The sequence below is a fragment of the Megascapheus bottae genome, chromosome 15 (assembly GCF_031878675.1).
Source record: "Megascapheus bottae isolate mThoBot1 chromosome 15, mThoBot2.hap1, whole genome shotgun sequence".
Taxonomy (NCBI): domain Eukaryota; kingdom Metazoa; phylum Chordata; class Mammalia; order Rodentia; family Geomyidae; genus Megascapheus; species Megascapheus bottae.
In genome coordinates, this window is record NC_143523.1 from 24,118,644 (window position 1) to 24,407,001 (window position 288,358).

Below are 288,358 nucleotides of genomic sequence, written 5' to 3' on the forward strand. Positions count from 1 at the left end.
GCCTATAATCCCATTTACTCTTGAGAGTAGCTGAGATCTGAAAATGATGGTTCAGAGCCAGCCCAGGTAGATAAATCTAAAAGACTCTTATCTCCAATTCACCAGCTAGAAATAAAGGTGTGGCTCAGGTTAAACAGTACCAGCCTTGAGCAAAAAAAGCTAGCAAGAATGTGAGATGAGGCCCTGAGTTCAAATCCTACTACTGGCACAAAAAAAAATAGAGCAAAATTAGACAGTCTAGCTCTAACACCCAAACTTTGCTACACCATGAAATGTTAATAACTGATCACTCAACCTTAATTCCCAAACTCATTCAATAGAAAAAGTACCTAGCCAGGCTAAGAGTGACTTATACTCACAAAGCCATGGTTTTCACACCACAGGGTGCTTAATGCAAACAACTCATTTCCTGTGAGCACAACAAGGAACCAGTTCTTTGTTGTGATGCTAAGGATGTTCAAGGGAAATTTCAGATGATATGTCAATTTTACGTTTGCATGCTGACTTGAAAAAGTAACCTCATGCTAGAGGAGAATCCTCCATGCATGCAATGTGTTGGTCTCTCAGCCTAGGTAGAAAAATCTCCCAGGCAGATGGAAGAGCTTGTAAATCTTAGAATCACAGTTAAAATCTTCTGAGAAATCATATAAAGAAGGAGATACCATAGGATTTCAAATAAGAAACTATTCGGGTTCATTTCGCAAAGATTCTAAAAAACATTTCTAAAAGCAGCAAAATACCCTAGATATATCTCCTGCTGGTAGGTTTTTAGAACTGGTTACCAAAAGCATTAACTCATTCATTCATTCATTTCGCTACTATATTTTTGGGGGCTTGTTACATACTAATGCTACAGAAATAAATGAAGCTAATAGAAATCCATGTTTCTACCAAATCATATACTACTAGAAAATTGGCAATTAGTAAATAAACAAAAAGGTAGTTTTAGGTAATAATGATTGCTAGCAATTAAAGAAGTAGGGAGATAACAGGTAATGAATTGGAGGCTATAGAGGAGGACTTTAGGTCGCTCTGTATAGCTGACAGTGGAGCAGAGACTGAGTGATGTGAAAGAGTAAGTCATGGAGAGACCTAAGGAAATGAAGGTCACCTGGAAAGGAAAAATAGAAAATGGAAGAGGTCATATGAGCAATGACAGGTGGCCAGCTGTCAGGTCGTGCAGGGCCTGCAGGCCATGATCAGTGCTTTGGGTTCAGTCCCAAGGCATAATGCCATCTGATTTGGATTGGAAAGACATAATGCTGGATGCTGCTGAGACAGGAGAATGGGTCATCTCTGGTATCTTCCTCTGTACTTCCTCAGTATTTCACCCATGTCTCCTTTAACAGTATTTATTTTTACTCTCTTTGTGTGTATGGGTGTCTCCACTGGAGTATAAGTTCTTTGGAGACAAAAGTTTGAGCTTAGTTGTCTTTGTTCCTCTTCTTGATTATCCACATAGAGCACAGTTGCGTTCCATACACAGCAATGCCTAGAATAGTACTGTGCAAATGAAATGCTTAATATGGCTGAAAAATCGGTAATATTGCCATGAAACAGGTTTCAGCTGGAAAGGAGGACCTTTTGAACAGAGGAGCCAAAAAATTGAATGGACTGCCTTCAAAGGAACAAAGTTTCCCATTATAGAAGAAACTTAAGACCCCTAATCCTTTGTAAGTGATATTATAGACTAGCCATTTAATCATCAGATAGAAGACTGTGTCTTTTTAAGAATCTTTGTATCTCAGAGCTTTTATATTTCTAAGAATAATTATAAGTCATGAAAGTAGCAGGACTTGGTTCATATAAGAATCCAGCCCAAACAAGTCACAGACACATTTGCAATGACTTCTCCCTGCTGAGAAATACCTTGCTGCACTTTGTTAACTTTGTGGAATCTTCTACTTCCCAGGATGACCTAGGTTAGGCATGGTGGGACATACCTGTAATCCCAGCTATGCAGGAGGCATAGACATATCTTAGTCCAAGTTGGCCCAGGACCAAAACAGAGTCCTTATCTAAAAAATAACTAGAGGAAAAAAAAATGTGGAGGCATGACTCCACAAGTACAAGTCTGAATATTCAAATCCAGGTATTACAAAAAAATAATAATAATGAAAAGATCTGGATGCTGGTGGCTCATGCCTGTAATCCTAACTACTCAGGAGGCTAAAATCTGAAGATCATGGTTCAAACCAACCCAGGCAGGAAAGTCTGTAAGATTCTTATCTCCAGTTAACCACCAAATAGCCAGAAATGGAACAGTAGCTCAAAGTGTTAGAGTATAGAGTGCTAGCCTTGAGCAAAATTGCTCAGAGACAGTGCCCAAGCCCTGAGCTCATATCCCAGAACCGACCACCAAAAATAAGACTCATCTAAATGTCCTGTGTCCCAGTGTGCTGGTTTGTACTGTGATTATAAATAAGTACTGAGTGTACCTGGTTGCTCCAATTTAAGAACAGTGCAGACAATCTGGAACATGACTATGAGAGACTCACTCAAGAGTGAGAAGTCTAAAACAATTGGAATGGCTTACTCTGAAAGAGAAAGAGAGAGAGAGAGAGAGAGAGAGAGAGAGAGAGAGAGAGAGAGAGAGAGAGAGAGAGAGAGAGAGAGACAGAGACAGAGACACAGAGAGAGAGAGAGAGAGACAGAGAGAGAGAGACAGAGAGAGAGAGAGAGACAGAGAGACAGAGAAGAAGAAGAAGAAGAAGAAGAAGAAGAAGAAGAAGAAGAAGAAGAAGAAGAAGAAGAAGAAGAGGAGGAGGAGGAGGAGGAGGAGGAGGAGGAGGAGGAGGAGGAGGAGGAGGAGGAGGAGGAAGAAAGACACAACAAGCTACCTTCAAGCATTGGAGAGAATGGACTCATAGATAGGGACAAATCATTTTCTATGTCATCCTGAGGACAAGAGCCAATAAGAAGAAGAAGGAGGAAGCTTCTGCCTTGTTTAAGGAAGGGACTTCGTAACACTTAGCACAAAGCCTTTCCTGCAGTGTAAAAGAAAAAAAATACATGATGGATTTTTAACTAAACTTGAGGTTTAAAACTGAGCTATTCAATAAGGAAATAATGTTCACAAGGTCTCCAGAGTAGCTCCTCCAGAAAACTATAGAAAGAACACTTTGTGGAGTGGTGTTAGATTGACCCACACTGATACCCAATCAGGATTGTAATGCTAATGGCTCCTGGAACAATTGCTCAGATTGCAAGTATACATGTCAATGAACCATGTCTACTGTGGATAGAAGTGCAGAGGATGGCAGCCAAAATGCCATTTGCAATGTCTAAAGCCTCTTTCCACTGTTCACTTGAATCTTCCTCTGTTGCTACTCTCTGTGCTTGGGTGTTGGGTCTTATGGTGGTCCAGGTCCACTTGTTGTTATAAAATTCTTTGAAGTGGTTTTCCAGTCTCCCAGACAGGTACACAGGGCTGTATTCTACAACATCAGCATGGAGTCTTTCGTCCATGGGCCCCCTAGCATTCAAATCTGCTTTGAGACCTAGGGCAGCTGCCATTGATTCTGTTGGTTTTCTTAGAAGGAACAGTATTGATCTCCTGCACGGTGAAGTCTGCTTCTGGGTTGCCCAGTTCCAACAAACAATTCCCTTGTCTTCAACAGCCATTTCAAAGTCCCCTAGACACTCTGCTTCTATTTGGCTTAGTCTCCAGCTAACAGGCTATTAATGCTGGGAACACCATCCTGCCCACAGTTCAGTCCATGTCACCACCCTCTGCTGCCTTCAAGGCCACTGCATTGAGCATTCATCTCTTCAGTGCTGGGAAGAGCTGGGCACTTGAGTGAGGCTGGCTTCTTACCTCAGTCTTGCCTAGTCAAAAGATAAAAAGATACACAGCAAATCTGACAAAGGGAAGTGAAATCAATCCTGGGAGGTGAGAGAGGAAGGAGGCTCAGCTCTGCTGGGGGTGGGATGGGACCAACAGAGGCTGCTGGGAGTCCTTTGATGGAGGGCTCAGCAGCAGAAGATAGGCCTTGAAGAATGAGATCTCGTCTAGAGTAATCAGTACAATGCTATAGTGTGGAAGTCACCTCTAATGACCTCACAAGAGTTCTGACGATTGGTCAACAAAGTGTGAAATCCTGACCAGCACTGAGCAAATTCTGAGCTCTATCCAGTGTGGCAGTTCCCTTCCTTCAAGATCTTCTCCCTCACGAGTGAGGGAGACCCAGAAAAACAACCTCCTCTAATCTCAGCTTTCCTTGGAATATGCTGCCTGTTCTAACACAGGGCTTTTCCATTCAGGGTCATCCCAGAGGCCTACCTCATGAGCACTCTGCCACTTAAGATCCTGCCATTAAAATGGGCTTTCCTTGTTATGTTCATAGAAGCATTATTTACAATAGCCAAAAGGTGGAAGCAACCCAAGTATCCATGAATGGATGAATGCATGCTCAAAATAGAGTGAACACAATAGATGAAGCTTCAGGACCTTACACTAAGTGAAATCAACCAATCACAAAAAGACAAAAACTATGTGATTCCACTTATAGGATGAACCTAGAGTACTGAAATTCATAAAGAAGACAGAGACAAGCATGGTAGTTGCCAGAAAATGGAAGAAGGGAGAATGGATAATTGATGTTTCCTGGGTACAGGTGTTTGGCTTGCAAGATGAAAGAGGTCTGGAGATTGGTTGCACAGTAGTGTGAATGCAATTAACAGGATTGAACTAAACACTTAAGAATGATTAAGTTGGTAAATTTCATGTGATGTGCATTTTACCCCAATCAACTTTTGTTGTTGTTATGTATGCTAATACTGGGGCTTGAACTTCAAAGCCTCACACTATCAGTTGTCTTTTACATTCAAGGCGGTCACTCTTCCACTTAAACCACAGCTCTACTTTGGCTTTTTGCTGGTAAATTGTAGATAAGAGTCTTACGGACTTTTCTGCCCTGGCTAGCTTCAAACCAGTATGATCTCAATCTCCTGAGTAGTGAGGATTACACACGAGAAAGCCACCAACACCCAACAACAACAACAAAATTAAATTACAAAAGCATAAACAACAATGGAACCCCTGAACATGGCCTTGTGCTTGATGTCAGAACTGTGCCCACCCAGGCTACTTTAGGGAAGCAGTTTTGTCCTTTCATCTGTGCATCCTATCCCTTGATCTCTGCCAGAAGAAGCCAGTGCAGCCAGCAAACTAACTGTGCCAAACAAGTGATACCAGACTAAAGCAAATTTCTTCCCCATTGATCCACTGTAATGAGAACCTTCTGGAATCATTCCTTGAAGCAAAATACCCTGTTTAGTGGACAGACTTTAGGAACTGTGGCAGTCCACATAGTGGTAGGGGTTGGGGTCCTCCTTGGACGGAAGCTCTGTGGGAGGAAGGAGGCCCGGTTTGTCTTCATCATGGCCTTACTCCAACCCCTCACACTGGGACACTCAAAATGCTTGTCTTTCTTCCAATAATAGTAAGTGAATAAATCAATCTGCTGGGCTCTTTAAATAGAAGGCAGTCTTACACATAGGGCATCCTGTAATTCAGATGTTGACTGTCTCCCAAATTCATATTCTCTGAGGCTGTTGTCTCTGGGGTCACTGGAGGCATGACCTTGATAACGATTATGGCACCTCAATCGCTTCCTCTTTGCTATCTTTGCTTCACCATGTACTCCCTAGCATTACCATCTGGCACCCCTCACCAGAGTCCTACAACCATAAGCTAACCAGGTGTTGAGCTAGAATCTCTACAACCCTGAGACAAATATGCCTTTTTTTTCCTTTGTAAGTGAATGACTCCAAAACTGACTAAAAGACTCATCTTACAGGATGCAGAAATGATACATGGTGTACACAAGTTGATTTTGTCTGCTAGCAACCTTCTCATTGTGAAGGGCTGCCCACTGCTGTGCCCTTCCTATGACCACAAGAGCAGGCAGGCAAGGCCAAGATTCCCCACTGGCTAGCTCAGATGTGGGCATAGAGTGCAAGCAGAATCTATGAAAATATTTTCATGAGATTTGCACATAGACACAAAATAGAAAAGAGCTCTCCCTTGACCTCACAAGCCAGCAGCCATCTTTCCCAACACCCAAGACTAAGACATAGAAGAAGGGCCCAGAGCTAAAGAAAGAGGGAACGTCATGATTTCACTATTTTAACCCCTAACACAGCTGTACTTAAATCCTAATATTTCCCAATGATAGATAATTTATGTCTCTTCCTCCTCTCCCCCTGTCCCCTTAAGCTTGCTTGAATTGAGTGAATCTTGATGAACACAGTTTATTCATTTCCATTCAAATATTTTTCATACTTGCTTCACCTTATGACATTGACTGTTTTTGAGCTCACAAAATGTATTCTACACACTTTGTATGCAGCACACCAAGACACAGTGTAAAAATCTGGAGAGAAAGAATTAGCAGGACCAGTGTTTGTCCTCCTCAAGGTACATTCTAATGGAGGTGAAGGTTTAGGAGCAAGGGATATTTCCATTTGAGGAGTATTTTAAAATTATCTTCTATGTGCCAGATATTTTCACAAGTAATTGCAGTTAAATACACCAACTCTGGAATGGAAGTATTGCATATCTACTGTATATATAAATCATGCTTCAGAGAGATGAAACTATTTGCCCAAGACCACCAGCTATTGAGAAGTAGAACAAGCCTTCAAATTCAGTCTTCTTACTTCAAGGTCAGTGTCCATCCCTCTGCTCAATCCTGCCTTCTGGACAGAGAAGAAAACAAACTCAAGAATAAGATATAGCCAGGCATCGTGACTCACACCTGTAATCTCAGTTACTCAGGAGAATGATAAAAGAGGATTAAGGTTCCAGGCCAGCTCAGGCAAAAAATAAATACCTAGGCTCGGTGACACTTGCCTGCTGTCACTGAGCTATGAAAAAAAAAGGATAAATTATAGTCCAATCCAGCCAGGGCAAAAAGACCCTATTTGAAAAATAACAAAAGCAAAACAGGCTGGGGGCATAGTTGAAGTGGTAAAGTATCTGCCTAGCAAGCACAAGGCCGTAAGTTCAAACTCCAGTGTAGCCAAAAACAAATACGATCCAGGAAAGAAAAAAATAAAGGAAAACACTTAGAAAACACTTCTCCCTATCCGTTATTCTTTCATGTTAGACTGATAGATGTCCCAGAAATGTAAGCTATTGTTCTCATATGTGAAGCACCTTCAGAAGGGCATGTATAGTCCTGCAGAAGGAGGCACATAGAAATGAATACAGTCACCATTTTCCTCAGGAGCAGACAATAGAGTCATCCTAGAAATAGTACAGGACAACACATGATTAATGGCATGAGGGAAGTTCAAAGTGCTGTGAGAGTTCTGAGCAGGAAATGTTTACATCTGGTTGAGGGAGCGGGAAAGAGTTCATGGAAGAAAGATATTCGGTAAGTGCAAATGAGTGTACTGGTAATGCTGCGTTAGCCCAGGTGCCAGTGGGATTTGGGAAAATGTGAAAGAAAAGGAGGAGACAGGCGTGGGGCTGCAGGCCTGTTAATCTCAGCACTACAGAGACTGGGGAAGGAGAACCTTAAGTTTGAGGTTAGTCCAATTTATATAGGAAGACTCTCAAAACAACAAAAATACAAAGGAAACAAAGGACAGAAAAGGAGAAAGAGAGAGAGAAGGGAAGAGAGGGAGGAGAAGGAAAAGAAAAGCAGAGAGGGAAGGCAGGAAGGGAGAGACAAACAAGGCACAAAAGGAGAACAGAAGAGAAAAGGAAAGGAGAGGGGTAAAGAGGTTAAGAAAGGACATCAGCTGGTAGATAGGTATGAAGGCGCAGGAGCTTGGCCTTAGACTAGAAGCCTCTAACCTTCCTCTTTACAAACACTCTTTTAGGGAGTGTTTGACTGGGTTACACAGTCATCCCTATCTATGCAACTCAAACAACTACAAAATCTAGCAACATCATATCTTAGAACTGAAGAAGTATGTATTTGTTACAGTCTGGATGTTTTTAACTTGAATGGGAATAAGAAACAGCCCAGCTGACGCCTAAGCCCCAAAGATTCATTTTTAATAACACTGGTTTGTACCTAAATCTGTAGCTTTTAAAGTCACTCAGGAGAATCTGAGGCAAATCTCTGAGGACTGTACCCTGAGAAACATTGTAACTTAGCCCTATTACTTCCAGGTTTCCAAAGAAGTTAGACTTGTTGAAGCTTGGTGGGGTAGCTCAAGCCTGTCATTCTAGTTGCATGGGAGTTGGTGATCACAGGATGGAAGGTCGAGACCAGCCTGGTAAATAAAAGTTCACAAGAACTCCATGGCTAGGAACAGTGGAATGTACCTGCCATCTGTGTCGTGGTACCTGTCTGTCATCCCAACAGCACAAAATCACAAACAGGAAGACTGAAGTCCAGGCCAGCCCAGACATAAAGGAACAGCCTATCTTGAAAATAACCAACACACACACACACAAGTGCTAACAGAATGGCTCAAATGGTAGAATAATTGCAAGTGTAAAATCCTAAATTAAAATCCCAGCACATGGAAAAAAAAGAAAGTAGGGAGGGAGGGACGAAGAAGAAAACCTTGTTTAAGGTCTCAGAGTTAACGAAAGACACAGAGCCATTGGCTTTTGGTCCTTGGATATTTTCCCCACTAGCCTTACTAGTTATAACTCCATTTTTCCTGAATATGGATACCATACAAAAATAGATCTTCCTTCAGTTTCTAAGACCATCCATGCTGGCCGTATACTGAGAACCACAGCTCCATTGCAAGCACAGTCAGGGGCCAGGACCACTGGTTCTGGTTGTGGCAGCTGATGTCTGCAGACTCTCAAGAACAAAAGGCTATGGAAGTTCTGAAATTTCAACTTTGACAATTGAACAATCAGATATAATGAAATAGCAAAGTGAGATTGATTTGGCTTAGGTGGTAGGATTACATTGTTGTTAAATATGCTACGATTAAAGCTTTATAAACCATTCAGTATAGCCACTTGGCACAAACAACAAATAGTGAAGTTCAAGATGAGGAGACAGGTGGTAGCCAGGGTTACAGAGGAATTATCTATGACATATGATCCTGGAAAATGTGACAATGAATGAATGAGTGAAATCAATGAGATATAGACTATAAGGAGAGAACAGCAGAAAGGGTTATACTAGCTACTTGTTTAAAATGCCAATAACAGAAATGTCTACACACTATGGTTTAATACAAGAAATGTACAGGCCCATGCAACAGAAAACTCTAATAGAGTGGGCTTCAGGCATAGTTTAATCAGGGGTTTGGATCAGTTCTCTTAAGTCTGCTCTTTCCTGTGTTTCACTTCATCCTTTATACTGGACTCCCTGTAGATCATAAAATGATATCAGTAATAATTATATTTACATTATTATTACATATATTTAGAGGAGGGGAAAAAAACTAATTCCCTCTACTAGCAAATGAAAGTCTTGACTTTGCACTAATTGGATCTCCAGAGATAACATGTTGATTGTTCTGGTCTGGCTTCCCTGTGTTAGCTGGAATACATTTGTAGTTATGGACTTAGACAAGTCATAGCTCGCCATCAGGGTGAGGGTAGAATCAATTCTGCCCAGTTTTCCTGGTTGCTACACAATGTGAAGCAGACATAATTTAAAATTTAAAAGGTCCATGGCAGATTCCTAAAGCAATACAATACTGATAGGATAAACAGAGGCTCTAAGGAAATAGCACTGCCGTGGAAATTTAGTCAGGAGCCTGTCTCAGTGCAGACACCACAACCAACAAAATGGTAGGGATGACTGATAAGGGCCATTTGTTTGAGTGATAGGAAAATTATTAACTAGTTGCTAGTGGCAAACATCTGTAATCTTAGCTAGTCAGGAGGCTGAGATCTAAGGATAGCAGGGCAAAGCCAGCCGAGCTTAGAAAAGTTTGTGAAACTCTTACCTGAAATTATCCATCAAAAAGCTGGAAATGAAGCTGTGGCTCAAGTGGTAGAGCAGTAGGCTTGACTGAAAAAGCTAAGCAAGAGCAGAGGCCCTGAGTTGAAGAGGAAGGTTAGAGTCTTCTAGTCCAAGGCCAAAATCCTGGGCCATCGTATCTATCTACCAGCTGGCATCCTTTCTTGACCTCTTTACCCCTTCTCTCCTTTCCTTTTCAACTTAACTGAGTGTTTGTCATGGGTGCAAGAGAGCAAGAACTGGAAAAGGAGAAGGGCACTGGTAGGGCACACTGTTCCTTAAGAAGATGGATGGCCAACGGACAATCGAGTAGTCCAGGGGGAAGGGAAAGTTGCTTATTGCTTTTAGACAGAGGAATATTTGAGGCTCCTTGCAGGCTCAGGGGAAAGAGCAGAAGAGGATAGAAGAATGATGCAGAAGGAGGAATAAGCAAGGTAATATGGGCATCAAGGACACAAGGAAGGAATGAGGCTAAGTAAACAGGCCAGAAGGTTGGTGGGAATAGAAATTGGACATGGCTTTCTCAGAGAGCAGCCAAGGAGGGGCACAGGTTGAAATCGGAAATGTTGGCATACAATGAAGTGGAGGGAACTCAGGGATACCTGGAAGGGTCTCAAGAAAAATCACCTGTGGAGGAACAGCGTGGCTGGATGCCCAGGGCAGACCCAGAAAAATTGGCATAATCCCTGGGGGAAATCATTAGGAAGCTACAAAACAGGAATAAAAAGGCAAGAATTGCAAATTAGCCTAGTCTATCTGGAGAGCAGTCTGGTGCCTCCCAAGCAGAAGCATAAAAGTGTTTCTGGCCTTTGACCCCAATAATTCCTCTTCTGGGAATACATACCATAAAAGAAGTGAAAAGGTAATACAAACTATTTGCAAAAGGATGTTTATTGCTATCTCGTTCATAATAGCAAAATCCTGGAAAACACCCAAATGCTCCACCAATGGGGAATGTATAACTACAGAACATTAATACTATAGAATATTATATAACCATTACAAATGATAGATTTGGGCACTCTGTCAATACATGAGAAATGTTATGTGAACACAGTAGAGTATAAAATGGGGTGGATGAGTTGATTTCTACCCTGGAAAAGGATGAGTATACAATGGTGTGGTTCATGAAAGGTCACTGCATTATGTAAATAGTTCATGCAAGGAGATGAAGAGAATGTTTTTCCTTTCAGGACATTGTTTAAATACACATTTCTTTTTTAGCACTGGCAAGCAACTGAAGCTAGTCAGCATACATTTGTAGTGAGGCTGACATGCAGGATTTTTATGCAGTCTCTCTTTCCAGAGAAAGAAGAATTGGGGGCACTGAAGAGCCAATGACTGCTAAGGTAGCTGGAACATGAGGCTCTCTGGGTGACCAAATTCTTCACTGAAAAGGCTTATAATATTGCAGGTTTTGTAGGAAGAAAAACAGGGATAGAAGGCAGCCAGGCATTGGTGCCTGTCATCCTAGCTACTCAGGAGGCTGAGTTCTGAAGATTACAGTTCAAAGCCAGCCCTGGCAGGAAACTACCAAAAACCGGAAAACAGTGTTGTGACTCAAAGTGGTAGAGCAGTAGCCTTGAGCAAAAACCACGCTCAGATACAGCATTCAGGCCCAGAGTTCAAGCCCCAGAACATATACTAGAACCTTGGAAGATGGGAGAAACAGAGGAGAGAGAAAAACAAACCCCCAAGGCAGGTGGAGTTGTGCTAAATGAAGTAAATGGGCAAAAGCAACTGGACTCCTAAGGTATAAGGATTTGGGGGGTCTCAGAGATGAGGAGAATAAATGAGGCTTCAGTGGAAGGGGAGTGTAGAAACAGTCCCTGGAGAAACCGGGGCTGAAGGATAGATACTAGATAAACAGATCTGGAATTAATCGCATACACAACAATCATTGATTCCGTTCTTCACCCAATAAATACTGCTGCTCCTGAGCACCAGGCAGCATTCTGGGTCCCAGGGATCAACAACAAACAAAACACCGATTTGTTCTACCAATGGATTGTGACCCACCAGGTGACCCTGAACCCTATTCCTCTCCATCCCTGGCAAGGCTGGCACTCAGTTACCATTTGTTAAGTGAATATAGAACCCGCCTGAGTTCTGTTCTTCATCTAAAGTAGGGTCCCAGTGTGCAAGGATACTGGGAGCAGCAGGGGAGGACCCACTGGCCAGTGCATGGGGCAATTAGAGAGTTGCTGCTCAAGGAAGAGGGTACAGCAGAGATGAAGAGAGGCCCCTCTTTCCAGAACCAGAGCAACAATAAGGGGATTGGCTCAGGATAGAATGAAGCAAGATTGGAAGTGTTGTACTTGTGGAATCGTGTGGGCTTTCTGGAAGTTATTCATTCCCATGTACAGGGCATCTGTCTAGGTGCAGAGCTCTGGAATAGGGATGGTGGGACCTGGAGAATCCAGAAAAGTTTGGCAGCTATCCTTGGTCTTTAAACCTGGGGAAAGGACTAACTGCTAAAAGTGACTGTGGAGCAACTGTCCAGGACTCTGTGCCCGAGAGACAAAGCACACAGGGGACTGCATTATTGAATTGTAGAAGAGAGAGGAGGGGAAAGAGAGGGAAGGAGGAGGGCACTATCCTGCCTGCCTGCATAGCAGGAGCTGGGAAATTGGACAGGAAGCCCATGGCCAGCTGGAGAAACAGTTATCTGTTTGGGGACTGAGTTCTGGAACAGTGAATTTGAGATCAGTCTAGACTACATAGCAAGTTCCAGACCAGTCTGCGCTTTGAGATTCTCCTCTACACACACACACACACACACACACACACACACACACAAATACAGACTCTGAGAACTAGATAATATATCTGAATGCCCCAGGGCGTTAAGCTCTTCTTTTATTAAGATTGTGCTTAGTCTAAGGCCCTCCTTCCCTTCCTACCAAATGCCCATAAGGAGGGAGGCAGATACAAGAACAGTGGCCATTGTTGAAATGGTATGCGCTTTCTGCTGTGGGAGCTGGAGGAGTAATTAGTTCTGCCTTGAGAGGTCAGGGCAGGCTTCCCAGAGGAGGAAACACTTGAGCTGGGTCATTAAACAGAACACCTGGGGGAGAAAAGGGAGGAAGACATACCTGAAAAGCAGCACCTTGAGCAAGAGCAGAGCAGCGGTGGGGATTTGGGAGCCAGCCTGGGACAGTGATTTGCAGCCAGTCCGGGGCCTGTCTACTTGTTGGCCCTGGGTGCTAGTCTAATGCATGGCTGTTATTCTGGGTGATTGCCAAGCATTTGTCAGCAGTCACTGGCATGTTCAGGAGAGATGACTGGTAGGAGAAAGGACAGAAGGAAGGAGGCCAGATCTAGGGGAAGCAGCAAGGCGGCTGCAGCCCAAACCAGGTCTTGGCCCCAGTAGTCACCCTGCTGCACTGGCCCCAGCCATTTCCTATCCAGGAATCCAGTGCCCCTTTGTAGCCATCATCATGGCTATATCTAGCCTGCAGCTGCTATCCCATAATCCCAAGAGGTCCCCTCCTGTCCACAGTGCCAGGACCCTGAAGGTCCAGAGAACCCCACCTGCCACATAGGGGCGCTCTGTGTGTCCTGCAGTGGCACAAGGCAGCCTTGGTCTCTTTCCCAGGAAGAGGGGAAGGATAACCCCCACCTGCTAAGTTGATTTTCCTTTTCAAAAAGAGTGCTTTGCTGATGAAGAGCGATAAGTGTCTTTCACTGGTGGGGAAAGGATTTTAATAACGTCTGCTGATGACTCTTGCCCTGCTCCATAGAGATACAGAGGAGGCTCATTCTTCTTCCCTTTAATAACCTCCTATGACTATGCTGCCCAGAACGCCTGCTCTGGCTCCTTCTCACACCCCCTTCCCCAGTCCCTCTCTTTCTCTCTCCTATTGCCCCTTCTACCACTTTCCTTCGGGAGGTACATAGGCCTGGGAAGGACCTTATTAATCAGAGACTTGGTCTACCAAGATAGATGGACCGGCTGGCTGAGGGGTGAGCCATGGGCCACCTTGCATTGCTAACAGTGAAGAGATGCGTGTTAGCACTTAACATGTGGTTCCCAAACTTCAGTTTGGCTTTGAGTCAAACTTATTAGAGCTTATTACAAGCAGACTTCCACACCCTGCACTGAGCTTCTGTCCTCCAGGTCTGCAAAGAGTCCAAAGAGTTACACAAGAATACAGACAGGAAAGGAGGCTGCCCATCACTCTGAGAAACTGTGAAATGGGACAAGTTGCTACCTCAGACTTCCCCACTGACTCATGCCCTCCAACAGCTTTCCCGCCAACTTTGCTTTCTGTTCCATACATGTGTTTAAGTCCTGAGCTTTTTTTTTTTTGTCTGATGGTTTGGGAACCTGCCCCATTGTATGTGATAAACTTGCTTTTGTAGTAACAGTAGCTAAACTTTACCTAACGCATGTTTTTAAGGAATTTGAGGAAAGCAGCTACTTCTGAAATCTGAGCTGCCAGACCATCCAACCTTCCACACTGTTTACAGCGTAAGTACCATGTGGCAGGTTAAAGGGGAAAACACACATGAGGATGGCAGAGGGAGGTGGCTACAGGAACTTCTTTTCCTCATTCAAAGGTCAAACAAAATGGTAGCTGGGCATGGATGGCTCACACCTGTCATCTGAGCTGCTCAGAAGGCTGAGATCTGAGGATTGTGGTTGGAAGCTAGCCTGGGCAAGAAAGCTGGTTGAAGATTCTTATTTCCAATAAAATGACTCAGAAAAAAAAATGGAAGTGGTATTGTGGCTCAAGTAGTAGAGTTCTAGCCTTGAGCAAAGAAAGCTCAGAGACCATACCAAGGTTTTGAGTTCAAACCTCAGAAACAGCAAAGAAAGAGGAGAGGGGAGGGGAGGTGGCAGGGGGAGGAAGAGGAGGGAGGGAGGGAAAGGGAAGAAAATGGCTGGTTTCCATTTCCTTATACCTCTGACCTCCCAGATAACTCTCATCCCAACTTCAACACAAATGATCCAGCTGGCCTCCCAGCTGGCCTCCTTCCTTTCCCCTGGAGACTCACCATTTAGCCTCTCTAGCCTTCTTCCCTTGATTATTTGCTTTGTAGCATTTACAACAGTGCCTCCCCCACCCCTACCTCATCCCACCACCACTTCATGCCTGCAAGCCTTCCCTCATTACCTCCCCAGCCAAAATCCCTCAATGCCCACTGTTCTGGACTATCTATCATTGGTTAAATCTTCCTAGGCCCATTTCTGTCTGCATACTTTGCCTTGTTTAACTACCAACATTGGTTGTTCCAATACTGGTTTAAAATCTCTGCCACCCAGGCCAACCCTTGCTTCAACAGTATGAATTTTCCTTTCTACAAGACTAGCATAGTATATACTTTGTTCTTTCCATCCATGTGGTATCCACTGTCATACAGCCCGCCCCCCCCCACACCTACTCCTCATCATTCTTTCTAATCCTGATTCTTCATTCCTGTAACAGATCAGTTCCAAACCTGCACCTCCACAGCCTCTGGTGACTTAGTCTCCCTCCCATCCCATCTAATTCCTAGTTTCTTGGTTCCACGGTTGGCATCACACGTTTTCACACTTATTTGTTGTCTAAGAATTATTCTAAGATTGTTTCAGGTCTATGTGGGTTCTTTTTATTCCAGCCAGATGGTACAGAATTTTAAGAACAATAACTAGATCTTTTGGTTCTTTAGTATCTATATCCTTAGAACTAGACCTTCTGGTTCTTTAGTATCTATATCTATATTCCTCAATGACTATCTCCTTTGTTATAATGAATGACTTCCAAGTCAAGAGCAACAAGGTGTGTGTTCTGTGGATTGAGATGACTGGATGATACAATGGTGACAATGAATACTGAACTAAATAATAGATGCGACTGACCCATTGTGTGGCCCAGGTAAGTTGTTCCATCCATGCCCTGAAGGGTCAGTCCAGATGTGCTATGAGAACTTTCCCAGCTTTAATTTTGTTTTTCTTTTCTTTTTGGTTGGTCATGGGGCTTGAACTCAGGGTCTGGATACTGTCCCTGCGTGATTTTACTCAAGGCTAGTGCTCTACCACTTTGAGCCACAGCTCCACTTCCAGTTTTCTGGTAGTTAATTGGAGATAAGAGTCTCACAGACTTTCCTGCCTGGATTGGCTTTGAACTGGAATTCTCAGATCTTAGCCTCCCAATTAGCTAGGATTAGGGCCGTGAGCTACCAGTGCTTGTTTTTTCCAGCTTTTTCATTGCCAGTGATCGGTGCTAAGCCATCCACTCTTTCTCCTGGCCAATAATCAGGGGGATAATGGTTTCTCTGGTCTGCCTTTTACTTACATATGAAATGAAAATTACAGTGATAATGGCTAATACAGAACTGGTGAAAGGATTAAAGACAACACTTCAGAAAGTTCTCTTCACCTAGAGCATGGCCCAAAGAAAGGGATCAATAAATGGTAGTTATTATTAAGTCATTTAGCCAAGTTAGGAACATGAAGTATACCCAAGGTACAGAAGAAGGCCACTTGTCCATGTTCTGATCAAGTGGGAAGCCTGAGAGTGCGCAAAACCACTTGAGCTCTGAAGAGGTCAGCTTGGGGTCTGGTGCTAGGGCATTTCCTGGCCACCTTGCAGTGACTAGAGCACCAACTGTCCCATTAATGACAGCACTGCTGGCAGGTGGGATGACCCTGTTGAAGAGTTCCATTGATTTTCCGGTTACCCTTTAATGTTGGGCATTAAAGTCTCTGCTGATCTATTATTACCTTATTATCTCCAGGGCCTGACCAACTACTTGGGAGGATTAAGTGGTCTGGATGTAGTAAACTTCCACAAAAGGCAAGACACCCCTTCTTTGGCAGAACATGAAAGCTAGAAGCCTTACTTGGTCCCTAAGTCATCCACACATTGGCAGAGAGCCCCAGACAGTACAGACAATCATCAGTTGGAGTGAGCAGGACTCGTGCACCAGTTGCCTTTGCTGGGTAGCTCTTCTGGTCTTGACTGATTAAGATCTATCTTTGCTTGATCCTTTCCTCCTATGCTTTACTTCTTACTGTCTGCTGGCTCCATCTGTTAGTCATGGTCCAAATCTCAAAATCTACCCTCTGGCCCTGCCCCTTGGTTGCTCTCTTTGCTGAGTAATTCCATCTAATATCATGAATCCTAATACACATTCAGCTTCACAAGAGAGCCTCATTCGATCTAGGCCTGTTGGTACTCACCTACAATTCCAGCACTCAAGATCTCAAATTAAAGGCCCTGGATACACAGCAAGATCTTATCTGAAAATGAAAGCTAATTAATTTGTTGAAAAAGAAACTGACTCAGAACTTACAACACTTTTGCTATTCTTATTTATAAAACTGGAGCATGAATTCTCCCTTTAAGACCTTCATGAGATGACATCTATATGGCTATCTGAGAAAAAAGAAAAAAAGCTAGACGAGAACAAGCACCGATGTTAGTTTTAAGGTATGACCAAAGATAATGAGGTTGATATTTCATAGTACAATTCATCTATGCAAATTAATTTTCTCCCATTCACCTTGAAAAGCAAATCACAAATTGAGAATTGTGCCTGCAACCCATCTGCAGCTGGCATCTTTGTCAGCAAATCTAGGTCTGAGTTTTGGAAATGATTATTCAGAACGAAGCCTCATGCACAAAGCAGGTGATCAAACAGAATAATCTCCCCTCAGATGATATAAGGTAAGGAGACAACTTTATTGTTAAATTGATACTATGGATTAGCTCACTGAGTAGTGCTAAAAAACTGCTTTGGAATAAGTGTGGCTTCCCAAGGAGACAACTTTGAAGGGAGATATACTTCCATGATTAAGCTTTGATCTACTTATATATTAAGCAGAAGCTTATTAGTGGAGAATGAAAGAAAGTAAAAAAATTGGCTTAAGGGGAAAAATAATTTATTTCTGAATGTCTTGAAACACCTACAGTTAGAACAGACCCAACTATGTAGTTAGAGATGATCATGTCTGAACTAAAAGTTTTAGACATGGCTAGATCCAGGGGTTTAAATAGCATGGCCTTTCTTAATCTCTCAGCTTTCCTCCTCCTCCTCTTCCTCTTCCTCCTCCTCTTCCTCCTTTTCTTCTTCTTCTTGCTCCTTCTCTTCCTCTTCCTCCTTCTCTTCTTCCACTTCATCTTCCTTCTCTTTCTTCACCTCTTCTCCCTCCTCCTCTTCTTCTGCCTTTCTCTGTCTCTCTCAAACAGACTTGACATGGAAGCCCCCCAGCAGTTCAGTCTTCAAATCCAATGGAGAGAGAAAGAGTGTTTCACTTTCCAAATAATTTCAACAAAAAGTCAAAGGATACAATCTCATTGGTCAAACTGGTGTGATGACTCTCCCTAAACAATGACCACAGCCAAAATTGACCCCTGCATGAACCAAGAGTGAGCAAGGAGTGTCTCCATATTGGGAAAATAGTAGTCAGGTAGCAGAGTGCGGACAGATGTATGGTTAGGAGAGAAAAATAACAGATTCACTATGATCTTTAAAAAAATGGGTTTCATAATGATCAAATTAAGGTATTAGACTCATGAAAAACTTTATTTTAAAAATTTAAGGAAGGTAAGGCCAGGAGTTTGTCCATGCTTGGCTAGCATGGATGAAGACCTGGGTTTGATTCCCTGGTACCCCATACATAGAAAAATGCCACAAGTGATGCTGTGGCTCAAGTGGTAGAGCTCTAGCCTTAAGAAAAGCCCAAGGACAGTGCTTAGGCCCTGAGTCCAAGGCCCAGGACTGGCCAAAAATAAAAATACTAAGGAAGTTGTGCAGCTCAGTGGTGGAGCAGTAGCATGATAAAGGACCTAAGTTTAAAGCCCAGCACCAGGGTGGGGGCAGGGGAGGTAGAGATTCACTTAGCTGAACACAGTGATTTACACATGTAATACCAGCTATCCCATGGGCCAAGATTTGGAAGATTGTAGTATGAGCTGAGCAAAAAGCTCATGAGACTCCAATCTCAACTGGTAGTTGTGTACAGTGATTCCTACCTGTTATTCCGGCTATGGAGGAAACTAAGATTAGGAGGATTTCAGTTCCAAGCTAATTTAGCATTAAAAAAAAATCTACCTTAATGGAAGAAATTAGGGAACATGTGATTGTCACCTTAGCTACACCAAAAAGCATAAAATAGGAGGATCAAGGTCCAAGCAAAAAGCAGGGCTCGGCTGGGCACAGTGGTTCACGCCTGTAACCCCAGCTACTCAGGAAGCTGAGATCTGAGGATTGCGGTTCAAAACCAGCCCCAGGACTAAAGTTTGTGAGACCCTTATCTCCAATTAACCACCAGAAAACCAGAAGTGGTACTGTGGCTCCAGAGGTAACGTGGTAGCCTTGAACTGAAAAGCTTAGGGACAATGCACAGGTCCAGAGTTCAAGCCCCATGACTGACAAAGAGAAAAAAAAAAACAAAAAGTAGGGCTTTATCTAAAAAATAACCAGAGCAAAAAGTGCCGGGGCCATAGCTCAGTGGTAGAGAGCCTAAAGCCCAGAGGTCAAACCTCGGGACAGCCAAAAATAATTATTTTGTATTATAGTTCATAAAACAAATAGAAAAACATGGAGATTCCTACAGAACAATTTATAACTTGAGGATGAAAGGATTTTTTTTTTACTTTTTTTTTTTTTTTTAGAAAAGATCTCACTATGTAGCCCATGTTAGCTTCAAACTATCTGTCTTCCACCTCCCAATGGTAGGCTTACAAGCATGGGCAGCTTCATTCCTTTCTGGGGGCCACCTTATTATGTCTCTGTCCTGAAGGGCAGCGTGCTTGTCTGAAGAGGCTTTCAGGAAGTTCTAGCCAATTAGCATGGATCTTCTCACCTTTGTTTTCCTTTTATGCAACATCTGTCTGTCACATTGAACAATGTTCTGTGGTTATGAAACAAAATTGTGGTTTTTAACCCAATTTTGAAAGCAGAACTCTTTTTTTTTTCTTTCATAGGCCATCCCCACATCTCTTTAATACATAAATGAAGGTAAAGCTGCTCTAGCTAGCCTGGAATAGGAAACTCAAATCTCACTTGCTAAACTTTCTCTTTCCCTTGTTCTTCTCCTTTTTCCCTTCAGCTTCTGATCCATGACTGTAGAATCCTGAAGCCCTAGGAGATGTAATCTGGAAATCACTGGAATATAGCAAAGTGATTGGCTGTCTAGAATCTGTGCTATTAACTGCCTGGCGCTTCAGTTCCCTTGGTGGGAGGAACACAGACTGGACATTTACTGAGCACTTATTGTCATGCTATCCCTTCATTATCTCACTTACCCTCTATGTTCCCCATGGGGTGGCAATTTGTATCCCTTTAATACAGATGGGAAATCAAGACTCAGAGCATCGTATAACTGACAAGACACAGAGCTGGTGTCAAAGCCAGGTTTTCCTGGTGCAAACTGCCTTGTGTCTCCTTGGATGTTTATGGTGAGTGTTGTACTAAATGTTTTACTATAAAATGTGGATTCCATGTGATATTTACAAAACTCTGTGAAGGAAAGAATCCAGATACCAGAGTACATATTGTATGAATTTACACGAATCTTCAAAATCTATCAACCTGATGACTCAACAATGATAGAAATCAGAAACACAGTGGCTTCTCTTGGTAGATGGGAGTTGTGGGTGGTGATGCAGAGGCTGGCAATATTCTGTATTGATCTGGATGGGGGTTACATGGACACTCAAATGTGTAAAAAGTCATCAAGCTGAACACTCAAGATTTATGTCACTTACTTAATGGAATTATACCTCAATTAGTTTGTTTTAATTTTATACTCTCTTATTAAAAATACCATTATAAAGACACGTTTCCTTGTCTTTATAAAGTAACCATTCTAGGGAAGTAACAACTCTTGGATCACACAGTCAGACTGGAACCTTCCAAAGATGGTGGGATACAACCCTCCTGGCACTTGGGCATGTTGATGGAAATTTCAATGTCCCAGGGCTGGGAGCAGTATGTGCTTGGGATTATCAACCAGAAAGAGCTGCTTGTTGTTCCAGGTAGCCAAGAGTCTCTTCAGAGATCCTGAGTCATGTCTTCATCACTGCCCTTCCTGCCACATCCCCACCTCAGCTCTAGGCTTTGGGTTTGGTTTCCTGGTTCCTTAGCTATCTATGTTTCTCTATTGGTTTGTTGGCTACAAAGGTCTTTTCTAGGGAAAAGCACAGAACACTGGGCAAGGCATGGGGTCCCAGCCAGGAAAGTCACAATGAGAGACAGAGTGGGTAAGAAGAAAAGCCAGGCCTTCCAAATGCAATCAGAGCCATGCTGTCTCTTGCTGAAGCCCTGCCCCTTGTACCCAGAGCCTTCCCGGGCAGTCCCCAGGCTCCCCAGAGAGCCCTCTGGGGATCATGCCTGTCTATTCAAACCTTGCCTGGGTCCTTAGTCTTTTCCCTCACAGCTTCTATTTTTAGGTTCCATTGTAAAGGAGACCCTGGGCTTCAGGCCAGGGATCCAGGGAGGTAGAAAACCACAATCCCAGGGGCCTGATCAGAGACTAAGTGACTAAAAATGACAGCAAGACTGGGCATCAACTGGATATAAATCTAAATCTGATGATGAATCACTGCATGGTCTGAGCAAGCCCCTGGCTTCATGGATATGCAGGTACCCGTGAACAGCCGGAAATTACCTTCCTCCATTTCTCTCAGTGTCTCCCCTTCCGCTCATCAGTAAAGGGGAGGCATAGGTAGGCTTTCAGCAAAGGTGTACCGAGAAACCTGGCATTTGAATCCAGTCTGGAGGGCTGAAGAGGATTATAGCAGTGAGCCCACTAAGATGACTTGAGACAAAGAAACACCAGATGACTAAGTGACACAAACACAAACTTCCTACAGGCCAGGTGCCATGGCCCTGGAAACCTGGTCATGTTGAAAACAAAGAGAAAGGAAAAAAGGGAGAGAGAGAGGGGGAGAGGGAGAGGGAGGGAGAGAGAAAGGGAAATGTATTTCTTATAGGATGAACTGGAGGCTGGAGGTGACAAGATTGGTTAAGCACTTACTAAGTGGTGGGCTTTGCTGACTCCCAAATGGCAAAGATGTGAATCTTGGCCTCCTAAATTGTATCATCCACAGGAAATTAGCAAGGAGCAGAGTAATATGTGACGGGGGTACTTACCACAGAAGTCTTATCCAGTCTCAGGAGGAGGCTTGAGATCCTGAGTCTCAGGAAAGCAAACCTATGCTTTTAAAGACCACTCTGACTTCAGGAAAATGTATGTGGGTAGGGGTAGAAGAGATGCAGGGAAGCCATGGTAAAGGTCGTTGACATGCCAGGGGAAGGATGGTGGCAGCCTATAACAGGCTTTAGTAGGGCTGGAGGGTGGTTGGATCCTGGATCCTCTGGGAGACAGAATCTGCAGGACCTGTAGAGAGAGGAGGACCCCAGGGTCCCTGGCTTGCGAGTGACTCCAAGACAATGACATCCTCCTTTTTCTGATTACCTAGTTGTAAACAACATAGAGCCAGCTAGCAGTTTCTGCGCTTCTCTGAGTAGCACCTGTACCAATACTTTCCAGGTAAGAGATTCTACAAACAGCTGCTGTGTGAATAACTTACTGCCAAAAAAAAAAAAAAAAACAAAACAAACCCATTTGAATTGATCCCAGTTGTGGCCAGACTCAAAACACCTTTCACCTGTGCTCTGCACCCGCTGGTGACACACAGAGCCCAGGGGTAAATGGGACAAAAGTGGGCCTGTGGGCATAGTGCCACCTGGAATTCTTAAAACATGAATTGCGAATCAAGTGGCCCCTCTCACAGTTAATCGATGGCAGCATATCCTGATCGCTTTCATTATTATTATTTTCTTATGCATGTGTGATCGGGAGATTTATTGTTGAGGCTACAGAGGCAAAATCAATTATTCATGTTATAAATTAGAAAATGATTTATGTCTACAGAAGACGGGGCCTCAGCAAGCGGAGCCCATTACAGATAAGCTTTGCTGAAAGGACCAAGATTTATCTGTAAACTTCACAAATTGCAGCTCACCAATCCCAGTCCTGTTCCTAACCCATCCCCCAGGGCACCCATCTCTCTTCCTGAGTCATTCTGTCTTTTTTGGTCGTCCACCATACCCTTGATTCCTGTTTCTCCCATTCCTCCGACTTCTCTTTGTTCTTCTGTCCTGTTTTTCTCCTTTGATGAATGCCCACGGCTCACTGAATGTTCTCTCCCTCTCCCTCCCTCTCTCTCTCTCTCTCTCTCTCTCTCTATCTCTCTCTCTCTCTCTCTCTCTCTCTCTCTCTCGTTCTCTCACTCTCTCGCTCCCTCTCCCTCTCCCTCTCCCTCTCCCTCTCCCTCTCCCTCTCCCTCTCCCTCTCCCTCTCTTCTTTCCTCAGTTTGGGAGAGGAAAATACTCATATAAACTTTCTGATTCTAGAGTCTAAGCTGCCCTATACAAGGTAAAGCTAGGTGACAGACAGAATTTCCCAGTATTCAGTTCATGTGTGAGCCCATTGCAAGGGTAAAAGACTGGCTTAGGTTTCTTGGAACCATTGATTTCTGCCTTGGACAAAGACAACCATTACCCAGCATCTGCTGCTTTACTTCCGGATCTTCCCAGAGAGCAGGGTCAGAAGCATTGTGATGATATGGAATACGCATAGGCTTTGTGGTCAATAGACAAGACTTGAATCCTCATTGTGCTGACAGCAGTGTGACCTTGGGCAAATCACCAGGCCTCGATTTCTGCATCTACAAAATGGGTTTCCAGCATGAACTCTACTCCATAAGATTGTTGAAAGATGTTCAAGAATGGCACCCTTTTCATGTGCTGGTGGCTCACACCTGAAATCCTAGCTACTCAGGAGTCTGAGGCCTTGAGGATTGTAGTTCAAAACCAATTCACACAAGAAAGCCCATGGGACTCTTTCCAATTAATGAATAAAAAACTCCAAGTGGAGCTGTGCTCAAGTAGTGGAGTACCAGCCTTGAGGGGAAAAACGATGGGACAGGGGCCAAGCCCTGAGTTCAAGCTCCAGTACCAGCTCACACACACACACACACACACACACACACACACACACACACACACACACACACACACACACATGGTGGCACCCTGGCACACAGGACTTTCCCCAGGATATCAGCTTCTTTGGGCTGGACACAAGATTGCAGGTGGACTAGCATTACCTGGGATCCAAGGTAGACTTGAGTTAGTCTCCTGAACACAGGGATAAAAATGTGTCCCATTGGCAACATCTAGAGAATGTAGGAGGTTAGGAGGTCACAGACAAAGGGAAAGGGAGCCTTCCCTTAGAGCAGGAATATCAAGGCCACTGTCTTGCTGTCTCTAAGAATTTATAACCTGCACAGGACCGTTGGCTCACACTCATAATCCTAGTGATTTGCAAGGCTGAGAATAGAAGGATTGTGATTTGAAGCCAATGTACACCGAAAAGTTTGGAAATCCCCCTTCTCAACCTATAGATGCGTACAATGGTGCATACCTAACATAACAAGCCACATATGAAGCTGTGCAGAAAAGTGAGTGCATTTTGCTAAGTCTTGCTTTCACCCCTCTCAAAAGGAGAACATAAGCTGGACATAGTAGCTCAAGCCAATAATTCTAGCTAATTGAGAGGTTGAGATCAGAGGATCAGATTTGAAGGCCTGCCAGGCCAAAAAAAAAAAAAGGTCATGATACTCTGATACTCCATCTTAACCAATGGCTGGGTGCGATGGTGTACAGCTAGGATGATAATCCTAGTGACCCAAGGAATCAAACAAAAATGAGGAGGATCATAGTCCGGGTTGGTCTTGGCATAAAGCCAAACTCTACCTTGAAAACAATCAATATAAAAAGGGCCTGGCAGAGTAGTTTAAGTCATGGAGTACTTGATTAGCAAGTAGAAGACCCTAAATTCAACCCCTAATACTGCCACAAGGTAGGAAGAGGATCTTAATCCTCACCCCACTTACCCACATTGTGGGATGGAGTGAAAAAAAACCCCACAATCTTAATGGCTGTCATACCTTACATTTCTTATTGGATGAGGTCATAGAAAAAAGTGGACCAAAAAAAAGAGCTTTTGGTCATTGGAGGGCAACCAAAACAGATGTCCACTTAAGGAAAATTAGTCTCTTAAATGATCCAGTAAATGCCCCTAAATAGCCCCAAAGCCCCCTGGTGTTCTTCCCAGGGTTTGTGGTGGCTTTGCCAGCCCACTGATGCCTGAGCCCTGGCCCCATAGAATCACAGATCTGAGGTTAACACCAAGGCACAAGGCATTCTTGTGTATGGCTTGGGGCCATAGCAAGAAGTGCTAACCACAGAAGCTAGCTTTTCCCAAAGGCCTGCTGTATGCCAGGCTCAGGAAGAAAACCAGTGTACACATGTGACCTAGTAGAGACAGATGCAAAGCACACACTTAAAAAGGCATCTCCAGGACCTTTTCTGCCATATTAATGACTTGGAGAAACTATGAGCTTGGCGAAAGCTCTCTGGTCAGTAAGCACAGAAAGATATCGATCCAGGAGTGAGGACCATGTCTCAGGTACGAGCACCAGCTGAACCTCTTCTTTCAAGGGGTTTAATGTTAAAAGGCAGAGCCCCTCCCCTCTCTTTTGGACAATCATAGGAGATCAGATCCTAGACTCCAGGTTCCATAAGGTCCATTCAGGCTAGTCCCTATTTCCATGAGTACTGGCTCCCATGAGTCCTGAGATCTGAAAATAATCCATAGCTCTTTTCTGAAGTCCTGTCATCTTTCTTTCAACTGATGGGATCTCCGGGGAACATTCTTGTCCTTATTCCTGTGAGATACTATGCCATGACCTAAGCAAAAGCCAGCTTGAAAGACCTCTTGGAAGACATGAGTACTTTTATGTCTGTTTTGCTGTTGACCAACAAACTTCATACTTGCCCTAGCCCCAGTGATTCTCTTACTAAGCAAAACCACTAGATTCAACTTGAATTATTTCATTTGGTTCTCCAAAGGCTGGAATATGAGCTATTTCCTGCACAAATCCTACTTCCTTAAACTCCAAACTAAAGGATGCCACTTCTTCCCTTGAAATTCTTGTGGCTCACCAGGCACTAGTGTCTAGCTACTCAGGAGACTAAGCTTTGCAGATAGTGGTTCAAAGCCAGCTGGGACAGGAGAGTCCATGAGACTCTTATCACTTGCCCACCAAAGAGCCAGAAATGGACTTGTGTCTCAAGGGGAAGAGTGCTAGCCTTGAGAAAAGCTCAAGAACAGTACCCAGGCCCTGAGTTCAAGCCCCACACACATATTCTGGTGATTCTTCCTTGCCCATGCCTCTAATAAGATTCAAAGATTCAAAGTCATTAATATGATAGACCAAAAAGAAAAGAGCCTGGAAGGGCCTCTACCTCCCCACCATGTCATCTTCCCCTGCCTGTCTATTAGATCCACTCATTATACACTATCCACCTTCACGACTTTCTCATACTCCTCACTCATCCTGTCTAAGAAACATGGCCCGGGTCTCTGTGGGGAAAAGAAAGCAGAAAGAGAGTGTATTGAAAGAGCCTTGGGCTTGAATCTCAGCTTCCCTGCTTAATAATTTTGGGATTTAAGATCTAACTTCTTAGAGGCCCAGGCTCTCCATATTTTCGTTTAGACAAGGTCCCACTAAATTGCCTAGGCTGGCCTCAAATTTACAATCCTCCCTGGCCTACCAAGTACTGAGATTACAGGCATGAAACAATACACCTGGTAGTCTTTCCATATTGTAAGTAGGTAGCACAGTTCCCCTTGACAGTAACTGTGGAGTCCACTGATTAAGAGCAGGACTTAGGGTGGATGCCTAGAGAAAGAGAAAATGAAGATCTGAATCCAGGCAAGGAGACAGGAAGCAGTGTTTACAGAATGTAGGCTTTGCAGGACCACCAAGAATGCATTGGGACAAGGTCTCATTGCTTAAACATGCCAGAGGAGAAGATACTTGTGAAAATGTTGGACATATTGCTACACATAACATAGTCATCTCCCAGAAGGGATTGGGGCCAGAGGTAGGGGAGGGGGGACTAGGAAGGGGCTGGGAGAAGACAGCAGACATAACAGGAACCAGCAGCTGCTCTGGGACAACAATCTGCTTGAATGGGGATGGGAGTGTCAGTTCTAGCTAGAGAGGAAAATACAGGTTGATGAACTAGCTTTGGCAACGCTTGGTTACCTTGTCCTGCCAATAAAGCCACCAGGATTGAAAAATGGGACCCACTCTCTCCCTTGCCCTTGTCCTTAGGTGTTCTGTGTCTGAGCTCTGTCAGCTGTGCTGCCAAATTACCTTGGCCTCCCCTGGCTCAGAAAAGCAAGAAATTATGCCCCCATATCTCCCCTCAACAAAGCAAAGGTGGCTTTTCTTTGATGGGTATTGAGAGTGTGGGCGATGGATTTACAGGGGAGGGAAAATGGAGAAAGAGAGGGGCTTATCTTGTCGCTCATCCCAGGGGTCAGATATCCCTGAATCCTACTTGAATACTAGAGGAAGTCAGTTTGCTACAGCATTTATAGGTTAGGTCCTGAGTCAGGTAGGTATGACAAGATAACATCCTCTCTTAGCCTCAGTCTACTCTGAAAATTGAAGAGGGGGAACTAATACACACACACACACACACACACACACACACACACACACACACACACACACCTTACAGAGTTATTATAAGGCCTAACTAGAGTTATTCATTTACCAGAGTGCCTGGCATTTTTATAACTGCTTAATAAGGAGTAGTCACCATTATTATTCTTAGATGAACTCTTTTGCTTTTCTTAAAACCATGTGGGAGGGCTGGGAGTTTGGCCTAGTGGTAGAGTGCTTGCCTAGCATGCATGAAGACCCGGGTTCGATTCCTTGGTACCATATACTTAGAAAAAGGCAGAAGTGGGGCTGAGGCTCAAGTGGTAGAGTTCTAGCCTTGAGAAAGTCCAAGGACAGTCCTCAGGCCTGAGATTAAGCCCAGGACTGGCAAAAAAAAAAAACCATGTGGGAAAGTCAGAAATTAAAATAACACAAACAGAGCATAGAATTGACATTCACATGCATGACAAATATAGTTGAACATAACATTGGCTTGTGTCAGGAATATAATATAGCCAAGAACTTAAGAGCCCTATTGCGTATCTCTTTTGGCATATCATCAACCAGGGAAGGGGACATAAGAACAGACAAGCCTTCAAGATTTGTTATGTTCTTGTACAGACAAGCTCTTCCAGAGACCCTAACTGGGAATCAGACTGAGGGACACAGGAACAAGACTTGAAGTTTTCCACTTTCAAAAGATCTCTAAACCTCAGTGCAGAAGAAAGCCTAATATGAATGCCACAAATGCTGAATACGTTTTCATTGTGGGAAAGAAAGGGTAGTGGTAGGGAGGATTGGCAGGAAGAAAAGAAAGGCAGAGTGTTCAGGAGGAAATGAGTGGGAATTGTGGAGGATCTGGGCTCTGCACCTTATTCCCTGCCAGAGGATGCAGCCTGCATCTGGTCAGCTCAAAAGCTGCTTTAAAAGCTCAGTTACCTGTATTCTGACTTGCAACTTCCCCACCTTGCTCAGAGCCCCCTACCTCCACCCCCCAAGCTGGTCCACCACCCAGCCATATGGATTCTGCCAAGCCCTGTGGCCTACTCAACTCTAGCCCCAGGCCTCACTGTGAGGAGGTGCTAAGAACCCCCAGGTGCTTTCTGTCTCCCTCCTCCTCTGACCCTATGTATCTTTTCAGCTGCCATCTCGGTTCCTTTCCTTGCTTCACTGGCCAAGCAGCTCATCAGTGCCCTGTCCCTCAGGCCCTTCCACGCCTTTGCGGCTTGGCCTGTTTCACCCTTCTGAAACAGCATTGTTGAAACCTTCCACATCTGCTGCCTGATTGTAACTGGCTCTTCTCCTGCCTCCCTCTCTGGCTGACCCCCACACCAATGGCTCTTCCTGTCCCCTGGATGGTAGTACTACTTAGCTTTGAATTAAATCAGAGTATCTGATCTGTCCTGGGTGGGCACTAAAGACATCCAAGGTCATTTCCCACCCAAGCCATCTCCAAATGTAATCATATCCTTGGCCCAGAGCACTCTCCATTCCCCAGGCCACCCTCTGCCCTTTTCTTCCTGCCAAATCCTGCAGGTTATGCTTCTGTAAGTCCCGGTATTTTGCTTATCTTTTTCAATATAGGTTGTGCACAAATGCCACCTCTTCCACGAGGCTCTCCCAGAGCCATCCCTTACTCACCGGCATTATAACTGCATTAAGTCACACGCTGTATGAGTCACGTACTTGTCTGTCTGCCTGTCCCCTCTAATTTTAGAATAAGGACCCTCCCTTACTCATGTCTGCTGCCTTGGCACCTAGCTTGTTGCTCAGAACATGAAAGGTTACTAAAATAACACTTGTCAAATTAACTAAATGGTGGGTGCTTATAGTTTGATTGGGTTGCCAGGCACTCGAGCCCCTTAGAAGATGAAACATTGTGCTAAGAAGGACAGCTGTCTCGGGTTCCCACTTCCCCAGGCTGGAACAATGAAGTGGCAATTTTCTTCTCCTGCCCCGTGGTCTCCAATGCACAAGGAAAACAGCCTCTCAGTACCAGAACCTGGCAAATTGGTACAAAACACCATTCTGAATCCATACAAGGCTATTAATGGACTTAATGGGGTTGTGAGCAGTCTTCCTAACTCCCAGCATAAGCTATTCCACATGCCATCACCAGCTTTAGTTCCTAGCATACAGCCCATCCTCTGACATCTAAACCGTTTCAACATCCAGTGCACATGGACGCCTCCTTCAGAACTTAACAAGGGTGATTATTTCTCCATGTAATGAAACATGCCTTTCCTTCTCATATTAGATTGGCATCCCAAGTTTTCCTTCCAGAGAAATGATCAAAACTTTGTATGAATTGTTGAAAATGATAGAAAGGAGCCAGTCGCTTTAGGCACCCCAAAATTCATGGAAATTTGCACTGGGCCTCCTGGCAACAGACCTCCTGGGCCAGGAAATGCTGAATGGTTTAAACTAGCTAATAGGATAGGAAGGGTGGATGCAGGAAGTGGGAAGAGCCAGGCAGCTGAAGGGGAGCCCAAACTGGCCAACTTTTGCCTGGTCTAGGAAACTGAGGGTAAGTTAGGCTGTGTCCCACGGGAAGTAGGCCCGTGAAGATTGCACATAATGATGTCTCTGTGGAGTGATTCTTGTCTCGGCGTGGAACTGGGGTGCCAAGGAGCTCCATCCCCACCCTTCCTGTTAACTAATGGTCCAGCAGTCAAGACAGGCCCCTCCCTCGGTGTGCCTTCCCTGGGCAGCCTTCTGCCCAAGGCCAAGGAGACTATGTGGTTCCAAAACAATCCATCAGTTTTTCTCCCAATCCTGGAGGCTAGAACTCTGATTTCAAGGTGTTGGCAGGGCTGAGTTCTCCTGAGGCCTCCTCTCAGTTTCTGTTTCTTTCTAGGGTCTTCCCTCTATACTTGCCCATGTCTCCTGAGGACACCAGTATTACTGGATTATTGAGCACCCTAATGACCTTATTTTAACTCAGTTACCTGTAGAAAGACCTTATCTCTTAAGTGTAGTTACGTGATGGGGTACTGGAGCCCAGATTTCAACATATGCATCAGCTCTCGGAGAACAGGTATGAGCAAAAAAACAGTACAATGGTTCTGATCTGCCTAGCTTCTCTCTGACATGTATCTGGGAAGATATGGATGTGGGTAGACCTAGAAATATGAATACTCAGAGGATTAGGTGCTACTATGAGATTATGAAAGCAGCTCTGATGCTTTGGGCATTCAGAATCTTTATCAATGCCCTTGAAAGATAAATCCAGTCAAATGTAGGTATCCAAAAGTCTACCTGGGCAGAAGCAAGATTTGGTACTCAGCTTGTTGGCAAATAGGCTGAAGACGCTGACATAAGAGGGCTCTCTCCAAGCATGAGGGTCAGAGCTAGATAAGTAGCTCAACTGGGAGGACCAAGAAGATATAAAATAGAGCAAGGCAGCATGGCCATGACCCTGGAAACACATATGGTAGTGGACTGACTAAGCAAATAGCTCTAGATAGCAGCTTTGCCAAACTATGCCCTTCAGGCTATAATTGTATAGTCCTGCCCACTTGCATGTAGACTTGGCCATGTAATTTGTTTTGGCCAATGAAATGTGAGCAAACATGTTTGCAAGCAGAACCTTGAGAAAAATGCCTGTGTGTTTCCATTCCTTTCATATCTGGGCTTGTTGGTCATGCAACTGCGCTATGCCATAAGAATCACCTGGACTAACCTGCTGGACCTGGAAAGAGGTCTAAGTCATCTCTGTCATCTCAGTGATCCAAGCCATCCAGCTGAGATCATCCAGATCAGCCAAAAGCAAGCTAGTCTTTCCACAAATGGAAAAGCAAACCGCCCGTATAGAACTTAAGAACACAGAGCAAGGTAACAAAATTTTTACTGTGCTGAGCCCTGCAATGTTGGGATGCAAGTGACAGAGTTGAGACAGGCAGCCTCCACATCTGAAATCAGCTGACATTGGGATCTGAGGGAGCTTGAAACCAAGACCCTGGAGCCAAGCACCAGCAAGACTCAAACCTTGCTATTCAGAATAGCTTCCTCCACAGCTCTGACCCTTCCTAAATCCTGCCCTTCACGTTGGCTCCAGTCAGGGTATATTTGCTAATTCTTGAACTAGATTTCCTATGCCTTGGCTTATCCATCACTGTCTCTCTTCTCCCTATCTTCCATGGATGAGAGAAACTCACTGCACTGAGAGCCAGAAATTCAGAACCTAGTCCTGGCTCTGCCAATTACTGAGTGACCTTGGGCAATTCTCTCCGTTGCTGTTCTGTCTGTCTGGGAAGTAACATGTGCCCCACTCCCCAGACCCTAAAAGTAATCCCAACCTTTCCATTCCTTTCTGGTGCTGTCCTTCACCATTCCTACTTGAGCCACTGTCCTTGTTTTCTAGTCTGTATGCAGTTAGTTCCAGCTGCCCAAGGAACAGAGCATTAAAAACCTATGCATTTCGGGCGTCATCTATTATCAGCTTTCTCTCATCATCTATTAGGAAGACGCATTCCCCCTTATCTTTCGCTTGTTCTTAGTGTATTTTAAAGAATGTTTTTCTATTTCCTTTTATGTGTTTCGCAGGTTGCATCTCATTTCTTTCTTTGATTTTTCTCTTCTCATGCCTATAAATTCTGGCTATTTCTTTGTTCTCTTCTTGTGCAATCGGGCCAAGCTTCCTGTTTTTGCCTTTTCCAACTGGCAGGGCTGTCCCCTCTGCAGCTTTTTGTCTGACCAATGAGATCTGTCCTTTATCACTTAACCAATCTCATTTGTGTTGGAATATTTTCATAGGCCTGTAATTAATTCAGTATATTGGAAAGATGGTTAATACTCACCACACTGCAACTTAACTGGGTGACCTTGGGAAGGTCACTTAGCATCTGAGCATCTCAGTTTCCTCACCTGTAAAACAGGAAAGTATTATCTCCCCTTAACTACCTGCACAGTTGTTATGCAACTCTGGGGAAATGGTCAGACAGCTGAGAACTGGTTAGAGACCTACCTTATAATGGAGAGCTCTGTAGTGACCTCTGCAGACCAGAAAAGCTTTGTTGTCCCTCAAAATCCACTAAGAAGGGTCACATGTCTTGCTTATACCCTGCTTTCCACAGCCTCCTACACTACCCTCTCTTAAGATAAAAAGCTTCTAAGGAGCCCCTGACCTATCTATCTGGGCATATGTGTTTTACTCTACTAGGACAATGTTTTCCGTTTGTATTTTTCCAGTTTGATTTCTAAGTGTCTTTCTTCTAGCTTTTAGGGAGTGTTTACATCACTTTAGGGGACACCATTTGAATGTCATTCTCATGTTTCATGTTCCCTGAGCTGAAGAAAAAACATGTGTAGTAGTACTTTGTTTAAGCCACTACTCATTTCATCTGTCTTTAAGGTGTGGAAATGAAGACAGAAGATACCTTTCTGCTCCTGTTGCAAATCAGAGAGGGTGTGATTCTGGGATCCCTGGCATCCATCTTATCTCTGTCTTCAGAATAAAGCAAAACAGAGAATGAAGATGGAGAAAGGCACAGAGTCATGATGATAGCTTGTGATAACCTCTACAAAACATCTGAATCTAGATCTAGACACTTTCTGGTCTCGAAATCTTATAAGGTAATGGCTCCTCCTCCTCCTTCATCCTCTCCCTCCTCCCTCTCGTTCCCCCCTCTCTCCCAGGCTTATTTAAGATGGGGAAACCACTACCCTACTGAAAGATTTCTGACTAATGCCTCAGCACACACATCTCAAATATTCAAATAGTCCTAGAGCCTCCCCTCACCATCAGCTGGTGCTGACCTAGACCAAGATGGTAAGGAGGGACAGAAGGAGGAGGGGAGAAAGCATCTGATCACTCCCCTTGTAAATCCAAAGCAAGCGTCTGTTCCTTTCTCTCATGGCAACAGGATCGATCTCTTTATGTGGTAATCACAGAATATGGAAAGGATCCTTCCATTACCCTTTCTCGTTTAGCCTTCCCTGCTTTCTTTCTGGCCCTCATCTTTCTTAATTTGGCTCTATAAACAAAGTGCCTTTCTTTTATGTTTTCTTTTCTGGAAACATGTAATAGTCTCTGGTCACTTCCTCTAAGTTGATGTTCAACTTTTAAATACTCAGAATTCTCCTTCCCTACCATTTGTGGATGCTGCCTGCAGCATCCTGTAAAAGGCCCTCAGTAAATGTTTGTGGGATGAATGAGTCGGCGGACACTGAATTGGAAAGCACATTCCGCTCATTCATTATAACTGCAACTTCAGCACCACGGAGCTGTCTACAGTTCTCTGGAATCTGAAGAGTTAGAATTTAGAGCATAGATTTTTTTTTAAACTATTTCAAGGGTATTATTTAGTCTCTCCAACCTAAGAGATAGGCTCTTTTCATAGGTTATTTATTCTTCATTCATAATTTATTCAACAAAACTTTGTGTAGCTTTATGCTAAGAAAACACCTATTATCCTCAGAACCCATAGACTCCCAAAAACAAAGCTTAGGAAAATCCAGTAACAAATGCTTCCCCTCACACATCCTAACATACTTCTATTCCCAAGGAATCACATATGCTAAAAATGGAAAACAATTAGAAATGATTAAATATTACCCCAGTAACTCATCCCCTTTTTCCCATTGTAATTTATTCTTTATAAATGTAAAACCTGACTGCTGATCTCCTGTTTTTGTCAAGACATGAGCCTTTCTATGCCTGGTGTCAAGGTGATGCTACTGCATCTTCCTTTTTTGTGTACTCCTGTTCCCCTGGTCTCTTGGATTAGTCTGTCTGCAGAAGCATCCCAGGATTTCAATCACACACATCACATTATGGTCATCAGCCTGAGGAACCCCTCTCTGGAGAATGCTTTACAGATTGCCTCTGGGAAGTTGGGATCCTCCAAAATACTCTATCCTTCTCCCTACCACTTTTGGATAAAATATTCAGCATTCTTCATTGTTTCTTAGAACAGAAAAAAAAATCCCTCTACTCAACACACACACACACACACACACACACACACACACACACACACACACGCACGCACGCACGCACGCACGCACGCACCCCTCATATCATTTTGTGAGGGATGCTGTTTAGATATTCGGCCTCCAAAAGGGATGATAGATATATCATCCTTTTCTCTAGCTTCTATTCAGGCAGAGACTTCTTGAGGAGAGCTAAGCTTATAGGAGAAGAGATATCTGTGTGCATTGGTTATACTATTTTAGACTGTTACACACACATGCGCGCGCACACACACACATTCAAGACTCTCAGTCACATGAGGGTGGAAACCTATTCTGTTTTGCTCACCTTGTCTACTGCCTACCTGATGCATAATAAGTGTTCAATAAATACATATTGAGTAAAGAAATAAATAAAAATGAAGAGGAGAGAAACCAGAGACAAGCAGAGGAGAGGTGTTTCCTTGCTCTCATGTCTCTGTCTCATAGCTAATGGAATGGGATGGATGAGAGGACAGCTAGTCCTTGGAGGCTTGTCTGAGGGGCCCACGTGCTCCCTCTCCATACTCAAAGGCCAGGGTTGCTTCCTGTGATTTCTGATCCAGGGCTGACATTAGTCCTCAGAGGAAGACACAATGGGCTGCTGACTCTCTCTCCTTATCCTTGTCCAATCATCTGTAACTGTGACAGATGGTAGCCAGGGAGGGCTGCATGTGAAAGGGGCAGAGGAAATGAAAAGACCAAGGCAGAAAGAAACGAGTTGCTTTTGGGCTTGAGAACCAGGCCACTTCTGAGTTTGAATAGGAGAGATGGATAAGCCTTTCTTTGCTCCTCCAACAGATACAAGCCAAGCTCTCTTGTTAGCTCATAATTCAGGGCTCTAGGGACATGGGTGTTCTGGCCAGTCTGTGGCTATCTATGCAGCAAGCATTATAGGCAAGTTCCTTAAGAAAGGGCCTGGATATTAGAAGTTATCTTAACTCCTTTCAGAATGCCCAGAAGTGCTGTGGGTTTTGCATGTCTTAGCTGGAGAATCAAAGCCTCCATTATCTGACCTTGAAATGACTTTACCACCCTCATGGCCCATTACACTCCTTCTATGCCTCACAGCATTCCCTTTGTGCCTTCTATGATTTTTTAGGGAACTTGATTAGTAACTTCTAAAATTTATGTAAAAAAGGCAGTGTGCAAGAATAGCCATAACCATTTTGAAAAGAACAAAGAAAGGATGCTTGTCTTACTAGATGTCAAGGCCCATTACAAAGCTCTATGAATCTAAATAATGTGGCACTGGCTCAGGTACAAAGAGGGCAATGAAACAGAAAAGAATCCAGAAACTGACCCAAGTGTTTAAGAAAATTTGATATATGAAAAATGTGTTATTGTTAAGTAGGGGAGAAAGGATCAATGATTTGCTAAATGATGTTGGAACAAGTAGCCATTCCTATGAAGGAAAATGGTCAGATCCCTACCTCACACCACGTAAGATATATTACCTGGCTAACAATGTTTAAACACCCTCATTTCTACTGCTTACATTTATTTCAATGTAAGTATCTATCTCTCCCTTGTTCATATTGTTGACTCCTCTTCTCCTTTGGTGAACTGTCTCCTGGTGGTACAGTCAAATGTACTTTGACCCTGGAAATGTGTCTCGTTTTCTCAACTGGATTGGAAGTTTCTCAAATATGACTTCAAATCCTCAAAGAAATATTGTGTTTCTTTACATCTATCTCTAAAATCCAGGAAATTAGCTTGCAAGCATAAAAAAAGCCCACTGTGAATACATGCTGACTGATGATGATGGTGATGCTTGTGGTGGTGGTGTGGTGGCAGTGGTGGTGGTAATGGTAATGAAAGAGCTTAGCTGAATGCCCCGGGTAATGAGATGGATGACTCAAAGTTTGTAAACAAAATAATTATCATCAAGCTCCCTAATTAGATTGAGAGTCAAAAGTTCTAGCTCAGTTACTTCTCTGAAATCTATTAATTTCTGATTTGGAATTTAGAACTTAAAACAGCAGTTGGCAACAAAGGCCACCCAACATCTCCAATGGCTTATACTCAAGAAAATTAAAATGTCACAATTTGGAAATAAGTAATGAAATCATAGGAATCAAACCAATACAAATTATTTACCACAAATCAATTACAGCGCATTTGTTGAGCTTACTCTATGTGCCAACCTCTGCAGAAAATTAACAGAGTTAAATGCAAAGAAGTCAGTGACCAGGAATCTGTAGTCGTATATGGCAAATGACAATTCTGTGATTAAAAACAAGGATTTTGACATCAGAGGGAGTATAAATTCTGGTTCTGCCAATTACTGTTCATGTGCCCTTGAAGGAATTATTTCACAACTCTAAGCCTATGTTTCTTCACCTCTAACGTGCAGATAACTTAAGGTCTGTTTTGCTGGTGGTCTTGAGAATAATTTGTGTAAAGCCTTTAGCATAATGATAGGCACGTAGGAAACACTTAATGGGTGCTCTCTTTACATAGAACCAACAACCACCATTCAAGTAGATCTAATCTGTAGAAAATAGATCTAGTGGTACTCCCACAGGCATCACAAAGATCTTACTCTTCATTCTGCGTGACTGTAAGAAAAACCCTACAGGACCAAGAATATGCTTTCATACATTTATTTTTTAAATAAATATAAATGCTACTGTAATGGGGGAGAAACCAACCTAAGATAAGAAATGGCCCTCCAGGATATTGAAACAAAAGCCATATAACGAATGATTGTTGTCCTTAATGTACTATGTTGTCTCTCATCTCCTTTGCTGTCCCTTGGTTATCTCATATTGTTACAGTATCTCACTTTGTTATCTGATATATTGAATTTATTTGTATTTGGTTATTTGAAATTTGATAGGGAAGGGGGGAAAACCAAGATGGTTGGGGGGTGTGAGGGGGAGGGTAATGGGTACCAAGACATGTGAAAGGGTATCAATGTATGTGAATTAATGCACCTTCTATCTGGCAAATATCATGTAACACTTTTACTAATTACAATAAAAAAAAGAAATGGCATTCATCTTAATCAACTTGATATTGTTCCAACTTCTAAGTTACCAAGGAATTTAGTCCAAAGACTAATAAACGTTTTATTCTTTTTCCCTTGGGAAACTAAGAAACATGTGCATGAATGTTGGGCAAAAGATTCCAAAAGCCCATTTCCAGCTAGGCACCAGTGGCGTGGGCCTGTGATCTTAGCAACTTGAAGGCTGAGATCTGAACATCTTGGTTTGAAGCCATCCCAGGCAAAAAAGTCTGTGAGACTATCTCCAATTAACCAGAAAAAAAAAAAAGGTGAAGGTGAAGGTATGGGTCAAGTGGTAAATCGTGGCACTGGGTCCAAGCCCCAGTACCAGCGCATGCGCGCACACACGCACACACACACACACACACACACACACACACACACACACACACACACACACCAAGCATAGAATCTGAGCTGAATACTGAGCCTTCCTGCTTTTCCGTCCCTCTCACTGCTCATGGATGAAAACCAAATGTCTAGGACCTTTCATGGAATCAGTGCTCACACAGAGCTGGGGATGTCATTACAGCTGCGAATCTTTTCTTTCCCATAACTGACATTACAGAAACAGAGAGACGTCCTGAAGCAGAAATAGGGCCCAGCTGGGGAGGATCTTGATGAACAGAAATCTAAGGGAAGGCCACTTCTTCATAGAACATAAGGGATTTGGAATTTTGAAAGCCAACATTAAGATTGATTTCTCTACAAAGTGCTTTTTTCCGTAAAAGCTATCTTTGGGTGTTTAAGTGGATAATCTCTATTTTCAGAAACTTTTCTGAGGGATTGGACTTGAATCTTTCAAATGTGGAAGTTACACTTATTGGAACTCCTATTGGTCTCTGGTGGCCCAACATTTTGGTCTTCTCTATAATTATTGCTAATTTTAGATTTCCCAACTTACAAAAAAAAATCCAGGCACCTACTGGGAAGTCTGGCTAAGAGGGCAAATAAAGAAAGCAGGGGGTCAGTCCAAAGAGATGGCAGACATCCCACACGCAAGTCCCAGACACAGAGGCCAAGTAACCAGCTCTGTCAGCCCTGGAGACTGCATACACATCCACATGGGACTGGGGGAGAGAGGGAGACAGAGACAGACAGACAGACAGAGAGAGAGAGAGAGAGAGAGACAGAGAGAGACAGAGACAGAGACAGAGACAGAGACAGAGACACAGAGAGACAGAGAGACAGAGACAGAGACAGAGAGAGACAGAGACAGAGAGACAGAGACAAAGAGAGAGAGAGACAGACAGAGAGACAGAGACAGAGAGACAGAGAGAGACAGAGACAGACAGACAGACAGACAGACAGACACACACACACACACACACACACACACACACACAGAGAGAAAGAGAGAGTTTTCATCTGTATCCAGAATTAAAAACCAATGAAGCTCAGTGAAAGGAGACTCTGAAGGCCAGTGGATAAAGGTCTTAAAAAACTGGAATTATATTCCCAGAATCTTGATTCCCTCCTAAAATCTGTCATGTAGGAAAAAAGTTATGTTAACAAACCTTCTCCTCCTGTGTAGAATAGGAAAGCCAGAGGATGGGGAGGAAAGACTTGGCAAGTTTTCCAGGTCACAGGTTGCTGGTCCCTGTTCCAATACACCCAACTATTGCAGGATCATTGAATGCTCAACTTACTCTACTCATACTCTACTCTACTCATATCTGTCCTTGCTTCCTTCTGTCCAGGAGTACTATGTTCAGAGACAGAGATGAGAGCGCAGCTGAAGGAACTGGATGGTAGAAAACATGGTTCCCACCTCAGAAGTGTTTGGAAACCATGTGTCCTCGATTGTTTGAAATGTAATGTGATCTCTGGGCTAGAAGATGGGCTCATATAATGGCTCAGTGAGCTAGAATGAGGGGGGATGGCAGGAGTGTCTTGGTCCTGAGGCGATGCATCACTGAGCTAATCTAGGTTATGCTTAGATACGTCTAAAGTCTACTACTCAGTCTGCCACTCTGAAGTGCTAATTCACCTCTGTGAAAGGAAGAGTTTGAGGAAGAGTACTAATAAGTTTTAAAACCACACTGAACGTTCCAGGACAATACTACACATGGGAATGTTGTTTCTATTACCCCTTCTTGGTCCACCCTCCAGGAAAATCACACAAGATTTCTGTTCCCCTCCTGCCTCCCATCTTGCCTCCTGTGGCTGGACCTGACCTATCGACCTATCAAACCCTAAGCCACAGTTATGGACTTCTGTTTCCAAATTCCATCCAGCATCTCCAGTGTCAACCTCTACACATACAAAGACCATTCTTCCTGTTTCTGATTTTCCAACTCTCAATTGCTCCTGCATCTCACCTCTGATAGACCAGCACCACATTCCTTTACTCCATCGTGGTCATCATTGCAGATATCTGACTCGATCTGCTGCCTCCATTCTCTTCTTTACAGTCCATTTTAATAATCTCCTTCCCTAAGTCTGTTGTACAGCTGCCCAGAAAAGAGACACCTCTCCTCTCCATGCCTCTGTACTAAAGGAGCCCAACAGACATCTTCTTATTCAAGGCCATTTTGCTTAAAGTGAATTCTCTTGGCACCTTTCCTCTTGGATGCTACAGTGTGGTATTGGAGCTGTACCATGCTAGATACTGAAGGTAAAAAGATGAATAAGACCAAAAAATTACCTATTTTCAGGAAGCTTTACAGCCTGTGGGACAGAAAGAACAGTACACAAGAAAATACTTCAGTCAAAATTCAGTTTCAAGTAACAAGCTTAGAGGAGAAATAGATAGGTGTGGGGAGGGGGGCATTTATTAGTTCATTGTATCCTATAACTTGAAAATTGAAGGATAAATTGGCTGCAGGCATGACATGACCCAGAGCTTCTAATAATGTCCTGAGGGACATATCCCTCTCCTCTCTGCTTTCTTCTACTGTCTCAGCTTTGTGCTCAGTGGGGTTCTCCCTACTCTGATCCAAATGTTCTAGCTTTCCATCCTACCAACTTAGCAAACCCCAAGAATATAACCCTTTTCTAGTGGCTCCAGCATAAGCCTAGAACAGGCCTGTTACGGGCTTATTCTGGTCATATGTCTATATCCTTGAACCAATTACAGTAGCCAAGAAATGCAATGTTCTGATTGACAAAGTCTAGATCACATGCCTGCTAAAATGCCATGGACAAAGATCAAAGAGAAGATTGTACTCCCAAAGAAAAATGAGGATCCTTGTGTCTGGGGAAAAAAAAGAGCATAATAGTGAGCAGAGATAAGAAATGCCCACTTCACAGTCTAACCATACCTGTCACCTGTGCTCTCTAAGACCTTCCAGGATATCAACTAGCTAGTTTGCACTCAAAATGGTTGCATTGGTATTGTACACTGGTATATTAATATGTACACTGGTATCATCATGTATTTATATTTGCATCTTTACTGAAAGACCCAAAGTCACTAGGCTCCAGTGGCTTACATCTGTAATCCTAGCTGCTCAGGAAGCTGAGATCTGAGATCTGAGATCTGTGACTCTCATCTTGAATTAACCACCAAAAAGCTGGAAATGGAGCTATGGTTCAAGTGGCAGAGCACTAGCCTTGAGCTAAGGGACAGCACTCAGGCCCCAAGTTCAAGTGCATGCACATATGCATTGTGCACATGCACACACACACATACACACACACACACACACACACACATGCACACACGCGCACACACACACGCACACACACCAGCCCCAATGGCATACTCTCTACCATTCATAACCCTCATAGCAAAGAAAATTGGAAGGAATTTTGAGAGGGAAAAATGTTTGAAGTGCCTCTCAAACACAATGTCCATCCAGCAGTGATTCCTGTGATTCTCAAAGAGCTGACCCCAGCTAAGGTTACACTCTACTTATCTGTAACACTATTTTAATTGCATCATTTGCAGGCAAACACAGCTGCCTGTACAATAAACACTGAGGTTTTTCATCACAGAGTGTTTGTGTATTTGTGTGCATGGCCGAGTGTTATTTCAAGCAGGAATAACCTATCTGGAATTGTTAAAAACACTTCATCATTTGCAATTTGTAAATATACCCCACCTACGTTCACCCATCCTTGAGAATGTAAAAACATTCTGCAGGGACCAAACGCTTGCCACTGGTATTTCAATGACTCCCTAGAATGGGTAAATCATCCATATATATTTTCCTTTTAAATGGATAGATTAGCTAACTAAAGCACTTGGCCTATATCAGTTGTTTCAAGTGCCATAACATTGGCAACGTCCTGCCAAGGAATGACTCAACATTGTCAAGAATTCAAAAGCAGCTTAAAAAAAAAAACCCAAGAAAGGTCTACCTGCTAACCCAGGATGATTCACTCAACCTGGAAAAGAATGTGTTGGCAATAAAATCATTTGGCTTCAATACACAATGTTTGTGAGGCTGTGCTGTCCCCACCATTGCACTGAAGTAACCTAAATAACCTTTCCATAACCACAGGGCCAGATGGGTCCCAGCCGCACAGCGAGTCTGTGCTTTCATCCAAGGCTTTCCATTTATGTTGGAGTGATCACAAGAGCTATCATCCTTGGGCATCCTTGAATTAGAAACTCGGGTGTTTAAATCCAGGTGATCTGGTTTTGAGGCTTGGCTCTATCCCATTTCTCTGTGCCTGTGAAGGGTCCTCAGTCTTCATATAAAAGAAGGATGATAATACCAACACTAGCTTGCTGTGGTGCCTTAACCACAGATTGTACTCAGTTCACTGAATACAGTCTCGGCACCAGATTCTGGAGGTATAGCCAGGGTCCAAGGATGAAGTCCCTGTCATCATTGCTTAAGTTGTAAACAATGCACACAATAGTGTGTGTGTGTGTGTGTGTGTGTGTGTGTGTGTGTGTGTGCATTGCTGCTCAGGAAATGGTAGTTATTCATTGTGATGAATACCCAGGATGAAGAAATTCTAAAACCATACAGATATTTGTACAAAGGGAATGACTGAGCATGTGCTCCTGGAAAAGGATTTCACAGGCCAAAGATGTTAGATGAATGGCGGAGAAAGAAAGCAAACAGGCTGGACTTGATCTTCCACAGGCAAGGACTATTTATTGACATAGAGCAGTGAGGGATACAGCCTTCCCACAGGCTTGGGGACTGTGTGTATGAGCTAGGACAGGAGCTGGGTTTTATGAGGTCTGCACAAGGAGGTAGAGGTTAATGAAAGAGCCATTGGGTCAAGGGAGGAGGGGGCCATGATGGGATGTTTATAGCCAAGCTTAGATAGATTGCGCTGCTGGAGTCAGGTAGTCTGCACTTCTTATCTTTGGTGGCTTGCCTGGTATCTGTATGCACCTTAGAAAACAGGGGGGATGTCAAGTCTTCATATTCCATCTTTGATACATAGAAAGAATAGGATGAGAGAGGAGGGTCAAGACCTTCATATAAGGTATTTGGATACATAAAACAATGGGCTGAGCAACGTGGAGTTATGAGACCAAAGTAGATTTTCATCGAAGGAGCTGAGCTGAAGCCCCCTCCCCCACTTCCATATACCCCTAGAAGTGGTTTGTTAAACCACTAATGAGAGTTGACTCATAAATAGGAATTGTTTCTTTTTTTTCAAAGCTTGGTTGAGCTAATCACAACCCTCTCAACCTTAAAGCCATTCTTACAGTAGTATTTGTTTTACTTTGTTTTGTTTTATCCTTAGATCACCAATGAGAAAGCTACAGATCAGAGAGTTTAAATGCCTTGCTCAGCCACATAACCAGAAAATGATAGAGCCAGAACCAGTTCTTGAATCAGTTGAATGCTTACCACACGCTATCAGTATCAGTCCCTCCTCTCCAACACCTACCTCTACCGCTCTCCCAAAGGGACGCAACATGCCCAAGTTATTTCTGAGGTTCACCTGGACTGGAGACCTTGAATCCAAAGATTCCTCTTAGCTATAATCAATATTTCTATTCATTTGAGAAACAGTTTCCAAGCACTGTACACTGATTTGGCTTGTAGAAAAGTCACTGCATGAGATAGACACAATCCTTGCCTTCATGAAACATCCTAGCAGGGAAAAAACAATAAATCATATAAGTAGACTAGATGGTAGGTTACATAAAGATAAGAGCTGGGGAGAAAGAGGAGCAGGGAAGAAATGGTTGGATGGATTTTTTTTGAGAGGGTATAGCGAGGGAAGGCCTTGTGAAAAGGAGACAGTGAATATAAGCTATGTGGATGTTCAGAGGAAGACACCATGAAGGAGTAAGCAGAATAGACTTCAAACATGCCAAACTCTTTAGGGTTATGGTTGCCAGGAGAACATGTCTGGCAGATCTCCAAGGCAGGCATTACAACATAGACTCCCAATGCAAGACTCCAAGTCCTTTACTCGTGTGTGTCAAGGTGAAGGGCTGCTCCTAGCACAACCAGTTGAACAACTCTTTATTACTGTTGGCCACATGATCTTTACTTTTAGTGGAATCTTCCAGCAGCCTTAGGAAGCCTTCCAAAGATGGCAGCAACCCAGATGCTTCTACTTCATTTTCTCTCATCTCCAGCACTCTAGGACTGACTTGTTGCTTCTTCCTCCAGCCTGTCTTAGCTCCCACCCACTTTTCTCACTCAAGCATTTCCCCTAATATAACCCACTGCTTTTTAATCCTATCCTGACATCTGTTTCTTGAGCACCCCAAACTAATGCAGGGTGGAGGGAAAAGGAAGAGGGGAGCAACAGCCGAGCTTCTAGTGGGCTGCAATCACTGAGCTGATCCTGATTTCTGTTACGCTCAAACCTGCCTCTGCAGACTCATCCATTTCTAAGTTTCTCCACTTCTTTCCCTGCTTTGTTTTTGTAATTTACAAGTGCAGCGGCGTTTACGTAAATGACAACAATCACGAATTGAAGGGGTAAAGGTGTTGATGCCCATTTCCACAGACTCAGCAGAGTCTTGATGATGGTAGTGAGGGGGGACCAGAGACCAGATGTGGCAGCCAGCCCTAGGAGGCTGAACAAAGCATTAAGGCTGGAGGCCATCTGAGGGGAAGGAAGGAAGGAAGGAAGGAAGGAAGGAAGGAAGGAAGGAAGGAAGGAAGGAAGGAAGGAAGGAAGGAAGGAAGGAAGGGAAGGAGGGAAGGAGGGAAGGAGGGAAGGAAGGAGAAGGGGAAGGGAAGGAGAAGGGGAAGGGAAGGAGAAGGGGAAGGGAAGGAGAGGGGCCAGAGGGTTTCAATGGTATGATAGGGGGTGGGTTGATGTGTCGTATTTCTGGGAGTTGGGGTGAGGGGGGGTGGGACACAAAAATCCTTTGCAGGGTTCAGCAAGATCTCTCCTAGGCTCATTGACTTCAGTTTCCCTATTGGCTTTGAAGCCAAGTAAGTCATTTCCGGCTGTTCTGCAAACATCAGCTCCAATCAATAGCATCAGAATCGTTTCTTTGCCCCATTTGTTTTCAACAGCCTGCCACTGGCGGTCCCCCATGCTGAATTCCTCCAGCGGCAGCTGTGCTCTCAGGGCTCCCTGTCGCTCTATGGAAGAGATCCCCAGCAGAGCAGCAATCACGAGCTCAGGCCTTTAATCTCTGGCTCAGAGGGATAAGGCCTTGGGTTTGCCTCCCTGAGCAGATTATGGGCACTTACTGTGTAGCAACAACCAGACTTCCTGTCTCTGTTCCATCTGCTCTTGGGAAGAGCATTTCTGGGTTAAACAGGACCTCCTCTTACTCACAGACACTACAAATAGGGAGACCAGCAGTGAGGGTTCTAGAAGAAGACCCAGCAGTAAGTGAAGAGTCATATGTTGACCCTTTGTGTAAATGCTGTGGGACTTCTACATGGCAGCCATCCTAGACCAAAGTATGTCATAGACCACTTGGTCCTGTCCTTATCTGAATGATTCCAAGAAGCACCAGCCTTCCACCTTTACATAGCACATCTTAATGAACTCCTCTCGGATGGCCAACACTCTGTTACCCACAAAGCCCTGCTCCAAGTGGCTCTGCACACAAGTCTCCTGGGGATAGATAGTAGCTACCACCTGTTTATCCAAAACAGAATTGGTCACCCAAGCCTGGAAGACAGCAGGGTGGATGTGGGAGAGGGAAGGGGACAGTTCACTGACTTTATCACTTATTCTGCTTTATGCTGAGTTTGCCAAGCTGGCCAGGCCAGACCAGGGGACTGTTCTATGTGGAGGACACACACACATACACACACACTCACACACCAGACAAAGAACAAGGTACAAGGGAGGAGACAGGTAATGATCACACCGAGGAATTCACATGTGGACTGGGCATTTACACTGCCTTGCTCACAGCTCCATCCCCAACTCCTAGCACAGTGAACGGCACAGAGCTTAATAAATCCTCATTGGATGAATAGATATTGAATAAATTGACAGTGAAGTTTTAAAATTCAGATCAGGAGCAATAGTGTATTATTCATTAAAAACAGAGAGTAATGATGAATGTATTTCTATTTATGGCTGAGTACGAGTGGTCATGGGAGGAGACACAGGAAAGAAAGTCATCAAGTCAGGGAGAAGGAGACACTGAAATGGGGAGAGCAGAGTGCAAGAGCAGAGGCAGGCCCATCACTCTCCCCACACTCAGCCCTTCTGTGTTCCCTGTTCACTGCCTCTGCTCTGCTCCAAAACCCCTGCTAGAATCTACCCTCGAAATGACCCCAGATTGTCACCCTCAGATAAAAAGGCTACTGAGTCTGGGAGGTAGATGTACAGAGAGGGAATGCCCAGGATAGAGTGTGTAATCTCAGCACTTGGGAGGCTGAGGCAGGAGGATGTGGATTCAAAGCCAACCAAAGCTATAGAGCTAGACCATAGTCATGCCCCGCCCCAAAGAATGAAAAAGAGGATGCAACACCCCCATAGAATCTATCCATTTGGTCCTCAGGGGAGCCTGCAAGACTAACAGCATCAACCAACCCTACATCACCAAGGGAAAGTCAAGGCTGGGAGAGGTAAGGACAGTGTCCCCAGTCACAATTGAGTGAGCATCAGAACTGGGAATGAAGCCAGCGCTGACTTGAAAGCCAGCTTTAGTTTGAGCTCTGCTACTGACCATGCAATCCTGGCCTCAGTTTCGTCATCTGTAAAATGAACAGCTTATGGAATACTACCTGGTACAGGCCCACTTCTAGACCCGCTTGTCATCAAGACCGAGCCTGACCAGGCCTCCTTCCTACTGGATGCTTCACAGCTTGAACCCTCATCCAGCCACTAGGAGGCCTAGAAATCCAACCGTGGGTCCCCTCTAAGCCCAGCTCTCCTGACTCCTAGAGCCACTGCCTCCCCATCAACTGCCTCACCTTCATGCTCATCCTCCCCTAACACTGCCTCCCAGCCCATCCTTAACTCCAGCCAACTAGGAGCCTCCTTTCTCTCCGAAGCACCCTGTCTCAGCTTGAGTGAGAGTCCTAGCACAGGGTGGGCCTGTGTGCATTCTGGAGCCTTCCTTCAGGCTGACACCAGAAAGTGCTGGCCAAACAGATGCTTAGCTGCGTCTACAGCTGCAAATAGTGGGACACGGGGACAATCATAGAAACATGACATAGGTGTCTACCATCTTTCTCCACCTCTTTATCCTGTAGCCCAAAGCCTCAGAGTCTGATGTTTGATCTCGTTAATAATGCAGCACCATACCCACTTCTGACCGCCACTAGGGTTAGGTGGCAGGGTGGGAAGGGAGAAAAAAAAAAAGAAAGTGGGGTGAGAAAAATGCAGCAAGTGGCTGGTAGAGGTTGCCCATGATTGAGTACAGAGTTGGGAACTGGCCAGGGCACCTGGGCAAATACGTTGGCAAAGCAGGTCAATGTCTTGGCGCATCTTATCCTCCTGAGATTTGGGTTGAGTTCTGTACAAGAGGATAAAATGCCTCCTGTCAACTGCTCTGAAGGAAAACTGGGGATGACTGGGCCTTGGAGAAGGAAGTGAAGAGTTCTCCAGTTACCAGCTCCAGCGGAATTGTCATCTGTGCATTGCCCTCCACAGCAGGGACATTACTTTTGACTGGGTAATGTTCAGAATTCAGAGTTTTCCCAGCCAGGACTCCTCTGAGCCACACAACAATCCTATAAGAAGGTAGGGCAAGAACAGTCCCCATTTTCCAAATGAGAAGACAATTCAAAACACTGTGCACTGGCCAAGGAGACCTTCCCAGCAAGAGTGCACTGATGAGGCAGGGCAAGGAAAGTAAAGCCAACTCTAGAGGGATCTGGCTCTGGACTCTACTACATACTCATTGAATGACCTCCTCTTGCTTCTATTCCCTTTTCTCTTAGCAAGGGATTATAATCGTATCTACTTGATAGATTGTTGGGAGAATTAAATTCATTTAATGTTGGGAAAAATTGTACTAGATTACTACATAAATGTTAAGCATTACTCCTGTGAGGAGCTGGGGCATTGAACTTGTACCCCTGTGGCTAGATTCTGCATGGCATGCTTTAATTCTAACAAAGGAAACCATCTACCTACTCTCATCAATATCCAAACTTGATATTCCCCTAGGATGCAAGGTCACATGGAGCCAAAGGAAGAATAAGAAGGCATATCCCAATTCCTAAAGTAAAGATGAGCTAAGCCTCCTCCTCAAGGCTCTCCAGGTTTGCTAGTGGCCTTCGGGTGGAATGGTTAGAGGGACATGCAAAGGTAGAGAAGAGGTCATGGCATCTTCTCTCAAGGACAGCTGATGCTGGACCATACCCAGTTCCATCATCCTTGAGAGTGGGTAAGAAGGTGAGGTGGTAGCCCTGACAGCATCTTCTGCACTCTGTCTCCACCAAGCCCTTGTGCTGACCAAAGAGCCCTTGAATTAGGAGGTTCCGTCAGTCACATGGCTAGAAGGGCAGACCCTCAGGCCCTCTCCTGATTCTGAGCACCCACCACACTAATCTGCTGACACAAAAGCTCATTTGACAACTCTTCTGAGTACCTCTGAGTCTTTTCCCACCTGACAACTGGTGAGGGGAGTTGGGGAGAGGAGCAGGATAATGCTCAGTCAGCTTCCAGACATTGAAATTACACTGGGCATGGAATGAAAGGCCTTACAAATGGACATGTTTGGTTAGAAGGAACGGAATGGACAGGTATGGTGTGATCTAGCAAGTGTGACCTTGGGTGGATGCCGGGGTCCTAGAGAAAGAGCAAAGGAAATGGACCCACAGTCCCACCATGATGGTTCTGTTCTCTCCACACGTCCCAAGAAGTCCCACAGACTGAATAATAGCAACATTAGGACACTACTGTTTCATTGCCCCAGGGGTGGTGTTTCCTGGCACCTTGGAGAATGCGGGGGGCCATTAGCATTTTAAAAAAATGTCATTACATCTCCAAGAGGATGTTGTTCATAGATATTGACTATGCTTTCCAAACAGTTTTGGGGGTATCACAAACCATCCTGAAGATTGTCCCCTGAGTCCCTTACCAATCACCCTTTTTGGACCTTGTGGGTTTATAAAACAGGGAGAGTTGTCTAAGCTTTCTGTGTAACCTGTAAGAATTGCTCTGGCCAATGTTTACTGACACTTTACAAAATGTATTCTGTTCCATATCCTCCCAAGTCTTATAGCCCATTATGTTCATGAAAATGAGACTCAGGGGAGTTGAGTGACTTTTGCCCAAAGTCACACAGTTAACAATGACAGATACAGTTTACTACAACTACCTGCTGGGCATCTTAGAAATGTTCAGCCCAACTTCTCAACAGAGCTAGAAGGTAGGCATTATTATGATTACCAGGTTACAGATGGGAGATCAAGACTTGGAAAAGGTAAGGAATATGTCTGTGATCACATAGCCTCAGGAGTCAGAGCTGTGACTGAAACCCAGGATAGCCTTCATGCAAAGCCTGGTCTCGTTTGAAATATAAAGTATTTTTGTAATAACAGCCAATTATTTTATTTATGTATATTAAGAAGAGAGCTGAGAGTTTCTAGCTCATACCTGTAATCCTAACTACTCAGGCGACGGAGATCTGAGGATCACGGTTCAAAGCCAGCCATGGCAGGAAAGCCTATGAGACTCTCATTTCCAATTGGCACCAGCTTTGAGTGAAAAAGTTAAGAGACAACGACCGGGCCATAAGTTTAAACCACAGTACTAGAGCAACAACAAGAGCCTTTAGATAGTATAAATGGAAGTCACTGGTGTTTCTCTAATATGGAGCAGGGAAGACTTGTAATTAGATCACCTCACAACCCAACCACACCCTGGTCTCCAGGATCATCCAGATCACCCTCGGTCCTATGCAACTGTTCTCAACAAGTTCTGGGCTCACCTAGCACATTGGTGGTAAAAGTTCCAAACCTTCTCAGGGCACGCCCACTTGTGTCTCCTTTGTGCTAGCTCTAACTTGGCACTTGTTCTCCTGGCTTGTTTCTTCCTCTGAGTCCTGATGCCTGACCACACTTCACTTCTTCTGGAGTCCAGGCTTGTCCGATATGTACTCTTTGAGTTCATCCTCAGCCCTCACCTTTGCCTACTCTAGAATCCTCTTTCCCTCCTCATATTAATGAAGCCTATTTGTTCTACATCCTCTGGCCAGCCATTTACTGTCTCTCTGGAGGAGGGGTCAGACAGTAGTTCCAAGAACACATTAGTATGCTGCATTCCACCTTAACAATTGGCCTCTCATCAAGTTGGTTTGGTTGACAAGAATCAGACGGGCGCTAATTAGATAGACTCAGCTGAACTATAAACCTGAGTTCCAGGTCTCCTGATAGAATCATTCTGATGCCTTTAGCATATACCAGTATGAATGCCAAAGAGATATGACACAGGCATCTATGCCATCGTCATTTGGACATGCACCAGATCCACTCCCTGAGTTACTGGACACCTACTGAATGTAAGGCTCTAAGCTGTCTGCCAGGAGTACCAAAGGAGACTCATGCTTTGAAAACTTTTGTGTTGGTCCATGCTTCATGTTGTGTACTTTTCATATAGTCTTATTCAATCCTTTAAATACATTACCAGGCAGGAAATCCACAGCTCATGCTTATAACTCAGAAGGTTGCGATCTGGAGAATTGTTGGCTGAAGCCAACAAGGGCAGAAAAGTTTATGAGACTCCATCTCAAGAACAACCAGCAAAAATGCCATACTGGAGGCAAATTCAAGTAGTGTAGCACTAGATTTGAGTGATAAAAGCCAGAGCTCAAGGCCCTGAGTTCAAGCCCCAGTATTGAAAAAGAAAAAGAAAACAGGAAAGGGAAAGGTCCCTAGCGTAGTGTGATTTAATTAGCACATGCAAGACCCTGGGTTTGAGCTCTGTGGTGGGGGGAGGGGAGATGTATTTTTTTTAATTGTTTAGTAGCCAGAGGTAGAAATCTGGGCTAAGAAAAATATGCTAGAATCTCAAAGGAGGGATAAAAAAAATGTGTGCAATCGGTACAACACATAACAGACTGTTTTAAACAAGCAATATGGATATATGAGGAAATAAAATGGCGCTTTTTTTTAATGGTGCTTTCTAGAAGGAAAGATCTGTACCCTAACCCTTTCACTTCAAATGAGTTTCTCTTTATTTTGATAGTGACTCCCCATCTTCTCAGCCACTTATACTTATTTTCTTCTCCACTCCGAGACAGGTAAATATCTTGCCCCTCACACGTCAGCAACAATCCACTGAAGCAGAAGATCAAAGCAATGATACAGACCCAATGCATCTTGATTTCATACAGTGTGTGACAAGTGTTTTACCTGTGCCCTTGAGGACAGGATGGGGAAATGAGAACTGGGTCAGAGGACAGGAAGTGGAGTCATAGCTGGATGAGCAACTACAGTCAAAGAATGTTGATTAGTTTTCTTTCTGTGTCAACCCAAAGGCGGTCTCTAGTGGCATGCCAGAGAGCTCTGTCCTTGGCGTTGACCTCATTGGCATTGTTATCTATGACTCAGAAGACAAGACACAAGGTGCTCTAATCAAGTTGGTAGCAGACACAAAGCTGGGAAGCATAGTTACCACTAGAGATGACAGAATGGAAATAAGAAATGACCTCAACAGGAAGGAACAAGGGGGCTGAAACCAACATGATGGAATGGAACAGAGAGTAATGCAAAGTCCTGCATTTAGGTTAAAAATTAATTGCATGAGTACCGGATAGGGTAGACCTGGTTTGGCAGCAATCCATGTGAAAATGACCTATTTGTTTGTTATTGGGTAAGCTGGCCACTAGCATAGCTTGGTCCAACTGTGTTATGTGGTTGACACATGATACATAAAGTGAATACTGCCTTGGCTGCATTAAGGGAAGTAGGGTCTCTGGTCTAGACCATAACACAGCTCCAGTGTGCTCAGAAATGGCCAGTCCTGTCTAGAGCTCTGTGCTCATCTTGGGCTTGCCTGGGGAAGAAGGGCATGGAGAAACTCGAGCATAATGGCGCTCAGAGGGTACAGGACTGAAAGTGGTGTACATTAAGAAGACTTGAGGGCCAGGCCTTCTAATGGTTCAAAGCCAGTCCAAGAAGGAAAGTCCCTGAGACTCTTATCTCCAATTAACTACCAAAAAAACCAACTAGTGGAGGTGTGGCTCAAATGAGGGAGGGAGGCAGAGAGAGAGAGGAAGGAAGGGAGTGGGGGAGAGAGAGAGAGAGAGAGAGAGAGAGAGAGACAGAGACAGAGACAGAGACAGAGAGACAGAGACAGACAGAGAGAGACAGAGAGAGACAGAGAGAGACAGAGAGAGACAGAGAGAGAGAGAGAGAGAGAGAGAGAGAGAGAGAGAGAGAGAGAGAGAGAGAGAGAGAGAGAGAGAGAGAGAGAGAGAGAGAGAGAGAGAGAGAGAAAGGGGGAAGGCTTGAGAGAACTCGATTTTGGTTCAAGAGAAGGGACAACTCCAGGGACCATGAGCACTGCAGCATGTGACAGGCCATCATATAGAAACTAGAGTGGGCCTTCCCATGATACCATCAACCTGCCATTATGACCTGCGTCCCCCATGAGCCAGCTAATGCTAACACAACCAACACATTCCCACAACAGACCTCAATTTTAGACTCCTCCTCCCATTATGTTTCTAAGAAATTAAAGAACTGGTAATAACCACACTGTTGCAAAAGAATCTCGTTAGATATGGTGGCTTGGCCTCCAGCACAAATCTAGTGGCTGGGGAAGTGTCACAGGCTATCTTTCTGTGCCATCCTCACAGGGGCAGGGGCTGGGATGGAAACAGACATATCCACAGCACACCCCTGGGCTGCTGGGCTCCTGTACTCTTCTCTGCTTCCTGATAGCAGGAGTGGAAATGTTCAAAGCTAAGGACTGACTCAATACATTGGCATGGGAGTCAGCAGAGCAGGCTTTCTGGCTGGCTTTCGTTCTAGGCTGTTCTCACTGAAGTCAAAGAGGTCTCCAAGAGACACCAGAAATGGGATTAACCGCCTGCAGAATAGTAGCATGGCCCTTTGCACTACCTTGTTCCTTGTGTTCTGGGCCTCTGGGGTCCTCCAAGACAGAGGTAGCAGGATTCCCTTGTCTGGACAAAGATCATCTAGTATCCACAGCCAGCTTTAATTACTATAAAATGGACAGGTTTACCAAGAGAGATATCCCTACCGACTGTTCAAGACCTTATTATTCTAGCTTGTTTGTTTGTTTGGCCGCTTGGCAATCACAAAACAAGTTACCAAATATGCTTCTCCATTTGTGAAATGGAACTGGTAATGGTTCTCCCTCTCAGGATTAGTGGGAGGTTAAATGAGAGACTATGTATGGAGTCCTCAATACACGGCTGGCTACAGAGCAAGCCTTGGTGAGAGTGTGATGGCGACTCTCCATCCACCTCCTAAGATAGCTGACAGTGCTGACCTGGGAAGGACAATGTGGGTATACACAGAACTCGGCACATGCTAGCAACACCACAGCCTTCCTTCCAGACCCTTAATGGTGAGGGTAAGCCACGCACCCAGAGGACGCTCCATGAGTCTGCACATGAAACTGGAGATGTAAATGACTTGAGAATTCAGCCACCTTATCTTGAGGAAAAGTTATGGGCAACATATGGCGTAATAGCTCTTATTGTTGGGCATTGGAACAGCAAAACTGAAAGCCCTTGCTTGTGGATCTATTTCTCATCTGTGTGTGTGTGTGTGTGTGTGTGTGTGTGTGTGTGTGTGTGTGTGTGTGTGTGTGAAAGAGAAAGAGAGAGAGAGAGAGAGAGAGAGAGAGAGAGAGAGAGAGAGAGAGAGAGAGAGAGGGAGAGAGATCAGTTCCTGGATATCCCCCAAGAGAGTTTGATTCAGCAGGTCTGATTCATTGAGCTCCTTGCTGTGTTGTCTAGAACTTAGAGAAGCACAGTTACAGAAAATACAACTAGGAATTATTTATGGAAAGAATATACAAAGAAGAGCTTTATAAAAAAAAAAAAACCCATCCAGTCCAAACATTCAGGAAACTCCATCTCTAACATAAGCAGCAAAAAGCAGGCCTGGAGGAGTTGGTAGAGCACCAGCCTGGCAAGCAAGCAGAAGAATCATGAAGGAAGCTCGGAGCTCAAACCTCAGTGCTTTCCCCCTCCCCAGAAAAGAACTGTCCAACAGGGGGAAGACAGGAGCATTGGGCTGTCTGTCACTGGAAGCAGCTACTTAGGATCTGGAGAAGCTGGAGCATATTCAGTCATTGTGACCCTGAGAACACACTCCTGCCATGGTTTGCCTCCCTCTCTTTCTTTGTGTGTTCTATCATCCGGTTTATCACTTGCTAGCCACTTGCAAGAACTCAAGAACTATGTTTGGACCAGGCATAATGGCTCACACCCATAATGTCAGCTACTAGGGAAGTAGATATTGGTAAGGATTATCGTTTGAAGCCAGTCCCAAACAAAAAGCAAGACCCTATCTCACTAAAAAAAAAAAATCTGGGTGTGCGGACAAACACCTGTCATTCAACTCTGTGGGAAATGGAGATTGAGGGATGTCATTTGGGTCTATCAAGGTAAAGAAATAAAATGAAAACAAAAAAAGAAAAGTTGCTAGCCAGGAGCTGGTAGCTCATATCTGAAATCGTAGCTACTCAAGAGGCTGAGGTCTGAGGATCATAATTTGAAGCCAGACCAGAAGGGAAAATTCATGAGACTCGTCTCCAATTAACCACCAGAAAACCTCAAGTGACACTATAATTTAAAGTGGTCAAGCATTCGCCTTGAGCAAAAGAGCTCAGGGATAGTGTCCAAGCCTTGAGTTCAGGCCCCACAACTCACACACACACATTGCTAATGCAAAAGAGGAAAGGGATGTGGTTCAACTGGTAGAACACTTGCCTAGCAAGTGCAAACCCAGTTCAAAAGCCAGGACTGACAAAATAAACAAGTCTGATCAGTAGTTATAGTACTAGATACTGGACCCTCTTTCCAGCTTTCCTTCCAACAAGCACATGAGCTCAAGCCAGTTATTTAACTTCTTTATTCACCTACTTTGTAGAAATAATTTTAACAATTATTACTCGACAATCTCCACTAGTAATAGTAAGAAGGACTCTGTTGTAGAATTGCTTTAGAGTTGTTACTGTATATAAAACATTTAGAAGAGTGTCTGGAACATCGCAATCTCTTGGAAGTTCAACTTTCTCAGCTCTGTCACACAGAAAGGACAAGAGTTTTTTATGGATAAGGCATGAACATTTATTAAACACTCACAGTGCATTAGGCTTAGAGCCCGAACACAGGATCTCCTTAAATCCCAGAGAAGAGATTACTGCCATCAAACATGTCTAAGGCCACATAGCAAGTATGTGGCAGAGCAAGGATTCAAACTCTAAGTCTCTGACTCCTAAGTCATTTTCTTTCCATTGAACTATGTGGCCTAAAATGAAATGAGGTGATTCAAGGTTTCACAGAAAATAGTGACAACTGGGGCCAAGCCTGGTAGTTCACACCTGTAATCCCAGCTCCATGGGAAAGAGGAGGAAGGATGGTTTGAGAAAGCATGAAACCCTCTCTCAAATTAAACTAAGTCATCAAAGGGCTGGGGTTGAGACAGAAGCAGTGTAGCACTTGCCTAGCAAGTGTTTGTTAGGCCTTGAGTTCAATCCTTAGTGAAGAAGAAGAAGAAGAAGAAGAAGAAGAAGAAGAAGAAGAAGAAGAAGAAGAAGGAGAAGGAGAAGGAGAAGGAGAAGGAGAAGGAGAAGGAGAAGGAGAAGGAGAAGGAGAAGGAGAAGGAGAAGGAGAAGGAGAAGGAGAAGGAGAAGGAGAAGGAGAAGGAGAAGGAGAAGGAGAAGAAGAAGAAGAAGAAGAAGAAGAAGAAGAAGAAGAAGAAGAAGAAGAAGAAGAAGAAGAAGAAAGAAGAAGAGGAAGAAGAGGAAGAAGAGGAAGAAGAGGAAGAAGAGGAAGAAGAGGAAGAGGAAGAAGAAGAAGAAGAAGAAGAAGAAGAAGAAGAAGAAGAAGAAGAAGAAGAAGAAGAAGAAGAAGAGAAGAAGAAGAAGAAGAAGCGGAAGAAGAAGAAGGAGAAGCGGAAGAGGAAGAGGAAGAGGAAGGAGGAGGAGGAGGGAAAGAAGGAAGATGACGGAGAAGAGGAGGAGGGAATGGAGGAGGAGGGAGAAAAGGAGGAGGAAGAGGAGAAGGAGGAGGAAGAAAACGTAAAAGTAGAAGAGCAAAGCAAGAGAAAGTCATTAACTTCTCCAGTGCTCTTTTCCCTCCTCACAGCTAGAAGTATGCTATATGACGAGGCTTAGGAGTATATTAGTAGAAAAACTCCGGGAACCTTCACGTTAGGTGTCTTTGCATGGCTCCCCAGATTTGCCAACCCAAACAGCTCTTCACATCTGAGCTGAGAATACAAAGAAGGTGGGGGAATGAATAGGAAGTACTAAGGCTCACCAAAATAATGTTGGAACATTAGAACATTCTGACCCCATTTCTATGTCCCCGAGTCCTCCACATTTTCAAAAGAGGAAGTGGACAGTGTCCGGAAGGGCAGTGTCCAGATGCCTCTCCCTGGCTACCCCTACAGTGCCCAGGACACCCTAGCTGCCCAGTCTGCGGGTGAGAAGTCAGTAGAGAAAGAGGATTACAAGAAAAAGAAGGGACACAGGAACCTGGATCCAGTTACAGAATGAAACAGGGGGAAAGAGAGATGGTGAGCACATTTGAGAACAGCGATGCAGCAGAAAGGGCTTTTAGTGATAATTAATAATTAACATATCTAATGATGTCCCGGCGACAGGAAGAGGCCAGTGCAGGGCTCTGGGGCATGACTCTGGGTGACAGTGACCTCCAGGAGGATTAGCAGCCTGAAGCTCATTAGCTTTCTCTGACCCCCGCCCCCCATGACTGTGTAGCTGGTGGGCTATCTGGTGCTGAGACAAATGTCGCCATGGCAAAGCCAGAAGCAGAGGAGGGTTGGGGGATGGGGGTGGGTTGGGTACAGGGATTTGACAGACACAAGCTATGTGAGCAGGTTCTAGGGAATTCCTTTGCAGGGCTCGGAGATCCAAGTCCTGGCTTTCCCTTGGCCGGGGCAAGTAACCAGGGGAAAGCTTATCCAATGACACAGACCGGTCCTAGGACTGGTAGGGTGCTAAGAGCCAGAAGAAGGAATGAAAGTTATGAAGTGAGTGACCGCAGGAGAGCACCTCTGAAGGAGGGAGCCACCCCAAGAGGGTTGGGTACAGCTGGAGCCAAGGGCCAGAGGAATGGTTAAGATGATGATAGTCCATGTAGATGGTAGTTGTTGATGACTGAATGCTGTGTCCCTCAAATCTTGTACACTAAAGCCCTAACTCCAGTGGGACTATGTTTAGAGGTGACATCTTTTCAGAAGTCATTAGAGTTCATTGAAGTCATGGGGTCCAGTGCCAGTGGTTCAGGGCTAAAATCCTAGCTTCTCAAGCCACTGATAAGTGAAGATCACGGTTCAAAGCCAGCCTGGGCAGGAAAGTTTGTGAGACTCTTATCTCCAGCTAACCACCAAATCACAGAAATTGAGGCTGCAGCTCAAGTGGTAGAGTGCCAGCCTTGAGTAAGAAAGCTAAGGGACAATATTCAGACCCTGAATTAAAGCCCCAGTACTGGTACAAAACAAAAGAATTTCAGACATAGGGTGGAGTCCTACTACCCAGAGAGTTCCCTCTCATCACTTGAGCACAGAAGAAAGAGCAATAAGGGCACCAAGAGAAGGCAGCCAGCTACAAGCCAGGAAGACAACCCTCACCAGCACCCTTTGGGACCAGCACCTTGATCTTGAACATGAGAAAATAAAGTTCTATTGTTAAAGCCACCCATCCCTTGGTATTTTGTTATGGCACAATGACGATTGTAGGGATGGTGGCACTTGTAAGATCTGTCCACAGGGTCTAGATGACCAACCCTCAGAAGGGAGGGTTTTCCCAAGATACAAGCCTATCAGGCCCAACATGGGAGCAGCCTCAGTAAACCAGGACAGTTGATCACCCTAGTTAGTAATAGCAGTGGCAGTAGATGTGGTCTCATGATTCGCTGATGCCGTATACCAGATTTGTAGACCTTCTCACATCCCCGCTGCCCCATTCTCAGAGGGACATGGGGTATCCTGAGCCCGTCTACGAATACAGTGCTTTGTGGACACAAAGCATTTCCACAAACACAGCTGGCCTGGCAACTTGAGCTCTTCCCCCGCCAAACTCAAGCCTTGTCCATTCTGCTCCACAGGCCAGTGTGGACTCAGCCAGCTGGATGGGGCCTTTCCTGCCAAGGCCTCATGGTTCTGGAAAGCACTGGCTACCTTGTTGTGTTCTGTGCTGTTGCCCAAGTCTCAGCCGTATGGAGCTTCCAATTCCTTCCAGCTGGGGTGAGGCCTGGGTGTTGGCAGAGTGAATAGACTTTCCAAGGGATTCTGAGAAAGACTGGTTCTCAAAGAACTGAACAGTATCTCTATCCATTGCTCCTTGCAATCATTTTATTTGGTATAAATTTTCATTTTGATACAATGTCAAACTTACAGAAAATTTCAATAACTGTATTAAAACTCTAATATCCCCTTTACTAACTAGTCATAAGCTACCCATTTGTTTAATGCTTTTCTTGTATTTGATATCAGAAATGAAATAAAATCCAGATGTGGTAGCTCATACCTATAATCTCAGCTACTCAAGAGGAGAAGCAGGAAGATCAAAGGTTCAAGACCAGCCTAGGCAAAGTTATCAAGCCCATCTCAAAAACAAAACAAATGTTTGGATGTAGCCCAAGTGGTAGAGTACCTGCCAAGCATAGGTCAAGTAGCAAAGGGCAAGCATGAGGCCCTGGGTTTAATTCCAAGAACAACAAAAAAAGACACAACAGCAGGACATATGTAAGTAAATACACATGCATTAGAAGATGCACATATATCTTAATACCGGCTAACATCTGATATCTGCTCACTGCAAAAAATGTGCCATCCTAACCTTAGTTGGCAAAGATCAGCCTTACCTGGTGTTGGGAATAAGGGAATTGACTGTGATGAAGGCAGGGGAGCTTGGTAGGGTGACAAAAACATTCCATGTCGCGATTGCAGTGGTGGTTACACAAATAGATATGTTTGTCAAAAGCCGTCCATCTAGATGTATGCTTATAATAGGTGTGAACAGATCATTACATACAGTTTAGCCTATTTTTTATAGTAGTAGGTTTTTATGGTACCAGGGTTTGAACTTGGGGCTTCATACTTGTTTAGCTTGCTTGCATGGGTAGCACGCTACCACTTAACCAAGCCCCCAGCCTTTATTTTTGCTGATTATTTTGGAGATAGAAACTAGAAACGTTTGTTGCCTGGACTATCCTTGAACCGTGATCCTCCAGATCTCAGCCTCTTAAGTAACTAGGACTACAGGCATGAGCCTGTAGTCAGGAGGCAATTAAGTTCAGGGCTATATAGCAAGAGCTTATCTCAAAAACCCCAAACCAAAAAAAGCTCCCAGAGAAAGCAAGTGAGAAGACGGAGTCCTCTTCTGCACAGCAAGGAGCAGTAAAGCTCAGCGCTTTCAGCTCCAGCTCAGATTCCAGCTCTTCCTCTTCATCTTCCTCTTCTTCAGACACCAGTGATTCAGACTCAGGCTAAAAATACTAGGTCAGAAGGGCAGGAAGGCTCCGCAGGATGGGACCCCTATACCTCCCTGCCCCACCTCTCCCCCTTGCTGTGATGCTTCTTCATTTCACCTGCTCTACCCGCTCTGAAGGAGAGCTGGCTCTGCAGCAGGGGAGGAATGCGGGGGCATTTGCTCTGAAGTAAGGACTTGGACAAAATTGAATTCCCAGTCCCATTGGGAATGATCTCTTGGGCACAGAGATGTTCAAAATAATGGGGTGGAGCAAGGGGTACAGGGTGGGACTCTGATATGAGGTTACTGGAGGCCCTAGATGCCCTGTTCACTGAAAGGTCCTGTTTCGAGGTTGTTTGTTCTAATTTATTTAAACTATAGGGGGGATAGGGCCAAGGTCCCCTCAAGCTTCCAAGTGGAGGGAAGAAGGGGGAGCTCTTTTTTTAAGTTGGCTTTTTTTTCTATTGTTTTCCCTTTTTCCTTCCACTCCATTTGGGACCTGGGGGTTTCAGTCATCTCCATGTTTGGTCCCACAGACTGTCTTTGTCTCTTGATTCTAACTTGTAAATAAAGAAAATAATATTATTCAAGTTAAAAAAAAAAAACCCAAACCAGGATTCTCACCATGGTTCAAGTGGTAGAATACCTGCCTAACCAGTGTGAGGCCCTGACTTCTAATCCCAGTACTGAAACACACACACACACACACACACACACACACACACACACACTCCAAATAATACAGATTTTTTCGCCCTTAATTGCTATCAGTTCATATAGCCCTCACCATATGTTGAGTTCTGCTCTTGGTACTCGGCAAAACTAACTTATGTGATCCTCATAATAATCCCGTAGTGTGAAATCCACTGGATCCCCGTTCACGTGTCATGAAGGGCCTAGTGAGTGGCACAGTGCATAAACATGTGTCTCAACCCAATCCAGGTGGCATCAAAGCCCTGCTCCTGGATACTGCACTGAAATGGTTCTAGTGGAATGACGAGGGATCGGGTCCTATCTAAGCATGGACCAGATGCGGGGTGGCAGAGGAGCCCCCTGAGCTCCTGGGACCAGCCAGTAGAAGCAGCAAAGCCAGTTGCTCATTACTGTGCACATAAAATACCCCCCAAACTCTCCTCTGCACTCCCATTCTCACTAGCTGTGCCAGTTCCCTTTCTGATTCTTTCTAATGACCCCATTTTCAGAAGCATCCAGTGGTGCCTGCTAGCCTAGCTCTGGAGACAGAGTTGGTTGTCTGAGCCACTCTGTCTGTCCCTGAGAGATATTAGCAGAAAATAAATGTCAGCGTGTGACTTCCTGAAGCTCTGTGGGTTGGGAGCCAGGCTATTTCTTCAGGATCTGGGTACTTCCTGTAAGCTGGGGCTCTAAGGGGAAGAGAGCAGGACCAGATGGCATTTGCTGCCAACTTGCTGTGAGTCATAGAGAGCAAGTTACTGCCCTCTCTTGGCTCCATTTTCTCAAGATCTGAAGTTTAGGACCTAGAGATCCTCAGGACATTGAGAGGTGGGCCTCAGATTTTCCCAGGAAAGCCCAAGAACTAGCTATCAAGAGTTTTATGTGGACAGGTAAAGAAGCCCAATGGAACTCATATTATCTGCAGAGAGATTAGTGTGGAGAATTTCACATCACTTGCCTGCTAAGGTCCTTTCTAGTTATGAAATTCTAAGACCCTGCATCCTAAGCTTAGCCTTCGTATTGCAGACTGGCCTGGAAGCCTCAGTGAAAGAGCAGAATGGAGGCGACCCATGGCATTAAGAGCAGAACCAAGGCTAACACAAATTTCCTGATATATGTCCCAGTTCAACCTACATCTCTTAGGATAAACACATACTGTTCAAATGAGAATTTTTGACCATGATCCCAAGAATGCCCAGTGCCTCTACAATACCTCAGAACCTGAGGCAGACCCCAGCACACAGTAGGAACTTTATAGACAATCAACAAATGAAATAATAGCTAATACTGAGAAGGAATAAGGGAGAATGCTGGTTCTCAAATCAGGAGATCCAAGTCTTGGCTCAGCTATACCCAAGGCCTTTTCCCTTCTCACCTCACATTTTCCTGCCTGCAAGTTGGGGGCACTGGATTGGCTGAATGCTATGGCCTCTTACATAGAATTAGAACCTAGAAGGTCAAAAGTGCCCCTGGTTACTGAGATAGGATTCTGGGAAAGTGCAGGATTCCTCCCACTAGAGAGGACTCTAGCTAAGTATATTAGTCATCCACAATTGCACCAAGTTAGCCTAAAACATACAGCTTAAAGCAACATTTATCATCTGGTTCAGTGTCTGAGGGTCGGGACCCTGGGAGCTGATGAGCTGGGTGATTCTCTCTGAGCCCCTCATGGGTGTATTCAGAATGCTGGTCTGGGCTGCAAGCATCAGAAGGGTTTCATCTGGGACATGAGAATCTGCTTCCAGGTCACACAACCATTGGCCACAGGTTCTTGCCATGTGGGCCTCTCTATAGAGATGTTTATGATGGCCAAGTGACTTGCCCCCAGATCAGATGATCTAAGAAATAGAGTGACTGGGATGAAAACTGCAACTTTAGTAACTAACCAGGAAGACATGTGTGTGTATTCATGCATGTTGTATTGAGGTGGCTATTCAGATGGATCCTGAAGTGACGTAATAGCCTACATCTGAGGATGCAGGGTAACTTTCACACATGGGGATCACTGGGGCCATCTGGGGTTTGGCTTCTATCCTAGGCTGGAGCCACACCCAGAGAGGCCTCCATAATTCGTGTATAATTGGTCTTGTTGTGGGGTGGGTTTGGTCCCCATGAGGAGAATTTGTTCATGAAGCAGCTAGTGTCATCCCAGGAGTGTTCTCCCTGTTCCTTCCCAAAGCAAGCCAGGATGTCTGCTTGAAGGGGAGAGGGAAGGGAGGTGGGGGGGGGTCTGGAGGGGATGGGCAGAGTTGTGTTGAGGCTCATGGGAACCAACGGCCCTAACTAACTCAGCCAGACCTCAATTGCCCAGAGCAAAGGGAACCAGGACACCCACTTGATCAGATCTTTCCCTTATTTAACTACCTCATGTTGATAAACTAATATAACTACTGTAGGTAATAATAAAGAGATAAACTGCAGGCCAACCCACTGTTATTAAAGATTTAAGGAACTCCTCGAGGGTCTGTATATGTGGGTTGTATGTTTTCCATGAGGCCCCACAGAAGGGTCCAGGGTGATCAATGATAGAGCAGTTGCTTTCACTTTGCTTGCTAGGGCAGAAAATCAGAATCAAACATTTTAGAAAGTTTTTTTTAATCCACATTTCTAACAAAGCAGCCTTTCTCCAGAACTTCCATCTAATTAGGAAATTAAATTAACTAGACCATTGCACTTCCTCGGTAAGTGGGATTGAATTTCTTACAGCCACACATTCCTTTCTCCATTTCCCTGACATATCTGCACTTCCCACACCCCCACCTCCCTGCCCCTCAGCCTGGCATTTCTAGTCCTAGTGAGAAGAGGTGAAATCTCTATCCCAGCACTTGCCTGGAACAGGCTGACCTCTGACACTCCTTTTCCTCATTTTTGAAAGCAGATCAAAGCTCAGGGATGCTAAGCTCCTAATATCCTAGGGCTCCTTCCACCAGTCTGTCTCTCTCTCTCTCTCCACCTTCTAAACTTTAGATTGCCTTTGCAGGATGCAGATCAAATGAAGCCCCTGCCAAAGAGCTCCCCTATCTCTGTGGATAGAAGTGTTCTTTTTATTCTTCGTGCTCTCACAATTAATAGATAAGAACCTATTATATTTTAGAGTTGTATAATCTATGCATATGATTGTTTCTCCTATCAAACTCTAAGCACTTTGAAGGGATATCTTATAGGCCCTAGCACACAGTAGGTGCTCCTACCTCTAGTTTGAATAGATCTCAATGACAGGGCTGTGATTTTGCAGCGCATGGGTGTACTAGCTGCCCTCAGCCAGCAGGGGGAGCACGTTGGCTCCTAAAGATGAAGTCAATTCTCAACTATTACTCTATGGAGAGGTAGTGGACAGATGTACCTCTGAGGATGAGATAGGTCCATGGGGTTGGGATAAGGGTAGGAAAGAAGTAGAGTTAACTTTCTGATCAAGAAGGCTGTGGTTATTTTCACATCTTGGCAAACAGGACAACATCTAAAGAACAGAGAGTGCCCTTTGTGATAAATTCAGAGCACTTCCTATCTCTAAGGCCAGGAAGCTGCATGAAGTCACAACAGGGATACATTCTTAATTAAACACTGTGTAACTTGGGGCATTAAGTCTAAGATAAATTGGGAGATAGGGACCTGCAACCTCATTTCTTTTAAGGATATTTAATTACAAACTTCTGTAACAAAATTACAGCCTTATTAAAATGGTTTCTCACTGAAGAGAGGATTCTGAAAGGTGAGACATACAATGGATAGGTGCTGTGGGTTTCAAAGGCTCTCCTGTACCATCAGGAGAGCCTGCTCAAAGACTGAAAGGGGAGAGAAAGTATCTCCCTTTGGAGATATTAAGCCTGGAGTGCCAGGCAACTGGGATTCTAGGAGGAGGGCTTGTCCATTAGAGAAACCAATAACCAAGTGCTTGTCACTCATTTACCTGATATGCAAATTGCCCAGATCATTCTTAGCATTTCCTCTCAATAAATGATGAAAGCATTGTTTATCTTGAAAATGGTCTGTTCCATTAGAGGTTAAAAGAAGTCATAATTTTTGAGTGCAGAATAATCTGGTAGATGTGTATGTGGAGGGGGAGGGGGGTCAGAACACTGAGACTTTCTTACAGGGAGGAGATCTGGGAAGCTACAGAAGAACAGGATAAATGTGAGATATGGATACCCATGCTAAGAACATGCTGGGACCGTACTGACGTGACTGAATTTCTCCTGAATTTCTTAAAGGTCCTATTCCATTCACATGCCAGTGTGAGCCTGTTATTTTTTTTTCACTAAGCAAGTACAGCTTTTTGTCTTAGCTAAAGGACAGAGCAAGAACATGTTGGTCCTAGCCAGTCAGCCTCAGGGCACTTGTTTTAACCCTCAGAGATGGCGACCCAGTCTTCTCTGTAGGGAGCATCCTCTTCCTCTCTCGAATATAAAGTGCACAGCGAGCCCTCGGGAATGGCACTGTTGATCTTGGTATGATTGTTGCTGTTTGTGGCTGTGGCTATACATTCCAGAACATGCCCACCCTCAGTGGACATTAGGGAGCGTAACTACAGCATCCCTCTGTCCTGTAGGGTCAGCCTGTGGCACGAGATCTACTGCCCATTACTTACAGCAAGGAGCTTTTGCCCTTTGGCTTCCTAAGGAAGAGGTGGAAAATGATGCTGAAATAAACCAAGAGATGAGACAACCAGCTCTGATGTCCCTTTCTGTAGCCCTGCGTGGATCAGTCAGACACTTGCTCTGTAGGTAGGATAGAAAGAACGTTAAGGCACCAGATGACTGCACTTCAGCAAAAGTGTGGCAGCTAGACTCCAGCACTCTGGCTGTGAGATGTTAGGCCTGGCATCTACCTCATCCGATAACCAGAGACCTGCATATACAGTGCTGAGAGCACTGGAGGCTGAGTCCAGTTCCATACCTGAGGTAGACCAAGATCTTGTTCAACAAATACAGCCTCCTTTCCAGTGCTTTCTCCTGCTTACCCCCCAGAGAAAGTCCTAGAATATCAAGAGCTGCAGGCAGTCTGAGTGATCATCCAGCTCTGGTTATTTTCCAGAAGAAGAAAAGAACATGCAGTGAGACTGCGGCTGGCCCCGAGGAGAGGCGGGGATGCTTGGTTCTTCACCGGCTACTCACTCCCAAGACTGCTCTGCCACTGTCTATCACCAGGGTGGGGTTGTCCACTCAGAGCACAAATCTTCCAGCTTTATTGAGCAGGGACTGTGGCCTTTTCATTCTCTGAAACTTCATTGGCTAGGCAGTGGGTAAACCATAAGCCACCATGGTATTTCCTTGCGGAGCCACTGATGACTTTGGCTGTAAACTCTCCTCAGTTAAGCATTTGTAGTCAGCTCCTCTGAGCAGGTTGTGTGTGCGGTGCCTGGGTCAGAGCTTTTCCTTACTGGTGCGAGCCTCGAAATTCAAATTCACAAACCAACATCTGCTTCCTGGAGCCCATCCAAGTGTGAGTGAGAACAGGCAGTTTATAATCCTGAGATGCTAATCTACCTTCCCGGGTTCTGAATGTGGTACAAGAAGTAATAAAGTTAGGGAACAGAATAGGTTCCAGACCTGAATGACCAATTAAATCCCTTTCTAAATGACCAAGAGCAATATCTATAAGATACAAGCTAATTACAAGAATTAACAACAACCACTACCAAAAAATCCCAGACACTCCAACTAGATCAAATACTGAGGACTTGAAATAGGAGCCTTTTCTTTGGTATTGCATGCAATATTTTACTGCAAACATGTCAAATCAAACCACATCCTGGCTCTGTCCTTGGTTCACTGGCTAGTGCTGGTTATGCAGAAAAGGAATTCAAAGGGGAAAAAAAAAGAGGTAGCTAAGAATGATGGCACATGTCTGTGATTCCCAGCTACTGAGGAGACAGAGAAGGGAGAATCATAGTCTGAGGCTTTTCTGGACAAAAGTATGATACCCTATCTGAAAAATGAATAGCAAAAGGGGCACGGTTTGAGTGGTAGAGGGCTCAGTAAGTTCAAACCCTGAGTTCAAACTCCAGTACTGCCAAAGTAAATAAATGAAATTAACAAGTAGGAGGTAAAGTGACAGAAAGCCACAGAGTGATAAGATGGCATCTGAGGATGCTTCTGAGGATAAATGACCAGTACAGAATCTCTCTTCTTCAGCATTCACCCAAGAAATTATGAAACCATAGTATCCAGACTTTCACTGAGAGACCACAGTCCCTGCTCCCGAAGAGCTGAGAGTCCCAGTGGGAATATGGATCACAAGCAAACAAACAAATAATGTCAGGGTGTGAGAAGCTCCATAAAGGCTATACAGTTTGTAGATGCGATGATGAAACTCTAAGTGACACAAATGCATGACTGGAAACTACTCCCTGAAGAAGGGACCTGTCTGATCTGAGACTTGTAGAATGAGTCCTCGTGGTAAAGGGCAAACCACACAGACAGACGACAGGCTGTCAGAAGCACAGTAAGAACCACAGCCCTGTGTGATGGATGAGCCCAAATCAGGGTGAGGTCTGAGGAGGTCTGGATGGGTGAAGCTATGTGGTGAGATAGGAAAGACAGCAGGGCCCAGGTGGTGTCAGAGTGGGGAGGGAGGATAAGAAGAAGCAGGGCCCAGGGTCAGAAGAACCTGTATTCAGACCCTAGCTTCGGGATTGAGAGCAACACGACCCTGGGCAAGTTGCTTAACCTCTCAGCCTCAACTTCCTCATCTCTAAAATGGGGATGATGGTAACTGGAAAAGCTCACAGTTGATATGAGAAAGAAACAAGAGGAGCCACTTAAAGTGCAAAACAGGACACCTGGCACAGAGTGGACGCTCAGTAAGGCCATCTATTAACAACTCCTTAGGTGCTCACAGCCCCCTCCCAGTTTCCACCGCCACCACCAGGTGGCGATCTTTCAAGCTTTTCTAGTGATAAATTGGTCAGCAGTTTGTGCGGCCGAGTGTGTGTGTGTGTGTGTGTGTGTGTGTGTGTGTGTGTGTGTGTGTGTGTTTCTTCACGCAGCAGCCAAGCGCTGGGTTCTGGGTTCCTAGGAATATACAAGGACAAGAGCCTGATTTCAGCAGCAAATTGCAACGGAAAGAACATCAGCCAGGAGCCCGACCTGAGTTCTCACATTTGCTCTACCTATAGCCAGCCCATCTTGAAGGTACATGTGATTCTTTGCGGAGTCTCTTTCCTCCATGGACCTACTCCAGGGTGGTGGGGAGGGGGCGCACAGGAGGTGCTGGTGATCACAGGGGGGCATGGCTTTGGTTAGGAGGACTGCTGGGAGCTTCGGAAGAAGAACACCTGATTGAGGGACAACAAGGAATAAGCAGAGAGGTGTGAGCTCAATATGGAGAGAAGGGGAACATGACTGGCACCACAGTGCCACCACTTTGGGAGGTCACAGGCTGAAGGGAAAGGGGAGGCGTGGCCTGGCAGCACATCTCTTCAGCCCTGCTGCTAGTTCTTATCTCTCTCAGCATGAGCTGGACATCAATTTCCTGCTTACTGTAAGCTCCTTGAAGGCAGAGAAAGTCTTATTTATCTTTGTTCCCTCACTGGCCTAACACAGCCCATACCTAACAAGCCCTGGATAAATGCTTGCTGGTAAGCAATCCATCCTGAGCAGTATACTGACTTGTTCACATCCTGGAAGACCCTGGGCTATGCATTGAGCCGGAACTCCACCAACCCACCTCACAATCGGATGCTCTGCTCAGGACCTGGCCATGCTGGTTACTCTTACCTATAAATGTGGGCAGACTTGACTTAGACACAGGCTGAAGAGAAAAGGCATAGGCACCAGCTGGCATCCCTGGATTTCCCATTTGCCCAAGCCTTGTCCCACCTGCCTGGGAGGCTCTGGGGTGGGTGACACATGGAAGGGAATGCTGGGAATGGCTCAATGGAAGGAATTTGTGCAGGAGGAATCAAAGAAGCAGGAATGGTGGAAAAAGCAGAACACCTCTATTTTAATGTGCCTGACCATCTTCCTGAGCTCATGTCCTCTACTCCAAAGTGTAAATCCCATGTCTTTGCCATAAAGAGCACAGAGCCTTACACCCACAGTGTGCAGATGCTACTGAATAGCCCAGTGAAATAGTGCAGCAGGCAATGTCTTATACTTACAAATGCAGCCCTGCTAAAACTTTCCCACTGCCAGGTGCTCGTGGCTCATGCCTATAATCCTGGCTACTCAGCCAGCTGAGATCTGAGGATTGCAGTTCAAAGCCAGCCCAGGCAGGAAAATCTAAAAGAGTCTTATTTCAAATTAAGCACCAAGGCCAGGAGCATGGCCTAGTGATCGCCTGTTTACCTAGCATGCACAAAGCCCTGGGTTTGATTCCTCAGTACCACATACACAGAAAAGGCTGGAAATGGTGCTGTGGTTCAAGTGGTAGAGCGGTAGCCTTGAGAAAAGCTCAAGGACAGTGACAGGGCCCGAGATTCACCCCAAAAGCTGGAAGTGGTAGAGCCCTAACCCTTGAGCAAAAAAGCTCAGGGACAGTACCCAGACCTGAGTGCAACCCCTAAACTGGGAAAAAGAAAAGAAAAAATTTCATCAAAGAACTCTAAGCATGTGCCCCCACCTTGTGAGATACACAACAGCCTGCAAAATCTTTTTATATTGTAGTCCCACTTATCAAAATGATTTTATAATTCTCAGTTCTTGCCAGTTAACAAACTCACTCTTACTATTTCTTCCTGCTAGTTAATCTTCTGGTTAAAAAAAGGGGGGGAGGGCCGGGAGTTTGGCCTAGTGGTAGAGTGCTTGCCTAGCATGCACGAAGACCCGGGTTCGATTCCTTGGTACCACATACATAGAAAAAAGCTGGAAGTGGTGCTGAGGCTCAAGTGGTAGAGTACTAAGCCTTGAGAAAGTCCAAGGACAGTGCTTAGGCCCTGAGCCCAAGACCAGGACTGGCCAAAAAAAAGGGGGGGGGAGGAATTGTAGGAAGAAACGTGCTTTTATCTGGGGTGTTTCATGTTTCTGGAATATGCCCAAACATCTCTGTGTAAGGGAGCATGTGTGCGTGATCAAGCATATGTTTGTTTTGTGTGTTTACCCTCTTTGTTACTTGGGGAGGGGAGGATGTTGTGTTGGGGATAGGAATTATTTACTTGTTTGTTTGGGTTCTTTGGTTTGAGGTTTTGGTTTGTTTTTAGACAGTACTGGGGCTTGCACTTGGCTTCAGAAATCTTGCTCAAGCTGGGCGAGGTGGCTCATGCCTGTAATCTTGGCTATTCAAGAAGCTGAGATCTGAAGATCAAGGTCCAAAGCCAGCCTGGGGAACAAAAGGACCTGAGACTCTTCCCTCCGATTAACCTCTAGAAAAATGGGAAGTGGGGCATGGCTCAAAGGTAGAGTCATAGCCTTGAGCTGAAGAGCTCAGGGATAGCACCCAGGCCAAGTTCAAGCCCCATGACAAAAAAATATTTTTTTTTTTTTGCCAGTCCTGGGCTTGGGCTCAGGGCCTGAGCACTGTCCTTGGACTTTTCTCAAGGCTAGAGCTCTACCACTTGAACCTCAGCACCACTTCCGGCTTTTTGCTATGTATGTGGTACCAAGGAATCGAACCCGGGTCTTCGTGCATGCTAGGCAAGCACTTTACCACTAGGCCAAACTCCTGGCCCCCCAAAAATATTTTTTTTGCTCCACTTTTTTGCTCACAGCTGATGCTATACCACATAAGCTAAATCTCCAGGCTGGCTTTTTGTTGGAGGTGGTAGTGATGGTGGTGGTAGTAGTGGTGGTCATGGGGTTTGAACTCAGGGCCTGGACACTGCCTCTGAGCTCCTTTCACTCAAAGCTAGCATTCTATCACCGTGCCACTTCCAGCTTTTTCTGAGTAATTTATTAGCAAGAAGAGTGTCGTGGATTTCCTGCCTGGACTGGCATCAAACTGCAGTCCTCAGATCTCAGCCTCCTAAGCAGCTAGGATTATAGGTGCGGCCTCCTGCACCGAGCTAAGGCTAGCTTTTTGATGGTGAACTGGATGGAGATGGAGGCTCAGACTATTCTGCCTAGGCTTGCTTCGAACTATAATCCTCCAGCAGCTCAGTCTGAGTAGTTGGGGTATCAGGCATCTGGCCTTGTTTCTTCATTGTTGTTTTGTTTTCGTGTTTGCTTTGGAGACAGGGTATGTTGCTTTGTAGTCCAGGCTGCTTTGAATTTGTGATCATCCTCGCGCAGCCTCCTTGGTGCTGAGATCACATTTGTACGCCATCATGCCCAACTCACAGTGCAGGTTTTGTGATTTGTATTTAACATTTTGATGGTCCAGCCACTGCACCCTGCTATGCTCAGAGAAACAGCAAGTTTGTCCAGTTCAGGTTCAGTATACTCAAGGACCCAGAATCTACTCCTTTCCTCCAAAATGTCTCACCTGATCCCTCCATGCTGTAGGCTGCAGTGAGAAGATCAGACAACACATCCTGCTGGGCTGTGCACCAGGAATGACCAGGAATGAGGAGGCGGCCAATCTGACTGTTCTTGCAGTCTGACTCTGCCCTGCCTCAGTAAGCCTGCTTTTTCCTACCTACTCCTGCACCCCATGCCCACCTCTGGGTTCTGAACTATCCCAGGAAGTGTCCAGTGAGGCCAGCTGCTGCACACCAAGCTCTCCTCCAGCCGCCATTACCTCAGCCCCACATTCACTACTGCTGTCAAAGCCACATCCTGCTAGAAAGCCAGTGGCTCTCCAGCTCTTAAAGACCTCCAGGGGAGCAGTTTCCACAACCTCTGCAGGAATCTCATTCTGACATCTAACTCTCATGGAGAAGAAAGCCTGCCTTTCATGAAGTCTCAATTCCTTTCTGTTGCTATATACATGGACCTGCTTTTATTTTCTACCTGTATGAGCTGCTGGCAAATAAGCATAATTCCTCATGATTTTCTCCTTGCCGTGCTAGAATGTGGACTAGCGGCTCGTGGGCAGCCCTCGGCTAGTGTACACCATGCTGGCTCAGGTGGGGCTGAGGCCAAGGCCTAAATAGTCAATGTGGAGGTGGAGAGGACCCCTGTGCTATGGAGGCAGGGCTGAGCAAGGGTGGCCCTAGGGTCCCATGGGGAATGAACTGACTGATGTTGATCAAGGGCCTCTTATGGCTCAGACCCTGGTGATGTTTATGGGAAACCTGAAACCAGGCCTTGAACTTCATGAAGAGCATGGTAAAAAGCACCTATTACTTACTCAACTCTGGACAATGGAGAATGCACTAATTTGGGGCCAGACTAAATTTATACCCCAGCGTTGTCTTCCATTAGCTGTGCCATGTTGGGCAAGCCACACTACCTCTCTGAGTAGCATTTACCACACAGAGAAGCAATAGTGAGGATTTTCTTACTGTGTAAAGTGCCAGCTACATTAAAGATTCATTGTAGATAGGGGTAGCAGGGTATGAAGGCAGACGAACCACAGATCTACCATCGTAGCAATTAAAATACTGCATGCTGAATGGCCAGAGAGGAGAAAGGAACAACAAGTGAATGACTTCATGGAAAGGAGAGGGAGGAGGAGGTGACTGGTGGGCACAAAGATCCAATCGAAGAGAAAGAAAGAACAGTGGTTGTTATCATTTATAGAACAGTAACTGTGCACCAAGAGCGCTGCTAAATTTCCCACATACACATTATTTCATGTGCTCCTTCTCCAGGCCCTGAAGGATGTATTATATCCTCATTTTACCCTTGCATCTGGCAGGTATTAACACTTCTGGACCCTAGCGCTAAACTTGGCAAAATCCATCAGATCTCTAGTAGAATCTGGAGACTGAAGGAAGATGGAGTTCCAGAACCAATCTGAGAAGAATCAAGAGGTACAGAGGTAGGTGGTGGGGAAAGAAGATGTTCCACAAACCTTGGTTAATAGAATCAGGATGGAGTGCTCAGAAATGGTAGCCCTTGTGAAGTCCCCAGAGGCAGTCAGCTTTTGTTGGTCTGTTCTTATTCACCTTTTCTGGAGAGTCCAGCTCCTCCTTTCCTCCTCTCTTCCCTCTACTTCTGTCTCTTTCTCATGAATATACACACATACTCCAGACCCCCTTCCCATCTCCTTTTGTGCCAATGCAACACACATTCCCCCACCCCATCCTTCCCTTTCATTGTTGCCCCAATTCCTCCTTTCCCTTTCTTTCTTCCTTTTTGTCTTCCTCTTCTGTTCACTCACTCCTTTCTTCTCCTTTAGGATGGAACTGGCAAAGATACCCCAGTCCATGAACTCTCCCTAGCATTTGCTTCTGGAAAATGTCTGCTACCATACACAGCTGCTAAAGGGATGTTTTTCTTCTTTAAACCAGGATAGTGAGTTCATGTCTGTCAGAAATCTGGCTAGGTTGGCAGCTGGGAATGCCAGACTGGGAGGAGCTGGGATCTGGAGCAAGACCTGCCCACCAAAGCAGGGCCAGGTTTTTTTTTGGGGGGGGGTGGGGAAGCAGTTCTGGCAGATGGTGGTAGGAGGAAGTGGGGCCAGACTGAGGGGATGTCAAAGAAAGCTGGCATGAGGCAGTGGACAGAGTTGAGAAGGCACTTGATGTCAGGAATGTGGGGCAGCAGGTGGCACAGTCTTAGCCACAGGAAGAAAACGAAGGTATCTGGACCACAGCATCCTAGACCTTGAAGAACTGGATCATCGAGGAAATTCCAAGGAAGAAAGAATGAGAAGAAAAAGGTAAGAAGCTGGTACAAAAGCAGAGAAGAACCAAAGTCAGCAACAAGACCAAGCTTAAGATTCAATAGGAGGCTTCCCTATGACCTTGAGCTGCCCAGTCATGGAGGTCACTGCTGGCTGAGCAGCTCAGGCAGAAACAAGAGGCCATCTTCCACACTCCTCTCTCTCTCTCTCTCTCTCTCTCTCTCTCTCTCTCTCTCTCTCTCTCTCTCTCTCTCTCTCTCTCTCTCTCTCCCTCCCTCCCTCCCTCCCTCCCTCCCTCCCTCCCTCCTCTCTCTCTCTCTCTCTCTCTCTCTCTCTCTCTCTCTCTCTCTCTCTCCATCTCTCCCCTTCTCTCTCTCCCCGCCCCTCTCTCTCTTCTCACCAGATTGTAGAACTTTCCATGGCAACATGGGAAATGCAAAGAACATTCTCCAGGTAGACAGACCAGTGCTGGACTCCTGGGCATAGATTAACTTGAGCAGATACCTCATGTCTTCCTCTTCACATTCCTCTCCGCCCAGAGGGGCTCCATCTTGCTACCCAGCTGCTCAGATCATTCCATAATGGTCTCATTTTTCGAGCACCCCTTTTGTGGTCTGCATCCTGCCTGTATCTATGCTCCTACTTGCAGCTCTTCTGATCTAACCTGACCTCCAGGACAACTCCTTTCTGCATTGGCCACAGATCTGTAAAGAAAACTGTCAACCATCTGCAGCTTCCTTCTATCTTTACTCCTTCTTGCCTCCCCACAAAAACCCATTCTGTACATCTGCCACTGTGGACAAAAGTGCATTGGAAACTACCTAGCCATGTGATAGGCAAATTCTCCGGGTAAAAGGGCACCACATCATGATACAGTTCAGTTTGAGAAAGGGATTGCTTCATCACACCCTAGCAAACCATCCATTTCTTTTAGGACAACCAAGTCTAAAATATCATGCCATAATCTCTGTAACTCCAAATCCTCAAATCACTGGAAGTTGAAATGTTCTGTTTTGTTTGATTGTTTGCTGTACATTTGATATCAAAACACATCTGTAACCAAACCTGACTTAAATTGATGTGCAGCCACTTCGTCTTTACAGTGTAAAAATTCCTGCATTTCACCACAGAAATATGAATGCATCTGATTTTGAGATGCTCCTCCAGACCTCATAGGATGGCTCAACACATTTGGTGTCTTTCTGAATTCTAAAATATCCGTGATTTCAAGGGTTTCAGAATGGACACAGACAACATTTGAGGAATTAGAAATTGTAGGACCAGAACTCCCAAGTGGAACTTGCAAGTTCAAGTGCTGGAACCAGATTGCATTCCTTGGAGAATTTCCTAGATGGAACATCTCTGACATTTCCTCCTTCTCTGACCTTCCTCAGCATCCCAGCTCTGTGGTACCCTTACCTGGCTAGTTTCCAGAAAGCATAAGATCATTACAGAATTGTTTTGTGCAGAGAACCTAATCACAATGAGATGGTTAATGCTGATAATTACCACATGAGTTACTAACTCTGTTGGGTTTAGGTGAGCAGAGGCTCCACAGCTGGAGCTGCTGCTAACAGCTTCCTAGGCAGTGAGAGAAGTAAGAACAAAACGAAGAAAGGTATGCTCAGAGGCTTGGGATTGAGTGAAACTGGTTAATTACCAGTCACTTGCTATCTCCCTGAATTGTAGTTTCTGGCTAAGGAACACTCTTGGATTGGACAGAACCTGACAACCTGCAACTTAGTTCCATGCTAAGAGGATTGCAGGGACCAAGATACAGAGGACACATGTAGAGAGATAGTCTCTCAGGTTCCAGGCCCATGGCCACGTGATGATGCTGCATGATCCAGCAGGGTCCAAAGCCAACTGTTCTCTTTACAGAGAGAACTGAGGATTACATGTGCCCTAGGGGCAGAGTCTGCTTACTCCTACATTACATTCTAATAATCCATGAGATCCATTGTCAAACTGCCTGTGCCCAGTATATGAGTATTCAGAGAGACAGATCCATAACATTCATCAGATTCTCAAAAGATTCAAAAGAATCTGAGCTCCTCCAAAGAAAAGAGATTACACAGCACTGGCTTAGATCACTGGACAGACAAGTTGACAATAGGCAGATTCCCAAGCCAGGGTCCCTCATGATCCTGAACTACATGCAAGGGGCATGTGTGTGTGCACATGCCTATGTGTGTAAATATGTTTGCTTATTTTCCTGGGGGGGGGTGAGTAGTAACGGGTGTCGCATTCTCAAAAATGTCTACCACCCTCAAGGAGCTCATTGTCTAGCTCAAAAAGCCACTAGGTTTGTTTATGCTTAGCTACTGCTTTTCAGAGGAAGATCACAGAGACTGCAAAACCGAACTCAGAGCAGTATTGCTCCATGAGAGGATTACAGGTTGGAGCCAGGAGCTGGGTGGCAAGGCCTTCCTTCCTACACTTTGAGAAACTAGTGTGTGTGTGTGTGAGTCCTGGGCTTGAGCTCTACCACTTGAGCCTCAGCACCACTTCCGGCTTTTTTCTATGTTTGTGGTACAAATGAATTGAACCCAGGTCTTTGTGCATGATAGGCAAGCACTCTACCACTAGGCCAAACTCCCAGTCCAGAACTAGTCTTTTTAAACACACACACACACACACACACACACACACACACACACACACACGGGTCATTTTTAAAAGTCAAGTGCCCAGAAGGCATGCCAGGGGGTGAGAGTGATGAGAAGACAAGACTGACTCTCACACCCCCCCCCCCCCATAGTAGATTCTTTTCCAAAGCTCTGAAACCTTCAAACATCCCTCACTCGTTTAATAAACACCCAGGGAACACCTACTGTGCGCCAGGTTCTAGTTTAGGTGCAAAATTAAAAAAAGAGACTTGTAGACCTAGGCCTTTTTCCTGCCCCAGGCTTGTCTGGGGCACTGCTGACTTCCCTTTTGATCTTAGTCTCTTCCCATACCCCTCCCCCACAACCCACCTAGCCCTCCCCAAAACCCCATCCAGACAAGAAGAAGCCATCCCACTCGACCATCACCACCACCGCGCCGGCCCCCGGTGGGCTGGGGACAACCAAGAGAGGGTTAGCAGTCCCTGAGAGTGAGGCGGCGAGGAAGAGTGGCGACGCTGCCGGCCGGGGGCGGGGGTGGAGGCGAGGGCGTGAGACCATCTCCACCCACAGCCTCGCGCCCGGGCCTCGCTGTGCGCCGCCGGCTCCCGCCCGCCCGGGGCCGTGGTGAGGCTCTGCTCCCCATACTGAGCAGTCCCCCGGCGGCGCTCGGACACGTCCCCAGGCTGGATAAGATCGACTCGGTGTTGGCTCCGCAGCCAGCGCGAAATCTCGCCATCGGCGCTGCTTGCGCGGTCGCCCGGGCCGAGCCGGGCTCCGCCAGATCCCTATCTGGGGAGGGGAGGGGAGGGGAGGGGGGAGGAATTCGAGAACGCTGCGCCTCCGCTCCCGCCTCCCGCGCCCTCGGCCCCGCGCAGGGGACTGCGGGGTCCCCGGGCTCACCGCCCTGCCCTCCCCCTTCGACTTCCTCCCGAGGGACGTCGGCTGCCCGCGCCCCGCCAGGCGCCCTCTCCCGCCTCGCCAGGCCCCGCTGCCTCCTGAAGGTTACGCGTCGTGGGGGCCGAGGGCGGGGGGCGCTCTCCCAGGTCCGCGCCCGTCCTCCCCTGTCTGCGCCGCCGCCCACCCCAGTGCCCGCCGGGCCGCGCCGCGCCGCGCCGGGCCAGCCTGGCTGCCGGCTGCTGCCACCGCAATCCCGGCTCCTAAATCAGCGCGGGGAGGCGCCCCTTCCCCCACCCGGCTCCCCGGGCTCCCCGGGCCGCGATTGGCCGCACGGGCGCCCCCCAACCCTGGGCCCCGGCTCCAGCTGCCGCGCTATTGGCTGCGAGCCTCCGCCAGCCTTTACATAAGCCCGGGCGCGCTCGAGTGGAGTTGTATAAAGCGAGCGCGCGGCGTCGGGGCGGGAGGCTCGAGGCCAGCCCGGGACCGGGGCCGGGAGCTGCAAGGCGGCGGCGGCAGCGGCGGCGGCGGCGGCGGCGGCGGCGGCGCAGGAGCCGGCCGAGAGGCGACCGCGACCGCCCGCGCTCCGACGCCCCCAGGCGGCGGGGCTGAGACAGCCGGAGGATGCCTCCGAGCGCCGACCCCGGAGTGAGTACCGGCTCCCCCCGCGGAGCCCCCACCCCCTCGGGCGGAGAAAGTTTCTCCAGACCCCGCTCCCTTCCCCATCCGCCCTCGGGGGTGGCGGGGGATGCCGCCGGGAACCCGGATAGACCGGCATCGCCGAGGCGATGGCTGGGCTCCCAACTTGCCAAGAGGCGCTGGACGCGATTGGCGCGCAGAGCCTCCCCGGCGGGCAGGGGGCGAGGCGGGCGCCTGGCTGCTCGTGGCGGGGAGGTGGGAGCCGAGGTGCGGGGTGGCAGCCCGCAGCGGGCAGAGGAGGGGCTGGGAGCGCCCTGGAGGTCAGCTGTGTTGGGGAGGGGGTACTGGGGCTTGGGAGGGAGCGGAGCAGGTGTGGAAGGCGGTTCTTGGGAAGGTATTGGGGAGTCACACAGCCAGGCAAGCTCAGCGAGGAGCCAGGGAAGCCGGGGGGCCTACTCTTCCCAGCTGGGGAAGCGCCTTGGGGGGCTTGGTTCTCCCTCCCCGGGTATCCAGCCCTCTCCCCTGCACAGTGCTGGGTACGAGAGCGCCGGAGCCAGCTGCGCGCGGTGTAGCTGCCGGCCGCCTTTTGCTGGACCGAGGTGTGGTCTGGCTTCCAGGCTGTCTCAGACAAGCCCGCTTTGGGCATTCCAGGAGAAGGGGGCGGGGGTCTCCCTCGTCTCTGTGAAAGCACGGAAGGGTTCTGGTGGGGCTGCAGGCCGGGTGTGGGGGCATGCTCAGCAATGCAGCGCGCTTCTTTTGCAGTACAGTTGTTGGGAAGCCCTGGTTAGTCCCGCTTCTGCAGAAACCAACTCAAGAACCCAAAGTCATCCCAGCCTGGATGGGAGCCTCCCTAGGGGTGGGGGTGGGGGCTTCCTCCGGGAATGACTAATGAGTGTCATTGCTGCCGCGGGTGGGTTCACCCACTGTGGCATCTGTGCGTCTCGGGAGGTGCTTCAGCTCACCAGGCAGGATACATTCTTGAGTCCAACTTGAAGTACCTTCTGGGATGGGTGCAGGGCTTCCCAAGTGAAGCCAGGTGAGAAAGAAAGCAAGAGGGTTCTGGTTGGGGGCGGCTCTGTGGGGCTGTCTTTCATGGGAGAACTCATATGGGAAGAGTAAGAGGTAGCCTGCGAGATTTGGAATTGATAACTTGAGGCAGGAAACACCCAAGGCTGAATAAAAGCCAATTCAAACCGTGGCACAAGACCTCACTCTTTGCCATGAACAGGAATATGGTGGTTGTTTCAGTATGGTTCTTAAGGAAGCCTTTTCTCTTTTCTGATGTGGTTAAGAACATTCTTTTGGTAGCGGGTTCTAAAGTCAAGCTTGAAGGGAGACTGGAATCTTGAGGTTTGGTCAACAGGACCACAATCAGAACATTCTAGATTCTAGGTGGTGCTAGTGGACTCTGGAGAAGGTTGAAAGGTGTGTGGCGGTCACCTGCTCTGCAGATGCTAGATTGAGGCTGTGTCCTTTGCCGTAGCCCATCCCTGATCATGGGGGTATGTTCCAACTTCTGGAATCACCCGTACCTGCCTCCGTCTAGAGCCCTTTTATGGGGGCCATCAATTCATACTGAGCTCCATGCTCTCTCTGTCTGGCTGCAGTCAACATTTTTCTGCTGCATTCCCCAAGACCTTCTTTCCACTGGGAATTTTGTGCAGTGAAATACCTGCTTGTTGCTCTTTTTTCCCTTTTCTCCATCTGGGCTGCACCTGGTATTCTGAACCCTGATGTTTATTTCTTGGCACCTGGATGTTTGGTAAAGGCATCCTGTGGTGCACAGGGGTGCTCCTGGGAATATGTGGACCAATGGCCTGTGCAATTCTAGGGAGTGAAACATGGACTCTTCAGGAGAGAATGGGCCACCAACCAGGGAAGTCATTCTATTAAACAGCTTGTGACAACCTTTGGTTCTCAAGCTTTCTGGCTTCCTGCGAAGTTGGTGGAAGCTTAGAGGTGGAACAGATTCCTTGGTGTCCAGTAGGGGGCACCAAAAGCACCTAACTCAAGACTACTGACTTTCTTCCTTCTTGCCCTTCACTGGCCATCCTAACCTAATGCTCGAAGGGAGCTCAGGCCATAGACCTCAGCCATCACATGACTGGGGCCCTTCTGCTACATACTTTCTGGACTTTAGCTGGTCCTTTGACTTCAGGTGCAGTGGATCCGGTAAGCTGTACATTCCAAGGAAGTGGAACTGTTATGTTACATTGTCCCACTTGCTCTCCAAGACGCTTCCTTTGGGTTTAGTGCCAGTGTGTTAATTGAACTCACAAAGGGCTCTTAGAACCCAAGAATACCAGGAAAACTGGGGTATATTTAATCTATCCCAGACTGTATTTTACATTTATAACCAAATTTCCAGATGATAAGACTGAAGCCCAGTAAAAGAACTACCTTGCTTAGATCCCATGGCTATTTGGTAGAAGAGATGGAACTAGGTCTGAGGATTCTCAGTCCTCTCTTTGGAGCTCTTTCCACTCCAGTGACCTGCTTCTTCTGTACTGTGAAGATGGACATATGTTCTCTTCACAGTAGGCACTGGTAATTACTGACCGACCAGACTTCAATTAATAACTTTAGTAAATTTGAAAGAATTTTCATTCTGCAGAGTGAGGAGGTGAAGAACAGATAAATTCTTATAATGTACACACACATCATAGAAATTCCTAATTATTCTTTCATCCACTGTCCAGTTTGTGCAAGTGGTCCTTAGGCAAAAGTCATGCACCTTTAGGATTCTAGCTGTGCATTGCAGTCAAAAGTGCCCAGGCCCGCGTGGGGTGGCCTTAAAACTCAGACTTAAAGCTCTTCCTTTCCTCTGATGAGTGTCCCACGGTCACACCCCAGTGGGTGGGACCTCTCAAATTCAGATCCTGGATGAACTGGAGCATTTGCCAGTTTCCCCCATGCTTGCTGCTGTTCTCAGCTCAAGGTCAGAGTGCTAAAATGTTCTATTTTTGCAAAATTCTCCTGTTCAGATTTCTTAGGTGACCTGGAAGATACTCCCATTTCTACTGACTTCCCTCTTGTTCTGCAAGCCTGGCAGCTGACATCTCAGCAAGGCCCCGGGAGGGAAGATTGTGACTGACCTGTGGCTGCCCCTTTGTTCCCCTTTCCTACCTACTTCCTTGCATGGTTGGTGTTTGGCTTTTCCTCAGGTTCCTCTTGGAGGCGCAGCTGACAAGTCAGACTATGTCCTCTGAGGAACCCAGAATTCTGGAGGCAAAAGCCTCTTCTCTCCCGAAGGCTCACCTAAAGGGGTTTTTTTTTGCCAGGCAAGATGCTTACAGTTACTCATCGCTCTTTGGCTCATATACAACATGGGCCTTCATGTTTGGGAAGGAAGGAGAGAAGGATCATGTGCACTGCCAGACAGCACATAGGGTTCCTGGAAATCTGTGCTTGAAATCTCTCCAGCCTCCTGATGTAGCTGGAGAATTGGCCGTGCATCCTTCAAGTCTTGGTCTAATTCTGGATTCAGGCCAGAGGAGAATAACTATAGATGATACAAGCTGAGCACAAGCTTTGGGTGATTGTTTTTAGAAGTTGCCCCTATCCTGAACCCCTTACCTACACTCACTGAGTTGCTACGGACACAACTTAGAATGTGGCACCTTGACTTCTGGCTTAGAGACAGCTAAGACGAATCACTTGATCCCCAAGCGCCTCAGTTTCCATCTCTGCTAAATGGTCATATTGGCAACCTTGTGATGAGTATAGGAGAATAAAGAGGGAGGCCATCTTCAATATGTCTCTGTTCTTGATACGATATAGGGAAGTATTTAGTTGGAATGGGATATTACCGCAGGCTCATAAGAAACCACAGAGGGTCTTGCTTCCTCTGCCAGCAAGGCAGAGTGTTCCAGGTCTGTGCATCCATCTCTGCTCACAGCCACCTCTGGGCTGGTACACAAGGACTTCTTGGCAGAATTCCCTCCTTGCCTGGTTTCCTCCTTTTCCTCACAATTTTCACTTTGGGGTTCTGCCATACTTGGGGGAAAGAAATTTTACAGGTCCCAGGATAATTCTGAATGTGATGGAGGGCTCTGAGCTATTGATTCCTAAGGAAGGATCTTTCTTCTGGGAGAAGCCTTCCTCAGAGCCCAGTGATTTAAGAGTGCTGACAAATCTGTGCTCACTGAGCCTCCTGCAGGCTGCAGATAGGCTTCTAGGCCAGTCTGGACTGTGCTAGGGATTTCTGGAGAGCCTGGCTGGTTGCTTAGGGGACATAAACCTATGAACCCTCCTTAGGAAAAGAGTATGAAGTCTGTTGGTACATTATCACACCAAGCACACCCAGGACCACTGAGGGCATTTAAGGAATGAGAATAACTGAGAGAGTGGGTTTGAAGAACATCCAGAAAAGTATAAAGGAGTTAGGGGAAAGAAGGGAACAAGAAGTTCTTTTTTCCTTGATCGTAATCTTATTGAAATTCTTGGGCAATGACTAAAGAGGGCATATAATCACTTCCCCTGGTCATATAGCAGCATTTAGAAACAAATTTTGTGCCACAATTAGAGCAAGCACCTAATGGGAAAAAAACCCAAAGATGCGGCTAAGCATGCTACACTACACAGAGAAGCCCTTATCACAAAGCATTATCTGGGAGCCAGACATCATGACACATGCCTGGGGATCCCAGCTATTCAGCAGGCACAGATATGAAAATTACAACCCAAAACTGGACTGGACAAAAGTTTGAGACCTTATCTGAAAAACAAACTAAGGACTGGTTTAAGTGGTAGAATATTTGCCTAGCAAGTACAAGGCCCTGAGTATCCAATCACAGGTTTATCTATATATCTGTACATCTATATCTATGTATCAGTCTATCCATATATCAATGTACAATTGACTCAAATATCAACAGTGACAGCTTGAGAACTTCTGGACCAGGGTTTACTGGACATTACATGTGAGACACGGATCCAGAGAGAAGAGAGGGCCAGCCAGAGGCTCAAAGTAAAGTAAGCAGCAGGCCTAACCTAGACCTCAGATTTGCTCTCCTAAGACTAACTTGCCCAAACTTTCCTCCAAAGTTGTTATGAAGAATAAATTTGAGTTGTGAAAACACTTTACAAAATTATAAGGAGATTATTATTAATATTGCTATTATTATGAATTGGGAGTTTGGAAAGTTCTATTTCTGGATGCAACACTCCCTGATTCATTGTATAATGTTGAATGTGTGTGTATGCATGCGTGCTGGGGCAGAAGCGTGGTGGGTGGAGGAGGGGGTCTTAGCAATAGGTAAGTATATGGTAATCCTTATTTCTAGAGAAAAGTCTGAAGATCTGCCCTTCAAAAACCCCAGAAACCTTTAAAAAAAAAAGATAAATTTTTTCCTTGAAAGAAAAATCATGTGGGCTTCATAAGAAGCAAAATGCTTACTTCTTGGAAAAATTCCAGTCCCCTGGCCCTGTGGGTTGGTTCCAGCCCAGGAAATCTGATCAACATCCGGAGAAGAAACTGATAGCTCCACTCCACGAATGACAAGTGACTGGATTTGTCTCTACTCTCTCTGGGAGGGAGAGACTCGGCAACTTGCCTGCCACCCTTTCCTACTCACTGGCCCTCCCAACATAGGGAAGTTCAGCTGGGAACTTCAGTGAGGGATGGGAAGGCGGGGCATTAATTAGTAAAACCTTGTTTACTTAACAGACATATTCTTAAAGATCTCTTCCAAGGGACATTTTGACATATTACTTTAATTAGCCACAGAAGAATCGAGGGTGCAGAGAGTGTAAAATGACCCAAGCTGCTGTTTCCAGTTACTCTTATCTTTGTTTGCACCTGACAAGTACCCTGACAAGGTCACGGAACCACTGCTGAGCTCAGGCAGAGTCCTGGTGACCAGAGGCGGGCCTGCAGGGGCCTCTTCTCTCCCTTATACCAGCCCCCACCTACCCAGAGAACAGCCACCTCCATGGATATTTCTGCCTTAGCCATCCTGTTGACTTCTCTGAAGTATGTCTTAAAGGGATCATCAAGCCCTGCAAATCCCAGTGAGACACTCAGGAGGGAAACAGGTCAGGAAGCCTGAACTTTCTCCTGGGCAGAGGGGCTGGTGCAGGGCTGGGGAGGGAAGAAGAGTTGGGTAGCCTCGGTTTATGTTTTTTGTATAAAGCTTAACCTTGGTCTTGACCCCCTCTTCCTGGAGAGAGAGTCTGAGGCTCCCCACCCTGCCCATATGGGGTCCAAGAGACGGGGTAGTCACTGTTTAGATCCCTGTCTCAAATGCTGTGTAGGCAGGCCCTGAGGCAGGTCCCTTGACCCAGAGTGGTCAGTCTCTATAATCAAACGAGCTGGGCTATAAACATCTTTGAGTCACCACAGGTTCATTCTCTGTGTAAAGTCAGCTTGGCTTTTACCTGGGTCTCTAAAGACAGCCTCTGTTAAATATCAGAACTGTGTGTCTCTCATCTAAGAAGCTATACAACTCCAAAGAGGCCTTTGCACGTAGGAAAAAAAAAAAAAAGAGTCTCTAAGAAGAGGAAAGCTGCCCAATGCTGGTAGCTTATCTCTGTAATCCTAGCTACGGAGCAGGCTAAGATCTGTGGATCACAGTTCAAAGCCAGCCTGGGGAGGAAAGTCAGGGAGTCTCTTAATTCTAGTTAATGAGCAAAAACCAAGAAATGGAGGTATGGTTCAAGTGGTAGAATGTCTGCCTTGAACAAAAAAGCTAAGTCCACGCCCTGATTTCAGATCTCAGTACCATCACACACACATACACATACACACATCAAAAAGCAGAAGACACCACCATATTAATTCTCAGCTACAGATTTAGCACCTAGCCCAGCACTTGGCATGGATTCCTCACAGAATCCATTGGAAATGGATCAGAGAATAGTGAGGAAAAGCAAGTGATCGGGCTGGAGCAGAGATGGCCTTTGGGATTGATGTGGCTCTCCTGGCTCAGTCAGTAAGGCTTGCTTCCCTTCTAGCACCCTTCCAGAACTGGCATGGGGACCCGGGTCCACATACACTCGCAAGGTTCCACTAAGCAGCCATGCCGTGGCAGTTGTCTTCTGAGCTTCCAGCAAAGCTGGGCTTCTCCGCCTTCCCAGGGTCCTCAGCTGCCTCCCACTTACCTGAGGTGGCTGCAGCAATGCTTTGCCTTGCCTAAATCCCATAGACTAGGTGGGAATTGGGATTTCTACTGAAGACGAACTAGGGATTGAATCATTGCTTCACAAAAGCTTTCCCGGGAGGATGCTTTTAAATAGCAAGGCCCGCTAATGCGTTTTAAATGATTTTGGGGAAAAAAAAAAAAACTGACCCATAGACTCTTAGGTCTAGAAAAGAACTTTGGAGGTCATCCAGTGGCCTGCCCTTCCCCCACTCCACACCATTCAACTCTCATCTGGAACATTCTCCATCACCGTTCAGAAACCAAGCCTGCCCAACATCCTGCACACCCAGTCCCCCAAAGCTACAATGCCCTTTTGAAAATGTAAGTCTGATCATGTCTCTGCCTGACTTCAAATCCTCCCTATGGTGTGACTCCAAGCTCCTCGCCTGGCATCGCAGGCTCTCCACACCCCAACTGCAGCTTCCACCCTTCTCCCCGCATTCCTCTACCTCCACCCATCCTTCCCCTCCCCCACCCCCCACATTCACAGCATGCACAAGCTGTTGGCATGCCTACCTTTGATCCATGGGTCCCTGCCACCTGGAATCCCAATTCGCTTGCTCCAGAGAGCCTTTCCTGTGTGCCCTTCCCACCCACCTCACAGGTCAATCCTTCCCCTCCTGTGGACTACCTCTGGGATTTCGACCCGTGGCTGCTCTGAACCTAACCTGCTCTCTGCGCTGTGAGGAATGTCAGCTCCCTGAGATCAAGGGTTAACCTGTCCTGTAGACATCTTCTGCTTGCTTGAAAAAAATGAATATGTGTAGCAAAATGTGCCGAGGGAGGGCTACTGCACATGGAAAGCAGTGTTTAAGGAGTCAACTCCCCTGTGGATCCAAGCAAGACACATTAGTAACAGAAGCTAAGCCTATTCCTCAGTCTTATAGCCCAGAACAGTTGACAGCTACTCCTGGCTCCACCTCCTCAGTTGCATTCATGCATTTGTGCAGACAACAACCATCCATTACTAGTAGTAACCATGCCATTCTCGTTACCATTTCCTGTCACATCCTGGCATTCTCTGTGCCTCGCATTCTCCCTGCCAGGGGCTGTGCTCAGAAGTTAGCACAGATTAATCTCAATTCATTCTTCCATCAGCCCAGCCAGCCTGTCTTCCCATTTCACAGAACAGGAAAGGTGAATGCTGATAATGCTTAAGATGTTAGGGTGCCTTGCGCAGGCGGCTAAGAGGTACCATGCATCCTCTCTCTTTCAGTAATACCATTTCAAGCTGGGTGCCAGAGACTTATGCCTATAATCCTAGCTTTCCAGGAGGCTTGAGGCCTGGAGGATCATGGTTCAAAACCAGCCTGGACAGAAAAATTCATGAGATTCTAGCTCCAATTAGCTGAGTTGAGGCGTGGCTCAAGTGGCCACAAGTAAGCAAGCTGAGGAAGAGCACAAGGCCTCAGTACTGGCAAAAAGAAAAGGGAATGTCATTTCATTAGCCTTGTGCTATTGCTTGCTTTCTTTTCAGGGCTTCCTTCTTATTTTCCTTTGGAAAAAGCGCATCTCCACATTTGTGCAGCCTCAAGCACCCCTCCAGGTGAAAGAAGCCACCATATTTCATATTTCCTCGGTATTGAGGGAGATGGAAGATACATAGGACATGTTGTCTTATCAGGGGTAAGGTGGAGTGAGGTGTATAGATCTGGAGTTCTTCCAGGCTGGCAGTGTGGGGTATCTGGTGGAGAAAGAACTGAGGCTTTGAGAAGTGTTCTCCATAGGGCAAGGATTTTTCTTGCTCTCAGTGTTTCTGTAGTGCCTAGCACAGCACTAGATTTTATACCCAGTACGGTGGGGTGGAGCGGGCAGGCATACAGCAGTCCTAATGAGTGAATGGATAGCAGCTCCAGTCTTCTCTCTCATTGGGGCTACAAGCCACAACATTCACCTCCCCAACTGCCTAGCTGTCCTTTCTGCTTCCAGCCCAGCCCTCTTGTGCCCTCCCACACACCTCCTGCACACAGTACCATTGCTGTGTTCTCCCCTCCCCCACTTTTTGGGAGGCTGCCTCTAGGTCTGTTGTTCAGTGGTTATTTTTTGAGATAAGTGTGTTCCTTCTGGTCCTGGCATGCGCCTGAGCTGTGATCTACCACCTGCAGGTTTCCTGTCATTGCTGGGATTACACGCATGCACTACCATGTCCAGTTTCCCACCATTAAGATGGACTGTTTTGGTTTGTTTGTTTGTTTTTTTACCCAGGTTGCCCTGTTTTCGACCTCAGCCACCCACGGGGAGGGGCAGGTGCATGCAATGGTGCTCAGTTGTGGGTTAAGGAGTTTTTTTTTTTTTTTAATTGCTCTTCCTGGCTGGTCTTGAACTTCAGTCTTTTAAAGTAGCTGGAATTATAGCTGTGAACCACCAGCTCTGAACCACCACCATCTTTATTCTTCCTCTCTTTTTCCCTCCCTCATTCCCATCCTTCCTCCCTCCCTCCTTGCTCCCTTTCCCCCCTGTCAGAGCCAGGGATTGAACCCAGAGTCTTGTGCACACTAGGCAAGTACACTACCATACTCCAACCTTACCAAGTTCTTTTTACCACAGCATGAATCTTTGGTTCATGTCCCTCATGAGGCATCCATTCTGTCCCGGCTGCATCTCCCGCTTACCCCCACCCCAGTAATTCTGCCTTTCCACTATGCACATGTGGTCTCCTCATCCCAGAGCACAGTCTCTACTTTTCCCACTGGTAAGTTCACCATTGCCTCTGTTCTGGGCCTTCCCCAACCTCCCCAGGCAGAAGTGGTTGCTCCTTCTACTGTGTTCCATCTTGACTTAAGACAAGTTTTGTGTAGTGAGAGAAGTTAGTAGAGTGTCTAAGAGTATTCATTCTAGAGCTCATTTACTTAAACAGAAATCCCAAGCTATGGAACCTTGGATGCGTTATTTAACCTCTCTGTGCCTTCCCTTCCTTATCTTTAAAAGGGGGACAATGGTAGTACTCATGTCATAGTGCTCCTGTAAGGATGAAATGAGTCCTACCCATGAAGCTGCCAGGCAGGCAGGAGTGGACTTGACCGCATGGGTGGACTTGACTGTGAACTTGGCCGAAGAGCCACATGGTCAGGTCTGAGGCCTGGAAAGGGAGCGCTAACAGCCACATGGAAGTAGGCGAGATGGGAAGAGAAGGGAGGAGTTAGCAAGTTCAGGTGTACAGATCCCCAGCCCCCAGGGTGGGGAACTGACTCCACCCCCGCTCCCCCAGCGGTTTTAAAGAATACAGAAGCATAATTACAGGTTTCCAGCCTGCAAGACCATGTTGAGTTTGAAGGGACTCCGTGATTGGCATCCACTTTCCTACCTGGATTTGGTAGGTGGTAGACAGGGCTCGGACAATCAGCTGGAGATGAAATATACCTAGGACACGGATGCAAATGTTTGGTAGGCTTGGGCCTGGGGTCCATGAGGATTGCAGGATTCCCTGCCTCTGTGGTTGGGTTGCAGGCCAGGGCCAGCGACCTCTGCATGGATCAGGTTAGAGAGGGTGCGCCACGTCCAGTTCTTTCAAAAATGGCCAGAAGGTTGCTCTGGGCCATGAGTTTTCAGTAAACACTCTTGACATTCAGGGCTGCATGATTCTTTGTTCTGGTGTCTGTCTGGGGCATTGTAGGGCATTCAGCAGCATCCCCATCTCTACTCACGGGGTGTCAGAAACACCTGGCTTGACTATCAAAATATTGACATATGTCTCCGAGGAGGCCTGGTGGAGAACCACAGTGGGGCTGCTCCTTCCTAACTGGGGACCCTGGCAGCAGGCCTGGAGATGGGCAGTCCTTGGGGACAGGTAGGGATGACAGAGGAGCTCCTAGGTCATTCAGGTGTCCACTCTACATTGCTTTTTCTTCCTCTTTCCCCTCTCCTTGTCCTTCAATGCCTAGCCACAGGAAACTTCCTCTGGAAAGTCTTCCTAGTTTCCCCACTATATCATTTAGCTCTCTCTGTGATTCCTCCTCCACAGAAGCTCTTACTCTGTCCTGCAAAGGCTGAGTAACTTTCTCCTCATGACCCGAGCACAAGGACAGATTTGTGTCCAGTCAGCAGAAGGGTGGCAGAGGATGAGTGAGCTGGAGCAGCTTCCACCAGCTTTTCTCCAGTGTTACTAGTCTGCTCGTCGGTGGGTCTTGGTGGGTCTGGTGGTCCTGCCCACACAGGGCACAGTGTTCTGGCCACTGCCCATCTTCCTGTGTCTCAGCTCTCCGACAAATGTCGTAGGGTCTGCGTTCTCTGCTTGTTCCCAACACTTGGCCTCTCCCTTTCAAGAGAGTGTGGGGTGTGTCCTTGCTCTTTTGATAATTGCAGAAGAGCTGCTTGCCCTGGAAATTGTCCTGGAAGTCTCTCCTGCAGCTGTCTGACCCCATGGCAGAAAAACCAGGTTGCTTGGTTACCAGTTTTCAGACCCAATTTCAGGAAAGTCCCGAGGACACAGAAAACTGAGTTTGGTGGCATGTGACCAAGAGCCAATACTTGAAGGAAGAATTGCAGTTCCCTTTCAATGGCGGAGGGGAGGGGGGACAGGGGCACACAGGCTGCCACTCTGGGCCCCTGGTAGACCTTCTATGGGGTTCTCTTGACCCTTGATCACTTGGGGCCCAGTGAAGAGGCCGTTACAGTTGAGGAATCCATGATCAGGAAAGTGGGAAGGCATGCTCAAGGTCACACTAGCAGCTTTGTAGTGGATTTCAGAGCCACATCCAGCTCGCTGACTCCAAGCTTTGGGTTCCTTCTCTCTCACCATCTTGCTGAGGATTGTTCAAAAAGTTCGCTTATGGAGCATTTTAAAGCAATTACTATTACGAAGCAATTCTCACAACCTGCAACACAAGCCCTAAGCCTCTGGCCCTAATGAAGACCCTTCTTTACGTCTTTTCCCACAGCTGCCTTGCAGTAAAAGCCCTGACCCCATCTCCCTCTGCCCAAGCTCGCCTCCCCTGGGCTATGTGGAGAAGAGGGCCGGCCATGCCTGCTCTGCTGCCTTTTGGGAGCAAGGACCAGGTTTTGTTCATCTTGGAGTTCCTGGAGCTCAATGTATCTCTAGCAAGCAGGACACAGAGTACCTCGTGCTGTGTACTACAGTACTAGTAGTATAGCACACGTATATACTATGTACACGGTAGTTCTCTGGGTATTACCCCACTGCACTTGTCCAGAGTATCATCCCATATTCTTCTGTTGTTCCCAGGGTTTTATGTTCTCAGCTATTTCCCCTCATAGCAGATGCTCTGTCACTTGAGCCTTACCTCTTACTTCTCATTTCTTGCTGGTTAACTGGAGATGAGAGCCTTCGGGTTTGTCTTCCTGAGCTGGCTTTGAATTGTGATCCCCAGATCTCAGCCTCCTGAGTAGCTAGGGTTAAAGATGTCAGACACGGGCATCAGACACGGGCATCTGGCACCACTCAGTCTTCTTATACATAGTAAGTGGCTGATATGCAAACATTTAAGAAAACAAAGATAGTTTCCTTTAACCCACTTTTCTATTCTATTTTTAACTTTTCTATCTGTTCTCCCAAAGGATTCCTCTGTTCACAGTGGTGTGACAGGAGACTCCCCAAGCAAGCCTTTTCAAATGGGAGGTCACTGTGGGCTCCCACTGGCTTCTGCTTCAGGCGGTGTCCACCTGTTCTGCTCACATCTTCAAACCTCATATCCCTTGCTTCTGTTGACACTCTCTAGCTAAATAGATTTTCTTCATCTACTTCAACAAGCCCATGATGAATTTTGGTAGCAGAAACATCTTTCACATCGAATCAGATTTCAGTATGTGCTCCCACTGGGGGACCACAAGTCTGGGGCAGCAGTTTTTATCCTAGACTGTCCATTAGCACCATCCAGCCAGTTTCTAAAAAGACACAGCATCCAGAGCCAGGTGCCAGTGGCTCATGTTTGTGATCCTATCTGCTTAGGAGGCTGAAATCTGAGGGACAAAGCCAGCCCAAACAGAAAAGTCCATGACACACCTGAAGTCGAGGTATGGCTCAAGTGGTAGAGCATCAGCCTAAAGGATAGTGCTGAGGCCCTGAGTTCAAGCCCTAGTACAAACAGACAGACAGACAGACTGACTGACTAGACAGACGCACACACATACGCGTGCGCGCACACACACACACCCCATATACCAAATACAGCATCCAGACACTATCCTAGTCCAATGAAATTGCCCATTTGGGCAGGGATCCAGCAGCAGCAAATGCCCCAGGGCTCCCAGGTGAGGCTAATGGTCTGTGGGAAGCAGGAGCCCTTGTTCTGAAAGCTAGAAGTCCTGTCTATAGATTAACAGCCTGGGCCTGACCTGACGGTGTGTTAGCTGTGCAAACCACCTAAATCCAAATCTGCATCTGAACAAGATCCTCAAGTGGTTGTCAAGCAAGCATTGTTTTAGAAAAGAACAGTCTTTAGACACCTGTGACAAGTTGCAAGCCATTTCTGCTGATTCATATTATCATTTGAATACCTTCCTTCCTTCCTTCATTTAACAAACATTAATAGAGCACCTCCTTACAATGGTCTCTGGGAATTCAATGGCATGCATCTCTATCTTGGTCTGCAAATGCCTGCCCATGACCCATTTTCTCTGTGCTCTGCTCTTCAATGGACTCTTCTCTCATCCCTTGACCTGACCCTCTAGCTCCAACCCTTGCATTCTTTTAAAAACTTAAGAGTCTGAAGATACCATGGAGTGTATACTTGGAGAATATAAAGATGGAGGTCACGTGGCCCCATGTTTGATTTAAAATCTCCTTAGATCTTCAGGCAGAGAAGGTTCTTGCACCAATGTTGTCCCTTCATTGTAGTAGGTAGCCTAGCTTCCTGGCTTGGGGAGCTGTGGAGTAGGACCTTGCTATTCAGTGTGTGGTTTATGGACTAATATCACCAGCAGTGCCTGGGAGCTGGCTTGCAATACCTATTGAAGTCCTTTCTATTTTTTGCGGGGAGAGTATACAAGTAGAATTATTATATCATCTACCAATCCTATTTCTTTTAGAAAATGCTTTAGTTTTATTTCCAAAAAAAATAAGATTAGGTCCTACATTGAAGAATCTCAATGTGTAAACACAAGTTAATGTCATTCTGATGTCTCCACGGCTACACTTATGTGAACATTGATCCCTATGACCTTTGTGAATTTTTTTCTTTTTTATTATCAGGATAACATATAGAGGGGTTACAGTTATATTCTCCAGATAGTAGGTGCATTACTTCTCACACATTGATACTCCTTCTCATGTTTTTGTTCCCATTTTCCTCCCCCCACCCCCCAATCATCTTGTTTTCCCCCTTCCCTTTCCTATTTCAAATAAATGTATATACAATATACCAGGTAACAAAGTCAGATACAGTAAGAATATGAGATTAACCTAAGGGCAAAAAAGGAGAAGAGAAATAACATAGTACATTAAGAACAATAATTACACAAGATAAAGCTCTTGTTTCCCTATCCTGGAGATCCTTTCATTTAGTCTCATCCTGTATGACCTTATGTACTTAGGTAATCATTCTAGTTTCTTTTCTTCTTTTCTCTTATTTTTTTTAGTGATGAAGGGAATTGAACTTAGGGCCTTGAACTTACTAGTCAGGTGCTCTATGGAGCCATACTTCCAGCTCCATATATTTTAACTTTTGAAGAGCTATGGCTATACCACTTCATGCACCTACCAACAATGCACACAAATTCCAATTTCTTCACAGCCTCATCAATATTTTTATTTTTCTTGGTAATTGTAACCATCCTCAGAAGTATGAAATGATAAGTAACTGGTTGGTTTTCATTTACTATATAATTTGTGATGTTTTCTTTTCCTGTTGGACATCGTCAGAGAAATGTCTATTCAAGGCCTTCCTACATTTTGAGTCAGATGATTTCATTATTTTTGTTGTTTTGTTGTGGAAGTTTTTTTATTGTTATAGTCTGGATATTAATATCTTATCAGATGTATGATTTGCAAATGTTTTCTCCCTCTCTGTGGGTTGCCTTTTCATTCCTTAGATAGTGCCCTTTGGTGCACAAAAGTCTTTAATTTTGGTATATGTAGCTCATTTTATCCAGTTTTTCTTTTGTTACTTGTGCTTTTGATGTCTTATCCAAGAGATCATTGTCAGGCATGAGGATTTTTCTATAGCTCCCCGAATGATTTCAATGTGCAGTCGAGATTGAGCAATGTTTCTCTAATTTCAGCGTTCTTTCAGATCGCCTGACATCTTAAAAATGCATATTCTGACTTATGAGGCCTTGGGTGGAGCCTTGATTCTGCATTTCCAGCAGAGTCTCACAAGGCACATGTTGGTCCATGATCCTCTGCCCAGTAGCCAGGGTGTATAAAAACATTTCAATGGATGGGGGCTGGGAGTTTGGCCTAGTGGTTAAAGTGCTTGCCTAGCGTGCACAAAGACCTGGGTTCAATTCCTCGGTACCACATACATAGAAAAAAGCCGGAAGTGGTGCTGAGGCTCAAGCAGTAGAGCTCTAGCCTTGAGAAAGTCCAAGGACAGTGCTCACACCCTGAGCTCAAGCCCAGGACTGGCAAAATAAATAAATAAGTAAATAAATAAAATAAAATAAAATTTCAATGGTGTTTTCCTTCAGAACCCTGAGAGGAGAGGATAGAGACTTATGAGCCCTTCAGGTACATTTTCTCCTCATCATAGTTTCTGATCCACCATCAAGCCAAGCTACTGCCTGCACTCTTTTACCTGACCCTGAGCAGCCCTAGTGGTGAGTGCATGGGGTATCTCTGCCCTGGTAGAGGAATGAAGGACACATGTTTCCTGCCTTATTCAACCCAGCCCCCTCGGAGAGGCCATCCACTAGTTTACATACACTAATAATGACTTGTTTCTCTCCAGCCCTGGCCCTTTTGAGGTCTTCATTGGGAAACTATTTTGCTCCAAATATGTTAAATACACGCAAAGAGGAAATCTATGCAGGTTGAAGTTTATAGAAGAAGCTGGTAGGGTCAGAAGAGAGACTGCTGAAGTCTTCTCAACAAATGCTTTAATCCATCATAGCTTTTCAGAGCCTGAAATTTAAGAGCCTTGCCGATCTCCTCACAGACCTTTTTGGAGTGGAGAGCTGGAACCCAAAGAGATGGTAACTTGTCAAGATCACTAAGCAAATTAGAAGTACATGGTTTCCTTTTCATTTTGCTGTAAGTTATTTATCTGGAAATGGATCCCATAGAACAATGTCCCCTTTCACATGGCTCCTTTAATTCAAAGTTCAACTTTTCCTAGAAAAGGCAAACATCAAGAGGGTAAACCATACTTCTTGCCCTGTGACATTAGAAAAAAATTTTCTAGGGACCGGGAGTTTGGCCTAGTGGTTAAAGTGCTTGCCTAGCATGCATGAAGACCCAGGTTCGATTCCTCGGTACCACATACATAGAAAAAAGCCGGAAGTGGTGCTGAGGCTCAAGTGGTAGAGCTCTAGCCTTGAGAAAGGCCAAGGACAGTGCTCAGGCCCTGAGCTCAAGCCCAGGATTGGCAAAAAAAAAAAAAAAATTCTACAGTTAGGCTCCTATTTCCCTAATAGGAACTAGTGCCTGGCAGAAAGAGACCCAAACTACAGATAGGAGTTCTAAAAGGAAATGACTAGTTTCTAGAAGGCATACCCAAGGCCAGTTTTCTCTTTCAGGACCATGGCAGGTGTTGTAAACCAATTGCTCTTTTTAGCCACTACTAATCAATAGGATTTGGCACTCAAGTTGGAGCTCATTGTGGTCCCTTCAATAGAGGTCATACCTTAAAAAGAGTCTAGTGACCTTCGGTCCATGTTACATTTCAGCATGTCTACACACTGGCTATTAAATCTTTCTCTTCCCTTGTGCTCCTAGCTGTTCATTAAACCAATTATGAGTTTCTTTTATCCAATCAAACTTCCTGCCAAGTCGCAGAACTCTGGTAGAGATGCATTTGGCTTGAGTGATTAGACGGCCTGGTAGCAGCCCATGTCTCATTCAGATGTAGGTAGGTGTCATTTGGGGTAATCTCACTCTGCCAACATGCATCCTCTGAACATGCTACAAGAATCTCCTTCCAGATGAGATGCCCCCAGGTTTCTGCTTGACCACTGAAGTCCTGCCCCTAAGTCTCTCCGGCACAGAGAAGACTCCACAGAGTCTTCTGATCTTCTTTAGCTCTGATGGCAGTGCCTGAGCCCCTCATTTTGTTCTCAGGGTCTTTGACCTGGAGCAAGCTCATTTGTTGGCAGAAGCATCTGTCTCCATATGGGGAGACAGTCTTCAGATCTTTCTTGCTCTTCCCTCATTAAGACGTCAGCCTCACTCAGCCTTGCTCTCAGCTGCCAGATGCATTGACAAGCTAGCAGCAGAAGTCCCATCAGAAGGGAGTTTGTTGTTTTCTGAAGGTAGGAAGGTGATGCTTAGTGTGCCAGCAACGGACTTGCCCAGGCTTCCTAGGCCTCCTCCAAGTGAGCCTTTGGAACACTGTGAGGTCTGATTCTGTGCCTGCGGGCAGTTTCCGGGTGGCTCCATCTGCATAGTTTAAGTATCTTCCTTGCTATACTCACAAGGGGTGGAATCCTGCCACCTCCCTGGCCATTCTCCTCCATCTCCTGGGTGAGTGCCACTGGCTCCCATGGCCCCAGGCTGCTTGGCAACACCCTGAGTTATGTTAGAGTCATAATAATGAATTATACAATGCATTATACATAATTAATTTATAATAAAACACGCATGCAATGGTTTAATTTCTCCTAGTGAATGATGTGCTACTTGCCAGACCTTGCTGGAATGCATCCCCTGACTGACTGCTTCTTGGTCTGGAGGCAATGGCTGCCAGCTGCCCTAGAGAGGGATTTGGCTTGTAGAATCTGCTAGGCCACCTCTAGGGTATCAGAAAATAATAGATCTGGAACAGTGCAGAGGTAACACCTTTGTTGTCCTAGACCTAGATAGCCTGGGATCTGCCTCTACTTCTGTTCTGCTTGAAATCTGTTCCTGCCTGCATTCTCCTAGTCTTTCTTCAAGAATATGGAAGATGTATATACTTATACATGTGTCTCCTTCCTTCCTTTTCTCCTTTTTCCCTCCTTCCCTCCCTCCCTTTCTTTTTTCTTTTCATTTTTGTCGGGATAATGTATAGAGGGGTTACATTTACATTCATCAGGCAGTAGGTGCATTACTTCTCACACTTTGATGCCCCTTCTCATGTTTTTGTCCCCATTTCCCTCCCCCACCCCTTCCCTCCCTTTCTTCCTTCTCCCACCCCTCCCTCCCTCCCTCCTTCTCTCCCTCCCTCCCTCCCTCCCTTACTTCCTTCTCTCCTTCCTTCCTTCCTTCCTTCTTTCCTTCCTCTTCCACAAATATGTACTGAGTGCCTCTTACATACCTGGTCCTTGGCTTTGTGTATATCAGTGAATAAACAAAGATCTTTGTGCAACTGGAGTTTATATTCTGGCAGAGGAAGACATGCAGCAAGTGTAATGACTAAGTAAATGATAATGCATGTCATTCAGTGATAGGTGCTGCACTAGAGAAGAGAACAGAGCAGAATAAGGGTGGACCGTGGTGATGGAAGCAGGTTGCAGCTTACAGGCAGGTGTCCACGACAGGGCTGTGAAAAAGCAGCAACCCACCCACCGGACCCCCAGGAAAAATGACATTACTAGAACTAGATTCTCCCAGCTTCCAGCCTCCAGGATCTTTCTGTAACTGTTGTAACTTTGGGTTTCAGATGTTCAGGATGTTCCTGTTGCTGCTATGGCTTCTTCCCTGCACTGAGGGGACCCAGCGGACAGAACCCATGTTCACTGCAGTCACCAATTCCGTTCTACCCCCTGACTATGACAGCAACCCCACCCAGCTTAACTATGGTGTGGCAGTGACGGATGTGGACCACGATGGGGACTTTGAGATCGTGGTGGCGGGGTAAGTGCCTCTCACCCTGCGTCTGACAGATATATTAATCAGCTTTGGCTAGGCTATGGTTGTATAACAAGCAACTCCAAAAGCCAGTGACTTGTGGCTATGTACATTCTCACTTACAGGGTTGATCCTCTGTGGCTTAGCGACAGCCTGGCTGGCCTGACTAGGGGTTCTGGGATGGTATGGCTTTGACCTTTGCTCTAGCAAAGGAGTTAGGATGGAGGATAATTTGAAAGAAGGCTGCTCTCCAGGTTTCCCTAGACTTTCAGGACTGTCCATTTGTCCCATTATAAGCCTCCTTGGTCATGCAGTTAACTCTTTCCTTTCTTTGGGGGTCTAAGAATTCCACAGAGGTGGCTGAGGGCACCAGTGATGGCAGAAGGGGATGCTCATTGCTGGTTTGTAGAGGACTTGACACGAGATGAAGCAAACATTAATTGTCCATTCAAAGAAGAAGGAAAGATGGAAATCAAAGGAGTCCTAAGTTTCCTCTAGCCATGTTTTAGTTCCACTGCTCCCTTCTCTTCTAAAACAAAACAAAACAAGACAAAAACAGCATTCCCTTGCAAGGAAAGCAGAGGCTCAGAGTTCAGACAGCTTGATATCATGCCCTAGGTGTATACAACTTTCTAGTTGTATAACCATAAGTTAATGTCTTACTGCTAGATCATCTGTAAAGGGGGCCCCTAAAAGGCTACTGCAGTTAATAGTACATTGTAAATTTAGCCAGTCACCATTGATAATGATCATTTATTGGGCACAAATATGCATCAGGCAAAATATATCATTTTATTTCATGTGCATTGTCTTATATCATCCTCCTGATTACCCGGTCATCCTCATTTAGAGAAAAGGAAGTTGAGGTTTAGAGACAGTAAACGGCTTGTTCTCTGTCAGCTCAATAAATAATAAGTGAATGAGTCAGGACTTGAACCCCCCTGCTTCCTAACTTGAGCTGCCAAGATACACTGTACAAAGTTTAGTTATCACTTCAAAAAAATCAGCCAATCAATAAAAACACTACAGGGGCCTGTCGACCTCATTCTGTGAGGCCCGAGCTTTTATGGTAGCATGGAAAAAAAGTACCTGGCAGGTAACATTATTTCTAACAGCTGCACGGAACAGTGAAAAACATTGACCTTGGAATTGGAAGAACTGGTTAAAATTTTATCTGTACTTAACCCAGTAGTTGCAAACTTTGTGCAATTCATTTAGCTCCTACAGATTCACTTTCTTCATCTATAAAGGGAACATATCAAAATCTTCCCTCTCTGTCTCATAAGACAGCCCTCAAGGTCGGTGGCAACTGTGGATAGCAAAGATACTTTGCAAAATGCATTACTTCTCTCATTATTATTACTATTATTTTTGATACTGGAGCTTGAGTTTCAGACTTGGGTGCTGTTCGTTGGCTTTTTAGCTCAAGGGTGGTGCTCTACCACTTGAACCACAGCTCTACTTCCAGATTTATCTCTCATTATTCATTTCTTCTACCTCATGAAGAGGAGAGAGATTAGATTCTACACCTTCCAGAATGGAGACCTACAATAGAAGGTGCCCTCCAATAGAACTTGCACTGATGACATCAGTGTTGTCCACTGGTGTTGTTCACTGGCTGTGAAGCACATAAAGCACACGTTAAACTGAATTTCCACTTTGTTTTAATTTAAATAAAATAGTCATCTGTGGAGTAGATTGTCCTGTGCTTTCAGAAGGTAAAAACTAGAGTGCAGAATATGAAAATAAAAAAGGAAGTCAGAATGGTGGCAGCTACCCATTGCATTGGAGGTGAGTTGAGCAGTATTAAAGCCCTAGAACTGCCCAGTCACACCCTGAATCAGAGAGACACCCTCCAGACCAAGCCTTTGTTCAGCCTGACTCTCAGAGCCATGTGCCAACCCTGCGGGAGTTTCTGTTAAAGTCTTTGGTTCATTTCTGAGATGTTCTGGTTGACCTTGCTTTTTCTGCTTGGTGACTCCAGCCATGTCTTGGTAGACCAAGTGGTCATTGTCATTTCAAATAAGGAGAGTCAGGATCACAGCTCAGCCTTTCATCCCACATGGACCCCTTGGCAACATTTCTGATTTTTTTGCCTCTGTCATATCTCCCCTGCACTCACATTTAATTCTGTTTCCTTCTCTGCTGGATGGTACAATCTGTTTAAGATATGAAAAGGAAGTCTCCTCATCCTCTCTTCCTCTCCTTCTGGGACCAAGAAATCTGATAGAAGCTGCCAGACCAAGCCTATGGAAAGTGTCTCCACAGGAAAAGCAACTCAGATTTCAGTAGCTTGTGCTACCCTAGCATGCATGGAAAGGCCTATCTGTTCCCATGGCCTGGCCCAGTGTACCCTCTGGTTCCCATGGCCTGCCTGCTGTTGCTCATTCTTAGACGACACAAGACCCCTCACAGCTTCCTTTTATTATTTCTGTCCCCTTCTCCTCCTTTCTGGGTGTCTGTCTCCAAGGGAAGCTGATGCAACAGTCACAGGCTACAATATAACTCCTTGTGGTTGGCTTTCAGCTGTAAAGACTAGACAGGGAAGGTCTCCCCACTAAGCTAGCAGGTCCTGCTTGACCCGGTCTGTTTGGAAAGAAGCAAGAATGTTTGGCAGCAGAATTTGCAGTGTCTATTTGTCCTTTCCAAGTCAAAGGCAGTGCTTATGTCCCCAGCAAACCCATTGCTGAGGTCAGTTCCTAGAAAGCCCTAGCTTCCCGCACAGGTCTCCATCCTTCCCTGTGGAGGAGATGACACCAATATTTCCTCATCGTGCAATTTCCTTTCTTTCTCTTCCACAAAGGCTGTTTTCTCTTCATGGAATTTATCCACTTTGCTTTTATATAAAGTCCTTTGTTAACAGATTCTTGTTAGTAGTCACCTTAGAATAGACCTTGTCTAACTTGTTGCTTACTGTGGAGCTTGTAAGACTCTGGTATTATCCCCCCAGAAACAGGAACCAAATCATACAGGGTCTTGAACCTGGGTCTGCCATTCATAAAGTCCTTGGTCTTTTGTCCCAAGGAAAGGTTATATCAAGTAGCCTCTGTCTGAGAAAACTTGAGCATGTTATTCAGAACGATACATTTGCTACTCACTTGCAAAAGAGGCTAAGATTTACATGGAGAACAGAATGGCGGAATTTGACACCCTCCCAGCTCCAGATCAGGCAGGGCTTCTTTGTGGCTGTTGCGGAAGCATTGTGAATTCTCGGAGCATCAGAAAGACACATTCTAATTTAAGTCCCAAACTACATTCCAAAGGCAAATATAACTTTTTTTTTATTATCTCCAGCTTAGGATGATTTGTCACTGTCTTCCCTTTGGGTATAGGATCACCAAAAGTTGACTCTGAAGATATATTTAAATCAGGACCTTGGGAGGGAGGCCGTTTGGTCTATCCCTTGCCTCCCAACAAGGCCAAGCACACCTGTAGTATCTGGAAGCTCATGTTTAAGCCCAATGGCTCATTTTCTTTTAGCCTTTGTTTGGGAATTTCCTTTCAAACCATAGACCAGGTGTTCACTGTCATTTCAAATGAGGAGAGTCAGGATCACAGCCCCGCCTTTCACCTCACACAGACCCCTTGACAACATTTGATTTTTTTTTTTTTTTGCCTCTGTTGTATCTCCCCTGCACTCACATTTAATTCTGTTTCCTTCTCTGCTGTTTCCTTCTCGCCATGTTTAAGAATCATGTAGCCGGAGTTGAAATTTTTAAAAATTGAATTTGAATGCCTTTAGCTGGGACACCTGCGTCCTGGTCATGACAGGTCCACTTCTCCATTATCTTATAGATCTTTCCATTACCTGGCCCCTAAGGCATTTTACTTTTGCATCCCCTGGGGGATAATGGCCAGCTCTTCAGTTTATAAGGCGTCTAGTACTTGAACTCGTCTTGGATTTGTCGACCTTGGCGTGTGCCCGGTTGCCTGGGGTATTTACTCTGGGAATAGGTTTGTTTTGTTTGGCTTTTACGGCATCCCGGTTCTGGATATTGACGGCATTGATTCTGAGCATGTGGCGGGTGGGTTTGGGTTGTGTTTCGGATTCCGCGGAGTTAATTGTGATGGAAGGCGTGTGCGTGCCTCTGACTCTGGGAGGAGCAGAAAATGACCGCCCTTTGTTCTGCGGGGATGGCGGGGAGGGAAGGGGCCGGCTCGGGCTCCGCCGCCACAGCTGGGCGAGTGCCTCCGCATGGGCACGGCTGATCTGCCAGCCGGCGGGTTGCGTGATTGCGCGCGAGCGCACGGCCGCCTCCCCGCGGGGCGCACGGGCGGGTTTGATCACCCCCGGAGACGGCCGCGCACGCACAGACCTCGGCGGGTCCTCAGGACGGTTCTCTGGACAAAAATGGAAAGCCCAGGGTCTTCCCCGCTTTCCTCGGTGGAACTGGACACCCGATCTCCATTCGGGGGAATCAGGCTGGGCAGAGGGCTGGGTGCAGCTTTTTGTTCCGGTGGCTGGCTCCCCTCCCCAGCCCTCCCCCACCCTCCCCTCCCGTCCCCTCCCCAGGTCTGAGGTTTCCCGCTCCACCCCACCCCCCTTCCCACCCCCTGCTTTTACAGTCTCCAGCAGGAGTTTGCTCCAATGGAGAGATTATAGTGGTTGTAAAGTTTAAAGCACGATTTAGATCCGGTTTTTTTCTACACAAAGAGCATTCGTTTGGTAAACCCTTAACGCATTCTTCACACATGGGAGGGTTTCGTTTAAAGGGACGCCACATCTTGTTAAAGCAGGGTTTTTATTTTCTTCGTCATTCTGCAGCTACGTCAGGAAACTTTTTTTTTCTTTTAATTTACTGAAGTTAATTGAATTATGTAAAAGGCGAACTCTATTCAATTGCCAGATTAATCATGATCATCTAGGAGATTTTTTTTTTGCCATTTAAAAATAATAAGGGCAATAAGAATAGGATGTTTCTCTATGATTTTAACCAAAACAGCAATTGCTACATGCCAATATAACTGGAATAGATACGCATATCTTAGAGCTATATGTATACAGGTGTAGACATAGACAGGTATAGTCAACAGGTATACTGTAAGCAAAAATACTTTATATATATTATATATGTGAATACATACTTTTTTTTTTTTTGCCAGTCCTGGGCTTGAGCTCAGGGCCTGAGCACTGTTCTTGGACTTTCTCAAGGCTAGAGCTCTACCACTTGAGCCTTAGCACCACTTCTGGCTTTTTTCTATGTATGTGGTACCAAGGAATCGAACCCAGGTCTTCATGCATCCTAGGCAAGCACTCTACCACAAGGCCAAACTCCCCACCCCGAATACATACTTTTAACAAAATGTTTATTTTCATTTTTAAACCTTCAATTCTTGTTTGTAACATTTTAACCGATTTGATCGCCAGTTTTGTCAGTCTCTTAAAACATTACTGTATTCCATTTCAGTTTGTTCTTTAACAACATATATTTTACTTTTAACTACCTTTAAACATGTTTAGCTGAAAAGAAAGAAAGAAAGAAAGAGACTACACACTATAGATGAAGGAAAAAAAAAACAAAACACCTTTTCTATTCTACCCCGTCCTAACCCAATCCCTGCCTGCCTGTCCCTACCTGATCATTTCTTTGCCATTTGTGTTTCTAAAAATTTCCGTGTTATATGTGTGTGTGTGTGTGTGTGTGTGTGTGTGTGTGTGTGTGTGTGTGTGGAGAGAGATACTACTATGTTATATAGATTTCTCTGATATATATATATATAATGTAAAGAAATATAATTGGGGAGGGATCACACATGTACGTACTTTTCTGCTTGTTACTCATTGTGTAACATGGTCATGTACATAAATGTACTGTAGTGTTGTATTTTTCTTTATTTTGTCGGTTGTGGGACTTGAACTCTGGGCCTGTGTGCTGTGCCTGAGCTCTTCAGCTCAAGGCTACCATCCTACCCCTGGAGCCAAAACCCACTTCCAGTTTTCTAGTGGTTAACTGGAGATAAGAGTCTCAAGTCCTTTTGTGCCTGGGTTGGCTTTGAACCTCCATCCTCAGATCTCAGCCTCCTGAGTAGCCAGGATTACAGGTGTGAGCCACCACTCCGGGCTTATAGTGTTGTATTTTTAAAGTTGTCCAGTATGGGTATACAGCATGCATTTTACCAGTCTGCAAGAGACGTTTTAGCTGTTTTGAATCTGTGAACAAGACCAAACTGTGGGTGTATCCTCACACACACATGTGAGTGTTTCTCTAGTAAAAAATGGAACATTTTTCCGAGAAGTGGAAATGCTAGGTATGCCTTAAGTTTTAATAGACTTCACCAAGTTGCTTCTGGGTTCAGTCTTTTTTCTATTTATTTATAGGCTAAAAAAAATAAGCAAGATAAGCTTGGGCATTTGTTTAGTCCAACTATTTTGAGCACCCATGACAGTTATAATCACGTATGTTCCATGGTCAGCTTAGATTCAATAGTTTCAAGAAGGAAAAGGGGGCTATTCTCCATCAGCAAAAGAAGCTGCTGATGTTAAAAAACTTCAATACTTTCTAATTCAAACTGCAGGAAGGACTTCCGCTAAAGCTTCTTCTGCAAAAAATATATTCCTTAAATGGGTCACCCTTAACCCTGAGATTCATTGTTGTCGACATCACAGAAGAAAGATCATGGGTACCAATTCTTCTGCTGTGGTTCAGCATAGACTGTCCCTGATTCTGAATACTAACAAGATTCGTGTTGGAGAAGAAGCCAGGACTTATTAACCCTTTCTTAAAAGGTCACTCCTAAAAATGTTATTCAGCAGTGCGTAGCAGGCTTACTAGAGATGTCCCTTTGCTGCATACACCCTTCCCTCCTGCCTAGGATAATAACAGTGCACAAGGGTTCTGCCTCCACCTCCCCCCACCTAATTACAGACCCACCCTGCCAGCCCAAAGGCCCAAGACCTCTAGGTCCTGGTCACCCCAGACATACATACAAAAAGAGTATCAGTAGGTATGGTGGGAAGAATAATGGCCAGCTAAAGAGGTTCACATACAAAGCTTTTTTACATGGCAAAGTTAAGAACTTTGAGTTGGGAAGATTATCCTGCATTATCTGAGTGGGAAGATTCTCAAAAATGGAAAAAGGGAGGCAAGCATGTGCAAGGCCCCACGTTCAATGTCCAGTATTACCAAAAATATTAAATAATTATATTCTAAACATAGTGTTACATATCTGTGCAGGAGGCAGAGACAAGATTTTTGCTCAGGCAACATAACAAAATCCTGTCTCAATAAATAACCTGGAACTAGGTACCAATGGCTTATACCTGTAACACTACGCAGAAGGTTGAGATCCGCAGGATCATGGTCTAAAGCCAGTCAAGTCAGAAAGGTCCAAGGGACTGTCCCCAGTTAACCAGCAAAATGCTAGGCTGGCCATGTGGCCCAAGTAGTAGAGTAACAGCTATGAGCAAACAAGGACAATGAGAGCTCAAGGCCCTGAGTTCAATCCCTGGTTCTGAGGAACAGACTTAGCCCAGAGCCTCTAAAAGAGAATGCAGCCCTACCAAAACCTTGCTTTCAACCCATGAGATGCACATCAGCTTTCAAACATACAAAACTGTAAGATAATCAATTCACATTGTTTTAAGCAATCAGATTGTGGTGATTTGTCATAGCAGCCACAGGAATCAAATACAATAGGTAAAAGATCAGGTACTTGGTATTTTTTTCCCAAAAAACTAATGGCCATTATCTCAGAGAATTTTAGCAGCATTTTGTTTTTATAATTTTGCAACAGTAAGTGTATCTCATCAACAAATGCATTTCTTAAAATCAGTGTCAATCCCCTGTCCTAGAACATGCACAGTTTGAAAAGAATTCCTTAAAGCTACCTGGTTCTTTGGTGACCCTCAAGATCCACAGGTCCTGCAGTTCACAACTGGACACCCAGTGCTGCTGGTTTGTGGTAGGACAAATACATCCAAGCTGAATGAGGTCTCAAGTGACCCGTAGCTTTCCTGAAGGTCTATTACAGTCCAAGCACCCCCTAGCTGAGAATTCCCAAGGCCTAGAGGTGGGAGAAAGCAGGACAAGTAGCCTCAGGGTCTGTTTAACAAGGGATCAGGACCTCTAAGCCAAGTCAAAGAAGTTTGTTTACTGTCATTTGTTTGTTTTGAAATTTATTTTTAAAAAGGCATTTTTAACACCCAAAAAAGCCCTGATTTTCACAAAGAAGTGAAGAGGTTTTATAAAGAGCCACTCAAAAATAGTAATATAATTAAGACACTAAAATTGCCTCTGCTGAAAACGGCAAAGCTACTTTTAGTCATCTGAATTTTTCATCCATTCAGAAAGTCGACATATGCCCTATCTCCTTTCACTTCCCTTGAAGCCTCTCTTCCCATTTTTTAAGTGGTGGGCTGGCAGAGGGCCTTCTCAATCCCCTGGGCTTCATGGCAGGCTACATCGGTCTGGGCCCAGGCAAAAAAGCTGAGGATGCCCTCCACAGCCCTGTATCCTAGGCCTCCCTCCCTCTTATCTGCTCTTTGGAACACAGGTCACTTCTCTTTCCACCAGCACTCCAGCTCTGGGAGGTCACGTGACCCCTGACTCCCTCTCTATGGTTTCCTTCATGTGTCCTCTCTCCATCCAAGTCCTACTGACCTACTGACCTGGAAACAGGTAGTTTGATTATTTTCTTACAAGGATGCTCTAGTTCTGACTTAATTTCCCCCAAGAAAGAGGTTACATATGTACATATGTGTGTGCTGGTATTGGGGCCTAAACTCAGCTCCTGAGCACTGTTTCAGATTTTTTACTCAGGCTGGTACACTACTATCTGATCTTCACCTCCAGCTTTTTGCTGGTTAATTGGAGATAAGAGTCTCATGGACTTTCCTGCCAGACTGACATCGAACCATAATCTTCAGATCACAGCCTCCTGAGTAGGTGTGAGCTAGCAGCATCTGGCTTTTAAGAGGTCACATTTGAGATGCATGTAATCTAGAAAAAAAAGGGGGGGGGGACAGAAGAAGATGAAAAGCTAAAAAGAAACATCCTCACATCCAAATTTCACCAGGATCTTCCCTGTTAAGTTTTGAGAGTGCTGAGACCAGTGTGTGTCTGACATTTTATTTACATCGTCTTAACCATTGCAACAGGTTATGTGATAGGCAGCGTCTCATCGATTCTAAACACAATTTTTAAATATAGTTTAAAGCACATTCTAAACATAGTCTAATATCTCCAAAATTGAGATGTGTCTTCCAATTGCAGCTTGCATTGAAATGGCAGGTTTCCTTTTTCTAGAAATACATAAAATAATGATGAGCTGTATTGCCAATGACATCTTACTTAGGCTGGTGATTACACACTTCTGTCCTCTTTTAGAGAGGGGACAACTGAGGTCTAGAGATCTTTACAGGGTCATGGGCATGGCAAAAGGCAGAAGTACTGTTCTGTATATGTCCATTAAACTAAGCCTTTTAATGTGCTCTTCACATCGTAATCATCATTATATTTTTGCTTGGCTTATTAATAACTGGGAGGCTCATTTTGTAATATCCTACTGTTGTGATTCTTCCCCCCCCTGTGATCCTGTCCATTTTTGTATTCCATATGTTGAGGCTCATTTATTAGATGCAACTTTACAATTTTGGTGTTTTTCTAATAAGCCAATTTGTTACCATTATGATCTATCTATTCCTAATTATGCTTTTGGTCTAATATCATTGTAGCCATTTGGCTTTCTTTTGGTTAGTGTTTGCCAGCTGTTATAGTTTTGGACTCAAATGTCCCCCGTGGGCCCATAAGTTATAGGCTTGGCTTCTAGCTTTGCACTATTGGGAGGTAATGGAAACTCTTAAGAGCTGAGGCCTATTAGGAGAGCTTCTCACCATGGACAGCCTATACTTGAATAGGAGGATGGGACCCCAGCTGCTTCCCTTCCCCAATGTGTTTTTCTTAATGACCTGGCCATGAAGTCAGTGGTTTTCCTCTGCCACACACTTTATTCTTCATGATGTGCTTCCTCACTATAAGCCTCAGAACAATGAGCCACCAGTCTTGAATTGGAACTTCCAAATCCGTGAGCCCAAATTAAGCTGTCCTCTGTACTAGTTACTTATCTCACCATAGCTTTTGCTACAGTGATAGAAAACTAACACACAAGATATTTCCTCTTCTTCTTCCATACTTTGAACTGTTTCAAATGTTGTGTTTTCTGTGTATTTTTACATGCAGCATAGATTATATGTGATATTTATCATTTTAGCAGTTGATTATATCTGTTCTTTCAATGAGGAGTTACTCTACATCCATTAAAGCTTAGTTCTATTATCTTCTATATCAACTTCTGTATTTTAAATACTGCTTTTCTTTCTTCTTTTCTTTTTATTGTTTGCTTTTTAAAACATTAACGTATTGGTCTGGGCCTCAGTAGTTCAAGCTTATAATCTTCACTACTTGGAATACTGAAAACAAGGTCGTAATTCAAGGCCAGTCTAAGCCAAAAACAAAAAAAAAGTGTAAGAGACTCCCTTCTCAATTCATAGCTGGGTGCAATAGTGCATCTCTGTCATCCCATCAACAATGATGGAAAGCCTAGAAGTAGGCAGATTGCAGCTCAGGCACAAACTCAGATGGAAATCGACAGCCTATCCTAAAAATAATCCTAGAAAAACAAGGCTAGAGACATGGCTTAGTGGGCTTACATGGTAAGGTCCTGAATTCAAATTCGAATACTGGGGGGGGAAATAAAAATTAGATAAAATTTTAAATTTTAAATTAAGTCAAGGGTGGTAGAAGTTCATGTTTTCTAGATATCATTTTTCCTCTGCTGGTTTGTGGCTTATATTCTCTATTTCTGTTATTTTATGGCTTACTGGGAATTTTTATTATATTTTAACTTTCCAAACTCTAAAATTATCCTAATGTCCTTCTGCTGTAAGAATGCAAGGCCTGTAGAACATCTGAGCCATAAACAAGGGTCTTGGGTCCATGTCTCTCTTAGATTTGCCCTTTGAAACCTTACCAGTTATAGCCATTACCAGTTATAGCCATGTTGTTACTGTTGGTATAGAAAGACCATGCTGTATATTTATACCAATTCTTTCCACTTTATTTGCTCATCTTTCCTTCCTGCATCTCAGAAAGACTCTCGGGGATTACTTTTCTTCTTCCTGACATACCTCCTTTGAATGTTCTTTTATTGAACGTGAATAGTGGTAAGCTGGTTTTGCTCAATATAAAAATATCACTATTGTCTCCCCGTTCAGGAAAGATGTTTCAGACTGACAGTTATTTCATTCTCTTCCAGATCCCATCTTGCTTTGAACAGCCTACTACTGGTGATGGTGTTCCTCTGTAGTGACTGTCTATTGCATTTTTTTATCTATGGAGTTAGGGCTTTGTTACGTGTATAGCTATGATGTGTTTGTGCTCCTTCTCTCTCTCTCTCTCTCTCTCTCTCTCTCTCTCTCTCTCTCTCTCTCTCTCTCTCTCTCTCTCTGTCACACACACACGCATACACATACATACTCTCACTCTGTCCACTTTGTTGAGCCTAAGGATTCATGTCTCTTACCAGTTCTAAACATTTCTTAGCTATCATCACCTAAAAATAAGTTCCCTTTTCTACTCTTTCTCGGACTTGCTCAGATATGATAGGCTTTCTCTCTTTGGTTTCTAAATCTCTTAACCATTTTCAGATTATATCAACTCCTGTCTTCTCCATGCTAACTGCATCCTGGGTTATTTTCCAGCTACAACTTCCAGTTTACTAATTCCTTCTTCAATGGCATCTATAAACTACTGATTTTTTTTTTCATTTCAAAAACTGTTTTACATTTCTAGGAGTTCCATGGGTCCTTTTTCAAATCCCCCTAGTACTTCTGATGATGTTTTTTAAAATTATTATTATTGTTCACCTTTGTGGTTTTATTGGTTATTTTTTCCTAGTATTTTCATAGTATTTGACAATTCTAGTGTCCATAGGCTTGAGTGGTTAAATGTATTCTAAATTATTTGTAGCATTGTTTATTTGGAGTGGCTTGTCTTACTGTATTTCGTGATCTTAAAATATGGAAGCTCAAAGACATTCTTTTGCAGAAGAGATGCTTATCCACCTTGATTGAGGCCAGAGATCCTGTTGGCATGGAAATATTCTACCTCTTTCCAAGGGTGATGGCTCAATGTAGAATTCCAGGCTTTAGCATCCCTACTTCACTGCCAGCTAAAGGGTTAGCAACACTTGACCCCCCCCACCCCATTTTCATATTTGTTGTGAAAAGGATAACTCATTGCTATCAGATCTGATTTTAGCTCAGATTTCTATGGAGTTAGGATCTTCAATTGGAGATTTCTCATAAGTTTGTGAACCTGGTAATATCTTAAAAATATCTTTTAGCCAGACATTGGTGGTTAAAATCCAAGGTGCTCAAAAGACTAAGATCTAAGGACCATAGTTCAAAGCCACCCTGGGCAGGAAAGTCTGTGAGACTCTTCTCTCCAATTAACCATTGGAATAAAAAAGTAGAAGTAGAAATGTAGCTCAAATGGTAGTGTACAAAGCTTGAGCCAGAAGACACAGAGACAACATCCAGGCCCTGAGTTCAAGCCCCAGAACTGGTGTGCAAGCACACACACACACACACACACACACACACACACACACACACACTAGGTGTTGAGTTAATCAATAAATATTTTGTATATATTATAATATATTCTGATCAACAATCCTTTTAATCAATTTCTCCTCTCAGATTATGGACTTGTAAAGGCAGGAATTTTATCTTTTTCAACTGCGTGTTTCATCTGTACCTAGCATATAGCCAGTGTTCAGTGAAATGAAATAGGCAGGGGTCTTATGGAAGGAGTGAGGATCTTGGATAAGGGCACTAATGAAAATAATAAACATTAGCTACCTTCAGAAGTGATTGATTTAAGGACCTTAGCTTTAAGAGAACCGTCAATCAATTCAGTAAACAAATTCTATATTCCTACCATGTGCATAACTGTGTATGCAGTGCTTTGGCAAATACAAGAATACTATCCCTTCCTACAAGCCATTTTAATCATAGGAGAGATAAGTTATATACAGAAAAAAAAAAAAAACAAGAGACCAAAAGTGTCTTAAATGCTAGAGAGAAAGCACTCATCCATGCTCAGTACATTTATCAGGTTCAGGTCTCTTGAGAATATTCCAGTTTCTTATAAACATTGCATTTCATCTGAAGTTGTGGTAAGATAGCTTTGTCTTCCCTCTAGGGAATTCCACTGTGATGTCTTGGGTTTGATCTTTTACAATAGCAGCCAAGGTCCCTGTGTTCATTTCCCTTTCATTAAACCACAATAATTATTTGTTGACTGAGTAACCCCCAAAGACTAACAATATCATGGAGTCTTCCAAGTGCCTGGTTTAACACCTCAGGGAAGCAGTGAAATTCTTCAAGATGCACCATGAGCCAGTTGTATAAATACAGAATAAAGCATAAAAGTAAGCTGAAATGGGTTTGGGGGGAGGGCAAAGGGGGAGGACACAGGAATGGAGGGAGTGAGGGTGAGCAAAAATAATCATTTTATTCAATGTACATTTTGTAAATGTCGTATTATATAACATAAAGGTAGAAAAAGGTGAGGGGTAATGATGGAAAGGATGACATTAATTAAGATACATTGTACTCTTAATACTCTTAACCTGACTTCTGGAATTGAAACTCCTTTGTATAACTACCACTAGGCCAAACTCTCAGCCCCAAGTTCTTCATATATTTTTATTAAGTAGAGTGGTTGCCTAGCATGCACGAAGATCCAGGTTCCATTCCTCGGTACCACATACATAGAAAAAAGCCGAAGTGGTGCTGAGGCTCAAGTGGTAGAGCTCTAGCCTTGAGAAAGTCCAAGGACAGTGCTCAGGCCCTGAGCTCAAGCCCAGGACTGGCAAAAAAAAATACATATATATATATATATATATATATATATGAAGAACATAAAAATAGCATGTATCTACCATGTACAACATTATGTTTTAAAACATATTTACATTATGAAATTACTGAATTGGATTAATTCGCGTAAGTATTACCACACATACTTATTTTTGTGTTGACATTGGTTACAACCTATACTCAGAGATTTCTAAGAATATAACACATTACCTTTTTATGGTACTCTAGGATTTGAACTCAGGGCTTTGAGTTTTCTTGGCCTGTTGGCTCAGCTGGTACTCTACAACTTGAGCCATATCTCCACTATTGCTTTCTGCTGGTTATTTTGGATATAGGGGTCTCATGGACTTTTGTGCCCTGGCTGGGTTTGAGCCTCAGTTCTTCAGATCTTAGCTAAGATTACAGACATGAGCTACCAGCACCTGGCACATGTTATTAACTGTACTCCTCATGCTATATAATAAATCTCTTGAGCTCGTTCTATCTAACTGAAGTTTTGTATCCTTTTATCATCAATAGCTCAACTGTTTCTGTCTCAGCACCTAGTAACTACTAATGGCCTTTATGATCCCAACAGTTTTAGTTTCTACGTGCAAGAAAGAGCATGGACTATTATAGTCTCTGTGCCTGGCTTATTCCACTTAACATAATGTCATCTAGGTTAATCCATGTGGTCACAGATTACTTGGCTTTAAAGAAAGAAGAAAATCTTGTAATGTTTTGTTATGTGTTTCTTCCTCATTTTCTGTATCCATTTCTCCATGGGTAGACACTTAGGATGATCCTGGTGCTTAGTGCTGTAGCAAACATGGGAGCACAGAAATACCTTCAGCACCCTGATTCACTGCCCACAGATTTATACCCAGTGGGGTGATGGCTGGATCCTGTCATTCTACTTTTAATTTCTTGAAGAAATGTCATAGTATTTTCCACAATTGGCCTTTAAAAACATTTTCCCATGAATAACCTACATTCCTTATCCTTCTCTCTAAGCTAAAGCAGAATATGAAAGGAGCAGGAAAGAGGTCGCCATTTCCCTTCATCCCCTCCAAATAAGATGAGCTGCATTCTAGTTCCTGGGAGAATCTTCTAAAATTGCTTCCTGCCGGGTATCAGTGGCTCATGCCTATTCAGGGAGCTGAGATCTGAGAATAACATTTTGAAGCCAGCCCCAAAAGATGACCCTTATCTCCAATTAACCGCCAAAGAGTTGGAAGTGGAGGTGTGGATCAAGTGAGTGAGCACTATCCTTGAGTAAAAAAGCTAAGAAAGACAGAGCTCAGACCTTGAGTTCAAGCCCCGGTGTTGGCAATAAATGAATGAATGAATGAAGAAATAAAGTTGTTTCTCTGTTATTGAAATGTGTGGCTACACCAGACTGTAGCCCCGCAGCATGCCCCCAATTCCCATCAGATACTGCATCAAGAGGCCCTCCCCTCACCTGGTGCATGCCTACATATAAACCATCTTGCTTCTGCAAGTTAGGAAGACTTGGCGAGGTAGGGCAAGTTTCCCAATGAAAGTTTCCTTTCAAGCAGTTCATTAACATCATGAGGCAAACTAGCGAAATAACAGATCTCAAAGTTTCCAAGGGTGTATCTCAAATCTAAGTCAATCTTTGGAACACATCTAACATTTCATGGAATAATAAATCTTTAATTTAAAAAAACATCTAGGAAGCAAAGAGAAGACAAGTTCATTTTTGGCTCAAAATGCTGAAAAGAGCTGCAGAAATATTTGAAGGAACACTGACAACTTTCCGATGCCTATCAGATAATAAGTACTTCCTAAGTTGTGGTGGAGACCAATGAGATAAGGTACACCAATTACTTAACAGAGCGCCTGACATACACAAAGTGCTCAGTGATTAGTATGTTCAGGATGCCTGTGTTCTTTTAATGCTTAACAGGAAAGGAATTTTACCAGAACAATCTTCATTTTAGAAATCTCAGCATGTCTCTATTCTTCCTGTCACCAACAAAACTGACACCATTAAAACTGTATATTCTCTTATTATTTGTGAGTGTGCATGTGAGCGTGTGCACGTGGGTGTGTGTGGATGTGTGTGCATGCACATACTAGTACTGGGGCTTGAACTCAGAGCTTCACCATTCTTACTTGGGTATCTTTGCTCAAGGTTGGTGCTCTGCCACTTAAGCCATACCTTTACTTCTGGCTTTTTGTCAACTAATTGGCATTGAGAGTCTCACAGACTTTCCTACCCAGGCTGGCTTTGAGTCACGATCCGCAGATCTCAGCCTCTTAAGTAGCTAGGATTACACATATGAGCCATCAGCACCTGTTAATTTTTTTTTAGTAAGGTAACAAACAGTTTTTTTTAACAAAGCAAAAGTAAAAGCCACTCAGGAGAGTAAGCAGTAGGACCTGGAAGCCAATTGTACATTTTTTAACATAGTCATTTAAGCACTGTTATTCTCTGTCGTCTGCAGACATGCAACTCAAAATAAGGAGCCTTGCACTGTAGTTCCCTATAAATCAATGTGTCACCCAGGAGAAAGTTTATTTACCCCTATTCTATTAGTGATCTCTTATGCATTCATTTTACAATTTTTGTTATTAAGCTACCATGTGCCAGGCACCTTGCTGAGCCCTGGAGGTTAGTAGTGAATGAGAGCAACTCTTGCCTTCACAGAGCTCAAAGAGAATCAATATGCCTGATGAATTAAAGAAATTCTTACTTTGGGAAATAACTTTACCCTCCCCCAATGAAATCTTTCATCAGAATTCATAATTTGTATCCAGAATCGTTTCTCATTTCCACTGTCCATTCTGACTTAAAAAAAAAAAACGCTAATAAGAAATGGAATGATAAAACAAAATGAGGATAGAAAGAAGGACATGACTTGGGCACCCCATGAATTAATCAGTCCCTGAATGATCGGGAGGCGATACATAAAATGTAAGTATCAGAGTTCATGCCTTCCTAAATAATTAAACATATTAAAGAAGGGACAAAAAGACCACATTTCAGAAGAAATGAGTAGCCTGAAGGCAGAGAATGAGCAGAAAAGGATCTGGAATAGCATTTAGAAGGCTTTTCTATACTATAACAAGCCAGGCAGACATCCGGAAGAGAGATGCTAATATAGATCCTCCCATATATTCTCAAGTAGTGAATGCCAGCCTAGAGGTCACAGAATTATTACAAGGCAGCTGAGAATCCATCTGTGCACGGGCATTTTTATCAATACATGTGAGTACAGCTACTATTATATGGAGATTTTTTTTAACATTAAAAGGTATCTTCGCACTTGAAACCTACGGTCTTAAAATATATGCTTATGGACTGTCATGAAAATGGGATCAAAGAGTCACAGAGAGAAGAGAGTACTCTTTCTTTCCTTTCCTGTCTTTATGTCAGATGACATGAAGGAGTGAGGCAAGGAAAAGAGAGAAGAAAGGTACAACGATTTAGAAGGAAAGTTAGGAAATCCTACAAACTTGTCAAAACTCTAGCTGTTTCTCTCCCCAGCTGTAGAACTTTAGAACAAGTCACCTAACCTCTCTTGAGCCTTGGTTTCCTCATCTATAAAGTAGAGGTAATGATGGCTAGGTGACACTTTCACAGCCCAGAAGTAGCAGCTGTATAAGTGTTCACCAAAATAACAAAAGAAACACAGTGCACTGGTGGTTCACATATGTAATCCTTGCTACTCAAAAGGCTGAGATCAGGGTGGGGAGTTTGGCCTAGTGGTGGAGTGCTTGCCTAGCATGCACGAAGACCCAGGTTCGATTCCTCGGTACCACATACATAGAAAAAAAGCCGGATATGGTGCTGAGGCTCAAGAGAAAGCACAAGGACAGTGCTCAGGCCCTGAGCTCAAGCCCAGGACTGGCAAAAAAAAAAAAAAAAGGCTGAGATCATGGAGTTTGAGGCCAGCCTGGGCAGAAAAAAAAATCCCCAAGACTCTTATCTCCAGTTAACTAGCAAAAAAGCAGAAAGTGGAGGTATGCCTCAAATAGTAGAGTGCCATCCTTGAGCAAAAATGCCAAATAAGAATATGAGGCCCTGAGCCAGGTGCATTGGTTCATGCCTGTAATCCTAACTACTCAGGAGGCTCAGATCTGAGGATCACAGTTCAAAGCCAGCCCAAGCACTAAAGTCAGTGAGACTCTTATCTCCAATTAACCACTAGAAAACTAGAAGTGGCACTGTGGCTCAAGGGATAGGATAGTAGCCTTGAGCTGAAGAGCACAGGGACAATGTCCAGGCCCAGAGTTCAAGTCCCATGACCGACAAAAAAAAAGAACATGGAGCCCTGAGTTTATGTCCCAGTATCAGCAGGAAAGCAAAGAAGTAAGGAAGGGAGGAAAGGAGGGTGAGAGGAAGGGAGGAAGAAAGGTAGGTTGGTGGGAGGATAGGAGGTTCTGCCTTCTGCAAGCTGGAGACCCAGGAAAACCAATTATTCAGCTAAATCTGAAGCCCTTAGAATCGGGAGAACATAGGAATCCTGATACAAGGGCAGAACAGATAAAATGAGACATTCCAGTCAACAGTGAGGCAAAGAAAAGGGGGGTTGTTCTCTTTAGACCCTCAACAGATTGGATGATGCACCAGCATAAAGTAAGGGAGGACAATCTCCTATACTGAGTCCATAGATCCCAATGCCAAAAGGCATCTTCTGTATACTCAGGAGTAAGAGTTAGTCTGGCACCTTGTGACCCATTCACGCCTATCACAGCAGTTTACTAAAATAATGCACACAAAGTGTTTATTCCTGTGTTAGATACATGGAAAGTCCTCAAATATTAGCTACTACAAGCGTCACCATCCTTTACTGTCCTACCTGATATCTACCAATGAAATCTTTCAGAGTCTCACCTGTCAGCAAATATCTCACTGCTACTTTCTGATCAATTCTCATCTTTAATAAACTGGATTAGTCAGAACTTTCCATTTCAATAGAGGCTGACCTTTTGCTATTATATTCACCCCCCCTTAGTGTGGGGGGGGGGAGAAATAGAGGTGTTACAAGGGCGACTAGCGTAACTGAAATACCTGATCCACTGAGTTTCAAGGAAGCAGACACAGGAATAGCAGGAGAACAGCAGGAGTAGGGCTGACAAGACCCAGAGACCAACCACAGCCAGCATGGCTCGTTCAGTGTTTCTGCCTCTCCTCCTTGTATCTGCACCTCAGCCTGTCAACTTAATTATTTTCAGAGACTCTTTCTCTATGCATCTGGCAGCAGAACTGCCAGAATTCCTGGGCATAAATCTTGCCAGTACAACCACCAGAGAGAAAATTCCAATTATAAGAAAAGGATTCTGAGTGACCACAGATCTAGCCCTGCGTTTAAGGGACCTATGGCTGGTGATAAGGGTGGACTCCCTCGGATGTAAGAGGGAGATCCAAGATCCAAGGAAGAATAGTGCTAAGTATACAATTGTGATACTCATTCATTTAGCACTTACTAGTTATCTAGTCCTGTATTCAGCCTCAGAGATATAGAAATATCCATGGTCCCTGCCCTCTAGCAGCTGCTGTTCTAATGGAGAGACAGTAATACAGAAACTAGATATTTGAATTTCTGTGAAGAAACATGGGGCAGAAAGTGGTGTGTACGTGCATCCATCATACACAAACACGTAGACACCTCATAGACAAATCTGCAAGGGCCTCATGCCAGCACATTTTCATCACCACCCACAGAGGCCTCTGGCACAGTGCTCCCTTCCTTGGTTGCCTTGGAATTCTCTGGTTAAATCATCCACTTCAGCACCCATTTATCTGCCCCTTCTAACCCTCAATTTTAGTCCGTTAGAAAGAAGCCTATTGAGAGTCAGTGAGGCAAAGAAGATACCAGCCTGATTCCCAAGCAAATCTGCATGCTCAGAATTATGCACAAAAAGTAGGGAAACCTGAAGCAATGTTCCACACGAACCCCAATCAGGGAAAAGAACAGACATACAATCAGTGTCTCAGAACTTATCATCCAGAACCATGGCTTAGAAAGGAATCAACCGGGACCTACCACTGGGACCGAGGGGCTACTAGATTTCAACTTCACTCTTGCAAATGTGAGATTTACAAGATGTTACATATAGCCATTCTATTTGTGTGCAAATGTGTTTCGAATATTTCCTTCTAATGTGACTGTGTTTGAAATTATGTGAATGGTTTTAGCCACCTGTGTTGGCATTTCTTCACTAGAATAGTGACAGCCCTTGACCTAACGACGATTTGACTTACAATTTCTTGACAGTGTGGTAGGTTTGTCAAGACATAACCCGATTTTAAGTTGAGAAACATCTGTCCTGAATGCTACCAAATCTGGATCATGCAACTTTGAGAGGTTCTGGCATTCTCTGTTAAAGAACACTGCTATTACTAGACTCTAAGCTTTACCTTTATACATATCCTCACTTCGGAAGGTGGTGGTGGTGTTTTGTGGCTTATAAAGGAAGAAAGTGAGACCAAAGAGGAAGGAATCTTGCTGAAGGCAGGTAAGCTAGTAAAGGGCAGAGCTGGGAGGGAGATGGCTATTATTTGTTTGGCTCCAAGACCTGGACTCATTCTTTTCTGCCCTTAAGTCCCAAATGGCCATTGCCTAGCTTGGCCAGCCTGGAATGAAGTTATTTTCATTTTGTAGTAAATGAATTCAATAAAGACAATGCTATTTTTTGTCATAAAGTTAAAATATTCACCTAAATTCCATTTTTAAATTCTGAGATTTGTCCTTTGGGTAGTTAAAAACAAAACAAAACATGTTTTTGTGATTATACTCTAGAAGGTAGAGGGTTTTCTTTTTCTTTTTTTTGTTGCCAGTCCTGGGGCTTGAACTCAGGGCCTGGGGACTGTCCTTGGACATTTTTTGCTCAAGGCTAGCACCCTACCACTTGAGCCATAGCACCACTTCCAGCTTTTTCTGAGTATGTGGTATCAAGGAATCAAACCCAAGGCTCCATGCATGCTAGGCAAGCACTCTGCCACTAGGCTACGCCCCCGGCCCCAAGGTAGAGGTTTTTGTTGTTTTGTTTTCATTATTTTCAGTTGACAACATAAAACATTGGCAGATCTGCATGAGTGTCCACAAGTTTTGTATTGAAATTGACCATGCCTTGATATGTCAAAGCATTGTTCTCTACAATGTTGGCACTTCCAAAAGATACAGCTATCAGTAACTGAGTGTTTATGTGGACTAAACAGGCTGGATGAGTTCCATCCAGGTCTTCCTGGTCAACCAGATTTTACTCCAGTTCTACAGGAAACAGATTAGGAAACTAAGGGAGCTTAGAGAGATGAGGGTCTAGGATCCAAACTCTACACTGCCACCTTTTCTGTGGAGTGGTAGGCTGCATTTTGCCCCCAAGAAGCCTTCCTCCTGGCCCTTGTGCTTTCCTTTTGAACAACTTCTCTTATTATCCATTAGTTCAGTTCCTTTTCATGTAACTGCCCTTTTCCGTTGCTTATATCCAGAATACCACTGAGCACTCCTCACCCCAGTCCATAGCCTCATCTTCCCTTACACATGCCCAACTCTTCTCCTATTGTGCAGCACCCATGGCTCTCAGAGCCCCCATGTGAGAGGGCCGAGGCCAACTTTTATGGATCTCTTTGTTGCTATTCTGGAAGAAGAACTTTGTAGGAATTTAATAGACAGGCTATGAACTGTGTGTTTCTGCCTTTCGTTGGTCAGAGGCACTGAGGTCAAATGAGTTTCCCAGAGCTCTTAGAAGTACACCAAGAGATCTCTCATTTCAGGGCCAGGCAGGCTGGGATAGGTGAGCTAACTGCTGCCTGGGGCTTGCCTTACATGTTAGTTATGGCCTTGGTGCATGTGTGTGGCCTTTTCTTTTATTGTTACTTTATTATTTTTAATTGATGTATTTGTTTTACTTGTAAAGGTGATGTACAGAGGGGTTACAGTTATATATGTCAGGTAGTGAGTACTTTCTTTTTGAACAGTATCACCACTTCCCTCATTTTCTACCACTTTTTTTCCCTCCTGACACCCCTCCCCCACAAGGTGGCTGGTTCCTTTTCCACATAGTATCTAGTAAGTATCACTGCTGTATTTGTTCACCCTTTGTCCTGCCATTTCTGGCTCCCCTTTAATCTCCCCCAAACAGATAAACTTACATATAAGACAAAAGGTACAGAAGTCCAAAACAGTAACTCTTTGTGCAAGCGTTGGAGGGTGTTTTCCTCCTGTACATGGTACACTTGGAGCTCTGGCAGTTTGTAAAGGTAAGTGCACCTCTGGGCTGATCAGAGGCTGTTTGTCACTTGTGCTTTAGCTCATCCACAGTGACAGCCACATGGTGTGGCTGCCAAATATGGCTGTGGCAGGCACATGTGCAAACAAGAAGAGCACCTGTGCTTCTCATGAGGAAGAGAAGGACCAAGCTGGTTCCCTGGACTCATGAGTATTCAGAGCAGAAACAAAGAGGCTCTGGCATCACCTAGAGAATAGGAAGACCATAGACCAATGTCATTTTCAAGAGCTATAAGAAAAGGAAAAAACTCCATCCACCCCACAGAACTAGAGATGGCTAATCAGGCTCACATAAGTCACACCAGGAGAAAAATGTCGACAAAGAACACCAATGTAAAAATATACCTAACATTATGCAGCAGTAGTAAGAATAATAAGACTTGGCTGTGACTCTTGGTGGTTTTTATTTTTGGGTTTTTTTTTTGATGCCTAGTATTTACTCTGTCTTCCAAAACAGACACACACACACACACACACACACACACACACACACACACACACACCCTTCATTTTACCCTTCTCCTTTCATGTGGGTAAAGAATACTGCCCTCACTCTACCAAAGCCAAATGGCTCTACCCTTTGGCATTTGGGTAGAGCCTCCAGGGATCCAAGAGGTGGCACAGTCCTAAATGCATCCAGTTGGAAGTTCCCCTGGGTCATTTTTGGGCAGAGTAAGGCAAGGGTGGAAGAATTGTTTGAAATGGAGTCATTTTGGCTCTAGCATCTGAACTAAGCTGTCCACGAGTTTATACTTGTGGAGCAGTCTGTTCTAGCCCTGTTCCTTTGACCTCCCCTTTGAACCAATGAGCTTCTCCACAGCATACCAGGTAATTCCTTGTGTTAGGCACAGCTAGTTTCTGATATTTCCAATGAAAGAACCCTTCTGATCGTCACCCACCCAAATTAGTGGTGTCCTGTTCACTGAGAACTACTGAAAGGTCATGTCCCTGGTCCGATAGTGAGTGGCCCTCCCACAGTGCAAGGTCTCTTCATTTGAAATGACCTTGGGCGCCTGCTTCTGTGCCATACAAGAACACGAGACCCAAAGCAACATTACCAGCTCAATCAGCTGGTTATTCACCGTGCTTGGCTACAAATGCCAAAAAACCTCTTGACTGTTTCCAAAAATAAAAACCAGTCTCACAGGATGAGGATCTGCCACTATTGTGCTTATTCCAAATAATGTGGCATCGATTTGAAGAAAATTCTCAAGGGAGCCCCCAAAGTGTCTGGAACAATAGTAGCAGCCTTGGGATAAATATCTGGCATCTCTGGTGACTGCTCAGAGAGGGAGGGGACACACATTTGGGTGGACATATTCTAGAATTTGTATTGAATAACTCATCTCATTGCCTCTGTGGTACAGACAGATTTCCAAGCCTCGGGATTAGACTTCATTTGAAAGACTTTTTGAAGAAGTCCCCTTTAAGCAGCCTGAGACCCCTTTCCAACCCCTCAACATGACTTCTTCAGGGTTTTCCTCTTTGCATGAGAAGCAGATAAAGTTTAACGGGCAATGACTCTGTGGATGTGTGGCCCCTGCCATGGATGGGGTATACGTCTAAATTAAGAAAATATGCAGCTAGGCGCCAGTGGCTCATGTCTGTAATCCTAACTGCTCAGGAGGCTGAGATCTGAGGATTGTGGTTCGAAGCCAGCCCAGACAGTGAAGTCATGAGACTCTTTATCTCCAATAAACTCCTTGAAAAAGCTGGAAGTGGCACTGTGGCTAAAGTGGTAGAGCACTAGTTTTGAGCATAAGGAAGCTCAGGGACAGCACCCATGCTCAGAGTTCAAGCCCTAGGGCCAGCAAAAACTGAGGGAAGAGAGGGAGGGAGGGGGGAGAGAAAGATGGAGGGAAGGAAGAAAGGAAGGAAGGAATTAAGGAAGGAAGGGAAGGGGCAAAGAAAATATGAAGCGTGTACCAGAAAACAATTGCTTTGACACTCTTGTGTAGATGTGATGCTTCCTTGAATTTTTTGATTGCTCTTAGACTGGGGTACAGATTTGCCTTTAGATGGCCTAAATGAGACTGTATACGGTTTTGTGTATGTATGTGTGTTATGGGATATGCCCATATATATGTTTGAATGACATCTATAAGTGGACAGAACAGATGTTACCTTACCCAAACTTGTCACCATCGCCTGGCTGCATCCACAATAGTCAGGCAGAGGAGTGGACACACATCCTTCAACCACATACCACCACCAGGTGCAAGCTCCTAAACCATCCCAACAATCAAAGAATCCCACCTTCAGGCAAGAGCCAAAAGAAATATGGTCATTCTTGATGTGTCTTTTTGATAGAGAAACAAAGGAAAAGTGAAGCTTTCAGAATTGACTTGTCTCTGGGTATCTTGCTATTTCCATCTCTTTGTGATCAAAAGATCACAGCCCAACTAGAAGAGGAAGAATCTCTACTTTTGGCAGGCTCCAAGACGGTCTTGGATTATTTATTTGTTCTGTAACTCATTTCTGTCAAACATTCTTTTTCTATCTCTTGTCATAAAAAATTGAAATGCTAGTTTCTCAGTAGATGTCTTAGCTTTAACTATCTATCTGACCTTGGACAAAATACTTAACCCTTGTGGATCTTTATTCTTGAAAGTAAGCCCGGTGCCTGACACAATGAAGGTGCTCCATGTGTAAGAGCAAGGGAGAGCTTCTATGGTCCCACCAGTTTTAACTGTCTGTGGCTTTCCTGGAAACCCAAGGGGATTCAACATTGAGCTCTTTCCCTAGGTGGGTGTCACCTACCATCCTCTTGTATTTCTTATTCATTGGGTGCTTATTCTCCAAAACATAGTTTTATCATTCTCTTTACTATGCTCAATTATCACATTAACATCTAAGGATCCTCTACAAAGTATAAAATTGAAGAGTCACAGAATTGCTATCACAGACCATTGCTAATGCTCCTGGTTTTCATTTATTTATTTCATTTATTTCATTCGCTTTCCATGGGCAATAACTTTCCTACTCCCTTCAACTATTTGACTGAGTCATGTCATCCCATAACCAATCATTCTGGCCATAAGCTTTGTTCCAACATGGTGATACTCTTCATTTTGGGTTCTCAGTTGGTCAGTGCCTGAGTTATACAACTGAAGTGTCTCTGGGGTTAATGTGACTCTTTTGTGAAGTTGATTTACAAAGTGTGTCCCCTACAGGCTCACCTCCTAATCTGAATTGTCAACTGGGGACCGTTAGAGATTGATGATAGGGGATTATGACTGTCTACGTGTTGCGCTTTCATCCAATTTTCTGATGTGTTTTGGTAATGATGTTGACAGTTGTGTGAAGATCTGTTACTGAAATTAAAGCCGCCGCAGCAGCATTTTTGAGCTTGATGATTAGATTTGATTAGATCAGAGTGGGTTTTACTTCTCCCCCAGAGTCAGCAGAGATTTACTGTCCATCGACTGATTTAACTTCTTGCTGGAAGATGGTTAGTGACATAACTTACCATCAGCAAAAGAAATGTCAAGGAGCATCAGAACAAAGCCCAACCTTGCTTGACTTTTGTGGTGACCTTGAAGGGGCATTATCAAATGTTTCTGGTATGCATTATCAAATATTTCTGCCTGTAAAGCGTCATAGAGAAAATAAATGTTGACACATTTTGGTGGACATTTGTATTGAGGAGCATCTTCCAACAGTTGGTATTGTTGGAGTGAGTCAGAAGCTTTCATGAAATCAGATAAAACAAACAAACAAAAAAGAACGGAATTATGGTTCCCAAATTTCTCTTGCCACTGGCAACAGATGAAAGTAACCATTTATGAGCCTCAGACTGTATGACATAAAGTCACAGCCTTCTGCAAGATGCAGAAGGTGACAGTTCATGTGCAGAGATGCTAAGTGTAGTTTCAGTCTACATAGCAGTTCTTTCTGTTACTCTTTTGCCAGTCCTGAGGCTTGAACTCAGGGCCTTGGCACTGTCCTTGGGCTTTCTCAAGGCTAGCACTCTACCACTTGAGCCACAGTGCCACTTCCAGCCTTGTCTGTGTATGTGGTACTGGGGAATCAAACCCAGGGCTTCATGCATGCTAGGCAAGGACTCTACCACTAGGTCACACTCACGGCCTACATAGCAGTTCTTTTAGATGATCACAACTAATAGTTTGCAAAAGAAGAGATTCAAATGGCCAATAAGTTGGAGAAATGTACACATTCAACTTAGCAGCAAATAGACACATGTGGGTGGATGGGAATAGCAAGAGCAAAGCAAGAGGTGGCATTGCCCCAAAAGAAATCTACTCATTACCTGACTTTCAAAACAGTAACCTCTCTGTACATCATCTAATAATACAAATAAAAATAGACAGAGGGGGCTACTCAGCAAGGGCAAAGCTCTGGTTATGCAGATAGTTTCACGGACTACTAATGGGAGGTCAAACATCTGGAAATATCTGGGCACTAGTGGCTCATACCTAGTAATCCTAGCTACTCAGAAGGCTGAGCTATAAGGATCCTTGTTCAAAAACAGTAAGGAAAGTTCATTTAATTAACCACCAAAAAGCAGGAAGTGGGGCTGTGACTCAAGTGCCAGCCTTGAGAGAAAACGTTAAGGGACAGCACCCAGGCCCTAACACCAAGCCCCAGCACTGGCATATACATAATCAAGTTGTTGATCAAGATTAACCATCACGGTACATTTTTTTGTAATCAAGAGGAAATACTTAATGACTATATTCAGAGTATCCAAAGGGTCACTCAAGAATCGTATTTTTCAACATTTCAAACCCTCAGGATAAGAAGAGGGAAGAACAGTTATGTCTCTTTTCACCTAATTTGGAAAAAAAATGCAGAAATTTTATTGGCTCTGGGTGGCTTTTTTGTTGTGTTTTTTTGTTGTTGTTGTTTGGTTGGTTAGTTGGTTTTCCATTTGTGTTTTTGTTTGATAATGTTTCTACACCTTGTCAAGGATCCAAGAGGGGGGTTCCAAGTTCTTTTGTCTGCTGTTGCAGGGTGGAGTTGAATATGTGTTCTTCAATAGTGGTCTTAGCTGAGATTTCTGAAAGCACCTTCTAGAGCTACACCTGCATTCTGACTGGTGAATATGCCATTCATGTGTGGCATTTAAATCTGTATGTGTCTAAGGAAGGGTGAGAGAAAACTAGGTTCTTCCTGGGGTCATTTTTCTGTCTCTTCTTTAAGCCTCTGCCCTGGTATGTAGATACCTCAATTTCTCTCTCTAAGTTGGTGTCATGTGTGGGAAATTAAAAGCCTCCGACCTCCCACCTGCAGTACGAACAAGATAGAATACGTGATCTAAGGTGTCTCTCAGCCTCTGCCTGGTTTGTTTCTATGACACTTCCTGTATCCTCTCATTACTATTTCTGTTGTTCTTTTTCCTTTTTCAGAACTAGGGTCTGAATCCAGGATCTTGTACATGCTAGGCAAGCACTCTAATGCTTGAGCTATGCATCCAGCCCTCTCCTTGTTATTCTTGAGACTCCTCCTTTTCTGGAGGAAATCCCAGGACTTCCACACAGCACTACCGAAAGATTAAAATTCCCCTCTTCTGTGGAAAGACATGAAGCTCTTGGAATGCAGCATATTGCATTCTGTAGTCTCAGAAGCAAATGGTAGCCCTGGTCTCTGATTTCAAAGAGAGGCCCTGGAAGCAGGGCCCAAACATCTGCCCCAAACTAGAACCCACTTTGTAAGAGTGGAAAGACAAGAACCTGTCACTTACTAAATTGTGTGTCCGCCATTGGACTGAGCACTTAGCATGAATCTTCTCATCTTCAGCAGTCTTCTTGTATTGATACTGATGAAGGAACAGAGGCCAAAGAAACTGCTGAGGTCTTGGTCCCAATCTCTATCATTTGTCTTCTCTCTCTCTCTCTCTCTCTCTCTCTCTCTCTCTCTCTCTCTCTCTCACACACACACACACACACACACACACACACACACACACACACACACAAATTTGAACTTTTGAACTCAGAGCCTGGTGCTTGCAAGGCAGGTAGGTATTCTAAACAAGCATTTTAACCACTAGGCCAAACTCCCAGCCCGGCAGGTAGGTATTCTGCAGAGCCACATCTCCAGCTCTTTTTTGCTGGTTAGTTTTAAGCTAGGGTTTCACTTCCTGCCTAGGCATGCACCTGGGCTGCAGTCCACCTATCTAAAGCTTCTAATGGCTTGGATGACAGATGCATACTGCTATGCCAACTTTTTCTGAAAGATAGCATCTCTCAGACTTTCCTGTCCCAAGTGGTGGATCTCAGCCTCCCTAGTACCTGGATTACACGTAGGAGCCACCTTTGTTTGGCTTTGAGATCTCTTTAAGTTGCAAAGTCAGAACCAAATCACATATCTTGCATAGGCCATTGAACCAGTGTGCCCCCAAACTTGCTTAAAAGAAGGACAGCTCCCAGGCTTTGGAGCTTCTCTACCAAAGCAGTCTAAGGAGAGACCTGGGGATTCATAATTTAACCAAAAGTCCCTGGTAGTTCTTATCATCAGGCAAGCTGGGCGAGTGAGCGGTGTTTGACATCAGTGCGGTGGGTGAGGTGGTGCTCAGCCTTGGCTGCAAGTCGCAATCATCTGAGGTAGGTTTGGGGTTGTTTGTTTTTTTGTTTTTTGTTTTTTAAATATGGGTGTCAGGCTCCATTCCTAGACTCACTGATTTCATCAGCGTGGGGTGGGTCCCAGGCTTCAGTGTCTTCAAGCTCTCCAGGTGATTCTAAAGTGCAGCCAGGGTAGAGAACCGCCGCTCTGCTGCCTCTGCTGATTAAAATTAAATCAGCTTGACTTACTTTACAAAAACACTGGTAAAAGGAAGAATCACTCAGTGCTGGCCAGCTGTCTCCCACTTCCAGCCCTGCAGTTGCACAGGGTGGAGGGCAGGGAGGGGCTGGAAGAAGAAAAGCCAAACAGCCAGCAGGGTGTGAAAACCAGCCACATTCTTTGCTCCACAGCTTCTGGTTGAACACCAAACCCGCCTTCAGGTGCTGATAGGCCAGAGCAGAGATCAGGAGGGGGGTCTCCTGTACCCTGGCCACAGTGTTGTCATGACTCATCAGAGCCACAGGGAGAGCTTGCTAAAACAGGTAGCAGAGGGTTGGATATGGTAGCTTATGCCTGTAATCTCAGCTACTCAGGAGGCAGCGATCAGGAGTATCCAGGCCAGCCTGGAGGCAATGGGAAAGGTTTTACAACCCCCTATCTCAACAAACAAGTTGTGTATGGCAGTACATAACTGAGGTTCCAACTAAACTAGGAAGCTCAGGGTCCCAGGCTGACCCAGGCAAAAAACAAAAAACAAAACCTCAAGGAAGTGGCGCTATGGCTCAAGGGGTAGGGCGGTAGCCTTGAGCTGAAGAGCTCAGGGACAGTGCCCAGGTCCAGAGTTCAAGCCCCATTACCAACACACACACACACACACACACACACACACCCTCAAAATCCTATCTGAAAAAGAACTTAAAGCTGGGAGAGTAGCTCAAGAGATAGAGCTCCTGCCTAGCATGCTCAAGGCCAAGCATTCAAACCCCAGTACTGCTTAGAACAGACTTCTGATCCCCATCTTCATGGGTTCTGATAAGTAGAACCAGGGTGATGCTGCCAGTCAGGAGACCAACTGCCCCTTGTGATCTGGACCAGGGCTCTAGTATTTCTTCTGCATAGTGGAAGAGGAAGTTCTCTGAGACAGCTTTTCCCTAGGCGTTGGGCCCGTGGCCATGGCAGTGGCAGGAGACAGCACCAAGGTACCCTCACAGATGAGTAGGCCAGCCCTCCCCCATTGCCTCCTCAATCATGGGTTATTACGCACGCTTCCAGACCCCAGCACCAATTCATCAAATCATTCAACAGAGTGGATAGGATGCCCACTGAGTGCCAGGCAGCGTTCCAACAGCTGGTGAAGGACAGTGGACAAGTCAGACTAGATTCTCTCCTCCACCGCTGAGCTCTCCTTAGGAGCCACCACACACACACACACACACACACACACACACACACACACACACACACACACACACGTAGGGTGATTTCACTGTGAGCAGCAGAGAAGGAAGCTCCAGACTAGAAGCAGGAAGCTCTTTCGGAAGGGAAGACACTGTAAGCAGAGACTTGAATAACAATAGGAGCTGCGAGACCTCGGAGAAGAGCCCCCATCAAGATTGTTGCAAGAGGGCTCTTAAGAATAATGAAGGTGCACAAAGGAAGTGGCACAGCATCCCACAGTAGAGTAAACAGCTTGTGCAAAAATTCCTGGGGCAGATGTGAGCCTGGTGCATGTAAAGAGAAAAGCAAGCTGAGGTTGATGCATGCACAGCAATCCTCAGATTCCTCGGAGCCATTATTTCATTGCAGCCTTGTGGTGAAAGAGGAAAGGGTATTCATCCTCAATCTCAGATGATGAGTAATTACGAGTTTCCTTTTGTCCAATCACATTTCCTGCCAAGTTGTGGGGTTCTTGTGGTGAAGCTTTTGCCTTGAGCGATTAGATGGCCCGATAGAAGATGCTGAGCTTTATCTGGAAAAAGCTGAGGTAGGGAGTGGGGAAGGAGCATTCCTGAGGAGGACAGGGCTGGGAAGTGATGGAGCTTACAGTGGTTATTCCTCCATATCACATGCACACAAAAATCACGGTGGGTCTTGGGAAAAGGCAGATTCTTACTTGGAAGGTCCAAGTCAGAGCCTGAGAGTCTGAATTTCTGACTCGGTCCTCTGTGACATCACTCCTGCTGATCCCTGGGCTACATTTTGAGTAGCAAGGTCTTACTTAGATCCCCATGGATGCTGACCACGGCTCTTTGGTATGGATTGGGATGGGGTTGATGATTATTTTATATGCTGGCCACTTGGCCAAGTAAACTAAGACTTTGGATTTTACCTCTCCTAATTCTAGCCAACAACCCAGCATTAGAGGTTGAAGTCTTTTCAGACACTGATAAATAGCTTCCAGAAGAAGCAACAGAGACTACCTCCCCTCTCCCCACCACCCCCATGCTCCATGCTCAGCAGAGAGGCTGGAGTCCTCGCTGGTATAAAATCTCTCCTTTGTCTCAGGCGTAGCCTGGGTCAGGCCATACATACTGATGATGGCGGCATATTGGTTCCCTGCCACTCTGATTTACGCTCAGGAGGCGCTCATCAATTCCAATAGGGAACTTGTTGAGTTATTTTAGGCTTCAGTTTTGATAGCAAAAACCAACTCCATGAAGCCGGCATTTCTCTTCTTAGTTATGTTTCCAAGGATGGCACAGCTGCCTTCTAGTTCCCTGCCAGCCAGATCTTATGCCTCTCAGGGCCTCAGAGCTGATGTCCCCCCACCCCACCCACCAGACTCAAGTTCAAATTGGGACAACTGTAGAGCAGCCATTAAGATTATCACAAGGTGTGGGGGGGAAAACAAAACAAAAAAATGTGTGTGTGTGTGTGTGTGTGTGTGAACATAGAAACAATGGTTTCCTTTGAAGAGCAGGGATGTCATTTACACTTACCACTATAACCCAGGACAGGAAAGACTGACACAGCTGGATTTGGGGGACTCTCCACAGTGCCTTGTTGCATTGGGAAGGCAGTACTAGTCCTAAAAAGCACCTACTGAGGTGCAGTTACAGCTCTTCTTGCTTGTGTGCTGCTAGACAGAGTCACCTAGAATGGCTGCCCTCCTCCCCCCCCACAGCATCCCAAACATCGCCGTGCAGCTCCTGTCGTGATGAGCAGCTTGCCAAAGGACTTAGAGAACCTGTCACAGAAGATGCCTGAGCGGAGACCTCTTTATCAATTACCCTGGGCCCTCTTAGCTATCAGGAGCTCACCTGGTCCAGCTGTTCAGAATTCACCCATATATCCCAGGCAAACCCAATACTAATTTGGCAGTAAATGGTATGTGAATACCAAGTGCATAGAAATGCTTGGCAAACACTCTCCGTTTTCCTGTGACATCTTGAAAGTCCAGCAAAGACCCTGAGAACAGAAGGAGGGTCTCTTTCATATCCTTCATTAAGATGATTCCTGGGCCTAAATTAACAACAGTAACTGAGTTGGCCTTTACCTGCCTACATTTTCTTCAACATTTAGTGAGCTGTAGGAAGGAATTTTTCCAATCACTCAAGGAGAAACAAAGATAGGTAAGGTGTAGTCCTGAATTTTCTGAAATTGCTGAGCCTGAAGACATATAGATAGCTGGTCCAAGATTAGAGGATGATAAACTCTCTGTTATAGGTAGGATGAAAGTGTGTCTGGAAGCTGGGTGGGAGCGAATATGAGTCCTAACTGGAAGTCTAGAATAACCTACTAGAAGGGTGGCAATGAATCTGGTTTGCCCAGGTAACAGAATTTCAACCAGGGGATAAACATAATAAGAAACTAGTAATCACTACTGAGAACTCATCTCTCCCCATATTTGAATGTGTCCTAAATACTGTACAAATGTTAGCTCATATGATCATCCCGTAACTCCATGAAGTAGGTTTTATATTTTCATCCTCATACTACAAGAGAGACAGGTGAAGCCCAGAAAGCATACTACAAGAGAGACAGGTGAAGCCCAGAAAGGTCAAGCCTGGTCCACAAGAAGCTGGGATTTGAACTCTGGCAGTATAGAGCCGGAGCCCTGGCTGTTAACTACAAAATTCTTTTGCCTCTGTGTCAAGACATTCGGATTTTTTGTTTGTTTTGGGGGGTTATTGAGGGGGGGTTGCTACCACTCTCATATTTAAATCACTCATCAACTCTGTTGAGCTTTGTTAGAAGCAGAGTAAGCACTGAGGACTGACTGAAGATGTTTGTTTATTCCTCACTACAGTTATCCAGCCATCTAATCAGTGAGGCCCCAGATGAGAGCAAACTGCAGCAGCCTGCCTCTCCGGGAGCTTGAAAGAGGCAAGGACCCTCTTCAAGCCAAGGGTCCCCAACCCTGAGAGTCTTCAAGCTCCTCAGAGGCCAGCTGTACGCAACTCCTCTCCTCTGGAGCAGCTGTCATGGCCCCTCTAGGGGCTCTAAGATGGAAGCTCTGGCTGGAAAGGAGAGCCCACATACCAGGGAGATATTCCTCTTTCTCCCTGGCTTTAAGACCTCAAGAAGCAGCAAGCTGGCACCTTACCTGGAGCCCCCAGAGCTAGTGCCCCAGTCCCTGTGTTGGTGGGAGAGGCTGCATTGGCAAGGCACGGTGGTGCACACCTGTAATCCCAGCACTGGGAAGATTAAGACGGATGGATCAGCCTGAGGCTAGCCTGGGCAACATCATCAAGACCCATCTGGGGAGGGTGTCTGTGGAAGAGAACCTCTGGGAATGAGGGCCCAATCCCAGCATGGCCCTACCCCTCCCCTACCTCGCCCACCAGAGGAGGCACAGGCCGGACCCAGGAGGAACTTTTTGTGGTTCCCTGGAAGGTCTCTCTAGGACCTACTTGAGCAGAAGGGGGTCCGCCAGGCCCCTCCAGCCCCCCCCCCCCCCTCGACGTCCCCGGAGGCCGGGCCGGCGCCGGCCTCCCCAACCAGCGGATCCATCAGCCGGGCCCCAGGCCCCGCTCTGGCCCGGGATTGGTCCGGGCGCGTTTTTGTGTTAAATGCCGACCTATAAATTTGCAGACGATCCTGGTGAGCAAATTGGATTCTTCACAGGGCCCTTAAGTGCTGCCATTTAGCCAGATTTAACGGTAGGCCCTGGCCACCGCCGCCCCTTCTCCCCCCATCCTCCGCCCCCTCCCGGCTGACCCTCCCGCAGTGACCGGGAATCGATCCCGCGCCCTCCCCACCGCCCAGACAGCCCGGGGGCTCCCCGCGCATCCTCCAGGCTTCCTCCCCGCGCCCTGCGCTCTCCGCTCCCGGCCTCCCGCTCCCTCTCTCCCCAGCGCCTCCCGCCCGCCCTTCCCCTCTTCCCTCCAGTCTCCCCCTCCTCCTGTCTGCGCGTGGCAGCTGCTTCCAATGCAGCGAGATGCACCAATTCATTCAGCCTCGCAGACTCTTTAAGGTCGTTACTAAATATATCAAGCAGAAGAAAAGGGTCTTTTTTTTTTTTTCCCCTTCTTTCCCTATCTCTGAGCAGGGAGCGTAAATGCTGGCCTTGGGATCAGAGCGCATCCTCTCTGATCCCCCTGGGAGACAGTCCAGAGCGGCCCTGCCCTGCCTGGAACTCCACAGAGAGACACAGGGGTGATGAGAAAACAGGGGCAGGGTGTGTGGAGCAGGGTGGAGGGAAGGGGTGGAATTTGCCCAGGGATTCTGAAAAATCAGAAGTGGAATCTTTTTTTTTCTTTTTTCTTTTTTTTTTTTCCTCAAGGAGTTAAACAGCTCTGGAGACTTCAGGAAGAAAACAATTGCTACCAAAGCGATTTCTCCCCCTGTAGATTAATATTTTCCCTTTATTTTTTGAGGAAATTGGAAAGTGTTGAAAGAGGTCGATGTGCCAGTCCGAGATACGAATTCGATTCTGATGCTCTAAGCAGTGGTGGTTTTTTTTTTTTTTTTTTTGAGCTGTAGGCAGATGACCTTGTAGCGTGAGCATTAACCAGAGCTCAGGGAGCTTGAGACTTGGGTGTTGTGATCAGAAAGGTACAACAAAGTTAGCCTGCCTGTTACACAGCAGGGGGTGTCTGACAGTGGCTGCTTTTGGTTGTAGAAGGCTCCTCTCTCCCAACCACAGAGGGAGGAGACACAGGCTCCATGTGTGTGGTGGAGACTTCTCTTCATAAGCAAAGCCTTGAGAAGCGTGACTTACAGAGCGCTCCCGCTCCACCAAAAGTATCTCCTACAGGTAGGGGAAAAGATTATAAATAAGTGATACTTTCTCCAATGACCTTATCATTTTGCTTTTAAGATAAAGTACAGGGCAATCATTTTTAACCTTTTAGGGTAGGGGATGGGAGATACTTTTTGAGGCAATTCTGTGACAGTTCTGTGATTGGCCAATGAGCACCTCTCATCACCAAGCCGTTGGGGGAGGAGGGGCTTTACAAACCCCTAGGGCTTAGCCACAGACCCTCTCAGAACTCCAGATGAGAACCAGGATGTCAAAGGAGGATTCCTGGGAACGCTGCCTTGTCAGTGCTGTAGGAAAAGGAAGATTCCTTGCAGAGCTATGGTTAGGAAGGATACCTTAGGCAGAGAACATTCTAGAAAGGTTGTCATTGAGGCAGCAGGCAGAAAGAGGCCTGAGATAGAAGTGCTATCCCTGAGGTAACTCAGAAAGCTCAGAAAACCTAAAGACTGAGAAATGTTCATAGGAATTAGAAAGTAACACATAGGTGATGGTGGCCTGGTGCTGTCATGTATTAGAGTTCAGGTTTCTCTGCCAGTTGAAGAATGTTAGGGCAGAGTAACGTTTAAAACAGACACATCAGGTTTATTTGAAAGTGAAATGAGCTCATTGTACAGATCCAGGTGTTCCGCACATAACACAGACATTCAGACAGTATGACCCTTACTCCTCCCCCTAACGGCATGGTCCATTTAGTCCTTTTGCTCAGAGCACAAGCATAAAAGCTTCCCTGCAATTGGATCCCCAACTCCTCCTACTTTCTTGAATACAAGAAAGGGCTCTCGATTGGCTAGATGCCGGGAGAACAAGATTTGACCACAGCTGCATGTGTCTTGCTGTGCCCTCCCCGCCCCCCATGCTGAAGCCGGTCCCAGTCCCCATCTCTCCTTAACTACCTGGCCAAAGAAGCCTAACTTCCCCCTCACTGGGAGAAAATTTCCATGAGGAAAGGAGAGGAAGCTCAATTTTCCAAGGCAAGGCCAAGAAGCAAGTTGGAAGAGATAGGAAATGTCGAACTTTCTTCAGAATCTTAGGTGAGAAAGGGAAATGGCAACAGAAGAAGGAGGCTGCTCCTTTCAGAGTAGGAAGTCGATGGGGCATCCACTTCTGAAATGGGTGGCTGGTTGAGAAAGAAGTAGGAATTCGCCAGGCCAAAGGGACTTCAAGAAGGACAGTTCAAGGAGGGAGAAGAAATGTTCTCAGAGTTGGAGTCATGACAGACCAGGTTGTGCTTGGAGGTCTAGAATAGGGGGCTGGAATGTGGGTTCTATGAGAAGAGGATGGGAGAGAGGTAAAACCAAAGAACCAGGCAGGAGCCAGAGGAGTCTGAGGTGGGGAACTGGGCTTCATCCCATCAGTCAAATGAACATCCACTGAAGAAAGATGATTAACAAATATTTTTTTCTGACAAAAGTAATACTGGCTCATTATAGAAATTCCTTAAAATATGTAAAATCATAAAGAAATGAATACATAATTACTATTAACATTTTGGCATATTACTTCTTTTTAGTCTTTTTTTTTTCTATACACTGTTTCATTAAATCTGAGATTCCCTCACTTGGGAGGCCACCATTACTTGTGCAATTACACTCAGCAAAGAGGATAAGAGACAGCTTATGTAGGATAAAAGAAGATGTCGGGGGCAGGGGGAGCAACTGTATGATATAGAATCGGTGACATAAAGTCTGTGTGTGTGTGTGTGTGTGTGCTTGCCAGTTCTGGGGCTTGAACTCAGAGCCTGGACACTGTTACTAAGATTTTGTGCAGAAAGCTAGTATTCTACCATTGGAGCCATGGCTCTACTTTCAGCTTTTTGGTGGATAATTAAAGGTAAGAGGCTGACTCTGAACCACGATCCTCAGATGTCAGCCTCCTGAGCAGCTAGGATTATAGGCATGAGCCACTGGCACCTAGCAAGTTTTTTTTTCTTACTTGAGTTTATCATATTTCATATTTTCTACCTTTCTTTCTTTGCCCAAAATTATGCTACAAGAAGTTTCATCAAAATAGTCTTAATGGCTGCATAATATTGCATTCCATGGATAGTCAAACCATTTATATAATGATTATTCCTACCAAAAGGTACTAGCTACTATCTTAACCATTTTTTTTTACTATAGTACCTTAGTTTAAAAAGAAAAAAACTGTTGAAGGGCAGAGGAAAAAAACAACTTGTGCACACATGTGTATGTATGTGTAGGTATAAATGGGTGCTTCCTCTTCCTCCATGTGTGAGAATGTCCTTATGCTAGTACTGGGGCTTGAACTCAGGGCCTAAGCACTTAGCTTTTTCCACTCAATGCTAATTCTCTACCACTTGAACTTCCAGCTTTTGCCAGTTCATTTGGAGATAAGAGTCTCACAGACCTTAATGCCAGAGCTGAGTAGCCTCCTGAGTAGCTAGGATTACAGGTGTGAACCACTGACACCTGCTCTGTACATGATTTTTTTAGTATGCTTTTAGTTTTAATATTTTACTCAAGCTAAACACAGTAGTTGAGAAGCCTGTATTGTACTTGCTCTCTCTCCATAGTATGTTCATGAACTTTTTTCTCACCATAGTATGGTGAGAAAATGCACGTAACAAAGGTTATCCTCTTGCTCGTTTTCACGTATGCAGTTCCGTGGCATTCAGTACACTCACCGTGTTGTCCAGTGGCCTCCCCCTCCATCCACTGAGCTCTTCATAGTCTTTCTAATTGACTCTCCCCTCCACTCATCAGTAGCTCACTATCCCTCCTCTTTCTCTGTGGATTTGACTCTTCTAGGAACCTGATACAAATGGAATGATACAGTATTTGCCCTTACAACTGGCTCCTTTCGTTTAGTATAACATCCTCCAGCTCCCTCCATGTGTGACAATGCCCTTCCTTTATACGGCGGAATAATACTCTGTGGTAGGTGTAGACAACATGTGTTTGTCCATTCATCTATTGTTGTGTGTAAGCTCTTGCAGGAATTTTGGGCTGTCTCACAGAGAATACATTGCTAATCATAAACCAAAAGGTATTTTAAAATTTTAACTCTTGATACACATCACCAAATACACTACCTTTCTGGGTATAGAAATGAGTCTGTCAGCATTGGATATTGTTATTTGCTTTATTTTTGTTTGATACTAGAAATATAGTGTGCTGTTGTTCTAATATGTGTTTCCTTGAGCATTCCTAATGGAGGCAAACTTTTTTTTTATCTGCATCTTTATTAGCTGGAGTGTGTTTCCTCCTTGTAAATTGTCTTTTTATGTCTTAGGATCATTTTCCTATTAAAGATATAGTGTTTCACTTCTTACTTTGCAGGCGCTCCTTATAAGGAGTGTACTGATTGGTTCACATAATCGCCAACATTCTTGTAGTGCCTCTGTCTTGCACCAGGCATTGTCTAGGTAGACTGCTGGGAACCATCAGGCAAAACTTCCCACCCCCGTCAAGTTTACATTCCTAGAGAGGGAGAAAGACATTAAAGAACATATGTGGTATGTTACATGGTGTGAGTGCTCAGGAGAAAAGTTCAGATGGAGAAGGGAGGAAGGAATGCTGGGGCTGTCAGGAAACCTCCCTGAGGAGGGTGAGCAAGCCCTGAGGAAGGATTGTCCCTCCCCATGGTTATCTGAGGAGAATATTTCAGGCTAAGGGTCTAGCCTGAACAAAGGTCTTGAGGCAGGAGCATAGTGTCATCTCAGCTGGAGCAGAATGAGGAAGAGAGGTGGGAGGCAAAGGTCTTAGTGTGACCAGAACCACAGACCATGTTGGCTCTGAGGGCAGTCCAACTCATTGTCTGTTGGTATCATAGTAAACCTGAGAGTGGGTAATTTGAAAAGAAGAGAGGTTCATTTTGTCCACTATCTGGAAAGTTTAATATCAAGAGGCTTCATGTGGTAAAGGTCTCTTGCTGCTTCAACTCATGACAGAAAGCAGAAGGGCAAAGGGGTGCATACATTCTGAAGAAAAAAAAAAAAAAAACGAGGGGCAGATTTACTCCATAATAGCCACTCTCTGGGTAGTAATCCAGTCTTCTAAGAAAGGCATTAATCCCTCTTAATGACCTAATTACCTCACATAGGGCCCCTTCTCCCAACTCTACCACAAAGGCAGTCACATTTCAATATACAAGCTTCACTAGAGACAAACTATATTCAAACCCTAGCTGGTCGTTGAGATTCCAGCTTTTCTTTCAGAAAGAAGCAGGCCTTTAGAAAGAGGGATTTTTTGAGCCAAGAGGTAACGTGATGTGACTCACACTTTAAAAGCATCGCTCTGCTTTTCAGGTTGAAAATAGACTAAAGGAAGGAAAGGAAAGCCGAGAGAACTGTTGGGAAGTTCTTCAAGTCATCCAGATGAAAGCTGGCAGGGCTCAGCCCTAGGGTTAGCAGGTGTGTGAGAAATGACCTGTGTTGTATGCATTGTAAGACTAGAAACGGGGTTTGCTCGTGATTGGAGGAGAGATGTGGGAGGAGTCCAGTACAACTTCAAGCTTTTGGCCTGAGCACCTGAAAGTCAAAAGTTGTGAAAGAAAGACAGCAGCAGGAGATCCAGATGGGTGGTTGGGAGCTCCATTTTTGACAAGTGAAGTTTGAAATGTCTATTAAACATTCAGGAGCGATGTCAAGTAGGCAATTGGATATATGAGTCTGGAGTTCAGAGAAGAGGTCTGGGGTAGAGATATAAATTTGGGAGTTGTCAGTGCATAGATGGTATTTAAAGCCCTGATGTTGGGTGAGGTCACAAAGGAGTGAGAATGGATAGAAGAAAGTGGAAAAGTCCAATGACAGAGCCTGCTGCTGCCAGGATCATTCTCCATCCCAGCATCAGGGGGATCAGGATCCTTTTGGTGATTTGGGAACTCTAAGGGGTTCAGGTTGGGAGTGATATAGCTAAGGAGAAAAGATGTGATCAGAACTGCATTTGAGATCAATAGCTCAGGAGGGTTGCCTGTGTTATCCCATCTCTTCTGAGCAGAGAAAAATCTAAGAGCTTCCCATCAGAAGTCCCCAGCAGGCAATGGTTAATGTCTCAGATTTCCATGGTTACGTTTGACCAAAGATCAAGCTAACTCTTTAATCTCAAGACTCATCATCAACAGGGTGAAGCACATCAGCAGCCCTTTGATATTGGCAGGGGAAAATGCAAGACTCTGGAAAAAGAAAGGAGGCTAAAGAGAAAGGAAGGGCAAGGGGCCCAGAGGGAGGCTGGGGGCCAGAGTGGGAGACCTGGTTCTATCTGCCAGCTCCTCTTTTTAAGCAATTGTTAAAGGCCATAAGGAGGAGGAGCATCCTTCCTGGGAAGCTTGTAGAGCTATTATTTTCCTGTTTCCTCAAGTCTCCTGAGCCTGGAAGAATCTCTTGCCCCCAGTAAGAACATGAAGTTTCGTGGCTACTCTACTTTGTGAAGTTGGGATAGAATCACTCTGCTCAGCTAAAAGGATACTTACTTGCTGCTTAGGGACATCTGGACTGAAAATAGTGACAAATGTCACCCAAAGAAAGTCATTTGTCACATGATGGGGAAAGGGGACCCTTGTAACAGTGATTCAGGGCTACCAGCATCAACTGTCCGAGGCAAACTCTGGCATTAAAACCATCAGCGGAGTCCCACATGTGGTTGAGAAATTCAAGTATTGGCATCACCTAGGGAGATGGTTTTAAAAATAAACCTCTGAGTACATTTCCAGATGGCTCAGAATCTTTGGGGATGGGGCTCACCATCTGCATTTTAGTGAGAACCCTGGTAGAAATTCTCCCTGATATAGGAATTCTCTTTGTCCCTTTCTCCTCTTCCGGAGTGGTGATCTAGAATCTTTGAGGCAAGAACCACTAGTTGAGGGGTGTCAAGGGAGACAGGGAATCCTCTTTCCTGCAGGGGATTAGTCCTCTGTTTCTAACAAATCCTAAATCCTGAATGGCACTATCTCTCCTGAAGGAGGAGAGTCGGCCTCTGTGTCAGGACAATCAATTCCTGGTTTCTTTTTCTTGGACTCAGACTCAGCTTTCTAATTTTTTCCTACTGGACTGTGGGCTACTGCTGTAAAGTACCAAGTATGATCCGGTCCCTCTGACTCTGCACATCCAGAACTCAGAAAAGGACAGCAGGATTAACTCCTTAGCTGCTAACATCCTAGCAGGCATCCCACCCACATGCCAGATCATTCTCCATTCATAATCCATTCTGGCTCTGTCATCTGTGAATTTAAAATCTCTCAGAGCTTCATTTATATTTTAAGCCTGTTTTCTCTTCTTTGGATTACAAATGCCATAAATTTCTCACCTGTTGAATTCATGCTTCCTTTATTTACCCTAAATAGCAGTTCTTTCTCCTTGCCCAGCATTTAGGCTTCTGAAAGTTTGAAGATGATGAATCCTCTTAGGGAACGTACCTTTCCCTGTGGGACACTTTTGTCTCAACGTTCACTGGGCTAGTGAACATAGTTGAGTTGAATTTACTTTTCTAGTTCCAAATTTTCGATATAGACACCTGGTCTACACTGAATAGCCTCAATAGAGGACTCTGTACTTCTAGACTTCTTTTCTATGTTATTTCAAAACCAGCCTCCACTGGGACAGAATGGCCAGGTGGAAATGGAATTGAAGTTAGACATATCCGTATGAGCTCACATTTAGCTTAATAGAGAAACAGATGGTGACCTATAGAAATAGGTATGTGTATATGCATAGCTTATTATACAAACATACAATTCCTTGCTATGCATTCTCAGAGACCCTGAAACCAAATGATATCCTGACAGCAGCAGGCACACTTAGCCTCTAATCTTGGTTTCTATTATCATTCTCCAATAAAAGAACCAGGGCTCTTGGGAGAAATGGCTGTGTCTAAGATTAGGACAGAAAACACGCAAGATGAACCTGGAGCATCTTGGAGTGGCACAAGAAGCCACAGGGATGAGGAAGAGACTCTGAAGCCTAAAGAAGAGCCAAAGTGCCCCAAAGAGCACACAGTGGCTAAAGCTGGGAGCTACAACCTGAATGGAATGGAGTAGTATTAGATTATAACCCAAAGCATAAATATCAATGAGTCTCTACTGATATAAATAAATGATTACATGTATAAATACGTGAGGGATGATAGATAAATCTCCTAGGTAGAAGAATTCCTAATAATTTATGTGGATATTCCATCTCCAGGAGGTGGAGCGTTATTTCTCCCTTCTTACAGATAGGCCATGCATAGTGGATGCCTTTCAAAATTACAATATTGAACAAATACTACTTCAGCCAGCCTCAGACTTATTCCTCAGTGGGAATAAGCCATGCTCCTAGCAGATTCCTTTGGATATGATGCCAAAAAATGATGCATTGCTTCCCTCAAACCCATGAACCCTTGTAAAACCCTGAGATGAGAAAAACATCTGCAAATCTTAATGGAAGTGCTAGGTATTAGTGGTAATCAGTGTACTTCTAGCCACTCCATAGGCTGAGATCTGAGGATTGTGGTTCAAAGCTAGCCCATGTAGAAAAGACTGTGATACTCTTATCTTCAATTAACTAGCAAAAAGACAGAAGTAGAGTGGTGGCTCAAGTGGTAGAATACCAGCCTGGAGCAAAAATGCTAAGGGATAATGCTCAGACCCTGAGTTCAAGCCCCAGTCTACACACACACATACACACACCTCTCAAATGGAGAGACCTGCAAACTACCTGAGCAGTACCTTTCTAAACTGTCCAGGTCATTAAAACAAAGGAAGATGAATAAAGTTAGTCAAGGGGAAATAGAGAGACATGACAGCTAAATGGAATGTGCTATTCTGTATGGGACCCTAAAACAGAGAGACCCTTGGATAAACCATGAGGAAATTAACAGATAAAATTGGATCTGGCATATGAAAAAGCTCTGTACTGTTTTTTCACTTTTTTCTGTAAATCTATGACTATCCTAAACCAAAATATTAAGAACAAAAATCAGCCTTCCTTTTCTAGCTATTGGCCTTGGCTCTGTCCCTGTCCTGAAATAATTCAGACATGACGTAGGACAGTAGTGTTTGTTATCTTTCCATTACTATTTCAAGTACCTGAAATAATCGACATATTTATACACATATAGAGGGGGGCTTATTTGGCTCCCAGTTTGGGACATTTTAGCCTATGACTGATGGGTCCTATCACTTTGGGCCTTTAATGAGGCAGCCCATGATGACAGGAGCATGTGGCACAGCAAAACCACTCACCTTGTTAGCCAGGAACCGAGAGTGAGGAGCAAGCTGAGGTCCCACAAACCCCACACAAGCTTACACTCCCAATAACCTAAAGTTTTTCCTCTAGGCTCCACCTCCTAAGGACTCCACTGCCTGCCTAGGCACCAAGGCTCCAAACCATTGGCTTGGGGGAAACATTTAAAATCCAGATTATAGGGATAAGTCAGCCTGTGTCTCCAAGGATTCTCCCCTGTGCAGCCATCATCCTCACCTCTGTACTACCACATCTGTCATCTTGTTTGCAAGTCAGATCCCTTTGCCTCCATCAGATTCTGAGTCCAGCCTTCAGTCTCTCACTGAACAAGCCACCCTTCCTAAGGTATAGCTCACTTTGACAACTGCCTGCTAAAGTTTATGGTGGTGCCAGAACTGAGGGCACCCTGAGTAAAGCTGCCAGCCTAGGGAATAGCTGGCCTGTCACCTTTTTGATTTGATATACTTATATCTCCATTACTATAGCCTACAATGAAATCAATGACTTTTTACTTTGGGGTAGAGGGACAGTCTCCTTGCAGTAATATCTCCAATTTAGCTATCCAATTTTTTTCTTAAATATTTCCCACATTGTCAACATAAAGAAAAATTTTTCTCCAAATTAATGCTTGGAAGAAAAGAAATAAGGAGGAAAAGAAAGGAAGGCAAGGGGGAAGGGAAGAGATTTCTGGGACTGATATTTATACTAGGAATACTTAGGTATATTCAGCAACTTCAGTGAAAGTGAAGGCTCTCTGGATAGAGCTGTAAAGTGAGTTCAATCCAATAATATTTATTGTCCCCTGGAGAAGTTACTTACTTGTTCTTGCCTCTGTTTTCTCGTGTTTAAAATGAAGACAATAATAGAACCTACCTCATAGGATACTGGGAACTCACTGAATTACTGTCTTTGGAAAGGGTCTTTGACCACATTTCTGGCACACAGTAAGTGCTACATAAATGTTTACTGTTTGCAATTATTTTAATGTGTGTGTGTGTGTGCGCGCGCGCATGCACACGTGCGCGCATGTGTTTCCTGAGAGTTAAGTTAGACTAAGTAAATGCCCTTCTACCAGGTTCTGGAAATCACTCCTGACTCCCAGGTCCCTTTTGGATCCCAGCACTGGCTTTCTTTCCCAACTTTATGTCACCTGCTAATTTGATCAGTGAGCCCATCAAGGTCCCCTTCCAAGGCATCTGTGAGAATACTGAATAGACGGGGATGAAGGGCAGAGCCTGGTGGCGAGTGTGATGCGGTGATAAGACCTCGTCTCCCACCAGCTGGGCTGAGATCACGCCAAGTAGGATGAAATACCCTCCATCTCTGGGCACCAGATTTCCCTCAGCACAAATCATGACAAGCGCCTCACAAATGCTAATGACCGACTTCCTTTGGTTTTAAAGACCGATCATTTCTGGAGCACCGGGGTAAATGATGGGTTCAGTAGCTATGGAAAAAGAAGTTAGAGGTGTTGGCATCCGAACTTAATTAGACACCTGTCCTCTTTATACAGCCTCATAAGGTCAGGCAAATACATTCAGCATTAATAACATTATCAGCACCGCGTGGTCCGAAAGCCTTGCCAAAGTCGATACGTCAAGTTTTTTGTGGCTGGGAACATGTGTCTTCTGTTCATGCTCCGGCTTGTTTCTTACATGCCAGCAGCTGGCACCACATCTGGAAAGGCTGTTTCTGCTATGGCTTCTTTTCTCCTATGAGTATTTTATGGGATACTCCATCCCGCCTCAATCTTTACAAGAGAATAGGGCTTATTCACTCATTCTCTGATGGCCTGTCAAGACACAGCCTCTGTTTATCTGCTGCTGGTGGCCCATGTGACTAACACCAACTCTGTCCTAGGGCAGTGGTCCTCACACGTGCCTGTGCAGGAGCTCCTGGAAAGAAGGGGACCTGCTTCAGCCCCATACCAAGCCCACTGTGTTTAGAATTCAGGAGGTGGAGGGTATATGGGCCAGGGCTCAGCATTTCTCACATACTCCTGGATGATGTGTGCAAATGATTTGAACACCAGACTTCTTGTACTCACTGGAGGCTATGAGGCCCCTAAGCCTGCACCATCAGTTTAATCAACAAATGTGTCCTTCAATCTGTAAAGAGAAATTATTTCTCTTAAAAGCATTAAAAGAAAAAGATTGCTGGGGCCAGGAGTTTGGCCTAGTGGTAGAGTGCTTGCCTAGCATGCACGAATACCCGGGTTCAACTCCTCGGTACCACATACATAGAAAAAAAAAACAAAAAAACAGAAATGATGCTGAGGCTCAAGTGGTAGAGCTCTAGCTTTGAGAAAGTACAAGGACAGTGCTCAGGCCCTGAGCTCAAGCCCAGGACTGGCAAAAAAAAAAAAAAAGAAAGAAAAAGATTGCTGGGTGCTGGTGGCTCATGACTATAATCCTAGGTTCTCAGGAGACTGAGATCTGAGGATCTCTTTCCTAAGCCAGCCCTGGCAAGAAAATCTGTGAGACTCTAAACAACTTTTTCAAAAGCCAGAAGCGGCAACGTGGCTCAGATGGTAGAGAGCTAGCCTTGAACACAACAAGGCTCAGGGACAATATCCAGGCACTATGTTCAAGCCCCAGGACTGGCCAAACAAAAAAGAGAGGCCAGGAGTTTTGCCTAGTGGTAAGAGTGCTTGCACAAAGACCCAGGTTCTATTCCTTGATACCACATGCATAGAAAAAGCTGAAAGTGATGCTGTGATTCAAGTGGCAGAGCTCTAGCCTTGAAAAATCCCAAGGACAATGCTCAGGCCCTGAGTTCAAGTGCCAGGACTGGCTAAAAAAGAAAAAGATTAATAGTGATATTTACCAAACTGTCTGACGTGTTAAAAAAAAATAGTACTAACAGTAAATAACAATCACTGGGAGAGTTCCACATTATTTTTTATAGGCCATGAAGTGTTTTTTTGTGTTTTGTTTTGTTTTTTTACAGAGAGCAGTTTTTGTGGTCTATTTAAGCACAAATAAAAGGGGGTATGTGAGCCTGTGAGCCACCTATTCGCTCTCTTCACCGCGCAGCCTGGCACTGGGATCGGTGACTCTGATGGCTAGCTGGGCTGCTCGTTCCACGATAGCGTTTCGGTTCTTGGAGGAAACATTGTGGGCGATCTCAGCACAGTAGGACTTGTTGTACACGAGCAGCACTTCCAGCTCCTTGACGTAGTGGACCAGGAACTTCCAGAAGCTGCTGGGCAGCATGTGCTTTGTTTTCTTGTTGCTCCCATAACCGATGTTGGGCATCAAGATCTGGCCCTTGAACCTCCTCCGGACCCTGTTGTCAATACCTCTGGGCTTCCGCCAGTTTCGCTTAATCTTGACATATGGGTCTGATTGGTGGCAGATGAACTTCTTGGTCCTGTTTTTCACGATCTTGGGCTTCATCAGAGGTCTGAGGGCAGCCATGATGCCGAGGAGGAGATGGCAGCCACCTCCGTAGGTAGCGCCGAGGAAGAGGCTCGTTGAACTTTTAAAAGCAGTGGTTATGTTTCAATTAGTCAGTCAATAAATATTTATTGTGTATCTGTCATATCAGGTTGTTACCAGCATTGATGGAAGCAGGAAACCAAGCCACACTGTTGCAAATCTTCCCAGCCAGTGGTGCTCAAAACTGAATGTGTCTGTGTGCCTGTAACTCTAGCTGCTTAAGAGGGTGAGATCTGAGGATCATGGTTCAATGTCAGCATGGGCAGGGAAGTTCAGGAGATTCTTATCTCTAGTTAACCACCAAAAAGTCACAAGTGGAGTTGTGGCTTATGTAGTACAATGTTGACCTTGAGCAAAAAAGCTAAAGGATGCAAGGGCCTGAGTTCAAGTTCCAGTGCCAGGGGAAAAATAAAAAACATTTTAACCAGGCACTGGTGGCTCACGCCTGTAATCCTAGCTACTCAGGAGGCTGAGATCTAAGGATCACATTAGCCACCAGAAAACAGGTAGTGTTGCTATGGCTCAAGTGTTAGAGCTGAAGAGCTCAGAGACAGGGCTCAGGCCCAGAATTCAAGCCCCACAACTGACAAAAAAAAAAAAAAAGATTAAGCCCCAACTGTCTGTCAGAATCACTTGAAAGCTTGTCACAAATGTACATTTCTTAGTCCTCATTCCAGAATTCTCAACTGGACTCCATCCTCAGAATTTCTGACTCAAAAAATTGGAACAGGACCTGAATAATATAGATACAAGCTCCCAGGTGATACTGTCAGGAAACCACACTTGGAAAATCACAGGAAGAGATACAGAGGTCACAGACAATGAGTGTTAGTGGTTCTCAGTAAGGGTTTAGGAGTAGAATGGTAACAGCAAGGGACTGAGGGACACTGGAGCTCAGCAAACTTCTTCATTGCCTATCCCAGATTGCTTACACACTCCTGGGGTCGTACTAACCCATCAGCTTCCAGGAAAAAGAGGCGATGCTGTCACATGACCCCGTCTATACCTGTGGTCCATTTAGGACTGGCTTCCTGGTGTAGTCTCTAATTTCTGTTTGTCCGGAGAAAGCATCTCTTTTCCCTCTCCTTCCTCCCTCCTCCTTTCATTCTATCCTCTGAGATGTTGATGCCAGTGAGATGTGCAGGTACCGTTCCGCAAGAATGCTCAAGGTGTGTATTGAATTTTGGTCCCGGATCATTTAATGTGTGGTGACAGAGGGAGCGGATGCTGTTTGGATTCATGTGGAACTCCCTGCCTTTTCTATTTTCTGTGCTGTAAGACCACAGAGCCTGGCTCAGCATCAAGCTGACCCATCAGTTCTCCAGCCTGGGAGAACCTCATGGAACCAGCAGCCCCCAGCCCCCTGGAATTGCCAAGTTCTTCGTGAACCCAGTGGAAAATTGGAAGGATTGTGTAGGTCTTTGGGGCATCCATTTCATTTAAAGCTCTCCACCATCTGAACTGTTACTGAATTAAACATCGAAACGAACTACGATCGATAGCCTAATAATATTCTGCTCTGAAATGTGTCCTTTAATAATGACTCTGAAGTCTGTGAGGGAGGAACAGGGCTGTGTGTGCAGTAACTGGTGATCTACGTTAATTCCTTTACAGCTGCTAGCTTTGAAAAATGCTTCTGGGTGTTTCTTACTGATGCAGCATCCTGTTTTCTGTGGGTCAGAAACTTCTAGGAAGTTGGCTGTGATCTGCTCTTCTTCATCTGGCTCTGGAAAGCTGCTTTCCATCTGCTCATCTTCCTTTTCCTTGTTCTTGTTTGGATTGTTGATATAACAGTTGGACTCAGCCCTCATCACCTGAGACCTAGTTAATGACAAGTATGGATGGATGGAGAAAAGCAGAGGGGACTACATGTTTGAGGATAGATTTGCTTGGTCCCAGAACTCAGAGATGTTCCACAGCATACAGACACACAGACCTTGTGTTCTAAAAAAGACTCCACTGAAAAGAGAAGATGCAGAAAAGACACATTCGCTAAATATATAGGAAAATGAACCAGTTATCTTTGCGATTAGACTCCAGCCTGGGGCAGTGCCTGAAGCACTGGAGCATTGCTGAACGAGAATCAGAATTCCCTCCTTAGCTATCAGCATCCTCGGGAGAAGAAGACCAGAGCAAGAGGTACATTATGACCTTGGCGTTTAGGATTATAAAGCCCTAGAGATGGATTATCGTTTCTGCACAATCTTTTGTTCCATTTGATCTATTCTCTGTTTACATGCTAAGGCCCTCCTCTCCTTTCCCTCCAATCCAAGATCCATATTGATTGTTTATGTTTTCTAATGCTGTAGATATTGCTTTGGTAAAAAGTTTTGTACAAAAATTTTATTGAAAAAGTTTATATGAAAGGGACCATAGAGTGTAATGAACTCCTGGTAATTTCAGTGGCTTTTTAATGATATGTTCCCTAATTATTGATGCCCTGGAGTGAGGTATTGTTATTTTGGCTTGAAGTAACAAAGGATGAGAAAGAGGGTGGGTTGTGGGGATAGGGATAGAATAAGATGTTACAAGGGAGAAAAGGAAGGTTGATCTCACAACTTCAGTTGGCTTCTGTCATCTCAGAGAGGAAGGGCCCCCAAAAGGCTAAGGGAAGCATAGCCTATGGCAGGTGATGCACACACCTTGTCTGAAATAAAATTCTAAGACAAGTTGCCACCTGTGCTCTTAATGACTTGTAGTGATCCCAGAAAAAGGAGGTGGTAGGGAAAAGAACGATCTGAAGATTAACAAACGGTAGCTCCAAACAAATAGTTTATAAATTTTGACATTACCTTGTGATCACCAAGAGTGAGCACTGGCTAGCCAGGAAGAATCCAGCACAACAAGTCTTCTACCTGGTGAGGAAGCACCTGGCTACTGTATGCTGGATTGGCTGAATGCTTGTAGACATGGTTTGTTTTAACTTTAGTAAGGTTCTTAATCTTCTCCCCAAACTTTATTGCCTGAATACTGCTGACTTACAAGCCGTAAATGGCCCTTCTCTTAGCTGAAATCATGTCCCTGGTTGACTCAGAGCTGAGAGGAAGGCTCTATCCAGGGGCCTGTCTCATTGAATGGAATTCTGTCAGTGACTCAGCTAGACCTGGAAAGCATGCTGGTCAGAACTGTATATGCTAACAAGACCAACGATAGAATAATGATTTGCCATTAGAAAAGTCAATTGAAAGGTCATTTGAAAGAAAAGCTTATTATGTAAACAGTTACTTTATTGCAGGTACACACTTGTGTGTATAGCGACCATCAGGACCCATGCACTGGAGATATATAACATCCATGTGTCTATATGTAGGTATGTGCTCTTTATTTTCCCAGTGGGTGTCCCATATGACTTGAAGGACACTGGTGGTGACAGAATGGTCTCCCTTTGCTATGGAGAAACATACAAGTATGCAATGCTACTGACAACAAGAGCTACACTTTACTGAGCATCTGTTATGTGCCAAACAATAAAACTGCAGTTCCAGCAGTCCTGAAACTGCTTGCTTAGAAAAGACCTGCTAGCAGGCGTGGCATGCCTGGCATTTGGGAACCTGGCTTTGAAGAGGCCTCTCACCAGATCCCCAGAATGGATACACTTGGCTCACTGTGCCTGAACTGTTAATACAAACAATGTCGATTATGCTGTAGCCCTGCTCTCCTGTTTGGTTATGTGCTGGGCAGAGGATACCTATGGGATAAAGCCCACTGTAAAAACCCTGGACACTGGGTCTCTAATGAGCTTTCCTGTTGGACAGCATTTCACACATGTTGTCACAACTCATTGCTGAAGAAATTAAGGGCTGTCTTTGTGCTCCGCTGGAAGAGGACTCTTGGAAGCTTCTGCCTGCTAACCTCCAGACTTTACTCACATGCCTTTTCCTGTTGCTGATTTTGCATTGTGTTCTTTTACTCCATAAATCCTCCCCATACCAAGCCTTGTGAGGCATCTAAGCAAATCACTGAGCCTGAGTATGGTTTTGTGGATCCCTAGTCCACAGGCATTAGAGACTTACTCTGTCACAAACTAATTATAATGCTAGTTATTTTGCACATAGGACTTGAATCTAGGTTAAATCCAAGACCCCTGTGTCCAGTGGAGTCACATGATGGCTTTCTGCTCTTTGACATTCACCGAACCCAATATCTGAATGAGTCCTGCTGTCCTGAGATGTCCAGGGTCCTTCAGTCCCATCTCGGTGTTTTCTGGGGTGAGAATAAATGATAGAAGACCTCCTAAAGCAGCAGAGCCTGGAATTATCCCTGTTTTTCAGGCCCATGGAACTTATTCCTATTAGTTTCAGCCCTGTGGATTTTCTTTGCCTCTTGTAATTGATCCCCTGTGAGACTAAGTCATATTCTCCAGCAAAGGTGTAGGTGTGGGGTCTGACCAGGGGTGAGGGACGTCTGTTGACACCTGGTCTACCTGATGGCTGCGAGCCCGTCTTCTGTTTCCTGTCTTGTCAGAGGAAACGGACATACTCAAAAACCCATAGAATGTACAACACCCAGCGTGAGTCTTCATATCCACTTTGGCATTGGGTGGTAATGTGTGGGTTCAGCCTCAAAACAAAGGTTCCACTGTGAAGGGGTGACTGGGGAAGAGAAACAAGTGAAGATATCTTACTGTGAACTGAAAATGCCTCTAAGAAGCTGAATTAATTTTTAGTCAGTACTATGGCTTGAACAGGGCTTTAAGCTTCCTAGGCAAATACTTTATTGCTTGAGCCAAGCCTCCTCCTCTGCCCTTCCCCATCCTACTTTTTATTTTAATAAAAAGGTCATATTCTCACTCTCCAAGGTAGGCAAGAGATGGCTACTCGGGGGCGGGGGGTGGTGGTGAGGGAGAGGAGTGACAGATTTCTAACATTACCTTCTATGGTCTCTGTTAAATGCTCCGAAATGTCTCAAAGAGAAGAAATTGTCCCCATTCCAATTGGCACGAGCTAGGCTCACCTCCTCCCCTAGGCTGAGAAGGTACAGAATGCTTAATTCTCTGTTTTGAAACTGCATCCTTCACCTAACAAGTCCCGAGGCAGAGAGCTAGAAGTTTATTATAAAAAGGACCCACTCGTGGGCTCTCTCTTTCTTATACCCCACTTTCCCACTAGGTCAGCCACAGGGCATGGTAGTGACAAACAGAAAGAGACTGCTTCATTCATCCTTGGGGGTGGTACAGGAAGAGGGAAAGAAGGCCTCAGAGGACCTGCCCTAGCACTCCCAAGCTCAAACCTACTCTAATCAACACAGGAAGTTAGTATATGAATTAATGAATTTCCCTGCCACTTCCTGTCTAAGCCTTTTCCCCACCTATCCCCACAAATGCACACACACATTCAATGTGCCTATGACATCTCACACACCAAACCCTAAGGGTAGAGAAACTACTGTATTCTAATATAGTAGACATAGACCATGCCAGGGGACACACCCACTCCATCAAAAACGTATATACCTTCCAAAAATTAAATGCAGGGAGCACCCAGTTGATTGAAAAAGCAAGGTGGGGGAAAACTGTCATAAGAACATGATGAGCTCTCAGAATTTCACAAGCTTGTATTTGAACCTGGCTCTGCTGCTTTCCAGCCACGTAAAGTAGGCAAATTATTTAATCCTGCTGAGTCTTGGCTTCCTTGTCAGTTAAGTGGGAGGCACATGATAGTTTCTATTCCACAGAGTATGAGGATTCAGCTAGACTGTGTATGATTCATAGCAAGCCCTCATAAATACCAGTGCTGCTGCTGCTGCTGCTGCTCCAGTTGTTGATGGTGGAGTTGGAAGGAGCCTACCTTCTGGGGTCCACGGTGAAAGCACACACTTTGTAATGTCACTCCCTGTCTCCTCCTCTCTCTCTCTCTCTCTCTCTCTCTCTCTCTCTCTCTCTCTCTCTCTCTCTCTCTCTCTCTCTCTCTCTCTCTCTCTCTCTCCCTCCCTCCCTCTCCCTCCCTTCCTCCCTCTCCCCCTCTCTCTCTCTGTCTCTCTGTCTCTGTCTCTGTCTCTGTCTCTCTCTCTGTCTCTCTCTCTGTCTCTCTCTCTGTCTCTCTCTCTGTCTCTCTCTCTCTCTCTCTCTCTCTTCCCATGTCCTAAGAAGTCTGCTATCACTCCCACCAGAGAGATGACCAATGTCATATATCTCCTTGTCTTTATGAGCCACTATTCCTAAAAAGACCCGATCAAATAAGACCTTGACTTCTCAGTATGCATTTTTCCAGAGAGTTCCCCCTACCTCTGACACCTCCATCTGAGTCATTTCTGTCACCCTGGCATACCACTGTGCCCCAGAGGAAACAGTCTAGGTCCACGTTTATACAGATAAACATGGAGAGTGGCTGATTTCTATGATTTAGAGGAGAAACAAATCCAAAGAAATCTGTGCTTTGTTGGTGGTAGGGTTTTCTTCTTTTTGTTTTGCTTAATTACCACTCTTGCTGTCTATAACATTTATTTTTAATGATGAGGATTAGATCCTGTCAATAATAAAGATGCCCAAGAGTGGACAGTGAGAATTCTTTCTCAAGAACAATGATCCTACAGGGGGTTGTGTCAGGCTCAGGAACAGAGCCTCCAGAGAGCGTGCAAATCCCAGCCAGAGCCAGGCTCTGTCACTTTAGAGCTAAATGACCTTCGGGAAGTCACTTGAGTTCCTACACCTCATCTGTAAAAAGGGATAATAGGTCCATTTGGGGGAACGTGAGAACATGCACATAAAGTTCTTAGCCCCGCACCTGGCAGACAGTAAGCAGTCAATACATGCTATGCTGTCATCATGATGCATTCTAAAATCCAATCCAAATCTAGGCTCAAAGCAGCTGTATGGGGAGAGAGAGAGGCGAATTTGATGTCAATCAGCTGCCTCTAGTCTGGAAGCAAGTATAATGGGAGCCCTTTAAAGAAGCAGGCTCATTACCCCTTGCCAGTTGGGTAGGCACTTCCCATGAAGAGAAGTGGGCCACTTAGGTATTAGTTGCCTGCAACAAGGCAGTGTGAAAGCTCATAGGTGTTAGTCAATAAGCACTTGGAATTGTCATAGAGATCAACAACATTCTATATTTCCTCATGGTGCCAAGCCCTTCTGAGTCATTGGACTTCCTTCTGGATCCAGACAGAGGCAATGGCTGCATCTAGTATGCATCACCAAGCACCCATGTATGAAGCATAGGTCCTTTGGGCACCAGGCAGCTAGGGAGTTGAGGGAATGACTGGCACTGTATGCATTACCCAGTTGCCATCCATCCCCTATAGATGCTCTAGCAAGGGGAACACAGCTGGACCCACCTGTTCTAGATAAGTCACTGAGTGAATGTCAGGGGAACTGAGCAGCGGGGGAATGCACAAGTCAGTGATGAACATGACAGTGGTTCTTTCCTGAGTATGTTCAGCATTATGGGTGCATCATCTCATTTAGTTCCCTTAAGATCCCTCTAAGACAGGTCTTGTTCATATTTTCATTGCACAGATGAGGAGCTTGATGCCCAAGGACACAAAATAAAGAAAGGATAGGGAGGAAGTTTGTGCTCATATCTGGTCCCAGATATGGGGCTCCTGCCCAAATATCACCAAGCACAAAGTAGAGAGACCTGTGGATTTCCAACTTTATTTTCTCAAGGTAAACCTTCAAAACAAAAATAAAATCTTACCTAGTACCCTAATATTGAACCTATGTAGAGTTGCTAGGGTTGAAGGTAGTCCAGAAAGATCAGTCCTTCTCATCCCATCCTCATCCCCTGCAGTTCTTGAAGAGCTCTGGGAATGTGGGGGTGCACAGGGCACAGAGGAGCCCCTGGGACAGAGGATCGAACTTCTTTTAGGGTTAGAGCTTCTGTTTCTCTTTGTGAAAGAGAACACAGCATGGACCTGCCAGAGTTCCCCCAAAGACTCAACAAGCCAGTGCACATGAGCACCTAGCACCCTTTCCCAGCTATGGTAGTTAACTGTCTTGGATGTGCTTTCTGGAAAGAAAGAATTGTGGATCCAGAGGAGTTTGTAGTGATTGGCGACTGCTAAAAAGCTGTGTTTGTGTCTTTGTTCCTGGAGCCCTAGCACATCACCTTATGTGGCAAAAGATACAACTATAGCTGAAAAATCATGGGGAGAGTTCATCTTTCCATGGCAAAGCATTTGCTTCAGCCACAAGAATCAGGGAGTGCCAAGGAACATGTTGTCCCCAGCACTTTGGCAGGAAGTGCCATCTTGCTGATCTATCTCCAGATTCAGATTGCTGGGACCAGATCTATTGGGGCTGAGGGAAGGGGGGAAGAGGGATACATTTCTGTAGTAAGGCACATGGCACTTGGTTACAGTACCCAGCAGACTTCACACAAAGAATGGCTTAGGGCACATGCCAGAGTCCTTGGAATGACGCACCTGCAATGTCTGCCTCTCGGCTGCACCTGGCTAAATGGGGTTGGGCAGATATCCGCTCTGCTCTTTAGAGACCTTTCAAAGGGCAGAAGCTCGGTCACCTCTCAGGTTTCCACTTTCCTTCTAAAACTCGGCTCCAGCAATCACAATGGCAAGTCAGTTATTTGTAACATCCAGATTGTCATTTCTGACAACGGGGCCGCATTTATCTGTTGAGTCTAATGATCGTGCGGACAGGAGCCTTATTTGTGCTGTCACATTCCCCTTTATCACCATCTACATCCAGGCCTGTGGGGGACTCTCCAGACGAGCTGTAATGCCTCCTAGACACTGTGTTCACTACGTGTCCTCTTCTGGCACTTTTTTTCAATAGCAGTGGAAGCTGAGCCAAGTTAAAAGTCTGTGCTGTTGCAAAGCAACTAGGATGCTGGCAAAGGCCAGGGGTCTAGCATGGTCATGCCATGTTCCTCAGCTGCAACAATGTCCCTCCCAAGACGACTGTGCAGCCGCTGAGCCAGAGAGATTTCTTCATGACAACCATCTGGCTCTGATTTTTCAACAACACCTCTCGAGAATTTCCTAGAGACCCAACAGAAAACAGCAGTCACTGGTATTTTGGCCACCACACCTGCTGAGAAAGTGTCACATGCTCATTCTGAACCCACTGGTATAATTTAGAGAGAGCTTTGCCAAAAGGAATCCCTGGTCTAGTTGAAATAATATGTTGGCTTATGAGCAAGAAGGGAAAAAATAAGACATTGTGGTTAGGGAAAAAGAAACTAGAATTTAAAAATTAAAGGAACCAAATTCATGACTCAGCCTGCTTCTTTCCAGCTGTGTGACTTGGGACATGACTAACCTCTGGCCTTGGTTTCTCATTTGAGACGTGGGAGGTAAATGGTGGCTCCACTGGGTGGCTGAGAGGATTAAGCCAGTGTGGGCAAACCATGAAGCTCTGTGCCCTTGTCTGTACAGACTGAGAGGCTGGAGGATGGAAGGCGATTGTCCTCCCTCTTTGGTGCTGTGTTTTGAAACCTAAGGTCAGAGCCAGGACCATTGTGCAGTAGGGAAAGGGAAATGGGGAGTTGTTCTGCTGCCTTCTAGACATTTATTGAGGCTAGCAATCAACAGAGACCTCCAGCTGGACTCTATCTCATGCTATCCTGTCTCTGTCACACATTGAATTTCAAAAGATGTTATCTGGTTTCTCTTATCTCTAAAAGAGAGTAGTATGGTTTGCATCTCTCTCTTTCTAAAGGAACTAAATTCACACATCACAGGGAGAAGAATGTTCATGCCATCCCAAAGGACAGAGCTCTTGCAGACACCAAGGCTGCATCTGACCTTGGCTGACCCATGTGTTGGGAATTGGATATGGACAGAGCTTCAGACAATAGTCTTGTCTGGTCTTTGGGAGTCATGGCTGGCATGAGGAGGAAAAGGCTCATGAAATGTTACTGGGTACCTACCTGTCTGCTTAGAACAAGATGTGAAGGTGGCTGAGAAAACAAATGGTTGCACACAGTGGGAGTCTACTCAGCCCTAGGAGAACTGGGAAGAATGAGGACAAAGCATTTGTTGCTCTCTACCCTCGGGGAGGACATCTATTCACAGTGTGGACGGGAAACTCAAATGCATTGTGAATTGTGAATTAATCAATAATACCCTTCTGGGTATTCACACCACAGCTTGTTCTCAACATGTTCAACTACAGTGATGCTGCTATAAACTACTAAATGGAAGCATAAAGCTTTCCCTAAGTTCTTTCATACTGGACTCAGAACACAGTATGTTGCCAGGTTCTGAAGGGATCTCCAGGAGACAGGAAGGGTTATCAGCAGAGTGTGAAAACCATCTGGAAGTCAGTTTGGAATTTGGATCCCTGGACTCTGATTCAGAAGGTTGAGTGGCCCTCTAGAATTTGTATTGTTAGCCTAGATGTAAGCATCTATAGAACCCTCTTTGAGACATACCAGTCCAGACTGGTCCTTCTGAATCTTTGATATGCATGTGCATTCCCTGGGCACCTTGTTAAAATGCAGATTCTGATTTAGAGATCTGGGATGGAGCCCAACATTTTCCATCCTTTAGCATGCTCTCAAATGATGCCACTGCCTCCCCCACTGTACACTTAGAGGAGCAAGAATCTATACATGACTCTTTTCCTGCAGTCAGGATAGGCCAGCAAGGACTTTGTTCTAGATGGATGGCTTAAAACATAAAATGCCTGCTGACCTAATATGTTAGATTATACTCGTGTACCTTTCATTTGGAATTAGCATAACTATTTATCTTGACTTTCATTCAGGTAGGTAATTTTTATATAGCAAGCACTTTAAAGAAATAAATGTCTAGCCAGGTCCAATTTGGTACTTTCTCACTAATACTTAACATACAACATTTCTGTCCCTAAACTTTAATGCACATTTGCTCCAACAGCCAAATTCTGATTAGTGTTAATGCATGGCTAAGGGAATTGAAGCCAGCTTGGCAACAAAGACCCCTCTGAATGAACGCCTTTAGTTGTTGGCAGCTCTATATTTTTTCAAAGCAAGAGTCTCTTCTAGAACTATTTCCTTCCAATCAAAATGAAGAGCTGAATTCATCAGTTAACACTCCATAGCAACTGGGAAGCTTTTGCTGCTTCCTCCAGCCATTATTTCTCAAGACACAGCCAGGCATACCCTATTAGCTGCAGCATGAGAGGGAACACAAGCAGGAACATGATTTCCCCATTGGAATGGGATAGCTGGCAAGAGTGGGGAATGGAGTCCAGCAAGCAGAACAGTTAGGCACACAGTACATACAGGACATTATGGAGACACCAGCAAGCAAAAGGAAATAGCGTTTGACTTGATGTGACCTGTGGGTTCTGACAGACACAGGGGGGCTTGAACAGTGACTTATATTAAAAATTCCAAGTAGGTAGGACTTTCATTCCCTCTGAAGAAAGAGAACTGTCTTCATGAAGAGAGGCCAACTACTGAGCTAGAATCTGATCCAAGACCTTGGTTAGACAGAGCCATGGGGCAGAAAGGCAGGCCTATATGCTCAAAAGGAGGCCATCTCCAATCTCCAGAGCTGTGACCAAGAGGAGCCCACCTGCTTCTTGTCCATGCATGATAGCCCTGCACTTCACCAGCCTGCCCTTCACTCCCTGCCCCTCACCGGGGCCTGTGACTAGTGTCTAGTGACTTGTGCCTCCTTACTTGTCCAGTGCAAACCTGACTGGCTTAACAGACAGCCTCCTACACATCTCCAGCTTATGCCCAGCCTCACTTTCTCCTTGCTGGAGAAAATCACAGCTGTTTGCTGACCAGGCCTCAGCAAATCCTGTCATCTCCCTTAGCCAGGGCATTTCAACAACTCCAAGGACCCATCATTCAGCTCCTGTCAAACTGGGTAGAAGAGCTAGGGCTCTCCAGAGGGCCCAAGCAGCTGCCTCTGCTGCAGACAATAGCTATATACACCGTGTATACGTGTGTGTGTGTGTGTGTGTGTGTGTGCACATAAACAAAATCTACAGCTATGTCACAGTTTACTTGTATTATCTCATCTGACCTCAAAGTAGAGCAAACATTATCAGCCCATTTATAGATGAGGAAACTAAATCCTAGTGAATATAAGCAAGCTCCTTTATCATATCTGTGTTCAAGAAAGAATAAAATATGGTCCTGAATACCTGGAGCTCACAGTCTCCTATGCTCAAGGCTACCCAAGTAATAATAATAACTCATCCTCTCAAAAATATTTATTGAGTTCCCACTATGTGTCAGGCGCTGAGTGTGTGAGGCAGAAGATAAACTTGTTAACCAGTGTTTACTGAGCATGTGCTCTGTGCCACGCTTTTCATTAAGCACCTTACAGCTTGATCTCAGTCCTCAACACAGTGGCTGATGTGAGCATCCTTACTTTCCACATGAAGCACTGAGGCTCAGATTTGGTGATGGTCCAAGAGCATCCACACCACTGGGGATTGCAGAGCAATTCTCTCCCAGGCACAAGGCCCCTCACCAACTAGCTGCCCTGAAGAAGGTCACAGCTCTCTTGGTCACTCTGTCACCTCCATAGATTCGTGTCTTTCTAAAGAACAGGAGCATTTGCCATGTTTACCCAGCTACCCCACAGGGCTGAAAGCATGCAGCTGTATCCCAGCTCCTTACATGGCTGGGTGCCCATCACATATCTAGGAATAGAAGCAGAATAGGGTGACGTAAAGTCAGTGACCAACTTATCGTTCCTGCTTTTAAAGAAGAGTGAATCACTGTTAGAATTTTCTTACTAGCGGGGCTGGGGGTTTGGCCTAGTGGTAGAGTGCTTGCGTAACATGTACAAAGACCGGGGTTCGATTCCTTTGTACCACATACATAGATAAAAGGTCAGAAGTGGTGCTGTGGCTCAAGTGGTAGAGCTCTAACCTTGAGAAAGTCCAAGGGCAGTGTTCAGCCCTGAGCTCAAACCCAGGACTGGCAAAAAAAAAAAAAAAAAGAATTTTTAACCTCATGTGGAAGGTTCTTTCTATTTATATGTTTACCTTGTCATTCCTTGTTAAGAAACAAATGATATTTTATGTGTGATTTATATTTTTTGACATATATTTTCTTCAGGTAAGATTTGTATATGTTTTCCAGAAAGTCTTGACTGTTTTAAAAACAACTATGCAGATGAGCAAATGTTATTTTTTTATTTACTCATATCTGCAAATATCTCATCTTAATCATAGTTTTGATCACATTTGTAAGTTTGCAAAGTTTTCATGTCAAAAGTCATATCAAGTGCTTCCAACTAAAGGTGGTTTGTTGGGGTTTTTTTTCAAGTAAATTTTACTCTGAGTGTGTGTGTGTGTATGTGTGTGTGTGTGTGTGTGTGTGAGAGAGAGAGAGAGAGAGAGAGAGAGAGAGAGAGAGAGAGAGAGAGAGAGAGAGAGAGAGGAAGAGAGAGGAAGAGAGAGAGAGTACTTGGGCTTAAATTCAGGGTCTCACTCTCTCCCTTGGCTTTCTCATTCAAAGTTAGTATGCTATATTTGAGCCACACCTCCATATCCTGCTTTTTATGGGTTAATTGGAAATAAGGAGTTTCTCAGGCTTGTCAGCACAGGCTGACTTTAAACCTTCATCCTCAGATCTCAGTCTCCCAGGTAACTAGAATTACAGGCATGAGCCACCAACTTAAATGTTGCTTTTCAAGCATAGTAAAAGCAGAATCAAACATCCATTGGCTACTTACACCACTATTGTGCCCCTAAATTGACCATCTGTACCTAAAGAGACCAAAACCAACAGCTTTCAGATGGCAGCTCCAAGTATGCCAGAAAGAGAGCCTGAGTAGAGATTTAAAATGTTCTGTGACCTAGCAGCCAGTTGTTTTTGTGTGTTTGTGTGTTTTGTTTTTGTTTTGTTTTTGTTATTGGTTGTGGGGCTTGAACTCTGGGCCTGGGCATTGTTCCTGAGCTCTTCAATACAAGGCTACCACCCTACCCCTGGAGCCACAGCACCACTTCCACTTTTTTAGTAGTTAATTGGAGATCAGAGTCTCATGGACTTTAATGCCTGGCTGGCTTTGAACAGTGATTCTTAGATCTCAGCCTCCTGAGTAGCTAGGATTACAGGCGTGAGCCAATGTATCCAGCTCCTAGCAGCTAGTTATGTGCCTGAATCCAAGAAGCAAGCTGGTCCTCACTCAGAGGGTCTGCAGTCCCACCCTGCTGCCTGGAACACTGACCTGAGAAACAAGCAAGAAGTAGAGACTACTTGGAGGCATTTCCCCTAAGGAGTTTTTTTTTTAAAAACGTGGGGGGCCAGGAGTTTGCCCTAGTAGCATAGTGCTTTCTTAGCATGAACAAAGACCTGGGTTCGATTCCTCCACACCACATACATAGAAAAAAGCCGGAAGTGGTGCTGTGGCTCAAGTGGTAGAGCTCTATCCTTGAGAGAGCCCAAGGATAGTGTTCAGGCCCCAGGACTCGCAAAAGAAAAAAAAAGTGTAAAAAAAAAAGCAACAACTATGGACACAAAAGGGTTTCATTCTCCTCCTTTTCCTTCTCTTCTTTCTTCTCTTTTCTTTCCATACTCCACATAGAACCTAGGGAGCCAGATAGTTTTCCCACATTCATTGTTTGCTTCTTCTTGTTGCTCGGGGAGGGGGTGGGGGTGGGGAGTGCAGAATGGAGAGACCTTGAGATGTGTCTGGCACAGAGACTTGATAGAGCTAGAGAAGCTCTTCTTCCCATCAGCAGTCCCTGGGGAATGTGTCTGAAAAACATACAGGCCCAATGAGTCACTGTCATCTAGAGACACATCCTTCATCCTTCCAGACGCTTTCCGTTCTAAAGAGGATACACATCTCCTACTTGAAGGTTGCCAACAATAGATTCCCAGCTGTTGGCTCTGGTATAGACATGTGGCCCAAAGTGGACCACTTAGAGCTCATCCTTGGGCCTTGTCACGTTGAAAGAGGAAGCATCGTCCAACTCAATGTGGTGCTAGAGTTGAGATGCTGCCTGACTTCAAACCACGTGCAAAACAATTGTGTGGGGACAAGAGGATGAGAGAACAAGGCCAACAGGTGGAAGAGGAAGAAGGAAAGAAGACAAAGCCCTGGCAACTGTCTAGTTGAGACCTTCATTCCAGTTCCACCAGAGGCCTTGCTATTCCTATAGTTTGGACATCTGAGTCAAAAAAAAATTTTTTTTAACTAGTTCAGGTAGAATATTTGTTACCTAGAATCAAAGAATCCTGGTTAACACAGTCTCCATCCGACCCCTCAGTCCCTCCTATGAGCATTTATGGAATGCCTCCCCACTGCCCCCCTCTTTTCTGAGAATCACTTTGAGCAATGGAATCCTAATCATCCTTATCCACATCATCAACATCAGCAAACATGACAGAGCACTTGCTCTTTCCCAGCATTGCCCAGGCGTGGTGGGAGACACAGCTTCCTGTATTGGTCTCTGCCTTCTGGGTGCTTCTCTGGCATCAAAATATAAGAAATTCCAAGGGCACAGAGCACATGCTGAGCACAGATCTTTTTTAGAACAAGGCATAAATCAATCAGTCTGTGTGCAGTTTTTACAGAGCACAAACACTCATCACTTCAGATTATCCTGACCTTTTAGTACCAAACATCCCTTTCTTGAAAAACCATCTACCCCTCAGGACAAAAGGTTTTGCTCCTTCATCTTAAAGTTACTTTCTTCAATAGAGCACTCTATTTGTGGAGCTTCTTCACTCTAGCCTGCTCCTAAATCAAGATTGAATCTGCTTGCTCTTTTTTTCCTGGGATGCCCTTTTCAACTTTATCCAATTTAGAATGTGTGTCGAGCACATGTGTATACACACACACACACACACACACACACACACACACACACACAAAGGGATCTCCTCCCCAGAGTTCTCATCACAACCAGAAGCAAGGCTCTGCTCCCTTAGAGACACAGGCCTCTAAGACAGATCCTGTTCTAGGATCCAATCTGGCAATCTCCTATTTGAATGACTTCCCATACATTTTCTGATCCTATTTAACTTCAATAGCTTTCAAAGAATTATGCGAAAAGGGAGGGAAAGTGTTATACACATTTCCAAAGAAATAATCCATGCTTAAGGTGCATTCAAAATGGGAAATGTTTTGATATCAAGAAAGAGGAGGAGTTGAAAGACTTTGGTGTCTGGAGGCCTTGTATTTATTTCCCTCCACCACAGACTCTGAACAGACCTTCAGATAGTCTGCAATCCTACTACCAACCCAGCTAGCTCCAAGACTCCATTGCACAGATATACCCACTAGGAAAACAAATGACCAACCTAGAGAATCCCATTGACTGTAGATAATCCTTTTTCTTCCCCTTCAGGGATAAATTCCTCTTTCTCACAGATCTGAGATGACAGATCATTATTATCTGCTTTCTTTTCCAAAACCTATATGGTCTAAAATAAGTTATACACTCCCTGTTCTGTGAGTCAGGAATTCAGTCAAGACGTAACTGGGTAGTTCTCTATATAGCATGAAATTCTGCTGCTTCAAGGTGTCAAATGGGCCAGGGTAAAAGTCCAAGATACGCTCACATAGCTGCTGTTTGGGTTCTCTTCCATAGCACTAGCTTAGTTCCCCCCAGCAGAGGATGGTTTTAAGGTAGCCACAGTTTTTACATGCTGGCTGGCTTTCCCCAGAGGCGGAAGGAAGCTGCATGACCTCTGAACGGAAGGGCCTAGAACTGGCCTAGTATCACTTCCACCATATCCTACCAATCAAGGCAAGTAAAGCTAACCCAAAATGAAGAGAGGAAGAAACAAATTCTACTAGTCAATGAGAAATACATGTAAAAGAAGAAAGCATATGATAGCCATTTTGCCACATTACACCTTTTCCCATTTATCTCACTTGCAAGACTCAGGCCCTTTCATAGTTGATGACCTTGGAAATGGCCACCTAATCTCCAAAGAGACTGTCCATAGAACACAGCTATCTTAAACAACTTTTCTTTTTTCTCCCAAGGGTTATCCTGCCTCACAATCTCTGTCCTAACATTCAGCATCACATTTATAGTCAAACTTGACGTTTCTGAAGCCAGTATATCTCCTGAAATTCATTTTTACTAAGTTGTTTTCTAATTAATTATTTGTTCTATTGTGGTAAGTACCACCTAAAACTTGAAATGCTCTCATAAGGCTGACATCCCTTTAGAGTTTAAACCAAAGGTTAGCAATCTTTGATAATAAAAATCCAGAGAGTAAATATTTTCAGTTTGGGGAGGGCCATGTGGTGATTATTGTTACGATTAATAACTGTCATTTAGCAAAAGCAACTATAGATGGTATGTAATTAAACAGGCATGTCCATATTCCAATGAAATTTTATTTATAAAAACAGGCAATTGGCCAGATTTTGCTCTCAGACCACACTTTATACCAAGGAATAAGTTTGTCTTTCAGTTTGCATGAACAATTAGCTGTCATAAATTCACTTTTACCTGAAACTCAGTTTTAAACATATAAATTTATGATGGTATTGAAGAAACCAGAAGTCACAATAACACATTGTAATCCCATCCATTGAGAGACTGAGGCATAAGAAACAAAAAGTTCAAGGTCAGTCTGGGCTACACAGAAAGTTCTGTCTCAAGAAAAGGGCGAATATAGGAAGAAAGAGTAAAAATAGGGGAAAGAAGGGAGAGAAGGAGGAGCAGAGAGAGTTAAAGAGGAGTTGTGAAAACACAACACATATTTTTAACTCCTTCGAGGAAATGCCCGCAAGTAGTCACCAGATGGGATTGTTTCTCTGTGATAATATCTGCAAGTCCTGTTAACATGCCATAATTTGAACTCTTTCCATTTGTCTCTGCATGTCTACAGATGCCCTTCTTTGTCCATGTGTCTCTACAGGAGCACCTCTTTAGCTGTGTTTCCCTGTTTATAGACTGATTCACTGCCTCTCATTTCGACCTTTGTGTATTTATGTCTTCTTTGTGTCTCTATGCTGAATTGTTTATACAAATACACGTTTGTCTACCCTGCCTCTCTCCTAAATATATATTACGCATATATACTTTGTTCTTTCTCCTTTGCATGAAAATTTTCCCTGTTCTTGAGTTTTCAAAATGGATATTTTTATATGTCTTTCAGAGCTTAGATAGGTAACAAATGAAGTTCCTATGTTTGCAAGTAAGATATCATATTATAAACTACTTAGCCTAACACCTGGTATATAGTAGGTATTCAATGATTACATCCTTTTATCTGCCCTACCCTTACGTGACTGTATGTGATTTTTTCATAGCACTCAACAGTTCTCAGCAAAAAAAAAAAAATGCTATTCCTCTGCACTGATCTATAATATGCAGTTATTCTCCCTCAACTAAGCCAGGGTATGGTTCTCCATATGCTCTTTGGCATTGTGTCGTGTGTGTTTGGGAATTAGCAAAATTAGAGGAACACAGCCCCAACAGGAAACTAATGGCATAGTGCACCCTTTGTTCAGCCACCTCGAGATGATCTTGTGCCTTCTCTAGCTTTCTCCAGCAACTCTGCAAGTGTTTTTTGAGCTCTCCATTTGCACTGAAGGTGGAAGAAAAATCAAACAGGCTTGTGTTTTACTGGGAGAAACAGGCAAATCAGTGAAGAAAATCACAGGAAGCCAGATGCAGAGACTGGAAGACCAGGGAGGGAGGTGATCTCTGAAGAGTTCCCTTTTAAGATGGGACCTAAGCGATGAGAAGAAGCTAGCTGTGGAACCCAGCAGAAGGGGAGGGGAGGGGAATTCACTAGTCAGAGAGCTCTGCCCTGCAAGTGTCCTGGGCTGAGATCATGCATGCAAGGCATTGAAGGCTGGGGGCCCAGGCCCCCTGACCAAGAATGCTAACACAGTGAAACACATCCAAGGGTTTTAGACAAAGGAGACTGGCATGATCTGACCTATGTGTTAAAAAAATGAATGGGGAGATTAGATCAGTGAGGAAACAGAAAGGAGGTTCCCCAGAGAGGGTGGCCATTGGAGAGAAGAAAGCCGAGTTGAAATATTTTCTGAGGTAGAAATGACATGATGGGCTGATGAATTAGATTAAAAAAAAAAAAAAACAAACCAATGGGGAGGGATAATGCCAGGCTTCTGGCTTTAGTTCCCGGGTACCCATTTTGGGGAAAGGAGGGGTGGAGCAATCAATAGTTCCATTTTGGACATTTTTCCATCAGAGATGGCTTTGGAACGTGCAGGGGAGATGTCAGGTAGGCGGTCAAATATATGAGTCTGAGTTTGGGCTGGGAATTCAGGCTAGAGATATAAATTTGGGAGCTGTCAGTCATGGGAATGGATATTATGGGCTGGCAAAAAGGGAGAGAAAAGAGGGCTCAGGGCTAGACTAGGAGACACGAGCATCCAGAGGATGGGAAGGAAGGACCTTCAACCAGACAAGGGTGACATCCTAAAGCTCAGCAAGAAAGGTCTCCTGGAAGGAAGCTGAGAGGCAGAGGCAAAGAGAGTGGGATGATGTACGGCTAAGAGGTCAAAGGTGACTTGGACAGAAAGGCCCTACGTGTGGCCACTGAGAGAGGATTACAGATGACAGAAGCAATAGCAGCCTTGGGGAAATTGGAAGCAGAAGTTGGATAGGGGTGAGAAATGGGTGATAGGAAGCAGAAGTTGGATAGGGGGTGAGAAATGGATGATTGGAGAATAAAGCCAAATCTTTTGAGAAGATTGGTTATCAAGTAGAATAAAGAATTAGACCTCATCCCGACAAATTCAAAAAATGAAAATAAAAACACTACTCATTTTTTTTGCCAGTCCTGGGCTTGAGCTCAGGGTCTGAGCACTGTCCTTGGATCTTTCTCAAGGCTAGAGCTCTACCACTTGAGCCTCAGCACCACTTCCGGCTTTTTTCTATGTATGTGGTACCGAGGAATCGAACCCAGGTCTTCATGCATGCTAGGCAAGCACTTTAACCACTAGACCAAACTCCTGGCCCCACTACTCATTTTTTTAAAAAGAATTTGATCTATAGAAGATGAGTAACCAAGGAGTGTTTGGGGAGAAGGTACTAGAATGTGTGTGAAATGAACAAAATGATCTCTAGAGAGTAAGAGGTCATGCCTCGGGTTTGTTGTGTGTGTTTTATAAGAGTGATGAGAACATGTAAGTGTGTAACTCTTCACAGTTTACCAAGTGTTGTCACATACACCCTCACAGTTCATTGTCACAGCCATCCTGTGAGGTATATAGCAGCTCTGAGCTTGGGGGAAGAAGTAACAAGTTCCAAGGCAGGACCTGGCAGGACCAGGGCCCCACACCCAGGCTGCTATTGGCCTGACCCCAGCTGGCTCATCCTTTTATATGAGAAACTATAGCTACCTTTCAAAAACACAAGGTTTTGCCCTACTTACTGGCTGGCTCCATTCTGCAACCTGAGGCCTCTGGATTCCTACAAGGACTCTGCAGTCTCTATCAGGTGATAAAGAAAAGGAACATGTGAACCCCAAAAGTCTCCTTGTCAATTCCCCAGGCTCCTCAAGGTAGAGACTGGTCCCACAGAGTGACTGTGGGGAAGTCACCTCCTCACCCCTGTGCCCAGGCTCCACGCCTATAAAACAGGCATGCCAAAAGGACCCACATGCTGGGGTTGCCAGCATGGCTGTGGGCTCAGTACGGTGCTGGAGTACCACTCTCCTAAGGCTGCTGTGGTTATTTTAATTCACTTCCTCCTTCCCTCATTCTTGAATCCAACCTTTGTAAAGAAGCAACTCCCGCTGTGTGTGGCTCTAGGCACAGTGCATACCCAATCTCTCTACATGCTTCCTGGGATCCAGAGTGTGTGTTTAATGAGGGGAGAGAAGCTGGAACACAGACACCTCCACCTCCATCCTTCCAGGAGCAAATGAAGTGCAAGCACCATGGGTATCCAGAGAGAAGGTCGAGTCCAGCAGGCAGGCAAGCAGGCAGGTAAACGGGAGCTTGGATAATAGGGAGAACAATTTCTATGGAGGGGTGGCTGCTGTTGAGCAAAGACACAGGTGCAGTAGAAAGAGCAGCACATCTTCAGGGGCTGGCAAGGAGACAAAATGGAGCACCAGCTTCCTGGAAGGAGCAAGGGAGGGGCTTTTCCCTGGGGAAGACTAAGGGCCTCTGGGTGGAGGGAACAGCTGATTATTCCAGGCACTGCCCTCTGGCCTTGTTCCCTGATTGTCCAGAATCTTATTGATGCCATTGCATTGGTTTTCATGTCTCTTGTCCCCAGGAGAGTAGGAAGTGGAGGGGAAGCGGTGAGGGGCAGACAGAGTGTCAGACCTCGTCCCAGTTTGGGGACCTCCTTGGCCTGTGTCCTAGAAGATTAAAGAATTTGACCCAGTCTAGCAACTTTAGCCCATGACCATAGCAGGATTAAAGAGTTTGACCCAGCCTAGCAACTTCAACCCATGACACACCAGCAGGGGGTGCTGGAGAACTAACATTCCAAGTTCTTCCAAGAAAAGATGGGATGAGCCATCTTCTCCCTCAAGACCTCTACTAGGAGGAGAGAAAGCCGAGTGTACCCCAGCCACCTGGAGTTAACTGAAAGGATTTTCCTCTAAAATGTGGGGAGGCCATGCCCCTCCCATCCTGCTGGGTGGCTGGCTCCAGACTTGGTGAAGATTTCTCCAGAGGCTCAAGGGCAGGCAAGCATCTGCACTGGACCTAATATCTTGTATTATGGAATGGGATGCATACAATAGAATATGCCAACATAGAAATGCCATGTTGGCAACCAACTGGTCCCAGAGGAATTGTCCCATATCCATACTTGTCTGCCCATGTAGTGACAATCTCCTCTAGTCCCAACTCTCTCATCTTGTAGAGAAATAGTCTAGAGAGAGAAACTTACCAGCCCAAGGGTACCAGCCTAATTTTTGGCAGCACTCGAACCTTTAAGAAGCAAAGAAAAGCTATGTACTGGTGGATCCCACCTGCAATACTAGCAACTTGGGATCATGATTCTAGGCTTTCTCAGATAGCAAAGTCCTTAGGACTCCATCTCCATGGAAGAAGCTGGGCATGATGACATATACCTGTTATCTCAGCTATGACAAAAAGCATAAAATAGGTGGATCAAGATCCAGTCATGGGCTGGGAATGTGGCTTGGTAATAGAGTGCTTGCCTAGGATGCATGAAGGCCTGGGTTTGATTCCTCAGTACCACATGAAGAGAAGAAAAAAGCTAGAAATGATGCTGTGGTTCAAGTGATAGGGTGCTAGCTTTGAGCAAAAGAAGCTTAGGAACAGTGCCCAGTCCCTTAGTTCAAGCCCCAGGACTGGCAAAAAAAAAAATTAGGCATGGGCCTGGGGAAAATAAAGCTAGACCCTATTTCAAAATAACCAGTGTAGGGCCGGGAGTTTGGCCTAGTGGTTAAAGTGCTTGCCTAGCATGCATGAAGACCCAGGTTCGATTCCTTGGTACCACATACATAGACAAAAGCTGGAAATGGTGCTGAGGCTCAAGTGGTAGAGTGCTAGCCTTGAGAAAGTCCAAGGACAGTGCTCAGGCCCTGAGCTCAAGCCCAGGACTGGCAAAAAAAAAAAATAACCGGTGTAAAGAGCTGAAGATATATAGCTCCAGGGTAGAGTGCCTACCTGGCAGGTGCAAAGCCATGAGTTCAAATCCCAGTATCCAAAAAAAGCAGCAAAGAAGATCAAAGAAGAGAAAGTCCTTTAAACACTGTAAAGTCCTGTCAAAATGTAGGATTATCATACTTTTTCAGGTCATTATTTTGGGAGAAAAAAAACTGAGAAGAGTACTTGTAGGATTGAGAATGCTAGAATCACAGGCAGTGTGGAAAGAACACAAGATCTGGACCCTGGAGACATAATTAGACACCTCTTACTGCCACTTACGAGCTTTGTAATGTTGGACCTCACTTTGCCTCTCTGACCCTCAGTTTCTTTTTCTAGAAAATGCCCTATGTACTTACTTTCTGAGAGTGTATGGGGCTAAGTAAAATAATGCATCCAAGTACCCTTCACAAGACTAAGCACTCTGAATACAGTGGTCTTAAGAAGCAGGCACAGTGGTGATGGAAGAGCAAGGCTTTCAGGACTTCCCATCCTAATACCTGGAGACAGCTGGAATCCCTTCTTTTCTCCTGCTTGGTGTTCCTCTAAAGGCAAGGCCACACCCTTGACATGAAGCATTCAGACACACTTTGTCGTGGTGTGTAAGGTGTGCCTGACAGTGTGCCGACTCAGGTCCTTTCTGCCCATGAGTTCCATCTCTCCTTTTACACTGTAGGTGCCAAAAGGCATCCAGATAGCTTCCCCACATCCCTCACATCCCTCCCCTCCACTCCCACTTCACTGGCATCTGCATTTTAGTGACAAAAGAGGAGGCTAGGTTGGATCTGACTCTGGACAGGAAGAAGTGATTTCTCTCAAAGAGAACTCACGAAGAGAGCTTTCCTCACCGTTCACTCCTATCCTGGGAAGGGCACTCAAACTGAACTGCAGTCTCCTTCATGAGCCTCATCCATAAATGGGTGAATAATACAGTGTTCCATGCCATCTCCTTTGATGGGTTATTACATATAAATCAATAAGGTAGGGGCCGGGAGTTTGGCCTAGTGGTAGAGTGCTTGCCCAGCATGCACAAAGGCCCAGGTTCAATTCCTCGGTACCACATACATAGAAAAAAGCCGGAGTAGTGCAAAGGCTCAAGTGGTAGAGCTCTAACCTTGAGAAAATCCAAGGACAGTGCTCAGGCCCTGAGCAAAAGCCCCAGGACTGGCCAAAATAAATAAATTAATAAAAATAAATCAATACGGTCACCCATGTGAATAGGACAAAATGAGTATCGGGGAAGTTCTAGTGTCTTCAGCCAGGCCCTTGGTAAGGAGTTGTCACTGGTTGTCCATCATCCTGCTCCTTATAGATGTCCCACAGGGGTACAGTGACTCAGACCTTGCCCACATCTATATCTGATCTGGGACACTCACCCAGCATCCAGGGACTCATACACCCTTTCAGGTAAGATGTCTGGGACTGAGCCACTCCACCACTCATGTGGACTCTGTTCCCATTGCTCTGCTCCAGTGGTCTGGATGGGCCCAGCTGCTCCTCCCCAACATCTCCTTCCTGATCATTCTCCAGGTATAATGGCCCCAACCTTGTTCTGAAGTATGACCGGGCCCAGAAACGGCTGGTGAACATCGCTGTTGATGAACGCAGCTCACCTTACTACGCCCTGCGGGACCGGCAGGGAAATGCCATCGGGGTCACGGCCTGTGACATTGACGGGGACGGCCGTGAGGAGATCTACTTCCTCAACACCAACAACGCCTTCTCAGGTGAGGGCCGGGATGTTGGGCCTGCTTTCTTTCTTCCTCCTCCCAACACCTTATGTCCAGGCCACTGTCACTGACTGCCACACACAGTCCCCACTGCCTCTAAGAATTCTGTGTCCCACAAAGATACCACAGTGCTTCCCTCTTTTCCTGCAATACATAGTTCTGTCCCCCAGGCCCAGAGCCAGGAGGGAAAAGTATGCATAGAGGCCCATTTTCCCCATTAGGCTCAGTGTCCTCTTCATTCCCCCCTCCTGCCCCCCCAAGTCCTATGGGGGTTTATAGAGTCACCCCTACTTAATTATGGAGCCAGCAGACACCCCAGGACATACCCTCCATGCTGCTCCATGGGGCCTTTCCCAAGTGCTGTGAATCCTTCAGTGATTTGCCCCGTCCCTGTCGCCACACAGGTGTGGTCAGATTCTTGCCTGTCCTCTACTGCATGCCACACAGGTGCCAGATGACAGGGAGAGACAGGGACAGCTGAGGGTCTGAGAAAGGCAGACCCTCAGTTCATGGAAGCCTCCAGTACATCTCATACTGTGGTAATTCTAGTAACCCACGATCCTCTCCCCCCCCACCCCCGCCAGGGTCAGGGGGATCTGATCCCTGGCATTCTGCCACACAACCAGGCCACCATGATACTGCTGGTCCAGGGACTGTTCTGAGCACAAGTTTGTGGGGGCTGTGTTCTTAGGACCCTATAGGAATGGCCTTCACTTTAGCAGGCTCTGGTCAGGCCTGAGAAGATGTGAGAGTCAGAGGTAGAGGGTGACCTTGATCTGCAGCCCTAACATCTGTCACAAGTCCTAGGGCATGATGGCATGATAGTCCCTAGAGATGAACTTCTTCCAGATGGCAACAGGCCCTTGAGTTCACTCTGGATCAGGTCCTGGGGCTTAGACTTAAGCCCTCGTACCTCCTGAATTGCTGGCTTGCTGGCTCTGGGGACACCCTTTCTGCACCTACTTACACACACACACACACACACACACACGCACGCACACACACACACACACACACACACACACACACACACACACACACACACACACACACACACACACACTGGCTTTCCCAGCTTGGCCAGTTGTGTGGACAGAAGAGGAAGAGGTTGGGGCCTGTGCCAGGGGCGGGGGTGGGCAGTGTTGGTTGGCTGGAAGCCAGCTGTGTGCAGCCAAGACACAATGAGCCACAGCCCCAAGTGGTGTTTTATAGGTTTTCATCTCATCTTGCCACCAAGTGAGGCCTGAGAGATGGTAATTATCCCTACACAAATATCAGGGCATGATTACCCAGCTGGATTTACTGCCCTCTCTCCAACCAAGCCAAGATTGGATCAGGACACAATTAATTGATGGGCTGATCAACTCTTTCATGTGGGGCAAGGTCAGGAAGGGAGCAGCATCAGGGGATGCCGGCAGAAAACTGAGTTCCCAGGAAGGCTCTGGATAACCAGGTGGCAGGACCAGGAGCAACTGTCCACTGTGAGCTCAGCTGGCAGGGTGCCAGAGGAAAGGACAGCCCCCCTCCCCCTGTCTCGCTTGTCAAGCACACAGAGCACCCATGTGAGACCCCAGAGGCTGAACCTCCTGTGCTTGGAGAGCTCCATAGTGAAGCCACCAGCAGTTTCAGCCTGGACTGTGACCCTACCGGCCTTGGACTCTGAGCTCTGGTACTGGCCATTTGGAGACTCATCAATGACCCTAGCCAGACCTCGACTATCTGAGGAGCTCAATTAAAATTGGTTCAATGAGTCCCAGAAAGAACAGAAGCTGAGCTTCTGTCCTGAGAGGCAGCTCATGTTAGAGGTAGGCAGGTCCCATAGAGGCCCCCAAAGACCCAGGGCTGCTGAAATGGAGGCATAGTGCTCACCTGGCGGGACTGGGCTGCCCTCAGGGCTTGGCCAGAGACAACAGTGTCCAGCCAGCCACAGCCCCAGCTGTGTACCTCCTGGTGACCTTCTGCAGATTTGCAGGATGGGTGTGGGTCTGAGTTAATTTTTCAGTTGAGCGGCTTGATTGATTCACAGACCAGGCGCAGGGTGGGGAGCCAGGACGTGTGCTGTGTCAGCACTTGGGTGGTCCAGCTGGCACAGCACGTAGCCATTGCTCCTCTACCCTTGGTGGGAGATCCTGAGAGCGTGTCCAGGAGCTATAGAAGAACAGTCCTCTTCCTTCCCCCAGCCAGACGGGGCTCTTCCAGGGATTCTGGAATATTCCACAAAGACTGTCATATCCTGTGGAGGTCAGTCATACAAATAGCTCTAGCACTTACGTACTGGGTAACCTTGGACAAGACCCTTGACCACTCTGGTAGGATATCTTTTTCCTTGCTTTATGGATAAGATGGTTGAGACCCAATTTCAAAACCTCAGCTCCTGTCAGTAGCTCCACAGACCACTATAGGGCGTCACCTGTAAGATGGTCTGCTCTAGCCCTCCAGAAGTGACCCCATGGCCTCTCTGATCTTCTTCCCTTCACATTTCTACCTAAGGCTGTCAAATTTGCCATTCCCCTGCCCAAAATGCTGTTCCTACTGATCTTCTCAGGGCTCAGCTGAGGTGTCCTCAAGCACCCTGTCTAAAAACACATCCTACTAATGACCTTTGCCCTTATCTGGGCCTATTTTTCTTTGTGAGACTGACCCCTGTTTAAGCAGAAATAGCAACTTGATCACTACTGCACTTCAGGACCCAAAGAAATGCCTATCACTTGGCAAGCATCAAATATACATTTATGAATGAACATCTTGGATTTTGAATGAAAAGAATATATTAGGACACCTAGAACTTAATCCATACTCTAAACAATAGTTACAATTCTGGGGCTATGTAAAACCCAGTGGATAAGTGTCTTGGACAGGGCTTTCCTCTAGAATTATAAGAACAAAAGGACAAACAGGTTATACTGCAAACAAGGTACTGCTGAGATGAGAACAAGTGGGAACAGTCAAGGGGAAGGGACTGGAAAGAGGATATAGGAATGGGAAAGGAAGAAGACTGACCACAATCCCAGAAAAGCCAAGGCCAGGAAAATCTCCTTATGATTTAACTAAATCACAAGCAAAATACCAGCCCAGTTATTTCCGCTAATGACACTGTGGTCCATCCAGACAGAAATGTGTACAGGAGAAGGGGGTTGAGAGGCAGATGGCTGCTCCACCCACCATACTCTGGAACTGAGGACCCCTTGCTGCGCCTGGACAGAGCCATCCTGCAGCAGTCTCCACTGGCTCACCCTGGTTGTTCCACTTCAAAACTCTGAATGAGAGTACAAGCTGTGGATGGCTCCACATGAACCATGTAACTCCTACCACCACCCTCCTGTCTAACAAATAGGAGCCTCACCATTCTGCTCTTTGCATCTTCAGTAAATTCTGGATAGCATTTTATAGCAACATATAGAAAGCTTCATTTTTTAAGGCTGTATAATATTCTAGTTTATAGATTGGACTCATTGAATGAGTCCTCTATATGAGAACATTTAGATTGCTTGTAATCCTTTCGCTGTCTCAAAGAATGCTGCTAAATGAATAAGCTTCTGCAGTAAGGCATGTCCCATGATTGCAGGGATATTTGCAAGACAAGTTCAAAGGAATGGAATAGTTATGTCCAAGGAATATGTTTTTCTAGTGTCCATATTAGAACTTGATCTTAGGGCCTACATGCCATACCTTAGCTTTTACACTCAAGCCTGGTACTCGATCATTTGAGCTACAGCTCCAATTCTGGACTTTCCTGTCCAGATCAAAATGTGATCCTTAGATCTCACCCTCTAGAGTAGCTAGGATTATAGATGTGGGCCACCAGCTCCTGACATAGGTAGTTCTGAAGTGCCAGATTCTCCTCTCATTATAAACCATCAGCTCCTTTCTGGTGCATGGTAGGCAAACACTTCCCAACATTTCCCATCACACATTCCATCAATTTTTTTTATTTACTATTTGCCAAAAAAATTGATTTCCAAGTGCACTTTTAATTTTCATTTGTTTTAAATGAGTGAGGCTGAGAATATTTTTATATATTTGGATCTCTTATCTGTTCCTAGCCTTTGCCCATTTTTTTTCTATTGACTATTGGTCTTTTTCTTATTGATCTGGAACACCTCTTTACAAATTAGGGAAATTAGCCCTTTGTCTGAAACCCAAGTTGCAGATAGTTTTCCCTTGTTTGTCATTTTTCTTTTGTCTGTGTTCATGGCAGTAATGTGAGAAACTTCCATTTTTATGGACTTTTGGATTTATGACTCTTTTCTTTTACAGCTTCTGGGCTGTGTGTCATACCTACAGAGGCCATCTGCAGGGGCTTTGTTAATCTCTTGGAAAACAGACAGGGTCAGTCACTGTGCTAGAGAGAAAAAGGGGATCCTAGCGGTTCGGACTTTCTGCCTCTTCTGCTTACACAACAGCCAGGCCCTCTGCCCTCCAGAGGAGTCTCCTTCACCCTGGCCCAGACCCAAGGCTCTGTGTCTTGCTTCTCAAAGTGTGCTGTATTGGCTGGAAGCTTTGGAATCAGCTGGAAGTTCAAAGAAATGCTGGCTCTCAGGCCCCACACCTACTGGGCCAGAACCTGTACTCTAATTTCCAAGGAGTTTTCTGTGCTCAGTAAAGTTTTATGCACTGCCTGTGACACCCCCATTCTAAGAGTCTCTAGGCTCTGAAATGCATGCTTGGGTCCACTGATTATTTTTCCCCAAACGGATTACCAGATGGGGAGAGAAATCACTTGGAACACAAATATTCAGATTTTCAGCAATAGCTACAATGGAGAAGAGGAGATTACTGAGGCTCCCCATCCTGTGACCCCCACTTCCCTGTGCCTCAGCACCATACATGGCTGGTGAGCTATAAGGATAGAGCAGCATGATCAAGGGCATGAGACCCCAAAGAGGTCACCCTAGCTGTAACACCAGTAGAGGAGTTTTGCAGCACTGGAACACTGTTGAAAAGACTGAACACTGGTAGCTCACATCTGTAATCATAGCTACTCAGGAAGCTGGGATCTGAAGATCCCAGCTCAAGCCATTCTAGGCTAAAAAAAATGCAAGACATTCTTATAGACAATTGACTGACAAAAAGCCAGAAGTGAGCTAGTTGCTGGTGACTCATGCCTGCAATCCTAGCTATTCAGAAAGCTGAGATCTGAGGATCAAGGTTAGAAGCCAGCCGGGGAAGAAACAGCCCTGAGACTCTTATCTCCAAATGACCACAAGTAGAGCTTTGCAAGCTCAAGGATAATGTCCAGGCCCAGCCTTACGTGAAAATGCTAAGCAAGAGTGTGGGGCCCTAAGTTCAAGCCCCAGAACCGGCAAAGAGAACTAGGGGGTAGGGAAGGAAAGCACTAACCCTGAATAGCTAGCTGTCCTGCAACCTAAGACATATGAATGGGCCTTCCTGGTGAGTTCTGTGGAGGGCACTAAAGGTGCCAATGTAGGGGGAGTGGAGAGGTGCTGCCATGGGGACAGGGGAGCTCGGCTTCATTCTTCACAAAAGTATCTTTTGCCTGAACTAGTTCTTTCTAGTGGTGGTCCCTGAAGCCACCACTGCGCTACTAGCTATCCATTGACTAAGCCTTGTAAAGCATCCTACACTTAATGCCACAGCTGACTCCTGGAATGTGGCTCCTTGAACACCTGCCTGGTCATGTCATCCATTTCCTGGAGAAGGCAGAAATGGAGGAGGAGGATTGCAATAGTGTTATGATTTATTGAATTAATCCTGTGACACGCATTGATTTAAGCACTTTACATGCATTATCTAATTTAATCCTCACAATGGCTTGAAGAAGAGGTAGCCATTCTCATCCTTCCCCATTTTGATATTTTTGTCTGGTTTTGTTTGGGGCAGTGCTCAGTGAGTACTGGGCTTCATGCTTGCTAGGCAAGCTCTCTACCACTTGGACCATGCCCCTAGCCCTTTTTGTTTCCATTTGTGCTTTAGGTGGAGCCTCAAAGATAGGTTAGCCTCAGACCAGTCCTTGGTACCTCAGACTCCCAAATAGCTGGGGTACAGGCGTGTGCCACTGCATCTAGCAGTGCACGTTTTGAGATAGAACCTTGCTTACTTTTTGCTCTTCTATCCTTCTAGCTGTACTTCCCAAGTAACTTGGATTACAGGTATGAACCACCACACTTGACCCTCATTATCCTATTTTACCCAAGGTCTGCCAGGATGAGATGTTACTGGTCGCTTCCCCAGTGCTAATGTTTCATAGAAATCTCCATGCCCTACATTTCCTAGACATGCCTCTGTGACACCTGTGCCTTCCATAGGCCCCCTGCCCTGCCCCTTAAACATCCTCCTGTTTCTCCCACCATTCAAGACAGCCTCTCTCCCCTGCCCCTAAAATCCCTTCCAGATCACTCTCTCTGCCCTGGTGAGAGACTCCAGGGCAGGGTGCAGTAGGCTAGGCTACACACTGACATGGGCCAAGGGCCAGTGCTGGGTGTTTATTGCCTGTGCCATCGACCCACACAGCTCGCTGTTTATCTGTCTTCCTGACACACCTAATTACCCAGGTTGCAGCTGCCAGCGCGTTTGCTCTTCCTAAATCAAAGGGCTCCCATCCCTCCTGTCGCCCAGGCCTCTGGGCCTCTGCCTGCAGAAGGGCTGCCATTGATTTTGCCGTTCCCATTTATGATCTACAAGGCTCTGCATCGCTGTTGCACATTTTACCTTAATTAGTTTATTCTTCTGGACGCCCCTGGTGAGTTCAGAAGCCAGGAAGCTGACAAGGGGGAGAGGCCAACAGCACACAGCACCCAAACTCCAGTGACTGCAAAGCCCAGAGCCTGCTTGAGGATCAGCACCCTGGACAGTGACCTGCCAAAGTAGTGCTGGTTCAACAGGGTGCTTGCTGGAAGATGGCCTTCCAGAAGGGATTCAGTTTTGTGGGGTTTCCCCCCTGTTTTATCAAACTTCCTTGGGAGTTACGTTTAGAAAGAAGTAATCTAAATGTAAATCTAAAGCTTATTAGTAGACAGATCTAGTAAAATTAAGTAGACACTTTATTGTGGACTTTTCAAAGTTTAAGATAGTTGATGTCTGTTGAAAATCTCCCCAAGAGCTGGGCAAGTGTGATGTCTTTCCTAAACTCAGATGACCTGGAGGATCCTTTCTCCAGACAGCTCAGCAAGACCAGGGTTCCAAAAAGCACACTTTGGGAAATGTTGCCATCAGTAATCAGTAAGAACTGGAAAGGAGATATTCTCTCTTCTTATGTAGTTGAGGCAGGAGCTTGGTGGCTTTGAAAATTTTCCCACTGAACTCAGAGGTACCTGGCAGAGTCCCATAGCTGTTTTCTCACCCTGGCCCAGGCTTTCATGAAGTGAACCTGGTTGTATTTCAGAAAGGAAACTGACCAGCTAAGGGGGCCCTGGTTTCACCAAGGTGAGTAAGGCCAGAGAAATAAAGCCTTGGGCGCTATCCTCAGGGTCCTTGGTCACCCAGAAGAGATGACAAGCCTGTCACTTCACTGTCAATAAGTCCAAGCTCCTTCACAGACTTAAAACCCAGAATGCTCTAGAAGCCACAAGTGCTGTTTTTAGAGTTTGTGGGAAACTCAGTGGATAACAAAAACCTGTCCTGAGCTGATGTGAGCTATTTATAAACTTTATTTATCCCACTTAATGTGAATATTCATGTTTCACTGCAGAAATATTAATGTGTTTAATTATGGGGTGCCGCCCCCAGTCCCTGCTGGGGGTGTTATGTAATCAACAGTGTGTGCACAGTGTTACCTTTTTAAACTATGAAAGGAAAAAATTGAGATTTCTGAACACATCAGGCCCTCAGGGACTGCAGGGGTGGGGGAGCTGTAGGCCTGCTAGGGTGTAAAGCTGGCACTGTGCTCTCTCCCACCCTGCCTAGCCTATGACAGGCTGTGTGTGACACTGGTTCAGGGACCACTCCTATTCAAAACTCTCAGATAAGAAAACCAAGACCAGAATTTTTGTTGGTTGTAAGACTTGAAGTCTGGGCCTGGGTGTTGTCTCTGAGCTCTTCAGCTCAAAGCTACCAACCTACCCCTGGAGCCACAGTGCCACTTCTGGTTTTCTGGTGATTAATTGGAGGTAAGAGTCTCATGGGCTTTGTAGTGCCCAGACTGGCTTTGAACTGCAATCCTCAGATCTCATCCTCCTGCATAGCTAGGATTACATTGCATGAGCCACTGCACCCAGCTAACCAGAATTTTTTAAAAGGAATTTACCATTGCCTCAGTTTCCCCAAGCATACTTGTCAAGCCACAACTCTGTGTAGAACTGACGTTCCATCCCCTCAGAAGCTCCACCTCCACCCACCCTGCAGGGACCCAGGATCTGTTCCCCAGCCTCCTGAAGGGCTTTCCCATCATGGGGCCAGGGCCTCAGCATCCTTGTGGCAGGCGGCCACAGGAGGACTCTGCTGTGGATGTCAGATTCTGCTGTTAAGCCAGTTCCAGTCTCCACTGATGATGCATCAGGCCTCTTGGACCCCTTGGTCTCTGAACCCAAATGAAACCTCTCAGAAAGCAAGTATTTTTTGTCCTGGCCTGAGCCACCTAGAATGTTGTGTATTCATGCTCTCCCTTGCACACTCACATTCATACCTACGCTCTCTGCATCACTTACCCTTTACCATGCCTCAGTGACACACACACACTTGTCACGCACCGGTTCTCAATCCCACTCACTACTCCTCTCACCTTAGTCCTCCTTACTCTTGTGCCTTTGCTCATATACCTTTAGCTCACTCACATTCACAACACTCTCACCAAACCCCTGCAGTGTAGAGCTGGGGGCTCTGAAAGACCTTGGAGAGTAGCTTATCTATAAAATGGGAAAAAATCATTTTTGTCTAATAATAGCTACCATTTGGGGGGGGAACTGTGCCAGATCTTTACTGTGTCGCCTCTCATCTAGCTCTCAGAAACCTTGCATGTAGACATAATTACCATCCCAGCTCACAAACGAGAACACTGAGGTTCCACTGTGCTAAGCAACAGTGTAGAATCTAGGTAGGAGATTGTAGCTGGGGCTCACTAACTCCAAACCCCAAGTTCATAAACCAAAGACTCTCATGGAGAGTCCCTCCCCGCAGCCGCCTATGGACTCTCAGAAGACATGTCCAGAAGTCAGAACCAAGGCTGGTCCATAACTACTAATCCTCTTTCCTTCTCTCTCCAGGTGTAGCCACATACACGGACAAATTGTTCAAGTTCCGCAATAATCGATGGGAAGACATCCTGAGTGATGAGGTCAACATAGCCCGTGGTGTGGCCAGCCTCTTTGCTGGACGCTCAGTGGCCTGTGTGGACAGGACGGTGAGTGCTGGAGGCACAGGGGTCTAGGAAGAAGTGAGGACACACAGTGACATCAGAGCCAGAGGGTAGATGTCCTCGGTAGCAACAGCCCCGCAAGGGCACAGCCAGGCTCCCACGGTGTCTCTCATAGTGAGTGTTGAATATTAACAATGAAGACTCACAGGATGAGTTGTGGTGTCCCTTTCACACCTTTTATCTTCCCTCTCAGGGAAGAATCCAGGGATGTCATGATTGTATCCATTGGACAATGGAAGGTCCAAGGCTCAGCTTGGAGCCATGACTTAGGTGGAGATTCAGAATTGGTATATCTGGGATATGGAGCAGCTAGCAAAATCCTGTACTCATTCATTCATTTATTCCTTCAGCTCACTTGAAGGCTCTGCGTTGCACTGTTGGGGGCCTGTGGAGCAAAGTATGGGATGTGTGAGAGGAGCAGCAGTAACCTCTGTCCTGCCTGAGCGGCAGCTGCCCACCAGAGCTCTGGTCCCAGCAGGCCAAAGCAGAGGCAGAGGCTTGCTGTGAAGGTGATTTATCCCTCCTGTCACCTGCTCTCCTGCACCTACCTCCTTGGCTTTCTAAACAGCCATCACTGAAATCAGGGGCCCAGCTGCCACCCTGTTTCTCCAGAGCATTTCTGGCCCCCATTCTGGGGCGGGACTGAAGGGATGGGCTCACTCAAATTGAGATGGTGCACAGGGGATTGGGGATTCAGCGTGAATCTTCACAGCAGGGGCCTCCAGGCCTTGGGAGAAGGCAGGTGCCAGGTATAAATATTTATTTCTTAACAAGCTGGTGCTGGGAAGAGAAGCCAAGCTGGGCTGTGAAGCCACATTTAGCCCTGACCTGAATCCCAGCCACCTGGACTCCAGCCTGGTGGGAGGGGGCCGGTGAGGTGGCTCTGAGAAGCCCCTGAAGAATGCAGAGGGTTACAGGGTACCGCGCCTGGGTCATGGCTTCTCCTCGTTTCTTGCCTCCCTGGTTAGGACTAAGCTTGCTAACCTGGGAAACATCTCTGAGAACTGAAGGAGGGGCCTGGAGGTTAATCATGAAGAGATATATTCATTGTCCTAACAAGGTCATCTGCATATCCACGAGTTTAACCACAGGACAAAAGCATCATGTGAAGTGAAAGGAAGGAAGGAAGGAAGGAAGGAAGGAAGGAAGGAAGGAAGGAAGGAAGAGAGAGAGAAAGAGAGAAAGAGAGAGAGAAAGAGAGAGAGAAAGAGAGAGAGGAAGGAAGGAAGGAAGGAAGGAGGGAAGGAAGGAAGGAAGGAAAAGAGAGAGAGAGAGAGAGCAAGCTGCCCTGGCACTGCAGCATGGTACCTCTTCTTACTGAGCCTGACTGCAGCCTAAGCCTCAGGAAACTAGAAAGAGGTGATCTGGAAGTCTAGCCCTAACCATGCTGGTCCCGGGGTCTGGGAACTGGAAGGGAGGCCAACAGTGTGGAAGCTGAAAAGACAGGAATATCAACTCTTAAGGCCAGCTCCAGCTGTCAACTTAACCACATGCCATATACATCCTGGGCTAGTGTTACAACCTCTGCTTACCCGGTTCTTAGAAGCCTGTGAGTGTTATTATCCACTTTTACAGATATGGAAATTAAGGCTTGGAGCAATGAAGCCATTGACCTGAACCTCACAGCTTATGGCTGGCAGAGCTGGGAATTGAGCCCTGCTTGCCTGAAGTGAAATGCGCTCCTTTCCCTTCTCTGGTACTCTACTTCTAGATGAGATGGTAGTAGACACAAGTGTGTAATCACAGGTTCTGGTACAGCACTCACCTTAGTCACTGCACCTGTTCAAAGTATAACAGCATCAGCTCTGCTTGAAATGAAAAATCTGTCTACGTACCAGTGGCCCACACCTACAATCCTAGCTATGCAGGAGGCTGAGATCTGAGGACTGAAGTTTGAAGCCAGCCTGAGCAGAAAAGCCGATTGAGGCTCTTATCTCCAATTCACTAGTTTTTGTTTTTGTTTCTTTAAGCTGGTAGTAGAGCTGTGGTTCATGTGGTAGAGGGCGAGGCTTGAGCAAAAAAGCTCAAGGACAGTGGGGCACAGTGGCTCACGCATATAATCCTAGCTACTCAGGAGACTGAGATCTGAGGATCAAGGTTCAAAGCCAGACCAGGCACAAAAGAACCCAAGACTCTTATCTCCAATTAACTCCTAGAAAATAGGAAGTAGGGCTTGGCTCAAGGGTAGGAGGGTAGCCTTGAGCTGAAGAGCTCAGGGATAGCAGCCAGGCCCAGTGTTTAAGCCCCATGACCCACAAAAAAAAAAAAAAAGCTAAAGGACAGTGCCTAGTTCTGGCAGAAGGAAGGAATGAAGGGAGGGAGAGTGGGAGGAAAAGAAAAGATTGATTCTCTCAGCCCTCAAGACCTGCTGGACTAGAACCTCTGGGATTGGGGCCTAGCACTCTAGGAGTCAGGCCAAGAGGTCAGTTAGCCCTGCAGATGACAGTAGTGCACACTGAAGCTTGAGAGTGAAGCCTCAGGTAATGCCCCCTCCCCTGCCAGGAGCTGTTCTCTCCCATTCCCCTTGCACCCCTCATGCAGGCTCTGCCCCAAGCCTAGAATACTTGTCTGTCCTGTATCTACAACTCCCTCATCACACAGCCTCCTTTCTGGATCCAGCTCAAAGCTCATCTCTTATAAGAAGCATTCCCTGGTCGATAATGATTGTGCCTCATGTTTATATAGCATTTTTATCTTTTCAAAGACCTTTCACATACGTTGTCTCATTTCATCTTCTCAACAACCCTGCCAGGAAGCGGGAATCTGATCCCCACTTAGCACGTGCAGACACACAGACCCACAAACAGGGAGGGAAGGAAGGAGGAGGGGGTGGGAGGAAGGCAGGGTGCGGAGGGGGGGGGGGTCCACTCTCCAAGACTGTGGAGCTCTCTCAAGCACATTAGACTAGAACTAGACTGATTGCTCTAGACCAGTGCTTTGCAAAATGGGGTTTGGGGGCCATAGCCTCAACTTGTTGGGAATTTGTTAAAATTGCTCCTTCTTGTAGCCCAGTCTGGACCTCTGGAATCCAAAACTTGTGGCCTGGGACGCAGCTTCTATTTTCAACAGGTCATTCTGAGATAGGCTAATGTATGAGAATCATTGCTCTGGACCCAGAAGCTCCAGATACATCTTCTGCCCCCTGGAATCATCTCACCCTCTTAGAATTATTATGGTCAAGTTCACATGTGAATTTCTACAGCCTTCTACATCTACAACATGTTTATGTCCATCTGCTTTATCACACCCAATAAATTGAAGTAAGGCAATAGGTATAACTGAATTTTATAAACTGCCCTAATTTCTAACAGAGTACATTTCTGTCCATTTGAGTTTAATTGTGCATTTGTTAATGAGCTTGCTAGCAGCTGGCAGGGTCAGGAATGGATCACGGATGTGCACTTTTCCATTCGCCCCTTCATTCACTCTTTGCCCAATCACTCTGCACACACATGTACTGAGCTCCAGAATGGGTGAGAGCCTCTCAACGTCATCTGCTAACCATGAGGCCAACATGCTATAAAGCAATGTGTACCCAATTGCAGCTCTGCCTGGGAATCTAGGAAAGGCTTGCCATGCAGACTCTCATCAGGCCAGTTAGGAGTGGAGCCTGAGATGCTCCATTTCTAAGATGCACCCAGATGTCACTGGCCCTGGGAGTTCTTGGAGCAATAAGACTTAAAAGAAGCATCAGTTCCTAGGTAGCATGATAGACTCAGACGAGCAAAACAGAAGGAAGTAGCCTTGCTACTTTCTCTGACTTTGTTCCTCCACACCCTCCTGCCTTGCATTTAATATTCCAGTCCACATTAAACAAACGGCTTTCCCTGGATAACTCATTCTCTCTCTTCCCCATCTCTACCTGGAAGACTCTTTCCCCTCCACTTCATTGGCTAAGACTCCATTTGGAAGACCTTTTCTGAACTTCTGATCGTGAAGTCCTCATTTCCAGGCTAGGAGCTCCAGGCCAGGGCACCTCCTCTGTGCACACAGGAAATCCTGTGCATGGATTCTGCAATGCTCCAGTGGGACTGATAGTGCCTCTACATCCCCCGAAGGCCCCAAGCTCCTTCTTGTCTTCAGTTTCCCCCAAAAAAGAATCACCCCAAGACAGTATGACATCAGTGATAAATTAGATGGAATGAGGTTTCTGCTACGATGGATGCTTTGGATAAAGGAAAGAAGCAAGCAAAAAAATAAAAGAAGAGGTGACTGGCAATCCTGTTGCCTCAAGCTCAACAATTTCTGTGTCCTCTTTCAAACAAGACTCTAAGCCACCTAAGAACAGGAGCCATGTCTTTAGTATATGTGTCACCATGCACCTTGTCCGTAGTTGGTGCTGAAGAAATAATCACTGGGGGAGAGTGGTGGAAAGATGAGAGGAAAGCTGGAAAAGTGATTTCGAAATCATGTGGATCTCTTGGGAAGAAGGAGGCATCTGTTGAAGAAATAACACCATTATAATAACAGGCAGAAAAGAATCTTTTATCCACAGTGTTTGGACTACAGAAGAGGATGACTATAGCAAAGAGAAGCCGGCGCCCGGGGCTTCTCCTAGATGCAAAGGGAAAAAAAATTGAGACAGTATTATAAAGGCAGAAGCAATGAAATATTTCTTGCTGCTAGTGTGGGAGAAGAGGGGAACAGAAGAGAAAGGAAGACCTCTGCAAGTCTATGTCTTTCCTTCTCCAAAAGATAGAACTGAAGAAGTGCCGGGAAGGAGGAAAGGGAGAGATGACCCCAGAATACGCTTGTCATCTTGGCTGGAGTGGGCTTGAATGGAAGGAGGGAGAGAGAGGGATAGAGAGACAGAGAGAGAGAATAATGGGAATTGGTAGATCAATCAATCAGCAAATATTTATTGAGCAGCTACCCTGGCTGGCAGCTGGAGAGAGCTCAGCTGGAGGGAGGCACATTAGAAAATTGTCTATAAAAGGCTTGTGGAGGAGAGGGAGGGATTTGTTCTTCTGGAACAGGATAGAAGGAGAGGTAAGGCTGCTTTGTTGATGAGAGGCAGGGGAGGGGGGTGTCATTCACATTGTAGCCTTTGTATAAAACTTCTCCCCTGATGTAGCCCCACAACCTATAAAACCATGCAAAGCAGACTTGAAGGAGACGCCAAGCTACAATGAGGTGCAAGGGTTTGGGGGAAACGGGGTTCTGGGAAAGCCTTGATGAGCCTCCTCACTGTCTCTTTCCCTTCCTCCTCAGGGCTCTGGACGCTACTCTATCTACATTGCCAATTATGCCTATGGCAACGTGGGGCCTGATGCCCTCATTGAAATGGACCCTGAGGCCAGTGACGTCTCCCGGGGTATTTTGGCACTCAGAGATGTGGCTGGTGAGGCTGGGGTCAGCAAATACACAGGTATGTGGAAGGCCAGGAAAGCTGTGGTGGGAGAGGCTGAGTCTAATGCATCAGTGACCACGAGGACAGGGCAGCCTCTTATCTCTCAGGAGGGGAAGGTAGGGACACTATTCCATCCCAGCCCTCACACAAGGCGCCTCCCACACTGCCTCACCAGGCTTGGTGACACACCTGGCAGATGTGAGCTTTGGTGAGCCTAGCCAGGGGATGTCGGGCTTTACAATACTTGCCAGGAAGTGAAGTGGAACCGCCAGCCTATCACCCCTCCCCACTTTGCTGGCATCCCTCGCCCCGTTCCCTGCTATAACCCTGATGATGGGTGAACACATTCTGGATAGGAGGGGAAAAAAAACTTGACAAATCACAAAGGCTGAGATTTAAAGCATTCTTTATTGCCAAACAGCAGATGAAATTATTTACTTACACATAAGCGGCCAGGAATTGAGTGCTAAATCCCTAAGCTTCGGCTGGGTCTCGTCTCGGATAACTGAGCTCAAAGAATTGTGTTCTTGTTCCAAAACCTCTCTAGTGCTTTTTTTTTAAGGCACACTCCCTCCCCCCCCCCATCTTTCTGGATGGGGAACCTATTGTCAGAGTCTCTGACAAGGAGATCTTTCTAGGGAGGGCTGTTTTTCTAATTCCAGCACGGCTGCTGACTAAACTCTGATAATCTGCCAATAACCGCTGATGGCAGAGCCATCCAGTTCCTGTTTTGAGTGCCAAAAAATCAGGAAGCCAAGGCTGTACGCAACTTCTCCAAGAACTTCAGCCTCACGCCCGCCCTGCACTTGACCATAGACATTCTCTCATTAGTTGACCTCCCCTGTAAATCCACCCCAACTTGTACTACAGACTTGCAAAGGTACAGACAACTTGAACCTGAACCCTAGAGCTGGAAGGACACACGAGAGGTCATTTGGACCAACCTCTTGTCTCCAGATACCTGGCTGGTGGCAAAAAAAAAAATCTCAAACCCCTACCCAGGAAAGATCGTCCTTGCCTCCCCCTGGTTTCACTGCCCTTTCCTAGCCAACTCTCCACCTCTGTGAAAGGAGATTCACGTTAACCTGTCTGACAAAGTTTGTGGGGACAAATAGCTAGACAATAAAACAGTTTGTGCAGTCCAAACCCCATCAAAGTGCCTGAAAGCGCCGTGTGTGAACACAGCGCTGAAAGGCTGAGTGTCAGTAATAAACCACGTTTCCCTGGGAAAGGAATAAACATGCAAGCGTTTCAGCCTAGATTGGTACAGTCAATTTTTTCTGAGTAGCTCCCATTTCTGTGCACTAGGCTGGCTTGGCAATTAAGTGCCTTGATCTTGCAGGAAAAAGGGAGGGGATGGGCTGGGGGGGGTGGAGCACTTGAAAATGATGGGATGGAAGGGAGGCAAGGACAGAGAGCAGTCCCCCATAGAATAGAAGGATGAAGGGGGCATTGTTCACACTGGCTGGGCTGGCACAGAACCCAGGAAGGGGGAGGGAGGCCAAGTGAAGACAGCTGAGGAGCAGAGATGCTCCAACTGTTCTGGCTTGTGCTAGAATGATGGGACCGCCCAAGGAGGGGGCCATAGCTTCTGTGGAGGCATAGAGGAGGCCGGGGGCAACTGGCATGCCCCGAGGATGCATGAGAGCCACTCTGCAGACTTCCAGAAACTATTTGACTGACAAGAGCCAATTTGGCCCAACCAGTAACTATTCTAACTGCTTGGCATCCCCAGCCCACCCTTTCTCTGTCTGCCAAGGCCCTCAATACTACCCTGCAACACCCTCTCTTATCACTGAGCTAATGACACATGGACATCTGGCTGGAAGACTAGCCCGGAGTGGCCCCATGAGCCTCGGGAATAGACCCCAAATGTAAAGGCTACCATGCTGAGCTCAGTCTAATGGCTAAGGCTCTAGGCTGGTGGACAGTGCTTAGTGCCAGACTAGCATCAGAGGGTCTTGGAAGGAAGGCTGGAAGGGATGGGCATAATCTGAGCAGGCTGGAGACAAGCAAGCCATGGGCAGATCTGCACTAGGGAACTGAGATTTCAGCAGCCAAGTCACATAGCCTCCCGTTTGCTGAATACCTCTGTAAACAGAGAAAACTCCTCATTTACCAAGAGGTCAAATGGAAGTCCAGACAGGAGAAAGGACTTGCCCAAGGTCACCTAGGAGACTGTATAAAACACACTGAGGGGCCTCATCTTCCAATGTCTAATCTGCCACAACCAGCTGACCTTTCAAGTGACCTCCATCCAATCTGACAAATCCTACTCCAGGCTGGAGAAGGAGAAGCCCTTCACCTACTAGAAATGCACCCAGACCTTGGCACACAGACCCAAGTTGCTGAGGTGAAGCAGCTGCCTGGCCTGAATTGCTCAGGACAGTGAGAAGAGGCCCAACTGGTGGGCGCAATTGTACCATCCATGCACAGGCCGTCCAGCTCTGAGGAGGAGGGGGGGAGGGGAGGTCTTCTCTCCAAACAGTACTGATTCCCAAAGCCACGGCTGGTCTGCTGGGTTGTAGTGCCATCTAGTGGTGGATGGGTCCACTCTCAGGGGACTCTGGGCCCCAGGAGGGGGCATGAGCCTCAAGCCATCTACAAAGACAATGAATGGGGAGACAGCTCCCCCATGCTGTGGCTTCATGAGAATCCCAGACCCTAACTTCTGCAGCTGGCTAAGACCTCTTGGAGCCAAAAACAGTGTAGGGAGCAGACCAGAATGGAAATCCTGGGTTGCACCCAGCAGAGCCTGGCACAGAACACAAAAGTGGAAAATGGGAAGTCAAGAGTCCTGTACTATCTGCATGACCCTGTGACCTTGGGTACTTTCCTCAGCCTCTGAACACCTTGGCTGAGCTGGCAGCTAGCTAAGGGACCAGAGTCTGGCATAGACCGGCATAACATCCTACCTGCCTGTGCAGACCGCAGTGGTAAACCTTCCCTCTCACTGCCCTCGCTTCCCTCTTTGCATAGAGTATTGAAGATGAAAAGGAAAGAGTGTGAGGCAATCCTGGTTCCTGGTCTGGCACAGGCAATGCCTATCATGTGCACAAACACAGCCTCCTGCCCAGGCCTCTGACAGAGTGACTCCTGGAGACCTTCCCCATCTCCCTGAGCCCAGTGCTAAGCTCAGGAGGTAAACAAAGGGAGCCCACCACTCTACCCTGGAGGCATTTTGTCTGAGTCCCCAGTCTCCCCTTCTGGCCTTCAGCCCAGGAAACAGCATGGCCTCTTCATCCCCTCCCCACAGGAGTCAGCTTCTTCCCTCCTTCCCACAGAACCAGCTTCTAACCGCTCCCCAGGAGCCCAGCCTTTGGGCCTCACCCTCGGAGGAAGCATCTGCCTGGGCTGTAAGGTGGTGATTAAAGAAGCCTTAAAAGAAATTTGGAAAGAAAATGAAGGTGGATTTATGAGATGGGGTGGGGAGTTTTGCTGTTGGCTGGGAACGATGTAGAACAAAGCAGAGGGCAGATCTGATTTATAGGAAGTCATTATTAGAGGAGACGGAGAGGCCTAGAGCCCAGCTGAGCCCTACTGGCAGATCCCCCATTGGTTTTGTGATTGGGGGTTGCAGGGTGGGAGGGGTAGGAGCCCTAGACGAATGCTGACCCTTCTGCAGGAGTACAGCCACGTCTGCCAGCCACACCCTGGAGGGGCTGAAGTGACAAGGTCTTCAGCACAGGCCAGGGACCCCTAAGGAGTCCAGATCAAGCCTGCAAGGGCTCCCCCAAAGCCCAGGATATACAGGGACCATTTCCCTGGGTCTCAGATGTATTTGATGTTCCTTGGGAGAATGTCATTTTTCTTTTTAAAAATCAACACTCATCCATTGTAGTATAGAAACTTAATTTTTTAATTGTTATTTTTCTCAGCTAACACAAGGGATTTTACAGAAGTGTCAAAGACGAATTGACTAATCTGGGATATACCCCTCACATGCCAATACAGATCCCTCCCTACTGAAAGCACCCTTTAGCAGAAACATTCCAAAGCAGGTTGGGGATTCACATGTGATCAGGTTTGTCAGCAGAGATGGCTCTATAAGCCTTGGTTTCATGACATTGGAAATGGGAATGACTGGAGGAAGACTGGAGAGACTGGTCAAAGGAGTAGAGTTTCCAGTTGGACAGAAAGAATAGGTTCCAGAGCTTCATTGCACATGGCAGTGACCCCAGTTAACAATGACTGCAGCCTTGTAAATATGCTACAGGATAGATTTTGAAGTGTTCGCACCACAAAAATAAGTATGGGAGATGATGCATAATGAGCTTGATTTATCCATTTGGTAATGTACACATTTTTTCCAAACATGTTGTACATGATAAATATATGCTTTTTTTAAAAAAAAATCTCAGTTAAAAAAGAAAGTGGTGATGATGAGACACATTTTGAGGTGTCGTGACTCTGACAGGAGATGCACACACAGGCTACTTAGCACCCAGCACCAAGCAACTCTTCCAACCACTCACTCCTTTACCTAGCCCTGCTTTCAAGTTTCTTCTTAGCCCCCTCCTGCCCCATAAGGCAGGAGCTTGAGGGCCCTGTTCCTGCAGCCAGAGAGGCAGAATTCGCAAGATCCTAGAGATCTTTCCTTGGCAATCTGTGTCAGACCCACAGTCTGGAACAACTGTGTCCCTTCCCACCACTTTTTCCTTCATCCCTAAACCCAAGCCCTGAAGTCTGGCCCTGGTGTGGCCTCCCAGGTGGATCATCAACACTGGAAGCTCCAGAGGTCTAGGTGTGCAGCTCATGAGATTGCCAAGGTTGCCCTGTGGGGCTTAGGTCCACGAGCAGATCATCAGGGCAAGGTGTAATGTGGCAGAAGCAGGGACTGTGGAGGGGTTTTCCCCCATAATCCCACCCAGTCTGGTGGACAGAGTAAGCACAAGTCCTGGAGAGGGACAGGGAGGGAGGAGCATTCAAAGCCCATAGCATAACAGGGAGGGCTTTGAAGCTTGGAAGTGTTGGGGGAAAACAAAGTGATATTATTCACCCAGCAGGTGGTAAATAGTCCCAGTTAATGACAATGTGGCACCTGACATTTTCCAAGGTATCTTCCACAAGCCATCTCACTTCGTATTTATGACAGCTCAGAGAAGGAGCTTTTATAATTATATCTCCTGTCATAGATGAGAAAACAGAAGCCCAGAAAGGTGAAATGATGTGTCCAGGGTGACACAGCTCAAACTTAGACTTACATTCTTAAGATCTGGCTCCCCACCAATGTGCTCTCGCCAGTCTTACTTGGGGGATTGTTTTGTCCCTTGAGAAATGTTCTAGTCTCAAATAGAAGAGAATTAATTGATATAAAGTGAGGCCAGATCTGTGAGGATATCATTCTCTGTGGCTAAATAAAGATGTTCTTAATACCCCCTTGGGTATCTCCATATGGTATATACTAAACCTCTTGAGGTAATGTGGAGGTGGGTGTGGTAAGGAGGAGAAAGAAGAGGGAGAGGTCCTGGGAGGAGATACTGCTGATACTTTGTCATTGGCCCAGTGGGAGGAGTGGTGACAAGCTTCCTTATGGATGGATGGGGCTTTCTGATTGAAACAGCTCGCCCATGGCATCAGCAAGGTTGCTGACACCTGGAAGCCCCTGCCTCATCCTAAGGCTGCTGGAGACAGTGCTCACAGGGCCAACTCCCCGACTGTGATTTCACCTGCTCCCCAACTGTACGGCCAACTTGCCAAGGAGGAGTTGTGGGTAACATCTCTGTTATGGTCCGGTTGCCATGGCAATAAATTGCCACTAATTAGTAGTGTGGTTACCATGGCAATTTTCTAGTAATTACAGGTTACAAATGGTACAAGGCTTCAACCCAACCCAATTAGTTAATTAGAAAGATTTAGAAATTTGTCCAAAAGGGAAATAACCTGCTTTGTAGAAAATGAAGGGAATATGTCATAGCCTGGGAGCCAGCAGCAGAGAGGACATTGGGGGACCCCAGAGAGGGAAAAAGACCAAGTTGCATTCAGCAAGTCCTGAGTCCCACCTGGAATTTCCAGGACCTGGGTTAGGCCCCAGGCATCTAGGGAAGCCCACCCCTGGACTGGAGCCGGGCAGAACCAGGTCGGAGACAGCTGCCGATAGCCACTTAGTGGCTCCTCTTTTAACAAGCAGAGGAGTGCCCAGGCCCAGGCTGAGTACCCTTTCTGCTGGCTGTGAAAAGATCTCTGAAGGCCACCCACCCTACTCTCCTGAAAAAAAAAAAAAAAGCCATACATCTCCAAGGACATATCCAGAAGCACTGTGAAATTGGTGGCACATTGTGAGGAGATACAGACTCTAATCCAATTATCTGGGAGGGACCAGGAGGCAGAGGCCCTAAGGATGAGAACAAGGTGAGGACAGTAGAACAGTGATGCCTTTACTCCCACCTCCTCCCAGACTCCTCCCATCCCTAGCACCAGCTTCCCCCATCCAGAGGTCGGCAGAGGGTAGGTGGCTCATAGTCATGCCAGTCTGCCTGAACTTTCATTCATGAAGAAATCCAAAGTTATGGGGCACTGTTATATCTAAGGCCAGCCACAGAGACGCACTCTTTAATGCATTTCACACTCTAATATGCACACAAACCACCAGAAGGTATGTTAGGAGGGGCCTGAGATTCAGCATTTCTATCAAGCTTATACACTCACAACCAAAATTCGTGTATGTTTATCCTATGCAACATGAGGTTTTGAGATACACACATTGTGGAATGGCTAATTTGAACTAATTAGCACCTACTCCCACACAGACATGTGTGGCAAGGTCACTTAGCTAGTTTCTTAGCAAGTTCAAGTATAGAGTGCTTTGCTACCAACTACAGTCACCATGTCATACAGTTTATCTCGTGACTTATTCCCATGGCTGAACTAGACCAACGTTTTCCATTTTCCCCAATTCCTTGCTTCACCCAGCTCTGGGAAACCACCATTCTCTTCTGATTCTAGAATTTGTCCTTAGTTTACATATGAGTAAGATCACGCAGCATTCATCTTCTTGTACAGTGTCTTAAGGGACCTGGTTTTCCTCTTTTATAAGGCTGAATAGTATCTCATTGTGGAAATACCACCACACTGTATCTGCTTGTCCATTGCCGGACACACAGTGTGCTGGCCCTGCCCTGGCTGTTGTGAATAGTGCTTCAGTAAACAGGGGAAGGCAGTGTCTCTTCAGTACACTGAGCTCATTTCCTTCCAACATGCAAATGCTGGATCATATGGATGGTCTATTTTTAATGTTTTGGAAGACACCCCATACTGTTTTACATCACAGTTGTACTAATTTACATTCCCAGCGTACAAGGGTTTCTTTTTCTCTGCCTCTCTCATGGTCACTTGTCATCTTTTGTCTCTTTAACAGTCCTCATTCTACCAGACATATCTCGCCTCATTTGGTCCTCAAAATCTCTAAAGCAGAATCAGCTGGAGTACACCCTCCCCATTTAACAGACAAGGAAACTGAGACTCAAAAGTAACATAAACTGCAAAAACCAACTGGGACTACAGTCCATGTCCCATTCCGTAGTGCTGATTTATGAATCTGAGGGCATATCTGAGCAACCATTTTCCAGATACAGAAAACGCCTGCCATGCAGAGGTTTTATTTGAAGCCCAGAAGCTAGAGGTGGTTTGTTCAGAACATTGTACGATTCCATTTTTTACATAGGGAGCTGAAATTTGATCTTAGAAACTTTAAAGTACAGCTGGCTTGATTTATATATGTGTATATATGTATGTATGTGTGGATATATACATATATATGTGGGCACTTAGTGGCTTATGCCTATAACCATAACTACTCAGGTGGCTGAGAACTGAGGATCGTGGTTCAAAGCCAACCTAGATAAACAAATCCAAGAGATTCACCTTCAGCTAACCACCAATAAGCCAGAAAGTGGAGTGTGGCTCAAATGCTTACCCTTGAGTGGTAAAGCTAAGGGCAAACTAAAGGGCCCCAAGTTCAAGCCCCAGTAGCAGCACGCGTGCACACACACACACGCACACACTCTTCATGGATTTTTAAAAAATTTTCTAGTGCAACAGCCAAACAATACAAAGACATTCAAAAGAAAGGTTAATGACCATCTCTTCTTCCCATCCACGGAGCCAGTGACTGGTTCCTCCATTGAAATAAGCGTAGCTTTTTCCACTTTGCTCCAGACTTGAACAAGCTCGCACAAACATGTATAATCAAAAATTTCATGTCTTTCTCTATTTTTTAATAAAAGTAAGATCACACAATATCATTACTTGCCAAATTGCTTTTTCTTTTAACAATATACCACAGGCACTCCTCCAAGTCAATGCATATGGATCTAGGCTGTCTTTTTAGTAGCTGCAGAATGATCCACCATATGGAGCTACCATAATCCATTCGACTAGTTTACTATTGATGGACATAATTGCTTACTACATCAAACAAAGCAAATAAGCACCCTCATACCTATAGCCTGAAGTACTATTTTTTTTTGTAAATTTGTGTGTGTGTGTGTGTGTGTGTGTGCACGTTGCGAGCATGCGCCTGCATGTGCATGCTGGTACTGGCCTTGAACCAGGTCCAGGGCACTGTCCTTTAGTTTTGGGGTTTTTTTTTTCTGTTTGAGACTAGTATTCTATCACTTGAGCCACATAGCTCTACTTCCAGCTTTTTGTTGTTGTTGTTGCCAGTCATGGGGCTTGAATTCAGGGCCTGAGCACCGTCCTTGGACTTTTCTCAAGGTTAGAGCTCTACCACTTGAGCCACAGCACCATTTCCAGCTTTTTTCTATGTATATGGTACTAAGGAATTGAATCTGGGCCTTCATGCATGCTAGGCAAGCACTCTACCATTAGGCCAAACTCCCAGCCCTACTTCCAGCTTTTTGGTGGTTAACTTGTCTTCCCCGCCTGATATCAAACCATGATCCTCGGATCTCAGCCTTCTGAGTAGTTAGGATTACAGGTGTGAGCCACTGGCGTCTGGCCTTGTACATTTTTTCTGTATGCATACATGGGGCAGGGGGGAAGCTACCGGGGATTCACCACTAAGCCTTGAGCACACCAGAAAGCACTTAAGTACTTAAGCAACCCTTGAGTTTTTCTGGTGGAGTTGCACTGACTTCGCCTGAGCTGGCTGAACTCATACTCCTCCTGCCTTTGCTTCCTCAAGAGTGGATGTCACAGTTGTGCATCACCGTGTTCCCGATACTCCTGTGGATTTTTGTTTATGCCAGTCCTAGGGACTGAACTCAGGGCCTGAACACTGTCCTTGGGCTTTCCTCAAAACTAGTACTCTACCACTTGACCCACAGCATCACTTCCAGCTTGTCTATGTATGTGGTACCGAGGTATTGAACCCGGGTCTTCATGCACACTAGGCAAGCACTTTACCACTAGGCCACACTCATAGCCCCATCCTGTGGTTTCTTAAATCAGGAACACACCCCTTGTGTTTTGGACTTAGAGTGGGAATGGGTGGAGGGCTACTACAGGACCTGTGATTTGACTGGACTTGACTAGGTAGAGCCGGGTTTCAGGTTGTTGAAGAGAGGGGCTCTGGAGACTGAGGTAGGGAAGAGGAACTGTGTTCCTAGCAGCATGGAATGAAGCCTTTGGCATGAAGTGTTTTACTGGGGACTGGGAGCCCAGGCCTGGTTCAGGGAATCATCCAGAAGGTCAGAATCCTTCACCCCCACATTCTCTTTCTGAGGCACCTGCACTCAGCTTCTCCTAGGCCTCAGAAGCAGCCCGTCCTGTGGTGGGTCTGGAGCTGCTCTCCCATGGCTCACTCTGGTTTTCCTTTTTCTCCTAGCGGGCCGGGGAGTCAGCGTGGGTCCCATCCTCAGCAGCAGCGCCTCAGATATCTTCTGTGACAACGAGAATGGGCCCAACTTCCTCTTCCACAACCAGGGCAACGGCACCTTCGTGGATGCAGCGGCCAGTGCCGGTGAGTGGGTACACCCTGCCCCCTACCCTGCCTGCCCAGCCCCCACCACCTCAGGGAGCTCAGTGCACACTGTCACTTGGTCCCGAGACCTCTGACACTGTCATCTGCCAGCAGCCAGCATGAGCCCAGGTCCCTCAGAGCTTGCTGAGTCTCTCAGCCTCGGTTCCCCTCTAATCTGCATCTTCCCATCTTAGGCCATCCACCTTGTCTTTAACTATTCATTTCAACAGTCACTTAGGGAACCTTTGCTAAGTGACATACTGGTGCTTGAAACCTGTGATGCTGACCCGAACAAGGCTAAGACCACTCCACACAGAGACAAGGCTCCCGCGTTCTAGAAATAGGCAAATACACCACTAGTGATGAGAGTCAGGATCAAACTCCACACTTCTCATGCTCCCAGCTCTGCTCCCTTCCTCCTCTTGTGCTCATCCTGCCACCCTCAGGACCTTTAACCTGCCATTCCTTCTGCTGGACTGTCCTCCCTCCTCTTATCTGTATCCTTCAACACTCAACCCAAATGCCTCCTCTGATGAAGCATCTCCTGATTCCATCTGTGCCTCCTGGCAGAGACTGGCTCATTCCCCTGTGTGACCCCATGTCCCCACGCATGAATCCCTGTCACTCAGGTTTCTACATTGCCACCAAGACCAATCTAAGCTCTGCAAGGACTGGGCCCAATGCTACTCAGTCTTGATGCGATACCTGGCACCACAGTCACCCAGTAAATGCTGCTAAATCCCAGAATGGAATGAACACTTGGTAATGTGTATGGCTCTGATGTCTGCCCTTCTCATACCCATTCTTCACCCCACACCTCACAAATAAAGGGAAGATTTAATTATGTCTCTATCTTGTCCACAGGAACATGATGGCAGGGACTTGGAGCCATAGATCACAGGACGTGTCAGTTCTAGCTAGTGCCCAAAGCTGCATCTGAACCCTGCATGTGTGCCCTCTCTTCTGTCTACTCAGATTTCTCCTCCCCCAGCTTCCTACTCAGAAGTCTCCATGTGGTTGGACTCCTGGCCTTGAACACGCATCCACTCCCCCATCTTGGCACCCTCCCCCATGTTTGCCTATCTTCTTCCTTAGTAGTGATGTGGAAGGGGTCAGCTTCCTGTCCTCCCCTCTGGCCCTCTGGCTTCTTCCTCCTGAGCTGTGCTCAACAAATGTCCTCACTGCTAAAACATCACTGAGCAAGAGGAAGGTAGTAGTGGAAAGAAGAAAAGAAAGGGGGGATTTGATAGGGTGTGAAGGAGGTAGAAGCAGAGGTGAGCGAACAAGTTGGAGGGGGGAGAAGGTATCAGGCAGGAGAGAGGCAAGGTGCGAGGCCCGTAATTGAAAGTCAGAATGATTGCAGAGGTTTAACAAGACATGTCAAGGGGGCATTCATCACCCAAACAGATGCTGCTGTGAAATGCAGCCTGGCACCGCTTCGTCCCGTGAAAGGGAACGAGCTTCTTGTCAAGGTGCCTCATAGATGGGAGAGAAATGGGCCAGCACAGAAGGCCACCGACAGTCAGGCTGGGGAGGTTGCTGAGAATTAATGGGGTATCCATCCTAGGAATCAGAGGCAGCCTTCAGTCTTTCCCAAGCCCTCTTTCTCAAGCCTGGGCCCTTTCTCCAGGCCCTTCCTGGCCCTCACAAGACATTGGTCTCCAAAATGTTTGGGGGACCTCACCTCCACCTTCATCTGATCCCCACTCCCACCCTCAGGATCAACATTTACAGCTATGCCCTAGGGTCTCGGCCTACATCTTGGAAACACATATTTGCCCCATTCCATGCCTGGCCTGGAGAGCAGGAAAGACTGCCGTAGGCACCCAGATCAGGCCATCACTCAGGAAGAGCTCCTGTGTCCTCCCCCAGGATGGCTCATCGTGGTAAAAGCAGGCTTCCCTTCCTCTCATAGGAACAGCAACGGTTTCTCTGTCATGGCCACAGTATTTCTTCTGCTGTCACCAGCATCCCCAGTGTGCCTGCTGTCACATTATTTATGTCTCTTCACTCAGCAAGTACTTACTGAAAACTACCAGGCAGCCACAGGCACTGAGGTTGTCCTGTGCGTGTATGCAGGTAAACTGTGAGGACAGGACTGACCTCAGGGAGCATCCGGGCCTTGAACAAGGACATGACAAAGGGACTTAACCTCACTTGTGCTCAGTACCATTACAAAAATAGGAACTGTGTGTGGGCAAAAGGCAGAAGGAGAGTGAGCTGTGCTAGATGCCATGGTCAGGAAAGGCTTCCCAGAGAGCAGAAAATATAAGGATCTCCATAACCCTTGACCCAGGGAGGCATCTGACAAGAGAGAATAGCTTGAGCAGAGGCCGAATCGCTGGAAAGAGGCTGGTCCATTTTAGGCCTGGAAGAAACACAGCCAAGCAGAAGGGAGCCGTGATCCTTGGGGCAGAGTCAAACAGGGCCTTCCAGACCTTAGGAAGGAATCAGAACTGGAAGTAGTACTAGGAATTCTTGGAGAGATTTAAACAAGAGTAATATAATCAACATTATGTCTCCCATAGCTACATGGGCCTGGCAGAGAAAGGCTTTGTTCCCCCAGAATTTCCACCATTCTGCCTTCCCCTAGTCCCTGCCATCTCAAACAGCATCAAGCATCTCACCAAGCACATACAGCCTGAGGACAAGCTCTGGTCCCCTGGCTGATTAATGCATAGCTGTTCCACCTCTTGCATCGAGGATGCAGCTATGCCTCCCCATCTCCCCAGGAGGGGTGGGGGGGCAGCCCCAGGGCCCCCCTCCCTTCTGCTCCCCATGAGTATATGTGGAAAAATCAGAGGACATGCATACTCCATGCACACAAGGCTCCTTCCCCTCCTCAGGTGTGGACGACCCCCACCAGCACGGGCGAGGTGTCGCCCTGGCCGACTTCAATCGCGACGGCAAAGTGGACATTGTGTACGGCAACTGGAATGGCCCTCACCGCCTCTATCTGCAGATGAGCACTCACGGGAAGGTCCGCTTTCGGGTAAGAAGGGGCTTCAGTCCACCCCCCCCTTCCCCACCAAGCCCAGCAGTGTGGCCTCCCCATGTCCTAGGACCTGCTTCAGGTCTCTGCAGAGCAGGGTGGCATCACAATGAAGGTAACATGCAAAAGGCCATGGACTCCACCCTGGCTGTCTGAGCATGGTGAGGCGCAGAGCAGATGGCTCCCAGAACACTGTCAGAACCATCACCTCTAGGGATGGTGGGAGCCCAGGTTAGGTAGACTGCAATCCCTACATAAAGCCATGGTTCCAAGTGATGATTCCAAGAGATGGTTGGGGAGAGGCCTACTCCAGGCTCCTCAACCACCTTGAGTGCCACCTTGACTCTCTTCACCTTGAGGCTAAAATCCAGGTGAAGAAGGTATTCTCAAAACTCAGGGCTGTGATCCTTGGATCCTACATTACATCCATCTTCATTCAATTACTGTTCAAACCCAGGTTCTCAACAGAGATGGCTTTGTCCTCACCCCTCCCAGGAGGGTCATTTTTATGCTGTCATAACTGGGGCAGGGACAGCACCATTGGCATCAAGTAAACAGAGGCCAGATGCTGCTGTAATATCCCACAATGCACTGGACAGCTCCCACTGCAAAGAAACATCTGACCCTAAATGTCAGTGTGCTAAGGCTAAAGTACTTACTCGTTGGCCTTGGGAGGGCCCTGCACAGAGCTCACAGGAACAATAACAATAATAATAAATGTTCCATTTATCAAGTGCCTTGCATGTGCCAGGAACCATACTGAGAGCTTTACATCTGTTATCTTGGAGGCCCAGGTATCCAGTAGAAAAAAAAAACCCAGGGGGGCTATGTTGGCTTCCACTTTTATAGGATCGATAGAACAATAACGAGTTAGAGATCCTCAGGTCTCCATCTCTTAAGGCCTGCTCAGCCCACCCTGACCAAGCTGATCAGCTTGGAGCCAACCTTATTACTGTGCTGATGAGAGCGCATTATCTATCCAGGCTAGCTCCTTCCTGCAGCCAACAGGGCAACTATAGCAGGAGGCAGAGACAGGGAGCTTCCCAGAGGTAGCGCTGTTTTTCCTAGCCACCTCTACATTGGCCTGGGGTTTGGACAGCCCATCTACAAAGGGGATATTCCACTCAAGGCCTTCCTGCACAGCTCTTCTCCTGTAGCAGAGGTAAATACTATACTCAGGACCCTTTGCCAGACCCTCGTAGGACTCTACCAGCACTTGAAGGGTATAGCTGGACCCCATGTCTGAAAGTCTCCCCATGAGTCCTGGATGGATATAGCTGATCTTGCAACGTCCTCCCCGCAAAAAAACAAAAGTTCTCAAGGGTTCCAAGAAACAGCATAAGATAGTAGAGGCACATAAGCTGATAGACAGATACCTTCCGTGGTACTGATGGGGAGGTCAGGGCAGTATAGTTCCCAGCCATCTGACATGTGGCCCTCACAACCTAGACAACTACCATCATCCTCTGTTGCTCATAAGTGAGATCTGAAGGGTTAATTCAGCTATGCTCACATAACCAGATTGCAATGAAGCCTAGATTTAAATGCAGGCAGGCAGTTTCTGGTACTTTTCCAGCTTTTACTGTACGACTGTGCAAGAGAAACCTGGAATCAGAAGCCTTGGTTTAGGTTCTATCATTACCTAATACTCTGAGCAATCCCCGCCCTCTCCAGGATTCAGTTACCCCATCTTTAAGTTGGGATCTCTGACCCTGTGCTGCTCAGGGCACAGAGCCGAGTCTGACCCAGATCAGGGAGGGAGCTGTGGCTCTCATTCCTCATTTCCCTGGGGAACAGTCTGAGGTCCATGTGTTGATTCAGGTCACCCCAGGTCCCTTAAAGTTGGGGAGTGTTGGGACCTCTCTAACCACACACGGAGGGAGGGAGGGACATAGGCTTTTGCTTCTTCCTTTCCTGTCCACTGACCGCCAGCCTCTCTCCTCCAGGACATCGCTTCCCCCAAGTTCTCCACGCCCTCCCCTGTGCGCACCGTCATCGCTGCTGACTTTGACAATGACCAGGAACTGGAGATCTTCTTCAACAACATCGCCTCCCGCAGCTCTTCAGCCAACCGTCTCTTCCGGTAGGGAATGCAGGCCAGTGGAGTCTTGGAATCAGAGCGGAGGTTTTCCAAAGACCAGGGAGTGGATCCTCAGAGGGAAGACCCCCCTAGTGTAGAAACAGACCTGAGGGGATGTCAGGGGCCAGGCAATAGGCCCTAGGAATCGAGGTTCAGGCACCAGCCCCTCCTGTGGCAAGAAAATGGGCCTAGGACCAAGGCCTGGAGCATACCTCACCTCAAATTCTACTAGAGAGCTGCAGCCAGGGAAGGGCTCAGAGTCAACCTGTGAGCCTGGGTCAATCTGAGTTAAGCAGACAGACAGGTTTATTTACCAACGACTTCCAAGAGTCTATAATAGGACCAAGTATTTCAACTTTCCAAAAGATGGAGTGTTCCAAATAGATTTGACCGCAGGACACATCTTTCAAAGATGTTGCACCTGAGACTGGAGCGCTACTAAGCATCCTTGAAGGTGCTGGAGGAGACTATTAATGGCAGAGAAGAAAAAGGAAGTCTTAAAAACAGAAAGAGCATCCTGTTAGGGAGAAAGGTTGGAATTTCTGAGTAATACTTCTCCCAGGACCACCACCAACATCAGTATCTCCAAATACAGAACCCCAGAGCCCAGCCCTGATCTCCAGGGTCAGCTCTTCAGGGATAAGGCCTCAGCACCTATTCTACAAGGACAGGAGACGCCAGGAGGTTCTTACCACACTGAAATTTTAGACCCATCACTGAACACAAATCCCAGGACTTAATGGCCTGAGATGTCCCTATTCTGGGCCTTATACATGTTACTGAGGCTCAGGCCAGCTGGAGAAGAAGGTCAGCCAAAAGTCTTGGGAGCCAGGAAATGGGTCAGACTACCTGCTTGGCCCACCAGATCCTTATCCTTTCTTCTTTTTTTGGAGAGGGGAAGGAGCCCAACTATTAATAAAAAGTGTGAGCTGTGACTAAGCATGTTTTAAAATATAATTATTAACCAGGCATCAATCCTAACTGGATATAATCACCCCCCGAAGGCACCAGATTTACTAATTAGGTACCTCGAAAAAAGCTTATTCACAACTTCCAGATTAATCGCAGAAGATCAATTGCTCGTTAACAGACACTGCCTTCCTTCTCTGGCTAATCAAGTGTCACTTTCCAGGGTCCCTGAGCACCGAGGGGGTCTAGTGCTCTGATCTCTGTCTCCCAGGAACCCAGGTATCTCCCTCCCTACCCACCCTTCCAGTCATCCCTGCAACCCAAGTTGGGCCGGCCTTGGCCTTGGGCTGTCAGTGGATTGTCACTAGGTGGTCAACCCATAGAGTGGTGTTTGTTTCCATGCAGGGGCAGCAGAAGCTACCGACCAGGTTCAGCGCTGGCCCTCAAGTCCCTGTGGCAGATGGCCAGGTCCTGATCACACAGCTCAGGGACTGCTATAGGAACTGCCATTCAGCTGGCAGCTCTGAAAGTTTAACCCCCACCTGCCCCTCACTGCACAAGCCTTTCACCTGTCAGTGAACGGATCATCAGGCATCTTGGGACCAGGTGCCATCTTGGGTCCTCACCCAGAGTCTCCTGTACTTAAGCCTGTGGGTCCTTTAATAATACCTGAGGATGTGTGTCACCCAAACTAATAAAAGAAGTCTAAGAGGGATCACAGAAGACAGATAGGCTTAGTGGGGACCCCCAAGCCTAGTAGAGACTTCCCCCAACTTCTGCACCTAAGCATGCCTCTGATCCAGTCTCTATTCTCTTCCACTATTCCCTGGCTCTCCTAGGCTTCCTGCCCTCTCCCTCTCATCAGTCCTGCAAACAAGCTATGGGAATGCAAACCAGACCACACCCTCGTCCTTTACCACCCTTTCAGATAAGGTGACTACACCAGGCCCTCATGCTTCCCAGGCCTTCAAGGACCCATTCCTCACTCTCAATCTGAGCAGCACCACTACACAGGTCTCAGCTTAGCTGACCTTTCTCTGGGAAGACTTCCTGGATTGCCCCAGGCTGGGTGAGCTTGCCCAGTTCTGCACTGCCCCCTGGCCACTTTCAGCCCTGTGTGTCTGATTCGGAACTCTCCCCCTCTCCTTCCCTTGCTCACTGTACTCCCAGACCCCTATCAAGACAGACATATGGAAGATGTCATAGAAGAATCTGTTCTCTGGATGAATTCACCCAGTAGAACTGCTGGGGTTTGTTATTAGGAATCCTTAACTGTGTTGTCACCTGATCTAAGCATGTCTTCCCAGCTGCTACAGAGCCTGCAGGACACAAATGATCAGGACACAATCTGGGTGTCAGCAGGCTGCAGCACCATGCAGTATCTCCAGCACACCTGTGCACATTTACACCCAAGTCTCTTAGTTACACTGGGCGCTAAACAGACATATATATATATATATATATATATATATATATATATATATATATGCTCAACAGAGATGTCCCTATGGACAAAACATGTTTGCCCCACCTGCAGGCACCTGATGGTCTTTTAGCTCTCTGCTCCAGCTCAGTGGACATTGGTCATCTCCTAAAAGCCATGACTCACTGCAGTCCTCCATTAGTCTCCCTGGTTGAGAGAGAAAAGCAGCTTCCCTCAGCCCAGTTTCTCTGTATTGCTCGACATGCGATGGGTGGGGGTGGGGGGAGGGCAGAACAACCATGGCTGGAGATATTGAGAAAAGCCAGAGAGGAAAGCTCATACCATTGTTTGCATTGCACTGCACAAGAAAGGCTAGTGAAAACAGACTTCTCTGAAACAAATTTGTGAGGCAAAGATTGGAAGTTCAACACAGAAAGAATCTCTGCCACCCAAAGGAAGCCCTTCTTCCTGCTGGTCTCCTCCGGCATTCACCCTTGCATCCCACCAACACGTGCTTGGAAGTGTCTGAGAACCAGGCACTGTGTTAGATGCTGCCTGAGATGCAAAGATGAATAACACCAAGGCCCAGCCTGCAGAGAGCTCACACACCCGCCAGGAGATAAGATGCTTTCTTCCACAGTGCTAATACAGGCAGAACGAGATAAAGGCCAGAAAGGCGATAAAAGAAGCAGGGATGGCTTCCAGAAGGATGGTCAGCCAGGGAAGACCTGAGGAGGAAAAACTGTATGGGCTTAAACAAAGGGCAGTTTCCAGGACCCAGAAAGCCAAGGCCTCTCAAAGGAGAGTGAAGGTTAGTTGAAGGTAGTTGTGCCCCTTCCCCAGCTGTCTATAATTCATCCATTAGAGAAGGAAAAATCAATATTTACCAACATAAATGAAAACCTAAGAAGGGAACCATCAGGGTAAAGGCAGACTCTTGGTGCATAGAGGCTCAGGTGGCAACTTGTACAGGCATCGGGAACTTGTACAGGCATCGGGAACTTCCCAAGGGACAGAATGGAAGGACTTGGCCTCTAGGTCCAGGGGAAGCTGTGGGGACCTCATCAGAACAAGCCTGTCTCTCTGCAGAGTCATCCGTAGGGAGCACGGAGATCCCCTCATCGAGGAACTCAATCCAGGTGATGCTCTGGAGCCTGAGGGCAGGGGCACAGGTGAGAGTCGAGCATTCTGGACTGATCTTGGTCCTGTGTCTGTGCTGTCCACAACCTGGGATAAGCATGGGAGGGGCAGGGCAGCCATTTCTTAGCAGGTCTCCTGTCACTGCCATTCTGAGGGCTGACACCAAGGGCAGGGATAATAGGGTAAAGGAATGAGCCTGGGCACTGCCAAGTAGGTGGAAGAAGAGGTGTGGTCTGTTTTCTCCAGGGCTGCTGGAGGTAGGGGAATCTGTGGGTCTGTGGCTAGCAGCGTTATTGGTCATGTTGAAGGATAGGAATAAAAATGCTAAAGAAGCATCCATTCTTCCCAGCAGGGCTCTTGCATCTAACCCATCACCTCCTGGCATTCAGCTGGGTGTCAGACAAAGAGCATTCAAACCCAACCCTGAAGTCTGCCAATGCCACGTTTTCTGAGTCTTGTTTGGAATAAAATGAGGACTGTCTGCTCCCTATGCCTTTCTGGAGCAGACATATTGGGCACTGCTGGCTCCTGCCTGTAATTCTAACTATTCAGGGGGCTGAGATAGGAGGATCATGATTTAAGCTCCTTGAGTAAAAGAAGTTCAGGAACAGGGCCCAGAATTCAAGCTCCAGGACCAGCAAGAAAAGGAAAAAAAGCATGTAAAAATTATGGTATATTATTCAATTCATACAGAAAGACCAGTAGTTAGGTTACTTGCATCCACCCTCCCTGTGCCGCACACCCATGGTAAGGAAGAGAAGTCTTGTTCCATAAACTCCAGGCCTGAGGCAGCTATTGGACTGTTGGAAAGGGTGGGGCCTGCACCCCACCTTCCCACTGTGGTCATTGCACCTCTCTGGGAACCTCCCCCCCTTCCCTGGATGATGGCCCGTGGTGAAATCTGCACTGTTTCCAGGAGGTGTGGTGACAGACTTTGATGGAGATGGAATGCTGGACCTCATCTTGTCCCATGGAGAATCCATGGCTCAGCCACTGTCTGTCTTCCGAGGAAATCAGGTACGTGTGGGCCTCAGGACTCTGTAGCCCTCCATGACCAAGGGTTGATCAGGGCACATTGCCTAGGATGCTTGATCAGCCCTGTAAGAAGTCCAGTGGCCTAAAAGCTAGTAAATTCCCTGTAGTACAGTAAGGCCTGCCCCCGGGAGAAGCCCTTGACCACTCTGCCTTCTGCCTGCATTTCTCTGCCAAAACTTTTTTCTCAGCCTCTTGGCTTTTCCCTTTCAGCAATCTCCCCTTGCAGTACTCATCTGTCTTGTCTGGCTTTCCCTGCTCTCCTTTTCCTCCTCTTTCCTCTTCTTCCCTCCCAGCATCCTACTCAGCCTACTCACCACTCACCTCGCTGATATCCAACCTCCTCCCTCTCTGCAGGGCTTCAGCAACAACTGGCTGCGAGTAGTGCCACGAACTCGGTTTGGGGCCTTCGCCAGGGGGGCCAAGGTAGTACTCTACACCAAGAAAAGTGGGGCCCACCTGAGGATCATCGATGGGGGTTCAGGCTACCTGTGTGAGATGGAGCCTGTGGCGCACTTCGGCCTGGGTGAGTTGGGGGCCCAGTGGGAAACAGTGAGTGGGGCATGAAACTGAGCCCTGAACCTGGTGTGTGACTCAGGGACCCACAGCCCAAGCATCTTCCGGGCACCCTTTCACTGTGGCAGCATGGTGGACACCTGCTATGGATGCAAGCCCTGCTTTGCTCTGATGAACCCAAGCTCAAAGGAAAGGGAGTGGAAAAACTGTCCAAGATTCCACACCCTGGCTTGCAGGAGTCCCTGTCCCAGGACCTCTGTAGACTCACTTCTTGAAGTTATAGCATTTGATCCCCTAAGCCTTGTTCTTCACATGCTGGTAGAGACCAAACTTGTTCCTCCTGGCCTCTTGGGAGCCGGTTCCAGTTTTAAAGTATCTCATCAAGGTCTGACGTCTTTGTCTAAATGGAAGGCTTAGGGAGCCCTGTGTTCTCAGCAGATGTGACACGGTTGTAACATCACCAAAGGGGTGAAGTTTGCTCTTGGAAGATTGACATGTAAAAACCCTGTGGTTTTCGAAATTTTGTATAATAGTACCAATACAGGTGCAGATGAACAGATACACAGTACCTGACACATGACGGAGCTAGCATTAGAAACCTATTAGAACAGCCAACTTACATAAAATAGCTCCAATACCAAATATTGGCAATGATCTAGGATGACCATAAACTGTGGAAACACAAACTGGTATAGCTTCACAAAATAGTTGGGCAAATTCTGTTTTGTTTTTGCTAGTTCTGGGGCGCTTGAACTCAGGGCCTGGGCACTGTCCTAGGGCTTTCTCAAGACTAGCACTCTACCACTTGAGCCACAGCACCACTTTCAGCTTTTTCTGTATATGTGCTACTGAGGAATCGAACCCAGGACTTCCGGCCTGCTAGGCAAGCATTCTATCACTAGGCCACACTCCTAGCCAAATTCTTTAAAAATTAAGAAAACACTCCATACTGATATATGACCCAGCTGTTACAGATGTGCTTCTCCCCATGAGTCCTGTCCTGATATACACATCACAAGTTGAAAAAGCCCTAACGTGGAAGTGCATTGAACTTATCCTACCTGTGGGACAGCATCAGGGTGCACTGTGGGGTGTCAGTTCATGTGATCACAGGCTATCTGGATGCCTCAGCTTCTAGTTCTGCCCAGCATTTGGAGAGGATCACACTGCATGTTTACTCTCCTCGGAAAAAATCCAAGCTCAAAGATTCTACCAAATGACTAAATGACTATCACTTTTTTTTTTTTTTTTGTCAGTCCTGGGCTTGAGCTCAGGGCCTGAGCACTGTCCTTGGAGTTGATTCTCAAGGCTAGAGCTCTACCACTTGAGCCTCAGCACCACTTCCGGCTTTTTCTAAGTATGTGGTACCAAGGAATCAAACCCGGGTCTTCGTGCATGCTAGGCAAGCACTCTACCACTGGGCCAAATTCCCGGCATGACTATCACTTTTGTATCAAAGTCACACAGAAAAAAAAAAAATTTTTTTTCTAAGTACAACAAGTTAGGGGCCATCTGTATATCCCTATCTCAGAAGAATGAAAACATCCACACACAAAAAACCTACATTACTATTCCTTCCTGTTGGCCAGCCCAAACTAGAAACAATGTAGCCATACTTCAGAAGGCTAATGATTCATCAGCATGGAACATCCATGCAGTGGAATTTGAGGGGGGGGGGAGAATTAACTGATGGAACAGGAGCATCTCCTGAGTGAAGGAATTCTTACCTCTGAGGACCAGGTGACTCCATTTCCATGACCTTTCCAAAATGTCACAGAACTGGAGAACAGACTGGTGCTCCCAGGGATAAGAAATAGTGCAAGGGAGGAATGGGACTATAAAGAGACATTTTTGTAGTGGCAGGACAGTTCTGTATCTTGGTGCTGGTGGCTATACAAATCCACACATGACAAATGACATGGATCTATATACACGGAGCCCTGGTTTGGGTGTGGCGCTATCTCACTAGGGCAACTGCTACATGAGACCTCTGTGCACTGTCTTTGAAAATGGCTGAGAACCTCCAATTCTTTTCCAAAATAAATTTTTATAGAAATGCATAGGGGAGCCGGCACAGTGGCTCACACCGGTAATCCTAGCTACTCAGGAGGCTGAGATCTGAGGATCAAGGTTCAAAGCCAGCCCAGACACAAAAGGACCTGTGACTCTTATCTCCAATGAACCTCTAGAAAATTGGAAGTGGGGCTTGGCTCAAGGGTAGGGCTGTAGCCTTGAGCTGAAGAGCTCAGGGACAGCGCCCAGGCCTAGTTCAAGCCCCCTGACCCCTAACTGGGTATGGTACCACATAGTTGTAATACTAAGTGCTGGGAAGATGACTCTCAAAAATAAAAGCAATTGAACTGAACATTCCCAGCTTCAAATAAGATACCTTTCCAGGCCGGGAATTTCGCCTAGTGGTAAAGTGCTAGCCTAGCATGCACAAAGACCTGGGTTCGATTCCTTGGTACCACATACATAGAAAAAAGCTGGAAGTGATTCTGTGGCTCAAGTGGTAGAGCATTAGCCTTGAGAAACAAGGACAGTGCTCAGGCCCTGAGTTCAAGCCCCACGACTGGCAAAAAAACAAACAAATGAAAAGATACCTTTCCATGTGTTAGCACCTCATGAAGTGATATAATTTTAATAATAATAATAATAATAATAAATAATTATTTAATAGTAATACTAATAATTTTAGGCAGGGCCAGGAGTTTGGCCTAGGGGTAGCGTGCTTGCCTAGCATGCATGAAGACCTGGGTTCGATTCCTTGGTACCACATACTTAGAAAAAGTCGTAAGTGGTGCTGAGGCTCAAGTGGTAGAGCTCTAGCCTTGAGAAAGTCCAAGGACAGTGCTCAGGCCCCAAGCTCAAGCCCAGGACTGGCAAAAAAAAAAAAAAAAAGGATTAGGCAATATGGGCTCCAATTAATAAACATATACCAGTGTTCACCAGTGTTCACCAGTGTTCATTTTTGGGGGTTTTTTTTGGGGGGGGGGCTTGGACTCGGCCTGGGCACTGTCCCTGAGTTCCTCAGCTCAGGGCTACCACCCCTACCCCTTGAGCCACAGCACCGCTTCTGGTTTTATAGTGGTTAATTGGAGATAAGAGTTTCATGGTCTTTAGTGCCCTGGCTGGCTTTGAACCACCATCTACAGATCTCAGCCTCCTAAGTAGCTAGAGTTACAGGTGTGAGCCACTGTGCCCGGCCCAGTGTTAATTGTATACACACATCATATGTGCCTACACACGCACAGAAAATATACTACACGTGAATAGTGCTTTCTCCTGAGTGGTTACACGGATATAGCTCATTACTACAGACACAGTGCTGGGTATTCTTTTGTTAGCTTGCTTAGTAGTAAACATCAGGTCCAAAGTACTGTTTACCACTAGAACCCACCCCCAGTGCTGGGCATTTTTGTTTTTGTTATTTCACTTGGTCCTCATGACTACCCTGAGATGGAAATTATCACCTCCATTTTATAAGTGGGAAAACTAAAGATCAGAGGTAATAAAGGAAAGCTGCCCTAGAATCACATGATACTTCAATCCCAATGCTGAGCTTCAAACCCAGGCCTGCTTGAGGATGTAATTTTTATTTTCTCCCATATGTTTGTGTGTTCTAAATTTTATAGGATACATACATCCTGAAAAGGAGGCAATAAGTATATAAGGGACCCAGGGCCTTGTTATATGAGCATGTTCTCAAGCTATTGTGCTTAGAGGGTTGGCCTGAGTTAGGGACATCTCTCCCTCCTCAGACAGCCATTGATCTTGCTGGCCCTAAGGTACAGAAACTTTTAAATACAGTCTTCTTACAAAATAACAGTAGCAAGTATTTATAGGCACTGGTTGAATGCTTTGCTTAGACAATTCCCTATCCATTTTTACATATAACTCTGAACTAGGTATAACCCACACTTCACAGATCAGGTTAGGACATAGGCTTGAGTGGTATAAATTGCCTCAGGATGGCTTTGGATCCAGGTTCGGGGCCACTGTAGTCTGAGTTGCTGACCACTCACTATGTTTGCCACAACACCAGCCCCTCCCCCCCATAGCAGCTCTTGTGCACAGCCAGCCAAGGTCCTTCAGCTTGAGTCTTCCTAGAGATCCACCTCCCTTCAGTTACCAGAGACCCAAGGGAGGCCATCTAAGCACCAAGGTGGATGTCGGGGGCTCCAGGTAGCACGCTCATCCAGGTGTCTGGCTGGGTATCAAGCCTGATCCCATCGGACAGAGAAGGACATTGGAGCTCACGGAGAAAATTGATGATGAGACCAAGACAATAGCTGAGATTGTTGACCCCACATCCCATGTTCCACCTGGGCTAATTAAGGATGTGTGTTATGTGCCTTTCTGGATCCTCTATCTAGAATCTTCCCCCTCCAAAAGGAGAGAACTGTTTCCTCAACTCAGCAGCCTAGCTGGGTCATTTGGTATGATCCAGGATGCTCCTTCACCAGCCTAGCGGGGTCATTTGGTATGATCCAGGATGCTCCTTCACCAGCCTAGCGGGGTCATTTGGTATGATCCAGGATGCTCCTTCACCAGCCTAGCTGGGTCATTTGGTATGATCCAGGATGCTCCTTCACTCAGGGAATGTTTACCTGGCTAGAGTCCTCCTGATGCGGCACTTGCCATTTTGCAAGGCCATGGATTTATTCTTGGTTTAAACTCTGGCTCACACTATCCAAGAAGTCCCCCACAGGGTCCTCTTTCCTCAGAGCTCCCTCTCAGAGGGGCACTTGGAGGAAGACTGCTCTCAAAGAAAGAGGCCTGTCGGCTGAAAATAGCAATGATTCTCCTGAGCAGCTGGCCAGGACCAAGAGCCTGGGAGGCAGTGAGGAGGCAAGTAGTCCAAGGCCCCTCCTGGTCCCTGGAAGGCTGGAGTGTAGCTGAGGCATTCCTGACAGATGAAAGAAACCAGCAGTGGAGCAGGAAGAGAGAAAGCTGGTGGGGAAGGCCAGGTGTTGGGGAGGACTGAAGAAAGAAAATAGAAGAGAGACGAAGCAGGCCTAGGGGAACCTAGGAGAGGCAGAGCCATGCCCTCCAGACCCACAACAGTGCAGTGGAAGGAGAGATGAACCCAGAAACTATCATGCAAGGCAGATGTGGAGGCACTACCACACCAGCAGGGATCAAGAGAAATTAGCTCTGCTCTGGGCAGCTTTCTCAGGGACTAAGACTATTCGGGGGCCAGGCTGCCTTAGACAAGGCTCAGAAGTGGGAGTGTTCAGTATAAAGGCTGGGAGCCAAGCTGGGGAAGCAGCCACAGGCCAGCTGTCTAAGGTCTCCCAGGGCAAGGTGAATAGAGCGCTGTCTCCAGAGCCAAAGGCAGTATTGCCATGCTGCAGAGACCTGCAGGCCACTAGCAGGGGCAGTGTTCCTCCACCAGGAACACTTGTTCTTAGAAGCCTTTTCAAACCTTTCTCTTGATTGTGAGAACAATGCATATTGATGATAGGAAAATTAGACGGTGTAGCAAATCATAAAAAGTAAGAAAAAGAATCACCCACAATCTCACCATTGTGAGTAGAATATTAAGTAAAAAATAAACATTTCTCCCACCTCCCCCAACACTTCTCTTCATGTTTACTGAATAGCTATGTGCCCGGGAGTGACTTGACAAAGAACCAGACCCCTAGCACTCTTGCATTCTAGCAGGAGGAGGAAAAACACGGAAAAAACAATGAGCACACTAAACCAGTGAAAATATGAAATGTTAAGATGACATCAAGTGCTATGAAGAAGAAAAGACTAAAGAATGGAAGACTAGGAAAGGGAGGGAGAGGATGCGTAGCAGTGTTCAAATACAAGGTCCAGGTTGGCCTTCCATAGTTCTGTCTGTGCACTTGTGTGCTCTTATCTCATGCAATATATATATACATATATATATGGATTTTAAAATAAAAGCTATGATACTGAGAGACAGTGGTGGCTCACATCTATAATCCTCTGCTACTCAGGAAGCTTAGATCTGCAAACTGAAGTTCAAACCCAGCTCAGGCAGACAAATCCTCAAGTCTTTTACCTCCAATTAATCAGCAAAAAGCTGAAGCAGAGGTGTGGCTCAAGTGGTGGAGCACCAGTTATAAGCCAACATGCCAAGCAAGAATGCAAGCCCAAAGTTCAGGTCCCTGGACTGATTCTCTTCCGTTCATTCTGATAACTTGCTATTTTCCTTCTCTTAACAATACCCCCTGGCCCGTCATTCCAAGTCTCACAAAGCACTTCACTGTGTGGCAGTGTTCATAATTTACTTACCAAGTCCCCTGTTGATGGACAGCCAGATTGCTACCAGTTCTGAGGTGAGAAAGGTGCTGTCCAAGATATGAGTCTGAGAGTGGCCTACCATGGGGCTTTGCGTGGCTGCAAGGAAAGTGGGCTGGGGCTGGGCCCAGGGGCCATATCTGGAGAGGAGAGGGCTACAGGAAGCCCTCTCTTCCCAGCTTGCCGGAAGCTTCAGCTCACCTCCAAGCAACCCTACTCTGTCCTTCCTCCCCATATCCCCCCAGCTGCCTCCTTCTGACTTGTATCACCAAGCTGGACTTGGCTGTGAGCACAGCCCTTTCTTCCCCATAGGCCTGGCACCAGACTTAGGGGTTGCACTCACTACTCAGAATGTTCCAGGCCTTGCTAGGTCTGTTTGAACAACCTCAGAGGACTTAAGACTCCCCACCCTCCCCTGCTTCAACACTCCCCACCTCCCTTTTTCTGAAGCCTGGGCTGCTCTGCGCCATAATAAAAACTCAGGCCCTTGGCCTGGCTTTGTCCTCCAGGCTTCCCAGGAGCCCATGGCATAGTGCATAACGCTCCCTTCACAACAGACCCGCGCCTGCTCAGGGGAGCCCCTGGTCACGTTCCACAGTTCCTCTGCAGCTGCCCCAGCCTGTTCGTGCCCCTCCTGGGTGCAGACCACCTGCCAGCTACATAAATAAGGCTTTCTGCTGCTAGCTGCTTTGGAGACCTGCCCCCATCCCCCACAGAGCTGCCCCAACAAGTCTCCCGCCCTGGATCTCCATCTCCTGCCCTGCCACGGGCTGAGCCAGCTCAACACTAAACCCAGTAAATACAAACAAGCGCCATGGATCCACTTGCCCCTGCCAGCCCCCACTGGGGTCACCCACTCGGGCTGCCCACCCCTGGCATTGACAATGTACCCCCCCTTGACTCCCCACACCCCTTCTTTTCAGCTAATTGTTTACTGTGACTCAGAGCTGCCTCCAAGCTGGCTGGTACTCATTTAGGGGAGGAAAATTCAGTGGCCCACATAAAAATTGCTTTATTAAAGTGTAAAAATATTCCACCAACTGTATTCTTACCATCTGTTTTGCTGGTAATTCTTGTGAAAAGCACAGTTCTCCTTGGCCTCTGTCCTCTAAAAGCAGCCGAAGGCCACTCCCTGCTACGCCTGCTTCATCTGCTGTGGAATGGACCCTCGTCTTCCCACGCCTCCCCTGTGCACAGGCCTAGCTGGGGCCAGGGGTGGAGGGGAGGTAATCCAGTGTGTGTCTCAATTGTGTAACTTAGTCACCATTGGAGAGGTCGCTCTGGTGGCGTGGAGAAACAGGATCAGCCTGCCCAGGATAGGAACATAGGTTCCAGATTAGCATAGACATCTGCAACTCCCTACCTCAGTGTTCACATCCATCTGCAAATCACTACCTCAGTGTTCACATCCAGAGAATGGGCATGAAATGCTCACTTCACAAGCCCCTGAAATCTCTCCCAAAAGTCCTCCCCCTCTACCCCATGGGCTCATTCTTTGCTTCTCACACTTTGAACTTGTCCATCTTTAAATATAACACCCTCTCTCAGACCTCTTCACCTTTACCCAGGCTGTTCTGGTCTGCCTGGAAGTCTCCCTCCTTGCTTAATCTGTCTCACAAACTCTTCTCCTTCCTGCAACACCCAAGTGAAATGGCCAAGTACCAGTGCAACTGCTATACCGTCCAGTTCACTCTCTGGCCATGATGCCATGGGATTCACTTCCTCCAGAAGGAGACCAGGGTCTTTCTCTTTTACTGCTGAATCCTAGATCTCTGCACAATGCTTGGGTAGTTGCTGGGTGTGGAGATAGGGTGAGCAGTCCAACAGGGGTATAGCTGATACAGGCTCTGGGGTCACACAGACCTCAGCTGGCTGCCTGGACAACAATTCTACTCGGGCCTTAATGTTCCCATCTGGAATATGGACATTATAGAACTGGTCCCTCCCTGCAGGGTATAGAGAGGATCCCTTATGTTAACACATACAGCACTTATTACAGATTGGGGTGCATGGTCAGTGCTCACCATTCTACCAAGGGATGCCCTTTGAGAATAATACTTAAATCAGAGATGGGGACCAATGAGCTGGGCAGTGCTCCTCTCCCAGGACTGGGCGTGCTTTCTGGGGAATTGGAACTGTGAGCCAGTACCCACAGCTTTAGATGAAGAGAGGCAGAGCAGAGAGGAGGGGCAAGCCAGAACAAAATGAGCGGCAAAGATGGGTCTTCCGGCCGCTTCTCAGGCTCATGCACCCTAGATCTGGAGGGAGAGAAGAGGGAGGGAGGGAGGGAGGGAGGGAGGGAAGGCACAGCCCCAAGTGCAGGCTGTAAATTTGTGACAGCCTGTGAATATTCGGCAACTTGGAGTTATTTGTGGCTTCCATCAGCCTGCAAAATGTATTCATGAAGCTGTTCTGTTGGCTTAGGTGAGAAACATTTGCTTATTTCCTTTGTCTTCCTTTTTTAATGAAAAAATACTTGTTTTTTATATATGCCTCTCAATTGGGGCACTGTATACAAATCCCTTGTACCTTAAGATTCTTCTTCAGCCAGGCACTGGTGGCTCATACCAATAACCCAGCCTGGCTACTCAGGAGGCTGAGATCTGGAGGATGGTGAACAGAAGCTAGCCTAGGAAAGTTCATGAGACTTCTATCTCCAATTAATCAGTAAAAAGTTGGAAGAGGGGCCAGGAGTTTGGCCTAGTGGTTAAAGTGCTTGCCTGGCATGCACAAAGACCCGGGTTCAATTCCTTGGTACCACATACATAGAAAAAAGCTGGAAGTGGTGCTGAGGCTCAGATGGTAGAGCTCTAGCCTTGAGAAAGTCCAAGGACAGTGCTCAGGCCCCGAGCTCAAGCCCAAGACTGGCAAAAAAAAAAAAAAAAGTTAGAAGAGAACTGACTTGAGGCACCAGCGTTGAGAAGAGAACAAAAAGCTAAGGAACAGCACCTAGGCCCTAAATTTAAGCCCCAGTAGCAGCACACTCTTATATACACACTCTACTTCAAAACAGAGAAATACCTCCAGTTGACACTTGCCACCCCCGTCCCCTCCCTGAAGGAGGGGGAGTAGAAGGTAAGGCCTGGAGAAGTCTCCCCAGCTTGAGGAAGAAAAACTCAGAACCAGGAAGGCTGGAGGTGGGAGAAGAAAGGAAGCTGTGACTAGAAATTCTGCCCCCACCCCCACCCCTCCCCATGGCCAGACCTTCTGACTCTGAGGACCGGCCTGCTCCAGCTGTCCCCCTCATTAACTCCCTGCTCTGCTGCAGCAGCCCTGGAATGTTCCAGTGAGAGGCCAAGGGGAAGAATAAAAGGAAATCAAGCACAAGGAGGACAGGAAGCTGGAAGCAGTCACTGGCAAGCTCTCAGCTAACATCTGGGGCCTGGGGGCGAGGACGCAGGGGCTCCCTTCACTCCACAGGCTGTGGTCCTGGCCCTCACCCCACCATGGATCTCTGCACACTGAATTCCCCTCCAAGTTTCCCTGGGGCTTCAACCCCTTTTGCATATCAGCATCTCACAGACTGCCTTCCACCCCCACAGTAGCCATCATTGTCAAATCTATTGTGGATAGTAATGACCAAAAAGCAGTATGAATTCAATAGTGTTTGAAAGTGTAATTTGTTTTCTAACAGTATCTACATATATCAGGGGAAAACTTGTGGGTGATGTGTTATTTATGCATCTAGGAATAAATGTTTAAGAGAACATATGGATTGGAGAGAGGCTCCAGGATCCTGTGTACGCCCCCTCCCCCCACCCCAGCACTATGCCCACATCTAGTCTGCGCTGGTAGGTGATTAGGAGACCAGACTCCTGCGTGTGCTGAGCACAGTCCTCCTTCCATCCCTGTTAGCCTGACCCAGCCACAGGAACCGAACTGCTTCCTTATGCAAGAGCCTGGCAGCCTTTGACAATGCCTAAACACCTGACAGATCTCTCCAACCTGCTTTCCGCCCATGATGTATGTAGTGTGATGCTCTGAAGATGACTCGTGTGAATAGATTCGCCGTGAATGCTGCACACGCCTCATTGCTTGCTTCTGTAGACTCTCAGCTCTGCAGACTGGTCTTTCTTGAGTGTCTTCACCTATCTTTTCCAAGCCTTTAGAGTTTTGCTCAAATGACTCCTCCCCCAAAAGGCAGCCATGGCTAAACGAACATCTGCTGAAACTAAACAAAATTTCATATTCAGCTCTTCAGTCACACTAGTCCCAAGTCACTCAACAGCCCCACATGGCCAGCGACGTGAACATACCAGAGCCGGTGTCTTGCCACCTAACACCCCATGGATCGATCCACTTTGCTCTGAGGAGGAACCTCAGCTCTGCCTCATTCATTTCCTTAGAAGAATGCTGCAGGAATTTGGCTTTCTTCCACTTTCTCTTCCCTTTTTTAAATTTTTTTATTATAAAGGTGATATGCAGAGGGATTGAAGTAACGTAAGTCAGGTAAAGAGTACATTTGATTTGGAACAATGTTGCCCTTTCCCCGATTCTCTCCTAGTTTTTCCCTCCCGTCCCGCACACAAGTTGTATAGTCCATTTTCAACAGCATCTAGTGAGTGCCATGGCTGTACCTGTCCCTCCGTTTCTATGCTCCCTCTTACCCTCACAAAGACAAAAAGAAAACAAGAACAGCATCAAAGCAAACAAAAAAAAATCCTCTTGTTCCCATTTCCTGGAAATGGATAAATACTATTTTATCTCATCTGATGCACATAGGCATCCAGCCTCCTTTAGTTTACCCAATGAGTGAACACCTTGGTGCTGATACTCTTAACATCCCTTCCCTCTCTGCTCCTGACCTCTCTCCTTCCTCCCCAGGAAGGGATGAAGCCAGCAGTGTGGAAGTGACATGGCCAGATGGCAAGATGGTGAGCCGCAGCGTGGCCAGCAAAGAGATGAACTCGGTGCTGGAGATCCTTTACCCACAGGACGAGGACAAACCTCGGGACTCAGCCCCACTGGAGGTGGGTTAAGGCATCTGAGCCTCCTTGTCAGAAAAACAAGCATCACTCACCACCCGGTAGGCTAATGTATAGGCCTGGCTTCTAATAATGGAAGTTGTCTCAACAAAAGGCAGCTTTCACAACGGTCCTTCTATTTGTAGTTGGTATAACCGCCTTCCCCGCCCCATCTCTTCTGCTTCTCACTGAAATCATAGGAGAGTTAGGAAATTGTTTTTCCACCCATTTTACCAAGGAGAAAAAACAGAGGCCAAAAAGGAAACCCAAGGCCAATGAGACTACACAACCAGTTGTAAGCAGGGTTGAAAATTGACCCCTGGACTCCTGCTGTCCTCCTGGTTCTAAGCCTCTAAGGAGGCCTTGTATTGTCCAAAGTGTAGAGCCTGGGGGAGATGGGACTCAGCGGAGTAGCTCTGGGCCAGTCTCTGCTCCAGCTCAGGTACATGGATCCCATAGGCAGGAAAACGAGCCAGCTTGATGTCACAGCCATTCTTGTCCTCCCCATCCCAGCCAGGCTCCTGTTCAAAGGGTCTGAAAAGGGAACAGTTTCCCCAGGCCCCTTGAACTGAGGTCAAAGTGATAGCTGCTCTGTGGCTCTGACTAGGAAGGGATCGGAGATGGGACCTTCTCAACTCACCACTGTCTCTGCTTCTGCCCACCTTACAGTGCGGCCAAGGATTCTCACAGCAGGAAAATGGCCATTGCATGGGTGAGTGCCTGCAGGCTCCAGGGCATGTCATCCTGACCTGGGGCAAGGTCCCGGATGCAGACATGGGAGGAAGGGGAAGGAAAAGGAAAGAGAGGAAGGCTCTGTTGGCTAAGATGACCACTGAGAAGGGAGTAATATTAGTGATCAGCCAAACAACTTGGCATCATTGTGGACCTACTGCCATGAATATCAAGAGAACAAACCTGGGGAGGAGACGGTCCACCACATGGATGCTAAAGATCATGGTAATTCTCACCCCTGGCAGAGGTGAAATGGCCACATGTCATAACCTAGAGGAACAGCCAGCAGGAGAGGGTGCAGGCAAAGGCTGGGCATTGCTGTGGGTGTTGCTGGGTACATTGGGGAGAAGCAAGGTGCAGAGTGTGGTTGTGGTGAGATGGTCGCTGTGTGGGGCTGCCATGAACTTCAGACAATTTCCTGATGATCTATAATGGGAAGAGGCAACCTAGGGTCTCAGCCCCTAGAGGCTTCCAACCCAATATCTTCCATCCCTGTGGCCAGCAGTAGAGCCAAGCCAAGAATTCCTCATTCCTTAGAAGGAAGAAACCAATCCCAACCCCTAGGTAGCTTACTGGCAATGGAGAGGCGCACAAATGAAGAGCAAGGACTACATGTAGGGTCAGGGCCAGGATGAGTGAGGGCAGCAGCTGGGGCACCAAACCAGTCTAGGGAGAGTCTGTGAAGGTAGCCTGGAGACAGCATGGTCTAAGCTGGGGATTGGTGAGGAGTAGGACAGAGAGGAGAGGCAGCTTCCTGTGAAGAGCTCTGCCCAGACCAAGGACCATGAAATGAAGAAACTAGAAGCACCAAGGGTAGCCTCCCACACTTTGTGTCCCCGGCCTTGTGTTAAAAGCATATAGGCATATTCTGGAAGGCCCTCCCAGACTACCAACTCAAGTCCTCCTCATCCAGCCGACATTGAGATGCCTCCTACATGGCACCAAGCACCCTTCTGGCCACTGGGAATGTAGCCAAGTGCCTACGGTGACAGGTATCACTTTTGTGGAATAGGCTAGACCTCCCCCCAGCATGGAACCACTCACCTAGGCAAGACAGTTTAAGAACCCTATAAGCAAGGTACTCTCTGGAGACTGTTCTGGGCAGAGTGGTCAAGGAAGGCTTCCAGGGAGGGGATCTCTCAGCAGAGAGCTCAAGGATTAGACAGAAGGATTCAGCTCTAGAAGAGCTGATGGGATAGCTTTCCTGGCAGAGGGAGGAGGAAGAGCAGAGAGCCAGACGCTGTATGAGGAACAGGCAGGTAGCCACTGTGCCTGAGATGACACAGAGAGCCAAGTCAATGAGGGATTTGAGGGTACGCTAAGGACTCTAGACTTTTGTTCTTAAGACCCTTGGAAGCTGAGCAGGAGAGTGACCTGATGTGATTCACATTTTTAAAAGATCACTCTGGCTGCTGAATTGCAGACTGAATTGGAGGGAAGAGTGGAAGCCAGGAGGCCTGTAAGCCAGTAAGGCAGCTGCTGAAGAAATCCAGGCAAGAGACCTTGGGGGCTGGGAATAGGGTGGTGGCAGAGGAGTAAGAAAGATGAATAGAGGAGAGGTGAGCTCTGGGGCAGAACAGACAGGCTCTGCAGAGAGACTGACTGTATATGGGGGTGAGGAAAGGGGAAAATTTGGGAACCACTCTGATTTCTACTGGTACAGCTGAATAGATAGTGGTAACATCGAAGTAGCTAGGGAAGATAAATGCAGCCAGCAGAAGTTTAAGGGCTGAGGGAAATCTTAGAGTGCCGTTTTGGACACATTAAGTCTGAGGAGTGTATTAGACATCCAGGTGGAACTGCCAAGTAGGTTGTTGGCGATTGGATTCATGTACCTGAGCCCAGAGGAGAGGTTATGGCTGAGGCAGGAAATATGCAATCATCCACATATGAAAAGACCATCCAGGGAAAGTGGGAGATGGAAGAGAAGTCCCAGGACCAGCTCAAGAACTCTCCCCTCCTCCTGAAACATACAGAAGTCAAGTAGAGAAGCCAGCCAAAGAGACTAAGGAGAAAACTGAGGCCAAAAGAAAAGGGACATATCCAAAGTAACAGAGTCGATGGGCAGACAGAGCCTGAGCTAGGACCCACAGCTCACATCTCCCGCGTTGAGTGGCTCTCCTTACCTTTCAGACACCAATGAATGCATCCAGTTCCCATTTGTGTGCCCTCGAGATAAGCCTGTGTGTGTCAATACCTATGGAAGCTACAGGTGCCGGACAAACAAGAGATGCAACCGGGGCTATGAGCCCAATGAAGATGGCACAGCCTGTGTAGGTGAGTGGGGCTCCCCTGGCCTCCATAGAGTAGCAAAGGGAAGTTGCCTGTCAGGAACTCCAGGTAGACTCCTTGGCCTCCGAATTTCCTGGATGGAGAGTTTCCCTCGATTCATTTATGTCTCCAGTGGAAACTATCACAGTGTCCTAAGGAAGTCCCATCACCACCTCTACCAGCCACAGCCCAGACCACCCCCCGAGCGGGGTCTGAGCTGTCACTCCTCTCACATCTCCTAAAGCAAACGTTCCCACCTGGAGATCGGCCAGTGTTTTCAAAGCTGGACTATAAACTAGCTCCTAAGAGTCATCTTTGGCTGAATGTCTGACTGGTCCTTGTCTTCTTTCTCCCAAACTCCTTCCTCCACTCCCATCCCACCCCCATCATCATCCCTTTCTCCGTTTCCCTGCCCTCTTCTTTTTGCAGCTCAAGTAGCCTTTTTAGGTGGGTATTCTTCGACGGCCTTTAGAATCTCTGAGCCTCTTTCTCGGGCCTCGTATCTTTCTCTAGGCCTTGGACTTTGCCTTCAGTTATATGCACTTTAAACCCCATCAATAAAGGAAACAAAACTAAACTAACCTAACAACCTTTGTGGAAAACTAAATCTCTCTCCTGCTGCCTATCTCTCTCCACGCCCAGTAGATTCTGCTGTGTGCTTCCTCTGAATGGACGGCAGGGGTGGCCATCTTTGAAAAGGGATGCTTAAGAGATACTGATCCAACCTTAGTTGTTTCATGAAGCCCTTCTTTGCATGTTTTCTGGGAAAACAGAAAAGCAAAGTCTGTCCTGAACCCCACCCAGCCTTCCTCATTCCTTCAGAAGAATCAAGACAGTCCTATCTTTCTCTGTATCTGAGCTTCTTATTTTGCCCTTCACAAAGATGGCTTCCAGGTGGTTGCCTGCTTGGTTGATTCAGTAATGTATCACGGTGCCTGCTGGTTTGACCTCAATGCTGTTGCTGCTTTGTGCACCCTGACTTCCTGTGGTTTAAAAAAAAAAAAAAAAAAAAAAAAAAAGCCTTATTGGGGTTGGTGGTGATGATGGAAAGGGAAAGGGGCTTGATAAAAATGTTGGAATTTGAACTTGCTTAGTCTTCCAGCCTCTTTTCTAAAGAAATTATGCCAATAAACACTCTGCGGGATCTTAACACCTAATTGATGAGGAAAAAAAGACATCTAGGCAAGCATGTACTGGTTGGAATGCTGAGTTCATGGTGGTGATTGGAAAGCAAGTCATTGCAGAAGTAAAGCACTAGCCCCAGGCACAAGAGTGGCTTGGGTGTGTGTATAACAATGCATGTAGCATTTGGGAGGGTAGGATTTGGAGCTGACAGGGGATGTGGAGTGAACCATTCTGGGGCTTTCGTTTCCCTAATCTAAATGACAAGAGAGTGGGGCTGCTTAAGGCCTTTTCCTTTCCTCCCTTTGTGACTGGACACAGGCTTGGCTAGTCTCAGGCAATCCTGATTTCTAGAAACTTTACAATTCAGCCGTTGCAATATGCTTAGAAACCTGGAAGCTCCTGCAACCAGAGTACCCTTTGGGGATGATGTAACGCCACAGAATCCTTTCATGACCAGCCTCAGGTAGGGAAGGCACATTATAAATCACAGATCTATTCTTCATGGGGGAAAAAAAAAGTTGCTCCAAGATATAATAAAATCACACTTAGGAATGCAGCAAGCCTTTTAAAAACATATTTAACAAAAAACTACTCTTTTCTGATATCATAATAATACCCCCAATAAATCACTAAATATGAATTCCTTGTAGCAAGTGCTGTTTTTAACACTTGGAACAGGAGCATAAATGAAAAGTTTAAAAATGAAAACAGCCTCAATTTCTCAGAGAAGCATATACTAACTTAAAAATCATTCCACTTCTAGAAAGCTCATTCCTAGGTGTTGCTATCAAAGTACAGATCTGAAAGGGCCTCAGAGAGATAAAGTGATCAAGGTCATTCTGCCAAGGTCACAGAGCCAGCTGACCCCTTCCCTGTCATACCATCTTGTCAGAAGGGGGACAGGCAGCTTTGTCACCGCTCAGACTATTCCCTAGCCATTCTGGAAGCTGCTGCCTTTTTAGAAATGATCTAGCGGTTCTGAGATTGTGAGGTAAGTAGAGACCCGAAGCCCACAGAGTGGAGGTTCCAAATGCAGTGATCACGGGATAACAAAGCCCATTGACTGGGACACTAACAGCACAAGAAGTCCAGAGCAGGACAACCAGTAAAGACAGCCTGCCAAGGATATCAGGAGCTGCAGAATGCCAGCAAACTTCAGAGCATGCCCTGAACTCCTGCACATGGAAGGTCACACAATAGAGTGGCCTGTCTGTGCCATTTCACCCCACTCAATAGTGGAATGGGTGAGTTGCAAAGAGAAGTTTAAGACTCCCAGGTGTTAAGAGCACAGCTCAGGATAAGGTTCCATTTGGTTCATTCATCCATTCAACAAATATTGATCAAATGCTGTGCGCCAGGGACTGAGAGGGGCTCTAGGCACACAATGGCAAACAAAGATAATGTGGTTACTGTCTCCACCCATCCTTCCTTCACCCAGACGGAAGAGCACAGGGGTGAGAGGGGAGAACCTGAAAAGTCCAGCTAGATACCAGGATCACTACACCAGGAAGCAAACTCTGAATTTCTGCATTCATTCATTCACTCATCTGTGTATTCATTCAACAAGCACTCCCTGAGAAGCTCCTGTGTGAGGAGAGCTTGCCTCTGTCTCACTCAGGCTCCTGTCATCCTTGCGGTCTTGGACTGGACTTGAAGATTCTAACAGAAACAGCTAAATAATGAAATGGATCCCCGAGATAGGATGCAAACTCAGGAGTCACACCCCTTTCCAGCTAATGAGAAGGTAGTATGTTACCAAACTTCCCAAGAGTCAAGAAAAGCCTAATAATAATAATAATAATATTCTCTCCAAAAACAGTCTCTCCCCAGGAATCCATTCCTTAAGATGACAATAATAGCTTATAGTTAGTGAGCCTGAGGTATTTAGGTAGGATCTAAACCCTTTACAAGAATCGGCTTGCTTAATCCTCACAGTAATCCCAAGAGGAAAGTGCTATAATTATCCTACTTTCACAGATAAGCTAAGTGGTTTGTCAGGGTCACACAACTGGCACAGACAAAGGCAGGATTTGATTCTAGGCAACCTGGCTCCTCAGTCAATGCCATAAACTACTGCTGCTTCTCTCTTCTTCCAGACAGCCAACAGGTTTAGGAAAAAGCCAAAATCTCTTATGCTACCAAGAAGCAAAGGCTACGTAGGAAGGAAGGGAGAGGAGTCTCCAGAAGACCTAGGTCAAAGCAGTCATTCTGTGGCCATGTCCAGGCTCTCAGGGAGATCTGGCCATGTTTTCCCGTGGGGAGAACACCCTCAGCAGGCTTGGCAAGCTTCTTCTGGTACAGAACAGAGGCCTCTTCCAGCACTCCCCCAGTTTCCAGCCCTGCTCTGGGAAGGTGCCATTCTGAGGGCCAGGAGTTTGGTTATGAGTCACTCTGGCTGCTATGGCCCCCTCCTAGGGTCTGGGGATCACACCCAGATCAGTGTTACTGGACCATAGCCCAAGCAAGAACTACAGACAAGCCTCCAAGAGCCATGTGAAAACAGAAGGAGGAATATTTCATTTCCTCAGTGAACTAGCTGAGCTCTTCCAGAAGATTTCAAACCCATACTCCACCCGCACTCCCAGCCTAGGAGGCAAGTGGAATCCCGTCCCTTTGGCTCCTTCCCAAGGTCACCCACGGTTTTGCTCTTTTGTACAGCCAGAACCCCAGTCACACAGGTCAAGAGCTGATGCTGTGTCTCCCTAGCAACAGGCACATCCTACTGGATGTGATGAAGGAGTGTGAGAGGGCTAGAGATAGTTAACCACATCACAGGTAATGCCAACTCCTGCCATCAATGGCTCCATCCTCTTCAGAACTGCTGTAGAACAGTCAAGGGGTCAAAGGGCAGGCCATCAGAGGAAAGATGAGAAGCAAGAAGAGGAAAAAGAACATCCCCGGGGAAGGAGCTAACATTTACAGAATGCCCACAAGATGCCAAGAACTTTACATGTGTGTCTCCATTTATCTTCACACCCATCCTGCACAACAAACAGTATTAGTCTCTCTTATCAAAGAAACTGAAACTCAGGGAAAGAATGGTTGCCCAAGGTTACAACTAGTTAAGGTGGCAAACAGTGTAATCCAAACCCCGAACTACCTACTCACAGCCTAGGTTCTTAAGCCTCATGCTGTAGTCTCCACATAATTGACACCTGAGGAATAGCAAGTTCTCCATCCAGCATGCACTGCCTGGCACAAGCTCTGTACTGGCCATTGCTCTAGTAGCTTGAGATCTACGTGTGTGTGCAGTACAGCTAAAGATGTGAGCCCTGATGACATCGGCAAGAACTAAACACTAAATGCAGAGAGTAAAGGCAGATAGTATGTTACAAGATGCAAAGTGCATGGGGAGAGGGACACACAGGCAATTTGGAAGAGCCTGGATGGAGGAAGACTACCATTTTAAACAGGAAGAGTAAGGGTGTGCCTATCTAAAAGGCATTTGAGCAAAACCTTCAAAGTAGGTAAGGTGTCCTTGAACCTCAGTTGATAGAATGGGGAAAAAAGCTTCATAGAGTTACTTGTTAGCTTGAAACAGTTAACTATACCTCACAAATTTATGCTTTTAAACTTAACCTATCTCAGGTAAGCCTCCGATACATTAGAGATATATTATATTTAAACAACAAAGTTCAGGATAGAGCCCCAAAGCGCCTATGCTTCCCTACACATGCTGTCCAGGACACCTGGGGCTCTGTAGAGAGGGGACAGACGAGATGGAGGACTGACCACCCCGATGCTCACGGGTTCCCAGGAAAAGCACTGCAGGACCACACGTGGTCATCAGGGGGCAGAGCCAACCTCACTAGTCCTGGGCTGTGCTATGTACAGCTTGATGCTCACGTGGTGCCATTTCCAGAGAGAATAGTCATAAGATAAACAGAGACGGTAAGCATGAGACTGTCCAGGTTACGCAGAGCAGAGGTTGCCAGGAGCCAGGGAACTGCCTAGGCATTCACTGTCAAACCAACCACAGAGTCCCAGAGCAGGAAACCCAGAGGAACCTGAGCAGTGGATGCTGCCTCATCCTTTACGGATGGGAAACGAGGCCCCCAAAAGGCATTATGACTCCACAGGGCCACAGAACCCATTTCCCTCTCTGGCCTTCTCAACCACACTGCCCACTGCTCCTCCATAGAGCTCAGGCAAGCCTCTTTTCCAGAAATCTCCAGCTATTTTGGAAGCACAAGTGCCTAGATCATGTCAAGAAAGAGGGCTAGGGAGGGAGCTCTGGTTCTTCCCATTTTTCTAGCATGGCAACTGAGCTGGGGTACCTGCCCACCAAGTGACTGCAAGAGCCATGCCTGGACATTAGAACCTCAGTGTGAACAGGAGCTCTGGATGGAGGTATTTGTGCTTCCTAGCACCTGCACAACTGAGAAGAGCCATAGATGGGGGAGCAGTCTATGTCAACCCTCCCCAGAATTCCTGCCCAGAGCTCCATGTCCCCCCACACCCCTCACCCTCCCCAGACTATCAGAGGAAAGCAGACTGAAGCCAGAGAAATACTCTAACACTGAATCTTGAACAGCCAGCCTGAAAGCAGCCATGAAGAACTGACCCCCAGAATCCCTAAGTGTACCCCAAGTCTGAGGACTAACTTCCCTCTGAAGAGCTTTGCAGGAAGGAGAAATACATTCCCCAATGTCCCAGCGGCTCCTGGAGACCATGGCAGAAGGACAAGTTCAGGCCAAGTTGGGGAAAGTAAATCAAATGGACACCCTCTCTGCAGCTTTAGGTCCCAGACTTAAGATTTGCAGTCCCAAAGGTAGACACAAAGAAGGACAGGAGGAGGAGGAGACAGGAGGACTCAGGCATCAGAAATGTCCTTTCTGAAAGACCTGGCACAGATACAGAACCACTGTCTCTCCTCCCTTCCTTCCACCTATCGAAGGCTGAGGCTGGGTAGAATCCCAGACATGCCACCCTGCGAGTGGCACAAAGCAAGTTATTTCCATTGGAGCTTCAGTTTCTTCACTAACAAAATGGGGTCATAGTCACAGCCTCGAGGAATGGTGGTGAGGCCGCCTCCAAACAAAGCACACAAGGCGCTCCACAGTGCCTGGAATGATGAAATGCAGGAATTATTAAAAATCAGTTCCAGGCCCTTCACCTCCCAGGCTAGCAGAGCCTGTTTTTACAACAATCTATAAGTCATTAACTGAGGTGATATTAGACCTATAAGACTCCTTCCCAGCAAGACACATCCATCACTCAGAGTTACAAATGCAGAGTTCATTTGGGGACTGGGTGAATACAGCATCTTCCCTTCAAAGAGTCCAGCCCTCAGTTGATTGCTGCACAGGGCGGATCAGTACCCATCCATTCTCCTGCCTCCCCTGCGTCTGCAGGCATCCATCTCCAGCCCTCTCATTCAGACTGACCCATCAGTCATCTCCATTCACCCATCTCCTCTGTATCCATCCACTTATCTATCCATCCATCCATCCACCTCTGCTCAGACTTAAGCAAAGCTCTCAGCTCCAGGGTTTTCCCTCCTCCTCAAAATCACTAATGTTCAGAGAACACAGGCAAGGGCTGATGGGAATCGGGATGCATGGTTCTCCTCCTCCCCTCCCAGGTGGTCATGAGCAGAGCCATGAGAAGACAGATAGGGCCACATTACTGAAACTTGCTACCAGTGTCGGGAATAGCCAGGGCCACCGCCTCTACCCATTAATTTATTCAGTGACCACTCGCTGTTAAATTGCATCAGTGACTACTGCCAGACTGCAGCAGCTGGCCCCGCCTCTCAGTGACACATTGCCCCCAGGGCCCTTTGGACTACAAACAGCTGTATATTCTCCCTCTCCCTGCCAGCCTGTGATGGGTTCCATCTCCCTCCGCAGTCAGAGCCCTGTGACAGGCATGAGGGGCGGTGAGATGCAAGAGGTAAAAATGAGTAAGACAAGGTCATCCTCCTCAAGGGGCTCACTGAAGAATCGGGGCAGCAGGGAGAAGGAAGCTTGTAAGCTCTGTAAGGTCTATGAGGTCTCCCTCTTCCCAGAGCCTCACTGAACACTGCTCTCAGTTGGTAGCTGGTCCCCAATCGATCACCTGAATAACTCCAAAATAACGAGCACCTCCATTGCACTGCAAAAAATAATTTTTCTGTGTCTGCATTTGCCCACATGCTTCACTGTAGGTCTGGAGTCTGTTTTTTATGAGTCAAACCAGGTAGAATGTGTCTCGGTGCTCATATGATATACGGGAGTAGAATAAAGCAAGATTTGGAGTCCGTTTGGAGTGAGCCTTTGCACTGCCACCATCTGTGGCCCTTGTCAAGCTACCTAACAACCTAGAACATGTTTTTTTTTCCTTTGTAGAAACACCCACCAGAGTGTTACAGAAGTACACAAAATAATAGTGTGTATGCATATTCCTTGTGCATATTAGGGGATCAGTGAACCCTTGGATACATGTGAGAATCTGCAACCTGCTATAAATCTGTATCATGATACTATCATGAGGTCCTAGTGCCGTTTCCACAATAACAGTATCTTACATTGGCAAAACAGATTCACATTTATACACATTCTTAGAGTGGTCTCATTTTACAAATGACAAAGCTGAAACTTGGGAAACGAAGGGAATGGTGAGCGGGTAAGGGGAGGAGAGTCTCCTGGCTGGTGCCAGCCCTCCATCCCTCTCTGTCCTGCCTGATTCAAGAACTCAAGTTCTTCCTGTTGCCTTGGGATGCTATGTGTCCAGTTCTGAATCCAGCAGATGCTGAAGGGACAGGTTCATTGAATGACCTCTCAGAAGAAGAATTGTGAGTCTGCCCTCAGCACTGCCAGAGGAATACTTCCTCCTTGGAGATGCAGAAACCCTGCCTCCATCCCCAAGGCTGGACCCTGAAAACAAGAAAAGAAACTGACATCACCAAACACCTATTTCATGGCAGGCACATATGCATTCAGTTTCTCACCCGTTCTGGCAAATCAGTTGCTTAACCTTTCTGGGTAGCTCACATGCCCTTTTGAGGATCTGCTGAAAGCTATGGATTCTGTTCCTCAGATAAATGTACCAATTATGCATCCAAGTGCAGAGAGGTGAGGTCAAGGTCAAGAACTCCTGCTGTAAATCTGGACTGTCAGGCTTTCTTAGGCACCAGAGATCTTGTGTTTTGAAAGCCTGCGCCTTCATTTTATCAACCACAACAAATAGGCTACACATACACAGGCCAAATTGAATTGCACTTGTTTAACATAATGCATTCTATTTGTGGATCTTAAATAAAAACATGAATTTCAATGTTGTGCTCTCTTTCCCTAGTTTAGAGACAATAAACATTTCGGATACATTTTCCTGAAAGGTATCACACATACGGAAAGATGTGCACATACAATGTGCAGGACTCCAGCCTACAGCACGGTGAATTCTCATGAAGTGAGTGTCTCTAAGCCATCAGTCTCTTTGGCCAAGGAGCAGAACATCAGGAGGTGCAGTAGCCTACAGACCCCAGCCATTCACCACCCTCCTGGAGGAACACTAGTTTCATTTGTCTTTGACTTTGTCCTAAGTAGGATCATACAATGTGTGCTCAGCTTTGCTTCCAGCTGCTTTTGTAGAATCAGTCATTTTTTATTCAGATCTCAGAATGTTTCAGACACTTATAAGTGAGCTGTATGTTCTCATCACTGCTGAAACCAGGGATTCTCTACTTTGTCTTCACATCAGAATCACAAAGGAAGTAAAAGGGGAAAAAACAAAACAAAAACAAAACCTGGTTTCCAGGCCAAGCATTCCCCAAAACAATTAAATCAGGCCCCAGGGATATGACGAGGCATTGGTAGTCTGGTATGCTCCCAAGTGACACCAGCCAGGGCCACAGTTGAAGACCAACTCTGTGAAGTGTTAATATTCCTATTTTACAGCCAAAGAAACGGAGGCTCCAAGAATCTTCACTGTGTGTTGATGTCACAAAGCCAAGAGTTCAAGTTCAGCCCAGAATCAGCATAGTCTACTTTGTCCAGTCCTGAGGTAAATAGTGAGGCCAAAACCAGGTGAGGGTACCTCTTTCTCAGAACCTCTTCACCAGAAGTCCTTCCCAACGTGTATTCGGGGGTTCCCTAGGCCATCGGCACCCAAAAGTCAATCCAGCACTGGCCATGGAGAAAAAGGGTAGCTGCCACTGGATTCCTCCCTCACTCAGCATCTTAGAGGCTACAGAAATCTTTGCAGATAGCAGCAGCTGCTGGTTTGGAGTGGTAGGGGCTAATTCAGAGCTGCTGCATTGCTCTGTCGGTGGACAGAGCATTTGGCTCCCGGGTGTAGTACAGGATTCCACCACTCAGTGGCACCTCCAGCTTCCATAAGCTCTGTGGATAGCGCGCAGGCCCTGCTCTCAACCACCAGAAGAAAGCCAGCCAGCACTGCACGTGCAGCAAGCTGCTGTGAGAGTCAGTCAGTTCAACTGTCCCCTTCAGAGGGGATGGAGAGAACTGCCTGTTTTCCTTGGGCCTGTCTCTGGCTACTACAGAGATACAGGGACATAGATACAACCCATCCAAGTGGGAGGCTCAGAGGTGCCACCCTTCACCTGGCTGGCAGAGGTGGTGTCTGCACTGGCTGCTCAGCAGGTCCTACATGTCTGTGCATACATCCCACCCACACTCGGCTGCTGGGAAGGGAGCCTTGGAACCAGGCACAGCCAACTCTTAGGTATTTCTTAGGGGGAATATGCCAGAACCCAGCCTTTGGATGACAGGCTCTGATGCTGGATAGATTTCCAGGCACCCAACTGCCTATATGAAATGCCAAGCCCTGCCACTTCCTAGCTGTATGATTTTAGGCAATTTAAGTTCTAAGTCTCAGTCTCATCTGTAAAACAGCAATATATATACATATGTATGCATGTGTGTGTAAACACACACACACACACACACACACACACACACACACACACACACACACACACACACACACACACCTAGAGGATTGTGTGATGAACTGTATGTTAACCTAGTGCCTGGTTCATAGTAAATACAAAATGACTGATAATTATTGTTGCTTATTTTTTGTTCCAGTATTGAGGCTTGAACTTTGGACTTGGGTACTGTCCCTTAACTTTTGCCTCAAGACTAGTACTCTACCACTGGAGCCACATCCCACTTCTGGCTTTTTACTGATTAATTGAAATTGAGAGACTCTCCGATTTGTTTGCCCAGGCTGACTTCAAACCTGGATCCTCAGATCTGTCTCTTGTTTAGGTAGGGCTATAGGTGTGAGCCTCCAATGCCCAGTACAATTGTTTATTGTCATTGTTTATAACCATCAAATGGAAATGCTGAACACCGCCCCACTGGTCAGACAAGCCCTCAGAGTGGATTTTACCATTTTGGAAATCCTCACCACCCTGTAGGTTTTCACTGGAACAGCTCGACTAGGGTCTAAGTCCGGCCTTCAGACCAAAAAAAAAAAAAAATAGATGCTAAAGGAGAACAGTCTTTCATGTTGGCTCCCACAGCTCTGGTTTGAGCAAAGATCAAAGTCCAGGCTGTCCAGGACACTGCACACACACCCCTCCAGCCCCACAGTGCCAACAGGTCTCATTCAGTGCTATCCAGAAGGAACCCTACCCTCCACCCCAGACCCAGAGCAGCTATCCCTACAAGCTAGACCTTTGACCTCAGACCTTTGTGACCCAGCACCCCTACAGTCCCAGGCAACTTCTTAATTTTTTTGGAATCTGCTGGGTGACATGAGCAAAATCACCCCACCTCCCTGGGCTTTATGAGAGAGTTTAGATAACCTTTCAATACTCTACTTTTCAGGTACACCTGTAGTATATGCTTTTAGCAAAGTAACTGGCACACAGTAAGTGCTCAATAAAAATTTAGTTTTTATATAATCCAAAACATAACTGGGTTTCAATACCAACCTACTTTATATAATCTACAGTATTGAGTAGCCCAAGAGGTCCATCTAAAAGGACTTCATCTAGCGTAAGAATTCAAGAAATAGGTATTGTGAGCCAGGTGCTAGTGTCTCACTCCCATAATCCTAGCTACTCAGGAGGCCAAAATCTGAGATGTGTCTTCAGATTCTATCTCCAAAATAATCAGCAGAAAGTAGAGGTGGAGGTGTGGCTCACCAAGCAAGTATAAGGCCCTGAGTTCAAATCCCAGAACCAGCAAAAAAGAAAAAGAAAAGGGGGAAATGGATACTACCTAATTCATTCATCTATTAGTTTGGTCTTGGCTTTCATTTGAACCTGCTCCCAAAGTTTCATATTAAAAGATAGGGATGCCCACCTTCCCACTGAACTAGAAGCTCTCCAACCAGTCTATCAGCCCCATGTCACATCTGCTGCCCCTCCCCCAAGCCCAAGGGAACGAATGCGCGCACACACACACACACACACACACACACACACACACACACACACACACACACACACACACACACACACACACACGCACCATCAGCTCAGGCTCCTGGCATCTCCTCACCTGATCCTGGGACCCAGAACTGTTCCCATCACAATGGGGCAGAGAAAGCATCATGGAGCCTCAAGCTGGGCAATTCCTTTTATTGGAAAAAGAAATAACAAAAGGCCACTGCATCGCTTGTGCCCAGCCCTCCCAGGGGAGATGCAGCCACACCGTGAGTCATGGTGGACACAGGCTGTGACCAGGAGGGAGGGGCTACAGTGGAGCTACGGCTCCAGGGGGACGTAAGGGTGCCAGGGGTTCTCAGGCTAAGTCACCCTCTCTCATCTTCTCAGTAGGCCCCTGCTCCCACTATCTACTCCTGTACCTTGCAGAAACCCAGGTCTGCCTGGCTACCTGCAGTGGCTGGTGTTTCAGATCCACTTCTAGCACCTCCTGCCAGCTGAGGTAGGCAGCCCCTTTCTGCCTATCTTCTGAGACCCAGGCGCCAAGTGGTCCCATTTCCACTAGCTCTCCTGGCCTTAGAAGCCAGAGCACCATTGCCTGAGCAGCCCTGTCCTTGCATGTGTTTACCTCCCTCCCCCCCACCCCAGGCCCTCAGCTTCCTTGATTATCTGCGGAAGCCTTCTCACATGGCTTTAGAGCCCCAGTGCCTGGAAGGCTGAATGGGCAGCCATTTGTGGCCCTGTAGTCATGAGGTGAGGAGAGGGGCAGTAGAGACCACTAGAAGGCCAACTGTGCCCTCCCAGAACCCCAACTTCTCTTCTGGTAGAATGTGCACAGTAGACAAAGGTGTGCGAATCCGGGTGCCCAGGCAAAGAACTAAAGGCTTTTTATCACACTGATGGACAAGAGAGCCAGACTGACACAAATAGCCACGGTCCATTGTTTAACAAGAGAAAGCAGGGCACAGTCATCTAGAAAACAAAGGGATACACAGTGCACTCACACACAAGACATTCACGCTCCTGCACGTGTTCTCACACACACACATGCACTATTCCCGTGTACTCATGTACACCTAAACTCACTCAGATATATATGTGCACTAGTGTACATGCTCATTGGCACATACCCGTGTCATACACCGCACACATGCATTCATGACACACATAGGAACTCATGCACTCAGAAAACATGGATTCATACACTTAGATGTGTGCACATACATGCATTCACACACACGCACACACAGATTCTAATCTGTAAAAATGGGCTTCAGTTCAGAAAGTTCGAGCTTCCCATGGCTCACATCTCTCCCAAAAGAGACTTCCCAGACCCCCACAGAACCTCCCGGAGCCCCCCCACAGTGCGCCCCATAGCCGGCATCTGAGGGCCTGCAAAATCTCAGTGCTGGACACTTCTTGGCAAGGCCGACGTGTCCAGCTGAGGGGAGGATGGGGAAGCCAGAGTTCTGGAGATGGGGAGAGGGGCCATCCTAGATCAGCAGCCGTGGGGTCACAGACAAGGCAAGGGTGCTGTAGTGGCCACAGAAAGGGTCAACAGTAGGAGACAGCCACAGGGAGCAGGGCCTGAAGAGGGGTCACTGGATATGGGCTTTGAGGAGGAATCATGCAGGGTGCGGGGAAGGAGTGAAGGAAGAGAAGTTGTCCACACTCTTCTACCCACTGCAACCTTCCCTGGATCTGTCTTCCTGTGTCCCAGACCAGCCCCATGGGGTAACAAAAAGGCCTGGGTCCAGGGTCTGTAGGAACATGGGAAGGACACCCTCCCATCCACCCCTGCAGCAGAGTGGGTGCAGAGAATGAGTCAGAAGCGGGTGCTCTGGTAGCGCAGGCGCCTCAGGTCTGCCAGGCCCTCACTCCGGCCGTACACCTCCCTGCAGGGACTCTCGGCCAGTCACCGGGTCCCTGCCCCTCCACCGCCCGCACTGCTGCTGCCACTGCTGCTGCCGCTGCTGGAGCTGCCACTGCTGCACCGGTCCTCATAGATAGAAATTTCGATCTGGGGCTTGGGTTAAGGAATTTTAACCAGAAGGCCTGGAGCCATGGCCGCTTTGCCAAACCCAAGCTGCATGTTCACCTCCACAGCTAAAATGACCAGGATTCTCAGAGCCTGGCACACAGCCAATATCCACCACACTAGCATCATCTTCTCCTAGGATGGCAGGTGGTGTTACCACAAGCATGCATGAGGACGTCAGGATGCTGAGTTCAAATCCTGCCTTTCCCGCTCCCAAGTTAGGCCACTCACTCACTTCACTGGTTCACCATCAATAATCGTGTCTGTAAAGTGCCAATAGAGTCTTAAGAGCTTGTGGCTGCCACACAGCACACAGCAGACTCAGCAGCCCTGCCTGCTGCTCCACATTCGCCCCTTTGGTACTCTTCTTCAGCTCAATTCCAAGTAAGGCCTGCTTTGTAACCATTCTAGGCCTGCTGCCGCAGCCTGGTGAGAGGCGTGACAAGCATACCTGGACCCCACGGTTCCAGATAATCAGCAGAACTGCAGCCCTTCCACCTCCACCCTCTGCCCCAGAAATAACCCTGTCCTCCCATCCTAGATTCCACTGTTCTCATCTGAACACAGGGGTCAGTAGAACCCACCGTGGATGATTATATGAGATTGGGGAGAACTCAGACATTTCTCCAGGGCTGGTATAGACTTAGAGTGAGCCTGGGCTCCAGTCCTGGCTTTGACCTTGACCTGCTCCATGACTGTCAGCCACTTGAGTATATGAGGGCTCATATCTACAGGAGAATAAGAAATGCCCACCTCTTAGGAATTCATATAATATTCACTATGATCCTATTTCAAAAGCCTTTTATATGCTGGGCGCCAGTGGCTCACACCTGTAATCCTAGTTACTCAGGAGGCTGAAATCTGATGATCAAAGTTCAAAGCTAGCCCAGGCATGAAAATCCATGAAACCTTTATCTCCAATTAACCACCAGAAAACCATCATCACACAGGAGGCCCAGGAAGGATACAACCCTCATCCCACGCTCCACAGGGTCTGTGAGCAGGAGGCCTCGAGGTGCAAAGATCTTCTCATTCTGCTCCTGAATGTAGCGTGAGATCTTCTTGAGAACCTGCAGAAATAGGGGCCATGAAGGGTAAGCACATGGCAGGGAAACTTCAGCAAGGGGAAGCAGGGATGGCACAGAGGGCAGGGAGGTGCCACCTTTTCATAGTGGGTCTCCATGCAGAGGAAGATGAAGTAGGCTGTAGCGCAGGCCAAGCAGCCCTCCAAATAGGAGCTGCCCCCAATCTTCTCAGCCTCAGCATAAAAGCCATTAAGGGTCTTCACAGTCTCCTCGAAGAGCTGTCGCTCAATCTGGAGGGAGAGAGGGGACAGAGTCAGGTGGGGGTAGCCAGTGTGGTCATTCACAGGTGGGCCTGAGATGTGTGACAGTATCTTCAGATCACAAGTATATAGAGAGGCTGCAGGTGGAGTAGGAAGAGCACTGGCCTGCGAGGAGACCTAGGATCCAGTCCAGACCTGGCCATGACGTCACTGTGTGATCTTGCACCCATGGTTCTTGTCACTCTCCTAAACCCATTCAGATCTGCTTGGATGGAGGATCAGACCTGCCCTCTGCCCTCCCCTTCCCAGGCCAGCTCTACATGTAGACCCATCACTAGGAACAAAACTGAGCAGATGATGTCATACAAAAGCAACACATGTCCCATGAGGTACCTCAGTGCTGAGTCTAGAAGGAGAGGCTGTGGCCAGAGCCCTCGGCTGACTGATCTGGAGGCCACGGCAGATACATATGGAGATGGAGCTCTCCCTTTACATAAAGGGAAAAACACCTTTCAACTCTTCATCTTGGTTTCTAAGTTTTCCCTGCCATGTCTGATCACAAGGCACTTAGATTTTTGTCTCTTCACACTGAAGATACAATGTTATCACTACGAGAACCAAAAGTCCTATGGAAAAGCAGATTGGCCCTTCCAGTGCTTTCTAACTTTGCAGAGTTACTTCATCTTTCTGGTCCTTAAGTTCCTTCGAGGAATGATTCCCATGATACGTTTTGAGCTTTAATTCATATAAGTGGGATCCAAGGATCTAGTTCTAAAGCAGATTAGGATTCAGGAGGCCAGGGTAGACTCAGAGATCACATATTGCTGCAAAACTCCCAGAGGATGCTGACCTTGTAGCCACCAAGTTGGGGGGGACACTTTGTCAATTTGACTTGTGCTGATAATGTGGTTTTAATTCATGGCTTACATGTTGTTCCTTAGCTTTTTCACTCGAGGCTGGTGCTCTACTACCGGAATCACAGCTCTATTCCCCCTATTTTTGGTGATTAATTAGAGATAAAGTCTTACAGACTTTCCTGCTTGGATTGGCTTTAAACTGCGATCTTCATATCTCAGCCTCCTGAGTAACTAGGATTACAGAGATGTGAGCTACTAGCACCTACCATACCCAGCACTAATTTCAAAACAAGACTTAGTGGCACTTAAATTCTGATTGCCTACTGAGCGGCTTCTAAAAGTCTATAATGCCTAAACCTCTCCCCCAAGAAAGGCTAACTCAGATAGTTCTGGAAGAGGAAAGATGGAAATAGGGGGTAGTCTCCAATATATTAACTAAGAGCTCCCAGGTAATCTTTAACCAAGAATGAGAGGAAACAGAAGACCACAACTCTGTGTAGGATCTGTGAAACAATTGATTTCTATTTACCTAGGAAGCCCTCAAAGCTGAAGCTTAAAACAATTATGAGTGTTTAAACTCATTTCAAACATTTGAAAATTATGACTTACAACCATCTTGACCCCACTCCAAAAGATTAGGGTTCAGTGGTCTGGGGTACAGCCTGGGAAGCTAGGATTTTAGCGCCCCTAGAAATGCTAATACACAGCCAAGGTTGCAAACCCGCTACTCATAAGAGGAGATTCCTGACCGACAGCCCCAAAACTCAACCTCCTTAGATGACCTGCTAGGAATTTGTATGTGTTTAACCAGTTCTCTAGATGGCATGTATGCAACTGAAATTTGAGAGCTGCTAGATCAGAAAAATCTCGAGTTTTCTTCAAAGAAAGACAAAGGCTGAGGTTATTAGTATCGTTCCATTTGAAGTGACAGCTATATGTCCTATGATGGCAGATAGCACATGAAACTGAGGGAGGAAACAGTTCTATCATTGCCCTGCCTCTCTGCGTTAGAAAAAGGTTTCCTTACCCGGCTGTCCAGCTCTGGGGGGAATTTGGTCTGGAACTGACATATGGTCCCATCGCTGTAGTCTCTCTGGATGAAGACTTTGGTGGCAAGTGAGGCACTTCGCCGCAGCTCCTGCAGATTGTGGACCTGAGAACATGGACAAGAAGATGCACTATGGTGACCATGCCTCTTCATTTACCCCAAACTGAGGCACTTCCAGTAATGCATGTCTTTCAGTGCTTAAACCAGAAAAGCTTGGAGGACAAGGATGAGTTGGCCATACTGCAAGCGCTCTGAGAAGCCCCTAGGAAGCAACTGGGATTTTCTCAGAAAGGTCTAGAAAAGCTTACAACTGAACCAAAGGTGAGTCAAAAGGAAAACTTCAGAAGCATTCACAGGACTAGACAGCAATTTTACAAGATGACAACACCTACCCTGGTGGCAGGGCCCTGTGCTTGAGAAACTGAGTGCTAAAGGAGATGAGGACCACAGGCCCTACAAGTGCAGATGACGACAGGGCTGGAGGCAGAAAGCCCACGGGACAGGGGAGACTGATTGGTCCCTGAACTCTGAGAGAAACTGAGGGGCAGGACCCTGGGGTCAGGGTAGGCTTAGGGTTGATTTTCACATCCCACACTTCTCACCACAGGGCCCAGGGGATGTCTTCTTTCCCAGAAAAACAAAAAGGTGAGGAGAAAGTACACTAAAGCCAGAAGTTAAAACAATCTCTTTATCTGATAAGGAGTGGGGGTGACTTGACCCTTGTTTGAAACTGCAAACTTGACATTGACATAGACTCTTGCATTTGAGGTTAGTGGGCTCAAGGTACAAAATAAGGCCTCTTTCTTCTACCTCTCCAGCCTCAGTCACCCACACTGCAGACGCATATCCCACTGGGTGAAACATGCCCAACATTAGATCCACGTGGAGCGCAAGCCCTCTAGGCAGCGTGAACAAACAGCCAGTTCATCCAGTGTAATTAAGCTGACTCCATTCAGTCACTCAACCCTCATTTATTGAGTCCCCACTAGCATCTGGGGATGTTGAGCTCCAGGGAGGAAAACAAGTAAATATATAATGAATTAGACTGTGATGAATGGTACAGACAAACTTACTCAAAGGCTTCCTGAAACCTGTCAAGACCAAAAAGAGAAAGCCAAGGGTTACTGGTGGTGGAAGACGGAGTGGAAAAGAATGGAAAAGACAAACCAGACAAATGGAGCAATGAAGAGAGCCGTGTGAATCTACTCCCGTGGCTCAAGGCAGATCTCGGCAGGGCTGCACCTGGTTTGCAGAGCAGATGAAAAAGAAGTGGCAGTGTGTACAGCGTGCAAGAGTTAGGAGACAAAACTGGATAGGTTTCTGCCAACAGAGGACTTAAGATGGAAGAAGCTGGAGGGAAAGAATAGAGAGCCGCGTGGCTCACACATGTAATCCTAGCTACTCAGGAGACTGAGATCTGAGGATCAAGGTTCAAAGCCAGCCCAGGCACAAAAGAACCTGAGACTCTTATCTCCAATTAACCTCTAGAAAACAGGAAGTGGGCTTGGCTTAAAGGTAGGGTGGTATACTTGAGCTGAAGAGCTCAGGGACAACGCCCAGGCCCAGGGGTGGGGTGGTAGCCTTGAGTTGAAGAGCTCAGGGAAGGCACCCAAGCCACAGTTCAAGTCTCATGACCCACAAAAAAGAAATAGAGAAAGGTAGTCAATAAGGCAAGAGGAATTAGATGATTAGAGCATCAAGGTTCTAAAAAGGAAAAAGTCAAAGAAACTACCCAACACTTGCTCAAATCCAAACGAACCTGGCTCCACGCCAGAGATGCAATCCCAGACTGGAGATTGGATTAAATAACATATAAACCCTCTCTAATCCAATAGTCTTTGATTCTGCTAATCAAGGTTTTCACTAAAGAGATCTCCTTTTGGTATTTACTAGTGAATTGTAAATGTATGTGCTCTCTGGTATGATTTTAACATTATGATTGGGTATAAAAGAAAAGGAAAAGGTGGTGGCCTTACCCCCTTCTGTTTAAAACCAGCTTGCCAAGATCTAGTTATGGATTCTCCTAGCTCCAAAAGGATCATTCTGAAGTGTAGTGAGAAGAGAGCAAGGCAGGGTTAGGGGTCAGTTGGAGGAAGAATCTCTTTGTAGTAGTCCAAGAGGAAAGGTAAGTAGGCCCAAGCCAAGAAGAACAGTGGGAAGAATGAGAAGAGGAAAGAACAATCATTCTTCTGTGAATTCAGATCCCCCTGAGCCAGAGAGCACATACCAAAGTATAAATGTGTCTACACATATATGTGGGCACTACCATGACAGTGTCTCTTGGTGACTGTCCCCTTCCCTTAGGCACACAGCTAAATGAATCCCAGGCTCCTTGGCAGTGAATCCCAACCACATGGCTAAGTAGAAGTGACAAATGGCATGTGTCATTATGACTCGTGAAGACCTGTCACCACTCCCTGCTCCTTCCCTTTCCACAGACACCAGTGGAGTCACATGTTCAAGACGATGGAACCACAAGTTCCAAAAGGCCTGGGGACTAGAACCACAGCCTGGAGGACTTGCTGACCAAGAAATCCTGTCTGGAATTTTACTGGGGTAGAAAGTAATTCCCAATTACACTGCGCTATTAAGATGTTAGGATGCTACCTTAAATGCTACAGTACCATTTCCTCTTGGCTTTGAGTCATGAATTCTCGACACTCTGATCACCTTCCTAATCACCTGAGCTATAGATACTGCCCTGCTCTGAGCATCTAGAGACCTGCTTCTGTCCCTGCAGAGTCAGGGGGTAAGGCTGCTAAAGGATGGGATCAGATATCTTTTATATGGCAGAATCCTCATGTCCCAGGCCTACATGAAGCCCATACAGACTTACATGTGCACTTGGTGAGAAGTAGGATGTAAGGTAAGACAGGGTCTTCTAGATCTCTGCCATGCTGGAGTAACCAAGGAGTAACAGAGCAGAACTAATGCTGGAGCTCATGATCTTGGAAAAAGTCATCTCCCAGCTCTTCAACTGGAAACTAAGTTGTAACTCAATAATCACTAAAGCCTTTCCGAGCTTTGACGATCTAGGTATCTATCTTACCATCCATGATTATGAATGCAAATGTTTGCAGAGGTTAAGCAGTTAGTGGTCCAGGTTGGCTGTGGCTCACAAGAGAAGTTGTAACCTATCTCCTATATGCCCACCATTGGAGTTTCCAAGGAAAAGCCATGAGTCAAGATTGATGTTAATAACAGACATCCTGATTTTTAAACAGCTCTAAAAATTTCCTTAATTTTTTTAATTTTCTTAAATTTCTAAGCACTAAATAGACCAGTGAGGCTTACATATGAATCAGACTCATAAACCAGAGCTGCCAGATTAGGAGTAAAGACAAAAGCTAGAGCCCAATCTCAGGCTATTGTATGCCAGCTGCCTAGCCTCCAGGAAGCAGGAAGGGTTCCAACAGAGATCCATGATGCTTCAAAAGGGGTTTTGAAAAGGATCCCAAAACATGAGCACACCTCTGTCTCCTATGGGCAGCTTCCCCTGAGCATCTCTGCAGGGATTTCTGAACTGACCCAGAGACCTGAGCTGCTCTCTACTTCTCATCTTCGTCCACCTTGCCTTTTCTCTCCTATCCACATTCCCCAATAAAGACAAGACAATGAGCATTTCATAAAAATACAAGGTGATTTCTGAAGGCATTTTTTTCCATAGAATACAGGTAAGAACAAGTCAAGAATCATGGTGGGTGACTGGGAATGTGGCTTAGTGATCAAGTGCTTTCTTTACATGCATGAAGCCCTGGGTTCAATCCCTCAGCATTACAAACAGAAAAAGCAAACTGGAAGTGGCACTGTGGTTCAAGTGGTAGGGCACTAGCCTCGAGGAAAAGCAAAAAAAAAAAATCAAGAACTGGCCCTGAGTTCAAGCCCCAGGACTGACAAAAAAGAAGTCTTGGGATTCAACTGATGTTCCGTTACTGTGTTTCCTGGCTGTAACATGGTAGAAGGGTGTGTGCCATGAGTCACAGCATCCAGGTAGGCCCTGAGAAAGGAAAACTGGGCACAAAGCCATCCTTCTTAGCCCATACCATGCCCAAGCTCAACCTGAGATCAGGCCCAAGGCCCTGCTTGGGAAATGCTACTTGGGTACACCTAAAAATTTAAAAGGAGACAAACTTTGCCTGCAGAAAAAAAAAAAACCCTTCCAAAGATGAATTTCCCAGTTGTCTGTGGACTGCTCCCCCAGGCAAACTCTGATCCCAGTGACATACATTTGCAGAGGTCTGATGCTCAGGAAATGGGTTCATGAGGAACCAGGTCAGTGCATTGCTCAGGAGGCTTTGTCCCGCCTCTGGGTGCCTCAAATTCCCCGCCCCTCATGCTAACTTCTAAACAGAAATTACGGAACAGAAAACATACAGTTTCCATCCAAAGACATCCTCTACATCCCATCTCTCTCTACTACTGGAGCTGAAGACTTCCTCTTTGGAACCTTAAGGGAATGACTATAAGAATTTGGAAGGGAGATTTTCTTCTGCCAACAGGTTTCTTTTTTCGGGTAATCTTAACAATCCTAATAGCCTGGGAAGTATGACTCAACCCATCTCAGACTCTGAGCACATCTTGTGCCTTGGCAGAATCTGGGCTTTCTCCTGCCACATTGCTATCAGAGCCCACCTGAAGCCAAACTACACAGAGACAAACGTCTATCCTCAGCCACCTGCCCCTTCTAGACATCCTCTGTATTTCTTCCCGGTCAGAGCTGTGTGCTGGAATCCCTAGCACCCATTTATTAGGCTCCACAACTGGCTAATTGAAGACACTAGCCCTGGATGCAGAAGCAACAAAAACAATGGTAAAAGGCAAGAGTCAAGTTCCTGCCACTTGTTAGCCATATTTTTTCTTCAGTCTCAACACTGCCATTGCATCATCTGTAAAATGGGATAATGATGCCTTCTTTGGCTCCTTCACAGTGCTCAGGCAAGCTTCTCTGCCTCAGTTGTTTCATCTGTTAATTGCAGATAATAACACCATCCCTGCCCACTTCACAGAGTTGCTCTCAGGCTAAAAGGCATTTGTGTGTGCGCCAGTGCTTTGTACACAGGAAAGTGCTTAATCCACAGAAGTGTTGAGTAAAATATCTTCCAAGGGACAGTCGTCATGCCTAGCAGTGGCCCCCTGTAAACCTAGCCTCTACCTAGAGGCAGGAGCCTGTGGCTTGGAATCTGTGCGAGTCTGAGGAGAGATGCTAGAACAGATGGGCTTGTTGAATCTATCAGATCACATCACAGAGGCAGCTGCACTGTCTACCCACACTACTGGTCCAGCTGTGCCCATGTGGCTGAGTTCTTCCTTTCTACCCAACACCAGCAGCCTCCACTGTAGTTCAGCAGTCCTCTCTCAAGAGGACTTGGGTCGTTTCTCCTGTTGCTCCTTCCTCCAGTCTGGAAGCCAGGCATCAAGGTATGTCCAGGGATTGTCCCAACACTGGGTCTTGTGTGAGCAACGGCCCTCTTAACCCTGCGCCTCACCAAGAGAGCACATCAAACAGCAGCACCTTATTCTGGGGAGGAGACTCAGCATTTGGTAAGATTATGCTGCTCACAGGATGCCCAAAAGCACTGCACAGAATCATTCAGAAAGCCCCTTCTCTCCTGGCTGTGTCCCAAATGGGCTGGAGATGCGGACACAAAGGAAGGCAACATCAGAGCTGAGGAGAATCCTGGTACCCTGGATTCCACTCTAAATATTCAACAGCGCTGCTGTTAACATGTTGTACAAGTAGCAAACCGGTTCCCCCCTTTTTCTCAAGTCAGGTTTATCACTTACAAAGTGGGACCATAAAGACTTCCTACCCCCTCACAAGACGAGGGGTCCCTAGAGGTAGGTGGGGGTGTAATTCCTCATCCTTTGAAGCACTGCATCAAGATCTTGTCCTTAACTAGCAAGTCTCTTGATTTGGCCTGCAGGCACCCCTGAAGAAGGCAGTGCCTCCCACCAGCTCTCGGGGGCCAATGCAGACACCCTAGACTGAGCAACTTAAGTGGGGTGGAAAAGCAAGAAAGGTTGGTTTGCCAAATTAGGGGTTCGTTGAAACCCATCATTTGGTTTCTGGGCCTCGGGACGGGTTTGTTCCCTGCCCCCTGCGAAGGGGATGCAGATGTCAGGCTGGGTCTTTCCTCGGGCAAGCTTTGAGCCTCAGAAGCTGGGTTACTGCACCGCATAGCAACAGCAGCCTGGGGCTTTCCCTCCCTTACTCGTGCGCTTGCGTGTCTGCGTCTCCAACCCTCTAGGGAAGCGGAAACCTCGCAGTCGAGGGGAGAGGGAACCCCAGCCGGGGCCCCGGAGCCATCCCAGTACTAGAGCCAACACCAGGGCTCGGGGGCAGGGGCAAGACAAGACAAGACAGCTGCGCCCTTACCCAAAGCCCCTCTCTCTTGCGGCCCGCCACACCTTCTCCCCAGACACTCGCCCCGGGAACCATCCCTCTCACCCCACCCCCGACTTCCCCTCCTGCCCTAGTGGGGATTTGACCCCGTGGCCACGGCGGCAGGCTGGGAGCTCGCCCCTACCTCGGTGGCCATGTTCTGGGACGCCGCGGGACTCCGGGGACGCCGCGGGGCCGGTGGAAAGGGGCTGTCCGCGGTGCTGATCAGGAAGCGGGTGGGCTGCCGGCGGCCAGCCGGGGCGTGGGCGCTGTCCGCGGTGCCGATGCGGGTGCCGATGCGGGTGCCGGGCCGGGGGCGAGGGACGCCGTGCTGTCCGTGGTGCTGATGCGCCGGGCCGGGAAGGCGAGGCCGCGCCCGAGTCTCCGCACGGCCCGATCTCCCGTGCCGGGGCTCCTGCAGGCAATGGCCCGGTTCGTCCCTGCCAGCAGCAAGGATGGGGACGGGGGAGGCGGGGGAAGGAGGGGCCAGCGCCTCCGTGGGGCGAGCAGGGCGGGGGAAGCCGCAGCCCCCGACTCCGCGCCCTCCCGCCGGAGAGGAGCCCCGCTGGCGGCCGCAGGCTCCGGCCCCGCCCCGGCCCGCCCCGGCCCCGCCTCTCGCCTGCCCTCTCCCCCGTAGTAAGAAAGAGCTCCGGCGATCACTGTGCAAGAGGCTCCTAGATGTCCCAGCCTGAGGAGGGCTGAGGGTCCCCACACCTTGGCAGCCGCCAGTGGGCCCCCCAAGTCTTTCCAAGCACCCTCAACAACGTGGTGCCAGTCCCTCCCCCCTGCTACTCCAGACTTCCTCTTTTTCTTTCTCTCCTCCTTTCCTGTATGGCATTCCCATCACCACCACCCAGGGTTACAGAGCTGGCCTCTCCTTCCTACTACCCCGAACCCCATTAGCTAGAGGAAGACGCTGCAGGGCACCGAGGATCCTTTCCCTTCTTTAAGATATCTGCCTGCCTTCCATTTCCGGCCGTACCCTTTGGAAGGAAGCCCTCGTTTCCTTGTGATTCCTCTGCAATCCCAGACCTTACCACACACAACCATCACCACTGAAAAAGTATACAGAGAGCTGTAAACCAGAATGCCCATTCTTCATGTGTGGCAGTCTGGCCCAGTGCTGCTTTCCACATAGTGCATCAGATCTGCTAACCAAAGGGGCTATTTGTTTCCTAAACAAAATCCCCCAATGCAGGTGCCCCTCCCCCCAAGGAGGCTACAGGTGTTCTTGAACAGCTACCTGCTGGGAGAACAGCAACAGCCATTCAAAAGGAAGTGACAGCTGGAGATCAGGCTTCCTCAGTTATCTGACCTTAGACCAGTGAGGGTCTTACCTTCCGAGTTCATGGCTCTCTAACATAGGAAGACTGGGCTTCACTGGTGTACATTTAGCACCCTTTTCTCCTTCCACTTGTTATTTTGAAATTTCTATACATACAGAGAAGTTGAAAGAACAGTGCAACTGCTCCAACACTAGTCAATGTTGTTACCACATTTGCTTTATTGTAATAGAAACAGATCGGAATGGGAAAGACACTAAGGTTCTACAGCGTTCATTCTCTTACCTAACCACATTACCAGAAAAAAATGCTCTGTTGTCTATTAATATAGGGCCATCTATTGCCCCTAAAGCATATTGATAGCTATTAAAAATGCAAAGTTCTGGGGGAATTGCTAACATTTCTCACACATTTACTATGGTCCAGACCATGTGTTATACACTCACATGTATTATGAGCTTCATGTTCATCTTTTGATTATTCTCACTTTACAAACGGAAGAACTGCGTTGTCACTCAAGGTCACGTGGACAGGTAGTGATGCTCTGGGGCCTCTGCATACTTGGCCCTCTAACTGCACTCCCCCCCCCACCCCAGCACCTTGTAGATCACAAACTGGTACAGCAATAGCTACATCCCCAAAGGAGCACACTAAGTCCCAGGCAAAAGAAAGTAAAGACAAATGTCTCATTCTACATAAGGTTCAGTAAATGATTCAGAGCAGACAGCAATAGATGAATATAGAACACATCATCTGATGTGCACGCGTACTTCACAGTTCCACTCTTATGTGTGTGTGTTAAGACTATGTTACTCTCTCTCACACTATCCTCCAAATCACCATTTCCTACATCGGCCTCTCTATTACGGTAATCATAGGCATGTCCCATCACATCCAGATAAGTTTGTTCAAGGCTCTTGGACAGGAGTAAGCAAGGTGTGTTCAGGCAGAGTAAGCAAGGTGTGTTCAAAGAATAGCTCAAACACCAGGATAGGAAGACGGGAAATCAGAGAAATGGAAGCAAAGAGCTGGATCTTAAAAGTCTGAGGCCTGCTAAGGACTTCGGTTCCTATTCACCAAGAGTGTGGCAAGCCTTGGAAGGTTTAGAGTAGACATGTACTATCATGTAATTGTAATTTTTTTTTAATACTCTGGATGCCAGAGACAGAAGGCAGAAGCTGTGAGACCACTCAGGTTGGTCTAGGCAAGGAGTACTGGGAGTTTAGAACAAGACAGTGGTAAGGGAAATAGTAAGAAATGGCCAGATTTTAAATATACTGACAGAATCTGTGATGAATAGGATATATTGTCTAAAAGACTCATAGATGGTTAAGGTCTGAGCCACTGAAGAAAACAGTGGCCATTTATGGGCAATTATGGCCCCAGGAGGCCTGAGGGATGGGGAATACAGCATCTGGGTGTGTATAGTTGACCTGGGTTTGATGTGCAGATCATAAGAGAAATGGAGTAGTAAAGGTCAGAATTGGAGCTACAACCCTGGAAACCACCTGTATAACATGGGGTTTAAGTTCTTGGAGAGAGAAATATTAAAGATCCAGATCTGTGCCAGGAGTAGGTCCCTACTTGGTCCAGAGAGACAGGGATCCAGGGAAAACACAGAGGATGGTTTTGGAGAGGAGCACAGCCAATTTTCCACCACCTGCAGAGAAGGAAGCAGGGAAAATAGAGATATGAGCTGCTCAGGAGATTTTTGTGGGGTAAAAGACTGGGGAGTTCGGCCTAGTGGTAGAGTGCTTGCCTAGCATGCACAGAGACCCAGATTCAATTTTTCAGTACTTTATACATAGAAAAAACCGGAAATGGTGCTGTAGCTCAAGTGGTAGAGCTCTAGCCTTGAGAAAACCCAAGGACAACAGTGCTCAGACCTGAGTTCAAGCCCTGGGAATGTCAAAAAAAAATGACACCAAGGGCTCACTCCTGTGATCCTAGCTACTCAGGAGGCTGAGATCTGAGGATCACTGTTCAAAGCCAGCCTGTGCAGAAAAACGCATGAGACTCGTATTTCCAATTAACCACCAGAAAACCAGAAGTGGCCCTGTGACTCAAGTGGTAGAGCAGTAGACTTGAGCTGAAGAGCTCAGGGACAGCACCCAGGCCCAGAGTTCAAGCCCCACCACCAACAAAAAATAAAAGACTGGAAAGCCAGGCATTAGTGGCTCATGCCTGTAATTCTAGCTACAGGAGCCAAGGCAAGAAAGCCCGCTAAGACTCTTATCTATAACCACTAGAAAACCAGAAGTGCGGGTGCAGCTCAAAAGTGGTAAAGCACTAGCCTCCAGCAAAAAAGCTCAGGGACAGTGCCCAGGCTCTGAATACAAGCCCCACAACAACAACAACAACAAAAAAAATGGAACTCAAGTTCCACTTCAGTTAACCAGAGACCACTCAAAGTCCATGACCTTCCCAAACAAGTCCACCCAATCTGTATGTGCAGACATCTGGCCAAGTGCTTCTCCATTAACACTACAAGGACAAGGGTTCCCAGGATACCTTGAGATCATCTTTGCCAGATCATGGAGCTCTCCTGGCATCCAGTTCCACTGAGCGAGGAGACTTTCACCACCCTTACTTAGCCTTCCTCCCTGTATCACCCGAGCATGGTTCCAATAACCCTAACTGGGCCTCAAGTCTTACAAGCATCAAAAAGGAAGCCATTCGAGCAAGAGGATTGTCCATACCATGCTGACTCAGGCTGGCATGGGACACTATGGGGTGGGATGTTCCCACAGCCCAGTCATCTGGATTGTAACTCTTGAGGCAGAGAGGCCTTTGAGATTTAATCTGACTAATCATTATTATCCAGATGCCTTGGGACAACCCAGTCCCATGCAGGAGCCCAGTTCTTTGATGTTTTTGTCATAAATTAATGAGTTCGCCCACAAAATAACATCAAAGAAGATCTACTAACTAATTCACTGTTATCATCTTCCAATCTGCGGCTGCATTGGAATGTCTCCAAAATAAAGGACCACAGCCAGAAAAAGAAACGTACTGAAAGACTTGGAAATCCTGTTATCTGGAAAGAGATGAGAGAAAAATGAACTCCTGCAGACTGCAGAGGAGCCAGGAAAAGAGCTAGCACAGCTCAGAGAAAGGAAGAAAAGGCAGGAGAGACAGGGAGATTCTCAGCAGTTGGGTCTGGAAGGAAAATAATTGCCTGTGTGCTTAAGGGGAAATTGTGGTCTGGAGAGTCTTAAATGGTGTCATCTCTCTGCACACTGTGGAAACAAGAAGAAAGTGTGCTACAGGAAACCATGCCCCTGGAGCCAGATAGCCTGGGGCTCAGCTTCTTGCGTTGCTATTTACTATGATCATACACACTGTGCCTCAGTTCTCTGATCAGGGAATTGGTGGCAATAATTCTCCCTCCCCAGATAAAAGCCACAAAAATCCACAAAGAGGCTTTTTCTAGATGTTACCTGACTCTTCCAGACCGGGTCTTTCAAGATGAAAACAGGAAAGGGCTTATGGACATGGCCTGCTGGAGATCTTCTCACAATGACAGTTTTTCCAGGCACAGCAGGATTTCCTAAAGTGTAGGAAGACATCAGCAAACATGCTTCATTGTACTCAGCAAGCCATCACTGAACACCCACTGTACATCAAACAGAAAGATGACTGTGGTGTGACCTAACCTCATGAGGGCATCACAAGGTCATCAAGTGAGAACGATTGCTACCATTTCACCATGATTTGTCCCCTCAGAAACTCATGTTGAGATTTAATTTCTATCGTAAGATATTAAGTAGTGGGACCAAAGCTCACACTAGTAATCTTTACTAAGGAGGCTGAGATCTGAGAATCAAAGCCATCGCAGGCAGGTAAGTCCCCAGGGGAGAATTTCAAGAAAGTGGAACCCCCCCTCCCCAAGACCTTTACAAGGTACTTGGAGCTTATGTAACTAATGAAGTTGTGGATTACTGAGTTATCGGAGGAGGGATCTGCTGTGAAAGCCATTTGGACCAGGCCACTCACACATCTTCCTGTCTCTTACTCTGATTCCTTTGGGTCACCTCCTTATTGACTGCCAACAAGGAGATCATCACAGATGTGGCCCTTGGAACCAGAACCACAAGCCAAAATAAACCTTTTCTTTATAACAATTTGCCTGTGGTATTGTGTCATTAGCAACAGAAAACGGACTAAGACAACCAGCCATCGGTGATAAGAGCTGAAATGGAGACAGATCCCTCAGAGCTAGGGTCAGGAAAGGTTTTACAAGCTATATAGCATCTGAACATGGCTTGCCCAAGAGCCTGTGTGATGCCAAGAAGGCTTGAGCAGAACCTGCAAACCAGCACCCCTAGGACTGTGGGCTCACAGAAGCGCTGTCAGGCAGAAGCAGGGACAGCTGCCTAAGCCCCAGAAACATGAATGAAGGAGACCTGCACTAAAAATAGCACCAGAGCAGGCAGGCCATGACACATGTCTGCAAGTGCAGTCACTAGGAGGTGACTAAGCTAAAAGGAGGTTGCCTCCTTTCGTTACTTTCATTCAGAATCTTATCTCCCTCCCTCCCCCTCCCTTTCTTTCTCTCTCCCCCTAGAGGAACTGGAGGCAAGGTTCTATAAGAAGTCACAGCCATCCCTCCCCTTACCACACATGCCCCAACTATTGGCCCAAATGTTTGTCATTTACAACCACACTGGGCTGCAGACGTGACAGAGGGCCCAAGAGATCCTGTCCCAATAGTAACTCCCAAGATAGGATAGTGCAGCAGTCATAGATAATTGCCACCAAGCAAGCAGTGAAAGCACCCATCATTCCAAACCCTACCAACTGGGACAGCCTGCATGGCTTGACTAAATTAAGGAAATGATTTCAGGGAGCAAATGAGCATGAGCAGAAAGGGTAACAGGTGCTTTAAAAGCATCATTAATTTTGAGAGCCAAAGAGGATCATGGAGTTCAAACCAATTGTAACTGCAGAACCTTTTGTTCAAACAAATTCTGGCATGAAAGAAACACATAAAATCAGTGAAAGAAAGTGGATCTGAATGAAGGGAAATGAACTGATTGCTCTCCCATGCACTCCTCTCTTCTTCCCCTCCCCCTTTCTCCACAGAAGCCCTAGAGGCACCTCTCCCCATCAAGGACCCTCTAGGACTCTGTAGAAATGAAATCAAAGTAACATACGTCTGTAACTTTAAAAAAAAAAAAAAAACAAGGGCTGGGAGTTTGGCCTAGTGGTTAAAGTGCTTGCCTAGCATGCACAAAGACCCGGGTTCGATTCCTTGGAACCACGTATATACAAAAAAGCCAGAAGTGGTGCTGAGGCTCAAGTGGTAGAGTTCTAGCCTTGAGAAAGTCCAAGAACAGCGCTCAGGCCCTGAGCTCAAGCCCAGGACTGGCACAAAAAAATAAAAATAAAATAAAAAATAAAAATAAAAAAAAAAAAAACAAAAAAAAACCAGAAATTCAGGTCAGGCATCCATTTTGCTCATGCCTGTAATCCTAGCTACTCAGGAGGCTGAGAGCTGAGGATTTCAATTCAAAGCCAGCCCAGGCAAGAAAATCTGAGACTCTTATCTCCAATTAACCACCAGAAAACTGGGAATAGTGCTGTGATTCCAAATGATAGAGCACTAACCTTGAGTGAAAAAGCTCAGGGACAGTGCCCAGGCCCAGAGTTCAAGCCCTACAACCACCACCACCACCAAAAAGCTAGTCAGAATGCCTTTTGAAAAAAAGGCAGCAAGAGACTGTCGTATGCTTTCCCACGCTAAAACAAGTGGCTTTACAATCTTCTGATGGTTAACTTTGCATTGCTAAATGTAAGCCATGTTTGTTCCGTTTGTTAGCTTGAGGAAGGAGCCTTGTCTTGTGCAGTGGCAGGAAAGGGTGGCCCATAATGCCACACTCACCTGCCAATCTGTCATTCTATCACTGCTGAAGTTTAATTTTTATGCAATAAATTTAAAATTCCAACCAGGGACAAAAGGCGTTTGATGCCATGCAGAAGCTTATGGCCTCTTTCCCTTCCAAACTTCCCATCCTCTTGGTCAATCAGGTGTGATGTGGAAAACATTCATCTATCACCTTATCTAGCAAACTCTACCATTTACTTGTCTGTGTGTCTGTTGATATCGGGGCTTAAGTCTCAGGGTCTCTCACTCTTACTTGTGCCAGACTTAAGTGAAATAGCCATCTCTTGAGCCATATACCTTCACTTCCAGCTTTGGTTGATTAATCTAGAGTCTCATGGACTTTCCTTAAGCTGGCTTCAAACCTTGATTCTCATATCTCAGCCTCCTGAGCAGCTAGGATCACAGGCCTGGCCCACTGATACACAGCCTATCATTTATGTCATATGCCTGCTTCTTTTGCCTGCAAAATTGCAAACTGAGACAGGCTCTTTGCTCACCAAAATGCCTAGAAGGATTCCTAGACCAATAGATTTGACTGATCTATGCAGAATTCTCTAGAATGAGTAAAGACGCATTTGAGATATTGTTAGAATTATTTTACATCTGATTTGTTCTATAGGGTGGAGTACAAAGGAAATTTTTCATTTGTAGATGATACACAATTCTACAGAGCAATGGGGGAGGTGTATAAAAGACAGTGAGCTCCAATCAGAGCCCACTTCATTGGCTTTATACATTTGAACATGTTGATCCAATTGGCTTAAATATTTGCCTAAATTGGTAGAGGTGCGAAGGCAGTGAATGAAATGGCCTTTGCCAACCTTGAACTCCCTAGGACAGCTCCTACTATAGAAAGCAGAGCCAAGAAGGTATGTTGGCAGCAGGGAAGAGTGCTTCCTCCAGGACTCTCTGGGCTGGGCCACCATGGGCCCAAGAGCTTAGGGCCTTAACCATGGTTAAGACTATGTTCTGGGCTCTACTGCAGATGTGGGTGGAAAGGAAAGAGGCCATTGTAATCTGCCCACTCCAGCACTCGGGCTCCCACCTTGAGGGTCCATCTGAAAGTCCATCAGCTCCAGGAAGCCTTTCTTAAGCCAAGCAGCCCACAGACAAGAGCTTTTCAGACATCTCTCTGTGGCTATCTTGCTACGGTCTGTCTGGTAAACTCCACGGAGCTTTTAGAATTCTGACCACAAGCCAGATCATAGAGCAGCGTCCAGTGATTGGAATGTGTCCATATTGTTCCACGTTCTACCAGCCATTCCCCAGCCTGCCTGCCTCCATGTGTGCCGCTCTTCCTTCTGGGATCCTTATATTCCGCTGTCTCTATAGCTTTGTTCACTTAAAAGTGTCACCCCAGGGTTCTTCCCCCAGGAGAAAAACTGTCACTTTATCTCACTCAGGCCACAATTCCCAGGACTCTCATTTGCCCTTGGATCCAGCCCAACCTGCCCCTTGCCTGTCCCTGCTGACCCCTCTCCTCACTTCTCTTCCTCACTCTCACAGTGGACTTCCATTTCCCAGTCCCTTTATCCCTGGAACTCTGCTTGGAACTCTTCCTCTCGTTTTCATCTTCTTGCCTCTTTATCTGAAACTTCAGGTCGTGGCCTGAAATGTACTTCCTTTTATCTTTATCCTTGTATTTGAACTCAGGCATTTTACCACTTGAATCATGCCCCCAGTACTTTCTGCTTTATTTTTCAGATAGGTTCTCGGAAGTTTTGTCTGAGCCAGCCTCGGATCATGGTATCCCTCCATGTAGCATGGATAGCAAGCATGCACCACCATGCCTGGCTTATTTGTTGTGATAGGGTCTTGCCAACATCTTGGTCAGGCTGTCCTTGAACCATTGATTCTCCCAATCTTTGCCTCCAAGTAACTAGAATTACAAGTATGTTGCACCTAGCAACATTTTTGATGTCTTCATACATCAAGAAGCATCTTTTGATGTCTTGCTACTATAACAAGATACTGGAGTCTAAGGAATTTATAAAGAATAGAAATAGATTTCTCAGCCTCCAGAGTGTGAGAAATGCAAGATCAAGATGCAAACAGGTTTCATTACCTCTGTTTCCCAGCTGGTGTCTTGTGGCTGTATCCTCTAGAGGGAAAAAAGGCACAACTACAATCTTTAGGATTCTAGAAGCCATAACACATGGAGAAGACTTCTTAGCACTTCAGCTGTGCTCTGGGGCTCTATGCTGAACTCCTGAAGTTGTCCTACAATCCACTGTCTGTCTTCCCTATTATACCATTAACCCTTCAAAGGAGGAACCTTGGGTGATATCCAAAAAGAAATGTACTCTTTACCCAACTTATGTAACTATAAACCCTCTGTACATCAACCTTATAATTTTTTTTTAATTTAAAGGGTAGGAACCGAGTGAGGACTCAAAAGTTGCATACCCAATGCTATGGACATGGTACTGGAAATATAAACACAACTACATAGACATAAAAGCTTATGACCCAGACATCCCATGATCATGGCTAGGGAGAACCAACATAGTGAAAATGGCTATACTGCCAAAATTGATATACAAATTCAATGCAAACCCCATCAAAATCCCAAAGACATTCTTTACTGAAATAGAGTATATAATCCAAAGATTCATATGGAACAAGAAAAGACCTACAATAGCCAAAACAATTCTAGGCAAAAAGAGCAATGCTGGTGGTATTACAATACCAGACTTCAAACTCTACTATAGAGCCATAATAACAAAAACCGTTTGGTACTGGCACAAAAACAGACCAAAAGATCAGTGGAACAGAACAGAAGACCCAGAAATAGATCCACATAGTCAACTTGTATTTGATAAAGGAGACAAAGATATACAGTGGAACAAAGACAGTCTGTTCAACTACTGGTGCTGGCAAAACTGGGCAGCCACATGCAGGAAACTAAAAATTGACCCTAGCCTTTCGCCATGCACAAGTATTAACTCAAAGTGGATCAAAGACCTCAATGTCAGACCGTAAACCGTGAAACTGCTACATGATAGAGTAGGAGAGACACTGGAACTCATAGGCATAGGCAAAAGATTCCTGAACAGAATCCCAGGGTTACAACAGATTGGAGAGAGACTTGATAAATGGACTACCTAAAAATAAAAAGTTTCTGCACAGATAAAAGCATAGTCGCAAAAGTAGAGAGACAGCCAACCAACTGGGAAAAGATATTTACCAATAATACATCTGACAAGTGCTTAATATCCAGTATCTACAGGGAACTCAAACTAATCCGCCGAAAACCCAATAAACTATTCACTAAATAGGCAAGGGAACTAAAGAGAGACCTATCAGAAGAGATTAAAATGGCAGAAAAGCATATGAGAAAATGTTCATCATCTATGGTCATAAAGGAAATGCAAATAAAAACAACCCTAAGATACCACCTTACCCCAACAAGAATGGCCAAGATCTTGAACTCAGACAATGACAGTTGCTGGCGGGGTTGTGGAGAAAAAGGAACCCTACTGCACTGCTGGTGGGAATGTAGACTAGTTCAGCCACTCTGGAAAGCAGTGTGGAGGTTTCTTAAAAAACTGAAAATTGACCTTCCCTACGATCCCGCCATACCACTTCTGGGCATCTACCCTGAACATCATTACCCAAGATATGATAAGGACACCTGCTCAGCTATGTTTATCTCTGCACTATTCACAATAGCCAGGCATGGAAACAATCCAGATGCCCTACTGCAGATGAATGGATACAGAAAATGTGGCATATATATATATATATATACATATATATATATATATACACACACAGACACACACACACACACAATGGAATTCTACGTAGCCAACAGACAAAATAATGGCATTTGCAGGGAAGTGGATGAATCTAGAGCGAATCACATTGAGTGAGACAAGACCAAAAGAAAGAAGGAACATGGTATCCTTAATATGTGGCTATTAGATCCAAACAGTACAAGAGTGAGGACTCAATATTTGCATACCCAATGTTATGGACATGGTATTGGAAATACAAACACAACTACATAGACATAAAAGCCTATGACTCTATAGATATGTTTTATTTCATAAATTAATATGTAACCATGCTATATGAAGGGATCCCTTTCTTGACTTCCCAAAATCCATCCACTCTAGGCATTTCCCATCTTTATGACAAAGGACTTGACCTGAGGCAGGGGCTGCAGAATCTCTGATAACAGCTCAGATTACAAGAGCAGCTAAACCAGGTGGAGTTACCAGAATTCTTCCCCACCCCACCCCCCTTGGCCTGCCAGGGAATTCCCTCCCCTTCCTTTGTTGTCAGAGCAGTGCGCCTGAAGCCCACAGAGATGATAGGTCAGTTCAAACAGAAAAGGTGTCAGTGGTTGCCCCAGCCAATCAACCATGCTGAATTCCATTGGCCACCTGTATATGGCCAGCTCAACCACATGGCTGGGGCCTATAAAAGTAGCCTGTAAGATCAGGCGGGGTCGCTCCCTCACTCACATCTTAGAGGCATCCCTGACCCGTCAGTATGGTTCTCGATGCTAGGCGCGGAATAAAACTCTGTTTAACTTAACTTCTAAATTCCGCTTTTGTGTCAGACTCGTTCCTTTGATCACGGACCCTAACACTATACAAACCCTTAGTTTTTAGAACATAATCAAAATTGGGCTAAGTGCCAGTGATTGTATATATAGATTCCCTTCTTGAACACTTGTTTAACATATTTGAAATATGATGTAAAAATCAATGTTAATAAATTCTTTAATAAAAAATACAGCTCTCAAAAAAAAAAAAAAAAAACAGTAGGAACCTTAGGCCAGGTGCTGGTAGCTCACCTCTGTAATCCTCACTACTCAGGAGGCTGAGATCTGAGGATCTCAGTTCAAAGCCAGCCTGGGCATGAAAGATCATGAGACTCTTATCTTCAATTAACCACCAGAAAACTGAAAAGTGGTGCTGTGGCTCAAGTGGTATCGAGCACAAGCCTTGAGCTGAAGAGCTCAGGGACAATGCCCAGGTCCAGAGTTCAAGCCCCAGGACTAGAACAAAAGAAAATTCTATGTGGATATCATGAATTGGTGAGCAACTGACAGATGCCCTATTGACCTAAGCCAAAAAAATCACAGGAGCTGAAGAGGGAGAGCCAACCAGTTCTGGTGCCTGGAGTCCACCTTGAACCTTAGGGGCTGGAGGCCAAAAGATGAACACCTTTTTGCTTCGAAGGGTGACAGGCAGAGTCAGGTGAACAGACTGCTGGAATTAAAGAGGAAGGAGAACGTGGGAACATCAGATTGTGCAGGCTGATTGGAAGTACTATTTCCAGAAACAGGGGTGGAGCCAGATAAGGAAGAACAATTAAAGCCAGGTCTTGACACAGGAGTAATAAAGAGCCTTCATGCAAGACACAACAGCAAACAGGTATGAAAGAGTGTGACAGAACAGCTATCTCAAAGAAGGATTAGAAAGGACAGGGCTACAGCCAGAAGAACATTAGTCCAGGATGTGTTGCCCAGGTGAAGACTATGAAGAAACCTCTTCAGAGTCTCCAAGAGCTGCTGCTGCTGAGAACCAGGTGAAAAAAGCCAGGAAGATGGGGATTGAGGCCCATCATCCATCCATCTCCATGGCTGAGATGTGCCATATTTAGAAATCACAAGACCAACTAGGTATTGACAGTCTAGATGCAAAAGCTTCAGGGGCTTTTAGGACTACAGGGTGAAAGCAAAACTGCAGGTGAGAACTTGGGAGGTCTCAATAAAATTACCAGTTGATGCCAAGTGAATGAGTCACTTGGCCTTAGGAGCCAGTAAAGAGAATTCTGGAAACAGGACTTGTTTGGGCAGATGATGCAGATGATGCAATTGAAGCTGGAGATGGCTCAGTCCAAATCTCAGCTGTGTACTATCTGGAGACCTTTGACAAATCAATTCACTTCCATGAGCCTAAATTCCACCTCTGTAAAGGGGGCAAAAAAAATTCTAAATCATAGGAGTTTTGTTAAGAATAAGGAAAATAGCCTTTATGAGGAGCCAAGTTCTGGTCTATGGGTGGGTGTTCTGCACAAGTGGCTTCTGATGAGAAGTCAGTAAAGAGAAAAAGATGGTGGCTGGAGACCTGGATCCTGGACCACAAATGTCAGCTGTCCTGAGGGTGATGAACAGTGTCAGATATTACAGGATATTAAAGAGGAAGCAGGTTGGAAGGATTAGTGAGTCTTTAGAAAATACAAATCTGAAGACATACAAAAGGGGGCAAGTGAACAGAATAACAGAAAAAGCAAGAGGGAAAAAGAATCAATGTGAAGGAACTCCATCTGTCAGACTATCTAGGCTGCAGATAGCCTGTCCTATTAACACCATTTGAGCAATAAAGACATTTAATTAACATAACAAGAAGTCTGGAGAATGGCAGCTCCAGGATTAGCCCAGAGTGTGTCTCCCAAGAACCTAGGCTTTTTCCATCCTTCCTCTGCAGCATCTGAACACATTGGCTTCTCACCCTCAGACTTACCCTCAAGGATGGAAGAGAGCTGCTGTGCCAATCAACTTCTCATTAGAAAAACATCAGTGGCAGGGAAGAAAGGAGAACGACTTCCTCTTCCAGAGAATTAAAGATTTCCCAGAAGCCTCCTAGGAAACATTTGTAATTCGTTAGCCAGGTCAGGGCCTATGTTGCAAAGGGTGCCAGGAAGATTCCATAGAGGGAGGGAGGCAAGGAAGAGAAGGTTGAAAAGAGCCATACTGCGTATACCATCAACACTCTGCCATATTACTCAGGAAATATGGAAATGATATTAAAAAGGACATGTTTGCCAAGTACACGTGGCTCACACCTGTAATCCTAACTACTCAAGAGGCCGAGATCTGAGGATCGTGGTTCAGGACTATTGTGACTCTTATCTCCAGTTAACCATCAAAAAGCCAGACAGAGATGTGGCTCAAGCAATAGAGTACTAGTTGAGCAAAGAAGCTAAGGGATAACACTCAGGCTCTGAGTGCAAGCCCCAGTACTGGCAGAAAGAAAAAGAACATTGCCAATGGAAAAAGAAAAGATTTAGCTACGTTACTTGCTCATATTCCTCTGCAGTAAGTGGACAGCTGGGCACTTCCAGCAGCAGGAAACCCCTCTAGCTAGACCATTTCCCTTCTAAGCTCAGACTTCCCATCTCTCCTTCCATTCAGTGGGTCTTACCTGCCCAGTCCTGAGCTTCCTGTTTTCACTCCCAGAAACCCTTCCCATCTTTTCCTGAGCATGGTCCCTTCTCAGATTCAGGTCTGAGCTTTAATGCCACCTATTTGGAAGCCCTTCTTGGCTGTCCTCCTTAACATGGGCCCCTCTGGACTCTGCCTTTTGTCTTTCTAATAACCTGTGGCCCTGCTTGTTTATGCCTTCTCTTCACACTAAGCAGAGGCTCTGTGAAGGCAGGGTCCCTGTTCCTATTGCACACCAGAGCATCTCCTAAGCTTTAGTGTGGCACAAATCAAGGGCTCCATTAACAAATAAAAAGCTAAGCCCAGGTTGCAAGAAATTAATATTGGCAAAGTGGTCAGATTCCCCCCTCATGTCTCTATTCAGAGGTGGCTCTAGGTATCCCTTCTGTGTCCCACCGAAGGTTCACTTGATGAGCCCTCTCTGCCTGCAGGCAAGTGTCTGGTCATTCCTGGGTTATGCAGGAAGGTGGGAGGTAAGACCTTCCAGATGGCCTACGCCTGGCAGGTCATAGGTTTGCTCAGTGGGGATCCCCTCCCCTGCTCCTAATGAGTTCTTTCCGGACTGTGGCATTGGGTTCTTGGCAACCACTGTTCCCGAAAGATACCCTGAAATTGGAGGATATTCAGAGATGGAATGTCTGAAACAATGCAGGGACAGGGGAAATGGAATAATTATAATAGATGAAAAGACCCACACTCTGGGCTTTGCCAAGCTAAAGGATAGGATAAAGCAATAGGATAATTGCATACAAGGCTGTAAGGGGTGTGAAGCCCTGGGGGGGAGTGGGGAGGCGGGAAAGTATTGGGGATGACATGAGAGGGTATAATTATGTGAAATGGAATAAGATGAAGCCCTGGGAATTTTCGGCTTAGTGGCAGGAACCATTTCCTCTCAAGAAAGCTCTGAGGTTAGATAGCAGTTTGCTAATGGAAGGAATGAGGTGCCACCCTGATGGCATGTAAGCCCATCCTGAGCCAAGCCTGGAAACTCGACAGCCTCTTCCTAGGAGGCTGGGGTTGAGAGTTAGGGGCAGAGGTGATCAGATGGCAAAGTGGTATAGTGGTCATTTGGTCAGAGAAAGCTGAAACCCAGACCCATCTGACAGCTTTCCAGCAGTATGACATGGCTCAAGTCCCTTGGGCCTCCATTTCTGCATCTCTAGGCTATAAGGTTATATGGAGTAAATGTAATGATTTATACAGGTCCTTGTCACAGGTTACATATACCAAAAACATACAAGGTGTCAGTTACAATCCCTACATAGACAATGAATTGTCCTGGGATCTCTAGTCCCCACTAGAGGACACAGCTGGAATCCTGCAGTCTTTGATGGGCTCTGAGATGTCACTTCCCGCCAGAGCCACTTGGGGAAGTATACAGAAGAGGGTGGCAGGCTCTGCAGTAACACAGCCTATGGCAATGTGAAGTTTCTGGGAGCTGGAAAGGCTCATCAGGAAAGCCAGAAAAGAGAGGAAAGGGGAAGAAAAAGGAACCGGTGGGTGCCGGTGGCTCATGCCTGTAATCCTAGCTGCTCAGGAGGCTGAGATCTGAGGACTGTGTCACTCAAGTCCGTGAGACTCTTACCTCCAATTAACCACCAGAAAACTGGAAGTTGCTCTGTGGCTCAAGGAGTAGGGTGGTTGCCTTGAGCTGAAGAGCTTAGGGAGAGTGCTCAGGGCCAGAGTTCAAGTCCCATAACCAACAAAAAAAGGGGGTGGGGAAAGGAGGAAACAAAAAAAGTCCATTATCTTCCTAATTCCTATTTCCAATGTGAAGAAACCAACAAAGCAGCCTTTTTCTGACCAAGAAGACAATAGGTTCCCTGGCCACTGGACGGTGACTTCTTCCCTCCTAGCCCCTCCTACAGAAATGAGGGTTCATTTCTGTGAACAGATCTGAACACTGGTGTACAAGCTTGTAGAAAGACTCAGTAACTAGTTTCAAAGTACCTGTCAGCCTGAGGATATAGCTTAGTGGTAGAGCACTTGCCTAGCATGTGTAAGGCCTTAGGTTCAATCCCTACCAAAGAGAAAAATAAGAGCCACGGGAGTTTGGCATAGCGCTAGAATGCTTGCCTAGCATGTACAAAGACCAAGGTTTGATTCCTTGGTACCACATACATAGAAGAAGCTGGAAGTGGTACTGTGGCTCAAGTGGTAGAGTTGCTTTGTGAAAGCCCAAGGACAGTGCTCAGGCCCTGAGCCCAAGTCCAGGACTGGCAAAAAAGAGGCAAAGTTTGCCTCTAGCACATGAAGGAAAATGAGAATGGAGCTGGGTAGGATGACAAGGGCAAGGGCTGCTAGAAAGCAGCATCAAAAAAGGCTCAGCAGCAGAGGGGCCTGACCTGTGAGCTCCACCATGGATGCACAGGAGGCCTGGATCCCCATCAGTAGCCTCTGAAGCTTACATGGCCTCCAAACCTCTTGGAATGAAAATCAGGCAGGCCATGGCCTTCAGCCAACAATTGAAACATAAGAAGCCAGGATCACAAAAGCAGCATAAACAATGTGCTAAATGAGGCCCAAAGAAAGGTCCCTAGCCCTTCTTTTTCTGCTGTGTAGAGAAGAAAGATTCCGGGAGGTAGATGAGGGACTCCCACTATGTGAGGCCATTTTGACCAATAGAATTGGGGCCTGCTGGCTAGGCACCAGAACAGCAGGAAGTATGGCTAGAAGGCAACCATGCACTCCTCTAGTGGACGATGTGCTATCCAGGACCACCACCCATGACCTGTCTGACCTGGAGGCAGGAAATGAGAGCCAGACTCACCAACTCTCACCAACTAGCACCCTGGCTGTCCTGGCTGGTGGGTTTCAGTGGACAAGAGGCCAAAGTGAGGGATCAGGAAATCAAGCTCGAGTCCCAGCTCAGGACCTTACCAGCTATATGAACTGTGACAGGTCACGGGCCTTCTCTGGACCCCAGGGTCCCTATCTAATGACAAAGGGTAAAGACCTCATAACCCCAAAGGTTCTTCTTTAGGGTCTAATAATCAAGACTTGCAAACTATCCTGTATATAGTTGTTCACATGTGCCTGGGTATCTCTCACATCTAAGACAGTGGGAAACCAGGACTCTAGAGGGGATTCTGGGAGACGGAAGCCTCTGGGTATCAGGAGGCACTGCCAATACAACTTCAGACAGGCCGGAAAGGGCTGAATGCTGCTTATTGATCTGTGCTTGTCAGAGGAAGATCAGACAAGCTTCCTGCCCCTCCCCTTAGCCCAGCTTTTGCTTTGAATCCTATAACCATCATCTTACTTAACCATAGTAGAGCCACCCTGGAAGGACTATAGGTACCTTTGCTGCACCCATTTTAGGCAGGCAGATTGCTCAAGGCAACACCACTAAGTAGGAAAAGCAAGATTCTGGGCCCATATCCTATCATCTCTCCAGTTCCCTAGCCAGAATTCAGAGACTAAAGGCCAGGCTCTTCACAAGTCCTGTCCTTCCCAGTTGTCAGTTCTATTCACGACACCTTGGAATGAAGCCCTGCCTCTCCGGGGACCCAGTATGTGGGCACTGTTAGAATACCAGCTGCTCCAATAGCAGGACAAGGAGTATGCGGGACATGGCTAAGAGGCCTTAATGGGGTTGACATGGAGACGAGAGGGGAGGGACCTTGTGATGCCAGTGATCTAGGAGGTACTCCTAAAAAAAGAGCAGTTAGGCCAGCAGTAATCAAGGGACCAGGGACCTTCTCCTTGCATGGACACAGCCTAGAGGTCAGGAAAGAGCAGGTCCTTTGGGTAAGGAAGCTTCGGAGAGCCACCTTGACAGAGACCCAGCTGGAGGGGAAACCTGACACTGCAGCTCTGCACCCAGAATCTAAATCAGGCCACCTTGGCTCTTGGGCAGTCCACTGCTTTGGGATCTGGGGAAATGCCTCCAGAATGAGATGGCACATAGACTGCTAGTGCCACCCTCGATGTTCACCAAGTGTCCTGACAGGAGGGAACCCCGGAAGGAATGGAATGGAGGGGCTGTGTCTGGAAAGAAGTGAGAATGCCTGTGGTAGGGGGAGGAGGCTAGCCAGGGCCTCAGATCCTGGGATCCTGTGGAAAAGATGGGGAATGGGGCTGGGGGGGGTGTCTGAGAAGTGTCTTTCAAAGCAGCTAAGCTACCACAGAAGCCCCTGGTCACCGAGCTGACCTCACCCAGCTGGGGCGGCTGGCCCAATCTATCCTCCATGCTCCTGAAATCATAACACAAAAATCACAGCACGTAGTCAACACCGATGCTGAGCTACATCCAGCTCTGCCCTTGTCCCTCCTGTTCTCACCTAACCAACAGCCATCCACTCCCAGTTCCTCTAATTCTACCAACCTTCCCAGGCCCCTGACCTCTTCTCCACAAGCTGTTCTAGCTCCCGGGACAATTTTCCTTCCACCCAAAGTGGCCATATGAATTTCAGCCCTTTTTTTTTTTTTTGCCAGTCCTGGGGCTTTAACTCAGGGCCTGAGCACTGTCCGTGGGTTCTCAAGGCTAGAGCTTTACCACTTGAGCCATCGCACTATTTCCAGTTTTTCCCTATGTATGTAGTACCAAGGAATCCAACCCAGTCTTTGTGCATGCAAGCACTCTACCACTAGGCCAAACTCCTAGCCCATCTTCTGAGAGGTGACTGGTCCCCTTTAGGGATCCCTTCCATGATTGCCTCTGATATGACAATCCTCCAACCCAGAAACAGAAGGCCTGGCCACTACCCTGCAACCCTCCCACCACACAGCTAGGGAACACAAAGCCAGGGGCCAGAGCTACTTGCAATTTCCCCAGCAATGTGATTCACATCAAGATGGGCCTCAAGTTCAAATTCTTCTGGCAGTTTATCCAAGGGTATTTCCTATTTCTCCAGTGCAGTTGTACTCTAAGTCACATTTTCCTCATGTATGTTCTTTTATGTGTACATAAATGAAGATGTGACTAGGAGCCTGGACAATAATACCCAGGGCCTAGGACAAGAAGGTGCCACCGTGCTAGGAGAACATGGCTCATGTCAGAAAAGGCTATAATATTGAGGAAGCCCTATGAGGTGAGACTTGCCAGTCCCAAGTTCAAGTCCTGTTTGGTCCACCATCAACTGAGGGGCTGTTGAGAAATTCATTGAAGCTGGGCTTTGCTGCTCTCATTTGTAGTCTGGGGCAAATGGGAGCTTTTCATGAGCAGTGCAGAGCAGAAATGCCAGCCAGGCAAGCCCCTCCAAGAGACAACATTCATGCGCCCCTCAGGCACCCCACCCCAACCCCGGGACTGCCTTCAGAAGCAGCCTGTAGCTTAACCACTGTGATCTGGGGGCCCCACCCTTTTTGAGGATGTTTTTAATGATTAACCAAGAATCCCCCTTCTGGCCCCAGTCCTGGCTCTGAGGCAGGTTTAGTTTCAAGGCTTCTTGACTGGACACTGGATCCCCTGGCCCATCCCCACTGCCTGAGTCTGGCCATATAATCTCTTTCTCTTACCAACTTCTAGGCTCTGTAGCCCTCCTGCCCAGCCAAGGCAACCATGCTGCCACTAAGAAGTAGAGACTGAAGAGGGAAAAGAAAGGGTTTCCCTGGAGAAGGCTCCATACCAGCCATACAGGTCAGAATGATGTTGGTCCCAGAATCCAGGCAAACACTCAGTGTCTGGTCATCTTTGATATAAGCCAGGCCAGGCAGGACTGAAGTCCAGCTCCTACACTCACAAATAGCAGACCCAGAGAGTGTTAGAGACTAGCTCAATGTCACGCTGCAGGTGAGGAGGAGGGAGTCTGACCCAGACTTTGGACTTGCCAGAGAAAGGGGCTTAGAGCTGAACTAGCCCCCAAGTCTGAGTATACTGTTGAAAGTTTCCCCTAAAAAAATACCACCACATTTCAAAGCCCTCATTCCTGGAAGCACGATGTCCAGCTGCCACATCAGGGGACGGCCTCAGATCCATGTCTCCAGTCTTTGCTTATCCTTTGCCTACAGTTACTGCATCAGAGCCAACATCAGTAGCCAGCAAGCACTTGTTTCTAGATGTCATCACTAGCTTGCATATACTAAGCCCCAGCTTTTGTGTCCCCAGACTGCCACGCTGCCATAGAGGCTGTGCAGCCCCATCCAGGGTGCTATCAGGAGACTGGGAACAGGGAACCTGTAATAAGAAAAAATTTTAAAGTGCTTCTAGGCCTCTGACACTCAACTTCTTTGCCCAGAGACCCTCTATGTGGAGCCAGGGATTCTCCTACCTACAGTTCAGGGTCCCACCGGAAAGTCCAAGGCCTCAATCTGAGGCCAGCTGGCTCTTGTCACCATCCTGTCCACCTTCAAGTTTTCCACATAGAAGAGAAATAAGTTGCTTCTCCCCACCCCAGAAAACAGCTTGAAATCGGAACCCAAGAGCATGACCTCTACCACGTACAGCTGAGTGCCCATGAGTGCTGGTCCCCTCTGGTGGGCCAGGCTGCTGGAAGTAAAAAAAGTATAGAGCCCATGGCACCCTCCCCTACCTGGCCCACTGCCATGCTCCCTTGAGGGTCTTGGCACAACTATTACCTCCACAGCTGTGGCCTGGCACAGCACGTCAACACTGGCTGATCAGCAAAAGCCCTAGCCAATCAACCCCAGATGAGGCTTATTCAAGTATGTTGGCTTGAGAGTACCTAACAGCACCAGATACACAGTTGGGGGTGGGGGATTAGTACATACTGGTGATACCTGTGCCTACCAAATAAAATCAAAACTGAGACACACAGACATGGCCTCAGTATTCTGCCTTCTTGTCGCACCAGTAAGGAAAATCTTGCCCCAGGTCACTTGGTGAGTTTGGCCCATACTGGCTCCACTTGCCTAGCCAGAAAATCCCCAAAGCTTCCACTGAGAGTGGAGACAGTGACATCATGGCTGAGCAAAAGACGCTACAGTATCCCAGCCCTTCTGCTGTGCTACTCTCAGGCTGACCACACTACTGGCAGCACCCCAACTTTGGTTGGGCCCTGGTTGTTAAAGAAGCCTAGGATTGTGGTGCAGAACTGCCACCTGGGAGCCTGGGGGGACTAAGTGGACAGCCCACATCCCTCCTGCAGGTTATTTATAAAGTGTTTCTGCATGAGTCAGTCACAAAGCTGTCCAGCACGCAAGGGACTATTTCTGCAGAAATGCCATAAAAGGTCCCAGTTTCTGGGGTCCCACTGACCACTTAGCAGCTTGCTCCTTATGGACAGAAAGAAATAGGACACTGGGTCCCCAAGGTCTGTGGGGCTCTCACAGTGACTCCTCCTACATGAGCAATCTGAGCTCCAAGCAGGAATGTGAGCCCTACAAGGCCAGTCTGGGGAAACAGATGGAAGAACCCCAGGCAGGAGAAGGAAGGTCTCAGCCAGACTCCCTCCTGACCACAGACCACAGGCCCCTTGCCCCCAGTACCACTTCCTGCCACCCTTTCCAGCCCAGACTGACATGTCCAAGAGTACAATCCACACCCCACACCCCCAGCACAGGTTGTCCGCACCTCCATTCCCGAGTTTACAGCTTTCCACCTCCGCCCAGAGACCAGCTATTTATATCTCTCTCCACTCTCCCTTTGGAAAGGGAGCCCAGCCCCACCAAGCTTTTCTTCCTGCTCCTGGCAACACTAATTACTTCCTCAGCTGGGTGCCGCCCCACCACCCCTGGCTGCGACCATCAGGAAGCAATGTGCCTGCTGTCATATGCACCTTCTCAGGGAGACCGGGCCCAAATCCCTGTACATGATTAACCCAGGGTCTGCTTCAGGGAGCCTTTCCATGCCCAAGACACTCCTCTGAGCTGAGGGCCTTTGGGCCCTCCCTCTGCAGCCCTCACAAGAGCATGAGGCCCCATTGGCTTACACAGCTAACCTGCTGTGTGCCTGGCATGGGACTCAGCTGTTAGAAGTGGAGAGGGCAGGGAGATAAATAAGCCTGTCCGCCCTCAAGGAGGGCAAACACATAAACAACTCATTTATGCAATGAGAAAGAATGAAGTGCTAAATTAAGGTACAAGCTGAGCCTGCAGGCCCTCAATTCTTTCCTACTTCTTTATTATAAAAGCAACTGTGTTCTTTGTTTCTTATTATAAAAGCAACTATGTTCATTCTTTAAAGAACTAGTATATGTACATGAAAGTTATAGTTGTACAATACATTTGTTATCCAACAGCCCAAGCAGCTCTGAAAGTACAGACCCTCAGCCAAGCTCTATATGGGACAGTCTTTGCCACAGTGAAATTCATTAGAAATATTTTAAAGCAACATGCTATGGATAGGGCGATATATTTGTGAGAAAAAAAAGCCATCTCAATACTCAAAAATATGAAGGATACACACTAAAGGGGTAAGCCATGTTCAGCCTCAAGGAAGGGAAACTTTTTGGCCTAGAAATTTTAGTTGAATGCTACAATAATCATGTGTTTATATAATCTCGGATTTAAAAAAAAATTAAACATTTTTGCAGAACTGGAAATCAAACCCAAGGCTTATGTGGGCTAGGCCAACACTCTGAGTTACAGCCCCAGCTCTTGGATTTTTCAGAGTATTTTTATAGCCCAGGCTGACCTCAAACTTGCAATTTTCCTGGGCAGTCTTAAGACTGATCACTTGGTACCAATTCTGACCAACTCTGAACCTGCATGAGATATTTTAACTGTTTTTACTTTCTTACCCCTGCCCCCAATTCTTCCCCACTTAACCCAAGGTCGATGTTGTATGCCCTGAATATATACGAAAGTGCCATCTTGCAGTGGCTATCACATGCCATAAGTCATTCTCTTACCATTACTAGTTTCTACTTTTTGGGGAGAGTGGAGGAAGGACAGAAAGGACAGAAAGAATTGCTTTGCCTGAGATCTAAAAACTTAGTTTCACCAGATTCCTGGCAATAAACTTCAGTAGTGTAAGAAGAAACAATTTTTGAGCTCAGCAAAAGTTTTTAACTGAAAGACAAAACCTGGGCACCAACTCCCGGCCCCCCACTCCCCCACATACACATTGCATTTGGGCCTTTTAATATAACACACCACACAAAGGCACAGAATATAGAACCCGAACTCCCTGAAGATTAAGACAGATCTTCTTAGGCTCCAGCCAGCTACATAGAATGAACAGCCCCTCCCATAGCAAAGTCCTTCCAGAGAGAGAAATAAAGACAACCCCCCCCACCCCCACGTATCCTCAGCCCCATATACATCTTCTACGAGGGGCTTTAATTCTCCCTTAAAATTCCCCAGTTAGGTGCTAGTCAGTGGGGGTATCAACAAAACCAAAGTTTCCATCCCCAGTTGGAACCTCCCTCAGTGGGTAAAGGACCTGTGGTTCTTCATCTAGCAAAACGTACTTCTATGCAGAAGACGTGCCACCCACCCAAAGAGTCTGGCAAGCAAGCAGGCTGCTTCCTATTTATGCCTAGTACAGCAGGCCCTGCCCCTCTGCTCAGATTGGCCAAGCTCAGGTTCACAATTTGCTCATGATTGGCTAATTTGAGGAGAGTAGAGCAGATGTATTTGCATAAAGTGACCTTTAAAAGACATTGAGATCTGAGTAACAGCAATTACTCCCACCTTCTGTTACTTTCTTGAACAATCTGAGGTGTGTCTGAATTCCTCACACCTTCTGCTACTTTCTTGCTGATCTTGTGTAAGAGTAGGGTAATCAACAAGAGCCAAGCCCACCAGGCCAAAGCAGAAACTTTGAAGACAATTCTCACAACATTGACGGAAAGGAGGCAACCTTTTTGTCACGTATACAACGGCCATCTTAGCTACACGAGAGGCTGAGATCAGGACTGTCATTCCACTCCAGCCTGGAAAGAAAAGCTTGTAAGACTCCATCTTAATGGATAGAAGCTGTGCGTGGTGGCCTGGACCTCTCATCCCACCCATGACCAGAAGCCAAGATAAGATCACTGTCCAGGCACACTCCCAGGCAGAAAGTAAAACCCTCTCTCAAACAATAACCAGAACAAAAGAGGGCTGAAAGTATGCCTTACCAGTATGCCTAAGGCCCTGAGTTTAATCCCAACATCAGAGAAACCTTTCCCTGAGATACACTCCCCTATGCCTCCCCACTTCTACCCTCACTTCCTATAGCTAAAGTTTCCAAAGGGAAAAGTATAGTCCAAAGGCCCCAATCCCCCTGCCCTTCTTACCCCACTCACACATCTCCCCTTTGTACAAATCAGATGTTCCTTTCTTCTACACAGGGTCTGATCCCACCCCTGGCCAGAGCCCAGGAACTGTCAGGCCACCTGGCTGAGAAGAAGGCAAGATGGGTCTTACCTGCCAGCTGCCACTGCCCTGTCCTTGGAGTTGGCCTCTTGCCTGAGTAACAAGTGCAGAGATTCCAGGAGATGACAAAGCTGGCACAGGCAATGTGACCTTTCCTCCAGGTGCAGGGGCAAAGAGGGCTGAGAAGACGTCTCCCGTGCCCTTTACCTGGCAGGGGCCTCAGCTGTGCAGCAAGGAGGATGGAACAGGCCCCCTGGGAGTACTGGATCATAGTCAGGTCCCAGCTTTGACACAGGATTCATGGCTGTATCAGACCCCACCCCTCTTCTTTGTATTTCCCATATTCATGTGACCTTGATGTCAACTTCTCCCCCAGGTTCTGCTCCAGTGGGTCTGCATCTAGAACAGCGCCCTGGGGGAATTCTGGGGCAGGTGGTTCCCACTCTAAGAATCATTCTGTGGACCATAGCACCATAGGCTCAATTTCTCACCCCGTCCCCATCACACACTGTGGCTAAGAAGACCTGATGAGCTCACTCACCTAGGGGATAAGAAGCTAGAAGACTAGAGGCCCAACTCCTCAAGACATGCCGCCCTTCCCCTGGAAACCTTTATCCATCTTCTGATCACCCCAAGAACTGGGGATGATGTCAGAAGTGAGCCTGGCAAACAAAACCCAGGAATAGCCATCAAAGAGCCTTCATTTGGCAACCTGTCTTTTCAAACCTTCACCTAATTTAAGTGCTAACATTATCTGAATTTGATTGATAAGGAAATTGAGGCCAAGAGGTTAAGTTAGTGTCCTAAATTCTCCCTGCTGGTAAATGATAGAAGCAGAATCTAGAGTCTAAGGTCCCAATCTCAATCCCACATCCACCTGTTCTCCACCGTTTTTTCCTGCCCCTCCTCCTTTCCCTCCCCTTCTCCTCCCCTTCCTCCTCCTCTGAGAATGCTTTCCCTTCCTGCTGACTCACTTCCTTTCCTTTCCCAGGACCTGTGGCAGTACACCTCTGCTGCCAAGTGGTGACCTAATGTCACCCCTGTCTCCCTGTAAGCTCCTTAGGGACCATAAGGATTTACAGTACATTTTGGGCTGCAAATCACAGAATGCCCAACTAGAGATCGTTCATGTAAGAAGGACTTTTTTAAATTTCATACAAGAATCCTGGAGGTAGACATCCAGGTTATACTAAGTCAATGACTCAACCAAATCAGAACTGAGTCATCTTCTCTGACATTCTCTTGGTTGTACCAAACATGATCAAAAGAGGCCTGTTATGAGACTAGTTATGGTGTCATATGCCTGAAAGCCTACCTATTCAGGAGGTAGAGGTAAAACGCTTTAGATTTTCAGCTAGCCCCAGCAAAGTTATTTTGAGACCCTATCTCAAGAACTGGAAGTGTAGCTCAAGCAGTAGAGTCTAGAAAACACAAGGCCACAGAATAACATCCAAAGACAAGAAGAGATCCTTATATTCCCAACTATTCCTATTGTGCCCCAACCTCCCCAGGGACTCTTTTCCTAATGTCTTACTGGCCAAGTAATAGGCCACTAAATATCTCTCATGTGCCCAGACCCCAAACCCACACTCACAAGACTGGAACTACTGGAGCCAAAGGAAAGAGTGACTGGTTTTATCTAATGGATATTTGGCCATTGGAATTGGAAAAGGGGCCATGAAACCTTGAGGCACCCAGCACCAGAATACAACCTGACTCAGGCTAGAAGGAAGTGGGCTGTGAACAGGCATCCATAGGATCCGATAGTAATCAACTGTGAACAGGCAGCTATAGAATCTCATACAGGCTGACTGAATCAACAGCATGGGATCTGATGCTATCTAGCTGTGGGATATGAAATAGGCTGCATGCAGATGGACAGCTTAGGTTCTGATGCAGGGTCCTCTCCATCTGGACATGTGCCAGGTGCTTAGTAAGACACTCCAGGTGGCCTTGAACTACACCAATCATCCAGAGATGGTCTGAAACATGCTTCTTGCCCCAAGGTGATAGCCGTTTTGGTTATCTTACAGCATGTCCAGTTAAGATACATATTTTCTTTGATGTGATTGGTATAATTGTCCACAATAGACATATAAGTCATATTAGCTAGGAGCCATGTCAAGCTGAGAATAATATCAGTAATCCTCTTAACCGATATTTTTCCTGGATGCTCACTCTGCCAGCCAAGCCCTCTGTTAAGCAGCAGAGCTGGTGTAGGTGAAAGTATGTAGAAAGCCACAGTTGGCCTCCTAGCTTCCTGGCAGAGAATGAGCTGTTTGGGTTGTACAGCTCCACCACTGTGTTGTGCTGTGATGTGGGTAGGTTCTTCTCTATGCCTCAGTGCCCTTGTCTGTAAAATGGAGGTCACCATGGCTTTGGTATTCTAGCCAACTTTGGATTCGAATCCCAACTGTAGCACAAATAATCTGAGGAAAGTCTTTGCCTTCTTGGGTTTGCATTTCCTTGTGCATAAAATGGGCATGATAAAGTCAACCTTACAGAGACACTGGGAAGATTAAATGAGAACGCTTCCTCTCTCTCTTTCCCTCTCTCTCTCTCTCTCTCTCTCTCTCTCTCTCTCTCTCTCTCTCTCTCTCTCTCTCTCCCCTCTCTTTCTCTCTCTCTCTCTCTCTCTCTCTCTCTCTCTCTCTCTCTCTCTCTCTCTCTCTCTCTCTCTCTTTCTCTCTCTCTGCACAGCATCACCAATCTAGAGAACACCTGGTATACATTATGTGAAAATGTCGCAGTAACCCCCCATGTACAATAAAACATTTTTTATCTTAATTAAAAGAAAAAGAGAACCTCCTAGAACCTAGCATGGTAGCCTGTCATCCCAGCCAGGCAGAGATAGGTAGATCATGGTTCAAAGTCAACCCAAACAAAAAATTATGGAGACCCTACTCAATAAGTAAGCCAGATATGATGGTATGTAACCGTGATCCAGCCACTCCTTTGGCAGAGATAGAAGAATCAAAATATGATGCCTGCCTATGGGAACAAGTGCAAGTGCTTATCTGAAAAATAACAGTAAAAAGGGGTGGGGCATGGTTCAAGTGGTAGAGCGCCTACCTAGTAAGTGTCAGGCTCTGAGTTCAAACCCCAGTACCATCACAAAAATAAAAAATAAAAAGAGAGCAATCTGGAGGTTATTATAGATGAAGATTGGTTCAAAAGACAAAGGACGTTTGGTTGACAGAGGGCAGGACCAGAGCCACAAGGAGTATGTCTAACATGCTCCAAGCTCTACTGCAGGCTGCAGCTCTGTGGCTCCGGAATCTTCCTGGTGATGCAGCACGGCTCACAACAGAAATTTTGCACATGAAGCACTGCTTTGAGCTTTCGGGAGGTCTCAGGGGAGTCTACTCACCCTTGGAGGGAGAGGGAGGGGGAGAGAAGGGGAGAGGAGAAGAAGAGAAGAGAGAAGAGAGAGAGAGGGGGAGGGGGGTGCTAATGAATTCTGTTCCTAAATCAGGAGGTGCAACATGCAGGCAAGTGGGAGGAGAAAAGTCATTTTGTGTGATCTCCACACTGGCCAGAATGAGACAGTGGATCCTGTGTACCCTCCAGCAGGCCCCATGGAGCCAAGGCCTAGGGGTAATTTGGAGGAAACCAAACACCCAAGGTCAGAACCCAATTATAGGGAACATTAGTTGTCTTGAAGCCTTTGTGAATAGCAGACACTAGAGGTGTTCACTGTGGGGTCCCTGAGAAAAGCAACAAATACACAATCTGGTCCAAAGCATCTAAAGCCCTCAGCACCAGCCACCGCCCCCCCCCCCCCGCAAAGACACCTCTTTTCTTGTTTCCAATACCCATTCTGGGACTTGAACTCAGGGCCTGGGTCCTGTTGTGAGCTCTTTCACCCAAGCCTAGTGCTCTAACACTTTAGGCAATAGCTCCACTTACAGTTTTCTGGTAGTTAAATGGAGATAGTTTCATGGATTTTCCTGCCTGGGCTGGCTTTGAACTGTGGTCTTCTGATCTCAGCCTCCTGAGTAGCTAAGATTACAAGTATGAGCCACTAGCGCCCAGCTTACAGGCACCTTTTTCCCTGAGCCCCTGCATGGGCTCCAGCAATGGACTCTTGGCAATGGACTGAAACTGACCCTTTCTTAGGACCCAGTGCCTCAGATGCAACATGAGCCTGAAGCAAACTAGAACACAGAGAATCTGAGAGCAGGGCAGCCCCAAACCAGCATGAAAACCAGGCCAGAGTATGCCTGTGACAGCAGGGACACAAGTCCAGGATCCAGTGCAGGGTCACCTCTCCAGGCATTTCCTGCCAGCCTCCCTCCTCCAGCAGCAAAGCCCCGCTGAACACACTCAACTGCGTAAGTGCCATTCTGCATCCTTGGGTCATTTAGGAATAGAGAGGAAGCCTCCCTGGGGAAAAGCCAATAAATGAGGGTGGTTGTGGGGGGAATGGGCGGGCAGTTTGCATGATTAATTGTTAAAATAAGAGCCATGATTGCATTTTGGCAAGCTAATAATTTAGTGCCCATTCAATCCGTTGTTTTTAATTATTTACAGAATGTGTATTTAGCAAGGATGAGGAGAAAGTGATTTTTCCCATATAAAACTTGAACACCTTTCTTTAGATTCAAAGGAGTGGATTTATTACATGCATTTATTATAGGTAATTTTCTAAGCCAGACAACTGCCTGGGAAGCCCAGGCAGCATTGAAAATTTAGATGCTAAATAAATCACCTGTTCCAGTAAACAGTGCTGAGGTGGCATGAATCAGTTTCACCGGCTCAGCTGACTGCACTGTGCACAGCACTGACCCACGAAGCATGGGCCACATGCTGGTTACATTCTGTAGCCAGCAGGTACTTTTTAAAAAACCCTACTGAAGTAGTTCATCACTTCCACAATCATGAAGAGGGGTTTGTTTTCCTTTGTTATTCCCCACCTGAACACGCTGTCTTCATCCTCAGCCAAACCAATCAGCACAGGCCATGGATCAGCAAACTTTTTCTACAAAGAGCTAGATTGCACATACCTTAGGTATCGTGGGCCAAGAGGCAAAATGGAACAACTGCTGTTGAAAAAGGGCTATGTACTTTTTCTTTCCATTTCAACATGTGAGAACTATCCTTACCTCTCACAACAAGACTGGATTTGGCTGGATTTGGGGCTTGGTTGGCCAACCTCAGATTCAATCAGACAACTACTGAAGGAGCTTGGAAACCAGCCTGAGTGCCTGGACTACAGGCATGTCACTTCTTTCAGTAATGCTCTGGTGCCTTTCCTGGGGAAAATTCCTAGCTATTAACAATATGAAATCAAATAATATTACCTAATGTCTGCAGAGCACTTCTCCATCTGAATTCAGATGGAGAACACAGCCACAACCTCAGGAGTTGTTCTTAGCTCTACCCTGGTCTTGTTTTCTACCAGCAAGTCTTGATGGTCCTTATCCAAACTAAATTCTCCAGCCAACATCTGGACTCAGATACTTGCACACCAGTACTCACAGCCACATTCTTCTCAATAGACAAAAATGGAGACCATCTAAGTGTCCATCAAATGATGGGCAAAAATGTAGCCCAGCCACTAAATGGAATATTATTCAGCATTAAAAAAAGGAAACTGAGGCCAGGAGTTTGGCCTAGTGGTTAAAGTGCTTGCCTAGCATGCATGAAGACCCGGGTTCGATTCCTCGGTACCACATACATAGAAAAAAGCCGGAAGTGGTGCTGAGGCTCAAGTGGTAGAGCTCTAACCTTGAGAAAGTCCAAGGACAGTGCTCAGGCCCTGAGCTCAAGCCCATGACTGGCAAAAAAAAAAAAGGAAACTGAGGGCCGGGAGTTTGGCCTGATGGTAGAGTGCTTGCCTGACATGCACAAAGATGCAGGTTCAATTTCTCAGTACCACATACACAGAAAAACCCGGAAGTGGTGCTCTGGCTCAAGTGGTAGGAGTTCTAGCCTTGAGAAAGCCCAAGGCGCATGCTCAGGCCCTGAGTTCAAGCCCCAGGACTGGCAAAAAAAAAAAAAAAAAGAGTCAGGTAGGGTGGTTCAGGACTGTTACCCTAGCTACTTGGGAGCTGAAATTTGAGGATCACAGTTCAAAGCCAGCCTGGACACTAAAATTCATGAGACTTTTATCTTCAATTAACTACTAGAAAACCAGAAGTGGCACTGTGGCTCAAGGGGTAGGGTGGTAGCCTTGAGCTGAAGAGCTCAGGAACAATGCCCAGGCTCAGAGTTCAAGTCCCACAACCAAGCCCCCACAAAAAAAAGAAAGAAAGAAACTGACACAGGGTAGAAGAATGATAGATGGGGTGATATGGATATAGATGTATCATAATCATGTCATTCTTAATGTACTATGTTATTTCTCTCCTCTATTGTTGCCCTTTAGTTAATCTCATATTGTTACAGTATCTGACTTTGTTACCTGGCATATTGTATATATGTTTATTTGTTTATTTGAAATAGGAAAGGGAAGGGGGGAAAACAAGTTGAGAGGAGGGGTGGGGGGAAGGGAAATGGGGACAAAAATATGAGAAGGGTTATCAATGTGTGAAAAGTAATGCACCTTCTATCTGGCAAATACAATTGTAACCCTTCTATTAATTACAATAAAAAAGAGTCAAAAAAAGGTGTAGCATAATCATAAACTGACATGATGAATTGAAACCTCTTTCTACAACCATTTATAGATAATAAAAAAAGTGAATAGTTACAAAAATGTATGTCAATGGTACATGCTTTACTATGAAACTAAGAGATGGCTATATGGTCAGATACATATAAAGTACCTTGCCTTAAATTTGACAAATGTAAATATTCCATTAGTGAATGCCTATGGATATTTAAAAAAATGATGAATAAAGGTGAACTAGGCCAGGGGTAGCAGTATCTGTAACCCCAGTTACTGAGAAGTAGAACAGTCTGAGACCAGCCTAAGCAAAAAAAAAGTTACCAAGACCCCATCTCAACCAACAAGCTAAGGGTAGTGATACAAGGCTGTCATATTAGCTATGAGAGTCAGAGGAATGAAGACCAAGCCCAGACAAAAAGGTGAAACTCTATTGAAAAACTAAAGCAAAAAAGGACTAGGGGTATGCTTCAAGTGGTGGAGCACTTACATAGCAAGGACTGGGTCTCGAGTTCAAACCCCGGAAATCTTATCTGAAATGCAGTACCACAGGCCTTACCCAAATTGCCCAGCTCTGGCTAATAGGTCAGAAAAAAACTGGTGCTTAGGCTGCCTCTGTGGACCCACACCCATCCTCAGCCCTACTGCTTTCTTTCAGGCGTCCATCTTGTTCACAGAAGTTCACTCTCCACTGGGCTCCCTCTGCCAGCCTCCTGAGCAGATCTCTGACAAAGGAGAGGCAAGCAGAAACTACCTAGCAGCCTACAGCTGCCGCAGCCACTTACAACCCGAAGTAGGAAACTCAGAATAGCAGAAGGGTCACAAAGCCATCCAGCTCCTATCTTCTTTTCAAAAATAAACTTAAAGCTGGGTGCTGGTGGCTCATATCTGTAATCCTAGATAGTCAGGAGGCTGAGATCTGAAGATAGAAATTCAAAGCCAGCCCAGGCAGAAAAAAAAAAAGTTCATGAGACTCTTATCTCCAATTAACTACCAAAAAGCCCGAAGTAAAGCTGTGGTTCAAGTAGTAGAGCCCTAGCCTTGAACAAAAAGGGGCAGAATAGCACTCAAGCCCTGAATTCAAGACCTAGGACTAGCACGCACGCGCGCGCACACACACACACACACACACACACACACACACACAATAGTTCATAACAGTATTTGGCACATTGCCTGGCACATGGTAAGACTAAAAAAATAGTTATTATCATTATTAATTCATGTTCATTATTCATTGACATCTGTAGGGATAGTACTATAATTACTGCAACTTAAATATTATGCTCAACGATAATGAATGTCAGGCCCAACACTGGATCTCCTGATCTCAGATCAAAAGCTTCCACTGTCCTCAACCAAAGTCCTCTCTCCCTCTCCATACCCAATGCCCAGTGAGCGAGGGCAGGCAGGAGAGGCTGTGGAGAGGATGTGAATGGCTGTTAACCTCACTGTGTGTCTTTGGAGCTTTCAGGGCCCAGCCTGCTTGCTAACCTTGAAATGTGCTCTCCTTGTGCTGCACGACTTTCCTAGCACAAGTATAGCAGGACCCTACACTGCTGGACCCAGAGGTCATAAGCTCTCTAAACCCTGCTCCTAAGGCCTGAATGTTCAAAGAATGTTTTACTTCGGGCTGGACTGACTCCTCCCTCCATCTCCCAGCATGCATTCTGTAATATAACTGAAGCCCACGGTTGGACAGTGCAGGCAAACCTGTGTCTCCGTCTCCATTAGGGCAGATGGCAGGGCGGTGACTGTCTGAGCTCCTGGACTTCAGATGGACATAGCTAGATCAGCTGAGGACCCAAGCGTCCACTCTGAGTGGAGATTACCCACTTGACTCTCCTTGCTGTGAGGCCTCGGTTGGCCCAGTCCCATTCCATCCCACTCCATCTAGCTCTAAGGACAGCCACATCCCTCACACACTCTGTTGTCTGTCCTTGGTACACACTGGGAAGCTTTAAGCACAGGAAGTCATGGCGACCTGCATCCCCCTTCACCACCTCCATCGCCTCCATCCTCTTCCTCATTGCTTTGCATAGAACAACCATCCCTGGGCTGCTACTCTCCTCCCAGGACCCCCTCCCCGACTTTTGATCATGAGGTGGTGGAGAACTGGAGTTACTGGGGATAGATAATAGGCCTCTGCTCACTCTGACTGCCTGGGAGCCTGAGCCAAGCCCCTTAAGCCCTCTAAGCCCCATGGTATGCACCAGACTCTAAAGAGTCAAGAACCGACAGGAGGGGCATCTAGCTTCCTTGTGACTACTCTATATCCAGCTCTCTTCTCCATACTCTGCCTGTACTGTCTCATTTACAACTCACAGTGACCCTGTGAGATGCAGGCTATTATTATCTCCATTTTGCCGATGAACTAACAAATGAGACAGAAAGGTCAAGCAACTTGTCCAACATTCACACCATTAAATAAGTGTCAGAATCAGCTATGGATCCAGACAATATGAGTCTCATGACTCACATATCCTCTCTGGGGCAAGCACAGCATGATCTACCTAATCGCCCTCACACTCAGGAAGGGACTAAGGAGAGGAGGTAGAGCCTGTGGGCAGCGTCCCAGGTCCCCAGGCCTCTGGGTCTCAGTTCTTTGATCAGTTTTGCCAAACAAAGCGTCTACCAGCTGAAAGGTCAGGCGAGCCCCACTTATGAGGTCCCGCCAATGGACACGGGAATCAGTAATGAGGACATCATGACAGATGAAGGACAATGTGCCAGCTTCTCCCTTCTTCTCCTATGCCAGGGGTATAGTGCTGTGCCTTGGGCAAGGGACCCCTCCAGGGGGAACCAGGTGTTCTGGGTTCATGCCTCTACTCCCTTCATTATTTGAGAGGCCTACCCCAGCCTGTTCCTTCCATTTTGTCTCCTTCTCTGACCACTTGAAGACTGAGTGATGAGTCCCTCCCCCACCAAAGCCAGGAAGGAACAGAGGTAGATATTTGCATTCCCATCCTCTCTCCTCCCTTTGCCTATTTAGCAAGGCAGGATACTGAGACTCTAGCACAGAATGGAGACCAGCACAGAAGGCCACTGCTACAAAGACTTTAGAATCATCTTATCCGTGGTTGTTAACAAGAAGCATTTTCCTTTGGGGGAGGTGGAAGAGAGTAGTGTCTGCCTAGGCATGGATGCTACTGGCATTTGATAGACAGGGCTAAGCACACCAAATATTCCTAAAGGGTACGGAGCTGTTCTGCACAGTGAAGACCAATGACTACCATCACTACCACCATTTTCTGTAGATGAGAAATTGAATGAGGACATCATTTTCCCATAAGGAAAACTAACTGAGTCAAGGTCCTTGTCAGACACTGCTATTTGCCTACTACAACAAAGCAACAACAACAACAAAAGCCCTACAAACACCCCAAAGCAAAGATTCTGATCCCTGCACTTTCCTGGCAGCCCTGGGTGAGCCACATACACAGTCTGGGCCACAGGATTACACAGGTGTGTCCTGTAGCACTGCCAATTCTCCCCAAGTGGGAGAGCTATGGCCTTTCCCAGCTCTTCCTCCTCCCGCTGCTGCCTGAAGCACAGGTGCATGCAGCATGAGCAGCATCTTAGATGACGAGGCAATTAACCAGCGCTGGAGGAGCAGCAGGATGGAAGTTAGGCATCTGAGGTCCAGAGGAGGTAGACCCCCGGGCCTCCTACCTTGAAGTGTGTGTGACATGAGAGGGAGGAATCCATTGTATGCTTGCAGCTGTTGCTATTTGGAGGCTGTGTCTAAGATTTACAACTACATTGATATTAGTTGCATAATTGGCTTGGATTAATATTCATCAAATATTTGTGGGCATTTACATGTGGGAAGCCATGCTATGACGATTTTCCCAGGCACCATTTTAGGAGATAATCTTAGGAGGTCTCTTTTTTTTTGTCAGTCCTGAGGCTTGAACTCAGGGCCTGAGCACTGTCCTTAGGCTTTCCCAAGGCTAGAGCTCTACCACTTGAGCCACTTCCAGCCTTGTCTATGTACGTGGTACTGAGGAATCGAACCCAGATCTTAGTACATGCTAAACAAGCACTCTATCACTATGCTAAACTCCTGGCTCAGAAGTCTCATCTTTTATCAAAAGTAAACTATTTATAGACCCAAAGGCCTTTGAGGGGAAATAATTTTCTCATCCAGAATAAAGGAGAAGCAGGTGGCCATGCCAACACTAAATTCAACATCCCCTTCCCCACCGACTCCTTGACTGGCTGCTATTTACGGTAAGAAGACACTGGGACCAAGAAAGTAACTGAGAGAGGGGTGGCTGTCATTGGCATGCCTATGTCAGAGGAGTCATTGGCTAGGATGGACCCATTTGTGAAGAAAATCAGCAAGGAAGGCAGCAAAGACTCCTTCATCAGTGGAGGCCAACGTGACTCTCTTGGAGATGGAAGGTCATAGTCCCTCATTCTGACTGTAAACTCCTTGCCACATTTAAACTAGGTGATTCTGGCCTAGTTTTCTACTGAGAACATGAAAGGAGAGGGGGCCAAAAACAAATGTGGGGAGAAAAAAAAATCTCGTTATTTTGAAAATACTATAAGTTCCAAACTACTGAGGAATTGCTGGGCTAAAACCTAGAGGAAGCCAGGCATGATAGCTCATATCTGAAATAACAGCTACTCAGAAGGTAGAAATTGGGAAGAGTATAGTTTGAGACCACCTTGACATAAGTTAATAGAACCTCATTTCAATCTATAGGCCAAATATGGTGATACACACCTCATCCTATCTGCTTAGGAAGACATAGGTAGCAGGATCCCAGTCTGAGAACAAACCTGGGCCAAAAGATAAAGTAAGACCCTACTTGAAAATAGCTAAAGCAATAAAAGGCTAAGGTATGGCTCAAGAGATAGAATTCCTCAGTAAAACACACACACACACTGGCTCACACACACACACATACAACCAGAATCTAAAGAGATGAGCTCAGCTTACAAAAGCTGTTTTTGGTCTCAGGTGCATTTGCTGATATTTGTTGATGTGGAAGAAACAAATACTGGAGCAGAGCTGCTCTGTGGGTCCCTTCAGGGCTGAAGGAAAAGACATAAAAATCTAGAGCTGGTTAGAGGTATGATTTCCACAAACACAAGCCCAGCATGGTCTGAGATACACTTCTGGATGGGTGCCAGGAAGACAAGGAATTCACTTGAAAGAAATCAGTCCATGAATAAAAGCAAATAAAAATACTGGATTTTGATCCTAGGTTTCAAGATATTATTCTAAAAAGTAAAGAAGCAATAGACAACAGAAAAAAGACCCAGAGGGACAGGAAACATTTGAATTATCAGATTACAAACTAGAAGGAACTATGCTTACTGTGTCCAAAGCAATATAAATTGAAGCTTTAAAAGTATGTCAGGGCCTGGGTGCCAGAAGCTACACATGAATCCTAATGACTCAAGAGACTGAGATCTGATGATCACAGTTCAACGCCAGCCCCAGCAGAAAAGAGACTCTTATCTCCAATTAACCACTCAAAACATAGAAAGTGGTGCTGTGGCCCATGTGGTAAAGTGCTAGCCTTAAGCACAAAGAGGCTCAGGAACAGCGCCTAGATCCTAAGTTCAAGCCCCCAAACCACCACCACCACCACCAAAAGTATGTCAAGAAGCTGAAAACTATAAAAGTGACATAATGGATCTTTAAAACAACAAAATAGAAATCTAGCTCTCTCTCTCTCTCTCTCCATATATATGCATAATTACACATATGCACACATATATATATATGCATTGTGTTAATAGCAGATACCAACTAAAAAGAGGATTAGTGAAATGGAAACTAGTTCTAAAGAAGCTGTCTAGAATGTAGCACAGAGCGATTAAAAAGTGAGAAATTAAAGCCATAGCCCAATGACCTATAAGACTCTTAATATAAGCTAAGAAGAAAAGAAAACAAAAGGTATGTGGCAGGATATTCCTCATCTGAAATTATTCTCCGGGTTCTTGATACTAATGAGGCATTTCTGCCCCCAAGTATGTAAAGCACTACAGCCACAGTACATGAACTCTAACTTATTCTTTACCAAAACCCTGACTTAATTTTCAGCTGGCCCGTTCTAAGCAGCGCAATCTCTGAGAACACAGGAGTTTTTTTTTAAGGTAAAGGAAGAGGTGTGGTATAGGGAGTCTATGGTCTTGAGAGGTGGAAAAAGGGTTCCTCCAGGAACAGAGTGGAGCATCAGATAGGGAGGGGACAAAGAGTGAGATTTGGAGAAGCCTGGAAGAGCACAATTCAGACCTGAGAGGTGAGGAACCCCTGCAAAGGTTTAAGCTGTGATTTCCTGCCTCTCTCACAAGCACCAATCCTCAGTGCCCTTTACCCTCCCAGGCCATCCTGACTGGTGAATCTAAAGCAATTCTATACCCGCTCTCCCTCACACACAGCCCTCCCTTGGCCCACAGGACAGCTACACACACCCCTTGCTCTCAGCGTGGATCTTTGCTGCTCTTTCTCCTTCCCAAGCTGATAACCACTGCCCCTCACCCTGGACCCCTTCAGTTCACACCACAGGAATCCTGTGGTGTGACTCCACACAGGCGTGGCCTCAAAGCCCATTCTAGCAGAATTGAGATAAAGGGAAATCCTCTCTCTATTTAGAGTTGGCACCTCAACTATCCAAGGGGCTGAGATTTCTAGCATAGCTTTCTACAATGAAATTCTCTCAAAATTACCCCTTAAGTTCCTGCTCCTCCTGCCCCCCAACCCCCCCCCACAGGCACACCATCTCACAGGTTCTGAACCACAGCATCCGACCCTACCTTCCTTTGTGTGGGGTGTTCTCATCTTCATGCCTCCGCCACTACTGGAAGGGACTGGACTTCATGCCAGACAGTGCAAGAACTAAATAGAGAGGAAACATGTGAAAGGACATGGTGAGCAAGGCTAACAGTAGTCAATACTAGAAGCTGAGAGGAAATGGTACCATTGCTCAAAGTGGTAGCGCGCTGGCCTTGAGTGAAAAAAGCTCAGGGATAAGGCCCAAGCCCTGAGTTCAGCTTGAACCCGTGAGAAATAAGAAAAATAACCTAGTGAGATAGAAACTGAGATTGTAGGTAAGTTTGGATTGCTTTATGTAGTTCCCAAATTTTCTAAAATATATTATTTTATAAGCAAAATCATTTTAAAAAAAATAGCTATGGTTGCTCAGGAAAATGTTATTAGTTTCTCAGCCATTTGCCATGTCTTCACACCATCCCCCCCCAAAAAAAATTGTAAGATTTTGTTCATGAATCCAGCATCGTGGTAACAACACCTGTCACCCCAGCACACGGGAAGCTAAAGCAGGAGGATCTCAAGTATGAGGTTAGATTGAGCTACATAGCAAGATACTCTGTTTATCTCTCTTCCCCCACCCCTATCACTGTGTGTGTGACACACACACACACACACACACACAAATTTATTCATGTATGAGGTGGCTAGAGGCTAGACTGCCCTTGGTCTCTTGAGAATGTGGATCCCGTCAAATATGAGCTCAAGAAGGAGCCTCTGACTTGACTTTGTCCAATGAGACCTGACAGAAAGTCAGCAAGGAAGGCTTCTAGAAAGGAAATACTTCCTTGTGCTAAAAAAAAAAAAAAAGAAGTGAGATGATAAATAATATGTGACATGTCAATACAATGGTGTTTAAAAAATGAATTTTCAAGCCATGAAAAAGACACAGAAGAGACCTAAACATGTATTTTTACATTTAACAAAAAAAGCTAAGATATAACATTCTGGAAAAGACAAAAGTAAGACCATGGAAACTGAAAAAGACCAGTGTGGCCAGGAGAGAGCGACAGGAACTGGTGGAGTTCTAGGGACTTGAAGGGTGGTGAAGCTATGGCGGTCTGTGCGGTACCTGTCGTGACGTGTTTGTCCCTACCCATAGGAGGCAGGACGCCAGGAGCGAGCCCCACTGGAAACCAGGATTTGGGTGATAGTGTTGTGTCTTTGCAAGTTCGACAGTTTTCCAAATGGCCTGTGGTGTGACTCTGGTGTGGGACACGCGCAGCAGTGATGGGGGTGGGGGCAGGGGGTGGGCAGGGATGGGGGAGTATGCACTTTATTGGAGTTTTCAGGCATACAAGAACTTCTTCCTGTTCAGTTTTGCTATGGAGCTTAAAACCACTCTAAAAATAACAACCGTAAAGCCTATTCAAAACGGAAAGGTCTTAAAAGATATAAGAAATAACATACGTCCTCTGCTACGAGTTAAAGAGGTCTTGAAGCTGGGCACCAGTGGCTCATGCCTGTAATCCTACCTACTCCAAAGGCTGACATCTGAGGATCACAGTTCAAAGCCAGCCTGGGCAGGAAGAGTCTTACCTCCAATAAACTAGAAGTGATGCTGTGGCTCAAGTGGTAGAGCTCTCGCTTTGAGCAAAAGAAGCTCAGATAGCACCAGGGCCCGGAGTTCAAGCCCCAGATAGGCAAAAAAAAAAAAAAAAAAAAAATCTTGAAAGATAGTTCACTGTGTTTCATGGAACCCTGCAGGAAGGGTGTTGGCAAGGTGAAACCAGGGCAGGGCAATGCAGTAGACCACTGCCAGGACAGGTAAATGGAGTCAGGCATTGGCAGGGAATTTCAAAACCCTAGTAAAGCCTGCATTTGGTAGTCCATTGTACGACTAGCTACTCAACAGGCTGAGCTCTGAGGATCACAGGAGTAGAACTCAAGTGGTAGAGTACTAGCCTTAAGCAAAAAAAGCTCGGGGACAGAGCTCAGAAGTATAACCCCAGGACTAGCACAATAAGTAAATAAATAAAAATAAACACATAAATAAAGACTAGTGAATATCCCAGAAGTCAATCTTCATTTTCTTACCATGAAGCAGCAATTTTAACTCTATCCGTGATGAAATGCCCTGAAAAGAAAAAGAAATTGTCTGTACTGTAGTTACTGCTGGGCTTTTGTGCATGCTGGCTTCTAATTAGCATGTTTTCATTACTCAGTCTTCAAGAGACACCATATGCTATGAGACAGTTAATTCAGAAAGCTCCTAGTTTTGGGGTGGGGAAGTGACAGTCTTTGACATGTACTGCGTTAGAGATAAGGGGCATTTTTTTTTAATTAACAGACTTTTTAGGAGTCATTTTAGGTTTATAGGAAAACTGAGTGAGTTGTTTCTCTTATTATTAACATCTTGCCTTAGAGTGGTGTGTTTATTAACAATCAATGATCCAATACTGATGCGTTGTTATTAACTAAAAGCCATAGTTCACCCAGGGCCCTCTCCACACTACTTTCTATGAGTTTTAACAAATGTGTAAATGACCTGTATGCACTATGACAGTGTCATGAAGAGTGATATCACTGCCTTAAAAAAGCTACTGTCCTCACTACTCATCTTTCCCTCTCCCAACCCTGGCAACCTATCCACAGCTTGGTCTTTTGAGAATGCCTATTCTTATTCTTTTTTTTAATTTTTTATTGTAATTAATAAAAGGGTTACATGATATTTGCCAGATAGAAGGTGCATTAATTCACATACATTGATACCCTTTCACATGTCTTGGTACCCATTACCCTCCCCCCACCCCCGCCTATTCTTATTCTTATAGAATCATACAATATGTAGTCTTTTTGTTTTGACTTCTTTCCCTCCACTTTTTTCATGGCTTGTGAGCACCTCTCCTCTCTGATGGTGGTTGAACTGGGGCTTGAACTCAGGGACTCACACTTGCTAGCAGGCAACTCTACAATTTGAGGCATACCTCCAACACCCCCCCCCTTTTTTTACGCTGGTTATTTTTGAGGTAGTGTCAGCTTGCTGGGTGTGCACCTGGGCCATGATCCTCCTGTTTTTATCTCTTTGGCATAGTGGGTATGACAGACCCCAAACTGGCCTCAAACCACAATCCTCCTAATCTCAGTGTTGTGGGTAACTAGAACTACAGGAGTGAACCATCAGCACCCACTCACTGCACTTCTTTTTCTTGCTAACATCATATCATATTAACATCCACCATCAATCTAGCTTGTTTCCCCCTGTGTGTCTCTGGAGTAAGTTCAGACCATTCTAAGTAACTTCGGGTGCAGTTTGTATCCCCAAGCCCTGTGTCAGTATATACTTTTGTGTTTAAAGAATAAGCTCAAAAGTTGGGTCCTAGGCCAGGAGCGTATCCTAGTGGTAGAGTGCTCGCCTCACATGCATGAAGCCCTGGGTTCAATTCCTAAGTACCACATACACTGGAAAATAGAAGTGGCACTGTGGCTCAAATGACAGAGCGCTAGCTTTGAGAAAAAAGTGTCCAAGGACAATGCCCAAGCCCTGAGTTCAAGCTCCAAGACTGACAAAAAAAAAAAATTTAAGTTGGCTCAGGCTGGGTGCGGTGGCTCATACCTATAATCCCAGCTACTCAGGAGTCTGACTCTTATCTCCAATTAACCACTAGAAAACGGAAGTGGCATTGAGGCTCAAAGGGATAGGGTGGTAGCCTTGAGCTGAAGAGCTCAGGGACAGTGCCCAGGCCCAGAGTACAAGCCCCACAACCAAAAAAAGAGCGAAAAAAATAAAAGGTTGGTGCACGCTTATAATCCTAGCTACTCTGGAGAATGAGATCTGAAGATCGAGGTATGAAGTCAGTGCAGGCACAAAAGTCTGTGAGGCTCTTATCTCCAATTAACAGCTGAAGAGCCAGACATGGAGGTGTAGTTCAAGTGGTAGAGTGCTAACCTTGAGCAAAAAGCCAAATGAGAGTGTGAGGCCCTGAGTTCAAGTTCCAGTATTAGCACAATTTAAAAAGAAGTTCAAGTATAAAAACAAATGAAAGATAGATATGAGTTCCTTCTATCTTATCACATAGTTGGTGACAGAAGCAGGGTGGAAGCCAGGCCTGTCCAATTCCAGGCCCTCCAGTGGGTTTACTCTGTACAAGGTCCTGCAGGTGTCTAATGAATTAAACACACCCCCTATAGTCACTGCCCGTGCCATGGTGACTTCTGATGACAACAGGAGACTGCAGTTGTGAATGAGGAAGGGCTCACTCATAGACTGCCCTCCTCTCTCCACCTCAGTCTCACCTGCCCATCCAGGTGAGCAAATGGAGACATTGGACGCCAGTTATTGCCTCTCTGGGAACCCTCATTCCCATCACATGCCACTTGCAATTATTCTCATTCGCACATCTACTCACTTTTGCCCTACCCTTCTGTGTGCTGCGGGGTCTAGCACACAACCCCTGCACAACAGATTACAAAGTTGAAACGAGTAACTTCTATCCCTCCTTCCGAGAATCCCACAGAAGAGCTGAGATACAGACCCCGGAAACCATCCTTTCCTCTTCTTCCATGGCCCCATTTCAGAGGAGTTGAAACTGACCTTTGGGAGGGAGTTGTAGGATGTAGCCCCCACCCTTTCCAGCTCTGCTCCAACTCCAGCCAGCTTCTAGGCTGAGGTCTTCCAAGGATAAGTGAACCCAGTGCAGCACCTCACCTGGAACCCCCCTGGTTCCCAGACACATCACCTGCTCCCTCTGCTGGTAGAAGTGGGCAAGTGCTTGGACATTGTGCCACACTGGAGCCTTTGGAGGAACTCTGGGAGTTTCCTGCTAGGACCCCCTGGATCTTCGAAGAGGCAGGATGGGGAAAGGCTGGAGGAGTCACCTGTCTGGCTTGAATTTCCCAAGTGAGGGACTTGGTTCCTTGAGGCCTCAGCTCTACCTGCTAGGTGGGCAAAGCAAAGACAAGCTCTGGACATTCACCTCTGCTGAGCAAGGAATAGGTTGGAGGGAAGAAGAAAGTCACAACTGTTTAATTTTTATTAGCACCGATTAATTTGACATGTCTATATCTATTCATACAACGTTCCTTGATCGGACTCACCCTGTCAGTCACTCTCATTTCCCCATTCATCAAGAGAACACAGTCCTCAAAGAAACAGAGACCTTTAGCAGTCCACTCAACAGCAGAGTCATCTCATCCTTCTGTTATAATAATGGCTAACACACACTCACCTGTGCCATTGTTCCTTATCGCATCCTTGTATTAGTCCTGACAAGTACATGAGAAAACTGAGGCACCAAGTAAATAGAAGTTGAATCCAAGCCAGTATGGCTACGATGCCCCCTCTCTTTCCCATGCCCTGTGCCTTATATGTCAATTCTAATCCCATAGCCAAGGACATCCCATCTTCCCCAGCTGCTCCACTGAGACTTCGGAGCCAAGGCTGGCCTCTGCATGCCTCAACTGAGGTTGCCTGAGGTGAAGAATGGCCTGGTGGATGGGAAAGGCCATTATTGCTTGTGATGATTGTAAAATATGTCTGTAAATTCACAGACACTCTCCTGGCCCTTGAGAGAGGGCTGGGCTTGGTGATATGTCTCTGGTGGCCAACCCCAGAGAAAAAGGAAGGAGAGGCACCAACATCCCTCCTCCCTCCCAGCTGTCTTAGATCACCTGCTCCAGGAGGCCAGCTACAATGATGTGAGGATATTCAAGCCATCCATGTGGCTTCTAGCCAACAGACACGTGAGTGGGCTTGATGTCCTATCTTCCTAGTTCCCATACAGCCTGGATGACTAAAGCCCTGGAAAACATTTTCATCTCGGTCTTATGAGAGACTGTCCAGCTAAGCCACTCCCGAACTCCAAAACCACTGAAGCAATGAGATAATATGAGTTGGTTGTGTTGTTTGTTGTTTACTGGAATCATAGGCCAGGTTGGGGTTCCTCTACTGCTGTGGTCACAGAAAATCTGCACTGAGAGGGTTTCAAGCCCAGTGAACTCTCCAGAAAGAATGCACAGAACTAATATTTACCAGGTGCTACCACCTGCCAGGCATCAGGCTATGCACTGATCTCTTAGCAAGATGTCCCCAAATTACAACATGTGGATACTATTATCATCCCCGTTGCACAGGGGGAAAGTGGTGGCCAAGGGCTGAGTAACCCACCTGAGATCACTCCACAGAAGAGTGGTAGAGCTGGGATCTGAATCAAACTCCATTATCTAGCAGCTGTCCAGGGTTCTACACAGTCCCCCTGAAGTGTACCATGGCTTAAAAACCCATCCTTTCCCCACAGTCTCTGCCACCATCTGTTCCATCTCCTGTGCAGGGGGTCTAAGACAGACACTAGGACAGATCCCATCCTGCCCACTGTACCTGAGCAAGCTGGTCCTCTGCCCCCACACTCTCTCCCTCTCTCTGTAAACAGATGGGCATCCCTCACTACCTATCCAGTTACTGAACACCTTCCAGGGCCCTTCATGACATCTCATCCAGCTCTTCTACCTGCCTCCCACCCCTAGCCCAACTTTTCAGAGAAACAGAGGGCCAGAGAGGTGTGTGGCTTATCTAAGGACACAGGTGGCTAAGGGAACACTGAGGCAGAAGCCCAGGTCTCCTGGCTCTTTTTCCAGCACATCAACTGTCCCAGTATCCCCCCCACCACAGGCTCCACCTACCTCCCAGATACCTGAGGCCAAACTTCCCAGCAACCTCCACTGGCTGGGCCCCAGAGAAGCCAAGAGGAAGGGGCTTATCTGCACCTGTGATGTGATGTCTGGCCCCAGCCCGGCCTCCCTGCCAGGCCGCCTGGATTAATGGACTGCGGCTATCTTATCTTCCTGCACAGCAGCTAGGGAGTAATGGTGGTGGCAGCTAGAGACCACATTCACCCAGAACAACGGGGAGTAGGAAAGCAGGGCCCCAAACGAGGGCCTCCAACTGCCCTCTTGCTCTCCCATCTGAACTGGGCAAGTGCCCAAGATGGTGCCTGGCCCTTACAAGAGGCTCCATAAACTACAGCTATAGTTCCCGATGCTGCTGCTTTTTCTTTTTTTTTAAACCTTGAGCCAGATCCCCCTGGTATCAACTAGCTAGCCAGGAGGTCACCAGAAAGTCACCTTTTCCACCTCTACCCCTGCCCCCAGCCTCAGGTGCTCTGTCCATAGAGATGGTTTGGGACTTAGAAATGGACTTGTGGATTCATTTGCTTCTTACATTATTTTACTAAGTACTCTAAGAGTGGGCTTAGGGATCTATACATACTCTGAGCTCCAGTCTTTTCATCCACAAAAAGACTAATAACCTCTACATTGTCCCCTACACAGGCTGTCTGGATAAGCAATGATAAGTGGGAAAAAAAAAACTAAAGAAAAGAATGCATAAATAAGAGATGAAAGAAATACAATTGGATGAAATGATAAAAGGAGAGACTGGGTGACAGGAAGGACAGAATAGAAGAATAAAGAGATGGATGGATGGATGGATGGATGGATGGATGGATGGATGGATGGATGGACAATGGTGAAGAGATGCGTGTCAGGGTCCTGTTGGGAGCCCAGAGGTCCTTATTTCCAGAAAGACATACAGATTCACTCCTTGTGACCCAAAGAAGATAGACTTTCCTCCCCAATCCCCCTCGCACCCCCAAAGACATTCCTAGGACCACTCCTTCCTCTTCATGCTCCCTTCCCACTGCTCTTTCCCAGAGGGCAAAGGGCAACACACTCTCTACTATCAGCCATCCCTCTCAATGCTGTTTACTCTGTGTCAGCAATTAACAGACCCTCCTTCCCAGATCAATTAATAGTGAGGGCCTGCTGAGGGCATGACCAGGTTACACATCGATAAACGATGGGAAATAGATAGCAGTTACTCCCTAATCAGAAGCCACCTCCCAGTCTCTTAAAGAAGTCCTAAGCCCTGTCTGGTAATGTCCCACATTGAATACAGAGTGGAAGTGGGTGTTTGTGTTTGAGACATTGGTCTGCTTCCCTGGGTAGCTGCTAGGTCAGTCTCAAAGACTTCAGCCTAACAGAGCAAAGACCATGGGCCTCAGCAAGGGCTATATCCCATGTGGTCCAGAGCACATAACTGAGCAAGTCACCTCCTGCTTTGTAAAACAAAGAGAGATGAAGCCAGGCAGGGAATTCCTACCTCAAAGATCTCTGGAAAGGCCAAACCCAGAGTTAAGCCCCAGACTGACAAAAAAAAAAAAAAAAAAAAAAAAAAGCAGGAGGGATGTAAATTCAAGGCCAGACTGGCTACATAGCAAGACAGGCCAAATCTAAAAAAGAGAGTGGAAGTGTGGCTCAAGTCATAAAGTACCACCCTTGAACAAAAACAGCCAGACCAAAGAGTAATGCCCTGAGTTCAAGCCCCTCTATTGGTGTGTGCACACACATGCAGACGCACGCACACGTGTGCATGCATGCACACGCACACACACATACACACAAGTTAGTACTTATCACTCTGCTTCCTCATCTACACCAAAGGACACCAGAAAGTCTCAATTGTCCAGTTTGGTGGCCACCAGACACATATGACTGTTTAAATTTACATAGTTGAGACTAAAAGAAATAAATACTATTCTTCAACCATTAAAAAAGATTGCAGGACTGATACCAAATGGAGGAACCTTGAAAACATAATGTGAAAGAGAAAGAAGCCAGCTACAAAAGGTCACGTTGTACAGATGAAGATGTTCCATCCCATGACCTATCCAGAACAGGCAAAGTCAAAGAAAATGTTTCTGGTAAACGGAGGAAGGGACAAAGTAGGTGAAAGTAACTGCTCTCTTTACAGGAGTACTGAGGCTTGAACTCCGGGCCTCACACTTGGTAGGCAAGCACTCTTACCACTTATCCCAGTCCAAGAAACAACTATTTAATGTGAGCAGAGTTTCTTTTAGGAGTAACAGAAATGTTTCGGAACAAAACAGAAGTGACAGTTGCACAGTATTGTGAATGTGCTAAATATCACTGGATCACTCAGTTTGGGATCATTAATTTGTTTTATTGGAATTCACCTCACTAAAACACAATCACATTTACAACTCGGCTCTACCTGAGGGTAGAGGCCAGTGAATTGAAGAGCACCAGAGGGAATACTGCTATCACTGCCTGCACAGACTCTATGGCACAGTGTGCCAGACAAACCTGACCTCCAGCTAATCAAATAATTACAACGATAAAACCTCTTCACAGACATGATCTCACCCAGCCCTTCACCAGGATGGCATTATATTTCCCTTGAAGAGATGAGACAGTGGGATGCAGAAAGGAGAAGCACAATCGCAAAGCTGCACAGTAAGTGGCCATTCCGAGACCTACCATGGGACTTGGGACATAAAGGCCAAGATTCCTTCCGGCCTTCTTCAGGAACAGGCTTGTGCCTCAGACACCACCCACTGTACCCATTGCCTGCTCCCCTACCAACCTAGCCACTGGGTCTGTTTTCAGATCTGTCTGCTCCCAAGGGACCTAGCACCCAATAGAACAGGAAAAGATGGGAAAGTGTGTGGTCTGAAAGTAAAAGGTGTTTGGTTCCTGTTTGCAAAAACTGTGGGGAAAAGAACTTATTGCCAAGTGATTTGGAATTCTAACAAAAATTCCAGGAAGCCAGAGGCTGGGTGATGAGGGGAAAGAATGCACCTTTCCCTGACCCCGAATGCCTTGCCATAGAGCCAGGTGAACAGGCCACCAGCTTCTTGTGTCCAGTAGACTCTGAGCTATCTTCATACCCCTCTAAGGTGGGCTGAGAGGGGGCCACGGCAAGCCTTTCTAACTTTCCTGACTTTGGCCCACTTTGGACTCGTGGGGCAATGCAAAGATCACAGAAAGAAGAAAAAAGCATTGGGAACGCTAGAGATTTATTTGGGTCCATCTCCATTATTCACTGCATGAGTGACCTCAGTGAGCCAGCCTCTCTGTGCCTCAGTTTCCTACTCTGTAAACCAGACTGTTGATGCAATGTCTCCTGGGATGTTGTAAGGATGAAACAAGACCATGGTTGTAACTCACAAATACTGCATGAAGATGCAATATCCCTGGTCAGATGTGGCAGCCATTCACACCTATAATCCCAGGTACTGGGGAGGTGAAGGTAGAAGGGTCTCAATGCGGGCCTGGAGTTTGGCCTAGTAGTTAAAGTGCTTGCCTAGCATGCACGAAGACCCGGGTTCGATTCCTTGATACCACATATATAGAAAAAGCCGGAAGTGGTGCTGAGGCTCAAATGGTAGAGTTCTAGCCTTGAGAAAGTCCAAGGACAGTGCTCAGGCCCTGAGCTCAAGCCCAGGACTGGCAAAAAAAAAAAAAAAGGGTCTCAATGCAAAGCCATCCCCCCCCCAAAAAAGCACAAAATCATATCTGAAAAGACAAACTAAATCAAAAAGGGTTGGGGGCACAGCTTAAGTGTTAGAGCACCTGACAGGCAAGCACTGAGCCCTGGACAAATATTAAACACCATCAAGAAAAAAAAAGATGGGTTCTCAGGACCACAGTGTTGTCAGCTGCTATTGCCATGAGGCTTTCTCGTGAAGCAGGAACTCTTGGGAAGTACATAACACTATTACACTACCCCAGCTCGCTGAAGATCAGGTATGGAAACCCAAGCAGGGCAAGGAACAGTGCTTCCTTGCACTGAGGGTGTGTGATCAGATCAGGTCACATACATCACTATGTGACCTTGTCACCTCTGCCTTCCCAAATGTACCTGGAAGAGGGTGATGGTGACCCACACACCCACAGAGTCATCTACAGGAGACAAGGGAGCACTTAGTCCAAGGCCTGACACACAAAGCCCAGTGACAACATCATCCACCAGAGCTCTCAGCTGGGTCCTAGACAGATAAGAGGTGTGAGCCCAATGAACCATCTCCAACACAGGCACATTCTGCCATGCCTAGTTTGTTCTTCTAGAATTAAACCCAAAATATTAGGTGTATGCACAGGTAAGGAGTAATAACTAGCACAGTCCCGTAGTAAGTCCCTTACCAATCTTAGCCACCAATTGTGTCCCATTCATCAAAATCAATACTGACCATTCAGGAGAGAGACAAGACCAATCAGAACACCCAGAACAACCAAGTACAGCAGGCCCAGCTACAGAGAGAACCCAGATGTCAGTGGGATGAGGCCCTGGGCAGGTCATACAAGACAGGCCCATGGTTGGGTAGGGTTCCAGTTCAGGGCTAGCCCTACTCATACTTGACCTCTCTCATTGGCTTCACATGTGAGTTCTTGCATGCTACACCCTGACCTTGGAAGCTCTACTTGAAAAATAACAATGATAGAAACATTGAGTTCTTCATAATTCCTATCAGAGGAGCTGTCTGTATTTGGGGCAGGCCATATTGAATACTTGTTGCTTAACTATTACTTTCAAGGGAAGCACTTGAGAGTCACCACCTCAGTGGCCCTCAGGACAAGCATCTAGCCATTCCCAGGCCAAGGCCCCAACTCCCTCTCAGAACAGGACAATTGCTCCATTGGCTGGAATCAGAGAGAGGAGAATCAGTCTACCACATTCTCAACCCTAGCTGTGGCCATGCCCTGCTATTTTCAGCCAGCACACTCTCCTTAATGAGGCCATTGTCTGCCAGGGTTCCCCCAACAGCTGGCCCCTACCCAGCATACTCCTGCCCTGGGATTCCCTTCCACAGTCCTGCCTTGAGCTGGGGGGAGGTGCGAGAGGAGAGGGCTCACAGAGGTTCCTACTTCCTCTCCTGTACCCAGAGCACAAAGTCTCAGGAAGCCCTCTGACCTGCTTGCTGAGCCACAAATTCTTCCTCCCCTACCTCTGTTTTTTATATTATTCTGAGCTCTGTGGTCTGCCACTGGAGTCCTTTCTGTGTGAGAAGTCCTGTAGAGCATTGTCATTTAGCCTGAAGCTCAGAAATCTGCTGTTTTATTTAAGGGCAAATGAGCTGTTCTGTGTTGATTTGGGAAAACATGGAGAATAGTTTGTGAGCCTTTAGTACTGCCCCCACAGCTCCTGGGTGGTCAGAATGGCTTTCAGCTACAAGATTTTATAAATTTGGGGTCTCA

General features: G+C 46.2%; 2 protein-coding genes and 1 pseudogene across 3 annotated transcripts; 1 reads left to right on the forward strand and 2 right to left on the reverse strand.

The window, feature by feature from the left end:
* Positions 1-76,620: 76,620 nt before the first annotated feature.
* Positions 76,621-216,216, forward strand: Crtac1 (cartilage acidic protein 1). Of its 2 annotated transcripts, XM_090346108.1 has the most exons (15): positions 76,624-76,774; positions 95,598-95,791; positions 166,221-166,417; positions 175,579-175,715; positions 180,942-181,098; positions 190,868-191,002; positions 193,849-193,994; positions 195,941-196,077; positions 199,496-199,578; positions 200,463-200,563; positions 200,936-201,104; positions 212,192-212,337; positions 213,001-213,043; positions 215,197-215,340; positions 215,764-216,216. In XM_090346108.1, exons 1-15 carry the CDS (start codon positions 76,751-76,753, stop codon positions 215,880-215,882), a joined length of 1,932 nt encoding a protein of 643 aa, XP_090202234.1. In that variant the 5' UTR covers positions 76,624-76,750; the 3' UTR covers positions 215,883-216,216. The 2 variants fall into 2 exon arrangements, with proteins under 2 accessions (XP_090202235.1, XP_090202234.1); XM_090346109.1 differs by lacking the exon at positions 213,001-213,043 and having other exon boundaries at positions 76,621-76,774; positions 215,764-215,849.
* Positions 141,831-142,275, reverse strand: LOC150053984 (large ribosomal subunit protein eL32 pseudogene; annotated as a pseudogene).
* A 10,760-nt stretch (positions 216,217-226,976) lies between the features above and the next one.
* On the reverse strand, positions 226,977-246,721 carry Golga7b (golgin A7 family member B). The gene is made up of 7 exons (XM_090346110.1): positions 246,627-246,721; positions 243,135-243,244; positions 238,557-238,826; positions 232,009-232,134; positions 230,002-230,154; positions 229,808-229,909; positions 226,977-228,821 (listed from the first exon to the last, which is right to left on the reverse strand). Exons 1-7 carry the CDS (start codon positions 246,649-246,651, stop codon positions 228,717-228,719), a joined length of 891 nt encoding a protein of 296 aa, XP_090202236.1. The 5' UTR covers positions 246,652-246,721; the 3' UTR covers positions 226,977-228,716.
* Positions 246,722-288,358: the final 41,637 nt, after the last annotated feature.

Bases quoted from the DNA above. Each gene is read 5' to 3' on its own strand.
- Crtac1 (XM_090346108.1), top strand. From the start codon at position 76,751: ATGCCTCCGAGCGCCGACCCCGGA. The intron at 166,418-175,578 runs GTGAGGGCCGGG...TTCTCTCTCCAG, and splicing joins CACCAACAACGCCTTCTCAG to GTGTAGCCACATACACGGAC. The intron at 191,003-193,848 runs GTGAGTGGGTAC...TCCCCTCCTCAG, and splicing joins GGATGCAGCGGCCAGTGCCG to GTGTGGACGACCCCCACCAG.
- Golga7b (XM_090346110.1), bottom strand. From the start codon at position 246,651: ATGGACTTTCAGATGGACCCTCAAG. The intron at 243,245-246,626 runs GTGGGAGCCCGA...CCTACACTTTAG, and splicing joins CTTTCAGATGGACCCTCAAG to GAAATCCTGCTGTGCCTGGA. The intron at 229,910-230,001 runs GTGGCACCTCCC...CTATTTCTGCAG, and splicing joins TGGAGACCCACTATGAAAAG to GTTCTCAAGAAGATCTCACG.